The sequence below is a fragment of the Tauraco erythrolophus genome, chromosome 22 (assembly GCF_009769465.1).
Source record: "Tauraco erythrolophus isolate bTauEry1 chromosome 22, bTauEry1.pri, whole genome shotgun sequence".
Lineage (NCBI taxonomy): Eukaryota > Metazoa > Chordata > Aves > Musophagiformes > Musophagidae > Tauraco > Tauraco erythrolophus.
Genome location: NC_141486.1, coordinates 6,544,360 through 6,824,750, shown reverse-complemented (window position 1 = coordinate 6,824,750; position 280,391 = coordinate 6,544,360). Strand labels below are relative to the sequence as shown.

The window sequence follows — 280,391 nt, the reverse complement described above, 5'->3', positions numbered from 1 at the left end:
TCTGTACAAAGCAATTTGGTTTTATTGACCATTCACTACAACACGCTCCTGCTCATTAGAGTCTTGTCAGTCAGAAGGCAAAGGAAGGTAAAAGCAAGATTTAAGGAGAAGGCAGCTCTTTGCAGTCATGAAGATAATCTTGCTAGAGCAAGAGCACTGACAGCAGGCAGCCTGGACTGCAACAAGGAACTGCAAACGATCAAGACAGCTCAGAATTTCAAGTGCTAGAAGAAAATCCTTAAAGCAGGTAAAAAAAATTAACTCCTCTGGACAGGAAAACACCTACAAACTTGCATCCAAACACAACACACATTGAGGAAAGCTGTGTTAGGGCTCTGGTTTTGTTTATTCTCCTCCCTATATAAGTCTGCCAGACAATCTTCACTTGCAATAGACCTTAAATACTAGGAGCTGTTGCAATTAGGGGCTTTTTATTTCTGTCTCTCCTTGGAGGAGATAGTCAGAAATCAAGAATTTTCCCCCACATAACCTGCATTTGATCTCAATCTCAAGTGAATCTTCCCACAATTTAGTCCCACTTTACACAGCCCTCCTCTAACATTTCATCTTTCATTACAGCTGAGCCATTTTTTGGTCCCGTGCTGTGCACTGAAAGCAGGGAGGAGTTTGGCTGCTCTCACTTTAAGGGGGGTTGTTTTCAGGCCAGATATTTAATAGGCAGAAACAGCACAGGACATTCAGTTTGGAGAAACCTAACATCAAAGAACTACTTGCATAAAGTAGATATAGGCTACTCCAGTGCAACAACCACCACCTTCATCACATGAAGTTTGGCTTATTCCACACAAGGGTATTACTAAGCCCAAAACCCATGTACTTTTTATAGTTTAGTTTAGTTCCCTGGTAAAACACCACCCACCTGAAGGCTTGAGGCAATGCAGAACTGTTGGGATTTGCAGGGTAGAGAACACAGGCTATTTTTGGTGTTACCCCTCTGTGGTAGGCTGAGAACTATAGGCTAAACTGTAAGAAACATCTTAAAGACCTACATTTCGTGAAGAAGGACATATGCTTTTGCGGGCGGGGGGGAGGAACAGGACACGGGATGGGGAGCATTATCAGGATGAGCACTCCACAGAAATACTTTGCCCTCTTCATCCCTGCCAACCCAACCAGTTTGCAGAACTGAAACGCTTGGTTAGATCCTGACATGTCAGGAAGAGAACTACTACCAAAGTCCCAAATCACCCTCAGTCCAGCCTAAAACAAACAAACAGGTCAAGGACCTGCTCCTTTGAGACAACATGGCCAGATCCACAAAGGATATTACTTAAAATACAGGTTTCTACTCTTAATTTTTATCTGGTCACCAACATTCAAAGCACCAGCTCCTTGTCCTCCCTTGCATAGCAAGCTGACACCAAGCCCTGTGGAACGAGGAGACCACGACGCTGGCTAGCAGAGACAAGCCCTGGATGTGCCTGCCAAAGCCTGCCGGGCTGTGAGAAACAGGGCTCTATGAAACACTTCATCCACTTGAGCGTCAGTCCACAGAAACTACTGCAGAAGTTCAGCTTACAAAGCTAAAAGAGGAGCTAGGCACATAAAAGCACAGCTGTAGCACCCAGAGGTGTTTCGGCTCAAGGAAAGGCACCTCAGTGAACCCCACTGCGGGTCACGGACAAGAAAGCTCCCATGGACTACAGGTACATAAGATTTTTGTGATTTGGTCCTGTATCCATGATGCAGAGGTTAACAGTTCCAAATGAAGTCAGGCATGGGGAAACGCAGACTTTGGAATCAACGGGTCAGCTTGGTCGCTAGCAATTCAGAAGCAGAAAATGAGATGCATTGAACTTCTTTCTGGTCAATCTTTATTTTACACGTTTGCACCACAGCAGGGAAACCAAGTTACACAGACCATCCTGATTTCTGTCTACCTTGCTTTTCTTCAAATACTCTTTGTTGTGCTTTTAATAAAGCTTAAAAAAATATTGAAAAAATCCATTTGTACGTCTGTGCATGAACTAAGGAATAGGATATCCACAGGTCACCAGAAACTCTGGAACAAGACCTTGCTGTACAGGGAAGTCTTTTTCAGTTCTTTTGGAGGTCATTTACTAAATGACTTCTGAGCTACATTGCACCAGGTGCCCTAAAGCTGCTTAATGACACAAGAGGATCTAGAATTAATTATTAATAGTAATTTAAAGGGAAAGGGAAGCTATTTAGACCCATACTCTGTTTTGACAGAACAGGTACCAGCCCAATGCTTCAGTATCCTAGCTACAAGACGAAGTGCTTCTGATAATGCGGAGGTCGGGCTCTACTTTATTACACAGAGAGCAGAACACCGAGTGAAACCCCACAGGGAAATATTTATTAAGAATTGTCCTTTCTACAGGATTGCTGCAGTCAAAACATAAATGGGTTCTTGAGCCAGTCAACCTACAAGGAGTGACTCTTTTCTCAGCCGCTTTCTTCCGGTACCATCACTTTACACGTAAGTGAATATCTCAGTATTTTTCTTAAATCCTGTTCCAGCCACTTGCAAGTACATCTCATGCACATTTCTTACAGGATCACTGCTATATCCAAGCAAGAAACTACAAGGGGGAAAATACACAGCTTCCCAGTATTGCTAAGTAAAAGTGATTAATAAGCCCAAAACAGCATCATACCCAGTGGCTACCAGAAAAGCCAGATTAATCCAATTTAGAACAACGTTTTCCAGTAAATCAACCCCAGGGAACACAGGGAAACATCACTCAAGTGCCTCTGGGCAGCATCACCTCAGTTTTCATAAAACATCTGGGTTACTGAAGTTACACACAAGGTCACAGGTTTCAGACAGTCTAAGTCCCGTTACGTTTCGAATACCCCTGTACCCTCAATCTACTGCAGACCACAGCTCCATGCTCTTTTTACAAAGCTGAAAAATGGGGAAATGTTTTATGACTGAAGCGGAGGTTAGAATATAGAATCAATAAAACACATTTGCTTTAAAGTAACAGTAATCTGTTAGCTCTCATGACAGGTCAAACTTGAGGAGACAAACCAGGTAGACTGAAGGAGAAAGACTTCCTTCCCTTCAATACCTGTCCTTCTACCCGATTATTTTCTAATAGCTAAGCAACTTCAGTTCTCAGAGCTCAAGACAACATCCAAATACCCAATATTTGCTTCAAATGTGGCCGGGCAATTTTCAAATAGACAACAACAACAAAAAAAATCCTTTTTTGTCAATTTGATTGTCACTGGCCAGACTGCATTTCTCTTCTCTAAGAGGAGCATACTGTAAGGAAAAAAGATTTAACACACTAAAAACCTTCTACTGGACTTTCACCGAAACATGCACACTGAAGTACTTAGGACATGCCCTTTCACGGCCAGAAGGGATGTTACGGTGCTTAAGGACACATGGTAGATGCACACTCATGCTAGAGAGAGTCCACATAGCTTAGGAAAATACATCTTCCACGTTACTAGCTCCAAGACAAAATACTGCAATGCAGCAAATTTTTACAACATGCTCCCAGGGTACGCCAGCATGGAAATCCAGGAACAGGGCACTCAGCTGGAGAGAAACACTGAACAATGCACTGCACAGATCATGACATGCTGAGTTAGATGACAACATGAAAGAGCATCTTAATAGGACAGCATGTGGCTTCTTCAGCTCAGAACTGCTACATTTTGAGCAAGCAGCAGCGATGTTCCAGATGACCCCATTATGTCTTGCTTTCTTTTAGTACGTCTCTTGATGAACCATCAAGGAAAACATTTTCAAGCCTGAAGAATGCAAGAGTCTGACAGTCGCACTGCAAGGAGGTTTCCTATGGAAGACAGCTTGCTGAACAGTGACAGCAGGAAGGAGGAGTGCATCAGTGGCATTTGCATGTCATCATCAATAGGGATTTATTGGGGCATAACCTGCATTACAACTGAAAACTGAACCCATCTCATTTTTGTCTGCAGAGGGTGCCGCGTACTCCACTGCAGCAACATATGTGAATGCATTCAAACCCATTTATTCTGAATTGCACCAGATCTGTTTTTGCAGGACTTCTGTCATTATACCTCTGTGTACTCGCAGCCTGATGGTTTTAGCTGCTCACTTCAGTGAAAGGCAAAGACAGGAAAGTAAGGCTGTATCCCAAATCGATCCGTACGCCACAAGCAGCTCTTCTATTTTCCCTCCCCGTGAAAGATAGAGATTCCTGCCAGACAGACAGCCATCAGCAGCTGAAAGGCAAGCACTGCGATTATCCTGCCTGGTGAGCTCTAAGCTGCTGCTTTTTACTAGCGATGGAGAGTCATGCACTTGCCAGTCATGCAGATGTGGGTTCGCCTTGGGAGGAGGGGGGAGGGAGAAGCCCTCCCTTTGATGCTTTGTGGTGCAGCAGACACTCTGCTACAAGAGGAGCCATCCTCCAACATACCAGCCACTGTCCAATCCATCACACAACCCTGCAAGACAAATATTTTGAACTGCTTCAAGGAATTCCACCAGAGAAAGTGGAAATTCACTTCGGAAATGGCTGCAGTAAAAACCTTCTATCGCTCTGGTTTTTGACTTGTGCATCCACATTCATTTTCTTTACTCATGCTTAGGTCTGCCTAGTCACAGTCGTACGGCTGGTTAGCATCTTGCATTAAGTGCCAGGTGAACTGGTTGTATAGCTGACTGCTGAAGCTCAGCTCTGAACTTGGAAAAAGCTCTTCTAAAAACACTTTCGGAGTACTTCTGTGGCTTTTCATGCCAAGACAAAAAGAAATCACTCATTTTTTGGCCTTTGACTAGTGAGCCAGGGACTTGGCAGATAAACCTACACCATATGCAACTTTAGCAAAAAAAGTGCATATAAAAAAAGAAACCTGAGACTAAGGTAAAAGCCCTCACCAAATCGGCAGCACTGCTGATGCTGAGGTATGGAATAGGCAGCTGTCTGGAACCAGCTCAGCACATGCTGGGATCCTGACACAGCTCCCCATGTTTTTGGGTGAAACACCACACCCATGAGAATTTCACATCTCATTCACAAAAGGTATTAACAGGTTCTAAAACAGCATCATGCCCAGATTAACACTATTACTGCACTTCTGTTCCTGACAGCAAATCCTTATCCCTTACACACTTCAGTGCCAACAGGCTTCAAGTAGTCCACTTGTCCAGTGGACGACTCTGAACACAGTTTACAGTCTGTTTGAGTAGCCCTTTGGATGCAGATGGTGATGTTTCCACAGGGACAGAGTAACTGTGCAGAGTGAGAGGATGAGTTTTTCAGGTATCGTATATAAGTGTACGATGAGCTGGGACTGTCTGTGTTTGTTTATAGTTCAATTTCTCACACCTCAGCTACTTAATAAACACAAAATTTCTTCATACAGAAGGTCTAAAAGGCTCACAGGTAATCAAACAGCTTTTCTAGTGGCGTAGGCTCTGTTTCCACTAAAACTGTAGTATTGCAAGACAATGACAGCAAAACTATCACTGCTGTGATTACTATGTGGTTACAGCTGAGGAGGAAAACACAGAAGAGGACTCTGTACTCAGAGAAGAGGGCTATTGTCACAGTTTATCTGAAGAGAAACTATTTCCAGGTATCAAAGCAGGCAGATTAATTTCTACCATTTCCATGATGCATAAAACCAACACCTGGGAAAGTGGCAACTGGAGAAAATAATGCTGTTCTTCAAACAGCAAGTCTTGGTACGGACTGCTCATTTAGCAGCTCTACAATCCCTGTTCAAGACTGAAGAATTGGTTCAAGGTTCCAAAGAAAACCCCCCTTCTAAACTTAAAGAATAAAAAAATCCTAGTGGCTAACAGTCCTCTAATCAGTTGTGCCCCAGAGATATAGTCTCTTCAGTAAAAAAAAAAAAAAACAATTTCTAAATGAGTTGTAAAAGATACTGGCACACCCGAAGCTCTGTGATGATGCCTATCCCTGTCACCCTGACAGAAGCGCTTTGCTCTACAGCACCATATGTCAATGTCTCTACGTGAATATTAAGGCTTCATTGGGACAGTGAATTATACTTGATTTATTTTTCTTAAAGCTTATCCTTGTTCCATCAGTGAACCATTTCTGTCCCCCCCTAAATTAACCATTACTTGCTATGCCTTAATACTACAGCTACGGGCACCAGCTTGCCTCACTAACAATATCAGAGTACTACATATAAAACGCACGTGGCATTTGCAACATGTCTCTAAAGATTCCATTGCAAGTTTGCAGCTAATAGTCAAAACGAACATATTCCCCTGCACTGAGGTTCCGGTCATAGTCTTCTCCTTTCCTGACAAAAATCACTTACGACTGGGAGCTGCAGTTCCCCAGTTTTGGCAGCAATACCATTTTGACCAGTTCAGCTCATTTCAAACAGCAGTAACATTAATCCTATGTAGCCAGAGAGGTACAAGTAGCCAGAGAGGCTAAGTAACTCAGGATAAGGGTGAGCCAGAGATTTTTGGTGCAGTACATTTGCTAGACAGATTTCCACTGAAGATTCTGGTACTGTTTATAACATGCCAGAAGGGAGTGTCATTTGAAATACCTTGAAAATATTTTACAAAGCAGATCGAAGTACTCTGGGTCACAGTTTGAAAGGTTTAAGATAGCATGGCAGACCTCTAAAAAGCAAGCATCAGTCTTACACCACTTGTGTACCTCTTGTCAGGTGGGTGTGATCACACCATGAACAGTGGAGAATTTACACTAATGCTTACTGCACTATGGGCTAGTGCTTTTAATGAAGAACAGTCACTTGCTTCCTGTAGAGCAATACATTTGAAAACCTGACACATTCAAGTGGACACCTGCATGGATAAGACAAGAAGATACTCATCAACTTTGCCACTGATGTGAGTAGAGGCAGAAGTCATCTGACCCAATACCCCATTTAGTCTCTCAAACAACTGCAGTTGTTTCTATTCATTTGTTTTGCAATATTTTGTCCAAGACAAAAGGAGAGTTTATAAAAAGAAAAAAATAATACTTACATCTCTTATCTTCTTTTCCCACCTTCTGACACGCTTTGTAATTCCCAGCATACATGTTACATAGCAAGTGTGCATATATATATATGCGCATTATATAAAATATATATTTTACATACACACTAAAGGTCTCTTCACATCCGTATTACACGTTCTGCAGAATGCAACTGCAAACAATTCAGAATACCCAACCGATCCAGAAAGGGGAAAAAAGAATAAGCTACCCAAAATCCCTAGGAAAGCTTCGCACTTCTTGCAGGTACCAAGAGATCCCATTTTCTTATGATCAGAGGAATAGTTATATTTCTGCACTGCTTTGCTCCCCCTAGACACACCCCACTCTGCAGTTTCAGTGTTGGGAAGTGCTGGTTGCTCCCTTTCCACTGACAGTAACGTTAATAAATTATAAAAGTTTCTCTGAAAGTGCTGCCTTAGTCCAGTCCATCATGCCATGCTTTCCCACTCGCCCTGTGGCTCTGCTGAACCATTCACCACTTTCTTGACCTTTTTCATGCCCTCCATCACTCCAGAAGTTGTCACCCTGGAAGAGAAGGGAGAAACATCAGAGAACAGAACTTGAACTGTAACATCCGTTTCACCAATAGTCTACGCTTATCTTCCTGTGCACATGAAATAAGACTTCCCAAATATCTCTTTACCCAGATCTAGTAGTCTCAATGTTTGTTCTTCTCTTATTGCTACCATTCTGCAGGCCAGGCATCATCTTGGACACAACACTGATGGGCACTGGGAGCAAGGACACTGTCCTTGAGAGCCTCAAGGCCCTCTTTATCTATCATTAAACTAAAAAATAATATTTGCTTGTACTTGAAAGTAGATAGCAGGGATGGTTAAACAGTTAAACCAGGTGTTTACTTGCTAAAGTTTGAGCAGCTTGCTTGAAAAACATTTTGCTATACAGCTGAATACCCTTAATTCTGTGCATTAAAGACTTTGCTCTCCATTTGCAATGCTTTTAATAGGTACAACATGTTATACAAACGCACACACACAAGACAGTGCCTCAAATGAACCTTATTAGCTTAATGCACACCAACTCCTGTTAATAGCAAAATTACTCAATGAACAGCAACAAAGCAGAAGAGAGGTCATCCTTTTTATACCATCCAAGATTTCATGGCAATCTGACCACCGAACTATAAAGCCTCACAATACCATTCAAACATCAAGCAGACTGAACTGTTTATCCAGCCAAAACAGCACCACTCCTCTCCAAACTACCTTGGCTATCCAACCAGCCCTTCAGCCTGGTAGCCTTCACTCTTGCTATACAAAACAGGCTATTCACATGCACAAGACATATGCTTTACTCTTTTGCACCATATGATTCTCATTCCATGCAGGTATTTTTTCCCTACAAACGCGCTACAGAAGTTATTTTGGATGCTGAAAGTAAGAGTGCCAATAGCTCAATGGATTCACAAGGGATGCCTTGAAACATACATAAGACTGTCCTGTTCAAAGATGCCACTGTCAGTCTTTGTGTGCTTTCACCTGCTCTTTACCACGTAAGAATACTTTATTTGATCAGACTAGCTAACAACATTTTCACAGTATCACCCAAGAGGAGACGTAATCTTCAGATACATTCATCTGATAATGCCTTTAGTTCATGTTAGGTATCAGCTTCTGTTCATGTACTGGAAAAACAATTTACTCAAACTGGTATGTTCAATGACTCTCTAGTAGTGGTGATACTGGGATCGTCAGTGATTCAGACACTTTAGAGTGGGCCTAGATGAGCTTCAGTTTAAGGCAACAGGAAAAGGTGAGAAGAGTACACATTAAATAGCAACTTTATTTCCTATTGAAATTAAAAAAAAAAAAGCAAGAAGAGTAAGGAGGTTGTTTAAAGGAGAAAGATTACATTAGCAAACATTTGCCTGGAAGAGATCACATCAATCTTATCAGCACAGAGAACATGTTCTCTTAAGTTCTCCCTGTTGACATAGGTTGTCCCACCACCACATAGGAAAAAATCTGGGGAAACATGAGCTAGACAAAACCATCAAAGTAGATGCATAACTAATTGGAAAAGCATGCATCGAGATGCACTTAATGGTTTTCTGTCAAAAGTGAAAGAACATTGAGTGTGGTTCCAGGGAGGTCTGTCCTGGGTTCACTTCTATTCAATATTTTCAGTAATTGCCTGGGTAATGGGATAGAGAACTTGCTTATTAAATCTGCAGAAGACAGTGAGCGCTACATATTTGAGAACAGGACTAGAATGCACAAAGATTCTGGCAAATTGAAGTAATGGTCTGAAAAACATGGGACGATGCAGCGAGACAGCTACAAAGTTACTCTTCAGAAATAATAAAATTCATAATTATAGAACAAGGGGCTAAGTCTCAGATCTTCAGGGAGAAGCTGAAGATTACAATGGACTACAAACCAAAAATGAGCAACTGACATAGCAATGCCACAGATGACATACTGGGATATATAAATAGCTGTTTTACACATACATGACACCTAAGTAGTCCTAACACTTGACTCACAGCTAGTAAGATCCCACCTGGCACGCAGCCTAGCTTTTAGTACTGCACTCTAATACAATTACAAACCCACTGCACACCAAGATGATGACAAAAGTGATGAGAGGTTATGGCTAAGGGGGAATGAGCCACTTCGCACTTTCATGGAGGGACAGGACCGACAGCTACATACTGAAATTGCAGCCAGGTCAAGTCCCATCATTTGTTACCAGAGAGCCCGTTTACTGTTCCCCCCCCACCCTCAACAGCAAAGAACCAGCAGAGATTTCGGGGTGGATTCCTCAACAGTGAAGGGTGAAGACCATCTGATGAGCACTGTTCTTGTCTTATGACAAGTGTATGGCGTAGCTCCTGAGTCCTCATTTTCTCAGATTGTTTGTGTACAACGGGCAATTGTCCCTCTCAAAATCAGTTCAGCGAACACGTTTTAGTGCCTAGAAAAATAAGCGTATCAGCACGAAGACCGAGCACACTGCGATTCTCTTTTTAGTCCTTTGAGCAGTCTCAGGACTTCAGTTCTGACCTGCAATACTGCAATTAAACATTCCTCACCTGCAGTTTGCTGAAATGCATTTCTAGCCCGCAAACTAGCAGCAGCTAGAATACAACAAATCCTTCTCACTAAACCATCTCTCTCCGGAGAGAACTTCTGTGGCTGTCAGAGGGACACCTACCACAAATGAGGCACCAAAGGAGTTCCCTGAACACTCCCTTGCACAGTGGTACACGTTGCAGAAAATTCATTTTGGGCAACCTGGTGTAGCGGAGGGTTTCCCTGCCCATGGCAGGGGGGTTGGAACTAGATGATCTTTGAGGTCCCTTCCAACCCAAACCATTCTGTGATTCTATGATTTTTTTTTTTTTTTTTCCTCTCCAAGGTATCAAGGAACAGCTAAACATTCAGAAGCATTTTCAGCCCTCCACAGAGGTGAATCTCAGCTGTCTCTTCTCCTGTTTTTTTGTTTGTTTGTTTCATAGTCCAACGAGAAACACTGTGACACTGGCAGCAGCCAGCCTTTACAAGCTATTGCAAACTGGAGTGAAAACTGATCAGCTATTGAGCAAAAAAGCTGATCTCTGCATGGGAAAGATGTGCTAGGTGAAGAAAATAACTTCTAATGGAGAGTGTCATGAATCAGTCTGCCATGAAGCACAATCTGAGAGAAAGCAGAGAAAAGCAGCCAAGCAGGACTTCAAGTCTCAGCACAGAATAGGTTGCCTCATGATACAGTGAGAAACTCCAGATCCCAAGGCATAAGTAAAGGTAGGTCAGTGTTACCACAACAGTTCACTATGTTGAGGCTGGTTTGGGTGTCAAGGAAAAACAAAGCTAGTCTCCATGCACTCAGTAAGATGTATTTACCGCATTGAGAACAAAACCATTAATGGCTTTTCCTGCAATTCTTCCTCCAGTGGAAATATCTTAACCCTACATGCATCTATGAACATCATTCTCAACCAAGATCTGCAGAAGAACACTTTGGTACCTAACATTTAAAGCAAACTTACTGACCTAATGCAATGACTTACTGCAAGAGTCAAAAAAACCCCAAACTGCTTCCTTTCCCCTTCCTCACCCCCACCTCATCTACTGCACTGTTTATATTTTTCTGTTCATGCCCCAGAAATGACATTAGGACTGGAAACCTGACAACTCTTTCTGCCAAGTGTGGCTGCACCTTTTCAAAGAGAGCACTTCAATCTAAGAGACCGTCAGCGACAAGCCCACGTACCGACAGAACGGGCTCAGGAGGTGCCCAGCACGGAATGCACAGAAAGCCACTTTGCTGATGATGAATGGTTTTTGACCCTACTGGAAAAAGAACAGACTGGTCCTTAGTTCAGGTTTAGCCATACTCTCCTCTCCACCAGGACAACTTCTTTTGAGTCTGGTATAACTGCAGAGAAAGTCCTGTAACATTTGTGGGTGCTTCCTCCTAAGAGAGGTGTGTTAGGTGAAGAGACGTATTACAAGTTACCTTTGCTGTTCTTGATCTATATTTTATTTTTGAGTTACAAGAATTTAGAAAGGGAGGATTTGTGCCTTATGTTGCTTCTGTCACAGACATTTAGTCTTTAGATTTTTCTTGAAACTTCACAGATTTCCACACTGTCCTTAACAATATTTACATTTAGTGCCAGACTGAGCTTTGTATAGTTTGCACTGCATGAAAACAACAGGCATAAGCTAGAGAGCTGCACTTAAAATGTCCTATTTTTTGCTGGAAAGCAAGCAAGCCTGGAAAACAGGCTTGATGACCTCACAGCTCTCCCCTCTGTTGGCTCATAGAAATGTTGAATTTAAAGAAACTGAACGCTTCTGCAGCAAACGTTTGATTTTTGAAGAGAGCTTAATTTTAACAAAAACCCTCTAGGAGAGGAAAAGCACCATCAAACCTGGCAATAAGACATGGCAGAAGACCATGAAGTTTGAAGTTTGCAGGCTTTTACCTTCTGCCCTAGCCTCTGAAGACAAGTGGGTATTTATCACATGAAAGACAAAACACACTCATGCAATGGTTAGTCAGGATGCTGTCAGGCACTTAGTCACTTGCTCAAGCAAGCCTTGATATTTTTCCCCCCACAGAAACAACACTTAATATTTATAAAAGCAAAAATAGGACCAGCAAGACCAAGTCAACAAGAAATTCAACACAATTTCATTGCAGTGCTTCGCCTGTCATAGAACGTGTATACACCGTGCTTTTCAAATCCGTGCAAAATTAACCCCCCTGATGCAGCTGGGGAAGACACAGGTCATATCCTGCCAAGTGCCCAAATGGAGTAAAACTTCTGGTGAATCAGATTAAAAAAATTCAAGCAAGGCTAAGGGGAACAACCCACAAGGCACAACAATAGAGGCTCCCAAGGCAAAGAGAAAAATGCCTGACTGGGAAAACGCTCACAAGGAATTCTGATCCTCGAGTTTCTAGTAAGGTCTATTTCACTATGGCAAGATGTAAATCACTTAATTAGTTCATTAAACTTTCTCCAGTTTATTTCTGGCAGATTCTCTTAAATTTATCAGCTTCTCCAGTTTACTGAAATCACTAAATATGAAAGGTGTCATATTATTAGTCCTTAAAAAAAACCAAGTAAAAATTCATTAAGCATGTAATGCAAAGTCAAAAATCACTCTAGCGGCAAAAAGGAAAAAAAGCTCATTTCTACACAATCACAAACCCTGCCACATCTTCCAGTTCAGATAGTGCCTTCCTCATGTGGATATTTATTTACCAGCTTCCAAACTGAAACCAGTTTCTTAGATAAACCATATAAACACCTTTAAGTGACAGTGATTTTAAGGTCACTACCCACTAGCTGGATTCCACTTGCAACAGTGGGTCTATTTTATAGACCCAAAGCAAAAATAGCTAAGCACTTGGAAAGATCTTTGTTACTAGAGATATTTCTGAGAAATTAAACTCCTTGCATGACATATCAGGACAGATTCTACCTCAAACCTCCTTGTAGCAACTTCCCAATAAGATCCTTTTCTTTCTGAGCTAACTATGAAGGCAAACACATTTTTTTGCTCCTGCAATAAAAACTGGAACGTTGATTTGTTTCACCCAAGATAAGGTAAAGGAGATTGCCCACACTGGAAAAACTCTCAGGAACTGGCTTCTGAGCCTATATGTGAATCGCAATTACGCATGAAACGTGTAACTACTGAAGAAATTAGGTTAGTTCTGCTTCTATTAAGGCAACAGAGTCTTACACAATTACAGCTGTATTCAACATCTCTAGCGTGCTGAATTTCTTAGGGCAGTTTCTATCAGGGATTCCGAAATAGCAGTTATTTTAAGTCCTCAGAAAAACACCACAAAGAAAATGACAGGGACTTAGCCTGAGCCCTACTTTATAATTTCTCCAGACTAGCTCAGGTCCTACTGCATTTCTGGTGCCTTATGATTTAGTGGCAAGGAACAGAACAGAATACTGGTAAAAATCCATATCGTCAGCTCAGTGTTACTCAAGTTAAATTTCTGCAAAGCTACGGGCTGAACGTCAAGATAGAAGAGACCTTACACCATGGTCATTTATATTCTACAGATGAGTAGTTCATTTTTGGTGTTGGTTTGGCTGATTGTTTTTTTTTTAATTATGAAGCATTAATGACAATATGTAAGGTTCGTTGGTGTTCAGCAAATTAGAATAAACAGAGGCTTTTTTACTTGATATTTTCTTAGGCATCTTTTGGCCCCATAAAAAGCTTTACCAGCTTATTCAACACTACTGTAATATCCAGCTCAGAAGCTCCTATGCACATCAAATCTCTTTGTTAGTTTAACACACACCAAACAGACACCTCATCTTTAAATGTGTGGGCAGATGCTAATCTTTTTCAAAGATGGATTTGGAGAGATTAAAGTAAACTGTTTTTAAACATTACTTCTCTCAAATCAAGTGAAGAGGTTAAAAAAAAAGGGGGAGGGGGTTCTTACACAGCTTCCATCTCCAAGTCATCCTCATCATCTTGAGAAAGCTGTAGATAAGGGTTGTCTGATGCTGGACGGAATTTGTAACCAGTGAGGACAAAGAACACAAGTGTGGCCATTTCATCCAGCAGCTGCAAGTGAAAACACAAGATTGAAGTTCAGTTCTGTAATCCTCCATGGTCATGAAACATTTCTCCTCATTCACAAGGTTCAAGGTTTAATGGCCAAGAAGCCTGTGCCATAGCAGAAATAAAGCAATTCCTGTCCTGTTGTCATTAATTCAAGGCTAAAGGCTGTCAAGCCCTTTGTTCTCTCAGCTTTCCCTGTCACTTTAAATACAGTTACAGTTCTAGCCATCACTCTAGTGCTTTTAAATAACTACAGCAAGACTTAGCTTTTAAATGAGGGGGGAAAAAAACCCATAAAAATCATCCCTACATTGTTTGGTATTTTCAACAGTTAATATATTCCAAAGACTCCCTGCACAGTTACTTGGATTATATGTTAAGAAACCAAGTATTTAAAAGTCGCTAGGCAAATAAAGCCTGTAGATGGAAGAGCAAAAGCTTATTTCACTGGCTCCCTGGGGCCTCAATTACACAGGGCAAACCTGACTAATTTTTTTTCTCCTTTGTATGTTCTTGATTAATTTCCTTCAGACATTTTTAAATTGAAAGACTAAAAATCAATAATGCAATTACTTTCAGACATCTCATGTATAATCCAGCAGCCTTGCTGGACAAACATAAAACTAAAAATATATTCGTGCCACCTCAGGCACATAAGTGATAAAAATCAGGAGGAGACAAGGTGCAGCACTGTGCTTTCAGACGTTCTACTGCAACATGAGGAGCAATTTATGGATTATGGTTTTTTTTGTGCAGTTATATTTAAAGAAAAATATGGAAGAAAAAAAAAATCAAGGAATGGATGTATTTTCCTTTGCTGGCAAATACCTGGTACAACCATTTCCACTGGAATGGAACAGCAATCTTTATGAGAATTGCAATGATCCGTGTGAAGTAAATGTAACACACAATCTGGGAAGGAAAAGGAGAAAGCATCATGAGAACAATAGCACCACCCTTACAGAACCTCTTTTTCCAAAGAAATAACTCAAGCAATTACAGACAATTCATTACGTCAGACCAGCCTTATTATGCTCCTCAAAAAACACGGAGGATACAGGCTGAGGGCTCTACTGCTTGTTGAACGTCCAAATGACTGAAGCTATTGCTAACTTATTTAAGTTACAGCAGGAAATGCTTTAAGTATTAGGATTCTGTAGAACTTGAAGAATCATTATTGTAATTTATTACTCTTACCACTTATAAGAGTCTGAAATGAGGCCGCTGCAAATCATTAAGAAGCCTGTGCTCCCTTGGGAGGTATGCTCATGGCTCCCACTGTCTTAATCAGAAACTGCACACATGCATCTCAAGGCACCATTTGGTCCCAAGTTTAATTTTTAGCAAGTTTACAGTACGTTATTTAAGCCCATCAATTCAACTGGCAGCTCAAGCTGTCTCCAGAGGAAATCAGTAAGCGTTACAAATAGCTGGAACCAATTTAAAGATAGACAGAAGGATATAACACTAGGAAAAGACGGGAAGTTGCTTTAAGGATTGTAACTCAGTCAACTAAGATGCCAAAGCACAGCACTGCCACAGGACTAGGAACATCTCCACCACATCCACCAACTATAGTAACTTCCAACAAGTAATCCATCAAAAGGTTCCAAGTGCTCTGCATGCACATACAGGTGTTTTACTTACCATAACATAGTAATGTCTGAAAAGCTTCAGCTTTGCTAGGTTGATCGCAGCTATCAAGAGAACAGAGAAGTTCATCAGAATATCATTAAAATGAGACAGTTTCTTTTGATGCTTATCTGCACGGTAGGCAACTCAGGTAATCTCAGACCGGAACAGTTTGTCCCACAGCCCACTGGCTGCTCCGAGGAGTGCCAGTCTGGCTTGTCTATGTACTGGACGACAACTAGGCTGGAGTGAATTCCCTCTTAAAAAGGCAACTCAGTGAGATCTCTTCTACATTCAATTTTACATGCATGCACTCTGCAACACAGAACCTTCCTCTATCGCTTATCTGTACAGTCAACTACACACCGTCAACTCAGTCCTGCCAGAAGGGCCACGCGCCACTTGACAACGCCTCCTAGAAAAGTCGTCTTTTCCAGAGTACTTCCTGACCTGCTCTGTGCCTTCAGCTGACCTGAGCGACTTTGAGGTAATCATGGCTCTGGGAACCACTGCATCTTGTTGAACAGCAGCGTAAGTGTTGTAACATCTAAGTGGTATTCTCTATCATTCATGGCTCAGCCACAGGAAGTCCTGCTAAGTAGTTCTCACAGCAAACGCACGTGTTCCAGTCACAAACTGTGCAAGCTAAGGCCCCAGGCTAACCTGTACTTACTGTACAGATTACATCAGCTCTTGAGGAACACAGTAGATATTCATGTGAATGAGCAGAGGTCAACAACAGATGGAATGGCTGTCAACTCTGGTTTGAGAGTCAGGTTTTATAGATGCAGCAGGATTACAGACTCCTGGTGCTTTTGTGACAACAGGAGAAGCAAAGAGTCCAAGATATGTTGACAGTATACAGAGATGCAATTTACAGCCAATGAACACAAGCTGCCAGTTAGAAAAGTACTGCTGCATATATACTGGTATTCCCTCCAAACCCTCCATACAATTTTTTATCAGATGCAGAAGTGCAACACATTGTGCTTAAGTTCATCTGCACTCTGTCACAGAAATCATCCACTGCAAAAAACAGACTTATAAAAGGTTGCATGTATTTGGGCACAAGATTTTCTGGGTTCACAACAGTGCAAAATATAGTATTATTTATCACAAAGAGGATGGGATTTCCCTTTCCGTGACAAAAAAAAAAAAATGAAGCTTTTCTTATGGAAAGGTGTCAAACACAAAGTAAACTGTTCTAGGTGCCCAGTACATAAGTTACAGTGAAGACAGAAAATATTCTGTTATAAACCTACTTTGTATAATCTAGAGATCAAGAGTCACTTTCCAAAACTTACCTTTAGTCTTCCAGGAGAACCACTGGAAGCTATGGACACCTCAAGACAGATAGAAACCCTCCTCCAGCAGATATATTATGACAACAGCACCTGACTTGCACAAGGCATAAACTGACTGACGGGTAGATAAAAGCTCAGAGTAGTTTTGATTTAGTGCTGGCTACTGGCTTCTACACATTTCCCATTGTGATGTTTAACTTTTGACAGGAAGAGAAAGCAGAGCCAGAGCTCAAGAGGAAAAAGTAAACCCTATTTGTGAAGGAACACAAAGTTTGTTTCCATGCAGCTAAAGCTTATACTGTGCAACACTCATCTGAACACTGGTCAGACTGGGCTGGCTTTGGGCAAGACAGTGCTCATGGGGGCAATCTTACAGCACAGTATGTCAGAGGAACATCAGCTCTCAGCTTTGGTAGGATGCTCCCTCTGGACTGCAATATGAAACACTAATACAGAATAGCATCTACTTTGCAATATACAGTTCTGGACTCCAGAAGGCAATGCCCAAGCTCTAGACTTGCATCTGTAGAGTACTGGCAGTGAAGCACATGGCACTTCACTGGGCAACAGATGGCAAGACTTGGAACTGTTAGAACAAGAATATAAGTCCTTCACAGCTAAATCAACACTGAGACAACGGCTTAGCTAGTTTTCCCACATTTAAATAGCAAAAACTTACGGATTTTCATGGGTCTAGTGCTCTACTAGATAACCTAATATTAAAAACTTTCCATAATACAATTGGAGAAAGATTAAAGCATGTAAATATGCAGGACAAGTTCATTAAACTGTGAAGCAGGGAACCAATAATGTCCTATTTAAAGGAGAGCTACATTAAGTGTGACCATGAAGATCTTGTGATTTACCACATACCCGTTTGTACATAGAAGAATCTATTTTGAACTCAACACATTCATCTTCAAGAACTGCCACCAACTGGTGCAATGACAGGCCATGAGAATTACCAGGCTTTGTAGTTAAAGTAACACCAACTCAACAGCTGTGATTCAAACTGCCAGTCCATCAACGCTTTACAGTCAACAACTGAGTGAGCTGGGGAGTCATTTCTGTTGGATTCATGCAAGTGCACAGGAGGAAAGGACGGCGAAGCCAAAGATCTGGCTGCCAACTGAGGTGTCACAATGCCACCTCTCCCAGCTGACAGAGCACAGCTCAAGATCTCACCTACTCATCATGATAAACAATACTAAAGAGTCATAGCTTGGTACATTCAGATATCTAGAATGGCTAAGCATGGAAAAGAAGGGTGGGGGGAGGAAAAAAGACAACGACCATCAAGTAGAAAAACTGAAGAGCCACCCTGGAAGCTGGCTTGCTTATTTCTCACAACTAGGTGCTCTCCTCTAGCTACCTCAATTTCAGAAACTCTTCTCTCCACTATCAGATACTAAAGTCAGTATTAATGCATGTCTACAAAATTCTGCCAGGTTTTTTTGAACAGCTCAAAGTTACAGCACACACTGTTCTGGAGAAAGTCTAAAATCATCATTGCTTGGCATCAGCAGGCTGTGAATTGCTTTTTCACAGGCTGAATGTGCTCCAAGCAGTAACACTTGAGTCTCACTCACCATGCTTGGACACTAAGACTTTGATTCACCTTAGCCTGGCAGCGCAGACACTGACAGCAACACTTGCAAGGAGAGAGGCTAGGCCAGCAGCTGTCACTTACAACTTGAATCACTTGCAGCCTCAACCTGTAAAGCTGTGATAACACAGCAGCAATCACAGCATGCAGTAAAGGTTGGGTAAATTTATGTTTCGAGTATGATAACCATTCTTCAAGGAATAGTACTTAACTAAAGAGAAGGTAAAAAAGAAAGTGGAGACTTTCTACCAAAGGTTTTACAAATGAATTCACACTTGTGTTCCACCTCTTTTCATAAAGTAATTAAAAAGATAAAAGCCATCCTCCAAGAAAGGTTTATAATGTCGTCTATACCTTGCTTCCCTCAGTTTTCCCTCTCTATCACCATTTACTTTAACAGCTTGTGCCTGCAATAGCCAATCTGCATCGATCAAAACACAGCATACCACAGAATTTTGATCATCAGTCTCTTTTCCAGATTGCACCTTGTGCTAATTTCAAATGCTGAGACAGTCTATAAGATGGGGAAAAAGAAAGTCAGACCATCCACTACAGCCTTGCACACCAGACGATCGCTTTTTGATGATTAAATCTGACCTCCTTAGAATATGTATGTAATAACAATGAGAGGACTGCAGCTGAGGGCACAGGGAGCTCCAGTCCAGATCCTGTAGTATGCAAGGGCAAATCATAATGCATCTCAAGTGAACACATCAAAGTACAGCTGAGAATATTTCTGCAACGCTTTGTGTGCTATACTAACTGGAGCATTTGAGATGCAATCTGTCCCATTGCCAAATAGTAAATCCATGTTTTCTATTGCCCCCACTCCACAAGAATGAAGGCACACATGTAGATCTTGACCTCAAAAAACAACTCCAGGAGTAACTCTGAGAAGTATGGCCCCATAATCTCTACAGCACTCTGCTTAAAAGCATTCCTACACCAGAAAGAAGAGGTCGAGCAAACAGATACAGCAACTCTCAGTGTCATGCATTAGGAAGCAGCACAGACTAGTTAATCTTGAATATTCTGAAACACATTAGACATTTGGCACAAAAGTTCCCCCACTGGGGTCAGAACAGTGTCCAAAGTACAGGATAAGCAATGTATGTCCAACATCAACCCTGCATAGCTATCTAGGGTGCCTGGGAGTGGTACACTGGAACATAACAGGCCTCTTTCATTTTTCGGCTTGCATTTCTCAACATCTCCCAACTCTCCAGTGCTATCCATTGAGGTCTTGACACTTAAATCACTAAGCTTTATCTCAAGGTTTGAGATGCTCATGTACTGCCTGGAGCATGTTTACCCCTGTGCTACCCCCTCCTCCTCACTGGAGAACTGTGGAGGTGTTTTAGCACGGGTCTCCACGGAGCCATCGCCTCCAGCGTTTGCTGAGCTCAGCTGAGCAGACGGTGTTCTGCACCACACAGGACCAGGCTCTTTGCTCGCAGCGTTTTCATGGTACAGAAGCAGGAAGACACTGAATATGGCAAATGGGTTTTCCTGACATGGGGGCAAGCATGAAAGCATTAATCATCATTTACCCACTGCACAGCACTCAGGGAATGTTGCCTGGGAGCAACACACTGCAATGTATTTCCCCTAATTCTGCTGCCAACTATGACATGCTGCAGTGCTTCAGGAAAATAGCTAACTGTTCGTGATCAGACTGCACCGAGTATCACATCTCTCATCACGTACACAGAGGTACACACGGAACAAAAACTGCACTGAGGCTTCCAGCCCTCCATTCCTCCCTCAAACAAGAAATGACATGACACACAAGAGTGGGTTATGAAACTTGAGAGGTCCAGTGACCAAGAACTCTGAGTTTCAAACAAAAAATAAGCAAATTTAGTACAACATACTCTCTCTGCTCCCCTTTAACACCTCTTTCCCCCTGTACTTGGCACTGGTGAGGCTGCACCTCGAATATTGCGTTCAGTTTTGGGCTCCTCACTACAAGAAAGACATTGAAGTGCTGCAGCATGTCCAAAGACGAGCAACGCAGCTGGAGAAGGGTCTAGAGCACAAGTCTTACGAGGAGCGGCTGAGGGAACTGGGATTGTTTAGCCTGGAGAAAAGGAGGCTCAGGGGAGAGCTTATCACTCTCTACAACTACCAAAAGGAGGTTGTAGCATGGTAGAGGTTGGTCTCTTCTCCCAAGTAGCAAGCAATAGGATTAGAGGAAATGGCCTCAAGTTGCACCAGGGGATGTTTAGATTGGATATTAGGAAAAATTTCTTCACTAAAAGGGTTGTCAAACATTGGAACAGGCTGCCCAGGGAAGGGTTGAGTCACCATCCCTGGAGATATTTAAAAGACATGTAGATGCAGTGCTTAGGGACCTGGTTTAGTGGCAGACGAGGCAGTGTTAGGTTAAAGGTTGGAATCTAGGATCTTCAAGGTCTCTTCCGACCTAAAGGATGCTATGATTCTATGATTCTTCCTTTTCTCATGATTCCTGTAAACAAGGTAGTGCTAGCTGAGCAGCTTTCCAGCCCAAACCATTCTAGCTCAGTTTGCAAGGTTGATTTCCTTAAATTTGCGAGACATCTGTAATGCAGATCTAGAAAGGGACAGAGAGCATGGGCTCCCATCCAAAAGAAGATACAGCGACAGACCAAAGAGTTGCAGCTAGGCACTTGCTTATGTCTGAAGGTGGGAACTTTAAAAGGAAAAGAAAAAACTTCTAAAAATGGGATGTTTATGCCCACTGCTGTGCAAGGTAAGAAGCCTGTGTAGATCAGATATTTTGCTTTAGAGTTAAAGATCACCTTCAAGAAATAAAAGCAAACAACCAGGCAGCTCAAACTCAACTGTATCACTGTGCCATGCCTACTCTTCACTAACAATCCACAGCAACTGTGCATGTAAGGTCTCTCTGGATAATTATGGCTTTAGATCCATTTCTCTAGCTTTCTCACCTCAGAAAATCTTAAAAAAAAAAACCTAAAATAAATCAAGTTTAAATGACCATTAGCTAGTGACTCTAAACCACTGCTAATTCTAACAAGCCTTTTTAATAACTGTACATTGCTCATACAAAGGCCTATGGCAACCACAGCTCTACGACTAAACGACTGGTAGTCTGACCAGCCTTCTGCTTCATTTCTAGTCTAGTCACACTGCAGTCATAGCTGCACTTGACCCAGGGGAGTGCTACCTAATAAACAGGTTGTGAAGTAGCTGGAAGAGAACAAGACAGACAGACAGTCAGGAAACACCACCAGGATATTGAGCCATGAAGTCCTGCAGTTGTTAGTTCTAATAGACGTGAGGAAGCAAAAATAATTTTCCTCAGGTCTCTCTCACCCGTGAGAAGGTCACCACCAGAAGACTCAGCACCAGGAAAAACAGCTATTGAATTTATAGTATATAATTCCCCAAGACACCCTGTAAGTTAATGAAGTCTGTGTGAGAGAACATGGAAAGCAGCCTTTGAGGTAACACTAGACAATAAATCCTGACAAGCAATAGGCAGTCCAACCAGAACTGTCCGTACAAGATTCGGTGAGCTCTAACCACAGGACAGGCAGTGCAGCAGTTAAACTGCATATGAAAGGATCCAGTATATTTTCCAATTTCAGGAAAAAAACTATCTTCAACTGTGGAAAAAAAAAAATCCTGGTGATTTTACAATTAGCACTGGTTCTATTCTTCTCATGAGAAGACAGACACTGAGCATCACCTCTGCAGAACAGGCCCTCCAAGGGAAGCCTACAGACGTAAGAGTATGTGGTTCTAGTCAAGAACATTCATTGATAAGCCAAACATGAATGATTTCCCCTTATTACAGTGCAACCAAATCCCTTTTGGTTTTCTCAAGCAGGCACGCTAGCAGCATGACATCATCAGATAACATTCTGCTTCTGCTATCACATTGCCATTCACTTGCTCCCCAGGGGCTCCTATCAACAGCCTCTAAATACTCCAACCACACTGTATTTCACAAGTGAGTCCCAGCACTGTGGCTGTCCTGGCCACAATCTGCTGCCAGCCTTTGCAATGTCTTCCCTGAAAATTTTTCCTTAGCTATTCTTTTATTATTAGTGTAGCATAACACAGCTGCTAAGTCCCTCTCAACACACAATTACTGAGCCTGCAGGATCTGCACAACCAGATGGTAACATCAGTAGGTAAAGCGTGGTAATAGCAGTAGGTGACTCACAGCAACATTCATGATAAAGAGCATCACGGAAAGCAACGCAAAACCAAGGACTAAGAACAGCTCTTAAGGGCTACGGTGCACAGCACTGACTATAAAGACACGACCAGTTGTTCTCAGATCACCAATCTTTTACCTTGATACACTAAAATTCATCCTTCAGAACTGCTTGGATTTACTCAGATCTGGATTCTACCTGTTACGATGAACAGTGGTCAGGTCCAGTCTCTACGCTGAACATCCCTGATGTTGGCCACCTCACTTTTCTCCTTCACTCAACATGTTTTAAGTTAAGCAAACTCCATAGCACCATCTTGTGATAAGAACCATCAAGTGCAAGGTAGGCATGGGGTGATCATCTGAGGCTACAAGATGTGCTACAAGAGTGTAGAGAGAGACTGCTACAAGGAGTGTCTAAACTTAAGCCAACGTTGTAACAGTAAGAGCATAAGTACCCTAGAACATATACTCAGTTGAAAAGGTGACACAAATTCATCAGTGAATGTCAGAGAACCCATGTGAACATGCTGATGAGAAAGTTACCAATAACATCCCTTTACATTATCAACACTAACCTCTCTTACATTGGTTTCTCTTGGAAATTAGTATTTCCCCTCCTTTAGGTTTGGATTACTTTGTGTGTGTGTGTGCATGGTTGTTGTTTGTCTTTTTTAACAACTTTGAATCTCAAAAAAAATGCTGGGGTCACCTTAATTATTGTTTGAATTAAACAGATGGAAAGAAAAGACCATCTGTGGTCTGCACAGAGATGAGTTTAGTACCCGGCCTTATCCTTCATCTAGTAGACTACAGAGGCAACCTGCACTGGAGTGCAAGCATCTCAGTGGAAGCCAGGAAATGGCTGGAAGGAGTATCCAGACCTAGGATGCTATCTCCAGAAAGGAGAGACAAGAGTTAAGGGATAAGACTGGGTCGAAAGGATGTTACCAGCAAAAGACCTTCTACAAATGAAGCTTTCGAGAAGAATCGACCATCAAATGGCAGAATATTGAAATGGCTGCCTGCTTCCAAGGAAGCCAGTGCTACGCTCTGTGGCTTGAATCTGCAGCCAACTGAGGAACTAATTCGGAAGTGAGTGGATAAGGCAGGAAAAGCACACAGTACAGACGCCGTATTTGGGTTGGCCTTCCATCCATCATCTCATTTTCACTGCTACAATAAACACAATTTGACTTTACACAAGCAGTCCTTTAAGCTGCTGTACAAACATGGACAAGTCAAGAACTGTGTTACATTGAATGCCAATTTATGTTTTGTTTCATAGTGAGGTTTGCTTCCCTGTATTCTGGCAGGAACGATTTTCTGAAGAAGTTTAAGTAAGGGAGTCTATTTTGACTAATAGCAATTCTGGATTCATTTCTAGTTCTGCTTCTGAACACTCAAGTGAGAAAAGAAGTCAAATCTGTCAAGATAGTGTGCTCTAGATGTCATGTCTAGCTCAAGCACTGAGAGCTGTGCAAATACCAGAGAATGAGTTCCATGTGTAAGTCCTGATAGTCAAAGCAACACATGAAAAAGGTCATTTTCCAAAAGTTATTCCTATGAGCCCACTGTGCAAAAGCAGTAGCATGACAATAACACAGTGCAGATTTATAGTTTTAGTTTACATATTTTAAATCAGCATCATCTGTTTGAAATCCTGGCATTCTTTTATGGCATGTAGCATAAAACAGAAGAAAATTAAAGATTACTTGCCTTTCCCATCTGTTGCTGAAGCCTCCTGTAAATGTCTTATTGACCTGAAAAACAAAAATTAAAAAAAAAAAAAGAAAAGTAGTAGTAGATTAGCTATAATTTTTGCACTCCCTTCTCACTGCAGCCCTCTAGAACTCTGACAAGTTTTGTTAGCTCTTTATGGCTGGGCTATGCTCTTAATTAACTGTGCTTAGTGTGCTTGGCACTGCATATGTTTCACCCCTATCTCCCCAGCTCAGGCAGTTAGTTCAAATATCTGTATCTCCTTGTGATTAAGAAAATCGACTGCTAAAGCCTACTTCAGCCTACTGAAAGCTTCGTGGGAGGGAGGGAGCAGAGTGAGAAACTGGGGCATTTTCCAGCATAATGCTTTCCACTTGTACAATTAAGCTGAGCTACTATTCAGAGTACTGCCAAGCATTTGGCATCTCATTGCTCTTTTAAGCTCTTTTCATTTAAATAGTTGATTACAGCTTACATGTATCTACACAGGCAACTTACGTAACAAGCTACCCTGCAGGAATGTAAATTCAAGGGCCGAGTCTTAGTCACCTTCCTTGCTCACATGAGTCATCCCACCAGCTGCAGTGACACTATCCAGATGAAAAAGGGGCAGGATTTTATGTCCTGGGCTTCACTGTTAATTTATGTTGGTACCATGACAATGCAGGAACGGGTTGCGCACTATAAACAGCTACAGGCCAGCTCATCCAAATGCATTTGTTCTGCAGGTACAGTTCCTTTATGAAAGGGAAGCTTTGTACCAGCAAATCACCGGGTAGGACATACGGAGTCTAGCATTAGGTAATAAGAGCTGCGACTGTAGAAGTCACCTTTATCACAGAAAATCAGAGTCTCTCTACAATTAACGTTAGTATTCCTGTAGTTTTATTCACTATACCCAAATGCTCTCAACCTCAGAAGAGCCACAACATTTTGACTGGAGTGGGGGAAAGGACGAGTGGGTAGTGCAAATTTCTTAGCAGACGTTTCCCAGCCTTGGCAGAAGGCCACCAGGACTGTGTAGGGTTTTGCCCCTACACAGAGGGCAACTGGGAAGTTAAGGACAGCCAAAATCCACCCTCACAAGTCAAGCCGAAACTTACTCCCACCTACTGAGCAACATGTATGTGTGTCTTTACACATACACATTATGAAACAGTTCCTCTGAAACACTCAAGAGTTACACACTCTAGAGTGATGACATGTTTGCTAGACAGACATTTGTATTTACTCTGTGTTTCATAAAAAGTACTGGAGATACTGGAGAAAAAGAAGAATATTCTGTGTTTACCAACCAAGGAGCCAGAAGCTCTTTCGTATCCTCCTTTACATCCAGCTGTTTATCCAATTAAGACTAAAATTAATTTAGAAGATAAATGTTCTGACTAACTGGCAAGAAGTAACAATACTGTTTACCTGAATTATCTGTGTTTTGGTCGAGTTTTATATAACCAACATTATTTCTTGCCAAGCAGAGTGGAAGGAAGGGCAGGGAACTGCTCCCTGTGGGATTATTTCTTCTAAACAGTCAAGTGAAAATGCAGCTACTCTGCTTGAAAGCAGCACTGATCTGAGACAGCACTATTGTTTTAGAATTTAGCAGCCTAGCTTCCAATCTCAGTCAGCAAAGCAAAATCCCATTTCTCAATGTAAGAGAGCCAGCACTTCTGCAAAATTCAAAAGCACCTATAGCCTGCACTGTGCCAGCCCCCCTTAAATTGTCACCTTTCCTAATCTTTGACATCTCCAAACCAAGGATCTTCCACAACACAGGACTGATATAGTTTTAAAAAGTTAACGGAATGGTTGACTCCAAAGAATCAACTTTTTTTTTTGCTTTGGCACTATCTTTAGCTCTAACTAGCAGTCAATATTAATTCAGAAGCAGCTCAAGCCATCAGGGCTCAGAAAGCACACAACGCGTACAGTGACTCACCATACCACTGGAAATAGGATGGCTCCACAACATAGCAAGTCTACCAGGAAGAGGATTTCTTTCCACAGTCCATACTCAGTTGTCCCCTCCTCTGTTGACTCTATGATGATGTATGCCACATTTGCCAGTACCTACAGGACAAAACGTGCTTAATGGCTTCAGAAGCTTTCCAAGGAGACACCACATGTGGGCTGTCAATCCAGCTGTCCCACAGTTTCAGAAAGAGCCCATTCAGTAACATGTATAATTCTTCTGCAGCTCTCTGTCAAGAAAGTTACACCTTCAGCAGCATCTTCACAGGATTTACAGAAATAAAACTGACTGGAACTAACTTCTGCTGACATTCAGAAAGTAGTCCTTTTTGTTATGTGTTAAGCTGAATCTACTGTATCAGTAGTGATAAAAAGAGCAAAATCTATTTATAAAAATACAGAAACAGGACTCTGCATACACACAGATAGCAAACAGCCTAAACACATTATTCCAAATTAAGCCAATAATTCAAACTGGTCATTGACCATGTTTAGTACTCCACATCTGAGCTCTACAAGAGCCTCAAACACTAATTATATACTTCTGATTTTGCATATGGGTAAGGGATTCCATCTGGAAAGGCAGAAAAGCTGTTCTATCTACAGCAAATAGAAGTGCTGCCCTCCTATTTACTTCAGTTCCTGGAATAGGAGACAATCACTGATCACTCTGAACACACTGGGAAAATTTCCCTCAGACGCAATGGACCTCCAAGTCTTGGTTTTCTCCTTTTTTTTTTCCCTTAAGACCATTCAGCAAGCATTTCAGAAGTGACAACTTTAATTTAATTTCTCTGCTTAGTAGTTTAGTATTGTTTTGCAGCCCAAGTTTTGCCCCAGTGTGAATACACCTACCTTATAGCTAGTTGTTCATTTGCTGATACTATTTGATCACCGTTATCTCACACTCAATACAGGGAGAAAAAAGGGGAAAATTACAGAAGTAACTCTTGGCCCAGGAAATTCCAGCTCAACTGAAATTGTAACCTACAGGCACATATAAGCTACTATAACTACGCACTATTTTGTGAAGGATTCACAGCCATTTACAGTTTCCACAAGCAGCTCCCCCGCAACATAGTAAATATTGACACAGCTCAGTCCTCACCTGAAGTGGGATGACAATCATGAAAATTTTTTTGTCTTTATCTGACAGGATGTGTTTAATGAAAGCCCAGCCTGTGCCGATAAGGGCGATAGTGATGAACAGAAGAGCACCCTTCAGTCTGAAAGAGAAATTGCAATGAGAGACTATTTTATCACACTTCCTCTCCTGCCCAGGTTCTCTCCTACAGTCAGTAAAGCCACAAACCCAAACAAATGCCTTGCTATTCATAATTTTGGCAAGTGCTTATCCTACAACAGTGAAGCAGATGTACTTGCTTACAATTGTGCATCACATAGCAATATTACACTTTATTCACAACTTCAATATAATGCGATCTTTTCCTGGGGGAGTCATCTATTCACCACTGTGAACAAGGGAAAACACTGGCAGCTGCACCCTCTTACCATTCACACCAACAGCAAATTAGATACTTGAATATTAGTGTGAATAAAGAAAAGCAAAGCATTTCTTATCCTTTTACTCCTCAACCCACGCAAGTATCAATTCTCTGCAGCTGCCCTCTATAAGTAGAGCTTTCCCCTTCACACAGGGCTGATTGTTGTCTTGTCACTCAGAACACAGCACCAAAGAATCAGCAATTTTCCAGTTTGCTCGGGAGGGGCAGCCCCACAGGGAATTCAGTTTCATTGTTTGAATCTATCACATCAACCTTCTGACACACTTACAGGTGAGTGATGTAATAAACGACAGCCCAGCCTTCAATAGGAAATCCCTGAGAAGAAATGTAGTGATAGTCGATCTGGAAGCAGAAAATACAGTAAGTTACTTTAGAAATTGCTCATCAGCACCCCACCCATGTCTACAAAGTAGGTCTGCTTGACAGCCATTTCAAGTTTCACTTTCCAATCGGTGTGTACAAACTCAGCTCTGTTACACCTCAGAGAATACCTCCTTCCAAGGTGTTCTAGTTTTGTTTAGCAACAATGAGGTCATTCCCATTTGCTGTATTTCCTAAGCGTTAGGGAATATATCTTATACAATCTACATCCTCCCTACACAGCTCCCACACTTAACTATAGTTAAATAACTGCATTTGTAACCTATTTATTCATTCATTGTTCAAGTTCAGTTGCATTAGGTGACTAGAGGCTTTTTAGCTTCGCTTTCACTAGAAACCAGATTCAAATCATTAGACTCCAAAAATTTATGTAGCAGGTATCTTATCATGAATGCAAAGGTGAAGATCACGGCTGGCACAAACCTCGAAGCATTAAATGCTTGCCATTACCTCTGTTCATGAGATCTTGAAGGCAAAGTCAATACAATTCAATAGAGACTTCACGTGTTGGAAGTGCCAAAGCTGATAACATTAGGTCTGTTACGATACACCATAATACTTCATCTAAAGTAGTGGCCCTGAATTTTACAAATATTCATCAAGGTTTCCATTCATTAACATTTATTGCAAGCCATGTAGCTGGAGCAGCACTAGAGCTCCAGCTTTCACGCCAGCCTCAGATGGCCAAAACATGAGAATTCATGGAACTCATTCAACCCTCACACATGCTTTCTGCTTCATCACTTCAGGCCACGATCTCAATTGTATTTAAAGTCAGAATTTGCTGATGAAAACAGAATCACTTCCACCAAACAGCTGCAGTTCAGCTCCAGTGCTTCAGTACGAAAGACATTTCTCTCCCTCCCATTTTCCCCTCCAAAGCAGATTTCTCCAACAGCATGCCCCGAGTTCCATGTTTCTACTTCCCAGCTGAACAACTTAAGGCAGAGAAGTTATACGTACCGCATGGAAGACTAAGGACAGAGATTTTGTAAAAGGGAGGGCTGCCATTAGCCAGTGAATCTTAAAGACATCATTTCTGGGAAGAAAAAAAAAAACAAACAAACAAGGAAGAGCATCAATTAAAAGACAGCAGTAAAAGTTTCAGTTCCCAAGGGTGTTTCCTTAAAATCTGTAAATGTCAAACAGCAACTCCCAGGCTAAGATGACTATTAGAGTAAAAGAATTCCCTTTAAGGCTGCAGTCCAAGTGTTTTGCAACATCCTGAACAACATTTTAACTACATGTTCTCCAACTCTGATTTTTAATACTTGGGTTAATCAAAAGTAGTAATTCATAGGAACATCTTGCATATATAGATCATAACTGTTAAAACTCCAGACTAATTCAGAAAAGCCAAAATGGAATCATAGGTGCTCCTGGTTTCTGTTGCTATGCTTTAAGAAACATGGTTTTCAATTATGAATTCCTACCACTTTCAACTATAATCAAAATGTTTACGGCTCTCCACTGCCATAACCTGCCATTTCCCATATGAAAAAAAATGATCAAGATTTTTCTTGTTATTTAAAGTTATTTGCAGATAGCCTTCTTTTGTATCAACTACAAGAACTTCCTATTTATTTGTTGCCACAATATATTTTAATATGTACAATACACAAAAAATTTCCTAAGGTAAGACTTGACAACTTTACAACAATAGTCTGCAACAATTATACTGTCAGAATAGCTGTTTTTAAACTATAAACTGTATATATTAGGCATAAAATATTGAGACAGATTTGGAGTTTTAAGTTATCAAATCTGACTGAGAATTGGGCATTATAAGAGATTAAATAAAAAACAAAAATCAAACAAGGTAGGCCCATACTTGTCACTGACTCCGAACTAACCTGCTTACCTGCGTTTACGGAGTATGTGGATCCATACAGTCCCAGACAGGAAAAAGAAGAGAGCCATGGAAATGTAAAGTTTTGGCAGTGGGATCTCACCTGCTGAGAGGTAGCTTTCAGGATTCTTCTCCGTAATTTCTATCTGAATATTAAAGTTATGTTATATGTAGAGTTGCAAAGACATTTTGTTAAAGCTGAGTTAATGATTACAGTTCACAATCAAATTTGCTCGTTTAAAATTAGCTTTTCTGAAGCGGTGACCATAACGAGGCAATTAAAGAATAAAATAAAAGCAGCTCTTCACCCTCAAGAATCTCAAAACATTTTGCAAAATTAGACCTGCAACAATAATTTCCTTGAAAAGCAGAAAAGGACAGTTTCCTTCCAGTGCTTCAGTTACGCAACATAATTCAGAAAACGAAGTAATTTTCCCAAAGAATAGTTGTTCTCTACACCAAACTTCAGAGTTTGCCCACATTTGATTTGGAAACAGTATCTACAACCTTGTATAAACAAGCAGGTTTTTAGCACAGTCCCCATTTCAGGTGTGGAGAGTCATATATAGCTGAAAAACTCACTCTTAGGTTTACTACAGTGATTTCTTCACCTGCCAAGAGAAAGGAAGCACTCTGCTGCAAGACTATTACCCTGCAACTGAGAAAACAGAAGCTTCATTTTAACATTCTATTTCTGTGCCTAAATGGCTTGGTTATACGCGCCAGGACTTCATTAAAATAAAGCATCAAGACTAGTTTGGAGTACTGAAACTGTCCTGCATCTCTAAATACAACCAAGCACGTTAGTTAGCCAGGTTTTCTTCTCTTTCCAATTTCTTTAGTGGGTCAAAGCAACAAACTGCAATTAAAGGACTCGGAATTCTAAACCTACAACTTCAGGAGCAGATTTAAAGTAGTTTAGTCTGAGTTAAGTAAAGGGCTGCTAAGTTTTATCACCTACACGTTGCCTTGCTCTTCCCTTGCAGTAGCATCAGCACAACCACGTGAAAAGCAGTACAGGGGTCTGATCTGGCCGAGAGTTATCTCGGTCATGAGAGGATTCATTACGGGATAGCTCACTATACACCAGCATGAGCGCAGGAAAGAGAAAGGAAAAGCCTGAGTTCTGATAATGCGCTCTCGCTCTAAAGAGCCCAGGGCCAAGCCCTTGGATGTTAAAAGAGGTAAGACATTTGCCATAACATATTGCCTTTAAGATGTGCATCTAACACTGTAAAAACACATCTTTAATTTGGTCAGAAAAAGCAAAAGCACTGAATTCACAAATACCAATGATTTAGATTGCAGCGACAGCCTTAATATCTGCAATTGTGTAAAGAAAAAAAAGTGATTTTTTGAGCGCAGCCAAACACCAACAGCTGGTTTAGCTCCCATCTCATTACAACATCTAGTCACAACTGTGTAGACTGAACCCAGCCCACACAGTCTTTAGATTTCCAGACACTTCTCCAAAACCAGTATTTTAATTCTTCTTACTGTAGTTGCTTCCTTCAGAAATGCCACCACAGAGATGAGATGTACAGCTCTGAATCACTTCCCATCCCATATACACACTCGTACCGTGCGTGCTTGTATACCAAGCTAGAACTGAAAGCTGTGTTTCAGCCTATGAATGAGCTAATTATACTTTGGAAGCTATACTCACATCGAGACTAAATAGCTGCTGATCATTAGCCGGCCCTTCCTCGCCAACACATTTATGGAAATACAGGCTGTAGAGACCTTCTTGGTTATCAGAGCTGATGTTAAAAAAAAACTGGAAATAAGGAATAGGACAGTCAGCATTCTTCTCATTCACAACAGGGTTGCCCTGGTAAGGAGCCATCTCTAGTGAAGCATGAAAAAAGTCAGTCATTTAGGGTCAAGCTAGTTCCTTTCAGCAAGGAAAGTTCTGAGGATAACAGCATACCTGCAAGTTTCAACAGAATCTCAGATGCAAAATCATTGCACATATCTATGATTATGCGCTCTGGTAATCCAAGACGTTAATTGAAGACTCTTAGGTATCAGTGTTTAACAGTTCACGACAGGAAAAAATAGCAAGGTGTTGTATATTTAACATGGTGAAGCATAAAATTTTGATTATACTTGCCCTAAAGCATAAGCAGCAATTCTGTTCCTCCCCCAACTATACAAATTGCGACAGGTATAGAAATGAGATTTGTGTTACGTAACAGAATTTAACATATGTTTGTTTTACAGTAACCAACAATCACAAGTGGACCAGTATGCTGAAATGAAGTGTTAATCTGGTTTCATACGGAATATCTTCCCCTCAAGCGAGTCACCAGTCCGGTCACAGCTATTTGTTGTTAGGAATCTGTAAGCACTAGAGCACTAGTTGCATCACAGTAAACTTTAATATGCTGAGACTCACAGACCAAGATATTTAGAAGAACTGCACCATACCAAAGACAGTTTAAAACAGCTCCCACACCTTACAAAGAAAGATTCCCAGCATTTATTCTTAAGAAGAGTCCTCCCAAAAACTGAGCTATCAGAGACACATCTATACCAAAGAAATGGGGATTACAGTAGGGAGCAACAGACTTTTACTTTTCACAAAGTAGTACAGTGAAGGAACTGTTTGCACACATTGAGACTAGACACTGACAGACACCCTACCTGAAATGAGAAAGTTCCTCTGTCATTGTGAACAGGATGTTCTTGTTCTACTATGCTCTGGGAAAAGGAAAAGAGTTCTTTAGATTTTTTTAAGTAGCTAACTACCACATTTGGCTACATCACCCAGACTATCAAAACTGCATTCTGTATATTTACAGTGGAGACTGAGAGCAATAGAAAATAAGACTCCACTTTCTGGCTATGCTTATGCTGGAATATTCCCCCAGGCTCTTTCTGAGAGAGAACTGAGATAGTTTCTTACCTGGGAGGATGTTGTACTTCGTTTGGACTTCTTATCTAGAGATAAAAGTATTAATGGTATATTTAGACATCCTCATAGACTACCACCTTTTACACATTGCCAAAACCTTACTCAAATCTTCCTATACTTGCCTGCGTGGTAGTTTCCTTGATAAACAGAGATTCTTTCCCAGTCCCCCCTTACTCTCCTGCAACCAGCACTCATTCTGAATGCATTCTCTAACACTAGGATAGGTTCCTCTACTTTTACACCTTCTAGAAAAGCCTACCCAATAAACCTTTCCAACCCCTCCAGTTACAGTGATGCAGGAGGCAGATGACCTATACCAGATGCAGGTTACAGCTTTGTTTCATACAGGCTACAGCTATGACTTTTAATGTTATCATCGAGTACTGCTAATCTCACTGATTAATCTTAATCTGGGCGTTAATACACAGCCTGACAAACATGGAAGTCCTAGTCAGCCCTGGGGAAGGAAAAAGTTTTCAGCTCTTTACTAAGCAAAGCCCCAGAAAACCCAAACAAACAAAACCTAAAAGCATAGGTGACCTGCCAAGTCAATATCTGTTCTGAACTTGAGAAACTTAAAATTGACAGGAGATTTCAACAGAACAGCATGTCAAGTTCACAGTTTCACTCCACTGCTGTAAGAAGCTTTTCAAACACAAGGTCATCCCATTCTGTCGGGAAGTAAAAGTTCAAGACTTAAGCTTTGCTTTTGGCTCCCACGCCCCAATGCACTGTCAATGTGCCTGCCACACTTTTATTGAAAAAAAAAACCAAAACTAGAACTGTCAGGTCAATTATCTCCAGGCGATTCAGCTTTAGTTCTTGACTTGTTAGAATAGCTGTGCAAAATTTTCACCTACATCAAAGCTTGTGAACATGACACGGCAAGATAGACTCAGACTACTTCAGATCAGACGGCTACACTTCTAAACTCTTCCAGGAAGGGATAACATGAACTGTTTAGAGCTAATCTCATCAGAGCTGAGATTATAAAATTGTTTCGTCTGCTGGTGTGGAAGTCAGACAAAGATCTGTGCCTCCAAGAAAGGTAACTGGTAGTTACTTCTCCATCCCCCTAGCTTCTAAGTGACAGACTAGATTTCAACTCTTCAGATAAGAGGGTCATAGACTAATAGAAATGTTGGCTGGAAAGGAACTGTGGTAGCATTTAATCCAACTTCTGACTCAAAGCACACCTAGCGTCAGTACTATAAAACGCTGGCCCCGGCTTTCTTTAGTCAAACGTTTAAAACCTCAAAGAAAGGAGGTTCTAGAACTTCCACATATGATCTGCTACAGTGCTGTAATACCCACCTAGAAAAGCCTCATTTTCTCTCCCAGCATTCAATCTGAGACACTGACAACTTAATAAGGGGGAACAGCCACAGGTTGCATAGTGTGCCACTATTAAAAATAGCTTGGCATCCTTGTCCTTCTAACTTTCCTTCAACTAGTTGGTGCTGGCTACCAAATTCCTCCTTAGCCTTCTTTCAGCCAGACACAGGACAGCCAAGTACTTTAATCCCTTCTCACAGGCCTTGGAGGTCTCCAAGAGTCACGTTCGGTTTCTGCTGGGTCAACAGAACTGCTTAATGCAGATCACTGAGCAGGACAGACTCTAGCCCAAAACGCAGAGGTTTACACAAGTCTGTGCGTCAAGTTCTAACCCAAGGGGACCCCAGAATGTGACTACAACACACTGCTGGATGCTCATCAACAAGGAACTAGCAGTGAGAGCACATATAGGTCAGGTTTAGCAGGCTTACCTTTGCTGTCTGTATTTTGATTGGTCTTTGCAGGATTTTTATCGGAATCACTGCTCTGTTCAGAAGCTTTTAGCGGCTTGGTAGTTAAGGCAGTAATGTTTTCCTCAGACATGAACGAAATTTTAGGTAACAAAGAAGCAGCTTCTGCAGAGAATCGTACTTTCACACTAAATAAACAAAGAGTTTTTTATACAAAATGAAAGTAAATCAACATTCATGAAGAGGCTATCTGTCATAGCCTACATATATCCAATAAAGGAAAATCAACTTGTCTTGACTTGGTGGGTTTTTTTACCACAGAGAACAAACACCAGATAGCGATTTACAGAAGCCTGCCATTGAACTGATCACTGTGGGACAAGTCACACTATACGTTTACATGAAATACAAGAGCAGTTAAAGAAAAGTAAATTTATTTCGTAACCAGTCTCATTACAAATTATGTTTCCACACAAACAGTTACAGTTGTTCTTGCAAAATAAAGCAACTCAGCCACTTCCATAAAATAAGTAACTCAAGACAAACAATAAGGCATATTCAGTGCAAGAGCTGCAAAAGTGACCCAAAACTTCAAGTTCATGCCTTCAGCATAATTAAGGTATGATTCTTTTGCCCGATGTCCCCTTATCCCTCCAACATACAGCAAGAATTCTGGACCATTTTATACTGTAGATTTTTTTTCTTTCACTCTCACCTCCCCTCAACTCTCATGTAACCCAATAAAAACCAAGCTACATGCACAGCAGCTTTCCAAGCCCTTAAAGAAATTTCACAAGTGTTATGTTAGCTTCAACTAGAGAAATAACTTAAAAGTAGCGTACACTATTTACTCACACTTCAGTTTTGAAGTCCAGAAGTAAGATTACAACAGAGACATCTTGCTCTGGTTTCTTTTTCAAGATGCAGTAATCCATTTCTTCATCCTGGTAGTATAAGCAAAACATCTTTGAAGTGTCCCATTTCTTATAAACAGAAGGATGTGTTCCCCTCCAGGGTAGAGGTTACCATTCTTAGTCCAGCAAGTCATAAAATTTAATTATTCTGACAACCTGACCATGTCTAAAGGCCCACCCCCTCCCTTTTTTTTTTTTATTTCTTCCAACTATTCCTGGAGTAAGGTAGACTATGAGATGTTCCCAGCTTGAACAAGTATGATTGCATCTCTTATTCTTACCAGGTAAGTAGAGAACCCATCATTCCTTGTTCGATCCAAACTGAACCCCACCTATGAGACAATTGAGAAGAATCTGTTAAATTAAACCAGCTCAGGTTCCCCTAATACCAGACACCACCACTGAAAGAGTCAAAGATACTGCTCTCTAAACAAATTAACCTATGTTTAAGGCAGAATCCAGGTATTTTTCTCATTACCTAATCAGACAGAAAAAAATTATCCAAATATAATAAACTTGCTGCTTCAACCATATCTACCAAGAATAAAATATATACTGATTCAAACCTAAACTAAGCTAGAGTCCCTTCAGTCCCTGAACCTTTTAACTTATTTCATTATTTTTCCAGATGTTTTTGCTTGAGGAAAACATTTAATACTTTTAGTTATAAAGAGGTCGAACTGTGCAGAAGAGTATGAACACGGGTCTGTTTTCTACCCTAGTATTTCAGTCTCTCTATTAAAATTCCTAACATAATGTGCCACGTAACATGTAATGTTAGAGTCCTCTAAAAATCAGACAACAAGTCACTGTTCTGGAAATCTACTGATATAATGATTACAAGACACATTGCAACACAACAGGACAGCAATGTGAAAATCTCACATTGGAGGACTGCTTCGGAAACGTGTGTTCGATACAGGTTATAGATCTGTGCATCAAGTCAGTGATCCTCTGTGCAGCAGAGGATCTAGTCAATTCAAGTTTATCCTTAAAGCTGAATGGAAAATGCTTAAGGACAAATCTCACAATATACATATCCTCATAAAAGCTCACATCGGGGAGCAAAGCCAATGGCACCACCAGTCAGGATCTGACACCTCAGACAAGTTCAGGCATCCAGCGCACGGGCAATTTCACAGGAAGCTTAATACAGTCATTGGACTCAAAGTTTTAACTTACTGATAAGCTACCCTTGTCATCAGAGCCCACAGGTGGCTTCAGTGAAAGGTTGCTGACATTGACTTTCATGAAACCATCCTTGAAGAAGCCAAAGGTATTCAGATGCACTTTCTGCCTCACGTCATCCTGTAAGAAAGGAAAGTAAGTTTACAAATCATACAGAGTCACTTGCAGCAGCAGGCAAAGAGGGAGCAGGGTGACAGAGACTGGAACTTAGGTATCCAAGCAAAACATCTATCTGATCATACCAAGAACAAATTTATTTAGGATACCTTCAGATATAACCAATTATTTCACTAGAATTGACTAACTCTTCCAATAAGCTGAATAGCAAGAACTTTAAATAAACCTCTCTCTGCTAATTACTTGGCTATACTACCGAGGAATATGCAAGAAAAGGGTCTGTAAAAAATTACATATCTGGTATCACTGATTAAACAAAATATTGCTACCAAAAAAAAAAAAAGAGACTGTAGATAAATCAAGACAACTATTGTTTGAACACTATCTGCTGTCATTACAACAGACTGAAGAGAAATTAGTTGACTATATTGATCTTAACTATCTGAGAGCTGAGTTTTTGCCAACTCTTTAACAAGTATCAATCACAGTGTACTGGCATCGAATCAGATCTTCTATGTTAGGCAGGGTCAATGTTTGAACAATCACCTAACACACTGGAAAACTATCTATATGGTATAGATGAGAAAATTTCTTACGTAGTTCCATTCCTTCACATGATTTTTAGCAAGGCCTTGTATCTTGTAAGTAGTATAAATACCAAAAACTGGCTATGTGGGTTCAAAAAGAATCACCTGGGTTAGCTTCCCTAACAAGAAAATCCCAATCCCCTCCTCTGCTCCCAGTCTTAGTTGCAGAATAATTTACTTTCTCTCAATCTTGCAAGGAAACTGTAGGAATTGATCCCTTTCCATGCATTGTTCAGCTGATAAAGGTTCAAATGCAGCGACTTGTTTGTTTTTTTTAAATAAGGAGGTCATGAAGGACCTCACATGTAAAGTAGTAAACATTACACACAGATGCCACATCAGATGAGGAAAGGTCATATCCCTGTTACTTCACATTCATAAATCAATAAATAGGAATGCAGTTGGACCCTCAGTCCTTGACTGGAAGAAAAGCAGAAACAGAGCAAGAAAAAATTAAAAAGTTTAAAATCTGATTTAATGCACTTTTACAAGTTGTCACTAAAAATAAGAAAATTGTTTCTTTCTCCTGTTTCTTCTAGGAAAAGATAATCAGCTCGCAGAATACTCTAAGCAGAGAAGTCAGCTGCTAAATCAAACAAACTGTTCTGGACAAGGTACTGGAAGGCTGAGCTAAAAACTGTAAAAGTACAGTAAGTTCTCTCCCTCCCTTTACCCCCAGTATGAATTTTGACATCGCTGCATAAAACATTCCTGACACATAAATATCACTCACTGTAACAGCAGGACAATAACCATGACACAGCTAACCTGTAATCCAGCTGTAATAAGATCACCCTAACAGAATCAAGTTAACCTGGCAAATAACCAGATGGTTCCCTTAATTCTCAGAAGAGGAAAAAAAAGTTCGTGACACATGGCTCAGAGCAGATGCTTTGTTCAACAGAGTATTATAGCTGTGCTGTCTTCGGGTTTTAGGTCACTTAATGTGCTCAAAACAAGAGCCCATCTGGTTCATTTAACGCTGCTTTCAATAGAATTTCCCAGTCGGAATAGAAGATTAATACTGGCACTTTACACAGCACATCAGGCATATCTAACCACATCTGGACAGGTAAGCATTTGTCTGGGTGATCAGTAGAAGTGAAACAGTGTTATCCAGCCACAGGTGTTTGGCACCCTGTAAACATGACCAGAGACAGCTGCTTACTTCATAGTAACTGGTAAAGCTATTCAGTTCAAATTAAGGTTATTTACTCCGCTGTTCACCATCATCCTCCCCACCAACAAACGATAATTAATATACGACACACAAACACTTTCCTCCCTGGTTTTATCTCAGCTTTGAGTACTTAGAGTTTACAGATTTAGTTCACAAATCCTTCGGCTTGGCACCATCCCACACAGTCACCAGTTGCCACCAAGCAATAGCATGCTCTCCAAAAGCATCTCCTGCTCCACACACTGACAGCTTAAAGATACTGGCTTACTGATCACTGTCTCACCTCTCACGGGAGGTTTAATTGGTTGGAAGAATCCAGCTTTTATTTATAATCACTCAACTGCTGACTTGAGAAATACTGGACTGTAAGTTGACAGTAAAGGTGTGAACCCATCCCAGTGAACACCTACGCATCTGAGTAGCCAGCACACACACCATTTTAATTCACAGAGGATGTATTTAACGGTTGAGCCTGCCCCTTTGAGAAGAGATGATCTAGGACTCATCCCTAACAGGTTACAGCCAAATCAATACAGTAAGTTCTCAGCTTATTTCTATAAAAATCTTCCTCACTCCTTTAGGATAAAAACTGATCCCTCAACATTTGAGTAAGTGCCCAGGAAAGTGGTATCGAAGACCCTGTAGCCCCGAATAGGCAGAAAAATATTCTTTAACATTTTACCCAAAATCTAATTGGGATCACGCCATGAGTACAGCGAAAGTTTCATCAGAGAGTGCTTATCCATACATGGAAGGAATTTTATTATTTGTGTGAGACTAACAGCAAGAGTTATAATTTGTCTAATGCTAAATGAATTATTGTGAAAGGTATTTTCAACTTGAGCAATTGAAGCTGGAGACCTACCAACATTAAAAGGCCAGAAGTATTTACAAACAACCCCTGAAAAATAACATCTTCCAAATAATAATTTAACATGAAACTGCAGTCTTCACAATATCATAAAACCAGAGAGGCCTTACCTCTCTTTTGGAAGCCAGTTAACTGCAAATATAACTCATAACAATGCAGCTGCTACACAATGCTGTCAGTTGGATGGTTCCTCCTGATAAATCACTAGAAACTGGTACGTTTGGCTGTTCACTAGCATTAAACTTATCTTCCTTATTCTCCAAAACAGTTTGCCATTGCATTACGCAAACATAAGGCAGAGCATATTATAGCATTCAACTGTTAAACGACAAAAAAATTATCTCATTTTAGGTCGAGAGAAACATTCCAACTACCAGCTACGTCCAGAAACCTCTGAAAATGATTTCCAATCTTTTATAACTTCAATTTTTGTAGTTTAGTTTGTCTGTTTTTAAACATAGCTCATTAAAGAAGTGGGTAACAATTGCTACTAAGGAAGAGCGTCTCATTTGACCCGGTTAGTTTTATAGCAAGATCCAAACAAATCACTTTTCTAACTCGGAAGAAATAAATATTTTTGTATGTTTTTATAAGATAAAATAAGTTATTTTCAGAACAGGAAACCACTCAGATTGTGGCTTGTTTTTCTGACAACAAGAAACCCCTTCACCTCAGCACCCTAATTACAAAGATACAAGAACGAGGCTGTTCTAACGTAAGCAATGGCAGCTTGTTTGAGGAAACCTTATATCAAACACTCCTAGAAAGCTGTGGCCTTTAGCTTGGTACAAGCATCAACACAGGCTTACAAGCAAGGACTCAACGGCAAGAACACTAGAAGGGAGATTTCGTTGTGGAAGGCTACAGTTGTTGGAGCTCGATGTTTCCATAAATGCTGTAAAGCAATGGATAAAGTGGAAAGGTAGAGACTGTGCTCTAATAAGAAAGCTTCTGTTTACACATGAGGTGAACAAAGGCGTTAATGCACTTCTACTTTCCACAGTGCTTGGAAGGTCAGCATTGCAACTTACACAAATTATCCACAAAACTAAAACCATACCCCCGCTTTGATCATAAAAATCAGTAACCACAGCTTAGAAAATGATCCAGACAGTTACGAGAGTCCCCCTGGCATTCACTGTATCCCAACGGCTGAAAGTGAGCTCCAGCAAAGTTTTGGCACTCTCCCTAAACTGCTACAACAACAGAGTAATGCTGGTCCTAGTCATATACCACTTTATTAACTTCTTCCAACGTTACTACTGGCAAAACATGGCATGCTGTTGACGACAAGAACAAAATTAACATCATTCTGAAGATTTACAGAGCACTTCATGACCTATATAAAATCCTCAAAAAGCACCACTCTAAACGCACAGTTCCGCTATCACAAAACCACTGCAGAGCTTTTCATTTAAAACACAACAGAAAGCAGCACTCCAGAGCTGCAGAGCTTCACTGCTTCCCACCAACCATCCTGAATAACTAGTTTTTAGAATCATAGAATCACAGAATGGTTTGGGTTGGAAGGCACCTCAAACATCATCTAGTTCCAAGGCCCCTGCCATGAGCAGAGACACTTTCCACCACACCAGGTTGCTCAAAGCTTCATCCAACCTGGCCCTGAGCACTTCCAGGGATGAGGCAGCCACAACTTCTCTGGGCAACCTGTTCCAGTGCCTCAGCACCCTCAGAGGGAAGAATTTCTTCCTTATATCTCATAGAAATCTACTCTCTTTCAGTTTAAAGCCATTGCCCCTTGTCCTATCACTAGATACCCTTGTCAAAAGTCCCTCTCCAGTTTTCCTCTAGGCCCCCTTTATTTTTCTCAAATATAGGCACAGGATGACACATTCTTTCAAAGCACAACCAGAACTCCATTAAACAGAGAGCAGTCAGCATCAATACCTCCTTCTGCCTCTGATGATCACTTGATTAGCGTGGAGAAACTACATCTGGAAAGCAAACAAGACGGGCATGTAGCCTTTTGGAGTTGAGCGAGCAGTGATCAGGACACGAAGACTACTGCAGAATGCAGATGAAAAGTAAAACCAACCTCAAAGTCCCTTCAGAAACCTCCCCCCACCCCGCGTTCAGCCCTCTCTCATCACACGCAGCTTTCCGCCTCGCTTGTAACAGGACGTGAAGCATTCGCGCTTTGAAATCCCCGCAGTCCCGAGGTCCCTTCGCCCGCTCTCCTCGCGTCTAACCGAGGGCCGAAAAGGCAGGGACGGGGCTAAAGGGATGCGAGCGGAAATAACGGCGAGAGCAGGACACAGCGGGGCCCGGGCGGCGTGAGGCGCACAGGGAGAGCCCAAAAAGCCGCGAGGAGGGAGAAGCGCAGGGGGGAGGCAGCGGGACGAAGCTGAAACCGTGAGGAGGGGAGGAGAGCCGGAGCGCGGGCGGCGGGCAGGCCAGGCCGGCCTCGCCACTCCCGCCAGGCGGCCCGCAGCGAGCCGAGCGCGGCCGAGGGCCGAGCCTGCAGGGGCGGCGGCGGCGCAGACCTTACTTTGAGGGTGAGGTGATGGACGCGGGCGCCGGCCGGGCCCGTCCAGAGCAGCGCCAGCCCCAACAGAACCGCGGCCCGCGACGGCACAGCCCGAGCGCCGCGGGCCGCCATGTTCAGTCCAGCATCAGCATCCTCTTCCGCGCCACTTCCGGGGTCACGTGACCGGGGCGGGGCGGTCCCTCGCCCCAGTCCCCGCCGGGTCGCTCCAGCCAGCGGGGTCCGGCCGCCCCAGTCTGTCCTTCCCGGCCCCCTTCGCTCCTTCCGGGCCGCCCCCCGCGTGCCCTGGGCTGGGCTGAGCCCCTCGGCGAAGGCCGCGGTGCGCCCGGGGCCTTGTGGCAGCTCTCACCCAGCAGTTACCCAACCGTTTCAGGTACCAACCCCCGAGCCCTCCCGAGAACGGTGTGCCGGGGTGCTCAGCCAGGCCTTGGTTTGGTGCGAGGCACCACCGAGCTGCTGGGTGCCCTGGGCGAAGGGCAGAGCTCTTCCCGCCTCAGCCGTGCAGCAGAGTTCACCGGCAGCTTTTGGGTTGTTGTTTCCAGCTCAGCCGTGGATCAGCCGGCAGGTTCGCTGAGAGCAGATGTCTGCACATCAGGTAGTGCGAACAACTGAAAAACTGCCTTTCTGTTTGAAGCTGGGTTTAGAGTATTAATTTTAAATACTACCAAAAAAAAAATGTATCACAAAACAAAGCGCTTTCTGCTTCCTTACTGGAGTAGTTTGGCAGCTGTGGAACTCTTTGAAACTGGCAGCGGTAGCCCTACTCAAAAATGAAGTGACAAGCAGACTGGGCCTGGCATCAGTGACTTCTGTGTTGCTCAAACTGGGAGTAACACAAGCGGCAAAATGAACATGAATAGTGGCAATTGAAATGGTTTTTAGGCTAACACATTGCTAAAGAAAAATTGAAAGACTATGCAATGGGAAGCCAGCAATGTAAATAAATTTAATTCTTCGGTGGGGAGTCCTTTCTGTGCTGTCAGCTCTTGGAACTCAAACATTCTTATTTTCCCTTTCAGCATATGGAGTAACAGCTGTGCAAATTTCTTCATCCAGAGCCAGATAAACAACTGGGTTGGACAGGCAAGTAGTAAAATGCAAGCAAGGGTTAAAAGGCAGAGAAAAATCAGTAGTCTTGACCTTTATATTAGCAAGGTTATGTGGAATACCCCGTCTTTGTACAGAGGTCATTCAGATGTTACTGTTTGTTTCTTCTTACAATTTCTTTTCCGTGTTTCTTTTATACTCTTAGGTAACAAAATAAACTCACCATTAGCCAAAGAAACTTGGACTGGTACCAGAAAATATCTAGAAGCATGAAAAAAAAAAAATCTGTGTTTTTCTACACAATGTGTAGTTTTCCACACTTCCTCTGGACAGTAACTTTTATGTGCCACTAGATGTCCTGTCAGCATCAGGCCTTGTAGTGCACATAGCTACACATCACGGGTCATAAGAAGCCTACATAACTACTAACATCAGATAATTTATTCTGAAAAAGATAACTATTGTCCAGATATTTTCGCAGAATTAATATTTTTAATGTTGTAATTGTTATAATTCCTGTGCACAGACCGCCTGGGAAACCTAGAGACTTTCGACTTCCAAGAAATACTTGATTGCAACTGCACCTCAGGCTTCGGTGCCTTGCTCCACTATTAAGTCTCAGACACGCTTTGACTACTTCAGGGGTCAAATAGCATGAGGCTTTCCCCTTTAATCCTGGGAGTTGGTTCAACTGAAGAGCCTCTCTTAGTCTGAAGATGCTTCCTAATAGTAATCAATAGCTTTAAACTGAAAGAGGGCAGATTTAGATTAGATATAAGGCAGAAATTTTTCACTCTGAGGGTGGTGAGGCACTGGAACAGGTTGTCCAGAGAAGTTGTAGATGCCCCATCTCTGGAAGTGTTCAAGGCCAGGTTGGATGAGGCTTTGGGCAACCTGGTGTAGTGGAAGGTGCCCCTGCCCATGGCAGGGGGGTTGGAACTGGATGATCTTTGAGGTCCCTTCCAACCCAAACCATTCCATGACTCTATAAATCAGGCATTACTATGCCACAGACTAGAAAGTATCTGAAGAACTTTATTTTCACATGTAACTCGCCACCAACTATTAGGATTTTGTAGTAACTGTAAATTTCCCACTTCCCTAACTAAATAATCTCAAAGTTATAATTTATAACATGCTTACATTGGTTATGCGTTTTCCTAAGAATTTGTATGTTAAAAGATGTCTATACTTAAATTTACATTCCTATCAATATGCCAACAGGCTGCTGTCTGTAAGGAATATGCTATACCAGCAACTCTCATCCTTAGAATTGATATGTTTTAATGTTGCTTCTAGACAAGATTTGCCTTGCTCTAAACATGCTTTTCCTAGCAAGTACAGTTATTCTCAGCAGGAGTTACACATGTTTAGCCTGGATCTCTTTTTTATTTACTCCTTCATTGTACCAAAACATCTAATTAAAACCCTTCACAGTTTTTGTTTGTGGTTTTTTTTTTTTTCATGGGCATCTATTGAGATTGGATGGAAGGTATCAGCAGTTTCAGAAAAATATTGGTATAGGAAAAGCCTACAGGTACACAGGGAAGCAGATTGTCAATTTGTTAACGTACTCCATGAGCCGAGATATGGGTTGGCTATTCACTGAGGAACATGGAGTTGGGAGAGGAACACGGTAACATAGCCAGCAGAACAGGAGCCTCACCATTCAGGGTCCAGTCTCACAGTCCTCAAGCAAGATGAGCAGAGCAGGCCCAGCGATGGCGGCTGGGAGCAGCAGAGGATCCACATCACAGGTGTGCTCATAGCAACAAGACAGGGATAAGACTGAGTTCACTCAAGCTGCAGTCTTAGGCCATGGTAACTAAGGTCAGACACAATCTAGTGATGGCTGAGCAGGTCCACAGGGATGAAGCAGGTCTGAGATGAGGCTAGGTGTGAGCCAGGCTCTATGCCAACAAGGTCTATAGCCAGCCATAGCTATGACTGAGCTAGGGACCAGAACCTCTACAACATCCCTCAAACAGAGCCTGAGCCCTTAGGCCAAAGCTTAAATGGGGTTCCTGGGTCCATGGGCGGAGAGTGTGGGTGGAGGCCACAGGTGGGGCTAGCCAGGGCCATTAAGGTTTATCAGGTCTTAACCAGGCCTTAATTAGGCCCCTCTGGGCTCTGATAGGGCGTTTAATGAGAATTGAGGGTCCCTGCTGTGTGTGAATGATCCACCTAGTGTTGCAACAGCAGATAGGAAACAGCTGTGATGGTCTTAGGGAAAGGTGTGTCCTCTTCCCTTCCTGGTGCTGTTTCGGTTCCAGTGTATGAGAGGTTACAAGCAACATCTACGTTCCTTGTCTTGGATGTGGATGATACGGGTAGGATTATAACGCTAAAAGGGAAGCAGCTGTAAGGGTGATAACTCCAGGGGGAAAGGTGGGTCCTCTTCCTCTTATATCCTGGAAGCTAGAAATACTTGTATGTGTTCTGAAAGTTGGGTGTTTTTTTTTTCTTGCTTTGCATGAGTAAACAAACCCAGAGAAAAGGGTTTAGATTGAACGGTGGTTTAGGGATTTATTTTATCTTCTTTAAATACCTTCTGAATCATTTAGCAGCTAATCTGACTGTTTTCAAGTGAGACTGAGGTTTCCTAAACAAAGTCCTGATCTTCTAAAAAGGGAATTGCTTCTGCTGGGGCTTAGGATCTCCCCCTGAGAGTGCTCTGAATCATAACAACAGGAGAGGTAAACACAGACAATTTACAGGAATAGGCCCATATCTAGAGAACAGATCTGCATGGTCTTGTTCCCATTGTGGCTGAAGGAAAACTCCCACCAGCTTCTGTGTTACTCAGGTTTGGACTGTGCAAATTGAGTAAAGAAGTGCTAAATAATACAATTTCAAAGTGTTATTCTGAATTATTATTTCAAGGTTGGGACCTACTGAGCCTTCCAGCATCTACTTCAGCACAAAGGGCTCTTAATGCTCCTATCGTTGTCAATTACATTAGTAATTAGGGACCAACCAAGCTGCAGGCCCTGCTGTTTTGGGCACTGTATAACTGAAATAATAAATAATAAACTGAAATAATAAATGAAGTGGTGGTGCCTGCCTTGGAGAATTTCAGGCAAAACAACAAAGACAGTCAAAGATAGGAAAAGGTTCCCTTCCAGAAATAGACAAGATTAATTTTATTTAGTGTTTGTCTTGAGTCTATGTCCACACAAATTTTAAAAACTTTTCATAGGTTCTGGCGTGGCTGATTTCAATGTATATAATACAAAACTTGCATTTCTGGCCTTTATCTTTCTGTAACTGGTTAAGCACTTTTATCTTTCAGTGTGGACAGGTTTCCCTGCCCGTGCTGGTGTAACAGGTTTGCCTTGTTCCCCTCCCAGCTCTTTGTGCAAAAGGAAATTCCACAGCAAATTTACCTCAGATGATACTAGTGCTGCTTTCTGTTTGGTCTCTGTGCATTCTTTTTACTCAAGTATTTCTGGATTAAGCTCTCAAAAAGTCGTGATGCAACCGTGTTGTCTGGTTTTGCGACGCATTCTGGATGGACGTAGCTCTATGGACAGTGGGATTTGGTGCCCCTTCCCTGAGAATCTGTGGATGTACAGGCCATTGGGAGGCTGTGGTTTTGCTTTAGGCAGCATGGCAGACTCAGATATTTAAATACGTTGGCAGGAGCAGGAAGAAATACTCTAAGATGAGTTGAACAGCGTGTCTCTTCATTGTTACGAAGTCATTTCTTAATAGTAATAACTTTTAATGATGAACTATGTTCTCTGTGTCCCTTCAAAGACAGCTGTATGAGGAGCAGCGTTGTACTCTTATGTTCAAATCAATCGAACTGGGATAAAAATAAAATCAATTCTGTTATTAACATAACAACTGTCTTCATTGTTGTTCTAAACGACCTAGTGTGCCCAGCAGGTTGAGGGAAGTGATTCTGCTCCTCTACTCTGCTCTACTGAGACTCCACCTGCAGTGCTGCGTCCAGCTCTGGGGCCCTCAATATAAGAAGAACATGGAGCTGCTGGAGCGAGTCCAGAGGAGGCCACAAAGATGATCCGAGGGCTGGAGCACCTCTGCTATGAAGACAGGCTGAGAGAGTTGGGGCTGTTCAGCCTGGAGAAGAGAAGGCTCCGGGGAGACCTAGCAGCCTTCCAGTACCTGAAGGGGCTACAAGAAAGCTGGAGAGGGGCTTTTTACAAGGGCGTGTAGTGACAGGACAAGGAGCAATGGCTTTAAACTGAAAGAAAGGAGATTTAGATTAGATCTAAGGAAGAAATTCTTCACCATGAGGGTGGTGAGGCACTGGAGCAGGTTGCCCAGAGAAGCTGTGGCTGCCCCATCCCTGGAAGTGTTCAAGGCCAGGTTGGATGGGGCTTTGAGCAACCTGGTGTAGTGGAAGGTGTCCGTGCCCACGGCAGGGGGGTTGGAACTAGATGGTCTCTAAGGTCCCTTCCAACCCAAACCATTCTATGATTCTATGAAATGTTGGAATTGCTTAATAAGTTATTCTTTTGTTGTCTTTTCTCATGTAGGATAATAGCCAAGTGTCAGTGAAAGAGTGCATTAATCTAAAGGAGATAACGCTTGTTGTAGCAGCTGGTCAATTTTTGTCTTCTGATATCAAAAGGATCCCCACCCTTTACATACAGATGCTTTTTTACTTGGGTGAATAAATGTGCTTCCTTTTTTTTTTCCCCTCATGTAAATCTTTCATGAACAGATGCAGCAATAAATATGAAACATCAGTCTAAAGCTTTTTTCCCCACATTTCTTGTAGCTGAAAATCAGAAATGTAACATCAGATTAAGCGACAGAACTCAAATAAATGCTGTTAGAGAGGAAAACGAGCATAAAATATATCTTCTCAGGCAAGGAGATAGACCATTTTCTGCAAGGCCTGCATAATTGCTACTTATCGTAGCGCATTTATGCAAAGGCAGATAATTTGGTTATTTTTCTGCTTGCTTATTGAGCGTGTTGGTGACAGATGGTAAGCCTTAATATTCCCGGATTTGGGTTATTTTGGGGGATTATATGTGTGTGTCTATATGTATCTGGGTAGCTGACTTCGAAGAAGTCAGCCCCTTCAGTGGGTTTCCTTTTTCTCTAGGGCGGTTGCCCCCGTTCCAAATAGTCGAAACAGGAACATTTGCTTAAAAAAAAAGCCCCACCTCGGCCGGGGAGCGGGCGCTCAGAAACGGGGAAGCGACACCTGAGGGCGGGCGGGGCCGGGCCGGGCCGGGCTCACCGCCAGGGCTGCCCTCCGGGCGGGGAGCGCCCACCGCGCCCAGCCGGGTGCCCCCGCCGGCCCGCTGTGTCCTTCAAAGCTGCTGCCGCGTCGCCGTCCTGTGCGGGGACCCCGGGGGACCGGCCCGGGCCAAGCGCCGGGGATCGGCGCGGTCCCGCCGCAGCCAGAGCGAGCCCGGGATCGCGCTGTCTGCGCCTGCGCGGTACCGGCCTCGCCCGCCTTGGCCCCCCCCCCGTCCTGCTGCGGACCGCGCCTGCGCAGTGCGCCGGAGCTGTCAAGCGCCCCCCCCGGCCCGCCCGCCCGCCCGCTCCGCTCCGCCACCGCCTCCCCGCGCGGCGCCGCTCGGGCCATTTTGCGGCGCGATGAGGCGGGAGCGGCGGTGAGCGGCGTCCGTCCCCGTCCCGCTCCCGCTCTTCTCCGCACGCCCCGCCGCGCCCTGCCACGGCTCGGCTCTCCGTGCGCAGGGAGTGAAGGAGAAGGAAGCCCAGCCAGGGGACGGAGAAGACCCAAGCGCCCCCCGCCCGCCCCTCAGCGCCGGCCCTGGGCGGCGCGGCGGAGCCATGAGCTGGGGCACGGAGCTGTGGGTGAGTGAGAAGGAATGAGGGAGGGAGCGGGGTCGCCGTTACGGCGGTTATCGTGGAGCGCCGTGCCCGCCCCGTGTCATAACGGTCCGTGCGGAGGGGCCGGCGCCGGCCCCGCTGCGGTGCGGTGCGGGGGGCCGGGGCGGGGCGGCCGGGGCTCCGCTCTGCGGGGCACCGCGGGGAGGGCGGCCGGGGGCTGCTCTCTCTGTGGGGGGTGTCTCTCCTTTCTAGAAACTTTTGCGTGCAGCCTCGGCAGGGAAATCCCGGCGGAGACTTGTTAGTTTTATTTCTTTTCTTCAGTAAAATAAAATAAAAAAAGTCTTCATGGAAAGCGACGGCGGTGCTGGAGCGGAGGGCGGCTTTCGGGCAGAGCCTGGGGTGGGTTTTGTGTGTGGCTTCGGCAGGAGGAGAGGCTCCGAGGTGGATTTATATCCAAGGGGGTCCGATTTCAGGAGAGGGAGCTGCTGGGAGGAAAAGCCAGATGATAAAATTTCCTTTCGCAGTTGTTAAGGGTTTTCTCTCCACGCTTGTTTCCAAGGACGGAGATTTTTATTAGAGGGGTTTTCTGTGGTGTGTGAATAAGTATGTTTTAATGCTGGGGAAGGTTTCAGTGTATAAACCTCCTTGGTTGTTTTTGAAGTGAGCCTGGAAAGTGGGAAGTATAAATGCATTTGGTTAAAATTGCTGGAAAATATCGAACTGCTAAAAGGAATAAAAAGTGAGTAATAGCGATTCGAAAAGGTCCCTTGGTAATCTGAGAAAATACGGGTAGGCAGATAAAAGAAGTCTTGAAAGGCAAAAGAGCTATACATATTCATCACAAAGAGGACATGATGCAGCCATGTTTGGCAGCGTGATGGTGGAGCATGGAGCAAAACCTGTTACCGAGAGCTCGTAACAGTGGACAGGAGACCATGCAAGGGGTTGTTAATTTAACGGTGGGACACTAAAAATCTTTGGACAAATCTGCTCGGGGCGGGGGGGAAGAGGAAGACGGAAACAGTGTTTTGAATGGAGAAGTCGAGAATGAGTGGCAGAGGGTCATCTGGATTGCAAAGCACTGCAGGTTTTTTGCCCCTGTATTCATCTCTTGTGGCTAGTAACCGGTACAAGTTAAGGCGTAAACATATCTAAGCTTTTAAACTGTCTCTGTATAGGAACGGTTATTTTAGTTGTGCTAATTGGTGTCCTTTCTGGATGCGTTGCTGGCCCGTTCTGGCAGGCAGTTAAGTAAGCATCTCATCTTGCTGTGACATTGTAGTTATGTTATAGCTAGATCTGCTTAGAACTAAACAGTAAATCGGGGAGCAAATGCTTACTGAGAGATTATTGCGGTATGTTCGTGTATTCCAGAGAAGGAAAGGTGGTACATACTGGTGAAATGTTGTAGTGATGCTGTATTGATTCATCAGTATATAAACGGCTCTGCTGCATGGGAATGTTTAAGGTAAAATCTGCAGTTGCCTTCTTTTTCTGCATCTTGGATGCTTTGGGGGGAGATGAAATAGTTTGACTGGAATTAAAGTAAGAGACAGTATAACAATTTTGACACAGGAAAATACATTCTGAATTCTCCAGATGGACTTAGTTATTTTTGCATTCTGAAAAGTGTGCAAGCGATACTGAGACCTTTTTGCACAAGAACAGTAGAAGTAGAGTAGTGCTTATAAATAGTTGTTTCCATTTTATGTAATTTTTGCAGGTGGGTGTGCAGTCATATATTTGTCTTCTTTAACAGTTACAAACTGCTTTCGTATCTCTCCTTTTTTTTTCTCCCCCACCTGAAAATTTTGTTGGTGAAATTGTCTTCAGCAGCATCAAAGTGTTATTTTTTCATGTCTTCAATGTAGTACTTGGAGAAGCATAGCAGATTACTGAGGAAAAGGGTTGGACCAACAGTTTAAATGTTTCTAGATACAAAATTGGCAGGAGTTGCTTTGTTTTAAATTGGGCAGAGCTTTGAAAACACATTGGTTTCCAGTGCTCTGGGCATTTAGGCCAAAACACTTTTCACTTTCCATGTTTTTTCTTTCACTGGGAAAGGAAACCACACAACCAACCTGTATTTAATATATGCCATCTCCTTTTGTTGATCATGGCATGCATTTAAAAAAAAAATTAAATTTCCATTTACTTAATATTTGTTTTAAGTAGTCAGGGAATGGGCGTTTAGGAACAGGTGTTGTAAGCAACAAATGCCTGTTTTACGATGTGACTGGTATATGATTTGATGCAACCGTTTGATGGGCTGAAAGTTGAGGCAGTAAGAAGTGTTTCCAACTGTAGTTTAGAAATTTGAAACTTGCTAGAAAGATTAGCGTTGTTTGATGAGGCTTGACTTGCACCCTATATCTCTGATGTGCTGATGTGCCAGACTGGGTTTGTGTTCATGATTCACCCCTTTAAACGTAGCAAAGGAGAAGTAAAATTGAGCTAGCTCTTTAGAGCATGTAGAATGTTAATGTGCATGGATTTATGTAGAATTTCTGTTCGTTCCTGGAAAAAAAAAAAACACAAAAAACAACAAACCTGGTTGCAGAAAGCCTTATACTTCAGAAGCAGTAAAATCCCTTCGGCAAGATGTGAGTTATTCCCAAGACAGGCTTTTAGCCTTGTGCTGTGATGTGTGTTCTGTGCCTCTGGCTTGCAAATCTGATTGCAAAGTTCCTATTGATGTTTCTCGTGAATCTAGACTTCTGAGTTCCTAGGATTGGCCCTTGGAGTGTAAATGGACCCCTAACCAGTGGAATTATTAAAGATAGTAACGCAGCATTTATATCCCATATGAGGCTAAATGCTTGGGATAACGAGATCATCTGAGGCCTGCAAGCAATCCAGTGTTACAGAGCAAAACCTGAAGGTCTCATGTAACCATCTGTGAGTTTCCTGTGTGTAGGCACGTTGTACAGGGCAGCAGTGGCTGCTCTGTGCAGTTTGTCAAACTACTCAACCCTTGCAACAGTCTTTCTGCCCGTTACACTTGAAACTTGGAGCTGGAGGAAGAAGTGGTGGGTGAAGGACAAAGTACAGTCACAGGATTGAACCATTTTGGTTTTCACCCCAGTTCAAGAGTAGCATTAAAGGCTAACAAGTAGGAGGGTATAGTAGATACTTATTTAATTCTGATTCTTGAAATTGGCAATGTTTTCTAAAGACTTAGCTAATGTAAGTGACAAGTAAAGAGTATGTATACTGGTGTACAGACCCAGTTGTGCCTTCAGTCAACTACGCTTCGGGGACAATAGGCTGTAAAAGCATCCTGTGATCTCTTTCACCCTTTTCTTCTCTTGAGTAATGGGGAAGAACGTAGAGTATGGCACATACAGCTATTCTGACGGGTGCTTTAGCTAGTAAAATGCTACTGTGTGCCACGCTTGCCACCAGTGCCCTCTTGTGTGGTATGAAGCCTTTGAAGCAAGTGGTAGGAATTGCATAGCAAACTGAGCTAAAACTAACCTCAGCACTTGGGTCCTCGTCTTTTGAGTGGAAAAAGCTGTGGCTGCATGGTTGGTATATTGAAGGGAATGAACCTTCCTGACGATGAGTTTTGGTACAGAATGTAGTTTGAGGGAGCTACACGTAAATTTGTGGTTAAGTGGTCCGGGAAAAACTGTTTCTTCAGAACACTGTCACGTGGAGTGGCAAGTGCAAGTGGTAAAGTGATTAAATGTGGGAAGATTCATCTTTTTGTTACGAATGTTTCAGAGGTGCAGATGCTGTGGGTTTGTTGTTGGGTTTTTTTTTCCCAGGCTCAGCGTAAAGTTTAAAAAAAGACTGGGGAGGAAGGTGATGTAATAAAATTTTGCTTTCACCTTTGTGAAAACCTGGGTGTGCTAACTGCTGTCACTGTCCTTTCAGCCTTGAAATGGCGAATATTCTGTATTTGCAAAGGACTTAATTTGCTGTCCTTACGCAAGGGGCTGTCTTGGCCAATGCCTCAGTGATGGATGCTTTGGGGACTGCTCCTTTTGTTTGTAGAGTGTTCCAGTGTGCTTTAGTATGAAAAAAAAAAAAGATTTGTGTGTATGGCTGTCTTTGCTTTATAAAGTTAATTCCACTTGTGAATTGCCATTAAACCTTTTATCGTTTGGAAAATTATTTTCAGTGATAGTAATTTCTTAGTTCACAGTATTAAAACAAGTGGGATTCTTGTAGATCATGTTCTCAACTACATCCTCATTGTCAGACGATGAAACATAGGTGCAACTCAGAACGTGCAGGCTCCGCTTCCTATCTGTAACTGATAAATTGTTTCCTCTTCCAGTGCTTACGTGTCCCTTTCACAAGCAGAATTTGTGTTTAAACATCTGTAATCTTACATTTCTTATATTTACTTGAATGCAGTGTTGTTCAATAGTATTTGTAATGTATGGGTGTTGCATGTAGTGGTGACTCACAGCTGGAAGCTGTCTGGAGTACCCACGTGCTTTTGACCTTGGTAGCATTACATGGTGGTGTTATCTGGCCCAGTAGTCAAATGTGATTTTAAATGAAGACTCTGTTCCTGTCGGCTTCTTCCCTATAAGAGGATCTACAGAGCTGGATCTAGGTTTGATGCATTGATTCTTTTCTTAAGCCAACACCTAGTTTTATCCTATGCACCACTATAGCTGATTGCACACAATAGAAATCTGTGTGTCATCCCATTCTCACCACCCCCACCTGCCAGTTCTTTCATTTTTAGGTGTTAACTATTACTCTCCAAGACTGAAAGGAAGAGGAGCTGCTTTCTGATGGGACAAGGACACAGATTAGAAGTATTCAGTCTTGCATGCTGAATCACAAGTTAACTCTGATTATGAGTGGAGAGTTTCCATTGTGTAAGGTAATGGGCCTGACTGTCAGAGGTGGGTGCGTGGTTTGCAGCTTAGAAAATCTTGCTCTAGTGACAGGAAATGCTCCTTTGAGAAGTGTGTTTTATTGTAAATTGGCTGTGAATTGTTACAGCTTATATGGCATCATTCAGGCAACTCCTAAAGGCAGAGCTTGCATCCCAGACTCCTTTCTCTTTTTAGTAGAATCTTGGTTTCTATTTAGTAACATGTGAAAAGTTCTGTATATTTCAGAGAGGCTGGAAAAATATACTCTCAGAATAAGGCACCCTAAAAGCAAATACAATGAGAGGTTGGAAAAAAAGCTTAGGTCAGGAATAAATGCATCATATTTATAATTTTGGCTGGCTTATTCTGAGGCTCTTAGTAAAAGTTGTGTACAGAGTGCTGGAGATGGGCACTTCAAAGCAAAACACACTTTTCATTAGCGAAGTATCCTGCATGGTTGTTTGGAGAGTTTTGAGGTAGCAAAATTGCCTGACATTAATATCTCTTTGTTTCACAGTGGATCACTCCCTGTTTTAAGTGGTCAGCATATATATGCAGATTACTGAGTGAGAAATTGTTTACAGAAGTTGAATCATTACACAGTGTCTTAATGCTGCAGCGCACACCTTGATGTGTTTGCCCAGCACAGGATGGCAGCTCAGGCTGCTGCAGCCTGGAAGGATGCGCATTTTAAAATTAGTGCTATCGTAGTCCTTTTCGTTAGTTTAAAAGTAGTTGATTTTTAAACTTCAAGATTGTTGTGTGGGAACTCCCCTGCAGCTGGTGGGAGCTGGTTGGTAGGAGAGTGGGGTTGTGTGAGGTCCCTGCGTACTCCCAGTAGAAAGATTCCCTTCTAGCACCTGAAGGAATTGCTGGGTGTTTCATGTGTGAATGTTTGCGTAATTTCGTTTACAATTCTGCTTTGCTTTAAAAAAGGATTTCTGTAACATTGTCACCAGCCTATTCTTGTATTTCCTACCTATTCATTAAAGAATGGGGGATTTACGGTCTTTCAGTGTGAGTCAAGACTGCAGAATATCTTTTTTTTTTTTTTCCCCTTTCAGTCAAAGACTCTTCCCATTTTTATTGTGGCTACTCAAGATCCCCTGCTTTCTTGAACCATATGGGAAGGCAGTCAGACATGAGACGATGTTTTTCTGGACTCTTTGCAGCTCATTAGTGTTACTCATGTTGTGAAACATTCTTTTAAAGCAGAATTTCAAAAGCCATGCCCCACATGAAGAGTAGGAGCCATTGCTGCCCTGTAACATAATAATATGCTTTACATTATTGCCTTTGTTCATCGCTGGAAAGGTAACTGCTAATGAATTTTTTGAAATTCACTTTCATCCTTTTTGAAATAACGCTTCTGAGATTGGTTATATGTTGAATCCAATCCAGCCGCCAAAATCCAATGTTCCATTGAGAGTTTCCTTAGTGTTCGTATAAATATTTTTAAATAACTTCCCCCTCAGTATAATCATAAGCTTTTCAAATGAAATTTCTCTTCCTCCTTCAACCCCCAGGAATTCTGCTTTTTTATTTAACTTTTTTAAAAACAATAAACTGGTTAAATTGGTGAGAGGAAAACCACTGTTGTTTCTTGACATATTGCAGTCTTTGTCCCTTTCTAAAATACAAAATGGGAAAAAGTAGTATATATGCACATATGTACGTATGGGATATGATAGTTTTAGTCTTCTCAAGCAGGTGTGGTAGGGGTGGTTTGGATCCCTTTGGAATTTTTGATTGCTTTGCCTCCATGTTGTCTGGATAACCTTATTAACTTGGTCATTAATTTCTTTCGACTCGGTTGATTAAGAATGATTATAGAAAGTGTTTCTTTTTGTATCTAAAAATGGAAAAACTGCAGATGAGATTTCTAGATTACTTCCAGGACAGGGCAGTGGAGTTAAAGTGCAAGAATGAAATGTGGATTGCCCAGTTCTTCATTGCTGGTCACTGAAGCAGTGCATGTTGTAAAGCACGTAAAGAAGCAGTTCTGTTGCAACGTTGTCCTTAATTTATTTGGGGAAGAGTCAGCTTAAATGGAAAAACAACCAAAAGAACAACAGCAATCCCCCAGACACACTCAGAAACCCGGTAAAGCAATAAAACTGGAGTCTCTCAGGACTTAACGCCTGGTTTAGAAAGATGGTCCCTGATGAGCTACCAAGTCATCCAGTTAGTCCTTAATCCCGAGGAAATGCCAGACTGGATTATTTTTGTTCTTCTTGTAGCTGAAACAACATAGGTTTCTTATGTTAAATGTATGTCACTTGGCCATATATTGTTCAGTATTTTTCAAGTGCTTTTACTTCATACCTCAAAACATTTTAAAGCAAATCCTTGAATTCTGCTCTTTCAGTGGGGCTGGCAAGAGTGCTGCTAGTGGCAGTTATGTATCTGAAGGGGAAGGGTAGCCTGTAGTGTTTACTACACTTCTTTACTCCTCTGTGATCAGCAGGAACAATTTCTCTCAAATTATTCATTCTATGGTTCCAAAATATTACTTTCCTTGCACTGTGTCTGTGGCTATGCAGATAAAGGAGTATTAGCAATGTGACCGGAGAATGGTCAGCTTAGAGAACACTGGTTTTTGTGAACTGGACTCCTGGAGGTTTTTATGCTCAGCTCTGATTAACTCTGAGAAATTGCTCCTTGGGTGCCTGGGACAATTTTCTCTGTCTCAGCCTATATTCTAGACTGAGCTGGTAGCTCTTCTTATTGTGAAGGTTATTTAATGCTTTCTGTTGAAGTCACCTGTTTTCTGCTGCTTTTTTTTTTCTGAGTTAGCATGCTCAGACTGCAGTTTTCTTTTTTTCTATGCCTGCCTCACGTTTTTTGTATTTCAGATTGGTCAGGATTATTCACTTGTTACCAGGGCTAGCGTCTTGCCCATGCTAAACATGACGCCTCTTTGGTTTTGGAAAGCTGTAGTGCTCCTGTTCGTTGGAGCAAGGTTTTGAAATTTGACAGACAAAAGCTGTTGAACAGGAATATGCCTTCTGCTGTTCTTGAGAAAATCTGACCAAATTAGGCAAACTTGTAAGTATTTGGAAAAATACCACTTTGGAAGTACTCAGTGAATATACTAATGCCGAAGCCTTCAGAAGCTCCAGTGTGTGCCGAGTACATTTTGGCCTCGGAGGGCTTTTTGTGGGACAAAATGATGCCATCACCCACAGAATAATGGAACATGCCTCAGTCCTTGCAAGAGTGCAGCCAGACTTTCCGTGTCACGGTTGCTTAAGGCCAGGGTGGAGCCAGGCAGCCTCTTCTGCTCTCGGGCTCCTTTATTGGCACCCAGTGGTTCGGAGGAGGAAGCAGCTGGAACACAGTCCTGCATGAGTGGGGTCTGGGCTCGATTAAGGGAGGATGATGTGGGTCACTGAGTTGGGAGAAAGTGGACTACAGCCAGGAGGGAAAGGGAATGAAAGACATGGCTGCACTGAGTCATGCGAAAGGTCCATCTGACCACTTACTCTTCCTTGATGGTAGAAAACTGGTTCTTCTCTTGTTACAGACTGGTTCTTCTCTTGTTATGCTCACCTGAGGGTGAGGAACTGGGGAAGAGATTGTAGATGGTCAGAGAGGAGATCAGCTGATTCAAGAGACCAAATGTTGTGGCGAAGGAGGAGTAGATATCAGACTAGGATCTAGTTCCAGAAACTTGGAGCTGCTTGCTTGTCTAGGAACTGTTCCTGTGACTGAAGTGCCAAGAATGATGGGAATGGGGTCATTTGAGGAGAGACAGTTCGAATTGGCAGTTCTGATAGTGAACTCGGGGAGGATAAGAGAAACGGGACTGACTGGTCAAAGGAAACAGCAGAAATTAGCTCAGGAGGAGACAGGGAGTTTAAATGAGAGACAAGGAAGCAGCTTGGATAAAGAGCGTGTGGGGAGAGCAGAGTTGATGTCTGAGTAGGACAGGTGGGATTGTGACTTGCTGTCAGACAGGGTGTGTGATGGGATTAGTGCGTTAGGAATGTCAAGTCCAGAGTTTGATTGGATCAGGAGAAAGTGCAATGGGCGCACAAGGGGTGCGTGGAGCAAAGGAGGACGATTAGATAAGAAATAGAAAAGTGGTGAAGGGACCTAGCAGTCCTCTTTTGCGTGCTTGGCTTTGTAGCATTGTAGGGTTTAGGTGGCTTTTTCCATATAATATTTAAGTAGAGTTGACTTACTGGTTTGAATGTAGGTACGTTGATTTCTGTGGTTGTTTTGCAACTTTACTCACTGTGGAAGAATATTTGACCGCATCCCCAAATGAGAGCTTTATCCAGAAGTGTGTGCGCGGCTGTTTTTCATCCACTCATTCTGTGCAGAAAGCTTTGCGGAATTGTTTAGCAAATAGGTTTAAAATGCATTTAGATAATATTTTTCACTCTGCGTTATGCTTTCTCTTATGCAGAGATAAATGCTGTAACACATTTATCTTGTGTTTAAAAAGGGAAAAAATGATTGGCACGCAGCAGTGAGTGAATGGAAGTGTATTTTTTCAAACACAAGTTAAATGGGGAAGGGAAATATTTCTCGTCCTCTTGAGGGCTGTTAGTGTGTCAAGTGTGGGTCTTATAGGAGTGGCGTTCGTTAAGAATGTGTAACTAAGGTTTTGCTGTAGTAAAAGAAAAACTGGCAGTGGATAAATGATGAGAGCTGTGATAGTGCTACTTTTTTTTTTTTTTCACCTATCCTGCCTCTCTCTCCCAAGTATAACAGTCTGAGATGCTTTTGCTTGTGTGTTGTCACTGGAAAAGCCTAAAAATAAAGGGTGAGAGGAAAGGGTTGCATGTGCTGGTCAAGAGCCTTTATTTCCTTACAATTCTCTGGAGTTGTGAAACATCTGAGTTTCACAGAGGATGCTTTTGGCATATGTTCATAATTTAACATACAGAAGCTGAAAAACTGTAGCACAGCTTTACTTCAGTTTTTGGTATGCAAAAATGCTTCTTAAGCAAACATTTCAGTAGTGTATGGATTGGTTAGTAGTTGCTTTGCTCAAAGACGCTGTCACCAGCTGATCAGAAAGGCCTGGTCGCTCTGAAGGACAGCCAGCCTGCCCAGGGTGGTCAGGGCATTCAGTACTTAGATGATTGTTGTATGTTTACCTGAAAACCAAAATTGTCAGCTGAGCAAATGCACCAGCCTGTCCTTTAGGTAATGAGAATGCATATCACATGACATGTGTGACTTGGTTCCTATTTAAACCAGTGCCCTGGGGATTTACAACCTTATTTTTGGAGTGGGGGGTATAGCTAGGTTCCAACTCTATTTATAAAGACAAAATAATGTTTCTCTGGCTGTGGCTGCATGCAGTTTTCTGAGATGCAATAAAGTAGCCCAGGAAACAACCCTGGGAGAGTGGAAGCATGCATTCATTCCTGGTAAAGCATGATATGAACTGTGAGCACCTCTGTACCTCCTCTTCTGGATAATTGTGGGCTGTTTTTTTCTTTTTGCATTGTGGCTTTTGCTCTGATTCTTGTCTGTGTCATCTTTATACTTGTATTATGTGTAAAATTGCTGAAAGCTCCTTTTCCAGAGGTTTAGTATGATTGACATGGAACTATCTTGAAATAGGAAAGCTGCCATTGTTGAAAGAAGAAAATTTTTGCAAGAAATGTGCCATTGCAAAACACTTAGGCATTTTCGGAGATTGAGATCTGCATAGTTGTTGATGCTCTTTGAAATACTTAGTCTTGAATAGAAAGCTTGTGTATCATGGTGCCAACATTTAATGTTTGTGGGAGCGTGTTGAATTGTTCCAGCTAACGAAAGCCTTCACTGAGCTAAACAATACAAACATAAATATTTCACTTGGTTATTAGCAGTTGAGTTGAAGTACTTGATTAGGAACAGCATGACAAGTAGTGCACTCCATTCACACCAAGGTCAGAAGAGCTTTTCTTTTATGATATGTATGTTTTTCGTGCGTATGATTATAGACATTTGTATTGACTTGGATGTTGAACCTGTTGTTGGCTTGGTGTAGTTAACTTTTGTGGTTTACTTGTGGATTAATATCTGGTAACAAAAAATCTGGAATATTGACAGAGTAGTAAAAAGTTAGAATCTGTGCTTAAGAGTTGAACGAGTGTCAAAATAGTGGAAATGCAGAACCTGTTTCATTAGGACACAAGAATGAAGTGCTTCTTTCTTCATGATACATCGGAGCGTGCAGTGTTTGGAAGTTGCTGGTCAGTGGAGCACTATTGATTTCCCTCTGGGGGCAGGCATTCATCTAACCTTCTCGGCAGGGGGGGAGATTGATTCCTTAATCAGAATAGCAACAATCCATCCTGAAGCTTCCTCAAGGTATTAGGGCTAAATTAAACAGTCTGGGACTAATGTGTAAGCCCTAATGCACTTCAAGAGGCTTTCTTGGATAAGGAGAATTTTGAAAATAATCGGAAGATGAACCCAAAACTAAAAGAAAAAAGCCGCAGGCACCTTAAAGGCAGTCCCCTTAAAAAAGGGGACTATAATACATTTTCTTTGTGTGGTGCAGTGCTTAATGCTCAGATTCTCTTAGGGGAAAAAAAGAAATAATGCATGAACTATATAGCTCTATTCATGGCATTGCATTTATAACTTGTTTTTGCTCCTTTGTGTATGTGTTCTGTAGCCATTCCAAAAATAGATACAGTCACAAATATTAAATTAGTAGAATTAAGCATCTTAAAGCCAGGAAATACACCACTTTTAAACACCAGTTGCTACTGGGGAAGTGTGGGTTCCTATGCATATTGTATTATGTCTTAATTTTGCAATATTTTAGGGTTATGCTTACTAGAGTCTACAATTACATCTGTTTCTGGAGGATAAAAATGTCATGGTTGCATTCAGCTTTTCGGGAAATCCTTTCATTAACTTGAAGAGGAATGAAACATGACTGAACTTTAGCCTGTATATTAAGTGCTCATAAGCAAGAATTAATTGACGTGTCAGTGACCTTGTTAGATATGTGTACTGATCATTATGAATGTAATTTATATACAGGGGTACTAAAAAAAACCCCACAAACAAGTGGGGTAGATCACAAGGCGTTTCTTCCGTCTTCCTCTTAGTTCTTATTCACTTTGTCTTGATCCTTCTTGGAATCCTTTACAAATGTATCCAGGAGGCCTGAGGACTTTATAAAAGCTGGAATGTTTTAGGGTGACTCTCTGTTAATAATGTCTGTGAAGACGTGTTGCATGTTCGTGGTGGAAACTGGCAGATGCTCTCACCTTAAGTACCTCTGACTTCAGAGATGCTCTGCCATGGTATTCCACCATAAGATAAACTTCCTTGGTCCTACTAGTTTATGGCCCACCAGTTTGTGTTAGCAGCCAAGACTCCATTGTTTGGGGAGTTTGGGTTTAAACTTTAGGGTTTGTGAAAAATAAGCTCTTTGCTTTCCCTTACTTGGCTGAGAGCAGTAGCAGTTTTGAGTCGACTTTGGACCAGAGTTGTAGCTTCCAAAGACTATTTTAAGTGGAAGGTATTGTCATTATAACAACTGAAGGGCACCGAATGACCTCTCTTCCTTGCTGTGGGAGGGGATATTCTTGTCAAATTGTGAGAAATTCCCTTTCTTTCCCTCACCCTCTGTGTACAGAGGTAAGCACGCGTTTGTTTTCCTCTTTCCTTCTCCTCTGTATCAGTCTGGTTCAGTGGCCAAGCTTGCTTTCCCTGCTTGGCAGATAAAGCATCTAATAGATTCAAGTCAGTATCTTCTTTCATATTTTTTAAATGATTCAACTGCTCATCAAGCAAATGGTCTATCCCTGTGTTATAAAATAGTCGGGGAGTCATGGGACGTTCAGGGAACTGTGCCCGGAGCTCCAGTTGCTGTATGAAGATCAGTAGCTCTGATCCATCCAAGTCAAAGGTTGGACAGGAGGTTCCTGTTTGTTCTTCTTCAAACAAAGCCATTTCTTCTATGTTGGAGTGCTCTTTAATCCAACAGCCAAAGCTGCAGAGAGAGCAGCCCTGAGGAGAAGGACTTGGGAGTACTGGTGGACGAGAAGCTCAATATGAGCCGGCAATGTGCTCTTGCGGCCCAGAAGGCCAACCGCGTCCTGGGCTGCATCAAGAGGAGCGTGGCCAGCAGGTCGAGGGAGGTGATTCTCCCCCTCTACTCTGCCCTCGTGAGACCTCACCTGGAGTACTGCGTCCAGTTCTGGAGCCCCCAACATAAGAAGGACATGGACCAGTTGGAGAGGGTCCAGAGGAGGGCCACGAAGATGATAAGAGGGCTGGAGCACCTTTCCTATGAGGACAGGCTGAAAGAGTTGGGGCTGTTCAGCCTGGAGAAGAGGAGGCTCCGGGGTGACCTTATAGCGGTCTTCCAGTACCTCAAGGGGGCCTCCAGGAAAGATGGGGAGAGGCTATTCAGGAGGGCCAGTTGTGATAGGACAAGGGGTAATGGTTTTAAAATAGAGGGAGGTAGATTCAGATTGGATATTAGGAAAAAATTTTTTACCGTGAGAGTTGTAGAACACTGGAACAGGTTGCCCAGAGAGGTGGTGGATGCTCCATGCCTGGAGATGTTCAAGGCCAGGTTGGACGAGGCCCTGAGCAACCTGATCTAGTTGGAGATATCCCTGTTCCTTGCAGGGGGGCTGGACTAGATGACCTTTGAAGGTCCCTTCCAGCCCTAACCATTCTGTGATTCTATGATTCTATGAAATGTAATGGACAAAACTTGAAGCAAGCAAAGCATAGATACGAGGAAGAGTGAAAGGGGAAGAGGAGGAGGGTTGGCACATTGTTATTTTTAATGGTAGGAGTTGACACATTGCCAAGGGCCTGGTAGACTTTCTGTCAGAAGGAGCAGCTGCGTATTGAGAGCAGAGTCTCTGGGTCCACTGTAAGCTCTGGGGGTCCGTGGTCGCAAAGTTCCTGAAGCTCTCGAGCTCTCGTTCGTCACTAGTCCTGCAGAGCAGGTTAATCTCGGACTCCTGGGTTGCTTGTGATCCGCCAGCTGGGTGCTTACGATAGGGACTTAGTCATTTGGGGTATGATAGATGCTCTTATTTCTGGAAATGTCTTTTCTTTCTGGGGAGGCATTTCTGAGCATGAGCATTCTGAAGATTTATTTTTGGGATTTTTGTCTCTCCTTATTCCCCTCACAAGACAGGCAGTTCAGTTTACCTAAGAATTGTATTTAGGTCCAGAATTAGAAGATTATATTTCTCCTGTATTTTGCATTCACAATAAAAAGCAAATAGAACCAGGGGTATTTCTTTATCTTTGTATCCCAAGATAAAATTTTAATTACTGATGTATAAATGAGACAATATATGTTAATGTAACATTTGTGTATCAAAATACTTGATCTAGAGTTTGTAAACAATGTGATTTTCTTCAGCCTCCACTGGAAAGTGCAATGGAGTAGGAATTATAAAGGTGACAAGAAAGCAAAGACATGAAAAGTGTATATACCTTTGGGGATTTTATCTGTAGTGAAATTTATTATTTTTGCTTAAATTACAGCCTTTTAATTTTAGAGAGAGGATAAACTCATGAGATTTATTTTTACTTTTCCACCGCTATCACTTCTAGTATGAAGCCCATATGATAAGCTTTGTCTCACAAAGCACTTGCACTGGTGTAGAATATTGCTTAGGCTGTTTATTAGTGTATCTGTTATTTTAGAAATTGCTTCTATTTTGTACTATTGTTCAACTAACCCACGTTTTATAAAAGATTGAACCTTATTCTTTAGCCCTTACCCATATGAGTAAATTCAGTTATTTCGGTGCAGATAAGAGCTGAAGCTCTGGGCTTTTTGTCTGCACCCGTTGTGTGTCTCTGCATTATGGGTCTTCAGCTTTTTTTTTTTGAGGTTAATAAGAAATTCAAATCATTGTGCTTAATTTAGGTAATGCTGACTCTGCTCTCTGAACATCTGTCGCCCTGTTTGCATCAATGTCTCTGCAAGGCAGGGCGATGTTCAGAACTTTCAGTCTTGTTTCAGGCACATGGTTGGTTGGTTTTTTTGTTTGTGTTCCTTTTTTTAAAAAAAAAAAAATTTTGTCTCTAATATCCTGTCTAAGAATTTTTTCTCCAATACATGCAGATGCCTTACACTTTAGTCTTGAGTCCTGGTAAAGTAAATTTTCTCTTTTCTGATGGCCTGCAGCAGGACAAGTTCTTTTGTTAATATCCCATTATCTTCTGTTGTCCCCCCTGCGTCTTACTTTCCGTAAGTAGATGATTTATTCTCAAAGATGCTGTTCGTTCTTGTCTCTGTTTTGCATCACTCATAAGACTAACTCATATCACCGTGTACTTGGGAATTTGCAACCTGTGTTTCCAAAAATGTCAGCTGAAGTGTAGTATGATAACCTCTTGCAGACTTGAGTGCCAACTTAGGAAGCATCCTGTTTAGTGAAGGAAGGTGTCTTAGGTCACTTGAATATAACAAGTGTCATAGAAGCAGCAAATAACTTACTCTAAGGCTCCAGAGCATTGGAAGGAGGCTTGCTGATAGTAACCTGCTATTTTAATGCAATGGCAACACTTTTAATAAATAAATCAATAAATAAAAATATGATGCTTTGAGGTGAGGAGAACTTCTGATTTGAAGCTAAATGCTCTAATACCACCTCATTCCAGTAATAAATGAGTTAGAAGTGCATCTAGCAAGACTTTTGAGGAGTGTGTATCTGAGTAATCTATAGGATGTCAACCCTTGTAGCACTTAAACGTTTGCTGTTTTCATAAGTGGATTGCTTAAAGTGTTGTGCTGTTTGAGAAGTCCCACTTGCTTTTTTATTATTTATTGATGTTATGAACCTGGGAGTTGCCGTCATAGTTGTTGGAGGTGCCACCCTCATTGTGCCAGGTAGGCATGGTGCAATGCAGGCATTGATGGGCCTTGTCTTGCAAATTGTGTAATACAAATTAAAGACAAGCAAGATTGGAAGGATGGAGTGTGTGTCACTCAAGGACGTGGAAATTACACGCAGGTCTCAAACCTCTCCCATCTTATGACTCTTCCGGTCTGGGGAAAAAGATAATAATTTCTCTTGCACCTACTGTGGTTATGAAAGTTCTTATGTGTTGTGAAATTGTAAACTACTGAATAGTTACTGTACTCTGAGACTAATTTAAAAAGTAAAATAGAGGGTACCTATTTTATTTACATTGAAAATCAATATAGTACACTGATAGATACCTGAAATACATTCTCTGTACTAGAATTGCAGTGTTTGCTGTATGCTGTAAAAGGTCTATTTGTCTGACAGCCACATTTCAAAGAATTATTTTTCCAATGTACTAATTAATTCTCTTTAAATAAAGTCAGGCAAAAAAATGAAATACATCATCATCAATATTTCATGGTATCTGCTTAAAACCCTCCTGGTGTACGCTTTTGAAGTCGTGTGGGGGTGATATTCACACATCCTGATAAAGAGAGGAAGGAATGTGTGGTTGTCTGTGTTTTCTTTTCATTTAAGGAGTTAATTACTTACTCCTTAAAGATGTAATTGTGAGATGCCCTACATGGCCCTGTTCAAAAAATAATGGGTTGTAGGAAACAGCTTCTTTGTAGGCCTTTGCACCATGAATATGCGTTATAGATGTTACCAGAGGTTCTCTTTCCCAAATGGGATGAGCTGTCTCCACCTTTCAGCATGCAGCCGCTTCCAGTTGAAGCAAGTGTGCAGAAGTAGTACTGAAAGTGGGCTGTAATTTTTCTCCTGCTTCAGGAAGGAGTGAGCCCAAGTGACCGACATCTTACTCTGCACATCACATCGTTTCCTATTCTGCTGCTGCAGAGTGCAGCTACAAGCTGACCTAAATTTATGGTTCTCTTGCGAGATGCCGGTCTACTCTTGAGCTGTTTGGAGTGTTTTTGTATGTGAATTGGCTGCATTCGTTGTTATTGCTGTTATCAGCTGATTATTTTGAATGGCAGGCTTATGGAGAAGTTAATTTCGAACAGATTTACATTTCTGGGCTCTGTTTATTCCAAATAGACCTGTAGAGTTGAGGAATCCATTACTTTCTGGAAGTGAAGCAGACATTTGTTAGATTTCCTCCCACAGTAGTGGTAGAGAACAGCAGCACTGTGCTTGCCATCCCCTTTTGATAGTTCTTGGTTTGTTATTGCTGTGATAGGAAAACAGAAGTAGTACTTTGTAATGTAAGCGTTCCCTCTGCTCGTTTGGATGGTGTGGTGGTGTTGTGGTAGCCTTCTACGTGATCTTCCAGGAGTGTGAGAAGAGAGAAAGTCAGGATCGCATATCTTTGTAGGTTTATTCACAAAACTTCACCACATGTGCTCAGTGCACAGCATGCTTTTCTATGACACAGTCTTAATAAAGCCATTCATGAAGAAATATTCCTGTAAAACATGCTGTGCTATAATACCAACTCAAAACTTAACCAGCAGCTCTCCATTACTTCTATTATGAAGATTTTAATAACATTGAAATGTAGTTTGTGTTAGTCCTTTAACTAATAACGTCACAATTTATGTGGTGTGGTGGTCATGGTTTTGTTTGTCTTCAGGACAGAATGCTTTTTATGGCTGTCCCAGTAATCAGTCCAAAGCACAGCAAGCGGCTTTACGCTTGAAAAACTGTAGCACCCTTTCAGAAAATATCTTCGGTGCCTCAGATTTTTTCAGCCTGCTAACACATTCAGAACACAGGACAAGCTGCTTAAGATCTGAATGAGATTGTTCACCCAATGAGTTGGTGCAGCATATTAATTTGCTAGCACTTCTAAATGCCTGCAGTGTTACAAGAGCCTGCAATGTCACTAAAATACCAGGAGCTTTGTTGGTTCTAAACTCCTTAAAAGAGAGTTTTAAATTCTTGTCTGCTTGCCGTAGCCTTACCAGCTTTCTAAAGAATTTCGAGATCTGTATTTGAAACGGATTACACATCCTGAGCTTAGAAAAGTTAGTAAGAATCTTTTCCTGGTAGTATTAATTATCTTGGAGTTTCATTGTGCTCTGTGTTTTACTATATAGCTCATTATTATATGAGGCTCCTATTTGTACTTTTATCTAGTTGCCAGTGGATACATTTATTGCATGTTTTGACATGTGCTTAGTCTTGATGGACAGTCTAGGATTTATGTTGAAAAAATAGTTGCCCTTACAGCTAAGTGAACTAACATAATGTGGTTTTAATGAGACTGGATGCAGTCAACCTGATTTTTCTCATGTGTACTTTCTGTTCCATCTCAAGTTTGTAAGTTGGTATTTAGATGCCAGAGTAGAACTGAGATAACCCTAAACCATTTTTCCTCTGTGTAGTAAACCAAAGCCTGCTTCCCCTCAAAAGATATTCTATCTGGCAGTTCTTGGAGAAGAGAGATATGGATGGTTTTTTAAAACTACAGAAAGTTTCAGACTTTAGAAGTCTATTTTTAAAGTCTTAAATTGGATGTTTTTATTCAGCAATTGAATCCAAACATTTTAGTGAGAGCTGCATATGTCCCTACCTGCTGCAGCAGAACTTTGCCTGAGGTTTATGAACTGGTACCAGTTCACTGCTTAGAACAGGGAATCGAATATACAGCCATCACAGCTGCATGTTTAGGAATGGAATTTAAAAAACCCCAAACATAGAGAGCTGTTCCTTGTTTCACTGCTACTGCGTTTAGGCAAATACATAGTACTGGAAGATGGGATGGGCAGGACATGGTCAGACTGGTATGACATGTATGGCTTTTAATCTTAAATGTCCAATAAGCACTGTTTTAAATTGGGTAGTGCTTTTCCTTGTGACTGTGTCTGAAAATCAGATTAATAGTAGACTGTCTACGACTGTAATTCCCATTAGGGTTGTAAAGATAACATGCTGCTTCAAGCATTGTAAAGGCTTGAAATCTATATCATGGTACCATCATCGTTGTTATAGCTTGTGTTACAAAATACTCACATGTTTTTTTTGGAACCCAAGGACATGATGTTGTTGCCAGAAAACTGAATTACCCCTTTTGCTCAGCTAGACTCACCCATCCAGCTTAGGAGCAGAATATCCTTGCTAGGGAAGCAGTTCTTTCTTAAAGGATCAAAGGATGTTGCTTTTCTTGGTCAGGATGGTGAAACATTATTTATCCCTGATGCTTAGGTTTCCAAGTCATATTGGTCAAAACAGAATGTAGTTGTTGATTTGTTTCCATAAAATGTTCTAACTATTTTACCTTGGGAAGCCGGAGGCTTTGTAGGGAGCCAGGCTAGAAGGCTTGTGCAGTCAGTAGATAACCTAAAATGACGATTTCTAGAAAGTGGGGCATCTCGGTTAGCACAGTATGGTTAGCACACTGAACTTGAGCTTTGTCTGCTGGGGCTCAGAGTGTGGCCCTGCTACAACATCCTTGTGAGACAGTCAGCAAACCACTGTGCCTCACTCGCTGCGCTGTGGTTCCTCACTTGTCTCCGATTTCTCCGTGAACTGGTCCCTGTTTCAGGTCTGTTGGGTGTACGGGCAGTGTGTAGCACAACGGGGCTACTGTTAGAGCTGGAGGTACTTTGCTGCTGTTACAACTTGCTTCAAATGGTCTCTGATCCGGTGGTTGGGCACTTAAGTTTATGGATGGTAGAGATAATTGTGTTACAAAATTCTACGTATGTTCCATGAATATCATGTTTATAGGGCAGGAAACAGATTTCTTTCCAATTTACAAATCTTGGTGACACGTTCTCTCTATTCTTCTATGAATTTTTGTTTAGTGTGATGGAGTTAAATTTACCTCTTTCTCATCGGATGGTTCCTATTGTCTCATGTCCCCTGAAGAATCTCAAGTATCCTTGAGTGAGTAGCTGGGATGACTCCATCACAATCCATGGAGCACTGTAGCTCAGCTGCGTGCGTGCTGCTCTACTGACTCTGCAAACCTCAAATGTGTGTGGGAGAACTTTCTCTTGTATTCTAGCATGTAATTTAATTGATGTTTGTTTGGTAATTTGCCTCAGATTAAATTATTCCTTGTCACTACTGAACAAATGCTTTGTGTGCTTTTGGTGGGTCAGCATTTTGTACAGTATTTCCCCTTCTTTTTTCCACCTACTTTGATGCATTCATTTATTTTTGCTGTGATCTTTCTGCTGAGAACTGAGAGAGGCTTCTGTTGGGAGGAGGGGAGAACCCAGTGGAGTTTCAGAGAGGCTTTATACAGTGATTATTTGGTTGAGGGAAATGCGATTACTTTTCCTCAGATTTAAACTTTGATTTAACGTGAGTTCACACTATAATTAATGGGGGTTGTTACCTAAGGATAAACTTTAAAGAAATGGAATAGAACCGAGCATGTGACAATATATGTTCTCTCCTTCCAAAGGAAAAGAAACTTAAGTTGAAGACCCTTGTTTATTGATAGTAAGATATGCTTTAATGCACAGGAGGATGTTTCTGATCCCTAGCAAGACATGTCAGAAGTGCAATTGCCACATTAGTTTTGTTTCGTCTGTATTTTAATTAGTTAATCACAGAGTAAGTCTGTGGCCATACAGATGACCTTGTTTGCAGAGAAGAGACATGGCAAGATTCAGCTTAAAGTTTGAGTATTTTATGCAAGTGGGATCAGTCTGAAATCATGTTGTAAAAGTCAAGACAAATGGCCTGACTCTACAAAGTGCTGCAGTGCAAATGCAGCGGGGGTTAGTCCCTTTTCTGAAGTTTATCAACTGAAAAGCTGAGATGAAAAAGGTAATAGGAAAATACTGTTAGCTGAATGTCTTGTTTGCCATTTTCATAGCTGTAGAAGGAGTTGTGTCTTTTTGTAATAAAAAAGCTGTGTGACAAACCCCAATAGCTGGATTTAAGCAGTAGTGTCTCTCCAGCTATTCTTCAGCTCTTTGATATTTTCTATTTCTGGGCTAGTTCCAGAATTAATCTATTTTTTTCTGCCGGTGTTGCTTGACTCCACTCCACAGAGTGGAGCGTATGAGTGAATAACACTAAATTATGAAATGCACTTTGAACAGAATTAATAAATTATGAAGTGATCAACTTTTTGTTTAAAATTTAAGTTGAATTTATGCCTGTGTTTGCAGACTTTTAAAATGCTACACCTCAGAATGACGGTGTCATTTTATCTATTGCATTAGATTTCTTGAATCGTATATTTCTGGGAAGTCTCATGTTTAGGAAACTTAACTGTTTCTTGGATCAGAGCAGAAGCACCAAATCTAATTTCTGAGTTAAAAATGGAATGCAATGGCAGATAGAAATGCTTAAGGCATAGCAGTAATCTTGTTTAGTCCTGAGTGTGAAGTGGCCCTTGAAAAATCTGGGACTGTATTTGTAATGTCGTGGTATTTAAGGTATTAAATGCTTTTTTGAACCCCATCTGCAAAGGACTACTTTAGGTTTTTTGTGCTCTTAGTTCCATTTAATTTGGAAAAGAGAGGAGGGAACAGTCAGTTTAGAGATATTTCACTTTTCATTTGAGATTTAGGGAAGAGCTGTGGATGTGCTGGGGGTGGTGGTGGTGTTATTTTTTGACCCTAGGTATTGTCATTACTTGAGGCAGCCTCCAGCTAAGCAGAATTACAGTGACACTTTGAGCATTTTTTCATTTCCAAGCTTCTGCATAAACATCCCGTAAGGACACCGTGCCTGCAGTGGAGTTGGTAGTTGATTCTCAGAGTGCTTCATAGCCAGAGAAGGTGGCTGCAAGAATGAATCAGAGGAGTAAGGGCTGTTCTCTTCTGTTCAATAAATACATCTTTGCATTAACATCTGTGTAGAAAAGACTGCACACATGCTCCATACTACACCTGGCAGGTGATTTACTTAATGGAGATCAGAAGATCAGAAGTTTCACTATTAAAAATACCAAGCATACCCAGCAAGACCTTTACTTTCTTTTTAAATGTGGCCCATATGGGCTGCATTTAGGTAGAGGCAGATCAAGGACTCTTTATTTTGCAAAGTTTAACAATGTCACTGACACGATTTTTTTTTTTTAAGTGGTTATAGAAAGATAACAAAATTAAACCCCCTGAAAACAAACAAACAAAAAACTTCATCCAAATGTTGAATGAGGTTGAAATTCAGGAGTTACTAAACTCCAGCTGTGTGATTAAAGCAGCATCATATTTAAGAAATTTAATATTAATGACAAAATTGTGTGCTTTGAGGATACATAGAGCAGCTTGAATGTTCTACATGATGAATCCTGTATGGCACTGGTTTACGAAGAAGTTGGGCAGCAAAATACTACATACTACTACAGTTCCAAGTATTGTTCTTGTGGATAAGATTCTACGGTTGTAATTCAGTATGATTTTGGGTAAGAGAGGTTTTTTTGTGTGTGTCTTTTAAATGGATCAGCAGGCTTGTTTGTTTTTCTGTTGCAGTTATCCTTGCAATAAGGAAGAACACTGTATGGTTCATTTTTAATAATTAGTACACAGCTGCCCAAAGGGGAAACTGTGTGGGCAAGAGATCTTGTTGATCTTTGTTTTAACAGCTGGTATGATTAAGGGAGAGCTTCGCAGAATGGAAAAAGAGAGGATGAAAATCAATCAACAGTTAATCCAAAGATGTAGCCAGGCACCAAAACATTTATTGGGAAATAGTTCTAAAATTACATTTGTTCAAATTATTTCAGAATAAAAGAATGGGTGTGTATTAAATGAGGGAAGTGGGATGCTGCTGGGGAACGGTGAAAAGTTGCGACATTGTCAACTGAAAACTTACTGGAACAACAACAACATATATTTAGCGTTGTTACCATGCTGCAGCTCCTGAGGGAGGCAGCTCCGATCTGGAGCTCTGCTGTGGCTCATGATTTATACCATCCCAGCAGCAGAGCAACACACAACCAGAGTCTGCTCATTTTCAAAGCTCTTGTTTATAACGCACAGAACAGTGAATCCCTGTGGGTCGTTGCAGCTTTCAGTCTGCAGCTCTGGATACTGTCAGCAAAAACCAAATCCTTGTCCCATTCCTATTCCCTCAGGATGAGCAGAAGGAAGAGGTTAGCGTTGCTTTGTTTTGTTTCTTTGTTTTTTAAATGAGTTTTGTGGATCTCATTAATGCTAATGGTAGAGATGCTTCATCTGTCTGGGCCCCAGCAGATTTCAGTAGTTATGAACCTTTGCTTAGCTAATGAGTCTGGATTTTAAGGTCTGGATTCTGCTGCTTATCCCCATGCCTGGTAGGAATAAGTCTACTGAAGTTGGTTGAACTGCACTAGTATCGCCAAAAGGAGAAACAGCATGTGCATGTTTGCCTTCAGTTTAAATAACTGAACATGTACAGGAAAAGGCTGAAATGTGCTCAGTTCTTCAGTGAAAGTCGCTGGTATTTCAGACCTTACTTCTGGCATTAGTTGAGGTTTCTCTCTTATTATCTTGGTCTTTAAGAGCTTTCTTATATCCTGGGTTGTAATTTGCACATTATAACGTACTTTGAAACAAAACTCTGTCCCATTCTTGGGTTTCTTGCATGTATTTTATAAACAGAATTGTATGCTTGAAAAGAAGTGTTCATTTCTGAGTGGTCTGCTTATGACAGATGGTTCTCATTGTGGCAAAGTCTTGCAGTACCTCAAACCTCAAAATATACAAACTTATTTCAAGGAAATGAATTGCTGCTGCACCATGGCCATCTAGGAAAAGTATCCTTGGACATTGCGAACAGTGTTTTTTGAGCCTTATCTTTTCCTTATTCAAAGAAAACTATAATATTAATTTTCAAGAGTGTGAAATTTTGACTCCTCTAAGATGCATGTTTCCTCTTTCAAGAGATGTAGTACAGCTTTCTTAGAACCATCTCCTGCTGATAAGAGCAGATGACTTGTGTCAAGTCTCCAGTGCCTCTGTATGGTCTTTTCAGGTAATTGAATAAAAATGAAACAGCAGCCATTTAATGCTGTATACTAGATGGACTTACGTTCTTCCACATCTGCCATCCAGGGCACGTAACCTACATAATTTCAAATCAAAATCTCCCTTTTTCCAAGAAAACCATGCTTCCCGTTAGCATTTTCCCTGCAAAAGGATGACCATCTTATTGTCTCTAACTATGCATTATCCTTTGATTCAGTTGCTCTTTCTTTTAATCACCTGTTGCTCATCAGCTCTGTCCTGCTCCAGTTGAGCTGTTCACATCCTCCTCCCTTCCCGCTCCCCAGAATTAATCATTCCTCTCGTCTTACCTCTCGCAGCGTCTTTTTAAGCTGCTGCAGTACCAGCAACCACATCCTCCCTCGTAGGGCACATCCTCTCTCACCTTCCTTCCTGGCTGCTGTGTTAGCACTGTTACTTGCCCTGTTGCTGTAGAGGGACCACAAGTTCTGCTTTACCACATCCTCTGTAGGCTACAACAGGCCAAGGGGGAGGAGAAGGCTTAGTTTGGCACCAGGATAGCAGAGGTAGAGGTTTGGAGGTCTAATAAGTTTGGGCTCTGGTGAGGAAGGCTGTTTGCTGTAGTGGTAAGAGCAGCCCCTGGAGCCAACACCAGGAGGTTTCTTGCTGGAGCTCCACCGCTCCTGCACCCGTGGCCGGGTGGCAGCAGTGACTCAAGAGGCTTCTGGCTGCTGCAGGAAGGAGGAGTTTCAGAGCAGTTCACGGTTTAAGCTGTCAACAGGGAGAACTAGACATGGAGTGTGTGTGTGAATGTACTGGCAGTTGATGGCACTGGTTGTACTCACGCAGGGAAGTGTCCTCCTGTGAACCACGTGTCAGGTTTTGCTGGGCTCCCATAATAGGTGTGAAAGCGGGTTGCTCTGCTCCAGCTGACCTGCCAGGCAGGCAGAGCTGTCTTATTGCTGACCTGGTGCCCTGTGCTGCTGCCGAGGGAATTGCTCTTCTGCCTGTCCCCGCTGTCGGAGCTTGCGCGTTGGTTTTGTGCCACTGGTGTCTGTCGTGCTCTGTCACCTGCTGCTGCGTTGTACAGTCTGATGTTGTGCATCATCTTCTCTATAACGAGGTCGTAACCTACACTAATATGAAGACAAGGTTGGCGTTTTCGTTAGTGGGGGATGTACCTGTGCAGCTTTACTGTAGGTGGGTCTTTGTTAGATGTTGCAATTTAATTTCTTCCCCGTCAACCCTGACAATCTGGTTGTACTCCCCAAACTGGCCTTGCCGCAGCGTGGCTGTAACACTCGTTTTGCTCTCCAGGTGCTGGCCTCCGCACCATATGCTCAGGTGGCTTTTTTTTCCTGAAGCACTTCTTGTTTGACTTCAGTCAAGTTTCCATCAAGGCAGGGTTAGGGTATGGCCGAAACCTGCCTGTGAGACAGCACTTCTGCTTAATTAGCAGGAGGGGTCACTCTTGAGTTTGTGGAAGGTGGTTTTCTGGGTGAGGATGAGTGTCATTGGTCTCAGGAGCAATTAAGAGGGTTACTCCCTGTTGCTAGCCTTTGCTCTGCAAAGGGCCTTGCTATTATGCTGGGGCAACATTGTTCTAAATCCAAATTAAAATCGGCATAAATATTAGAACTTGTTTTGCTTTACAGCTTCAGCAAAATGCTGATGAGAGTCAGCATTTCAAGGCTGAAATTTAGACCAGTAACTGCTTAATTCATAGTGTTTATTGGAACAAGCAGGACAATTAGAGGTGAGTTTATCTAGCAACATAAATATTTCAACATAAAACATAGTCTGTTTCCACTCTTGCTTTTTGGGATTTCCCTCCTCCCTCCCCTTGGTTTGAAATGCACTCAGTTGTTTAACGATGCAGCAAAGAATCTTATTTTCGTTTCTCTTTTTCTCCTAACTAGATCAAGTTCTGAGGTGAATCAGAAGAGATAAAAGAATAGTTAAAAACCTTTTGAGCCTTATGGAAAAGCCAAGTTTAAGGGATGGTGGTGAAGGGAAAATGGGGGTGGGAAAGCAAGATGAATTTTTGCTGGGGTAACTATTATTCAGCTCAAGTGGAAATATGCCTGTTTAAGGTGATAGGTCAGGAAGAATTTATTTAATATTTAAAGGGTAAAATGAAATTAAACATGTGGATGAATAGGAGATCTGTATGAAAAATGCATGTTAGCATAAATAGTTTTGTGAGTGAGAACCGGATACATAGGGGTAAAGCCACAGCATCATTTGAAAGTAAACCAAAAAGAGACGGTCTCGCTGTCCCATCGGTATGTCTGCCATTAGTCGTCCTGGTCTGTGCTGTGTGAAGCAAAAGGTTGGTATCCCGTGCTTCGTTTCATACTTAGCATGAATAAACACGGATGTCTGTTTAGTTGTCAGCTAAAGTCAGTGAAATCCTCAGTTAATGACAAGTTTTGTGTAGGAAGTTGTCTCTCATCAGTAGTGGCTGAGTCAACAGATCTGAAGTGCTTTGTATTTTCTGCTCACTCCGTTTTCTGGAAGGCTTTTGCAGTGGTAGCCTGTACTTGGTGCGTTTTCTTTCATTAATGATTTGCCTGAAGACTGTTAACATTTGCATATAGCTCTGTTGTAGGTCTCTGAGGATCTGTGATCAGAATTCTGTTGTATTCTGCTGGCACTGTACTGCCATATGGGACTTAACTGAGCCTGTGAAGGTCTCATCATCTTAATTATTTTTATAATTTGAAGTTGTTAAGCCATGGAATCTAAAAAAGTAATTTAGAATTTGAACACCGTAATGTATTCTTGATCTTCATGTTAATTCCTTTTTGCCTATAGAAATGGGTGAGACTTTTTAAAAAAAAAAAAAAAAGTGGGAGGAGAAGGTATGAACCAGAGGTGAAAATTAGCATTTAATTCCCCTGTTTCTACTTACGTTTTTAGGACAGTGGATAAATAAGCAATTTTGGGAGGAAATGGAATCAAACTCCCTGGAGAATGAGGCAGTAGAAAGTCTTCAAATATTCTTAATGTTTAAGAATCATGGGTCTTTTATTGTGTTGCCAGATTAGAATTATAGGAGGAATACGCTAAATATAGAGGCTTTTTTTCTCCCGTTATTAACATCTGAATTTTCAGCATACTTGCTTCACTACTTGTCTCTGTATTGGCATTCTTCTTAATTTCACACTCCTGTACCACTACCTGTGAAAAGAGCAGGAGGAGTGGCAGAGTGATGGTTCAGCCAGTTACTGGTGTAGTAAACACTGCCAGCCCAGTCTGATCTGAGCAGGATGGACACGATGATGAAAACTGCAGAATGAGTCAGAAAAGTGTCCCAGAATCTAATCTCTTGTTCACTCTTGAAATCAAATAGAAATTCCAGAACTGGCCTTGCTGTATGGTGGGGCTGGACTCCACATCACCAGCCTTTCTGTTTGTGAAAAGCACTTACGGGACACGGGGAGTGCAGCGACCTGAGTGAGTGTTGTCTGGCTGCAGAGACTGAGACCCTAACTCCAGAGAGGAGCTGAGGACACCCCCTGTGTTTCAGTGGGGGTTAATGCTGAAGCCCCTTGGTGGCAAGTTGAGGTCCTGTCCATCACTGAATCCCAACGAGCCTTGTGTTGAACTATTTTGCAATAGGTGGAAGTACTCTTGAAAGAGGAAGGAATATCTCACTGGGCTGATCTTCAAAGACCGCAGGAATAACACTTTCTTTATTGCTCAATAATTGGTTGTACTCCATGTTATGGCTTAGAAATGGGAAGAAAGCTTTTCTTTCGTTTTTTTTTTTTTTTTTTCTAATGACTAGCTTTCTTCTTCCCAAAATACTCCGCATAGCTGGGGATGTGACTTCAGGAGAATGGTTGAGAAGTGAGGGGATTTGACAGCTTAAAGTAGCTGTTAAGATGAGGAAAAGCAAATAGGCAGCACTATTTCCATTTTAAGCATTGTCAGTGTAAGAAGCAGGCAGCCAAGTTTCAGAAAGAATGCATGAATGTGAGATTATTTGGGCAGCGGTAAAAATACCGGGAGAGAATTAATGGAAACAGAAATTAAGTTAGAAACACACTTTGCCTTAGGGATAAAGTTTTCAAAGCATTCTGGGTACTTGGATGTCCAGTTCCCATTCACGTTAATGACTAAAGCCCTTTCCTTTTTTGAGCTTTAATTTTTGTGTGCATACTCAGGAGGGTGTTAAGCTCTGAACAAATACGAAGCTGCTCTTTGCTTCAAGCAGCTTGCAGCAGAGGCTCTGCCTTCCCACCCACGTGAAGTCAGGTTGTGTGGTCAAACTCCTCCATCACTTGAGTAAGGCATGAAGTGTTTGTACTGGCACGTGTTGCTGTTGTTGGGAAGCTGGTGGAATGTGATGAAGAGGGATGAGTTACAGCTGTATGAGTATTTTAATTATGTGCATGTCTTGATGGTCAATCAAAAGTCTGTTCTTTTTAATATGCTGTTGATATCACAGTAAGTAAATACAAGAACTCGAAAATGGGAGAACATGAGATTTAGCAGGTCAGGAGGCCAAAGAACAGACAGTAACGTGAAGGCTATGGTGGGAGCCTGCTGAGATACACCACTCACTACAGTGTTTTGCTCAAGCGTTCTTACATGTAAACCAGTTTGAGTCAGAGGAAAGTAGTGAGTGCTTCTAGAAAATGTTTTGGTGCTTATTTTCAGAGAAAACAGGTGCAAAGTGACCTTTTCTTCCTCCCCTCACTGTGGTCTGGTGGGAGCATTCTCACTGAACACTGCGTCATGCTTCTTGTCTTGTTTTCTTGCTTTCCTTGAAGAATGCTAAAGCCTTGTGGAATTTATTGTTTTCTAATGTTATCCCTAACTGGAAGGGTGAGGAGGCTGCAAAAACAAATGGAGGAGATGATGTACATCAAAACTGAAAGCTGAAACAGCAGCTCATGGAGGTACTTGAGCCATGTTCCAGCTGATGACCGAACCTGCACAGCTGTCAGGGCACACTTTACCACCTGAATGTATGTCCATCACTGGCCGGGATGGTGCACTTTGTGCTGAAACCATGTGCTGCTCTCATTAGACAGCTACTGGTTGTAGAGCCAAGTTCCTTCAGAGCTGAGATGGGTAAACCCTCACGAGGTTTAAAATCCTAAAACTAGACCAGATGTGCTACAGAATAGTTGAGGTTTTTTTAACTTTTCAGGTTCCAAGTGGTAATGCATTTTTGTAATGAACTTTGGAAATACTAAATTAATTTTAAAAATGAATCTTTTAAATGTTGATTGAAGGGATAATATTGTTGGTAACTACTCTCAAAAATTTCTTTTTTAGAAGTTTTGGTTTTGCATTGATCTCGTGTATCCCTGGACTTTGATCATAAAGCATAACCTTTAATTCATGGAATCCCAAAGCACTCTGTGTACTCATCAATAAGCTTCATCAGCTTTAACACAAGCCTTCAGCTTGCTGAGCAGATCCTTGAAAGAAGGACGACTATGTATATTGGGTGTCTCTGGCTGCACTGCCTTTTCTTTGGAATCTCGTGCTCAGCAAGTGATGGTGTTGGCAATTTTACTGACTCTTGTTCGTCCTTGAGGAACTCAGAAAAGAGAACAGCTAACGGAATACATGATCCCAGTGTAACACACTGTTGTGGGGCGTTGGCTGCTTGGTGAAATGGCACTTGGGCCAGAACTATTCAATGCCTGGAAACTCTTATCTTAAGCAAAGTCTGCAGAAAGGAGCTACGTTTCATCTTGCCTTGCCTTTCGATAGCAGAGGTCAGTGCTCTTAGTTTATCTACTTGAGGTTCTTCTGGTTACAGCTCGGCGCAGGACGAGTGTCTCTGCTGGCTTTATAAGTAGAAAATCAGCGTCTTCACGCGGGGTGCCGGTCTGACAGCAGCACCGTGGTGTGTTCGCCTTTGCACTGCGCACCATGGAGTTTGCCTTCGCCAGATCTGCTCTAGTGAGGCCGCTGAAACAGTCCAGCAGATGCATCTATGGGATAACAGACCAAATTGAGGCAGCTACCTGGAGCCGTTTTCAGGTTCTTTTTTATACTCTGACCTAAATGATGCTCTGAGAATTGAGTCAGGGTGGTGGTGATGATGGTAGAAGAGGTTTGAACAAGCCGCCACCAAGATTGCTCTTCCAGGGTGAACCTGCTCCATCTTTCTGTGCACTCAGCAGCCTGAATTATCTTGAAGGGCAGGATCTCCTTGGAAGGCATTCTTTCCTATGGGAAACTATGACCTTTCCTCTTCGGATGGGGTTACACCATGCTGCTAAGTTAGTTTCTTGCTGCTGGTACAGTGTATCTGATAAGGGTGGTTTAACTTGCTTACAGGGATTAGGGAGTGGATTTTCCTCCCTGAGATTTCCCTTCTCAAAGGTGGGAGTGTGCGTGAATGCATGTAAACTTGTGAGTAATGGGCTGCCTCGTGGGGTATTTATTTTATATGCATGTGTTTATGTTAAATAATGTAAATTGTGGAAGAGTAGGGTGTGGGATAGCTGCATGACTTCTTTATCAGGAACATGAACAAGGCCACGTTTGCACGACTTTGACGCCAACATAATCTGAGAGATTCAGAGGTGGTACATTTGAAGCAGAGCAGAAGGTGCCTCATGCTGGCATTGTACTCCAGCACACCATGATCCTCCTTGACCTGAGCCCTCCAGAGGAGAGGCCAGTGGTGTCATCCATGTCTTTGTGTTCTCATCAGCCGTGAAATTGTCCGAAATGAGAATTTGTCTATATGCAAATACATACATGTCTTCTCTTTCTGTGGAATACATACATCCTCTTTTTAAGTGAATGGTGTTACATTGGTTTAAGGGTGATTTCTGTTGCTGGAAGTCAGGCTTTTCTGTGTAGTTTGAATATTCTCCACACACCCCCCCTGTTGCCTTTAACCACTTTTTCTTAGTTCCTGGAGCACAAGGCTTAGAAGTTCTTTACTATTTTTCTAACTTTATACTGTTGCCCTTTTGCTGTTCTCCCTCTAGTGCTTCTTTAATTGACTAATAGTGACATAAATTAAACTAAAACTTGGTCAAGTTTGGCAGAATTGGTTTAAAATAGTAACTTATGCTAAACCAGAGCAAATACGCAGATACACAAACTCTTTGTGTCCCATTCCATGCATATTGCCTGCTGTTTTGACTTGCTTCTTGCTAGGGTTTTGCAAATGTCCTCCCCTAACATGGTTTCTCTTTCTCCCCTTCAAAATACGGTTAAAGCAGTTTTGTTAGCAAGTAGCAGCTTCTGTGTACGTGACTGTTTCGTTCAATGCTGGAGGAATCTCTCCTGATACTGATCTAACTTACTGTCAGAGCCAGATATGCCACAAAGCATAAAGTGGTATTTGCTTAAAAGCAGCATATTCATAAAGTAGGCTTTGTGGTAATTTTCTGATATTTTTCTCCTCTGTGCGTGTAAGGAAGTGGGCTCGTGTTGCGTTGATAACATTCAGTGATAGCTCTACAAACTGAAAGTCACAAGATCAAATCTTTGGCAGACAGAAAGAAGCATCACTTCTGTCAGAAGCTTTAATTGTGGCAGCTAAGCATCTGACCCAAATCTGTTGCAGCGTACAATTAATTTTTTTGGAAAATGTTGTAAATCTAACCTTTGTATTGCAGATGTACAAACTTATTCTCTATTTTCCTTGTAAACTGTAATGGATCCTGGTGCCAGATAAGTCAGGCTGATATTAAAGACCTTGTTTACACTGTCAGGATAAGTATTCAGCATACCACAGTTTATAAAATATTTTTCAGATCTTGTAGAAACATTAACTTCTGAAATGCTGTGTGGAATGGATGGTTATGGAATTTGAGTGTTGAAGTAACCAAATTTTAAAAAATAAGCTAATTTTAGATTAAATCTGCAAATAGGAATAAGCTGGCTTGTATAATTAATTTGGATTTAGAGTTGCTTAATTTCTCTTGGCATTTGCAAATCCCAAACTGAATTGTGGAATGTTCTTGGTTGAAAAAGATTTTTATTGAAAACATGTGTGACTGTGTATTGAGGACAACAATATTTGAAGAACAAAGTAGCATTTGTATATAAATGGAGGTAGACAAGAAAACTTGCTGTAAACATAACTAATGCCAATTCTTGTGGCATGATTTGCTAGCATGTCTTCTGTTTTAGAACTAAACAGGTTGTAGGGGAAGTAAATTCTGTTCTGTAAAAAGATTGTTATGTGTCCTAAATGGTATTTTAAATTCGTAACACTGACAAAGCTCAAGTATAAGTCTATATTTTTCAGACTAAAATCAGAATTATGAATCAGGAGTAGACCTCGAATTCATGGAACTTCTGTTAACTCTTCAGAGTAAAATAAAGTACTGGCAAGAGTATCCAATTCTTATCCTTTGTCTAAGTATGTCTTTAATATTAGAAAATCGTGTTCAGTAGAATTGCCAGGATTTCTGAAATGAAACTGATTCAGAAATGAGGAATGGTACTGAATCAGTCTCGTGTTAAAAGACAGATTGCTGTTGATCTAAAAACCTGTGTTGCTACAAAAATGTCTAACTGTGGTAATGGAAAATATTAATAACACTTTTCTTAATAGTGATACGCACTTTGGAAATTATTTTTAGTTATCTCTGTGTTCAATGAGACTAAACAATTTTTTTGATTCATTGCAGGACCAGTTTGACAACTTAGAAAAACACACGCAATGCGGTATTGATGTTCTGGAAAAATACATCAAGTTTGTAAAAGAAAGAACAGAGATTGAAGTCAGCTATGCAAAGCAGCTTAGGTAAGTTGATACGTAAAGTTCTGGACTTTGAGTTGCATCTATTCAGAGCCTCTAATTATCTGTAAGTTTACTGTTGCAGTAGTGGTAATTTTTTTGGTTTATAATAATGGCTTTTAGAGAACAGCTTTAATTTAGAGAATGGAAAGATAAATTTAATTTAAGATACTGTTTTATTATCTCTGCTTTGCCAAAAGAAAGGTTACTTAGGTGACTGAGTAGCATACTAGGGCTTACTTACGATTTATGCATGATTAGTAGCTCAGGCTTTGAGGACAGTATTGTAATGTTTTCCATGAAATTAGGACTGCTGCCCGTAAATGCTGAAGGGTTTAAGAATTCAGCAGAATAATGGTCATTTGTTGTAAGACAAAGTTTAGGGTTTCTTTTCATAAGATGGATTCTTTTTGAACACGTGTTGGAGAAACTGCAGGTCAGAAAGTCAGTCTCAGCCCTGGTGACTTTGTCGATGTAGTTAGCCTGGTTGCAGCCTGAGATTGGAATTTTGACAGTTGTATAATCCTACCACTGTTCTCGCAGTGTCTCCTGAACAGGGCAGAGATGCTGTGAATTTATCTCCAGTAGCTAAATTCCCAGAAATTCCTGCTAGGTACTTTCTACATGTCTGACTTGACCATCAGTTTGTAGGTGAAGAGGAGCATATGTGAACCAGAGCCAGAAAACATATTCCTTGAGGTCAGATCCAGTGTAAATGGGGAAGAGAAGGGGTGCTAAGAACCCTTCCACAATGAGTAGCTCTTACTCTGCTTTTCCCAGCAGGGTAGAAAAAATGAGAGGTGAACAGGGGTTAGAAGGGATTACAACAGTCCTGCTGCGGAGAGAGGCTGTGGTGCAATATTGTTGGTGGCCGCTAGCATCTGGTGTAATAAACTGGAGGTGGTGGAGCTAACTGGGGAGAGGAGTGCAGAACTAATCCTTCCACGCACTTCCAATAAATCCATACAGGTTTTTTGCATGACTATAATACGTATTCAAACTCCTTCCATCTACTCAGTGTTACTAGAGATTGAGATCTGAGGTTCCAGTTGATCTGTATATATCTAAAGCTCAATGTCTATTTTAAAAAAAGAAAAACAAACAAACAAACCCCCACCAAAACAACAACAAAAAACCACCCAGAATTTTTTGTTGCTTGCATTAGAATGGATTTGAAATGCACAATGGCTTGTTATTTATGAGGAGTTGGTGGTTGATAAAACCCTGCCCTTATGGTTATGTGCTTTCTCAGGGGAATGCCACAAGGATTCCCCAGAGTTTCTGCTATAGACAAGCAGGAAATAGAAGATGACTTGTGCAGGAATAAATTGCTCACATCCTATGGAGATGAGAAGTGATTGAATTACAAAGGCCAAATGAGCTGGAAGAAAGAGTATGACTGGAGTGGGGAAACCCCAGCAGAGTATCTGTGTGAGTAGGCTTGTCTTACGGAGAATCACACACTAAACTCAATTTCTTAAGGTGACAAATTTCAGGTGTAAAGAGTGTAATTATGAAAATAAACCCACAAACAAAATGTTTAAGGAAAGTGGGAGATAGTCACAGGTAAAACTGTATAGAAAATCTGAACTCCTGAGGTTTTTTCTTATTCTGTCCTAGACTTCTGAAGCAAACTTGCTTCTTGTCTGTTTTTTTTAATTTGCCATGTGTAGTTGCATTTGTCTCCCTACTCACGGGTGTGATTTGTGCACAAACGCATTCATCTCTGAGGAGCAATTAAACACAATGCTGTTTGGAATCAACTAAGAAGTTAGAGGTATAAAAGAAAAAAACAAGTAGACTTATCAAATGTTGAGATAAAACAGTACTGGACATTTAAAAAAAAAAATCATGCATCTGCTTTTAATAAGTTTCCTCAAGCCTGGTGCAAACCTTTCTTGCATCACATCCATTTGGTGTAAAAGGGCTGCAGCATATCACTGCATGTCATAACATGCAGGCATGCTATTAAAAAGGGACAAGTTAATACAAGATACTCCTGTGGATTGAACTCAAAGTTTTATTTCTAGTGTAAGTAAACTGCTGAACTTTATTTTCTTTTGAAACCTGTGCTTTCTGCTTGGTCTCTGGGCTCCCAAGCTAGCTGTTCTTCCTGTCTAACTGACTACATCTCAGCCTGGTCATCTGTTGAAGTTTAATTGGCTTCTATTTAAAAATGTTTCTTTCCTTCCTCTTTATAATTCTGCAGATATATATGTAATATTTTGTTTTAAAAGTATTAAGTTGGATCTACCTACTTGCAGGATGCATCAAATTGATCTGGTACAAATTTATGCTTGTACCATTTACAGCTAGTCCTGGTTCGAGAGTCCGGTTCAGATTTGACATGATTGCTTTCTTTACAGTTGTTGAGTTGTTAAACTAGGCTGAGGAGGAGGGGATGCAGAAACTCGGGTAGAGTGTTCATTTGTTCCTGCGTTTTGCTTTGAACTTCAGTTGAATGGGACGTGCTGGAAGCTGTGGTCTGAGTACCGAAGTGTGTTTCGCTGTCCTTCCCTAGTCACTGCTCACCTTACAGCACACATGCTCTGAGCATCAAGTGTGTCAAAAGCGTTGCTTAACCTGGCAATGGATAACTAGCCTTGAGGAAGATGTATTGGGAAAAAAAATGCTTAAGATATCAGGGTAATCTGACAATCAGGAACCTCTCTGGATGATAAACAGGGGAGAGAGAGCAAGATGTCAAAAGTGGAAATAAGAGAGCGGAGAAACAAACTGGAAAGGCAGAAGAAATGATGCTGCGTGAAGGCAAATAGGAACATGAATCAGAGACATGAGCAGGCTAGCACAGAATCTTTCCAGAATTACTATTTTACTTCTGATCTTTGCTCCTATGTATTAGTTCCCTCTTCAATCACTCTTGGCTCTGACGGTGTCATTGCTTCATGAGCTTGAACCTGAGAAGCGCTGATGTTCTGGTCATGACACTGCCTGACTGCATGCTGAACTTCAGCGTCCCAGAGTCGTGTTGACTCCCACTGGATTCAGTATCACTTCTGGATTCAGTACCGCTTCTTTTTTATGTGTATCCTGGTTTAAAACACTATGTATGTTTTTGATTTTAAAAAGGGGGGAAAAATTGAAACCCTCAAACATATAGACTCTATATTTCATGTGTTTTGTAAAGTACATAGAAAATAATAAAATGTTTAACCCAGATGCTAATCTGTGTTACATGCTTTCAGAATCTTTGTTTTTCTGCGAAAGCATGCTGTCTGGATTCTTTTGGCCTAGTTCTGTAGCATTTCTATGTTTTTAAAGGTTCACAAGTAGCTCTGTATGTCAGAATTAATTGGGCAGTGTGACAGTGCAGGGATATGTGTTTTGAGCATGTGTGAAAATGCCTTATTAGTGTAGTCTTCTATGCATGTTTTCTTGTGTTTTTTCCCTTTCCTCTTTGAGCAGGTGTTGGAGGCAGGCATTCCCATGGCATGTGAAGATTGCTGTAAGACTTACTGTGATCGTGCAGAACAGTTTGCAGAGTTCTTGCCATGCTGGTATTCTTCGGTTGAAGCTGCTGTCCGCAGAACTGAAGTTCATTGTTTCAGAGCATCATGTTTTCAGAGAAGGCATAGACTGGAAAGGAGATGGTTATCTGGATCCCTTCCAGTAGGGATACTTAAATTTTGAGAAACATGTGTTTGTCTGTGCAAATCTACCAGGGTTCTGGCTACTACTCTGTTTGGGCAGATGCTTCTTAATTCCTTAAGGAGAGCAAAAGGAATAAGAAATGTGAGACGAGGCCCTGCTGTCTCCCAGTTAGCAGTACAACCAGCATGTAACAGGGAGTGGGTTACACCTCTGAAAAAGCAGTTTCTTTTCAACTGGATGTGTTCTGGGAGTCCTCCAAAGAGTTTGGCACAGATAGGTCAGTGAAACTTGATAGTTCTTTGGACAATGGTCCCATCGATACCACTTGTATGTTATTCTTAATTGATGAAACAACTTGTAAAGCTAAAACAAATGGCTTCCCTTTCTCAGTAGGGTAACAGAGGCTCAGGAGGGCACACAGCAATAGGGCTGAGTTTAGAATAGAGGAGATCCCAGAACTGTAAGGGTATAAAAATTGCTAAGTAAGATTTGTCAGCTCTGGTTTGCATTGTTTAAAAGGTGTGTGGTGTTGTATTGTGCTACAGTGCAATATCTATTGTAATGTTGAGCTCTAAGCATCAGCAAGGTGTGTTGAGTGTCAGGTGGACCGCACAGGTTCATTAACCCCTTGATTTGCTGCTGGCTAGAGGCTTGTAGTGAGTGCTTTCAGGACAGCGAGAGCTATATACTGTCAAATGTGTTAACTGAGTTATGATCAAATTTCTTATTCAAGATACGATGACTTGAAGAGTGTATTAATATCTCAGAATGAATCATTAGTTGGATGTGGGGTAATGAGAGATGCAAGCATCTGTGCTAATTGGGATAATAAAATTTCACATTTCTCCCAGCATCAGTTGATAACAATCCTGCTTTTGTCATCTCAGTGCAGCTTCCCACAGCTTTATGAAGATTTTTCTTGTCCTTGGAAGCATCCTGCCCAAGGCAGGCAAATTTGCCAGGCCATTAGTGTCATCTGCAGCAAATCACACTTTAATGAGCCGGCTGACCTTTGGATGTGGAGCAGCACCTTCTGCTGGGTGGAGTTTGTAAAGCATGTCTGTGTCTAAGGACCAGTACTTTCACTGTAAAAGGTATCTCCTTTAGATCAGGTGAAGATTTGTGCATCAGCAGAACCAGAACTCAGGAGTTGCTTTCCTGACCTTAATTTATTAACTTCTCAGGTTCAGAATCTGCTACTTTGCTGTGGTTAGAGACTGAAGCACTGTGTGACCCGTTCTATAGAATCTTGTAGATTCAGGTTGGATATTAGGAAAAAATTTTTTACCGTGAGAGTTGTAGAACACTGGAACAGGTTGCCCAGAGAGGTGGTGGATGCTCCATCCCTGGAGACGTTCAAGGCCAGGTTGGATGAGGCCCTGAGCAACCTGATCTAGTTGGAGATGTCACTGTTCCTTGCAGGGGGGTTGGACTAGATGACCTTTGAAGGTCCCTTCCAGCCCTAACAATTCTATGATTCTATGAGTGCTACTACAACGCAGTCAAACCCTAATTGCAATCGTACTTCTGGAAAGGTGTCTAGTCACTGCCAGAAATAACTGAAGCCCCAGAGAATGCGTGAGCAAATATTATCTAGTTCGTTTAAAGCATATTTTGAATTAAATTTTATATATATGTATTTTTAATTTTAGGAATCTTTCAAAGAAATACCAACCCAAAAAGAACTCAAAAGAGGAGGAAGAATACAGGTACGTTCATGATCTGCTGCTGGGTGAGCATGTGTTGATGGAGGAAGGGGAAAAGATTGGGTTACCAACTAGGATTTGGCTTGTAAACCAGAGATTTTGAAGTCAAGTGAAAGAGAATAGAAATCATACATGCAGAAACAGACCGATGCGGTAGATACTAAGGAATGGATTTTTGAACTTTGGATTTGGTCTGTAATTACTCGATTCCCTTTATATGTTATGTTTTCTGGATGCCTGATTTGATGTTTTTGTTTTGTTCTTTTTTTTCCTTTCCTATGTGCCTTAAAAACTTTAAGCCAGACTCTGTGGTTCATGTATTCAGACTCTTTTCTCCCTGGTGACGGGGGGACTAACATATTGCTCGCAGATATGGGCTGCAGCATCAAAACACAGCTCCTTCACTGAGTGATGGATAAAGGTGATGATAGACCCCATGTCGTTAAGAGCATTCTTGCCCTTTATGAGATAAAAGATGTTCTTTAAAGAGAACTTTCTAGAAGAGGAGCTTTCCAACAGACCGGCTATAAGGCAGAGCAAGAACCTTTTCCTTAGAACCCTCTGACTGTGGAGTTTCTCAATGTCAATGTTTTGTAAAGCATCAGCTTTGAATTGAAGGCATTGCAGAGTCTGGACCTGCAGCCTCGTGTTGCAGGAGGCTGCTCCGCCTCTGGAGAGCCTGGCAGCAGACTCAAACCCTTGACCTTGAAATTTAAAACATTTCAAACGAGTTTGGGGATGGGTCCAACTGTATGATTATATTAATTCAGATTTTTGGGTCAGACCCCCAAGCTGCTGTATACAGCTGCTTTAGCGGATTGTATTAACAGAGAGAACAGTCTTCTCGTTTTCTTTTTAATTTATTTTTAGTGACATTGTTTGGGAAACAGTTATTTATGCCATTGTTTCCTGAGACACTGATATTTAACATGAGGAAGTTTACGCTACCAGCATGTCAGCTGTTTCAGTCTGTATCCAGGATTAGGAATAAATCTGCCTTTGTGTAGCTATACCATAAATGGGTATTCTGAGTTTACTACAACCTTTTTGGGCACATCTTTCATTGCTGGAAAAGGATATTGGAGTTAAATGATTCATGTGATGTGGCACAGAAGATCCTGTGTATCCTTTGCCCTTTTAAATCTAGTGTTCACCTCAGTATAGTTTCCTCATATCTTTAAATAATGTCTGGGGTTTGTCATACGACCTTTAGGTGCTTCAGACACTGCTTTGAAACAGTCTGTCTAAAAAGGATCTGTTTTCAAGATTATTGTCAGCCTGTAGTTCTGTGGCTTTGATCCCTTGTCTTTTCCAATGGGGATTTCTCTCAAGGCACCACAACTTGACTGTGAATGTGGCTGCTGTAGTGGACTATATTTTTAGTCTCCTCTTTTAGGGTTTTTTTTCTATTTCTTTCTCTGATGCCTTTCATCCTTTCATGTACCACTTCTCTCTATTTCCTCTAAATCTCTTCCTCTTTGCTTTGTTTTTTGCCCTTTAGATGATGTTGTAAGTGCAGACCTCTAACACTTAATATTAGTAGTTTTCCTAGTGTGCACAAGTGCAGTGCTTCAAAGCTGCTGTTTTCCAGCTGACCAGCACAGCCAGCTGGGGTATTTAAATGCAGCTCTGTTGGCTTTGTGCTGAATATGCTAGTGATATAATCTGCTGTTTTGAAATTGTGTGCGCAGATGTTAGTTTCTTCCTTTTAATAATACATGGAATGTTGTATTGAAGAATTTTCTATGAAAAATAAACCTTGTGATGGGAGGTACTAAAAATATAGGTTGACAATGAACACCTGGTTAGTAAACTCACTACCTTTTTGAAAACTTTGTAATAAGCTATAGCTGATTTAAATCCAATTTACACTATGAAGAGTTTTCTGCTCTATGCTAGCAAAAAAGTTGGTTGCTCAGACAGGATATTGGCGGGTAGGGTACACTGATGACTCTGTGCACTGAATTGTAGGACTTGAAAGAGTATAACTAGAAACGTTTGAGTAGAGATTAGAATAGTGACGTCCCAGAGCTGTGCTGATGAACCTGGCACTCTAAAACGGCGATGTCTTAAGAGCCAATGTCAAACTGTCTAAATCGAGATTAATTTATCAGACAACTGTCAGTGTGGGGGATAGGCTTCCTTTTGAGAAATTCCTGTAAGTGAATCTATGCTAATGCATATTCAGTTTCGTGTAGCAATACTAAATGCTGAAGGAGGATACAACCTCCCTTTGCAGTGTGCCTTTCTGAAAAGAAGGGGACTAAAAACAAAATGTGGTTTTTGTCCTTTGCAGGTACACATCAACTAGAGCCTTCCTAGCCACTTTAAATGAAATGAATGATTACGCCGGGCAGCATGAGGTCATTTCAGAGAACATGACCTCCCTTATCACTGGAGAGTTAACACGCTATGTGCAGGAGCTGAAACAAGAGAGGAAATCGGTAATTGATATTTTTTTTTATTATTATTCACAATTAGTTGCCATTTAAGACAGATAACTAGTGATAGGGGAGTTCCATGTTAAGCAAAAAATATTTGTAGTTAATAAACATGAGCTTTGTTAATGAACCAAGCATCAAAAAAGTGGGTTACGTGCCCTGGCCAAGTCACTGAACCATTTGAACCGAATGTTATAAAATCAGACAGCAATGCCTTCAGGAGAATCCCTGCGAAATAAGGTCAGAGGCCCATCTGTGCTTAAGGCTCTGTGAGCCAAAAGCTTGTTTATGGAAGAGTCCAGCGGCACTGTGTAAAGCCTGAAATAAACAGAGAAATGTATTATTGAGACTGATTGAAAGAGTTCTTAGGATCTTGGTTCACGTTTTCCTGTTTCTCCGCCATATCTGGTCAAGAGAACTTTCTAAAAAAGGATTCTAATGAGGAATGGGGGGGGTCTGTCTTGTTTTGTGATGGGAGGAATCTGTTTTTCAACCTGTTATCCTTCAAGACTGGTAGAATTAGGAACGTTATGGTAATACTCTATTTTAACTAGTAGTTTAGAAACCTATGTGTCTGCTACAGTAAATGTTCAAAGCTAATTAATTTGTCACCAACTCTGAAAAGCAGACGTTTGAGATGTGAGTTTTCTTCATTGCCTTGAACCTTTTTGTCCCTGAGATGAGTGAGCATAAAAATGTGATTCTGAGCATTATTGTTACAAATACTCATAACAGAGGTATAAAATGAATAAGCAAAGTGCAAGAAGGCAAGGGAGCGTCAGGGCACTATATTTCTTTTCAAAACTGTTAGTCCATTGTGGAAAGTGCAAAAGTACTCTTGCTCAGTCCAGCAAAACTTGACACATTTATAAATAGTCCCACTAAACGTTAAGCATGTGTTGAAGTGCTGTGCAGGACCAGAGTCCTGGAAATTCACATTTTTTCTTGAGTAGAGTATTATTATGGTAAGTCTGTCAACAGAGGAACTGACTATATAAGCATACTTTTAACTTGCAGAATGGTATGCAGTCTTTCAAGGACATAATATTTTGGCAGCATCATGGAAGGATGTTTTGCATACAGGTTGTGATGAGAATGTTTTTTCAGTCACTTCTATGACCTTTTATTCATCATGGACTCTGTACAATAATCTAAGAAAAATAAGCCATTCTGGTATGGCATTTTTCTGTCACTTGTAATACTTTTACCTAATGTTTTCAATTATATGGGTGTATGAGATGATTGGAATATCTGTTAGACAAGTACGATGAAAGAGGACTCACTATCTTGTAAAGAACATGAGCAGTAACTGTATTGCTTTTTTGTTTAATTTGTTGAGTTTTGTAGGTAAGTATGGCCTAGGTAATGGGTGAATGACAGGAAAATTATTTTAATATTGGTTGAGTGATAATAGCATGGGAACAGCAAAAAAACCCAATTTACCTGCTGTTGCTCATAATTCAGTTGTCAGTCATGGTTGGTTGTTTTGTTCTTGTAACACAAATATAAACTGTATGATTTATGATTCCTTGTCTGATTCCTGTAGATTTCTCATTTTATGAGCAAATGGTGTTGAAAAGGAAACTGCTTCTGCCTTCAGGCATTTTTCATACATAGCCTCTCACTTCATACCCTAAAACACAAATCCTTCAATCATGCTGGGATCTGCAGGAGACAAAGGTGGTTGTTGTGTAAATATCACAGAGGGCTGATGTTTTGGCAGAACATTTTATGATACGAATTGATGAATGACTTGGTATTTCCAGAAATTTTGCTGGCAGAGTTCTCATGCTCACTGCTTGATACGTCATCAGCTGTTATGCTACAAGTTCATCGAATCATGGAATCATTTAGGTTGGAATAGACCTTTCAGTCTGACTGTTAACTAGCCAACTCCAGCCGTCGAGTCCGACCATTAACCTCTTACTACCAAGTCCACCAAGTTGCTGTAAGAAAAGATGATTGTTTCTGGGGCCAGGGCCACACGCAGGAATTGGGAGACCCACATTCTTGTCCGCAGAGTCTTGTATCGTTTGGATTAAGTCATTCAGGTGCCCAGACATCTGTAAAATGGTACAAATTTTCAGTGATTTCATTATGACTGAGATAGATAAGCACCCTTGCTCTTTTTGTTGTAATTTCCCACCTGAAAGATGGAAACGATAGAGGTGTCATAAGGATACATGTGTGAAAGCTGAACTTGAGTACAGCAGAAAGTGGTCAGACAAATGTATCAAACGAGCTTCTGTTTCCAAAGGAAACCCCTTTGATATGGAATACGAATTGTGCAATTAATAGATGCATGGGGGATGAGCGTGATGATCTTTACACACGTGGAGTCTGGTGCATGCCTGCATTACGCTGTTTTCATGCTCATTTAGCTCTATTGATTAAAGTGGAATTACACCAGCAGATGATTGAGGTTGCACAATAATAAATCACACTTCTTTATTTTTCCTTGACACGTACAAGCCCATAGCCTGTAGGCAGTGCAGAACCTCAGAGTATATAAAGCCTTGCACTGGTTTTATGCTGAATACAATTCATTTGGAATGCAACTTTTATGTATGTTGGATTGGTTTCACTACTGTGGAAGATGTACTATGTCGTGATTTCCATATAAGATAGTTGCTTATGGTGAAAATAAGGGAAGAAGAAGTTACTCAGAAACAGGCAGAACAGTCTGGAGGTTGGGCAAATGGGATGATTTTCAAATTCACAGTGGTTTGGCACTGTTAGTCAAAAGACAGATACCTTTTCTGTCCTGGTGTGGAGCTCAGGAGAGCTCTGTGTTACCTTTGTTTTTACAGATCACGTGCTTTGTTGCATGGTGGTTTTTGATCGTGAGGAAGCGATAAGAAAAATCAAGCAAAGACTCTTTTTGTGAAATTTGAATATCTTTAGCATCCAAGGTCTATCAATGCATTAAACTTTATTGTGTTATGCATTATTCTTCCACAGGATAGCCCTCATTGATGTTATCACCATACCAGATGAATTGTTTTGCCCTCACAGTCGCTGGACTTAGGTGTACACCTGCCTGCTTGTCACATACTGTGTGTGTGCGAAAGGGAGAACTCCTCATGCTGTTTCAGTTCTTCCCAGCTGTCTAGTGAAGTGAAACTCTTTTATAGCACACTTCCTCACTTCAACTTCTTCTTGTATTCTCATGATCTTAGTGTGTCCATGCTCTCGTGTGAGTAATTCTCATCTTCAGCCAGGATCTTGCTAGCTGCTCCAAGGCTGAAACTTAAGTTCTAAGCTATGTGTGAAGGTCATGCCCCATCCACCTTCCTTTTGAGGTTATTGAAGCCAGATGCATGCGACTGAATTCCCCTTCGCTGTGCAGAGACGTCATCACTGAGCCACACAAATGAGTTGGGGATCGCCTCTCAGAATGGGTCAGGCAAAGAAGTTCTGTGGTCGTTCTTCGTGCCACCCCGGTTTCACCAAAACCCTACTTTGAGGTAGCTGTGAAAAGGTGTCAAGTTTGAGCTGGAGGCCCTGCAATATCATCAAACTGGGTCTTAATCTTGCTTGTCTGTGACAGAAGAAAATGAGATGATCCCAGTGATGTCAAGACTTTACTTCACGAGCACTAACAGGTAATACATTTCCAGGTTGGAGATGTTCTCAAGAGTTCTACTCCCACTCATTGTGACTGTTGCTGGTTGTGATAACAGCTCCTAAGCAGACCAGTTATTCTCCATGTGAGAGAATTATCACCAGTATTTTGATTGCTTAGGTGAGACATTTTACTTCTCTACATTGCTGCACCTGCCAAGTTACTCAGCGTGCTTTGTTCTATTAAAAAACCCAATTAATGTAGACAAGAGGAGTTGTTTTGCTACCCTCTTTTTAAGCAAACATGTAGCCAGTGCGGCCCAGGCATTGAGAGTTTCTTTTTTTTGAAAAGCTTCACAGGAAATAGCTTGGTTTAGGTATTCTCTCAACTATGGTTGAGGAAAACCCTCAATACTGTAGTTTGTCTGGATAGAAACTCAGAAATTAATTTCTGGGACAACTTTGATTTAGATCTGTGGTTGCAAACGAGGTCTGACTCATGGTGTCCTCTGGCAGCAGCTGCTCTGCGTAGCCGTTGGTCATGTCAGTTTTGCTAAAAATGTATTTGGGAGTCATGAACTATCCCTCTTGTTACTGCTGCTGCTTTCACCTCTACCTCCACCTCCCCTTGGGGGTAGGCTGGCTCCATACAATCAAGCATGAAAGTGAAGTGCAAGCCAAGAGCTTTGCTGCAGACTGAACTGGTGAAGCACTGGGATTCTGTGGTTGGGAGAGAAATTACCTGATGTCAATACGTTCTATTTTGTGTCAGCAGAGAAGGGGAATGGGGAATGAATGTGTCCTTACAGGTACTGTGACGGCAAAAATGGTCTGGTTCTTCATGGTGGAGCGTGTGCGCCCTCCCTCTGTGTATTCATACGGGGGGTGTACGTGTCAGAGAACTTTGTTTCTTGTAGACTCTCGGGTGTTGATGAAAAGTAAATAATTGGAGGAATTCTGCCGTGTTCATTCTGAATAGCGTCCTGTTCTGCAATAGTCCTGTGGCTTTCAGCGGGATTTCTCACGGCGTAATGCACCGTGCAAACGTGGGACAGGATGGCAGAATACGACCCTGTCAAGTGCACAATGGGTTTTTCTGTTTTGCATTTTGCATGTGCCTCAAGGTCTCTGTGTGTTTGGGGCACAGCTGAGCTTTATGTTGCAGAGGTACAAAGAGACGTTGCTGCCTTCCAGTAATGACAAACTAATGGCAAAGCGGGTAGTTGGAAGAGGGAAAGACAGACAGTGAAAGGAAGTGATTTGCCAAACTTCAAACTTCAGGTTGATGAGATTCAAACTCAGCTTTCCCCAGCTCTTGTGACTAAGCCATGTCCAGCTTACTGCCCCATGAATGGAGTTAGAAGTATTTAGTTTTCATTGAAGTATAAGGTTGTAAAAAATAAACATTAATAAATAGTTATGCTGCCAGGTAGAAGCTTTGCAGGAGCTATTTATGAACAGAAGGAAAACTCTGGGCATTTATGGGAGATTTTGTGCTCAATAAACACACTGCACAATGATCCAATGCTACATATTCATCCTCTCTTTCTTACAAGATATTTCAGCTGTATTTCATTAAGTTAAATGATACCAGTAGAGTGTTAAGTAATAGCTATAAGAAATGGAAGTATGCAGAAAACTGTTTAGGAAAGATCGTCATAAATTCTGTATATTCTTACTGAGTGTTGATTGGTTTTGTACAAACTATGTCACAAATTTAATGAAACTGTGTTAAATATTTGTATGTATCATCTAATCATGCTGTGAAGGACTGTTCTGAGATAGAAAAAGCAAGTGCTTATTACGAAAGCTTCCGGAAACATTTTTGTGTGGGAAACTAATAACGATATCCCATCCATCTGAAAGGTATAATGTGAACTTTGGATTTAGCAGGGTTGAAGTTGAGACTACTGGACTTAATATCCTGCTCTTCCCAGTTCGGAATGGATACATTGAACTAGGAAATAATAGTTCAAATAAATAAATTGGCTTCTGTTTACTACATGAAGGAGTCTGACTGGGAAGCAAAATACAGTTACAAACAAATGTAATTACATTTTCTGTGAGTCAGCCTGAATATCTCACTGCGGAGCGACAACCTGTTAGACAAGATGAGAGATGTCTTCTATCGACAGGAACATTTCCTGCTCAGTGCGTGACTATGAAATGCCTGAGGGCGAGAGGTTGAGCACCAGCCACGTGTGTATTTTTCCCTTTGTGCTCCATCCAGACAGCCACAGAGATCGGCCCAAAATGAACGAGCAACAATAAAGCCATACTTGTACAGCGTGCCTTAACCGTGTGTGAATGCTGTTTATCCAGGGCCTGAGGTGTGATACATGTGGGCATGTTTAGCTGGCAGTTCAGTGAACATTCAATATTTTATATAGCTGATGCAGGTTTTTATAGTCGTGTGTGGGTATATGCATACGTGAAGGCTATGTGGATACAGCTAGAAGGTTGCTAATAAGTATTTCTCTTCCTATTGAGGCATTAGGTTGTCCATCTTCTAGTTTTCTTATCACTACAAGGGTTGTACAGGACTGTCATAGACCATTTTTATGGAGGGAAGAGACTTTCTTTTGAAATGGCATCTCTTAGTTGTGGATCAGTGGAAGAGAACTTTAACAAAACTGAGAACTAGGAGAGGTGGAAGCTAGAGTAGTGTGCTCCTTTATTCTTGTTGAAGGATTAAACCCACAAACATCTTTTCTTCATTCCGTAGTTATTAGTAGCAGTGTTGGATCTTTATTTGAAAAACCTTTAAGTTTGGTCTCAGAGCACTTTGACACAGCTGGGCTTTTAAGGATGTGATTAGCCTCCAAGGATGGATGTGAGAGAGGGTTACATGATCTCCAAACAGTCATACCTGTGTTTGTGCTCACTGAACGCAGGGCCTTCTGGCCTGCTGCCGAGAAGCCAGATGGTTCAGCAGAAGCGCTTGAAGAGTTGGCCAGTGTGGCAGAGTGCTTTCAAGGATCCCTGTAGCTTTGCTTCCATGGAGTTGTCCTGCTGAGCTGCAGGAGTGCAGTGCTGCTCTGCTGAGAGAAGAGCACAATGCATGGTTGTCTCTGCTCGAGAAGTGACTCAGTTCTGAGATAGGATTCCCAGTGTAATGACTTAAATCATACACAGCATGAAATGGCAAGTTACCATAAATATTACCACCACAGTGTCTTTTGGGTTTACGCTAATCACCATCACCCTGTTGTCACATCTCCCAGTAGGCATGAGCAGCTAGTTCTGGTTGTCTTGTGCAGCTGATCTGGTCTTGGTCTGAAGTCTGAGAAACTTTGCTCTTAGTGGTCTGTAACTGGAATTCCTTTGGAATGCACCACTTAATTCAACTTGAATGGTCTCCTCCAGAATTAACATCAACCTTGAACAGGTATTCTTATAACCTGTTTCAGGTTTGACCTAGTTGGTAGGTACCCGTTAAGAATAATTCACATGGAAGGTTGCAGAGGAGAATAGGGTTATGTCACAATATTAAGAAGAAGCACTGATGAATGTGTGTGAAAATAGTCATGTGTTTCATGTCAACGTTCACAGGACTGTCTTAATGCTACTCTTGTTACAAATGAGAGCCATAAGACATCAAGAGCATGTTGCTATTCTTGGAAACAAAGATTTCTTCCGAGAAGGCTGTTTCCTGTCTTTGCAGCCCGGAAAAGAAAAATATTTGATAAGGCTTTTTGTAAACTGAGCTGAGAAAATCGAGGAAAAAATAATGTTCTCTAATTTCCGTCTCTGGTATGCTTTAATCGCTGACCATTATTTTAGGAATCGCTTGTAACAAAAATGGAGATAGAGTTGGAATTGGAGGCGGAAGTACTACATTGGTAGGACTGTGATTATATTGACTATCAATATGAGCTGAGAGTGCCAGTTGTAGAAGTCAAAGATAACTGGTTTTTCAGTGTGTTATATTATCTAGTTTGAAAACAGAAAAGAGAACGAAGCAGCTGTGTCATGTATCTCTTTTTTTTGAAAATTCTGAAATAGGATGTGGTCATGTGATCCATATGCTATGCATATAAAGTAACTAAGATTATTTTTCTGACTGTTTCTGATATAGATAGACTGTAGATGTGTAAATCTTAAGTATAACTATGGAATGAATTGCTGTTTACTTCCTTAAGGAAGGAAGTAAAAGGCTGTCTTGTTACAGCCTTTCTTAGAGTGTTTCACATGGTCAGTTTTTGACAGAGCATAAGCAGCCCTGTGACGGTGGTCTACATGTTTCAGGCAAGTCTTTAATTTAAAACTGCCCAGGAATTCCTCAGCCAAATCGTTGGACTGTATTGTCCTTCCTAAGATGCTTTTAACCACGTCTTACTTTTCTGCTCCTCTCAAAAGGTCAGAAAGAAGCTAAGAGGCATCTCTTACAAGCTTTATTTGTCTGCTCTGAGCTGTGTGGCTGTGTAAACCCTCTTGCATACCAAGGAAGTTTTGCAAAAATATCCCACTGCTCCTTATTGTCGTAGTGTTGGCAGTAACAGGCGCCGTATTGTAGGTAGCTCGCTCGCTGCTCCCAGTGTTTTGATCAACATGGGTGAAATCCGAGCCTGACAAAAGTCAATGAGAGTTTTGTCTTTGATTGCACAGCAGCCAGGGTTTCTCCCCAGCTGTTACAAACACAGTCAGCATGGTAATGAGGGGAGTACATGGATTGGTATGACTTGATTTAAAAAGGAAAAAACTCATCGCAAACATTGTGTCTGTATATGGATTTCCTGCTCTTCCTAAAACTCTTCTTCCTTTACTGTAGCTGAGTATTCCTTGAGTGGGGAGTTTTTAGAATATAATGAATGCTTTTTAAAAAGTTGATCTAATCCCCAGTCTTCATATAAGCAATTTAGTGCTGTGCTGAAAATCTCTCAAGTCTTAACAACTCTCGTGAGATCACCTAAAACCTTGATTATTGGGTCTTATTCTGTGAGCATGGAATGGATGGAGATGCCCAGTCAAAATATGGCCAGTTATACATTGTTCAGAGCTCCCTGCGACATCCTAACTGTATTGTGATTTAACACACAGGAAAAAAGGATAGTTGTGGTCATGTAGCCATTGTGGTTTCAGTTTGGGTAGTGCTGCTATGTTTTAAGCTATTTAGTGTAGGTCAAATTCTTGGATAAAATATTTTTCAGGAAGAACCTGAAGTTGGCGTGGTGATTGCTAGCCTAAGACTCAGACTCCAAAGTACAGATTAAAAGGTGGTTTATGCAGGTCGAGTAATGAACACAAGTAATAAACCCAAAACTTTCACTTTACCATATTTTTAATATGTGCTTCGAATGCCGTGGATCTGGCAGAGAAGTCTGGAGGAAATCGTGGCATGTGAACAACCAGCAGTGCTGCTGTGAATGTCTCACTGGCACACTTGAAGTGTGATTCATTAATTCTGTATCTTGCTCATAATCTGAGGGTTTTAGGTAGAAAGCCTGATTAGGGTGCTCTAGTTGAGGCATTCAGTTTGGGGTAAAAAAAAAGTAATACTCTATATTTTATCAACTGCTCTAAATTCCTCGCTGCGTGCTGTGTGTGACTAAGGATGGTAGTTTTCCATATGATTTGCTAAATCATTTGTCATGTTCCCATTTGCTGAATCATCAGGTGTAGAATTTAATTTGAATAAAAAATTTTTTGCTTTAAATTAGAAGTTGTATCTTGAAACCTTATCAAGGGAAAGTTGATCTTAAAAGTTATTTTTGCTAAATTTTTTTTTTTGAAAAAAGCACTAAAAGGCATTTGCTGTTCAAGAAGATTGTAAAGTAGAGGAAATGAGTTTGCAGAAGTTGAAGATAGTACAGGGTTTGAGGAAACTGGAGGCTTCCTGTATGACTTTGAGCAGATCACTTAACCATACTGTCTCAATTTTCTTACCCATAGAATGGGAGCAGTGAAGAAATGTACATAGTTGGAAGGTCATACTTAGTTGCTTTATATAAAAATCAATTTTTGAAAGGCAGAAATTGCCCTTTGAGGGCAAAAGATTCACAAAATCTGAAGTGCTCTCAGTGCATGTTACATCTGTTATCACATGTAGCTTTATCTCTCATAACAAGGATATATAAACACAGCAAGAATTGAGGGTTATAAATATATTTAGAAAATGGTTGAACTAAAAAAGGCAGTATTGCACTGAAACGTCCAAAATGTGATGCACCTTTATTTATCAGACTGTCACCCAACATCGATTCCTTGGTTTCACTATTTAATAGTCCTCAGTACTGCCAATTTTACATCAATGCTCCATTTCTGTGAAAGAGTTTATAAAAAAAAAAAAGGCAAAATGTAGGAAAATCTGAACAAGATGCAGCCATATTGCTCAGGGCTACTGCTTCTCTCTTCAGTACTTCCAGCAGCTTGTAGAGTTCATTTTACAGAGAAGGCAAATTTGGAAATAGCAGGGATGGTTTGTGCAAAATGAAAATTACGTTACTGATTAACTACAAAGTGGCTTAAAATATGAGCTCAGGGTAGTTCTGTCATCTGATATGCTTTTGATTCCAAGTTTATCCTTCAGCCCCCATATATGATTGTGTTCTGTTAAATTAACCTGGCATCTTGTTTTCCGAAGGTTTATGGGTCATTGACAGTATTAGGTTTCATGCAGCCCAGCTGTTCCCAAATCAAGTCCCTCCAGCAAAGCTGGAGACAGAGAAGAGGGAAGCACACAAAGAAAGGCTGGTGAGGGCTGAAGTGCAGCATGAAGACAGCCAAGTAATTTTGCTTGCAGCTTCGCTGTTAAGACTTTCACATATTCCATGCTTGTTAGCAAAATGTTGAAAAATGCAGTGTTAAATTACAGTTGTTCCTCGGGACTGTTTTTGTTGCTCCTCGGGACTGTTTTCCTAAACTCTAATTACAAAAGCAAGCCTGAAATGAGTGTTTCAAAGCCCCCTGGCAAGGAAGATGCAGTATCTGTCACACGCATGGCTGAAAGGAAATAGGGATCTACAAAAGGAACTGAAATCAACTTGGAGCCTTTCCCCACCACTCCAGCAGTTTTACAGTTATCTCTGGGTTTTTTAATATCATAATGCGGTGAGTGAGTTTTTGGAGAAGCCTAGCGTGGTAGACAGGGGTCTGAACTGCACAGGTACCATCAGGGTTCATGGCAAAAGTCCATCAGGGTCCATGTCAGCTGTTCTCCCTTCCCTGGCCTGGCTGTTGCACGCTCTCCCTCCTCGCTGGGCAAGAGTAGGGCCAGAGCTGAGCATGGCACATGCCCGGGATTAAAAGCATCACTGATGTTGTGCCTCTCCTCTCTGCTTTGAGAGTATTTGTGTGGAGATAAACACTATCCAGAAAGTTAAAGCTATAGCATGCCTCTTATGTTCAACTTCACATGCGCATCCTTCCTTAACAGCCGGTGTTTGGGACTGCAGGTAGTAGTATCCGGAGTACTCGGGACGGTGTCGTGGTGGTGGTCTGTTCTCACAGACAGGTTGAAGGTTGTCATGATTTTTAAGGCAATACAAGTCTATTGGACATGGTGTGACAGAGAATTGCAGTTTTGGGGCTTTTTACTGGCGTGTCTAGTGGAGCCAGAAAGGCAGCTAGGAAATGTCCCTGGCACGTTTGCTCCAGAAACTTGCCTCTGACATAGGAAAATACCAGTTGCCTTAGTGGAAGATGCAGGAACCCAAGTAGCTGCCAATTATAAAGTGCTCGCAGGCACATTTTTCTAATTTTGGCAGTCTGTGGCATGCTACTGTTCTGAAGTTGGAGCTTTTCTACCCTAACAGACTGTTGACATCATATTGCTTAAGATACATGTAATGTCTGATTGTACAGGGGCCTGAGAATCCGGGAATTCTAGTGAGCTGCAGTGAGATTATCTGGCAGTATCAGACCTTTTCCAGTTTAGTGTGAAACCATACCTGTATTTGAGTAAAACATCCTCATTGTCAGTTCATAATATAATGCAGCAGAAAGGCAATTCTCTTCCTATTTGTTTGCTGTATTATTTTACACATGGCTTGTAAGGAGAGTAACCTGTTGTCGTGGTGAGTTGGGGGCTGATTAACATTCCTGTTTAGAGCTGGGTCATTGACTTGTGCAGTGATCTTGAACAAGTTGCTTATGCTGAGGAAGAGGGAGACATATGGATGATGGTTAATATCTGGAGCATTTTAGACTCTCTGATGAAGAGCATTGTGTAAGGGCTGAGAAGGGTTATTTAAACCAACAGCAACTAAGAGCCTTGCTTCAAGAGGCATGTCAGGAGAAGTTCCTTGTCATGCAGTATGTAGCTGACATCTCATATTTAAAACTTGTGTAACACCGTAGTGTGTGCACACATGCACGCACCCAGTGTGTGGGAGGGGAGGGTTTCTGGAGGGACCCAAAGGATTGAATGCTGCTCAAGAGAAACAAGCAGCTGGCCTCGCACACACAGCCAGTAACTAGGAGGAAGAGGGTTTTATGTTGGGTCTGAATGAAAATCAGGACAAACATCACTTGTTAGAATGTGCCAATCAAGGGCATCTTGGTAAATTCCACGTAGAGATAAATTTCAATTTAGAGCTCGTGTTCAGTCAGTAACCAAAGAAACACTCTTCAGATAGAAGCGCTTCAGATTTCCTGGTATGGGAAACCAATAATTATGAGATACAGTGAACAATACAAGGTAGAATTGCAAAAGGGATTAATTAGCCTGAGTCTAACTAACCACTGTAATTGATGGAAATATACATCTGCAGCCTGCTGAGACATTACATAGTCACCATACACCTGCTCAGTTTACCAGCGTTGCAGAACACAGCTGTCAGAATAATTTCTGGGTCTTTTTCTGGAACTCCTTGAGTGTAATTGACTATTTGCTCTTTTGTTGTTCAAAATGCTTTCTTTTTCTCTTTTCTTTTTCTGCACAGCACTTCCATGATGGCAGAAAGGCACAACAACATATTGAAACTTGCTGGAAACAACTCGAAGCAGTAAGTGGAAACTTCCTCAGATGTGACATTTAAGTAATTTTAATACTGTTTTCATAGAGGTGGTTTCAAACAGTATATTTGGAAAAAGAAGGATGTATGGATAAAAGCTGTAGAAATGTTGGGGTTTTTTTAAACTTCACTGTCTTAAATACACTGGTAGACACGAAAAAGCCTGTTTTATTAGCGTGTTTGGCTTTCTGTGGGATCTATGTCTATCATGAGTAGCATTTTGTTTGACATGACTTGAAGTGTGCTAAGCATTGCTGGAAATGCAGAGTCCCTAAGGGTCTTATTCAGATATTCCACTGAAGCTATTAGCTTCACACGATGTGAATAAATTGAATGGGACCATCTCTTGAGAAAGGTGCTGTTTCTCAAAAGTAAATACATTAGAATTGTTATTCATGTGATGAATGAAAAGTGAGACTGTAAGTAGAGGAGAGAATAAAGAAAAGGGGATGTCAGTAACCAAAAGTCCTACTTGCAAGTATATAAATCTTAGTAACTCCCTTGTTCTGCATTATAAAAATGAGAGTTAAGTGCTGAAAGGGAGTGATTTGATCTACAGAAGGAAAAGAGATGCTAACAGGAAAAAATATTGAAATATTAGTGATATTGGTAGAATCAAGCAGCCTGTAGAATAGAACAAAAAATGTGTTTCTGATAACTTTATTTTTTGAAGTTCTTTAATATGGAAATGTATTCCAATGTAAACAAGCAAGTCCTAAAATCTGACAGTTGTTACAGCAGATTAATTGAGGGGCAGGTATTGATTTTAGGAAGACTTTGATACCATGTTTCTTTCCATAATGAAGGCTTCTGTTTTTCTTTTTCAGAGTAAAAGGCGGTTTGAACGTGATTGCAAGGAAGCTGATCGAGCACAGCAGTATTTTGAGAAAATGGATGCTGACATCAACGTTACAAAAGCAGATGTTGAAAAGGTAAGCCAGAGGGTGGAGAGACTGATTGTAAACATGAATGTGATAGGTTCAGTTCCTCAGTCCTGCTGGGAGGATAAACCCTCTGAGGCTCAATGCCTCGCTTAAGTCAGTCTGTAGGTTAACTGAAAATAGGGAGATCTCTGCAGAGACCTACATTTGCATAAAAATTCTAAACAGATTCAAGTAAAGTGATACTTGAGTTTGACATAGCTGACATGGCTCAAAATGAGCTTATTCAAAATCAGTTTTAACTAATCCCCCGGATTCTGTGACAGTCAAGCTTGTGGGGGTTCCCTGAGGGGTGTTTGCAGTTACCACACACTACTGGTGACTCTGTGATCCAGGTAGAACTAAACTTCTGCCTTTTGAGCGACACTTCGAAGATGTCCCGATGTCACTGTTTGCAATGAAGTATTACCAGGATTGTTCATGCTCCTAGGTTGACAGCAGGAAAGCTTTTCATATTGTGCAGACTCCTGGAATTCATGCTTGTCACAAATGGCATGTCACTTTTATTTTTATTTCTTGGTGCTGTCTGGTTGCAGAGTCATTTGTGGCTTTTATCCATTGACCCCCCATTCAGTGACACTTTTGAACTGATGCTTGATTTTAAACACACGTTTCTGTTTCAGCATGTCATCTTGAAATGTTTTCTCTGTTTAGTTTGATTCAAAATTGGACACTTAAAACTTGAAGCATCCTTCTGCACATCCAAGTCCAGCGTTGCACTTGTAACTTCAGAAAGCAATGGAGAGGGAGAAAGTGTGTTTAAATTGCTTCTCTTTTTGGTGTTACACATTTGCTCAGGAGATGCAGTAATCAGAAACACCATATTACAATGTGTAAGGGCAGTTTTGTCATCCCTGAGTTTGATTCATATAGGTAGAAAATAGAACACTTAAAAAAGGTTTGTGTCTTAAGGGAAAAAAAAGGCAACAAAAAAGGCAAGGGGAAGAAAAAAGCTGAAGCTTAAAATACCAAACACTTTGTTGCAGGGACAGGAAAAGAAACTGAATTATAGGTAACGGAATCTTTTCTAGTCCAAGACAGCCCTTGTAAAATGTAGCTTTTGCTCCTCAAGAGGTCTGCTTCATTCTATTCTCAGTTAATTCAACCCTGGGAAGCTGTCAAATACAAACTTTTCTTTACATGTGTTAGATCTTAAGATGTTTCTAGTACGCTGAACGTCGTGAAGGTTGAGTAGCAGATAGCACCAAGGATGCTATTAGAAACGAGGACAGTAAATGAAAAAGCTCAGAAAACGTCCCCAAAGTGCTATTACTTATCAAAGGGAAAAATACCTCTATGGTCTTGTAATTTGCTTGGCTATTATTAGTTGTAAATTCACCATGCAGATTTGATCCTTTGTTGCCTTCTGGATTTGTCAGGGCACTTCACAGATGAATGCATGTACAGGATTGTTAAAGATGTAACACCACACGTGGGTTTTTCTGACAGAGGACGATCATCTCTGCTTTATCTGCACAAAGCCGTTTCAGAATAAATTTTTTTCCTATATAAAATTAGGACTTGCCCTAGATTTTTTCAAAGCTGAGGCCGTGTCAAAGGGATACAGAGGCATGACTTACTAATTGAAATAGAGGGCTGAAACTCCTTCCTTCTCCATCCCTTTCTAAGGCTGACCTTTTCTGGTCAGAGGGAAAGGCTGCGTATTGGCAGTATAGCAACCTGATACTGTAGGGTAAATTCTGGGAAGCAATCCCTACCCTGGTGCTCTTTCCTTGTGAAGTGAAGCAGAGGGGCTTCCCTTCTAAATTTCTCCAGCTTTTTATTGTATCTATTTGTAAATTATTTATTGCAAAATGAGTATCTTGAAATAAAAGGAAAATAATCTGTTGTTGAAGTTACATGTGTCGGCTAATCTCAGGAGAAGGCATTAATCGACTTTCCAGTCAGTCGGCGGGGTAGATGGAGAAGGAAAAGGTTATCAAAACGAGTGGAATGTGAAATAATATTACTGAACAGAGAACACAGTGTTTTCCAAGTGCATGTGTTAAACTGGGTTCATCCATGTCAGGCTGTGAATAATGCCCTTTCTTTGCTTCCCTCTGCCCGTGTGACTGGGACTGCTCTTGCATAACTCCCAAGCGCAAAATAGGATATTGTTTAACCAAGCGCTGCTGTTGGGAGCAGCTCTCGCCGACTCGCTCCAGGGAGAAGCTGAAACTGCTCAGCTTCAAATGGAAGCAATATGATGGCTTTTACCTCCTCCTTCTATTACAGCGCTTCTGACTTCTCTTGCCCCTTATGGCTTGGCTGCTGTACTCCTACTCCCAAAAGCTCCCAGAAATCTGTCTAGCCAGGAAAGCAGACAATTTGGCTGTGTTCAGAGCCAGTGCTATTCACTTTGGCGGAACAAGGTGCTCCTCAAGCAATGGCATCAGTTGCCCTCGTTTCTTCAGCTTGAGATTGACACTTTGGCTACTTTAGCTTGTCCCTGCAAATATGAGCAGACACTAGAGCTATTTTTTGCATCATGCATTATAGAGTAATGGAATTAAAATTCTGCAGTGATCACAGTGACACATGCAATCAAAAGAATATGTGGCTGCAATTCCCTAATGCACCTAATGCCAAGCTGTACGAAGCTCTGAAACGCTCGCATCTCTCAATCTGTCGGTCGTAGCCTTTGACAACTGTGGCATGAAGTTCTGTGACAGAGCTGCCACCCACCAGCACTTAGCATGGCCGTGCCTAAGGGATAACTCTTGGTATTACAGTTGCTAGGATTAAGTAACCAGAATAGTGGTACTGAAGCAAATTAAGAGTTACTTTCCTCCCTATTTCTCCAGGACTGTTTCATGAAGGGCCTCAGGTGTGTGCTTAGAGGCAGGGCTGGATGTGCAGCGTCGGTATCTTGCACTGAGGTCCAGGCTGCTCCTGCAGAACCAACTCAGGTTCGATATGCAGAGGGCACATGCCTTCTGTGCCACTTCTGTGGCCAGCATGGGTTCAATAATCTCTGCAGCTGGCCAGCCTGGCAATTGATCTTGGAGAGAGCAGGGTGTTTAGCTTTGTTTTCTCCTGTCTCCTTTTTTGGTGGTGGGAACATGGAGCCAAAGGCTGTGTTCAGTCTCTGCAATGGTCACGGTTCTTATGCAGGAACCAAAGGAGAGTGGATTAGGGCCCCTGAGCTCCCTTCCTCTGTTTGCACTGAGCGTCTACATTACCAGCAGCCAACATCTGCAGAGAGAATGTTTTAAGCGACATCACGAAGTGCAGTTTGGTACAAAGGTTTTGTCAGTTGAGTTTAGGAAGGTCGGAGAGGGAAGCTGACTGTGCTGCCGAAAGTGGTACTGTGAAAATATCCTTATGAACTAAGCAAGTGATGCAACACGCTGATGCTAATAGCGGGAAGCCGTGCAGTTATCACTGTAAGCTTTAGCTTTGTTTGGATTGCAGTGGGATGTGTGCATTAGAGCAGTTCTCTTTCAAAAACCACAGTGGAGCTGCTTCAATTTTTTTGACCATTTGGGGAAATGGTCTGTGTCACCAGTGCGGAGCCAGTGTACTTGTAAGGAAACGCTGTATTGTTTGTTCCTTCTCTTTAGAGCTGCAGTCACTAAAAAGCTGACATCTTTATGGGATAATGTGGTACCCAGTGGTGCCTTTGCAGACTTCTTGCACTAAAATAAAAATCAGCTGGCTTTTCTAAAGGTTTATTTTCAAAGTAGACTTTTCAGAATCAGTTTTTAAAGGGAAAGTGACTGAGGCCAGTCATGGAAAGGGGTGAATGCTTTGCCTCTTGATTTACCCAGCAGTTGAAGGGGAGGGCAGCGATTTGATGTACTCGGTGTCAGGCAGGATCTGTCCCTTTGCTGAAGAGTAGCACAGTTGTATGTTGGAGATCTAGGTAATAATTTTGCCAGAAAACAACTTTGGCTTTGAGCACTAAAAAAATGAGCTGTGCGTGATTTCCCAGAACTGCTGTTGGGAAGTCGGGGCTAATCACCTCCCTCTGATTTTTGTTGCTGTTATGCTAGGAGGGTTCCACCTTGAGTGGTTTTGAGATTAATATAAATGTGTTGTGGATTTAGAAAGTAGTTTAGTAGTAGTGAATTTAGAAAGACATAAAGTGCAAATTTGGCCATAACTCATTAAGTCAAGAAGCTTCTGACACTGCTAGAAACATGGGTGGGTATTTTGTTTTGCTGTGGTTTTTTGACTGTCTTAGCTTTAATAAGTCTTCAACCTGCACCCAGAAAGGACAAGTCTGTATTAAGATTTTTATTTGTATCCTGTGATATTCAGATGTAATTTCTGGGCCAGTGGGAGTTTCCTGTTGAATTTGCTTTTTTTTAATGTGCTTAGAGCTGTTTGAGCTTGTTGCAAGTCAGCTGTTGGTTTGAAATCAAAATTACTCCAAAATTACCCAACTTATATCCAAAGTTGTTATTACAGAATTATTATTCCATTCCTTCCTCTCTTTTCTGCCTAATCCTACATCATATCTAAAACCAAAATAAATGAAAAAGTTGATTGTTCTATTCCTGTGCTGACTCTGAGATGAGTTTTGGATGTACTGGCCTTAGTTTCTCCCCTTCAAAAACAAAACAAAAAGGGAAGTAAAAGTAATCTTGTTTACTGAAATCTCTGGGAGCTTTCCCCAGTGCTCTGCAACTTTCAGATCAGGTTATGTCTGCCATATCCAAGATGTTTTTTGGAGTCCCAGAACAGCTTAAGATTTGCATAAAGGCATAAAACCATGTAATACAATATCACCCTGACATAAATTTTCTAGTCTGTAAATGTAACTGCAGAGAGATTCTGATGTCTCACACTTAGTTTCATTCTCTTCTCTTTTCTTTTCCCTGGGTGCTCACCATGGATTTCAATACAATGTAGAGAGCCCCTATCCTCCCTCCTTACCCAGGGAAGACTCGTCCACTTACATTGCTGTGGGTAGTCATGAGCTGAATCACTGACAAAGTCTTACTGAACGTAGATGTAGAAATACTGCTACTTAGAAAGATTCTTGGATGATCTTCCTGCCCGTGTAAACGCGGTTATGCTGTCAAGTGGTAAACTGCTTTTCCAGCCCCGAGGCTGCTGTGCTGCGGGACGCAAATCTCTCAACATTAAGAATTTACACATCCTTAAAATGAAGGGTGCACGAAGCTGTTTTTACTTGGGCTCTGGAGAAATCTCTGATCTGTGTTTCAGCACTATCCTGCACACCGCGTTTGTTGGAATAGCGATCAACTCAGCATGGAGCTGGATGCAGCATGCATCACTGAAGCCCCACAGAGAAACCGTAGAGGAACATCTCCAGCTCGGTGCTCTGCTGCTGCAACGTGCGTCACTGAGGTTGAGGCAATTAAGACTGCTAGCAGTAAACTCTGCAGCATAACCCAAGATCATGGGTGCCTGCCTTCTGCAGACCATAACTACTTAATGGGCCTCATTTTTCAGGAGGTGCGGAGTCATCTGCCCTGTGACAGTGGGGCTCGTTGTATCCCCTCCTTTTCCTGTCCCCCTCGAGGCATCTACTGGCATGATGAACTTCTCAGCGTTTGGGAAAATGTAGTGCCATGCAAAGTTAATGTTAGAAGGTGGACAAGCTCTGCAGCGTTTGTGGTGTTAATATGCAAATACTTATTTGCAGTAGTAGTTCTGGAGGCTTTACTTCTGCTACACTCAGCTGTGAATTTATAAAGGTGCAGCAGCAGCAGCAATGTGTCAGTGCAATATGCAGCCAAGGTGTGCATGCTTCAGTCCTGAACGTAGCGCAAGAGGGCCGGGCCTGCGCCTTTCTTGTTTCAGAGTTGGATATTGCCGAAGGTTTTTCCCATGTTCTCTGTGCAGTGGTGAGTTTTACATGCTTCGATTAGGCAGCTACTGCTGAACTGAGCTGGCTGAACCCTTCTGTGTCTTTGCTTGTGATACGAGTCAAATTCCCCATCAATTCAAGTGCAGCCTTTTCTTGGTAACATAATTTAAGGCCATTAGATTCACACTAACGTTATTTCTCTGGGTTATGCAGACCCCAGTCTCCTTCCTGAACCGCTTCCTTCCTAATGGATGACGTAGTGTGTGAATATAGGGAGTCCCTCAGGACAGTCATTTGTGTTTCTGGAAGAGTAAGCCTTGTTTACAACCTGCTGTCTGTGACACTCTGGATATAGCAGCTGTTTCCCTTTTGGAATCATGACTAATTTAGGAGTTTTGATTTCTAGTCAATGAAGCTTAATGACTGCAGCAGGAGTGGCTGGAAAACTTAATAAATATCTGTATATATCCCATTCATACACTGTTTGGTGTTGAGATCAAGGAACAGAAATACCAGTTGGTTTTAGTGTAAGATAAGGAAATCCATCTGAACTCACATTTCCTCTTAGCAGTGCTCCTCAGCAGTAATGCTCTACATAGCAATTTGACTGAGTTTTGTAACAATACAACCCTATTGGGAGGCAGATTATGAAGGGGAGGCTTGAGAGCAACTTCTGAATTAAGGACCAACTGCAGTTTGAATCAGAAGTGTAACATCACCAGTGTTATTAGCTAATGCAAAGCAATTGATGTACTCTATACTCTTGCAAAGCTTGTTTATAGTCATCCTTACGCTGTCAAAATATCAGGTCCTTTCACCTGTATAAGAACTAAGGGAAAATAAAGCAGAGACCTCAAAGTTTAGCTTTATTGTTTGTAAGCTGTTCAGTTTAAGTGAATGCACTGTACTCATAAAGCTAGGCTTTAAGGCTAGCAAATTCTTACCGATGACTTTCTTCAACCCCGAGTATCCATTCCGCATTGACTGTGTTTGTAAATTCTTTCTTGGAGAGAGATGACTAGAACTGTGCCCAGTATTCAAAGTATGATCAAAGCAATCTATTATACAGTCCTGAAATAATTTCCATTATTTATATTCAATGCTTACATTTATACACCACAGAATTTAATTGCTTATGTAGTACAACCAAACAGATCAGAAATCATTTAAACATTGTTGGCCACTGCTCAGAATACATCTTTTCTTCTAACCTCCTCCCTGAAGCCTGTATAGCCTTCCACCCACTGTGAACACCTCATTCTTTTGTAAGAAACTAGACTTTTGTTAGATATCCTCATGGAACTACATTTCTCCAAGCTGTTTTTGGATGTTTAGCATTCGTGACATGAAAACAGCAGTGCAAGGAGACAAATTTTTGGATTCAAGGTGCAGTTATTTCACCAGGGCCTTGGAGCAGAGGGCTGAGAGGTGCTTTTCTGGCATGTGTCATGGTGGCACTTGCTGCTGTTGTTAATTCTTATGTAACGGTCCTTCTCTTGCACAGCATTTAGACTGCTCTGAACACTTCGCAGACTAAATTGAGGCGATTGATTGGATGCGATGAGAAAGAAATAGTGATACACTTGTTTTATATGTGGAAAATGCAGCACTCAATTTGTGCAAGGGAGCCTGTGGCAGAACTGAGGTCTAAAGCTAGGAAACCCAAGTCTGGGGCTCATTTACGTAAGCAAAATTTCAAATAACCTCTAGCTGTCAGACCAGACTCCGTTAATCAGCAAGCAGCTGTGCCCTTAGTCATGCTGCAGGACTGGTCGTATGAGTATAGGACTGACACAGGTGACTCCTTGTAGCAGTATCGTTATTTTCTCTCTTTTTTTAGTGGTGCAGACCTGAGCAGAGCAATTACAGAGCTGTGCTAGAGCCTTGTGCAGCGTGCTTGCTGTGTTCTTGTCCCGGCTCCATTAATTTGGTCCGTCTTTCTTGTTAGAGCTTCAGTGGTGCTTTGTTGCTTTGGTGTCTCTCTCATTAATGTGCACTTCTATAGTCTGGCAGCATTATGTGCAATGCCACTGCCCTAGATAACAGTTCCTGAGATCTGGTGATGAAGATTTTCCATCCCCTGTCAGGAGCTTGCTCATTTGTATATCATATTCAGCCAAAGGATTTCAGGGATCCACAGATTCTCAGGTTATTTTTTTTCTGCCACCTCTTCTAATGTTAAAAGTAAGGATTTTCTCTTTTCTTTTTTTTTTTTTCTGACTGTTATTTTGAACCTCTCATTCTACCTTCTTCCTTTCAGGAAAGCAAATTTCAAAACCTCTTTCTGCTTGCCAGTTCAGACAGACCAAACTGGTTATTGTAAAATAGTAAACAATGGAGCTTGATTTGGAGGCTATGTAAATCAAAGCCTGAAATCCCGGCCCTGTTTTGAAGTCCATGGCAGGATTCCCACTGTTATTAATGATTCTGTAAATGCTGCCAGTGTTGCTGCTACCAAGAGGCGCCCGCGGCTGCCAGTGACGGTGCCCGCTCGTGATGGAGCAGCTATGCGAGGGGGTCTGGGCAGGGAGCACCAGAGCCTGCAGCTGAGAAATCTGTGAGCAATTGAAAGCATTCCTGAAATGGGTGAAGTGTTTCTGAGTCTGCCTTTATCATTAAGTTATTTTGAAGGGGTTGGGTAGTTGAGGGGGGGCACGGGTGATTTTTTTTTTGTGTGTGTGTGTTTGCATTTTAGTCTGATCTTGGATTTACCAAAAACGGATCTATTTTGGCAGGCAGTGGCCTGGCAATGATGGCTCTCACATGCTGTCTGGGTTTTTTTTAAAAAAAAAAAAAAGCAGGGAGAGAATGGGAGAGAAGAAAGAAAACTACACCAAAGTTTTGACTGGAAACTTTGCCATCCTGGACAAGAGCAACTGCTGAGAAGTTGAACTGTTCCACTTAGTGTGGATCAGCTGAACAGCAGCCAAAGCTTTTTTCTGCCCTTTTCAGTTATTCATATCACTCCCACCATAACAGCCTTGAGGAGCTGGATTTTTTGTCTGCGTAAACCCAGAAGACAGTGTGTCTATTGACCCTCTTGCTGTTTCTGGAATGTGTCTTAGAAAATTGTTCTCAGCAAAATATCCTTCATTCTTTTCGGTATTGGAGACCAAAATGGCAGAAAGCTTACTTGTTTTTTAAGAATTTCTCCTACACTTAATCACCAGTTGCCTTTCATATTGAACTGGATTTTTGGAGGAAAAGGTGTACCCAAGTAACACTATACAAGGATTTATTCTTTGAATTCTCTAAGAGGCAGCATGTAAAGCATAGCAGTTTACTAACGTTTTCTCACACCTTCAGGATTGACAGTGCCCACCATAAAGATGTCCATATCCCCTTTCTTTGTTAAATTTCCCTTTTTTGACCACTGACTGAAGGTGGAGATTAGTGTTCTAGTATCCCAGAGTACTATGACTGATTTCAGATCAGTATATAAAGCTTTACTAGTGCTGCATGTTTGCAAGGAGCATGAAGAACTTTCCCTGTCTGTGATTTTTTTGTCTCATTCTGGTATGCAGTGATTAGTTAAGCTGCATTATATTGCTAAACTGCAGGATTTTTTAAGCAGGCGATGAGTAGGTTCAGGCTAAATGTATCTCCCTAACACAGGTTCCTTCAGAGTAAGAGTTGCATCAGTGTCCCTCCCTGGTATCCATCACTTAGCTTGAACCTGCCATCTCTGGATTCCTGGTAGAGTCGTTTAGACAACTGGAACTAACTTTTGATGCTGTTTGAAAGTCTGGTTTTTGCACCTCAGTGGTTAGGTAGAAAATCTGCAGGAAATGTGGTTAAAATAATTTTGAGAGAATAATGTTTGTTTTTTTCCTGCTACCTTGTAGAAGAGCTAGAAGCCATAGTGCTGGTTGCCAGTTCATGTGGCCAATGAGTTTAGTGTTGTTTTTCACATAAGGTAGGTGCTGTTGAGGCCTGATTTTTTTTTTTTTTTTAAAGTACTGAAGACAGCCACAGTTCTACCAATTTTTAAAAATCAACACTTTGAAAGTTACTACTGACTTGCATTCTCCGCCATCAACTAGAAGGCTGTCTAAAGGGTGGAAAAAAAGATTGATTTTGGTTATGTGTAATGGCAATTCAGTGTAGGTTTTGAGAGAAGAGCTCATACACAATAAGCCTTACCTGCTGCTAGTGTGCTTTTTACTTGTTCAGTGTATCAGAGCTACACTCCCTTTGCCTAGAGTTTTCTTTCAGAGTTTGTTATAGAAAACACTCCTCTGGTGTGATTATGTTTAAATCTGATTGCCGTGGCAGTGGAAACCTGAAGTTTACCTGTGTGCTCGTTGCAAGGTTAATGGTGCTGCAGATACTGGGCTGTCGTTCAGTCTTGGGAGTGCTTTTCTCGATGAGACGTGCATTGGCATATGTGACCTTTTGGTTTTGTTGCTGCCGTGTGAGTTCAGAGAAGAACTGCCTTAATAAAAACAGACTTTGGAGAGGAGGCAATATGTATATGCACTGCACATGTTCATTTGGGGACAAAAAGATATTACAAAGGTATGTTCAGGGGAGGAGTGTGCAAAATCTGTGTCTTTTGCAAATGTGTGCAGAAACATGCATTTAAAAGTAAACTGCTTTGCTGCTTCTGCCCACAAATCCCTCAAATGTATGTACCTTTTTCTGTTTGTTTTTTTTCATGATGCTGAAAGATGACCTCATTCTTTCTCCCTTTCAAGAGGGTAATGGATGTTTTGTTGCATTACGAGTACCTAGCCTTGACATATTCCAATTGAGTAATCTGTCTGTCTCTCTGTAGAAGATCTGGATGGTGGTTTCACAAGTGGTGCTGGAAAGGGGAGCTCTTGCTCAGTCATCAGTGCCCAGTTAAAGAAGAGAGTGTGTTGACGAGAAAGCTACATCACAGTATCATCCTCTTATATCTGAAGTCATGGTTTGGTTTTCCAGAGACCAATTATTCCAGAGCCTTTCTTCCTGAAACTACTGTTCAGAGCAGATATTTTAACATTAATCTAAGAAGCCCAAAAAAACCTGTTCGCATGCACAAGTGAGCAGTAAAGAAGGCACAAAATTATTTTCTGTAAAGCTCAACTATAAATTACTCCCAAAATAGCTCCTGCGACTGTGCAGCTCCAGGCCACTGCATCCATTACTCTGAATGTGAGACTTAATGTCATCAGCTCCTTTTTATCCTTCTGTGCTTCAGCACATGCAGGAACCTAGCTATAAAATATAATTCTCTTCATACTAGAAGTGATGATGTTAGAGTAAGTGACATGCTCAAATGAAGTAATAAAAAAATTTTTTTTATATATATATTTTTATTTTAGGATCCAAATACCTCATTGGAAAAAAATTTAAACTGTTTGAAGCTTGCCAAATGCATTAAATGGCCAGGAGAAACAAAACATCACTGGGACTCTCATACAAAAATTCTTGGTTTTGGAGTGTACCCAGTTTTACTTACTCGTCTGCTGCCTTCTCTTATTTGGGGCCAGATAAGATAATTTTGTAAACCAAGCGTCTACTCCTGTATACATTTATAGTTACTTTGCTCATATCTGACCAATGAAAATGAACTCTGATGGCTTAATGTTTGCTGGATCTGCTTGGAAATGTGTAATAATGGATTTCTTGTTTTTCTGCTTCAACAATAGAGTCAAGGGACAAATTCCTGAGTTGCACTATTAAAAAAAAAAAAATAGACAGCTGTGTGAGTGGGACTGGGGCTGTTGTAGAAGTCAGCTCGAACAATGGGTTGCTCTTAGGTAGATGAAGAGAATGGGCCTCACAAATGGATATTGATCTGTAGCAGCTGGGACTTGAGGAAGGAGTTGGGAGACAAGCGTACATTACTCTTACAGCTGTCAGCCTTTCCATGGCTGACTTTGTTTTGCTGGTAAATTTGTGTTTATGGTACAAGGCTATATTGTTTCCCACTCGTATTTAATGTAGCTGTATTTGGGTATATGGATGATAAAGTTTAATAAGCTATTATAGCACTTGGGCAGAAAAATGGTTGATATGGCTTCTTGGAATTTCACTGCAGCAGGTAAATTTTCTAAGTTATATATGCATCCTTGCAGGAGTTAGTGGACAGTTAAAACTCCTGGTGAACAAGCAGAGTTAAAAGTGTCTTTTCTTTAATTGAATTTATTTATTTGATTGTAGTCATGGTCTTTTCCATTTGATGTTACTGTTTCGTCTCCTATTATGCACTCAGTGCCCAGCGTTTTCTCATTGTGCTTGAGCTATTTTTGTAGAAAGAATGTGAAGGGGATCTTGGAAATTCCTACAATGGACTGCGTTTGCAAAAGAAATAACTGAATTGAGGTGAAATAAATTATTAGGTGAGATGTGCGAGCTGGACAAATGGGAGGGAAGTCTATTTCTTTGCAAATTGAGATTTGAAACCTTCTGGCAGAATTTGTTACCTTGCAGTTATGATTACTAAAATGTTCCATGATTTGGTATTTCATGGATTTATTGTCAGGAAACTATTGTCTGCTTGGAACAGTTCAAAGAGGAACCCTGTTCTGAACTGCTTTTAATGGGACCCCACTTAGAATATGCTAAAATTAATTGTTGTGCTGTTTTCCCTGAAACACCCAACAATCCTTTAAATTATTTTTTTAATGCAGTCTTTTTCTCCTTTCTGAAAGGGAGTATTCTGAAATACAGAACGTAATACTTTTTGGATGCTCACAGCACCGTTCCAAGGTTAGGTAGGCAGTGCAGGGCGAGGAGGCTCCGGGAGTGCCTGAAAAATGGAGCAAGCTCAGAATAGTTTAGATTTGCAAAGCCAAGTCCTGGGGTCGCTCCAATCGATGGCAAAGCTCTCACTGGAGCCAGCGTTTGACCCACAGCCATGGGGAAGGTGGAGTGGGGCTGCGTGGGAGCAGGGCGAGCAGTAGAGCTCTGGCTGGGTGAATGTGAAGTGGGAGAGAGAGGGGCTCCAACAGGATGGGGGGTGAAGGCATGTGGATGTAGAGAGCTGGGTAGGAAGGGAAGAGAAGGAAGAGTTGCTCTATAAAGACCGAGAGCAAGGAAGGAAAAGGCAACTAAAATAAACAGATGGGGTAGACAGTAAGGGAGTAATATTGGGCAGTGAAACATAACAGAAGGCCTTGGGAAGCAGAACTGTAAGGGGAGGAATTGGAAAATATAAAAGGGTCAGTCGGGGACAGACTGTTCTATGGAAAGAAGTGAGTTTAATTGCCCAGTGCTCCGCTATGCGGGGTAGCACAGCAGATCATCTCTGTGGGTGAAAATAGGAAGGGAGTCATGTCTCAGCTGCAACTCAGTCTCCCCTTTCCTTGTGCACTTCGTGCCAGCACTGTTCAAGGAGATGTAGATAAAGGACTTCATGGAGAGCACAGTGGGAGCATGAGTTGAGATGTTTTGTCATGATTATGTTGGCTAAGGCATGTGAAATGAGGCAAAACTGTTCTGATTTTTGTTTATTTGTTTGGTTGTTTTGCTTCCCTTTCTGCAAAAAGTACTGCTAGCCAGCAGATAAGTAGTTCCTTATGGAAAAGCAGGTGCCATCCAGTAGGGCATATGGTGGAGCAGGAAGAGTGTTCACAAATGTGTAGGAAATGTGCATGCCTGTTAAGTGGGCTAGTAGAGGGGTAAACTTGTTTTGATGTTTTACATTTTACATGTGCTACAGACAGAGGTTGTTCTTGGAATGCAAACATGGAAACACCATGTTATAACACAAGAAGAGAAGAGCAGCAGTGTGCACACTGCAGCTTTGTGCCTGCCGTAGATGAACTGCTTCACAAAATAGGAGTAAACGAAAAACTGAAGTGTTCAGAGACCCATAGGCTTGTGTTTCTGTGGTGCCTACTGGTAAGGATGCAAACCGAGGAGTAATACAATGCAATTTGTTTCAGTGTAGTGTAAATCATAAATTTATTTTGGCGTTTCTTTAGGCAAGACAGCAAGCCCAGCTGCGACATCAAATGGCGGAAGAGAGCAAAGCGGAATATTCGTCCACTCTACAGAAGTTCAACAGTGAGCAGCATGATCATTACTACACACACATACCAAACATCTTCCAGGTAGGAGTTGCTGGCACTAGGGTAGCTCATAATCTCGTTATAAGAACAGAGGCATGTATTGCACATAGGCTCAATTCTATGGCCTTGTCTTCTACTTTTTGGTAATTTTTGTTGCTGTTGGCAATTTTTATATACGTTCTGCCAACCCAAGAGGCAGAGAGCCCTTTCTCTTAGACTAGATACCAAGTGATCAATAATACATGAGAAAGGTGACATTGACTTGTCATGACTGATTACGATAGTCTTTGGAATCACTTACAGTCTTGCTCTGTTAAACTCTTGTGTCCATGCAGCTGGGGGATGAGAGCATTATTTGCCTTGTTGGGGCAGGAGTCAGCTGGGCATCATTACATGTGTAAAGACTCACAGCCCTTTGTAACCTGTCTTCAAGTCAGGCTTCACAGATGTTTAAATTTAAACCACGATAATTCTGCAGTAGTGAACGTCAAAGGGTTTAAGCAAGCTTGCTGATTATGTCATAGGGTGTCTAAAGAAAGACTGTAGAAGAACAAAAAACCCATTGGCTTTATACTGACCGAAGATCCTGAGTTTGTGCTTGACTGAACGAAGCGAGATTAATGTAGTAGAACAGAAGTCCTAAATGACTGTTCCATTGTAATGGGTCATAAGCATCAGAAGTGGAAAATACAACCTCTGTAAGGGAGCAAATGTCACATGCTTATCTGATGAGAAGTAACTGATATTTGAGTAACAGATAGGCGTTTTCTTATCCGTAGCTAGAACTTACCTAAATGGACACCTCCTCTTTTGCTTCATGGTATTTCAAACCAGTATTTTGAGATAAATTATCCCTGGCATCAGATACCAGATCTAGTGTTAAATACAAATCTACTGCAAAAATTTTGTAATTCCTCTGATGCGTAGATGGGCATACTTAAAGTACTCCAAAAGTATCCTTTTCACTACTGGTGCACCAGTGAGCTCTAGTGCTTTCTTTTAGATGTTGAAAGAACAAGTTGTTTTGTAAATAATTTATGTTGCTTGTGGATCAGTCAAGGCAATGGAGATTCTTTTAAGTTGACAATGCTCAGTAAGAATCCTGCAGTGTAATGTGAAACAGGCAATTCCTGTTCATGCCGTTCTGTATCCTGTTATAATCTGTCATAATAGAGTTACGCCACATCCAGTTTCCCTCTGTTGTAAATGACAGGCCCATGGGATAGATGTCGGAGATCATGGCATTGAATCCATTGAGCAACAGGGAGCATATGTTGAGAAGCCCTGGTGTGAGCAATACATGATGTATAGGACTGCCTGTAAACCAAAAATTACCTTCTAGGGAGAAGAAGAAGGAGAGACAAAGATTTTTGTTTGCTTGGCTTCTGCAGTGGAATGAAAATAAGATCTTTCAGAACATGCAAAGAAAACGAAGCAATTTATTGTTCTAGAAATTCTCTCAAAAGCCTCAGGAACCATCCTTACAAAAGTATAAACCTGAGGTTTTGACAAATCAGCATTTTTAAACATAAAACGTTAATTGAAAAATTCCCAGTAACAGAGATTACTTTCAGAATGGCATTTTGATGTTTGAAGGAACAATATCACTTGGTGCCTTCATGAGAACAGCTGTCACAGTTTGTTCTTAAAAATATATTTCAACCATAGATTTTAAAGCAGCTGATATATGCTGGGGGGGGGGGAAATTGGTTGAAACTGTGAAGTTAATCTTGATATTTGATCTGAATGAAATGTACTGTTTTAGAAAATACAAGAGATGGAGGAAAGAAGAATCGTGAGGATAGGTGAATCCATGAAAACTTTCGCAGAGGTAGACCGCCAAGTGATCCCTATCATTGGAAAGTGTCTGGATGAAATAACAAAGGCTGCAGAGTCGATTGATCACAAGAATGTAAGTGTTGCATTGTTTGGGTTTTTGATTGTCATCTTTAGTATTGCTCGCCTGTACACGGAGACTGAAATTCTGGGTCCAACCTGCAGCACAAGAGCATTATAGTGACAGAACCAAAACAGAAAACAGCTGCTTGTCCCAAGCTACTTTGTCCGAGGCAGGATGTGCTCACATTGTTTCCCAGATCTGCTTACCACTCAGAAATGCCTCTACTGCCACGCTTTTTATGTTTCAATTTTTTTTTCCTTTTAGGAATATTCTCTCCTCTTACTAGGATAATCACTTTTTGAAATACTGTAATTGAGAAATAGGCTTCTGCATAGAATAAGGAAGATGATGGACATAATTCCAGATACCTAATAATTACCAATTCTTATTCAGATGGGTTCCATGTATAATAGTCAGAAAACTGAATGCTGCAGAAAAGTATTTATAGTATTGGCTACGTAAATTATTGCAAACAGCTCTGGCAAAATTTCTACTTTACTGTAAAATCTTTCTTTGCAGATTTGAGGTTTGCTAGCAATCTGTAAATGAGCTCTTGCAGATCTTGATTTCTGAACACTGTTGTAGGAGTAAAAAGAAGCGTTCCTGATTAAAAAGGCTGATAAAGAGTTCGGCTGAGTTTCCCGATGTACAGTTAGCACACAGCCAAACGTGTTTTCTATTCTGTTTTCAGAATGATCTGCACCATTTGTAAATGAAGTCTGTGCTCTTTCAGCCCTTCTCATGGATCAAATTAGTGCTTCAAATACAAACGGCATGTGTCTTGCTGGCTGTTTGAATTTCCCATACTCTTGTTCACTGGGATCTTTTCTGACCTGTTCAGTGCCCAGAGCCTGGAGGCTGCCGTTAATTGGCAGCATAAGCCTGAGGCTGAAGTTTTGGAATGAATTCCCTACTTTCTGCTCAGCAGTTGCTCTCACAGAGAGCAGCATAGGAAAGCAAGGAATCTGAAAATTACTCTTTCAGGGTAGGAGAAGGGGGAGTTGGGGCACAGATTCCCATGTTAGAACAGTGTACCCTTCTTGAGGTACAGCTTTGGGTGCTGCATGGTGAAGTCGAGTTGGGGAGATTCTTATCTAAGCCGAAGTTCTGCCTGAATCTTCAAGTGAGGTCCTAGCAAAACAAGCACAAGGCTTAAGCTAGGTGTTTGAATCACTGTGAGTTTTATGTTCAAGTTAGTCTCTCTTGCATACAGATAAGTCAGATTGATGGCTTAGTGCACAAGTATGACATGAGAAAATGGTGACTTTGAGCACTGATAAATCAAGGATCTCCTGTAAACACCCGCTAACAAAAATGTATTTTACCAGACTTGTTATAACTGAACAATTAAAAAGAGTTTAGTATGTTCCATCTGAAACACAGTTATGTCCCTAAAGGGTTCTTTTTTCTTAGGTATCATCAAGGATTTTTTCTCATCTCTGAAACAGTAGTTCCTAACTTTGTTGGTTCAAATCATATGCTTGTTCCTCTCCTTCTGTAGCATGTATGTCCTGCCACTTTGTAAGAATGGCCGTAGGTGCACACGGTAGCAATTTAAAAGCTGTATTTTCTCTATTTCCAGATAGTGTGCTGCTTTTGCCACTAATGCAGAGTGTTACAGCAGGGTTTTCCCATCTCACCCCTTAAAGTTTTTAAGAATCAAGTTTGTGCTTTCTTAGGCTACCATCGGGGGAGTTTCTCCTTTTCATCAAAAGATTAAAATTGGAGGTTGTCTCCTTTACTCATTTTTTCAAGCTTGAAAAGCTTTGGATAGGAAAGTCAACTAGATCTGTGGTGTAGTCAGCTTTGAAAATGAGGTCAGATTCCAGGCAAGTTGAATGCAAGGACAGCTGGTGATAATACAGCTAGTACAGTGGTGAGCAAACCCAAGAGCCTGCTGAGCAGGAAAAGCTTTGTGTGAAACTCTGAGCCCACACAAACATGTATTTCCCAGCTGGGAGGAGATCTCCAGGATCTGGTAATCATAAACAAAAGTACAATATCACCAAACCTGAAATGTATAAGGTCAGGCACTATGACACTGACAAAGGCAATGATGTATTTGGAGTTCTTATTTAGCTCTCGGCAGCCTTTGGTTTTATTTTCACTTTTTCTACCCAGCTGTCATCTACAGAGTTACTGAAGAACAGGAGATGCTAAATGAAAGATCTGCTCTTTGTGCAGTAACTTCAGTTCAGAAACCAGGGCTTTAAATGGAATAACCATAACTAATACAGAAGATATGTTGACCAGAAAGAGGAAAAAAAAAAAGGTGAAAACACCAGTTGTAGTAGTTTACCTTAGGTACCAAACTGTGTGTCAGCTCTAGCTGAAAGGACATGAGAACCTGCAAGTTCTGCAGCTTTTTTTGCTGTCAGTAAAATATTACCCGCTGATGGTAAGGCACTACTGTTTAAAAAATGAAAAACAAAATAAAAGCAGCAGAACTTCGTGCTTGATGTAGGTATCTTGGAGCTTTTTGGTAATCAATTTTCAGCTTTGGGTAGGTTTGTTACAAACATTGGGCTATGATGGTGGAGTTCCTGTGGTATTTGTGAACCGCTGTGGTTTCTAGCATCAGGATTGTGTTGTGCAGTAGTAAGCAAGGATATATTTTTAGAGGGACTTCGAGACTGTGGAAGTGCAGACTGCTAACAGGTTTCCTTTCCACGGCCAGCTCTGCGCTCCCTCCCTCTGTGGATGCTAGCAGGATTCTGGAAGATGGCTTTTCTTTCAGGGCCTCTGTTTTGTTGGATAATGTTAAGAACCAGAACGACATATGGGACAGATTTAATACTTTCTGTATTCTCTGCAGCTTAAGTATTACAAAGTTCTGCCTCATGCCCACTTGCAGAATGACAGTCTTTCAGGCTTAGTTACTAAATTTGCAACTGTGTAAATAGGATTGCTTTACGTCCTCACCGAAGTGGATATAATTCCTGCTAATAGCAATGGAAACTGTCTGGATTTAGCTGGGAATACTGATTAGCCCTGTGTTTCTAATGCAATTGTAAATATCCTTCTTTTTCATGTCCTCTTTCCAATGACTCTGACGACACAGAGGTCGTGTTGCAAGACGAAGCTGTAGTGACTGCCAGGTGAACCTGTGCAGAACTTGCTTCAGAGGCCTCTAGCAGCAGATAAAATTAATTCATTATGGACTTTGGAGTTCCTGTTATGACATTATCTCTGTGATGTATGGAGCATGCTGGTTATTTTTAGTTCCATTGTAGTGGAAGGATGTTTTGATTAAATGGAAGGAACACTGTAAAATTAAGAGGAAAAAATGAGAAGCTCCATGCATAGGATAAAATACCAATAGCGTATTTAATGTAACTTTGTGTATGTTTATAGTCTTTTCTTTCTGCCTTCATCTTGCTTTTATGGCTATTACTAAAAATCTCTTCAAATGTTTAAGTCTCAAAGTTTTAATGATAAACTAGGATGAGATAATGAAAGTGTTATTCCACCTCCCTAAAAGTTGTGTAGGAATTTCACAGCACACCTGTTAGATTGAGAATCTTAAACCTTAATTTTCTTCACAATCCCGTGAAGACTTTTGGAAAGCTTTCCCTATAGCTATGTTTTGCTCAGTTGAGCCTGGCCTCTGGATGTGTTTAGATCCCACTAGGTTTCTCATGAATAGCTTTTTACCTACGGACATAAGCGGAGTCTGTGAAATGCCTTCAAAGCAACAAGTTCATCTTTTTTGGATGATGATGCTCTTAGAGACTAATAAGATATTGGTGTGATGTGGCACAGTTTCTCTAATGATCTAGAAGAAAACTGTTAGAACAGTGTACCATAAAAAGCTTTTTTCCCAAGAAGTCAAGTTAGATGAGAAGTGTGTTAAATTTTTTCTGAGTCCATTAGATTGAAATGCATTTGGCAGGCTGAAATCTGAATTTGAGCTTATGTATAATTAATTGTGTTTGTAGACCTGACTAGGAAGAATGCTATATATTGTTCTTGCTTTGATTTATTTTTTATAAATAAAAAACCAAAACCATCGTACATGGGATGCAGCCAGTGTGTGGTTGACTTGCATCTGGCACTCCTGATAGTGCCACAAGGGAATGTGGCTTTAATGACAGCACGTGGAGTTCCCAGCCACTGCCTGCACCAAGGTGTCGGGCTGCTTGCATGATGTTGGGTCGCTCAGTTTCTTGGTAAAGCTCATAAAATAAACTGCCATTTACTGTAGCTGAGTTCACAAGCACCAGTTTGTCAACTTGTGGCAGTGTGATAACTCAAGAGCTCCTTTATATAGGAGTATTTATTGGGATTTTCCACTAGTTTGGTTACAGCTGCATGCCCAGCAATTCTGTACCTTAAATCTTTGTTATGAGTCACTTAAGTTATCTGTTCAGTTACTGAAGTTTGATTGCTTTTCTAGTCAGTAAAGTTAACAATAAACTCTTAGTCATTTTCATCAGCAGACATGAAAAAGCCTTTAAAAGGTGTTTGGATCAGAATTTTGATTTTTGTGTTGGAAATGAAACAAAGGGAATGAAAACATTGCTGGGTTGTGGTCAGACTCGAGGGTTGTGCAGCTCAGTGGAAAGTTGGAGTGAGGAGACCTGAGTTTACTCTTCCTAAGCATCGTCTCTAGTTAACTGCAATGACCTATGCTTTAATTATAGTAATGTATTTTTGATTTTCCTAAATAAATCATAGTCCTCCACTTTGTTGCTATTTTGAGTAATGACTGGTCTCAGTGATACCTTTGCAAAATGGGCTAGAGTAATAATAACAAACAGGAATAATGGACTGTTTGAGACTAAAGCTCCCCTGCTTTGTTTCCATAGATTGATTGTTTATTTAGAGATCTATTATGAAACTGAGATTGTAGCCATTTATGTTCCCAGTTGCAATACTTTCTGACTGACGTAGGATGGAAACTTTTGTTCTGTGTGAGGTGGTGGTGGTTGTGTTCTTAATTGCATTTGTCACTGTAGTATCTGGACATATTGAATTTTACGCGTTAGAGTGCCTTGTTTTGGTAGGATGCTATGCTGTGCCTAGGTGTTTTTAAAGCATGTCATGGTAGTGAAAATAAGTCCAAGAAAAGCACCCTGATCTTAGAGCAGAAGTTTGAGAGACTTACATTGATCCTGGGCTCTGGAAGGGTGTTCGTTCCTGGGAGTGAGGCTGGTAAAGGTTGGTTCCCACACAGGCAAACTTTCTTGTCCTTGTACTGTTTTTCTATGCCACCAATTTGATGACAGCCCTCACCTGAGATGTTTACTGGATCTGTCCCATTTCAGGATTCACAGCTGGTAATAGAAGCCTTTAAATCAGGGTTCGAGCCTCCAGGAGATATCGACTTCGAGGACTTCACGCAGCCAATGAAGCGGACTATCTCTGAATCCAGCCTTTCCAACTCCAGAGGGGATGGGAAGTCTGAGCCGAAGTTTGGTAGCAAATCCAAGGGCAAGTTATGGCCATTCATCAAGAAAAATAAGGTACTGACTTGCGAACTTGAGCTTGGTGCTAGTTTGTGTATAGTCGATAACCTCTTGTATTGTCTAGTAATCCTGGCAATTACAATTTTTTAAAGAGAATTTTAGATTCAGAAAGTTAATGACTGATGTCTTAATATGGTGTTTTGTTGTAGTCTTTGGTTACTTAAGTTTCTTTATATCTTTAATTTTTTTTTCTTGTATGATTTCTTTAATTATGTTGCAGTTTTTGTATTAATTTAACTTTCGTTGTCATGTCTCTGCCATGGTCCATTTCTGTTCCTAACTCACAGAAGGAATTGTGTACTGCTGACCTAGTGCCATGTGTGCTAACTAACATCGTTACTTTTGGGAAGCTTTAATGTGGCATTACTGTTTTGACACTTTAAAACTCTCCTTGGCTTTTCATTTGCATTATCTTTCAGTCTGAGCGCTGGGTTCAGCTGTTGGGTGGCTGGGAACAAGGAATTGCTGCGATTCGTTCTTGTTAAGCACAACTAACGGAACATAACTAACTGAGCAGTTGACTCTCTTAAAAGACCATATTAACTTATGTAGCCATTAAACCTTTATCATTTCACTGTCATATTTTACACCATAATGCATGGCAGCATTTATCTGGGGTTACCAGAATGTGTCAGGGAGACTGGACTAAATGGGTTTTAAGTAACACTGGTGGAAGCCCAGAGTAGCTTCGTTGTTTTGCTCTTACCCTAACTCTGACCCATACCAAATCACTACTACTAATTACAGAGTCAGAAAAATCTACCTGTTCAAAATGGATCATTCCTGTTGTGCTGGTGTATGAGAGAACACAGCTGTCTGGTGCTTACATCAGTGTAGCCAGAAAAAAAAAAAAAACAGAACTAACTCCTGAGCAAATTCATAGAGTAATTTGTAAAAGCGAAGTGTGATGCACGTTACTGAGGTATGATTTGAAAGCAGGAAGGAATGTGGTTTGTTGTTTTCCAGATAATAGAAACGCTACTGGGCACTAAGGTACCTTCCTTATCTGATCCATTTAAATTCAGGTATTTGAAAGCTCTATCCATACGCATTATTCTGAGCTGTCCACAGAGCAGAACAGGGCAATTTATGGGGATAGCGCTGCATGGAAGAGTCTGCATGAGCCTCCTGCCAAAATACTTTGTGTTACTCTTCTGTTGCATCACTTACTAAAACTTCCATTTATCACATTCTTCATTTAACACAAATCTTAAATACTGCTTTCCCCCTCTTTTGAACCATGGCCTTTAATATTTAATTATTTAATTGTTTTTTTTTCTCTGGATTTCAAATATTGGTTTTGATGCTTATTTTCGTTTTGTGTTTTATCTTTTTATTTTGGTTTTTATTCTGTCACTTCTCCATCTCTTATACGTAGCTTATGTCCCTTTTAACATCCCCCCATCAGCCCCCTCCTCCTCCCCCTGCCTCTGCCTCACCCTCTGCTGTTCCCAACGGCCCCCAGTCTCCCAAGCAGCAAAAGGAACCCCTCTCCCATCGCTTCAACGAGTTCATGACCTCCAAACCCAAAATCCACTGCTTCAGGAGCCTAAAGCGCGGGGTAAGTTCTCCTCTGGATACCTCTCTCTCTTTTCTTTCTCTTTTCTTTCTTTCTTGCGCTTTTATTGCACGTTCTGTTATGTAAAAACTTGTTTTGTTTTGTGAATGAATCCATTGTGTTTTATCATAACATGCAGACAAATCCAAGGAATCCCAACCTGTAAAGCCATTTGTAGTCAAAAACCCCCCAGTGAAACCACGCAAAGTGCAGTTGCTGATGGAAATTACCCATTTGGGTTTTTTGGGGAGGAGAGATTGTCCAAAGTATGGAAGGAAGAGCTGGACGTTAAGTAATACTCATGTGGAGGTCAAAGTCATTAATTTAGTAGCTCTGCGTATGTCTGTGGCAGAGTGGGCTTGGAGGAACACCATTCAGAGGCTTACTCTGAACCTGATGATCCATGTTGTCTACGTTAATGTGAAAAGTTTTCCTCGCTGCAGGGTGGATTCAGCTCAATATCTGTCTCAGGAGAAAGAGTAAATTAGGAGGAGTTCTAGAAAATAATTCTTCTGACTTCAGTTGATGCAAGTTCAGGCATTTCTCTGAAAAGATCTGACACACCTTGCTGTAGTGGTGGGAAGATGACTTCCCCGTATTTCATGCCTCTGTGTGCGACTTCTGTACCAGTGACTTGGCCTCAGCTTGTGCTTCAAGTGCTCCAGTGTTAGCTTGCTTAGTAAGTCTGAGTCTTAAGATAAAAAAAACAAACAGGTGAGATGTGAGAGATGAACTGATTCGAGGTGGTAATGAAGTTGTCTATATGGTACCTGTGTGCTTTACACCAGGGTTGCCATGTGGTTCCCTGCAGCTACCCAGGTGTATTGGTTAGAGTTGGCTCTAAATATTTGGGACTGACGCTTGTCAAGGACCTTCACCACATCCTGAAGCTGAAGTTTCAATAAGATGCGAAGGTTTGATTTGATTCCTGTAGAGAGCCTAAGAAATTCTGCTTCCCAACAAGTTTGTTAATAATGTCTGTGTTTGAGCCTCCTTGAGTAGATGATGTGGCTTAAACAGCCTTTAAAGTGTCCATAGAAGAATTTAAAATCCTGCCATGCTCTTTAACTTTTTTCTAATTGGTTTAAAATGTTTTTTCCAGTTTTTATTCTTGACACTTATCAATGAAATACCTTCACAAAAATACCCAGTTGAAAAACTACTTGTAACGGCCCCTAATAGCTGCCATTCTTGCAAACTGTGGAGGAAAGACATTAAGAGTTTGATAAACATTATGTGATGAACCATTGCAAAGCTAGGAAAATTTCCAGTTCTGTGCTTGACTTGTCCTTGCAGCCTTCCCCGCATACATTAGCATGCGGAATTGTAGGCCAGCACTTCTTTTTCTGGGCATTTCCCAGTAAGTCCACAGATTTTGTTTGTTTCTGAACTGGCTTTCACTTCCCAGTACAGTCATGCGCACACAATTTAAAATTATATTCTGCCTGCAAAAACTTTCAGTCTAGCATGGGAGCTCCAAAACAAAGATGAGATGTTTTGAGGGATTAGGGTTCAGGTTTTTCCCCTGCCAGCAGCTGAAGTGCAGTGTGAGAGATGCTGGTTTATGCCTTGTACAGTGCAGAGAAGCCGAACGCCTCCGTGGCTGACCTCGGGCATTCACCTGGGTCTAGATCAAACTGGATCAACGTTTTGTGACACATTACCACTGTTATAAACGTAGTGTCCCTGTCTTCTTTGCTGCTGATAGAGTAGGAACCATGGCCTGAGTTCCCGGATCAGCTGCTCTGTTTCGGTCCTTGACATTAGCTGTGCCTATATTGGTAAACTGATGGTGAAGTGTTGAATTAAATGCTTTCGTTGGTGGTCTTCATAAGCAGTAAGTAACATGACAGATCCCTGATATAAAATTTTCCATTTTTCAAACAAAAAGACTTCCCAGACGCTCGCACATGGAACAGTTGTGCTGAGAAGTTGCTGGCATAGCATGGCTTTGACTCCTAGGTTAAGGTCCTTAGAATTGTTTCCTCCTGTGAAAATGACAGGAAGGAGATACAAGTGTTCAGCATTTTAAAATGTTTTTTAGAGCATACTGTAACAGCAAGGAAGTGACTACTTTAAAAAGCCCAAATTCTGCTCCAGGGACTGCACTGACATTTAGAGCTGAGGGCTGGAGCTGTATAAAGGCAGAGATGGTTTCAGTGGGGAACTTCAGTGGCTAGTTACAGAGAACTGAGAGCAGAGCTGTAAACAGTATTTTCTCTCGTCTGGTTGCAGACAGTACGTTTGAAAAAAAGATGGTTTATACAGAGTGGTTTTCAGTTCTTTGCTAGGGAATTGACATTTAATGGGACATTCAGAAGCCAAAAAATCCCATATCTGGTTCTTCTCGTTGAGGAAGCGGGAAGTTTCTAAGTTGTCCAAAGGCAGGTTCTGTAAATGTGTCTCCTCCCCTCAGTTGCAGTTTGGCTCAGAGTGTCTTTTCTCAGTGGCTTTTATGGGGGGGATACAGTTTTTCAATTCTGCTTCTGCAGCAGCAAACCTGGGGGATGTGCTGGGTCTTGGTGGCACCCACTGTGGCAGGTGGGCACTTGGCAGTCTGCTCCATACGGGGTGGCAGTGAGACATTTTGGAGAATAAGGCGCTGCTGAGGGTGTGTGTTGCAATCTCGTGCTCCAATAGTGCCATTCACAGAACAGAATATTGGAAATAGTCCTGACAATTTCTAACTTGATTTAAAAATGCTACCATTTTGTAGTTCCATGAGCACTTCTCAAGTTTGTATTTCAAATGGACAAATCTTTATTTAGTGAGTGTTTGGCTCTATAAGCCGTTACGACTAATTACTTTTAACAGTTTCTGAAGGAAGGCCATTGTTTTATGAATTAACTATCTGAGAATTCCAGGTGAGTCTTGAGAATTCTGCATACCATATTGGTTTTAAGTGGTTTGTGTGAAAGGTGAAATAATGAGAACAATTTCCTATAGTCTTCTGGAATCCCTCAAATTTTTGCTGACACGTTCATTAAAAATGTGCAAGGAAAGGCTATTGCTAAATCTTCATTTAAACCTTTCACTGTGTTCTTTTTATTTCATTTCCTTCCCTTGTTAGCTACCAGGATGTTTGTATGTAAATACTTTTCCTGCCTGACTCATCCCGTGGAGTTGGAGGCAGTGTTTCAGATCATGGTCTCTTATTCCAGAGGGATGAATTCAAGCCACTTGGTTCATCTAGAAATATGGAGTAGTCAAGGCTGCAAAGCTCTGGCAGCTTGCTCCATCTGATTTGAAAACTTGTCAAGTTCACATTTCATAGGTCCTTGGTGATTTGTTATACAAATAGTCAGACTAAAAGATCATGAAAATGCCATATGACCTTCAAAAAATAAAATAATTCTAACGAGGCAAAAAAAAAAATCAAGAACCACCCACCAATCCTGTTAATTTATCAGATGAAAAATGAGTGGTTGGCATTTGTTTCAGCTGATGTGGTTGATGTGACCCCCTTTATATTCAGTACAGCTAGACAGTGCTGTTAATTCTGCTTTTACCATAGTAAGTTTTATAAGATTTCCTTTTCTCAATTTCTTTCCATCACCCTGTCAAAATCCAAAAGCATCTGAATTTTGCTGATGAGCATGAGCAGTAATGTTACGAATACTGGATTGTGATTTTTGCCAGAGAAATTAGGAGTATGTAGAGGGAAACTGTCCTCTACACAGAAGAACATTTGACCTGTACAGAAATACATCAGTGAAGCAACTTTTGGAAAGGTCGTGCAGGGTGCCGGCAGGACAGTACGATGTAACGGGTGTTTGGCTTTGGACACTGAATAATTTCATTTGCTCTGAATATTGTCTCCACGCTGCTGGTTTTGTTCAGAGACGAAATTCCACTCCAGCCAGACACCGTGCAGTGAAGGTGGCCACAAGGCATTTTAAGTATTATTTTAGAGTATTCAACCAAATTGTCAAGCAGATCTTTCCTGGCTTTGTTGATAAATTGAGCTCTTAACTCCTACAAAAGTCAGGGTAACAACTTGTTTATTTCAGGGGAAACTGGATCATACTCCTTTCTTGCACTGGCTTAAGGAAGAAGTGCATGAAAAGGAACTACTTAATGTGAACAAGTCCAGTAGAGACTAAGACCTTAACAGGATAAATCCCGGCAGTAGAACTGCACATTGTGGTTGATTCTTGAAACATAAGTGAGTGAGTGGATTCCCATGCAATTCCTCCATGAAATCTTTGATATCAGAACATGTCTGAAGAGGCAATATATTTTAGTAATTTACTTATAAAGTTTTGCTTTATCGCCTTATGTTGTATTTGGAAAGAGAAATTAGAAAACTGAAGTGCAAGAATCACTGGTGACTGTTATAGTGAATTATATAATTAGAATTGACATGTCCTGTACCCAGTCTGGTTTTAATTTTGCTTCCAAACTAAAAATCCCATGAATCTTGTTTTCCTGTAAGGAAGCAGATGCCTAAACAATTTACAACAGATGCAAGGTTAACGTAGAGGTGCCAATACTAGTGTTAGTGGCCACTGCCAATATGAAATCCTAGTCTGTTAATTTTTTTTTAAGTGCTGACTTTTGTCAGTGTCCGTGGTTTTCTAATCACATTTTTCTTTTTTCCTCAAAGCTTCTTTCTTGAACCCCAACAGCAGAAATGTCCATTGTAGAAAATGCTGTAAAACCTTCACAGCACTTGTCATGGATCAGAACTAGAAGAGGAGGGGGGGAAAAGTATTTTACTGTTTCTAATAACTCTTTAGAAAGGCAGTATAAAAGTAATATAACACTTAAAATCAACTCTGTCTCTTTAGGGAAGTTAAAGCCAGAAGAGTACGAAAAATGAGGAACCACTTACATAAGTCATAATTTCATTTGTGCTTGCGCTGCTTTTTCTAATTCCATTTTGAGGACAGAGACGACTGAGTATTCTGCAAATTGATACTAATTTTACGTTCTTTTGGCTTATTGCTATAGCGGCAGTAACATCAGCACCTTTATTTAAAGAACAATACTTCTGAACTAACAAAATCCAGGGGCAGAACTTACACCTTTGAATTACTGTGTTGTGCAGACTTGCCTTTCCTCTCTTGCCACGGAGACTGGGTTGTGATGAAGCAGAGAGGATGGGTCTGGGAGCTGGGACGCAGATACTGCAGTCATTACCCCAGTTCCACCCTCCAGACAGTTCCGTAAGGCACGCGGAGGGAAATTCGTGGTTTCCTTTTTAGTGGAAGTTGTTGACTTCATTACAATGTGATTTTATTTCCATTGCACCAGTTAATGTTTTCCCTTACCATCCCGTCCTGCCACTGTGACGTACTGTGCAGTCTTCTCCCTCGACACTGAGCTGTTGGTCTGCCTGGATGATCAGTGCTTTGTTATTCTGTTAGCATGCAGAAACAGCAAACCAACCAAACCGTCCCCTCTTGTACCTGCTCTGTTCCCTGCCCCTGGGAATACTTGTTATTGTAATGTAAGTGTATAAATCTGTGCCAAAACCAGGATTTTTTTGGTGGGTGGGGTCATTAAAGCTGTGGTTTATTCTAGCACAAAGAGATGTTTTCTAACCTTGTGTGTTTAAGATAGCATTTAAAAATATGGTATTTTCTGATTTTTACGGGAATGCTAAACTCTTAATATTCACCTAGTTTTTAGGAAGCTTCCACGTTGCACTTAAAGGCTAGTTAAGTGCCAAGCTGTCTTTTGCTGTAGAAGCAGTAAACACAGAGGTGTTGTGCTCGTCTCCAGTGTAACGGATGTGTGTTTTCTCTTGCTGACTCACCAGCAGACACAGTCTTTGTATATTCACAAAGAACTCATGAAGAGGACTTTAGGGACACCCACGTGTGCCATTGAGGCTAGGGAATATGTTGTAAGTCCGTGTATGGTGTGATCAGCCCATACCGTTGCTACACAGTCGCTAACCCCACTTACAACGCCGTTAGAGTGTGCTGTGGAAATGTGCCTTGTAAAAGATAAAAGGAAAATTTGGTGGGAAGTGAGTTGCAGCTTACTGTGTTATGTGCAGGAAAGATATGTCTGCTAGTCCTGGAAATGCTGAAATTGGCACAATTAAAGTAGCTGGACCTGTGAAATTCAAAGTACTACAAACGGGTTCCATGCGTTTATTCTAAATTATTTTATGAACGCAGTCTTGAGCATCATGAGCCAACCCCTGATTTACAGCAGTGCAGTGCCTTGGTCGTGGAGCACTCCCTAGAGCTTTTTCTGAAGCTTCCCTGAACGCTCTGTAATGATGACGGTTCATGGAATGAAGATACATGACCTCTAAATCCAATACCTGGATAAAACAGAGTGTGGGGAGATTGTTACAGGACCACTAAGAAAGAAAACGATCTCTTGATTGTATGGAAGGCCAGTGATTTATTTCAACCCTGTTTTCTGTAAGTGAGGTTAGTGTCCGTGACTGTCCAATAACACATAGACTTGCTGGCTTTCATGCTCTCTCATGTGTTATTGAAGCTTGTGGCTCTTAGGCTCTTCTTTTTTTTCTCCCTGCAAGACTAAGCTACACTCGTTTAAATTGACAGCTTGAAACAGATCTGCTCGTTTTGAAGAAATTTAATTTATTTGATCATTTGGGGGAAAAACACCCCTCTTCTCCCAGGAGCTATGAGCAAGTTTCTAGCTGTGAAAGCCCAACGGAATGGGCAAAAGTAGTTATTCAGTGCTTGATGCAGATTTATTTTCAATCTGCTCATATTTCTCTATAGAAACGGAATCAATCTCATGTAAAATTATGAATACATTTCAGAAATGGAAAACTGTGAATATGACTTATTTCAGCATTTCATTGTTTCCAGTCTATGATCTGCTTTGTTATTTGTACTGGTTATAACAATCCCTGATGTACAATTTGGAAATGCTATTAATAAGTTCTCTATTTTTGTCATACTTAACAGTGTAAGAATTCGGCATACAGTGTCTATAATCCCTTTCCAATTTGCTGAATTTACAGCAAAAGAATAGTCTTGATGCAAATGATTCTTCGCAGTAGTGTAGTGCCTTTAGAGTGAGTAGTGTTTAGAAATAGCGCATGTAGCATACATTTGTGCCTTTTATAGAGTGCTTCGTAGGTAAATATTTATTCTGCACCATGAGTCTTGTCTGTATATATGTACAAGGATCTCAGTTCGTGCTGATCATGTCTATGCTAAAGTTCACAGGAGTGCTAAAGCGACCATGCAAACAAAAGCTGCCTACGCTGAATTTCTTCAGCAGCATATTTTAGCTCACTTTCTCCTTCCTGTGTGATTATTCTCTGAAATGGATTGGGTTTGTTTGCTTTTTTTAATGAACTCGTAGCTGAGAGAGTGGATTTCTTCATTGCACTGTGGTTATCATCATGTGTTTACTTCCTAATGGACTGAACTTCAGAGGGAAGTTTAACTGCTGCGTTGTCACTGGATGCATCAGTTCAAATGGAGTATTTCACTATTTATTGCAAGGTCATATGTTTTCCTTGAGTGGTTGGCATGTATTGCTGTACAAATTCTGCTAATTAATGGTAATTGTTATTTTTGAATAATGTGCATTTCTTAAAACATGCTGTCAAAAACATCATAGGTTTTGAGCCACCTTTATTTGAAAACCAATCCTAAAGAATGTGCTTTTGTTAAAAATGGAGTGTCTGAGAGCACCATACCTGGGAGCTGTTGGTACTAAAATAGTGGAGAACTCTTGAATGGAGAGAGGTTCCAAAGTCTCACAGTGCAGGACATTTCCTGGAGTGAGAGGTGTTTTCCAACTTCCACGTTTCAGCTGTCTGACACCGAGCACATCATTTTATGCACTTTTGTTGTGTAGTTTGAGCATTTTACCACTGTCCCCACAGAGCTGGCAGGACAGGCACAGGGCACACTGCTGGAGGAGGCTGGGTATAGTTTTGATTCTCCCTTTTAAATCTGGCCTTTTATCTTGAACAGGGGCTAACTTGTGCTCCTTGGCACAGAACACAAAGGCACCGTAGCACTGTTAGTCGCCTTGTCTCTTGGAAATCCTTCTGACTTGCAGCTCCCCTAATGTCTTGCAATGCTGGAAGGGGCTTTGGTAATTTTGGTGGTCGGTTGCTTGGGCACATTTGTTCACCTGGCAGTTTCGGAGGCCCTCCAGCACTGTTGAGAGCTGTACGGGCAAGTGGCGTAGGGCAGAGGCAAACCATGCTGCTGTGTAGAGTCTTTCAACATACCCTTCTTTTTAGTCTTACTTTCCCAGAGTCACTAAAAGATAATGTTTTGGCTCTGTACCAGGAAAAGGGGTTACCTTTGAAGAATTAGATCATGTGTATCACTTAAGGAGCTTGGATAATGTCTTATTATGCTGTCAGAGAATCAATTTGGTGTAAAGAGAAGAGATTATTTTTTTTCCCCCTCCTCCTTCTTGGTCCTGACCTTGCCTGACTGTATGGCCAAAGCACATTTGAGACTGAGTATGTGTTTAAGTTGTTCAAGAGCATGCAATGACTTTACGTGACTGCCCGGACAGCACTGTATGCAATGAACAGGGATGTTTCAGGGAAATTGTCCTTTGGGCATAGGCCTGAGAGCTGGGAAATCGCTGGAGATGCCTTTGTGCTTTTTACTGCTGGAGGCCAAGTGCCATACCTTACCTCTTCACTGAGTTTTTGCTGGGGGTTACCCCTCTTCTCTTAAGCCCTTGCATAAAGTGGCTGATGCTCGTGACTGCGTTTCAGCACGTTTTTGATCTGAAGTGACTGGCACACATTTGCAAGTTCTTCAGATATGTTACTGTAGGGAGAAAGATCCCCGTTGTTGTTGCAGCTGCTGTAAATGAGGCACTGCAGGCCAGGTTTTCACCTGCAGTGCCAAAGCACGCACGTAGAGGTACAGCACTTTGCCATTTCTGTTCCTGGTGAGGAGACGGCAGCCGACTGATCACGCTGGCCCATCTTGTGAACTTTTGCACAGATTTGTTAGTGTTACCCATTTTGCCTTCCAACAGCAAGGGGATTGTGTGGCATTTATTGTAACATCAGTCTGAAAAAGTTCCTCTTCTACTGATGCACTGTTGTTTTTTCTCTTTCTCCCCCCACCCTGTATCTCTCCAATTTTTACATGAAGCTTTCTCTCAAGCTGGTAAGCACATTTACAGCATGCCTGTCCTGTGTTTTAATCACGATTTTCTGTGTGTGTTTTAATGTGCACTGTGCCACATATGACATGACACTGAAATTAACTGTTAAATTTGTTTCTTCTTTGTGTTTGCTTTTTTTGATATTTTATCAGATAACTCTGAATACACAGGTCTGGAGTCTAATAGAGGTGATCGGAATTCAGTCTTTCTAATAAGCTGCTAAAAAATTAACTCTAATACATAGTTTAGTTTTCACTTTCGTAATCTAGGGCTATGAAAATGTAGAAAATCAGTATTGAGTAAGTTTGCTACTGGATAAGTATACATTAAAACATTAAAAGAAAAAAAAAAATATCTCCGTGCTTGCTGGACCTTCTCCGGAGAGAAATGCATGTCTTTTTGTGTAACATAGCAGCAAAGTTTGCTTTCCATGTCCAGGTATTACTGGAAATCTGAATCATTACCACCTACATTTTACAGCCCTATGTAGTCCTTCAGAATAACTAATAATGATATTAATTAAAGTTCTGTAAACCTTAACCAACAAGGTTAACTCAGTCTGATTTGATTCTCAAACGGAGAGATATACATATACATGAATCCTAAATTCTATCTTGGATGCAGCTGGAAAGGTTTCTTGAACTACGGTAAGATAAAAGTTACTGAGTTGGAAAGGGGAGCGTTGAACACCTTTGGGAAGGCAAATTATGTGCTGAACTTCATACTGAAGGTACTGTATTGCTTGAGACACTCCACACCTCGATGTGTTCCTGACAGCGTGTCTACATTCCTTTGCCCTTTGAGAGTCCGGTCGCAAGGAGAGTGCGACTGGTTTGCTGACCCACTTCATCCAAGCATGCAAGAGCTGCAAATGACTGATTGCAGTTTTGGAGAGCTTCAGAGGATGTGCAGTAGTGCCTTAACTGGCTTAGCTTGGAGGTTTTCTTATTCCTCACCAGTGCCTTTAGGTACTCTTTCCCCTACACATACATTCTTGGATATGTCATTGTGTACCTGTTCCATTCATAGCAGCTTGTTAGGAGGAAGTGTGTAGGCCATGAGAGCTACCTGATGTAGCTCTGGAGGTTTCAGGTCCTGCTGCTGCTCTGTCAACACAGTGACTTGCTTGGGCTCCATTAAACAATATTGCTTCTCACTGGAGACTTGTGGTAGGTCTGAGGAATGATGGAAATGTCTAGCTTACTTGCAAACCTTGGTTTTTTAGCTGTTGCCAAGCCACTGTCCTGGTAGTCCAATACATTTATACCAGGCATTTCCATTTGTTGTTTTCCAGGTCACAGTGCTAGTGTGTAGTATATCCTAGCTGTACGAGAACCAAAACTGATAAACCTTGTGCTCTCCCCATATGTAGCTTTAGCCCAGAAACTGGTCTTAACATGGCCTCTTTTTTCATAGTCTTTCATCTTGGGAAAACTTGCATCCTAAATCCCAGGTGTCTTTACGCAAAGAAATCTAGCGAGCACGGTCTCTGCTGGTCCTGTGATAGCACATCAAAAGTAGCACAGATTCCCCCTGCACACTGCAGGTGTGTTTTTGCTTCAGAGCATGAAATGTGCCCAACGTGCACAAATTGCTCCTTGGCTCTCCCTTTTGGAGGAGGAACTGTAGCTTCTGTTACGATAGAAAATTATTGAGAGGATAAAGCCTGAGTGAGATCACCTCCTAGTCTCAGGCATGCACTTCTATGCAACGCTAATGCTTTGGTCTGAAGCATTGTAAACAAAGCTACTGAATTTAGTCCGGCCTAGAGCTTTTGAAGGAAGTTGAAGAATCAAAAAGAAGATGCTTTTCTAAATTTGTTTGACTACATCGATCACATTCTCCCAATATGTAACTGGGGATATTTTCAAGCATATCTGTCTCTTCTGCTTAGAATTGAGAAAATATGTTAATAGTCTTTCTTGTAACTGCTAGTTTATTTACAAAGCTACCTCCAGATCTTTTGCCTTAAAAAGATATGTATAACTTTAATGTGTGATTATCTGTAAAATATATTCAATCACTCTCAAGTCTAATGTGATGAAGTTACTATCGAGCAAAATACCATCTCTCCTGTACCATGCACAACAAGTAGTGTAAGCACTGCTAGGACTTCACGTGGTTAAAGTTTCAGAAGCAGTGTAACTTACTAAGTTGTTTCCTTTCTCATTGTCTCACAAATGGAATTTTAAGTGTATTATTACACAGGCTTAACTAGACACATATGCTGTCTTTTACTGAAAATCAGTATGGCAGCAATTCTGTTAGGTTTGCCTGTTCTGTTATTTCGCAATGGCTAGACCAGAGGAGGAGAAGATCTCTCTGTAGTTGTCCTCCACCCTCTGACACCCACACGCTTTCTTTCTAAACAGCTTGTTCTGCAGTTGCAGAAGAAGAGTGCACTGTCTCAGAGCACTTTCAGTGCAGAGTTGAAAGGGTCTAATGGGCAGCTTTTGTGACAGAATCCGCTAGATCCCACTCCTCAGAGAGATTTGGCGTTTAGTAAGACTAATGTCATGACTTGGCCCATAAGCTGATGGGCCATTGGATTTGGTTACTGAGCTTTGTGTTTTTACCTTTCTTTCTCCCGTACTCTGGTATTCCCCTTTAGAAATGGGACGTGGAGTGAGCAGAAACCAAAAGAAGAAAAACCTGTACAAATTCAAGATTATGTACAGGAACCTCATTCCTTTATGGTGCAACTAATTAGTATTGATGTGTGTTGAGTATAGCCCATCCAAACTGTCCCCCGTGCCTTCTTGCAAGGCAAAAATAGGTGGTACTTTGAAGACAATAGTATGGATGTATTTTATGTGTCATCTATCTGCTCTATCAAATTGGCTCAATCAAGAAGAGACGTAGCAGTTTGAAGGCAGAAAAGGGCTTTCAAGCAGAATCACACAAAGGTAACCACTGTGGTCTTCAAATGTTTTCTTCAGTTATGATTTCAAATTTATTAATTCTGTGCCTTTGATGTAACTCCTGATTTTTATATTAGTCCAAGTGAGAGATGAAACGTTGAGAGACTGACATGGAATGTGGATCCTGGAAAGCAAGCAGCGTGTTTTTAAATTGCAGAATCCCTACTACCTTATTGTGTTCAGGAGAGCCCTGACATAAATTAACTGTATTGGACCAACACTCAGATTATGCAGAGCAAGCCCACAATTAGTAGTGTCCGTGAGAAGTGCAACTGTGACACCGGAGTAAAAGCTAGCAACTGATTTTATGGGAATGCTGTCTGTAGCAGAGTAGAGAAAGGCAGGAAAGATCAGCTTTCCATGAAAATGGAAGTCTGTTAAATACAACCTGATGATAACTATGGATAAAAATAGTTTCTCAGCTCTGGTGTTGAATTCTGGCATTCTTTAGTTGGTGATTTCCCATTAACCAGTTGGTACAGAAGCAAGATGAGATCCTGGGACTATTTCGAAGGCATCCAGGTTCCTAACCATTCAGGGACCGAAAACTCTCAGTACAAATGATAACAATGCTTCAGACCATTGTGATTTTGCACAGATTTTTGTGAGCTGTTTTCCAAATGCAGTCTTGAAGGATTCTTTCAGGCTCTGATTATTTTTTTCCTTTTTTTTTTTGTTTGTTTTGTTTTGTCTTTCCCCTCCCTCCATTCCACTTTGCAGGGCGCAGGGCCGGAAGACTTCAGCAATCTGCCACCTGAGCAAAGAAGAAAGAAACTTCAGCAAAAAGTTGATGAACTAAACAAAGACATTCAGAAGGAGATGGATCAAAGGTATGTTAAACCTCTCTAATGAAAAACAAAATAAGTAGTCACATATAGAACAGAAATAACTAAAATATAAGAGAAAATAAGAGCAAGGTTCTAGGTTTGTGGAATGTGCTGTTCCAGGAAAAGAACCACCAGAGTTTACATATGGCTAAAAACACCTGCGAGATGCAAGGCTCTCCACAGCTCAGATTCTGAAATCAGTTATTTAATTTTGGCTGATGGAAGTCAGAGCTGGGGCAAAAGCTGACTTTGTTTATTCCGTTCTCCCACCTCAGTGTAATGCATATCCTGCCTTTGGAATCATGAAAAGAGAAAATCCTAGTGTAAGGCTGGGAATGGTACGTGTAGCAATTAGAGACAGTTTTTCCTTCTTTCTGGAGCTGCCCTCCTGGGCTTGCGCAGGGGAGCAGCAGTTGAATTGTCAGCCAGATAAAGGTTACTGTTAGGTACACTTAAGTTTGTTTCTTGGTGTGAGCTGTTCCTGAGGGTGTTCTTTCGGAAAGAACAGGATGTAAATACAGCCTCAGTCAGGTACAAGCACAGACCTCTCAGCAGTAAGCAGGGCGCCTGTTACTGTGTGATGGGCATGGGTAGATCTCAGCAAGAGAGGCTGTTAGGAGCATGAGGACATCGTCAGAAGTGCTGATTGATTGTGTGTATCTTAAGACTCCCTGATCTGCAGCTTACGCTTCCTGGAAGCAGGAAGATAATGACTCCTGTGCTTTTGTGGATACTTTTTCTACAAGGCTGCATTTATCGTTCTGGTTGAGAGAAGACTATTTTCATTACATGTTTTTTATTGATTCTGGCAGCCTGTATTTGTTGCTTTGTGTTTGTTCACGTTCTGCAGTTGCATTAAAGATTCAACATGTTATGTTTGCAAGAGACAGAACTTTTCTTCCCTGAATGATTTCAAGACTTTGCCTCTCGGGTACTAGTCTGTCGCTAAATATTGCTTTGTGTTTGTACAGATGTGCTTACATTTTGTGCTACCTGACTTTAAAGAACCTGTTCATTTGGTCTGGTAATGCAAACTTTCTTCTTTGTTTTATATCATGAATAAGAAGGAAAACTGCACATGGTTATATGATTTCTCATTGCTTTGGGTTTTTTTCCTCTGCAGTAACTTACATTTGTCTCTGTATGGATTTTCCTTTCTGCTCTGCATTGATTCTGAGGTAACCCAATGCTAAAATTGGGTATGAAATCAGAGCAGAATGAAGTTATTTTAAATAAAGATAATATATGATTGAGAAAGTAGCACCAGCAGTTAAGTAAGAGTTAAAAAAAAAATAATAATCATGACTCATGTGTTTGCAATATGGTCCTTAGGGCTTCAACCACAGAGCAGTCCCACTTCCTTGCCACCCACACTTTTTCCCATTTTTTTATACACACAAAGCAAAGCCAGGCACAGGATTGCAATTGTCAAGAGTTTGGTGGGAAACTCTAAAATATAAAGAGTGTTAACTTGAGTCGTGGGACTGACATTAACCTTTCTCCCCCCAAGTAATGCCTAGAGAAAAGCTGAATAGCTGCGCCAGGAATACAGGAAATCAGCTCATAAGTCTGCTTCTCTAAGCTCTGAAGTGTTCATCATCACACAGATAACTTTTTTCTCTAAGTTCAGCCTCAACTCGACTCAGGTCACAGGCAGCACGCTGCTGTTGGTGAGAGCTCCGCAGGCTTTCCGACGGGAGCTCACGAAGGCATGTACTATGTTCATCTTGGCCTTACGGTACCATGTTCATTGTAGCAGGCCTTAAAATTAATGTCTCTGAAACCCTGGGTGCTTGGCATCTGGGTTGATATGAAACACAGCCCCCAGAAAGAGTCTGGTAAAAAGACTGTATAACCTAACAGGATGCTTGGTCGTGTTTTGTGGCCGAAGGTCCATCTGTCGCTGTGCTGTGACAAATGCAAACCATCTGGATTTAGCTTCGTTTTAAGCAGTGTGAAATAAATATCTTTCTTTGGCTTGCAGAAGACAAACTGCAACAGGCAGGGTGAGAATTTCTGTTTAGCAGAAATTTTATTATTTTTAAAAATAACACATTATTTTTATTAATAATGTGTTCACATCCAGCTCTTTGTCCCAGTTTCTCAACTGGATTTCAGCCTGTGGTGGAGAATAATGATGCAACTGTTCATCTGTGCCCCAAAAGCTGGGATGATATTCATCTAGAAAGCTGAAGCTGTCATTCATTGCAATAGTTGTGAGGTTGTTTTTTATTTTTATTTTTTTCCCCCCAGGGTTAGCAAATGGAAATCATACTATATAAAAGAGCGTGTCAGGCTAAAAGTCAGTACCAAATTCCTCTTTTTGCCTTGTGAAAGGCCACAAGAATTGATTTGTTTCTCTAAGATTGTTCAAGTTGGGCACGTGGAGTTTGAATCATCTGATCTAAACGTGCTGTGTCAATACAAGCACACAACACATCTGTGCAGCCTCCTGGTCCGCTGGTGAGGCTCCTCCTGCCAGCCTTGCTGCTTGAAGAACCCTCAGTTGCCTGTAGAGCAAGGAGCTCCTTTCGGTGGAGGGGCTTGAAGACTTCGGCTTATGCACAATGTCTCTGTCATGTCACATCGTAGCTAAAGCTGTTGCTTTTTTCCATCTGACAGTGTCAATTCTCTGCCAGCAAGTGATTTTGCTGTTATTTTTAATGGCTGCTTCTCTACAGGGCAAAAGCCCGTCTCATGTTTGTTACCTTTGTGACAGGTTAGGCTGGAACCACAGAGAAGACACAATTCGTGATCCTTCCATTTGCCTGTGTTTAGAGAAAGGGCTTTGCCCCCAGCCACACTAACACTTAACCTGTTTTATTTTTCCTCTGTCTCTCAGAGATGCCTTAACGAAAATGAAAGATGTGTATATCAAGAACCCACAGATGGGAGATGCAGCGAGTGTGGACCACCGATTAGCAGAACTTGGACAGAATATTGAAAAGCTACGATTAGAAGTTCAAAAATTTGAGGTATGGGAAGAGACGTTTCAGTAAAATGTAGCTTAGAATATGCTAAGTTTTAAGCAGATGCTTCATTGCTTTATCAGATGTATCGATGCATTTTCTTACTATGTACGTGTAAGATGATTATTTTAATTTTATTGAGATAATTTTAATTATCTCAAAATAATTGAGATCTTTGAGCCTCTTTGTATAACATAAATACACACCATCTCTTGTGAGTGTCAGCCAACAATCCTGCGGTTTAATTTGCCACAGGAAACAAACTGTGCTAAGTGGTGGACAAGAGAGAGCGTAGTGCTCTCTGGACTGCCCAGAGGAGTTCAGATGCTTATTTAATTAATTAATTAAATTTGAGCATCATGTTACAGATGTCTGTGGAAAATCAGAGGAGCATAAATTTAAAGCACGATTTATAGTCTTAACAGCAAGACAGAAGGCGTCAGATGAAATATGTTTTAAGCAATAGTCTGCCATGAACAGGAAGCTGCCTAGAGATGCAAAATCTCAAGAGTGCAAGGAGTATTTGGAATACATGAATCCGTTATAATTACACCAGAGGGATTATAGGGCTGAGGAAAGACTTCACTCTGCAAGTTACACTATGTGCATAAATAGATACAGCCCGTTAATTTTAGATGTGTGTTGCAGTTGTTGGCTTTACTATCCATTACGTACTTACCCATTTGAAAATCACTGGCTCATTCTTTCTGCCTGGCATTAGTCGTCTTGCATTCAGCAGTCACCGAGACTGTTGTGTTTCTGGTGTCACTGAGGCTGCTGTAAGCTGCCACACATCATCTTACTTGATTGTGACTAGAGCAGCAGCATCTCCCAACGGCTGTTGTTAACTGCTTCTCTGGGGTCACGTTGTTTTCAGCACCCGATGTCAAAAAAAAAAACCACAAACCAGTTTTCAGTGTGCTTTTTGGCAAGACTGATAGATTTGATATACACTTACAGTGCAGAATCTATACCCCGACAGCTGCAGCTCAAAGGAGTTTACAGTCTGGTTTTAGTTCCCTAGTCTGAATGTCAAATGTGACGCGGCAAAGTAAAAGCAACGTGTCCCCTTGCACGTGGAAGCACGAGAGATGCATGAGGCTGCTCTCCCCTGGCAGGGCTGGCTGGCCGAGGTGGAGGGCAGGCTGCCCACGCGGACGGAGCAGGCGCGGCGGCAGAGCGGACTGTACGAAGCCCAGAACACTTCCGCAGTGAACAGCTGCGCGCAGGACCGGGAGAGGTACAGTATCTGTACGGAGCTGTCCTGTTCGCACTGATGACGGGACCTGCTTTCCTTGGTTTATTAATCAGGGAAACTGTAGCTCTGCGGCGTTCAGAAAGTTATTCTGGAACCAGACTAAAGGCAGGCACTCCATGGAGTTCCCGATTTTAGCATGTAGAAGATCCCAACTTGGAGCTGCTTTTCTGAATAAAATGAAATGTGTAATAGCCCCTGCACTCACTGCTCTGAAGGTGAGTGAGGTAGGTGCATTTTTTGCAGCTTTTGATGGGAAAAATGACTGGTGTCACCCATTACATTGTAACAGCCAATTCTGAGCATGCTTTGGAATTACTGAGCTGCTCCAGCTACAGTTGCTCACCTTGCCTTACGTGTCTGATAACCAAGTCATTCTCTTTGCTCCTGAGACTGGTTGCTATAGTTGCTGTGTATTTTCCTCTCTTGAGCAGCCCAGATGGCAGTTACACAGAAGAGCAAAGTCAGGAGACTGAGATGAAAGTACCTGCAACGGATTTTGACGATGAATTTGATGATGAAGAACCACTACCCACCATAGGAACATGTAAAGCGCTCTATACATTTGAAGGTATCACTCAAACTTTACTCTCATTTCACTTGCTGTTTTGTTTATTTCATATGCCAAGGACCAGTGGGAAACCTTTGTTTAACCCCTGCGGTGCTTAAATAGACGAAGAAAGGGCAAGCGAGGCCCTGGCATGATTCTGTTTTGTAGAGAAGCACTAGGTGATTTTTCTCCCATTATGGTTCTTTTTCTTGCAGAGTCTTTGCATAACTCTGAAATCAGGATCACATTCATCTGGTTCTTTGTATACACACTGTTGTCTCCAGAGTTACATGCTTCTCTTCTTGCTGCTGGTGATGCAATGCAGGTTGCCCTGAGCACCCCAAACTGCAGCCGTGGTTCCCATTGTGCAGGACAGCCTAAACTCTGTGTTACTGTGTCTTTTCAGGTCAGAATGAAGGAACAATTTCTGTAGCAGAAGGAGAAATGCTCTATGTAATAGAAGAAGACAAAGGTGATGGGTGGACACGAATCCGAAGGAACGAAGACGAGGAGGGCTATGTCCCTACGTCGTATGTTGAAGTCTATTTGGACAAAAATGCCAAAGGTGCTATGACTTATATTTAATACTATTATTATTATTACTTTATTTGCTTTCACAGAGAGATCCAACTCTGAAAATGCTCTGTGTTGCAGATAGAGCCTTTAAGTCTGTACAGTGCCACAAGGTGCATTATTTCATACATGGACTAATATGGCTTGCTGTACTGCAAAACATGCTTTTTATTGATGGGAGAAGGATAGTGTGGTAGGCTCTAAAGCCAGAGGGGGAAATGGAGCCTTTCCTAGACAGTGCACTGTCACTGCCATTGCTCGCCCAACTTAGTGCAGGAAACACAAAGCCATTTGGAATAACATGGGCTCTCCTCAGATATCCAGGTGGCATCTTGGACACATTCACCAGTCAGCTGTTTGTCCCAAACTGGTTCGGTGGAATGCTATATAGGAAATATTTAGACTGCTGTTTGGTGTCTCAGTGTGGGTAGTGTTTCAGAGCCTAATGTGTTCTGTGGACCTTTTGGATTGAAACTTGGTCATCATTTAGTGTGTTTGGAAGGGGAAGGAGAGATCTTGCCAAAACCTGTCTACACAGTACTCTGTGATCCTTGATAAATAGGTAAAACATGAAGAGAGATCCTCTATTCTTTTCCACCTTGATACATTTCAGAAGATGTATTTGCTGTTTCAGATGACCATAACTAACTGTTTAATCTTTTGCTCACAAAAGATCAGTGGAGACATTCAGAGCTTAGGCTCTGCAATCTTCTGTGTTGTCGTTGCTTTTAGCTCCTCACCAATAGGTGTAAGCAAGCAGTGCTACAGGGGAGTCCTGGGTAGAGCATATGCTAGCACCTGGTAATGTAATACACCGAGAAGTTAAAAGATTTTAGTCCTGTTTCAAATCAGGATGTTTTTGAAGTCTACAGTTACATAAATTATGGGGTTTTTTTAGTCACTTAATCTTTCAGATTATTGTTGTTTTTCCTAGACTTTAGAGTTCTTGGTGTGAAACAAGCTGCCTCATCCAATTAAAAAAAAATGAACTGTTCTCATTGGGATTTATGGACAGTAGGAAGAGAAGAGTAGGACTGTCTCTGTAAACAAACACTATAATTTGATCAGTTCACTGTCTTGGATTCAGTATTAAACAGTGCAGTGCCTTGTCTGCTGTGGATGAAAATCTGGGATCTTGTTTTATTTTGCCATAATACAGTAGTTTTGTGTTCGTGTTGGCAAATACAGGGTCAGTTGAGATGCAAAAGAGTGCAAAAAGCTCAGCCTCTCTGTTGGCTTTTATTAACCTTTCAAAGAGGAACGTGGATTGTACGTTCTCCTTAATTCACACTCAGAACAAGGCAGAAAGCACGGAGTGGGAGATGCCATGTCTTACTCCTGCATTCTCTCCTATGGAGATTGACTGCTTTGTGTGTGGCAATAGTTGAAAGCAACATTATTATTCTGCTGGAAAATTTGTTGTTCAGCAGCGTAGGCTGCTCGAAGCAGCTAAGCTAGTGTGGCATCTAGATCTGTCTTAAGTAACAAGCGTGGCTCTCCTGCCCTCAGAAACGCAGCGTGGTTCTCGTCAGTGGAACGTGACAGCAAATCACCTATTTCCGAGCGGAGCAGCAGGTTGGATGGGAAGTAAAGCAAAGTGTATCTCTGGGTGGGGTGAGAAATCCTGACACAGTCGTGCTACTCTAGTTCGCCCTTCCAGAGAGAATGTTGCAGGAGTATTGCAGTACCAGCCAGAAAATTGTACTGTTTTATGTAAGTTACAGGATGATGCTGAATGGTGGTAAAAATGCAGTCTGTGCTGTTGCAGCCACTTCTGTCACAATGATGGAGGCTTTTCAGATCCTTCTAGATTTTTTTCCATTAATTTTGCTGGACTTCAGGCACAAAATCAAATGTATCTGTAAAGGAACTATAATATTTACAGGTTTTATTTTTCCATTCTCTGGTTAAAAAGAAAAGCTAAAAGAGACCTTGCCATAAAGTGTCACAGTAGCAGCATAAAGCTTTTTGGGGTGTTTAAAAGACAAACTTTGTTGCAAGCTGCAAGTTTCTCATTTGATTTTTAATATATTAGTAGAAGTGACTTTATTCAATCCTTGAAACAGAAGCTATGACATTAGTGAAAATGACACTGTAAATCCTAAAGCATTTACAAACTTGAGTAGTTCTTTTCTCTTTTTGGAAAGAAGCTTGAGCTTTGGCACCTCTAAATGTCAGTTGTGTGAAGCGAGGCAGAGTTCACACCAGCTCTTGAGTGTGTTTGTGACTTTTGTGGCCAGCAGAATCAGTTGTGGCTCGGGCATACCTGCGTGGCTCGGTTGTGCCGGTGCCGTGAGCCAGAGGCAGCTCTCCCTGGGAAATGCGACTGCGGAATGCGTTGTGAAAAGCCGCTTGGCAGCTGGCGAGCTTTTTCAGGCAGCTGAAGCCTCTCTGGTTAGGGATCTGCTGCCCAACCCTAGATGAATAGGACAGGTAAGTGCTGCTGGTGGTAATCTTCCTGGGAGCCCAGCTAGGTCTGTGTACTTGTGCAAACACCTGTGTGAAGGCTGGTTATAAAGTTTAAATGATGCCTCTGGTCAGAGAGTGTTAGCAAACCCTATCACAAAAAAGAACAGTAATGTCTATCTTGTTTTGCCTTTTTTTTTTTTTCAGATGTGTACAAATCACTTCAGAAAATCTCTGAGTAGGTTTGCATAGGCCTGTTCACCTTTTATTCTCCTGGTTTGCTGCTACGGTTGTTTTAAGAGCTCTATTTCAGAAGGTTTTCTTTAGAAGAGATGAATGCACATGTCCTATCTCCAGCAATGAAAGACTCTGTTAGGTACCGGTCACTCAGCTGATGCATGTATAAGTCCTTGGGAACAAACCTCCTGAAATTTCAGTGTGCATCACTGCCAGTGAAAGTACTGACTGCATGAATTCAGTTGTAAACAGCGTTACTGTCCTTCCTAATACAAACGAGAGCCAGCACAGTTCATTCTCTTCGTGATGTGTGCAGGAAATACTATAAATGCTGAAAAACACGCAGACTGAATTGGGTCTGTTGGATGTAAACTTGTGTTTTGGGGCTTATGCCAAGCTCTAACTGCTAGAGGATGAGAAAGGAAACTCTGTGCACACGTGTGTGTAGCTTCTTGCAGGGCTGTCCTGCACCTGTCAGGTATCTGGTGCTGACAGCTGTCAAATACAGGAACTGGTTGGACTTTTTTTGCTCCAGACTGACCATAGTGTGGTATTGAATATGGTCCCTCATAATCTGCTTGGGAACAAACCCATCTTTCATTGGGGGGTTTGTGAAATAGTGAGATTCACAAAAGAACTTGCATGAAATAACCAGCCGTATGTAAAATCTCTGTTGCACCCAACAAAAATGCCATGTTTGCTTCCACCAGAAAGACTGGCTGCTTGGGTGACATGGAAGGAATGGAGGCTGTTTTGTGAAGTTAAACTTCCTGAAAAAAAATAGGCTGATGAGTATTTCGGCTCCTTTGCCACTGTGGGTCTGTTCCTCCTCACCTGCAATTACATAAATAAATCCTTACAGACAACTCTGATTTCTCAGTGTTGCAGCTCTGCTCTTTGTTTGCTGTGACCATTATGCAGAGCCCTGACTTACCGAAATAAATAGGTAAAAGTTAACCATGCTGATGCACTTTTTATCTAGGATATATCTGATTATTTAATGCTTGCCAAACTATTTAGGAAACAGTAATTATAAACTGGACTGTGGCTTTTTTAAATCCTTTTGTTAAATACTTGCCCTTAGTTCTCTCAGTATATTAAAAAAAAATGTATATAACATAACTTAAAATCTAAAGTTACTTGAATTTGAATTGTTTTTATCCTTTTATATGTGTATAAATATGAATGGTTTTATAGGCTGTTCTGCTTAACCTAGCTGTTGTTTCGGTAACTACTCAGTCCCTCTTATGTTCATAAGTGTTTTTGGTTACTCAACTACCTGCATCTTGTTGGACTTGCATAGAAACTTTTGGTTTGTGTTAAGGTTTGTTAAATCTGGCCAGTGTGGTTGTTCTGTTTCTATTCTTATTTTTTAAAGAATCATCTGTCAGGAATCTCTTTATAGCTTGATGTACCATGGTGTCTTCTTCTAATAAACATTATATTTTCTCATTCCTGTGAGGGTTTTTTTTTTAGCAATACATTTAAGCATAACTTTACTGATGACAAGCAAATGGCCAGGAGTTGCTTTTCACCTGTTTCCCACACTAAGTACAAATGCAATTCCTTTTCAGGAAAAATATTTTGTTGTGGCTTGTAAAAACCTTTTTGTGCTATCATTTGGAGGGTTTTTTTTATGGAAGTTGGTGCAAAGGAGATAGGAAGGTTCCCCTTCTCTCAAGTGGGAGGGAAGTTTGGGCTCATCCTGTATTCCCTGAATACAGCAGTCTCTTTGGCCAAATCACAATTCCGAATTGTACCTTTGCTCGACTAGAAGCCTGTGGGTACAGGAATGTGCCAAAGGATGAGTTTAGAGGCTAAGACTGCTTTTGCTTACCTGTTTATTTTTGCACAGCTCTTAAGAATGAAAGATCTTTGCAGCCTGTTGTGGAAAGGATAGCTAGTCAAGGTTTGTCTGCAAAATTCTTTGTTTTAGCTTCCTGTTGTTATTCTTCAGTATCATTTGTGGTCTCTGGAGCTGTCACTTGAGCAGATACAGTATTCCTTAGCAGACTGGAAATCAAAATGCCGTTTGTTTTCTCTGTTGCACCAAGAAAGTGCTGGCAGGGTCCTGCTCCTGAGCTTTACATCCTGCTCCTGAGTTTTACATCCTGCTCCCAGAGACGAGTAGTGTCCCAGTCATGCTTATCACCAGGCTGGTGGGAAGGGCTGAGTGTGAATGATTACTGTTTGAGTGCTGGTGTTGTATGCCTGAGCTCAGGAGCCTTCCTTAACCCCTTGTACCCTGGTAGATGCTTGGATGCTGTATTTCCTTTAACCTCCTCCGGGCAGTGCTACCCTTAAGAGATCTTGTTTTCCCCAGCCTCTTTCTAATCCAGTCTCTTTCTTTTTGTCTTTCTTATGTTTTAGATTCCTAAAGGTGTTTGTGCTGGTGCAAGAACCTCGGGGCGAGCTTGTCACAGAAGGAGAAACAAAATGGTCTGTTTACCCTGCAGGCAGTTAAAACACACCCATGGAAAGCCAGACTCCAGTCTTGTCTGGAGTTCCCACTTGAAAAATTCAGACCTAAATTCCATCCCAGTATCATTCAGATGCTTGCTCTTTTCATGGCATGTTACTTGTGGCTCAGATTAACTTATCAGCCTTTCCCACTCTTCCACCAGCTTGGCACAGCTCCTCTGTAAAACATAACCAACACTTCCCCCCACCCAGTTTCTCCCAACACTGGTCAAAGAACTGCTGGCTGCCCTTTGCAGAGGGTAACCAGTGAGTTCCAGGCATGCACTGGTCTGTCTGCTGTCCTCCCGTGTCCCTCAGTCCATCTGAATGTATGCACTGGTCCATCAGCATTTCACATGGTGCCTTTAGTGCTAATCCTGCGGGTAATCTCATCCAATAGCTTGGGAGGGAGGTGCCAGAGACATGGAAAGCCTCTCTGGGAACAGTGTTGCAACAGCTGGACTGGGCTCTGAATTTGCAGATATTAAACTTGATCCACGTGCATTATTCAATATTCTGCTTTCCCCAAAAGGTCACTAATACTTGTCAGCCTTTATGTTTTTTTTAAATCTAGGCTGATGCTCATTCCAAGTATTAAATCCCTATGACCTTGCTGCTTCCTGAAAGCCTTCAAACTCACGTATGTACGCTTGTTTTCCTGCTTGTTCTCTCTGCCCCCTCCTCTTTATTCACCCCCTCGTCCCCCTCTCCTCTTTCTTCACACACAAACACACACACACACAGATACACACAGAGACACTGGCGTTTTGGTTTGAAGCCCCATTTTGCTCATCACAAAGGCCTCCGTTTTGCTCTCGTTTCAGTCTGCATGCTCGCCCTGTTGCCTTGCCTGCGCCCACCTTCCTGTGGGTCACGTTATTTTGTGGCTCATCGTTGTTAATCTGTTTGCAGTTTTCTTTTGTTGGTTTATTTTTCAGCATTTCAGACCTGCCTTCTCCTTTTGCATGACCTCTTGTACGTTCTCATCAGTTAATGTTTGAATAACAGAATTTTTTTAGAAAAATAAAAGAGGAAAAAAAGAAACCACGCTCTATTTTGTTCTTCCACCTTGTCATGGACTGGACCTCGACCCAGAAGCCAGATGCGAATTGTGACCATCCTGTTCTCACATGGTTTTATTTGAAGCCGAAGTAGCATGATAAGTGATGCAGCACTTGTTGTGCGTGCAGTGGAGAGAGAGCTGTAAAATTGCTGTAATATCGCCAAATATCTCATGATCTGAACCTCAACTGCCTAAGAAAGGGTCAATTGCTTTCTAAACTTGGATATTCTAACTGTTGGTTTCCCCTTACTATTGCTAGGATTTTACAGTCATCTTGTACACGCTGAGCCCTGTTAATAGTCAGTTGCTACTTAATAGCTGTGGAGGGCCTAATTTATTGACAGATCAATGCATCATTTGAGGCTATGTGCTTGCTTTTAGGGAACTTCAGCATCTTTTGTAAAAATCCCCAGAATTTGAGACAATATATATGGATGCCACTATGGACAGCGACCTTAAAATGAAACCTCTCAGGTGTAGTGTGCAGACACACACACGTGTGTGTTGTTTTGCTGCCTGCTGTGCTTTCGTGCAGGGTCAGCATGTAGAAATGTGTCCAGGAATCACATACTCTCCATGTTGGGGATCGCTTAGGTCGTCCCCACTCAGGATGATGTAATTTTTGAGTCGGGTTACGCGTTGTGTTCATAACCCTGTTCCTTTCCCAACAGCTTTTATTTTTCATAGAGCAGAGTCCCTCAGTCCTACAGTTAGTACTGTAGCTGTTGTATTATGGTGCTTAATATCTGCAAGCATCAACCAGCAAAAGGCTTTGGTTTTTAATCTAATCCAGTGGCTCAGGAGCCTGCACTGGAAGCAGGCAACACCAACGCTGAGGCTGTTCAGCTGCAGTCTTAGCGATGGGAGGGTCATAATCAACTAAATCACCATCCTTATTATTGCTGCTACAGTGGTCCTTTAAATGTTTAGATCCGTGAGCCTCCGATAGCAGCGTGTGATCCACACGGTCGGCACTTGTGGCTTTGTGCAAAGGCTTTTGTTGCACTCACGGCCACCATCCATCAGGGGATCTAAATGGTTAAGCAGTTAACAGGTGTGCAAAAATATCTTAAGAACTATTTTTAGCTGCAGTGTTTTTATTCTCGTGTCCAATGCACTGTTGAATCAGCAGCCAGGAGAATTCATTTTCACCTCTTGTTGTGCCATCTCTGTAAAAACTAGATAAAAGTTTTGCTTTTATATATTTAATCTAGGTGGACAGTATATTATTGTCAGCCTCTGTGGAACATTTGAACGATTGCAATGTCTGTGTTGCTAAATAGCGCTTTAGAAGGAGCATTAGCTTTAGCTGACTGATTTTCTTCAAAAGTTTTACCTAAAAGACCATGTATGGAGTTTTTATAAACTTGGCAACTCATTCCCAAAAGCCTGGATCTTAAAACTTGCCACAAGAAAAAAAATAGTGACAGTCATGTATTGTAGCCTACACATCTTTATTCCGTTGCCTTTATTCAGGGTAATAAATTAGTAATTTTGGTAGAATTTACCTTTTACAAAATCTGAAGGTCTAAATATGTGACTGGTTTATAAAAACTCTGCTTGAATTTACTAATCTTGCCCATAAATGTGGACTGTACATCCTACAGAATCTCATTATCCCCAGCAAAAGTCTCTAATGCCCTTTCTTAACACCTGTAAATAGAGAAGAAACATATTTACTGATACTGAAAGTTGTGTTTAATGCTGAATATTTTTCAGAAGTTCATTTAGTTTGATGCATATTGTTCTTTGGTTTTTGTTTTCCTGCCTGAAGTGTCAAAAGACCTAAAAGAAGCCAAATTCTATTTTAACATGATGATGTCGAGCACTTTTTTATTTGTATATGTGTGTGTATGTGTGTTTGAGCACTGATCTCTAGATTTTGGTGGCATCTCAGTGTTGTGATTTCATTGCCAATGTAAAAGGTTCTGGTGTTGCCCATTCATTTCTGGAGACAGAATTCAACCAAATAAAGTGCTTCCATTTGAAAGCGAATATTGACCTTGTAACAATGAAAGGAAAGTCATCCACATATTTAAATAACATTTAATTCCGGAAATACAGTTTCAGTGGACCCTTTTGATCATCCAGAGAAAAAGAAAAATGGTTTTGTCACTTCTCTTTCCCAATAAAAAAAGGCTATGCCTCTTTGCCAGGGTTTCTCGGATTTGCCAAAGTGTTCCAGCCATTGCTCTCCAGTGTGCTTTCTGCCTTCCCACAGCCATTTCCAGTTGAGAATGGGAATTTAACTGTGACTTACTGTTTCAGCCAGATAAAACTTTATAGCCTGAAACTTCCCCTAAGCTGCTCTCTCACTCCTCATTATTCTCCTTGACCATGAGATGGACTTGGATTTTGCTTCCAGCTGTAAAATTTACAACAAATTGAGCAGAAAGAGCCTGTTCTGGGGATGCTTGTGTGTAGCTGGTGCTGACATGTGATGGCATGTTCTTACTCGTGGTATTTTTTTGTTTGTTTTTTTTATTTCATATTATTTCATACTGGAATTTTCATGTATTTGGAGTATTAATTTGGCTCTGCCTGTACCTGTGAGTGTCCCACCCAGCTGGTTCCCATCAGGTCATTTTGAGACACAATTTTATCAAACTTTTGCCTTTCCAGCTGGCACTGAGGAGAGACTGAAGTGGTTGTTTTGGTTTTGGTTTTTTGTTGGTTTTTTTCTTTTCATTCGGTCATCTGAGGAGAAAAGAAAGATGTGCTGTTCTGGTTGGAGTTGTTGGTGTACTTGGGAAGGGCAGGTGGATCTTGTTGTTTCTCACTTCAGTAGGAGGCCATGAGAACTGGAGTCTTGGGGAAAATATTTCCTCTAACGGAGCTGAACCTCGGAATGCCATAGTGAAGGCTTTGGGTTAACTGGAAGTCTTGGCAGGTGGTTTTGGTACTGGCTGTTCATACTTTGAAACTGCACCTGTTGCAAGCTGAGCAAAGGATGTATTTGTGCGTGCACACGCGGACGTGCAGATGTGTGAGGTACGGTAATGTTTCATTCATGAGTCATCTGGAAAGCAGATGCATTTTGCTAAGTCCAGGTGAGGATGTTTACCGTTCCACTTCAATATGCAGGTTGGTCAATAGTCTCTAGCCCAGACGAAAACCCTGGTGAGCTTCTGGACAGCTTCTCCATCACCTGTTAGTCCAGTTCATTGGGAACAGCCCCATGCAGGAGCCAGGGGGATCTGTGGTTGCACCACTCACAGTGGGTGACACCTGACTGGCAATTTGATTTGAAGCAGCTATAGAAAGATTTTTTTTTTTTTCTTCCTAAGGTCAAGTTGGTACTTTTTTAACAGAATTTCAGTTGTTCTTTGCCAGCACTAATTAACATCCCTGTCAATTCAGGACAAATGACTACTGTTTATGAAACAGTCTGCCAGTCGTGCGTTTTTGGGAAACAGTGAATAGGAGGGGGTGTCCATCTGGCTCTAACTTTGATTTATCTTAAGCAGCATGAGCATGGCGACCTTTAAATAGAAACAGCACAACCAAATGAGTGAGTGAAGGCTGGAAACCGAAGCCAAGCTGAGAAATAACTGGGAAGAAAATAAAATGAGCTTTACATACGCCGGCTGCGCCACTGAACATGTCGGTGTACGGGACGCTGTGTGCTTTGGCTGTTCAGGAGGGTGGAGATGTGTCACCGGCCCCGGTGGGCTACAGAGGGGAGGGCTGTGGCCATGGGAACGAGGGCTGAGGGAGGTGAAGCTGTGGGGGGGGGGATGTGCATTGTAAGGTGAGACTTGTCTCTATCCAAGTGATGTGTCTGTGCATGAGGCCGCAGTCTGGGCATGAGAGGAGCCAAGGCAGAGGAGCCATGCATGTCAACTCCCTACTACTCCCAGAAGTCTGGGAGGAGGGAGCAGACAGTCTAAATACTGAGGTTAGTTCTGTCAGTCCAATGCACGAATAGTTCGTTCATCTCTCCTTTCTTGCAATCAGCAAGGAACTTGGTAAAATACAGGGAAAATGATTTGCAAACAGAACTGGTAAGAGCGCAGCCATAAAACTTAGCTCATGTTGGCAATGGGTCCCCAGGCTCGCTGCGTCCGCAATGTTTGCTCAGAAATTCTGTAGCTGCCTACTGCAGGAGTCAGAGAAAAGCAAGGCTGCAGTCGGATTTCAAATGAGACAGATGCAGAACTCAGCTTTGAGCGTTCCAAAGGACAGAGGATAACAAAAAGCACGACTATGGTTTTGCCCGAGCAGCACTGGAGCTGTTTGTCTAGACACTGAATAATCCCCTCCCCAGGGGAGGGTGTTCGCTCATGTCTCCTGGAACATGCCGAGCTGTTGTGCAGTTGCTGAGGTGACGGGTTTGTTTGGGAGATGCAAGTTTTGACGCTTGACTTCAAGTTGCTAAAGAACGAACTGCGCCGTTCTCATTAACCCACCTCGAGCTCTGTTTCTTCAGATGTCTCAGGCTGCAGCTATCGTGGTGCCAGTCACTGCTCTGGCAGAGCACTGGGCATCCCCCAGCCCCGGCAGCGCTCCCATCACCTGCCTGGTTTAGCAGCTCTGTTAATTCACAGTGCCAGGACGTGGTCGCGGGCTGGCGAAAGCACAGCGTGCCCATGTGTGTGACACCAGTGAGGACGTTTTAGCCTCTCAACGGACAGAAAACTCTTCTGGAAACCCAGAACAGCTCAGTGAAACTTCAGCTGTTTCCCTTGCAAGTTACTTTCATAGCACTGATAGTCACAAATAGCACATGCTTCGGGACGAGACGGCCTTTTCCCAAACTCCCCTGAAATCGGGTAGGTGAAACATGAATTCTCTGTGAGCAGCGACTGAAAGGGGCCGGCGCCCTCCCCTGAGCGAGCGCAGTATGGCTGGGCAAGGATCTGTCCCTGCACGGCCTCTCAGCAGCAGCAACTTTGCATTTTTAAAAAATTTTTAACTTTTTTTAATTTTTTCTTCATTAACACCATAAGCTCCCTGGAAGCTGTCAGACCCTCTGGCCACGCCAGGCAGGCAGCAGTCATGGCACCACGTTTTCAGCACATGTATTTATTGTAACACGTTTTCAGCACAGAGTATAACACTGAAGCACAGGAGTGTCGTTACGGTCTGTACAGCAGCCTCGGAACGGCACAGACGACACGGACATGCAGCCCCGCGGGCTCTGCAGCGCTCGGAGGCGGCTGCAGTGGCTAACGAAGACAGCTCAAAACAATGAGAAATCCCAACAGTGGCTCATTTCTGACCTCCCCTCGGGCCTGGCTGGGTCCACGCAAGCATCCACTAAACAGGATAGTAAACTTCACATGCTGAACCATTTACAGACACTTTTTTAAAGAAGTTGCTGTTTGCAGCAAACATTTGGTATAAAAAAAAAAAAATCTGAAGGCCACAGTTTTCTTTCCAAATTCTCCTGTCCTATGCCCCTTTCCACTTCCTAAATCAAAAAAGTGGCCTGTCCCTCTCCCCTCCCTCTCCCTCTTTTTCATGTGAGGAGCTCACACTGAGCCTGGTACCACCAAGACTCAACTTGATGCTGTGGAATCGTTCAGGTTCCAGCACCATGAACGTGCAGTTTGGTTCCTCAGCCCATGAGAGGCCACCTCTGCTTCCAGTGAACTCTCAAATGCTTGCAGAGTCACACATGATCTCACTACTGCCTTTCTGGCTTACGAGATGAACGACGAACTTTCAATAACAGCCCTGCTGCAAAAAGTAGTGTTTAGCTTTTTTTGTCTTAATTCCTCTCTCCACTGCCTGCGAGTGGATGCTCCATGGCTGTGTTAGCAGCAGTAGATTGGGGAGCAAGTTATTTCTGTTCATTAAATGAGCCACTGTGTACACAAACGACATCTGTGTTGAGAAGCTGGAATGACCTCAGCACACAGGTGGGGGGGCTTGTTTGCAGAAAGCAGCTCGTTCCTAAAAAGCTGCTTCAAGAGCCTGGGGCCTGCTCAGCCAGGCCCCTTCCCCAGCACTGAGTTACCCCCCTGTCCAAGGGTGACCCATCTGAACGGGCTCTGTGCAAACAAACGGGCTCCGTCTTGTCCTTCACACACCCTTTGCTTCTTGTGACAGATGTGGAGACAGATGTAGGCTTATAGCAGGGTCAGTCTGAGAATGAGGTTATGAACCAGACTGCATCAGAGCCTGCCCGTTAACAGCTCTTGAGTTTAAGCTGCTGGTGTACCCCCTCTGTGAGCTAAGCACCTGGAAGGCTGCATCCCATCGCTACAAAACTGCCAGGAGCGTTAGCAGAAAGAGTACAGTGGGAAGGGAAGGAGAACTCATCTTCCAGCTTTGTTCTCTGAAAATGTGCTCAAGACAATAAATCAGATACAAGGAGAGAAAAAAAATCGAGGAGGACCATGAAGTGTGTGGCTTTAGGGGCTGGGGAAGAAATGGCCTCTTTCAAAATTCTTTAGTTGATTGCAACTGAACTTGGAAGAATGAGATAAAGAGCAGGCCTAGGAAGTTGTGACAGCTGTGCCTCACCAGTGCAAAACTACTGGGAGACCTTGTGGCTTAGTCAGCTTCAAATAGCAGGTTTCTCTATTTGCAACACTGCCGGCTGGGAACACAAATAATGTTTCATTTTCTTTACACGTTTGAGTTAAAAAGTGCTAAAAGCAAAACCGGTAAAGGAGCAGAGACTCAGTTCACTGGGGCCAAGCTGGGAGTGCTGGTTCCTTGTAAGCAAAGAAAAGGGGGAGAGGGAGTGGGTCAGAAATGTATCCTAGTGAAGTCTGGCTGCGGTCTCCTACCACAGCTTTACCCGGAGGTGAATTACAGAGAACCCAATTTTCTCCCAGTCGTGCCCAGTGCCACCCCAACAATCAAAGCCACATGAAAGGACAGCGGAGGAAAGTGCCTTCCGCCGCAGTGGTGGGAGCTGCACTCACCTTTGAGTGCCAGACAGCGGAGGAGGTTTGACTCCTCAGGATTCCCCAGCCTTCCAACCCCACACAGATGTGTTTGTTCCATACCTTCCCTGCCCCATCCCGCACCGGTCACACAGCCCGTGTCTCCGCTTCAATCTTCTGCTCCCCGTGTAGGTTTTCCAGTTCCTGGACCTGGGCCACGTTCTGTCTGATCGCAATCTCTGGGCCCCCTCCGTACAGCGTGCTTAAATAAATCCACGTCTCCTCGGAAATCTGCCCATAGTCAGCACCTGGAAGGAACAACAGCAGCAGATGTGCAGCCAGTCGGCCCTTGGCCTGTGCAGATGCAGGAGGGAAAGGTTGGTCCACCACAACGCAAGGATGTTCTCTCCAACCACCTCCCCCTGCACAGGTCTGCCCACAGGAAAAGCGAGGCATGAGGCATGGTCTGGACCCATAGAAGCCCCCTGCCCTGCTGGCAGCTCTTCACTGCACAGCTGCAGCCACAGCTGTCCCCACCAGCCCTCCACAATGCCACTAGCTGCTGGAAACCACCAGGCCTCCACGGCAGCGTAGCTGTGGAGTCACTTCTTCCTCCCCCCGAGAGGAACTGTGCACCAACAGCCCATGAGATCGTGACCCCCTCTCTCACGCACAGCAGTGAAGGGGCTCTGGGAGCCCAGGGGCCTACAGACACGCACTCAGACACATCAGTCCCAGGCAGCTGGGGTTGCACTGCCTGGGAGAGACTGAAAATATTCCTCCAAGCTGTCCTAGGAGGGACAGCTTAAGGTGGTCAAAGCACAACGCAGGGAAAGCAGAGAACTTTGCCATAAAGGTTACAGAGGAGGAAAGAAGAAGGGGTTGCTCTGAGAGATAACCAAGATACAAACGTGATCTTTATCTGCTTGGCAGCAGAGCCCAGCGAGGACAGCACAAGCAATGTTATTTCACAAGCTGGGCGACAGCAGAGGCTGAATAAATACAGGTCAGGAGCAACACAAGATGAAAGCCACAAAGCTGGGCAAAGGGGAATGGTGGAGGGGGCCTGGAGAACAGCAGGAGATGGGGACTGCAGGCTTCACTGTAACGAGTCACATGGGCAAGTTGGGCATACAGGAGCTGCCAGTGGAGAGCTGAGGTGGCTCACGCAGGGCCATCAGCACAACGTTTCTGCAACACCATCTTGCTCCATGACCGCTTCACTACGGACAGCTAGATCCAGCGGAGCATTCTCCTTCACCTTCCAGCAACACTACAAGACAGCGAGCACAAGCCTTACCCTGCTTAACTTGCACGTGGCCGCCTGCTTTTGTGAGTGCAATCTTGCTGTTGTCGATCGGACCGGGAGGCTCTGTAAGAGAACAAACATGTCAAAACCATTCTGCTTCCCACACTGCCACCAGGCGCAGCTGATTTCCCGAGCTAGTTCCCTTGTTATTTCCACCCTGGCCTCGGGGGCCTGCGGGCAGTCTGAGCCGTGGGTGTTTGAACTCCGTGCTCACCGAGGAGGTGCACGTGGCAAACAGCCTTGTTGCCATTCCACCTCTCACCCCAACACACTCCAGAAGTCTCCAGCTTCTTACCATTATCCTTCCCCTTGACAAAGGCTTCCCACTCGCGGAACCACTGCATGCTGATGCAGTAGATGACACTTGGAGACTCCTCTGCCTGGAAAGCCTTGTTCAGCTGGGAGAGCAGAGAATAGAGACATGCAGGAAGGATTTAGTCACTCCTGAGATCTGGGGGAGCCCCTTCCATTAACTGTAGGGCAGCCTTGCTGTTCTTCAGAAGAACCCCTTGTAATTCCACCACCTTCCTCAACCTGCTCCTGCTCACTAGAGCAGGCAAGAGACTAGGATGGTTTCCAACTTCATGTCTGCAGCCACACACAGCATTATCGTGTTTCATCTGCCCTCCCCATGCTGTTAGCACTGGGGAACCCCAAGGTCAATCTCCTGGCCATGCTGTAGATCACGTTCTGGAAAACAGGGGCAAGAGTCTTCCACTAACTGACTGTGACAGGTCTCTATTTCCCACCTGTGCCCTTTGCCATTGCTTCCAGATGCTTCCCATACGAACCTTGATGAAGGTGTCGATTTCAATTCTCCTGCGTTTGGCCAGTGCTTCAATCTCCACTTGGCAAATCGAGCACACGTACAGATGGTTCACAGCAGGGCCACCCCCGAACCTGAGCACAGGAAGAGAGGCAGGGGAATGGAGAACTGCAGGAGAACGGAAATGCTTCCCAGCCCTGAATCCTACAGAGATGGATTTTTATGTTACCACAGACGCTGGTGAAGGAGAGGGAACTGCAGCCGTTTCCTGAACGGAGGGTACTGCCTTAACACAGTGAGAGTCACAATGCTGCTCTGGGACAAGGCACTGATACAGCTCGTGTGGTTTAGGTTAGGAGGATCTACCAAATACAAGCCTCTGCCAGTCCACACCAAGTACTGCATACCTTTAAGGTGCCCTGGGAAGGGATTGTGTGTTGGTCACTGCCCAAGGTGGGAAACAAAAAGCAAAACTCATTGGGAGGAAGAACGAAGTGGTCATATTCACCTGTTGTAGAGATATTCCCACACGTTCTGGGGCAGAATCACAACCAGGTCATCAATGTAGTGGTACTTATTAGGAGGAATCCCTGTGGAGGAAAGGCAAGAGGGAGAGTTAACCAGGGAGCTCATTACCACCGGGTAAAGGCACAAATAAAAAAAGGCAGATCTTCCTTGCTGAAAACTCCTTGATTCCAGAATCTGCTTCCTCTGCTAATGGAAGACAATCAGGAGTTCATTAATTGTGGAGGTTTCTCAATCCACGGCCTCAATTTCTAATCAAGTGCTTCATTTCCAGCTGGTGATTTATAAACACGAGGGCTCCCCAGCATGACAGATGAAGCAGCAGAACAGTAACACATGGTATCAGCTCTCTTCAGTAGCGGGTGCTCCATTCTCCAAACAAACACTGGAGGCCAACCTTGCTGATAGGGTAACACGGATAAATGCTGCCTTATCTGCTTTCTACACGTTTGTTTTCAAAAACAAACAGAAAACTAAAAACTATTGTTCCCCACACGAATCCCTCCGGGCCTCTGATCAGCAGGACAATGGGGTAATTGCCTCATCTCTCCCTGAGCAGGCTGGAGTTTCTGCCAAAGAAGCGGATCCCACTGCAGCGTACACTGTAGCAGGATGACAGCTGGAGCTTTTTTCCTGAAGCACAAAGGTACGGCCGAGAGTTGCTATTCCCAGGTCCAGCAGCACTGCCTCACCTCCATGAGAGCACAGGAAGGTGTGATTGGTGATGGGACCAGGCTCAGCAAAGGTGTTGAATTTATTGAGCCACTCTCGAGAGATGTAGAACTGCAGTAAACTGTGCTCCTTCATGCTGGCAAGGGACACAACCTTCTGACGCTCTCGCACAGCCTCTTCACTGCTTTTCCTTAAGAAGAGAAAGGAAGAGAAAATAAGCGATTCCTGAAAACTTAAGTTTTCCAAAGACATTTCTAGGTATTCTGCAACCAGCAAGGGGCTGCTGCTCACCTGTAGAACAAGACATAGGCTTCTGCGTTCTGTACTACGGTCTCGTGGACTTCAGTGACATACTGGTCATCAAACTCGTACCACTGGCCATTGATCACGTTCTGGCAGTAGGCTATGTAATGCCCACCTGTAAGAGAGGAAAGACGACACTGCTGGGATTCAGAGTGCACACAGAAATCAGGCCTGGGATAGTGACAGCAGCACAAATGAGATTAGCTGCTGGCAGAGAACAGAGAGAAAAAGGAAAAAAAAAAAGGTGTAATTGCTGTTCAGGCAAGCTTTGCAGGAGCATGGGAGCTTGGCACTGTCACCCTGATTTGCCTTCCTTGGAAAGGGCCTCTCAGTGAGACTGAACATCGGGAAAGTGTTTGAGCCAACCCAGCAGCGAGGCTGCAATAGCTGCAGGGGATCTGTTAGAAACTGCTCGGTTCACTTTTCAAAGGGCTGAGGCTGAGCAAGCCTGGGAATGGAGGGGGCAGGTCTTACACTGCACTTCATCCCAGAAGAGGCATTGGCCAGTCCTGGAACACACTTCTGCTTTGCTCATGCTTATCCCGTTCCTTTTCATCTTCACCTGTACTCGCAGAAGAAGGACTTACTGCCTGCTGTGCCATGGTGACAGATGACTGACAGGAGATCGTAGGTGGTGATCTGGGAGACACACTCCTTGGCTAGGAAAGGTCGCAGATCCAGCCCTTCCAAGGGGAAGGAGACATGACTGTTGATCTTGAAGGAATACATCACCTCATGTCGGAACCGTTTCAAGTGGATGCAAAGAATCTGAAAGACCAAAGACAGAGAACCCCGAAGTGCAGTTTTGCCGTGGGTGTTCTGATCTGACAGCACATCTCTGTGCATCTGATCTTTGCAAGAGTTCTTTGCCTGTTAGCCATGAATCCTGCTGGCTCATCAGCTTAGAATGGGCAAGTCTCTTCTGGTCTAGATACAGGACTTGGCCTCCGAAACAAACTGCTATTTCTGTTCTACCTCTAGCCTCCTTACCTCCTCAGTGGCTGCTGAAAGAAAACCAGGAAACAAGGTGCTTTTACTCACCTCTGGCAGCCGGAGGACTTTGCAGTACTTTACTCCATTCCGCAGTCTGAGGGAGAAAAAGAAACTATCTGTGAGAAATCTCTAAAGCAAAGGAATGCCAAAAAGTGAGACTGGGTCTTGCTCGCTTTGAAATCCAAGACAAATCCTGAATTCCAGCAGCAACAAATTCAGGCTCTTTGCAGAACCCTTCCCAAACAAAGCACAGCATGAGCAGTTTGTCATGCCTCTTCTTTCTAATACAATAGCTCCATTACTGCCAAGCCACATCCCTGTTCATATCCTTCTTCCTTTTATTTCCCTGCAAAGCCAGCACCTTCCCTATCTGCACGCAGTGACCTGCCACGACCAGAACTCTAACTTAAGGCAAGGCAGATTTTACATTACCACTCAGCAGAAGAAATGCCCAGGCGGAGGACATGGCAAAATGTTTGACAGCAGTACAGAGAAATAAAGTTCCAGAAAATACAACCCAATACAGATAATGCAAACTTACTTTTTACACCGTTCACAACTGTACATGTTGTCCCCTGTAGATGAAGAGAAGAAAGTCATGCAGTTACTCCCAGCACACAACGCTGATACGACTACATTTCTATCCAGTGCAGAGAAATCAAGCTAAGTGACCTCTTGGGGAAGCCAAAGTGAGAAGAGATGAAAAACAGCACTTCTCTCAATAAGCACAGGCAAAAAGAGAATGCAGTCAACTAGCGGAAAGGTATACACTGACACAAGTGAATACAGCAAATTGTTTAAGTCCTTTAGAACTCATGGAGTCGATGGAGAAAGTGAAGAATTGAGGGCAGCTAAGGAGCCCCAGCACTCACAACCAACCAAAAGCCACGTCTGCTCCTTGCTGAAGACACTCTCACCCAGATTCAGAATGGAAAAGCAGCTCCCCTGAGCAGGTGGGAAAACTCACTTCTGCTCTGAGATGCTGAACTGCCAAGTTTTGGTACCGCCAGTCTCTAAGTGAAATACTGAGGCAGGATTTCCAGGAGATTTAATCTGCCTCCAAAATGCCTGTGAAATAATCCTCCATGAGATTTTCCTTGTTTTGTGCTGTCAGATCCCACTGAAGAAAACTCACCCTTCAACTCATCAGCTGCAAAAAAGGCAGCGAGGCAATCCTCCAGCGTCACAACTGGACCCCAAAACCAGCTAGGGATACAGGACACCACAAATCTGCAGAAGAGAGGGGATTAAGAGGAAGAGTTATGCATAAAATAGCTGGACGCTTTGGTGCACAAAACCCCAAATGGATGATGGGTTTCCTTCTAGCCATAGGTCCTACACTCATCACATATCCCAGAGGTGCAGGGAAAGCACGATTTCTCTCAGCTGGTGTTCCTACTGTGATTGCTCAAACTGGAAATGATTTGGCAAGCTACACCAGGAATTAATTTGCTCTGGAGGGCAAGACTGAGCTAAAGGCAGAAGTGAGTGAGGGACTGATTATCAGCTGCACAAGGGATCTCAAGGCATATGACAGAACTAGAGGAACGGTAGCAACTGGTTTATATGAAAAGGCTCAAAGAGTTACCACATGCTGTCACCCAAGGAATGGTTACAATTGACATTGTGCTGTAAACACCACTGGTTAGGGACAGCTGCCTTCCAGCACTGCAGAGCAAACCCCAGGAAAAAGAGGTCCTGCATAGGGAACGCACCTCCGGATATACTCCATGATGAAAGCAATCCAGCCTTGCGAGGCATAGTTGTCCCCACATGCCCCTGTCTTAGCTGGCACGTTTTGGTAGATGGCAGAGTGCAGCTTGGCCAAGTCCTCCTTCCCTGGGATTGGGAGTGACAGGTCCTGGAATGTCTCCACTGTTGTAGAAACCTGGAAACATCCAAGAGGAAGAGGTCTGGGTTGCCTGTGCATGTAATGGAGCTGGCACCTGACCTTCACCACCTTTTATCACTGCTTGGATTTTGTCTAGGCTAGAAAGCTGGGCTGGCAGTAAGAGCAACTGCCTCTGGCTAACTATTCTTCACTGCTGTCAGCAGGATGACGTTTGTCATGGTTTTTGTAGCACTGGAATCAGTTTTCTAATGTGAATGTGGTATTTCTGGTGACACGGTTAAGCACACAGACCCCTACAGGGAAATACAACTTCGTGGCGTGGCAGGTTTCTCACACCTCCCCGCCATCCACCTATCCTCACTTTAGCATCCCACACCATTTGGGAATAGCAGCACCATTTCCTAAGAAGAGATCCACAAGCCAGAAGACTGTGCTCCCTGGCTGACAGCCACCAGAAGACTCACTCTGTCGCAGGTGAGGCACTGCACCAGGCTGAGAATGGAGCCATCGAAGATGTCAGAAATCACACTGCGATAGCGAAGTTCTTTCTTCTTTTTCCCAGAAGCCTGCATCTGGGCTGAAAGACAGACAAGGAAGACCCATCGTGTGAACTGACACGAAGAATACTGCTGCTTTGGGTGGTACAAGAAAGGAGGGGTAGTCAAGTGAACCAACACAAACGTGCCAGCTCTCAGCAGGTAAAAATTGCTTTACTGGAAATTCTGTCTTCGTCCTCTCACTACATGTCTAGAAGTCTGGCCCTGCCACAGAGAATCCCAGCTTTTCTGAGATCTTGCAACATTTTGCTCTAAGCTTTACACTTCCTCTCCCCTCTGACCTGCCAGTGTACTTTGTCCTTTTTTTTTCCCTCCCCTCTGACATTTACCATGTGTTTCCCAGGTGTCTTGCACTGGAGAGGACTCCCCACAGCACGCACTGGCCAAAACCACAGTTTTGTTTAATAACAAACCTTCTTCCCCCTGCACATGTGCATGGAGACAGAGTGCTTTTTATCCATCCAGAACATCTGTGGCTGTGCTGACCTCAGCCAAGGGGCTGGGACACAGTTGAGGAAAGAATGGAACGATTGAACAGCTGTAGGGACAGTGGTATAAGCACATGCCATTGTGTGTGCAGGCTACGCAATGCTGAGGGATTTCTTTTGTAATTCACTTGGGATGAAGAGACCAGTTTGATAGCAACAGAAGCCAGGCTCCACTCTGAAGCCTAACAATGCTCCCAGCACTGGATTGACATCTGCAGCCTTAATTCTGTTATTGTGAGCCCAAGATGTCTACGAGGCAGGAAGCTCTCTCTCGGTAACCTCATCTTACAGTTCTTTGGCCCACACGCTACGAAATGTAAGTCTGGCAGACAAATGTTTGCACATCTCCACACTCCCCTACATGGACAGAGCTTGTGCCTGGGACTTCACAGCCATTTTATTAATAACAAACACAGTATGCAGATGCAGACATGGAAATCATTTCAGGCTCCAATATAAGAGCAATACCAGAACATCTGTTGTGCCCAGAGTTTGACTTTACCTGCAGGTTTACTGTAGTCTTTGCCTAGAAGTACTTTAGATGTCTGGGGGAACCAGCTTTTCCTAAAACTGTTAATCAGGAATCACGATGGATTCCTTCTCTCTTCTGTAAATGAACCCCTCCTCCTCTACATGCTCCCCTCTTGGTGTCCCAGCATACACTCTGCACTACCTTTCTTGAGCACGTAGGAAGGTCCAAGCCTGGCAGGACTAGAGCGAGGAGGACTGCTAGAGAGCTTGGAGTGCATTTCATGATGGACTGGACTGCAGGGGCGTGAGGAGCAGCGCACGTAGGCATCATTGTCCGGTTCTGTTTGGGGAAATGGGGAGGGAGAAGAGTACTGGTGAAAACCTCAGATATGGAAGGCAACTCTACTGCAGTCAGTGTCAGCCCAGCTCTGTGTTCCAGCACAGAATCTTTCCCAATATGCACAGTTCAGGGTCCATTAACTGTCCTGCTTGCACAGGTTGGCAGATACAGCTCCTGCAGTGCACGGATAAGAATGCTACAGAGCTGTACTGAACAGCTAATACTTACATTAAAAAAAAGAAGCCATTTTTTCACTCTTATGACTAATTCGGTTTTACAGCTTGCTCCTGTATCCCTAATCCACATAAAGAGCATTGCCAGTTGGCAGAGTAAGACTCCTACATACAGAAGTGTTGAAAGATCGGATATGTTCAGTCTGAGGTGACTCCACACCTACGTCTTACCTGCTGCTCTTTTCTTTTCCCTAAGACACAGAAATGCCACAACTGTGCATCTCTCTTTTCTCTCCACAAAGCCCACAGTCCAACGTTAACAACTACCTTCTTCCACGCCCTGTGCACAGCTAGTATCTCCCCAGGCTGGCCTATCAGAGCAATGTACACATATAAAACCTTTCTCTTCAGTTAGGAAAAGGCATAAATACGGTGCTGGCAGGTTTGGCAGAGGCAGCAATTGCTGCCTTCAGGATGTAGTTTTTACTCAGTTCACAGCACTTTAGCCCAGCGAAGCACCTCTGTGGCTCACACGTTATGTTTTCTTACAGAAGCAATTGTGCACAAAGACAGAACTACTGCCAGGGACACTGAAGAAAGCCTTGGATGCAAAACCTTTTGAAACCCACAAAAGAAACAGTCACATTATGTGTTGTTTGCCACTGCACTACAGCACTGTCCCTGCGTAGGACGATAACACATCTTCTCACAAATAACACGACTCGAAGAGGTTTATACCTGGTGTCCTACATGGGCTGGCAGGACGAGGAGCTGGCAGCATCTCAGGTGAGGCTCTGCCATCAACTGGCATCATAGTAGTATCAACATCTGCATCCTCATCCACCTGCTCTGAGTTGCTGCGCCGATGGCCACAGGAGAACTTCCTGTCCTTCATCCGCTCTTTCTCAGAAATCCCTCGCCCTGCTTCATCCTGGATCAACAGCTCCGTCTCTGCCAGGGAGCTGCTGCCCATGCCCCCTGTGGTCCGGCTTTGACCATCTCCTTCACCCCTGTCACTGCTTGAGTCGCAGGAGAGGAACTCATCCTCCGAAGGGCTCCGGTCTCCCTCTTGCTTGTCATCCTGGTCACTGGTATCCAAATCCCTCGTCTCTGCAACAATTGGTTCCTTCAGTTCTTCGTGAAGCTGATCCATCAGGCACCGCAGGAACTCCTGAGTGTCCTGCAAACCACAAGTAATTCCACGTTAGTATCTATCAAGAAATGGGGAAAACGAGAGGGGCAAGAGAGGAGACGGCTCCATTCACCGCCTCTTTTGATGCTGCCCACAAACGTTAGCCACCTCTGCAACACAGGGAGACCTTACTAAAGCAGAGACAGTACTGTGGAGATGTACCAAGAAGCCTGTTTTTAACTCCTAAATGATAAAAGGCCCAATTTTATCTGAACATCTTCAGCTGAAAGACACTGAAAAGCCAGACAGCAGCTGCAGCATCAAACCACGAGCTCATTTATCAAGGGTTTACCACTGATAAGAGGTGAGACAAGGAGAAATCTAATGAAGGCAGTAGGCCTTAGAGAACAGACTCCTATCCACAAAACAAATTTCACGAACACTGACTTCTGCTCATGGCAATCCCTTTCTTAAATAGGGCAGATTAAAATCTTTAATAAATCGGGAATGGAACCAGAAACCACAGATTATACAGTCAAGGTGCAAGCTCCTACATTCATAATACATGGTAAAAGAGCTGGTACATTGGCTTCAAAGGACCTGCTGGAAAGTGACTTGGCATTTTGACAACTCCAGAAAGTTAATTATGATGTTTCTGTTATTTTGTGGAAGTTTGGCATTTAGCCTGCCCTGCCTTCCTTTCAACTTTATCTCTTTACAGCTGAGAGTTTTCCAATCCAATGTACTTCACATCAAAGATAAATATAGAAGTTGTTTCGTTAATCTTATTTTTATCCTGTTTCGACCTCCTGTCAGTATCACAGTTTAGATGTACTGTCCTACTGTCACTTCTTTTGTAAATCTTCTCATCAAACATAGCTTGATGTTTACATTTGATTCTAAAGAATAAACACAAGAGAGACGCTGATAAAAACTTCAAAGAAAAAAGAGGATACTATCTTTAAATAAGATTCAGTTTGCTGTAATTCCCCAGAAAAAAAATACAGAGCATTTGAGTATAGATTTATCCAGGTTTCCCAGCTCTGACATGAATAAATAACACCTCACTCTCCTATAGTACAAATCAATAGATATCAAAGCCCTTCATAAAGGAGGTGACCATCATAATTTCAGAGGTGAGAAAGCTGACGCTGGAAAATGCATCGATTTGATACCAGCAAACCAGAGGTGGAGCCTGGAAGAAAACCCACGTCTCCTAAATCCCACCCGAGTGCTCTGTCAGATCACTGATACTGACACAAAACAGGCATGACCCCTGAGCTCCATCACCTCCTCCTTCTCAACACAAGCATCACTGCTGCAGGAAGGAAAATGCCACCATCTTTGGAATAATGGCATGTTTTAGTTGAGGCCCCACCTGCTGTGCATAGCCTCGGAACATGGGGTTGACGAGTTTAATTCCATGGGATAGGCTGCTTGGAACAACATAACTCGGGCTGTTTAGATATGGGAAAAAAAAAAAAAGAGAAGTTAGTTTGCTTATCAGGCCTGGAGCCAGTTTGTCTAATAAGCCATAGAACGGGGTGTGGTGAGTAGCTAAAAAGCACAAAAGATAATTATGCACCTGCAAAGCCTGGGCATATATTCCTCTATTAGCTGGATGACATAGAAATGGAGACAGAAAACATCTCGCAGTCATTTCAGTCTGTCCTTCCAGGGAGACTCTTCCCCAGAGCACGTTTAACTTAAAGCTCTGTCCACACTTTGAATTGTCTCAAGTGATTCTCTCCAGAGCAGGGTTTTGCAATTAGTTACTTGGTTTGATTTTGCAGCATGTCTCAAAATCTGGGTGGGCTGGCCACACAGTAAACGAGGTAAGTCAAAACCATTATTGAAATGACATTACATTGCTTCAAAGTCTACAGTCTTTCTCTTCCAGAAAGACACGGTTCACTTTTGCTCTCTCTCTTACTCATCCCTTGTTAACAACTAACATGAAACAAACATGCAATGCCATTTAAATCCTTAGTTTGATTTTTTTCAGTTGATTGCACAGAGCAGACATTGTCAGATTTAAGCAGAGCTCCGTTATTTTACACTGTCCTTTGAACCGGTCTAGAATTTGAACCAAGAGCAAACATTTCCCAGAACGTCACCTGCCTTTTCCACTCTCTTTGGTCAAAGTCTCTGTACCACTTACCATCCAAATCATCAATCCCTCTGCTAATCAAGAGCAGTGCAATTAAGTGCTGGTCAGTCCATGCAAAATACTCAGAAATGGCCAGGAGTATTCCCTTACTTCGCCATTTTTCCTTTGTTGCCAACAGAGAAGCTATATAAACAAAAGCCTCTTCCTCTTTAAACTTACAACTTTAAGAATGTATTCTTTTCACTGACATCACTATGCCCACTTTATCACCAGTAGCAGGATATGGGATCTCCTAGATACGGGGGAATCCTGGCACACCCATCTACGTGGGGTTTGAACTGACTGCCTGATACAATACTTTTATCCATGAAGATCAAATTTACTCTTTGCTGATGTCAGACTTCAAAACTAACATAATCTGTCCAGATTAGCTTAGGGCATGACCACTCACCGTTTCTTATGCCAAACCTCAGACACCAGCTTCTGGTAACTTTTGCACAGTGCTGGTTTCTTATCTGTACGGACCAGTCCGCCACATTCCAGAAAAAACTGTGTGAGGGGTGGGCTACAAGAAAAAAGAGAAGAATTCAGTGCATCAACATTTCTCCTCTGCTTCTATTTAAGGGTTTATCAAAACTTTAATGCATGCCTTTTCAAAAGCATGCCTAAGATACTGGTTTTTAAATCGAGGGAAGAAGTGATTCCAGATGCAGACCTGACTCCTAACCTGAAACAAATGAAAAACGCTGATCTGAATCTGTTCCCAGGGCAGAGCAGAGATCCTGGAATTAGTTCTCAGAAGGATGGCTAGAAAATATTTTCGGATATGGGTTGTTTAGAATGATATCACTGGGGAGAATAAAGAGATGTGACATGCCTTGCCATGCAATAAATAATTTCTGTCACAACAGAAATAAGGAAGTTTTACTTCCAGCACTCATCTGATCATGAATCTGGCATGTAGCCATAAGTTGGCTATTCACTCAAATTCCTACTGCTGCCCTAAACAAACACTAACTTTTTCTGCACCTAGCCTGGCTGATTTCTCTTTGCAAAACTCAAAGATCTCCGACCAGAGGCACCACTTGTGTCATTTAGTGAAGTCCAGCAAAGACTCTACTGAAAGACCCTAATGCCTACCAGTTAGAGAGAGCCTGAAGTGCTGCATTCATGTAGCAGGAGTTCCCAAGATTTTTCATTCCAGTAAGGCCTAAAGCACAAACAAGAGAGGCATGAAACATTTTCCAGATGTGCTGCTTTCTACATTCCTCCCCAAAGGAGAGGGAATTCAGTCCTTTCTAGGCAGTCTCCACACTCTGCTCCCAGGGACCTCTCAGTGCAGGTCCTACAGATTGCAGAGTTACCCTCACAGCCCTTTCATCAACTCGATGCAGACTTACCTCTTGGTTTCAAATCATCATCCTCTGATTCAGATTCGCCTTCATCAGCCACTGCAATAGGAACAGCTTTCAAAGGGTGAGCAGGCAATGGAGAATCCTAGATGAAAGACAGAGAAATAAGCATCAGTGAGAGGCCTGCTTTGAAACATGAGTTCTGAGAGAGATTACCTTAAACATAAATCGAGCCAGCCTTTAAAAAAAGCACACTGGAGAGAGAACAACCACCTGCACTGTCTACCTTTCTCACGAACACAAGGAGGGAGTGGAAACAGTACCATGACTGCTTCCAGTACACATTGTAGGAGAGGCATCGGCAATGTGCAGCACTGTCACAAGAACAGATGTTTCTGGTCTTACAGCTAAAATTTCCACGGGCCATGCATTGAAAATGAAGATGTGACAGCCGTTGTGGTTCCTCCCTCTGGCTACAAGTACCCACTTTCAGTGAAAGCGTTCCTATCACAACAAAAGCCTGGACAACAGTGGGAACCTCTTGGCTAATTTTGCAGCAGGTGAACAAAAACCCCGCCAAGCGTTCAACCCCGCCACGTTGTGGCACAGACCCACCGGTTCAGAGAACTTTACTGGCGGTGACTGCGTGTGCGTGGCCAGCCGCTGGTCCAGGAACACCTCCTTTTCACAAGCGTAACACCAGACACGGAAAGTGGTCAGATTCACCGTCAGGTTGTGCTTTTTGGCCTAAAAATTAAAAAGTGAAATAATGGATCTGATTTGACAGCTGGCTCAAGCTGAAGAACAGAACTACCAGAATGGGGTAAAGGAGGATTAGGTAACGGGAAAAATCCAGCTCTGTGTTAAGATGGACAACAGAGGAAAGCTCACCTGTGCATGAAGTGTGCTGTGGTCAGCAAAGGACTCCCCACAACCAACGTAAGGGCAACCGATCTAGTGAGAGAAAAGAGCAGAAGTACAGTGGGCACATCAAATGAGTCCCTCACAAAACAGTCTGCAACTCCAGTCCCACCACCAGCTGCAACTGCAGAATGGATCTTGCCAGTTTTCTAACCCACTTTTTACTCAGGGCCCAGAATAAGATGGAAAACTGGAATTGCTTGATTTAAGAAAGAAAACGTGGAACCAGGTCTGCACCCACGTAAAGGCTCCATTCCAAGGCAATTGCTCCAATGGGCCACACATCTGAGCAGTCTCAAAACAGGTGGGCGTTACGGTGTAAAAATAAATCACCCCTGCCCATCCGCGTGCCCCTTATCATTCCTTCCCACCTTGCTGCCCTGAGCAGTGGCCTCTGATGGCTCAGGCTGGCAGCCTCCCTTCACAGTTGCCAGCAGAGGCAGGACCCAGCCAACAGTCAAGGCTGGGCATTTTCTCCATTCCTATTGGGATTACCAGGGAGCAATCTCCTATGAGGAGTGAACTGTTCCATCTTGGCACATTCTGACAGTTTTAGCCTTTAACCTAGGGAATCTTTTCCTTAGAATCCAGCCAAAAATGGTGCATAGTTTTACTGTGAACCCCCTCTTTGCTTCCCGCTCTTTTTTTCTTCAGTACAATACTTTATTTTTTTAAACATATTGCATGAAAGAGAAGTCCCACCGTATCATGCACACAAACAGCAAGCCATTTTTACCTGAAGACAAGCCCAGAGATTTGGTCCCACAGCTCCACAAGACTGGCAAGTTCCCTGCATATTCACGATAAAAGAAGGTTTGTTTGCTTGTTTGGTTTTTAAGTAACCTAGTCCTTCAAGAGTGGGAAACTTCTCTATGTGACAGGCCCCTCCAACCTGCAGCTCACAGTATTTCATTTCTTAATATTGTACTTCCAAGTCAATATATACTTGGCAGTGTTTTAGCTACGTGACACGTTTGAGCAGGATAAAATGACCGTGACAAATATCAGATGGGGTTGACAAAGGCTTAGGTCATGGGACCTGTGCAGGGTACATCAGCATGGGATGAAGAGTTTCTGCCTCTCCTCTATGGAGACAGGCAGCATGTTCATCAAAAAGCAAACAGGCAAACCCATGCCCAATAGCTAAAAGGGAAAGGACTGACAACCAGAACACTCCATACCTTGGATTTGAGCAGCAGATCATCCCTGGTCACCTCTCCTATGGAATCCAGGTGAGGACAGATGTCTCTCGTATCCCCCATTTTCGCCAACGCTCACTGGCAGGGGGGTGTTTTCCTAGGACAAGGAAGCATAGCTCCTTTCAGTCATACGTCAGATTTTTTCTCACATTGTAAGAAGATAAATTAGCGTGTTTTGTATATTAGAGATTACAATATCCATCTTGAAGGTTCAAACAGACCAAAACACATCTCAGTCTGGAGGCAGTCGTATCAGCTAGCACAGTTTTGACCCGTTGTTGAGTGGCTGCACTGTGGTATCACAGGTAAGCGAGCAAGGCAACGGGGAGGAGAAGGAAACACAAGAATGAAGCTAATAATCCGTACAACGTGGGATGTGCGTTCAGAAAACAGTGGGGGGACACACACACAGTTTAGTTACTATACTACTTCATCAAACGTTAAAAATATGATTACTGTTGTAAACAAAGCTGGGCAAGAGGGAATTAGACTTAAATAATCTGCAACACAGATAACCAGTCTTTGGTCTCTGACGAATTTACCATTTGATAGGTAGATTTTTAACAACATGAGCCACGTAACTCTCAAAGACTGTACAAAACGTAACACCACACTGTTCCACCCAGCTCGTACAGCCAGGCACCACAAGCACAGAGGATTTCATAGCTGCATGCTCACGAGCACAATAAACGCTTTCATGGTGGTCCACGGGTATGTAAAAAGACTTTAAACATGTCTCAGGAACATGCAGCTACAAAAAAGGAGATTAAAAGAGTTTGTGTTTCTTAAGCATAGTTTAGGTAACCTCATTTGTGGCTGTTAAAGAAAAAAGAAAACAAGCGATATTAACAACACAGATCAGGATCCAAAAATATCACTATTTGCTGGAAACGAAGCAGATATGAAAAGCCTGCATTGTTACAAAAAAGAACTGGAAAAATCTGATGAACTTGAAGTTAACGACTCCAGCAGCATGGTCGCTACACTCTGTTGTTTTTACGTTTTGAGAACATTTGAAGGAATTCCCAGAGTTATCTGATCTGAATCACTGACAGTGGGGAGAAAAGAAAAAAAAAAAAAAAATAAATGAATAAGCCATATCAGCAACACTTCTCTTGGGAGCAGAGAAGCTTGCCTAGCACCTTGCCTTGGCAGAAGACAAACCTCAAGGATAATTTTATAACAGTGTTTTTCCAGCACTCTTTGGAACTGAATAGACTGAACTGGAGGAGCGAAGCAAAACTGGAGGGGGAAGGAATCATATTTGCATGCCAGAAAACACAGCAGTGGTTGTAACCAGGATCCCGATAACCTGTGAAGAGACGCTTAACAAACAACCCAGCAATTTCATTCAGCTTCACAGAGAAGCAAAACAGTATCATGAAACTTATGTTGATATAAAAGACAAGTGACAAGACTGCAGGATCTTTGACTAACACATAAAACTGGGACACTTTCGGGCTCTGAGTTCCTTCCTCCAAACTGACCCCTTTTCCCAAATGCATCAGCTGGTCCAGTTTAAAAAAAAAAAAAAAAAGTATCCATGCCATGTTTGCTATTTCACTTTCCTTGATTTCTTACCCCTTTCCCAGAAAACCTAACCAGCAAAATATTATTTAAAAATTAACTCCAGACTCCTTCATCTTCATCGTCTTCAGCTAACCAGGAATCGGTTTTGGAGCACACTATGTTAAGCACAGTCTTGCGGATGAGGATGGTTTTAGCACATTCCATGGGACCACCCCTCTGCTTAAAACCAGGCCTTTGAACTTTCCAGCATTGGGATCCTGATCTTCCTACCTAGAGCTTCCCTTTTTGAAGAAAGCAGAGAAAACCTCATTTTCACCTCTCAGCCCCAACTGAGCACATCAGAAAAGGTTTGAGTCGTAACTGTTCAGAAGGAAGTATTCAATCCCTACCTGCCCACGAGTGCCCCAAGAGCTTTAGCTGGCGCACACAGCTCTCAAACGCTGCTCAGGAAACTTGGAATTCAATAAAAGCACTGCCAGAAAGCTTAACTGCGCTTGTCACAACGTATTGTGGATGATGGGAAAATAAGTTACCTTAAAACGAGTCCTTCAGCCTGTCTTTCCCAAGCACCGCTGTGGAAGAACAGTACACGAACATGTCAGAACAATTCCACCGTAACTGCAACCTACTTTCAGTTGCTTAAGCTGCTGCCAAACCCACCGTCTCTGCCTCCTACAGTAACACATTTCTAGAGCTTGGGGTTTTTTTGGCTTAAAACAACTGTGTGGTTTTGCACCAAAGCTAGAGCCAGCTGTTAAGAATTTCGGATACACGCAGATTCACGGTGCACGGAGTAACCGAACTAATCCAAGAAATCCTGGCACTGCTCATCTGCAAAACAACTGCCAGGTCTGTTCACTAATGGTGCACAACCTACCAAGATAAAGGAGTGTCTGTAGCTGTTCTTAGCGACATTTTGCACTTGAGATACCAAAGAAAGAAATATTTAGTGAACTGCCCCTACTGACAGGGAAGAGCCAGAAACCAGGCGCTGACTCTTAGCTCGACGTTTGCACTGCACCACGTACTGGGAAGCCAGGAGCTTTATGTGGAACAGGCAAAGGAGACCGGATTTTAACACGGATTCATTACTGGAGGTCACAACACCACGGCACACCTAGACATTCAGCTTTCAAGAAAAAAAACACCTTCAGGAGCTCTCCCCTCGCCCTGCTACATGGCCCCTCAAACGCAGCGGACCCCAAAACACACGTCCTCTCCGAACAGCCGCCGCGGCTGTCTGAGCACGAGTGAAGTTTAATGGGAATATCCCTGCACGCCGCTGGAATCGTGCGGCACGAGCCGCCGGCAGAGCCCTCGGCCGCCCCACGGTCCCACCCCGCGGGCCGCGGGGGCGCAAAGGCCGCTGCCACCGGGAGAAGGCACCAGGCGCCGGGGGGGCTGCAGGGCGGCCCCGCGGGACCTGGGGGGCCCGTCCCGGGCGGCCCCTCGGCCGCCGCTGCTGCATCATCCCCGGCCCGGCCCTCCCCACCACACCGCGCCCGAGGCGGCGCGGCTGTGCCGGGCCCCGGCCCGAGGCCCGCCCGCCCCCCGGCCCCGCCGCCGCCCCCAGCCCCCGGCCCTGTCACCTGCGCGATGCTCGGGGCGCCGCCGCCGCCGCCGCCCCGCCGCAGGGCCGCGCCGCCGGGTAGGCCGCGCCCCGCGGCCCGACGCCGGGAAGGGCCGCAGCGCCCCGAGCAGCGCGGGGAGGCGGCGGCGGCGGCAGCGGAGCGGCGGGCGCCTCGCAGGCCGGGGGAGGGGCGGGGGCCGGGCCGCGGGAGGGCGGGGCGCGGAGGGAGGGGAATAGGCGGGCGGCGGCGCTGCCCCTGCGGCCCTCGGGGAGGCTGTTCCCGAGGGCTCTGGGTCGGAGCCCGCGTTACCGGAGCGGTCAGCACTCAGCCCCCGCCCGCAGCCCTCGGCGGGGCGTCTGCTGCGGCAGGGGGTTCTGGAGGGGCAAAGCCCGGCTCCGGCTGCGCGCGGGTTTGGCACCAGCTGGACGCGGTGCAGCTGGGCGGGAGGAGCCATGTCGTGCTCGACAGGCCGGGTGTAAGACACGGGAGTGCGAGGAGCGCTGCCGGAGCGCTGCCCGTTCCGCGGCGTCGCCGACAGACCCCCGCGCGCGGCGGAGGCGGCGCTGCCCGGGCCGCGATAGACAAAGCGGCTGTCGCGACTGGGCGGGGTCTCATCGGAAAAGAGAACTGGTGGCCCGGGAGGGCACGGAGGGGTCTCGGCCCAACCGGCGGAGCGGCAGCGGGAGCGGGCGCCGCCTGCCCGGACCGGCGGCGGCGGGACCGGCTGCACCGCCCGGCTGCGTCGCGGGGCTGCGGCGTCATCACCGGGCGACGCGCCCGCCGCGGAGTCGGCGGTGGGGGAGCGCGGGGTGGCCGGCGGGCCCCGGGAGCAGCGACCGGCGCTATGCCGGCCAAGAAGTCCTTCCGCCGGCGGAGGGAGGACTCTGAGGAGGAGGAGGAGGACGAGCAGATCGCTGAGGAAGTCAGGTGGGCCGGGAGCCGGCGGAGAGCGCGGCTGGGCCCACCGGGCCCGGGGCGGACCGGGCCGGGCCCGCGTTAGTCCGGCGGGTCTGTGTCGGTCGTGTCGTGTCGTCATATCGACACGTACCGCTGTCGTGTTGCAGCGTTGCCGTCACGTGACGTTGTCGTGTCGCACCGCTGTGTTGTGGCTTCATCACGTCGCAGCATCGACTCCTGGCGTTCCCTTCCCTCGCACTCCTGCCTTTTGGGAATTGGCGCTCGCTCGCGGGCCGTTTTGGTTTCGCATCCCAGCAACGCCTCTCTCGTTACAATTTTGTCTCTGAAAAACGTTTTCGTGGCGAGTGTTTGGTGGCAGATGTCGAAGGACAAAGCCTGGGTGGCTGAAGGAGTGAGGGATGCATGTCAGTCCAGAGAGACTTGGGATTTGGAGTTACCATAAACTTTCTTCTGAGTCACTCGTGCGCTGATGTGTCGTGACAGCAGCTCTGCTGTGCCGTGTGCCCTTGAGACCTGCTGCTGATTTTGCTGTAAATTGAGTGTTTCGTCGGTTCCCCATCCCCCTGAGAAGGGACTGTGTTGTTTTATCAGCTGGCGTCGATTGTTGAAGGAGTAAAGGTGTAATTCGTGTTTCTTAGTGGCCCTCTGTTAGGAGAATATTTTCTGGAGACCTTGATGGACTAAAACCTGTGATCCTTGGCTTGTTCTTCCCATCTTGGCTTCTTATTAAAGCCTTTCAACGTTTGGGTGCTTTTTTCCTTGGCTGAAGGAAAACGTCTTGAAGAGACATAGCCAGCAGATGCCAAGCCTGTTTTTTTCTGATTGCTTCAAGAAATGGAATTGCTTATGTAAAGTAAAAAGGAAAATATCTGTCTAATCTGTAACCAGAAAAGTGGACCCTGATATGCAAGAGTTTAAGGCAAAGCTTGTCTAGATGTTTCCATGTTGACTGCTGAGAATCACATTAAGTTAATTAAAACCAAAGTATCAAGTACTAAGACAATTGTTTTTTTCTTCAGGTTAAAAGTTGAGGAAGCCAAAGAAGTTCAGAGCCTCAGGAAGCGACCCAATGGGGTGAGGTAAGGGAAGCTGCACCAAGGATGTGAAGTTGTGTTTTGTCTGGTGGTGTAATGTAGCAGTAAATTTCTCTCTTGCCACGTGCCTTCTTTCAGTAGACATCGTTACATGTCGGATAGTGCCAAAACCATGGTCTTGAGGGAGGAGGTTCAACATTAAAGTCTGAGGATGGGAAAGAGGGGGAGTTAGGTACAGGCATCCAGTGTCAGTTTACAGTGGGCAAAGTCTCTTCTGTATCCCAGTCGTGGAGAAAAATATTAAGATTGGGATTTACCATGAAATATATTTTCACCAGATTACTTTTGTACTGCACACGTGGTTTAAATTGGACAAATTAAATTTCACACCTCCTCCAGCCTCATTTCCTCTTACCCCTCTCATCTAGTGCTGCTGATTAGCTGATGAGCTTGTTGAAATGTGTACCAGCAATGAACTGCGTTCCTTGTTTTAATGACGTGCTGTAAGGCACTAAAATCGGCCTTAACTTCTGATCTCCTCAAAACAGTAACAGTTCCTCTATCCGTGTGGAGAGATTAGGAAAATGGACAAGTCAGTGTTAATAAGACCATCTGCTAAATGTGTGGTGCGGTCAACACGCTGGAGGGAAGGGATGCCATCCAGAGGGACCTTGACAGGCTGGAGAGATGGGCCTGTGTGAACCTCAGGAAGTTCAACAAGGCCAAGTGCAAGATCCTGCACATGAGTCGGGGCAATCCCAAGCCCAAGTACAGGCTGGGCGGAGAATGGATTGAGAAAAGCCCTGAGGAGAAGGACTTGCAGGTGTTGGTTGAACAGAAGCTCACCATGAGCCGGCAATGCGCACTGGCAGCCCAGAAAGCCAACTGTGTCCTGGGCTGCATCAAAAGAAGCATGGCCAGCAGGTCAGGGGAGGTGATTCTGCCCTGCTACTCTGCTTTTGTGAGACCACCGCTGTAGTATTGTGCTCAGGTCTGGGGACCCCAAAGTAAGTAGGACATGGAGCTGCTGGAGCGGGTCCAGAGGAGGCCATGAAGATGATCCGAGGGCTGGAGCACCTCTGCTATGGAGACAGGCTGAGAGAGTTGGAGCTGTTCAGCCTGGAGAAGAGAAGGCTCCGGGGAGACCTTAGAGCAGCCTTCCAGTACTTAAAGGAAAGGGGTCCTACAAGAAAGCTGGAGAGGGATTTTTTTACAAGGGCATGTAGTGATAAGACAAGGGGCAATGACTTTAAACTGAAAGAGGGGAGATTTTGATTAGCTATAAGAAAGAAATTCTTCACTGTGAGGATGGTGAGGCACTGGAACAGGTTGTCCAGAGAAGTTGTGGCTGTCCCATCCCTGGAAGTGTTCAAGGCCAGGTTGGATGAGGCTTTGAGCAACCTGGTGTAATGGAAGGTGTCCCTGCCTATGGCAGGGGGGTTGGAACTAGATAATAAGGTCTCTTCCAGTGCAAACCATTCTATGATTTAGAGAAGGATAAAGAAATGCAGTATTGTTGGTCATATGTTTCCTGCCACTGAATTTTATTTACTTTATCTGCTTGACTAGCGCTGTAGCTCTGCTTGTGGGAGAGAAGTTGCAAGAAGAAGCAACACTTGTGGTAAGTGCTGAACACTTTGATCACCTTGGCGCTGAGACATAATGATGTGAAAACAGTGGCCTGGTCCAGCCGATGGCTGCACAAGTCTGGCCTGGGGTAGGTCTGGTGTCGCAGATGAATATGTCAATGTTCTCTGTGGTTTTAATCCAGATTTTGAAGACTAGAGTTAAACTAGAGGGTTTGTCATTAAAAAACTTAAATGACAAACTTTAGGGTTTGTCATTATTTCTTGTTTTACAGGATGACCCGTTTAAGATAAAATCTGGGGGAATGGTGGACATGAAGAAGCTGAAAGAAAGAGGCAAGGACAGGTGGGTGTGTATGAGCTCTGAAGATCTTTTGCTGGACTAGCATTAAATCACAGCTGGGAATGAAGTAACCAGACATTGTGTTGCTTTGAAGAGTTAGTTGCTAGTTATTTGCTTTGAGGGGTAGTGCACTTTGGCTAGTTACTGTTACCCAAACTTGTTAAATTAGGTTAAAAAAAAAAAAAACAAACCAACAAACCTCAAAGTGTAAACATTGTGTTTTCCGTTTAGGATTAACGATGAGGAAGATCTAAACTTGGGGACCTCCTTCTCAGCTGAAACCAACAGGCGGGATGAAGATGCTGACATGTAAGTTGTGCTGTGTTGTCTGGGATGTTGAATGCTGGATCGAGAGTCCCCTCCCAATTTATTTGTGTCTGTCTTGGATACTGAGTCCTCCCAGAATGTCTTCCCAGTTCTCACCGAAACTTTCACTTGCCCTTTCACCTTCTGGCTGTCAGACTAGAGGAGGCTTTTTCATGGACAAAGGTGGGAGGTGCCAACCAACTAGCTTGACACGAAATACCCGTTAGAGCCTTTCTTGCTGTTTGTGAAAGAGCTTGGAGGATCCGATCATTTCTTGGACAATTGCTTCTTGCAATTGATGTTAGCTGAGTTGTTTTGGAGAGATCATTCACCCCTCTCTCCTAGCTATTGGGACAGTGCTGCAGCTGTGCTCAGCAGTGCTGGGACAGAATACAGAAAACAGAATTAAATACTGTGTGTCCCTCGTGTGCTGTTGTTTAGGATGAAGTACATTGAGACTGAGCTGAAAAAGAGAAAGGGAATTGTGGAGAATGAGGAGCAGAAGGTGAAACTTAAGAATGCCGAAGACTCTCTGTACGAGCTGCCAGAGAACATCCGTGTCTCCTCTGCCAAGAAAACTGAGGAGATGCTGTCCAACCAGATGCTGAGCGGCATTCCTGAAGTGGACCTGGGAATTGAGTAAGTTGTTGGTTATGGCCTGGATTGCCAGGATGAGCACGTGTTGATGGGCAGAGCAATGGTATGGCTGGATCCCACAGCCCCAGTTCGGCTCTGTGATGAGACTGAGCCTTGTTCGGGATTAGTGCGGTATCTAGCACAGATGTTCCGCACAGTGATGGGGCTCCAGTGCAGCTCCATCATGTGACTTTTGGGAAAAGGCTCTTAATTTTTGTGACTTGAATCTAGTGGCTTTCTGGAGGATCAGTTTATGCCCTGCACTGAAAGAGGGTGCCCTAAAGATGCGAGCTTCCCTTTGCCTTTGAAACAAAGCACCTGTTTCTATATGTCGTGGTTTTAGGCTGATCCAGCAACTAAAACTCACACAGTCTCTCCTTCTCCAGTAAAGTAGAGAGGAGAGAAAAAAAAAACAAAGGGACTGAGGGTTGAGACAAGAACAGAGAGAGCACCCACCAACCATGGTCCTGGGCAAAACAGGCAGAGCTTTTCTCAAAGCAAAACAGTTTATTAATGATTACTTAGAAGGACAAAGGGAAACAAAAACCGATTACTTGAGAGGACAGAAAGAAACAAAACCAGATCTTAAAAACGACACCTTCCCCCCCCCCCTTCCTTTTCCTCCCGGCTCTACCTCCTCCCCCCAGCAGCACAGGGGGCAGGGACTGGGGGAGTGCAGGTCAGTTCATTCTGTGCTGTTACTGCTGCCTCTTTCTTAAAGGAGAAGGAGTCCTTACACCCTTTTCCCCTGCTCCAATGGATCCCCTACCCACGAGGAAAAATCCACAAACTTCTCCAGCGTGAGTCCAGCCCACTGGAAACAATCCTTCCCCACAGATTGCTCCGGTGTGGGCTTTACCACAGTCTCGGGTACTTAGGGAGCTGCAGCCACTCGCTCCGGCGTGGGTCGTCACGAAGACTCCAGATGCCTCTCTGCCTCGTCGTGCACCCCAGCACGACCATCCTCAGGCTCAGGCATCTTCTCCCCACGGGCTGCGAGTGGGTCACTGCTCCACCGAGGCCGTCCTGGTTGCAGGGGGGCAGCCTGCCATCTCACCATCAGCCGCAGGGGAAACTCGGCTCCGGCACACCTCCTCCCGCTCCATCCTCACTGACCTGCTGTCGATGCAGCTGTTTCTCTCAGATCTCAGTCCTCTCCAGGTGAACTCAGCCCAGTGGGCACCCCGGGAGTGGGGTGCCCCTGAGTTCCCCAGCTGGCTCCGCCACCGCCATTCTCCGTGGGCGGCGCCGGCCCGATGCAGGCAGCTGCCCGGCCGGGAGCCAGGGAGCGGGGGCAGTGCCCTCCTCCCTTCTCTGCTCGATCCTGGGCAAAGCACCTTTTCCGGTTCCCTTGTCCTGACTTAAATAGGGCAATTCGCAGAGGCGCCCTATTGGCTCAATCCCGAGGGGGATGGCAGTCTGATCTGGTGGCCAGAACTAAGCCTAACCCGGTTCCAAAACCGGGGAGGTCGCAGGGAGCAAAACCCCTCTCCTGCCACCAGAACCGCCCCCCCTCCACATCAAACCATGACACTATAGCACTGCCTGCTCTCTCCAAAAACACATCAAACACCATAGCAGTGCTATTACTGTCCCCAAAATCCATGCACTTAGCACTTCTATGCCTATTGCCTTTTTAGATGTGAGTGAGCATTTTTTCTTTGTTTTTCTTCTAGCGCAAAAATTAAAAACATCATCTCAACGGAAGAGGCCAAGGCCAAGCTGCTGGCAGAGCAGCAGAACAAAAAGAAAGACAGTGAAACTTCCTTTGTTCCCACCAACATGGCTGTTAACTATGTCCAGCACAACAGATGTAAGTCTCATGTAGCTCTCCTGACCCAGGTGTGACCCTCTCCTCTGCTGAAGAAAAGCAGTCAGCTGGGACAGAGTCTGATGCAGGAGAAATTAGTTCACATATCAGCACAAGCAGCTGTGTGATTCCTGTTTCTGGCATGCTCAGATAGACCCCATCTGGCTTGATCTTTTTCTTCTGTCCGTCAGCAAGGAGAGGGACATCTTACTCATGCCTTAACTTTCTGCTCTTGGACTCCCAACTGACACTGCCTCATATTTCAAGACATTTTCTTTAAATTGTGTCTTGAGCAGATGCTGGACATGCCTGCCTCATCTGTGATTCTAAATAATGGTTTATCATTGAGATAATCTATTTTGTAGGCTGCTAAAGCATACAGGTGGTCAAACAAACATGGGCCTTACTGGACAGGAGATGGGCAATAATTTCCAGGAGGGCCTCTCAGACTGCAGCCATTGGGAGGAAATGGAGCCTTTGGCTATGTCTAACCATGCTTTCAGGGGTGATGTGGAGTCAGATTTGTGTGTTCTGAAGGAAATGAAGAGTCTTTGGGCCACTTACGAGGAAACAGTGCTACTGCAATTTGCTGTATCCCATCGTACGTGTATTGATTATCTATAGAAACCAATTCCAAGAACGCTTGTTCTGAGGTTCCATTGTTTGTGCTAAAGATCAGTTGTAACAAATGCCATAGAAATGTATCTGTCTGAGTAACGCTGCTCCAGATCATACTCCTTATCTGATGTTTCCTTCTTTCAGTTTATCATGAGGAGCTAAATGCCCCAGTGCGAAGGAACAGAGAAGAGCCAAAGCCCCGTCCGCTGAGAGTGGGGGATACGGAGAGGCCAGAACCTGAGCGTAAGTTGCAAATCTGGAATGTCATAAGGAGAGACTCTCAAACTCTTCAGGGGTCTTGCACAGAGCAATGATCTAGCATTTCTTCCTTCTCTTCTTCTGGGTGCCCTGCAGTAGTGGGGAAACGGAGCAGTCTGAGTCCATGAGATGGATGTTGCACTTGATGTACCCCTCCTAGGTCACACATGAAGCCCTCTGGACAGAGGATGTCTTTAGAGACGCCCAAGGGTGGAGTAGCAATGGTCACAACTGAAAAGTGTTGCCAAAGCTGGCTGACAAGGGTTTGACGAAAGCTGGGAGAGCACGGGTGGGCAGCACTGGGGAGCACTGACAGTTAAAGCAATAACCTTTCACATAGCGAGGGGCTGTACAAGCAAAGTGGTGGAGTTAAGGAAGTGATTTCTGATAGGACAGGGAAGTAATATTTCCTTCTCTTTCTTTGGAAGGGTCTCCTCCAAATCGCAAACGTCCGCTCAATGAGAAAGCAACAGACGATTATCACTATGAGAAATTCAAGAAGATGAATAGGCGATACTGATGAGCGTGGACCGATTATTTTCCACTAAAGGATTTTGTGTTAGTGATCTGAAATGGAGCTGGGGAGAGTCACCGCCTTCACACGCTGGTGTTACCTGCAGAGCGTTCCTTGTGATCTCGTAGTGAATCGGTGTGCTGGTGACTGTGAATGCTTTAGTCAGTGAAATCTTGTATATAACTTATTTTCAGAAAACTTCTTTTGTAAGAACAGGAGCTTTTATGGTTGGCATTTTTTAGTGAGAGAGCAAACTTGCTTTTACAGATTCTTTCACCCTCTTTAAAAAATAATGAAAAAAAGAGATCCTTTAAAAGCAGCAGTGCTGTTTGCCTTGTAAATATAAAGGGAAGGTTTCAAGCCAGTTTGCTGGAATGTGACTGTTCTTCCCAAGGGCCTTTGCTGTGCAGAGGGTGCAAAGCTGAGACGCTGCAGCGGTGCGTCCGGTGCCGCGGCTCCTCAGCCTGGCTTGCAAGTGCTCCGGGAGAAATCCCTGCGTTGGCTGTGCCCGGCGCTGCCTTGCGGGCTCCGTTGTCAGCGCGAGAAGCGACAGCAGGTGCCCAGTGCCAGGGGTTTTGTATCGTCCGCCTCGTCGTGTTTTGTGTCGTTTTTCTCCCTGCAGACTTCTTTCTGTAGCAGTTCACTGCGTTTTATTTAGCTGTGAAGAAAAGGAGAATTGGATCAGGTTGTAACTGCTGAATTAGAGGAAAATCACGTTTTCAGCTTTTAGGACAGGGTCAATGTGGCGGCTGGTGAAGAAGTCGGAAGCCCCGCAGCCAGCATCGGCCACCTCTTCCCAGGAGATGGGACGTGCGGGTGCGTGAAGGCAGGATTTAGAACTTGAAAAGAATAAAATTGTTTTTAAGTGATTGTAAATGACGTTTTTCCTCCTGGGATACCCAGGAACCATGGGAGTGTGCTGATGTCCTGTGGCTGTGCAGGTGTCCGTGTCCCGAGTGGGAGCCGCAGGGCGGGGTGGGGGATAGACCCAGGATTTATTTTTATTTTTTTCTGGGAAAAGGGGAGCAGTCTGTGGGCCGGGAAAACGCGCGGTTTGTCGCTGCGCCTGTGCCCCCATCGGCTCTGGGTGCCACGCACGCGACGCTGCTAATGAACGTGAGCGCGGTGTTTAATTAGGGCGCGCCGCGCGAGGCCGCCCTTGCGCTAATTACAGCCGCGCGTGCCCGCCCACGTGCGCCGGCCCCGCCCCTGCCCGCACCCAACATGGCGGCGGCGGCGGAAGCGGCGTTGCGGGGCGGAAGCGGCGGCCGAGCGGCGGGGCCGGGCGGGCCATGAAGCCGTGGCGAAGCGCGGCCCTGGGGCTGGCGCTGGCGCTGCTGCCGCTCCTCGGGCCGGCGAGCGCCGTGGAGCCCATCAGCCTGGGGCTGGCCATCGCGGGCGCCGCCGCCTCGGCCTTCACCGGCTTCATCTCCTACCCGCGGCTCTACTGCTACTTCAGGGAGTGCTGCCTCCAGCGGCACGACCAGCGCGCCGCCGCCGGTGCGGGGCCGGGCTGAGGGGCCGGGGCGGGGGTGGCGGGAGGGCGCTGGGAGGGCGCGGTGAACCGGGCAGGGCCCGTGGGGCCTGCGTGGGCCGCGGGCGCTGCTCCGCCTCGGCCGGGCCTTCGCCCCCCGGCCCCGGCGGGCGGCCGGCGGGGCCCCGCGCCCGCCCCCCTGCGCGGTGCTGACGGTGTGGTGTGTTCGTCCAGCTCTGCAGGAGAACTTGGACCGGAAGCTGTTCGGGCAGCACCTGGTGAACAAGGTGGTTGTCAAGGCCGTGAAGGGCTTCTTGAACAACACCAACGCCAAAAAGCCTCTCACCCTTTCCTTGCATGGGTGGACTGGGACGGGCAAAAACTTCGTCAGTAAGATCGTCGCCGAAAGCATTTATAAAAGAGGCCTGCAGAGCAAATATGTTCACCAGTTCGTGGCAACTTTACACTTTCCTCATGCTCACAGCATCAACCTCTACAAGGTACGGGCGTGCGGCGGGGCGCAGCTGCTGCATCGGTTTGCAAACGTTACGGCATGATCAGCACTAGAAACCTAGAAGTAAAACGCAGCCTGTGCCAGTTCTCAGATCTTCTGTGCAGAACTGGGTAAATCCTGACATCCGTCAGGACTGCTTTTCCCATGAATGTAAAGTTTTTTGCATGTGTTTTGAGCCTCTCTTTAGGGAAGAACGATACGGTTATTTTTTGTCTGACGCTTTGCTCAGAGATGTGACTGACTTAACGATAAGAGTGATTCAGCATGATTCCGTGGTTGGGTGAGGACGTTGGTCGGTACTGCAAAAAAATAGTAGTTCATGACTTTGGGGAACCACCTGGTGACCTCCAAGTGTGTTAGGTACCACAGCAAGCTGAAGCTTGCCCTCTGAGGCCCTCTGGGTGTACTTTTGAGCTTCGTCACAAACCAAGTGGGTTATTTAGGTTTTCTATGTGTCCAGCTGTAAAACAAAATCACAAAATACTCTGTGGTCAGAAGGTACAGGTATATTTATTTGGAATTGTTCTGCCAGTTTGCCAAGTGTCAGTGCTGTCCAGTAGTCAGGTGGGTATCGTACGGAGCAGTAGTTCAGATACATGTTTTCTGGTTTTTCTTTGTTCTAAATGTTAACAGCAGTCTGAATGAGTACCACTGTCTTTTGTAGTACTGAATGTTTATATTCAGTTTGTTAAAAGTGGGAATGGGAGAGCCTACAAACCTGATTTCTAAATGGAGGAAAGATCTATTTCCTCTTTTACAGCTTACTTTTCCCCTTCTTGCAGCTGAGCTGTTTTAAAGTAGAGTTGATCCTTTTCTTCTTTTGTTTTGAGGTGATTACACTTGAGAAACTTGCTGCTCAAGGCGGCTGCTTATTTACAATACATCCGGTGCCACCTTCGTGTGCTGCCGCTGCAGTTCAGGGACTGAATAAACAGTGAATACGAAAAAAAGATCAGTCATGAAAATTGATCAGAACAGTTACTTCTCATTCATTTGCCAGCAGATCAACCCTTTTTTTCCCCAGTTACTTCATTATTGGTCTTAAATGCAACACTTAAGTGAGAGAATCTTTAAATACAGTAAAGTGTTAGCCCTTCTGAACAACATTGTGTTTTAAGAAGGGCTTGTAATTGTCTTTGTGTAACTTCTGAATTATTAAAACAGGGCTGAGAATTGAATTCTGGTTGTATTTCTGCCAGTGACTGCAGGTGCAATTTCTCACCGAGTAGCAAATTTAATATTGTTCAGAGCTTTGACACCTAAGGATGCCTAGATCAAAGTGCTGCCAAAAGTAATCGTCTTACTTGTCAGGGCGTTGCTTTGTGTTGTTGTTCCTTGGTGATATTTGTCCTTTGTCCTGCTGTGCGCTTTCATTTTTGCTATGTTTACAGGAATATCTTTCTCTTGAGGAGCTTTCCTGCTTGTCCCATCGTGTCTGTTGTTATCTTAATTGTTTTTTTTCAGAACCAGCATGAGAGTTTGTTTTATTTACAGCTTGTAACCATGTTTTAGCCATGAAGCCAAAGGTGTTAAAATGACACAATTGAAATGACTCTTTCAAGACAAAGATCAATAGGCAGAAGTGCTTTTTTCTGTTTTTTCAACACAAACTCTTTCAGCACCTTTTCTCTTTATGCTGCTCAGGACCAGTTGCAGTCGTGGATTCGGGGCAATGTGAGCATCTGTCCCAGATCACTCTTCATATTTGATGAAATGGATAAAATGCACGCGGGACTCATTGACTCCATCAAGCCATTCCTGGACTATTACGAGCTGCTGGATGGAGTGTCTTACCGACAAGCCATCTTCATATTCCTCAGGTGAGGAGTGACTTCTCAGATTTGCTGTTCAATACACTCCATGCCTTTTAAAATTGCCTCCAGCTACAATCTTTGTTTCCTCTTTACTTAGCAATGCGGGAGCTGAAAAGATAACAGAAGTGGCACTAGATTTCTGGAGAAACGGGAGGACAAGGGAAGACATACAGCTCACAGATATGCAAAACGCACTGTCTGTGTCAGTCTTCAATAACAAAAATAGTGAGTAAAACTGTGATTGCCTTTGAGGTGGGAAAAGTTACACAACAAGGATGGGCTGCATTTACCTGTGGTTTTACGGCTGTGGTTTCTACTTGATGTGGCCTCCAGTTTTCGACTAGGGAGGAGCCAAATGCAGTTTTGAGGCTTACAGTCGGTTCTTGAAATGAAGTGGAGGTTAAAGAGCTCTGTGTGCACCTTTGCCACCAGCATGTTTGTTGTCCATTGAATTGCATATAGTGGGGGAAGTCTACACTGTGCATTTATTGACTTATTAATGGTTTAAAGGGAAAGCAAACAGAAATCTAGACATTTAGGCTAGATATTGCATTAGCTGAATAATCCTTAACCAATAAAACGTTTTATTATGAGGAAGCTGCTTCCTTGGCCCCCAGCCCACTTAGCCTGTCTTGCTCAGTCTGTTAAAAGCTTTCAGGCAGTTATTTAGGAGCCATTTACGGGGGAACAAGCTGACATGCCAGCTCTGCTGTGGGCAGTCCAGTGCTTCCTAGGTTTCCTTGCAGAGGACTTGAGGTTAAAAAGGATTTTAACATGACTATACACTAAAATTAGTATTAGAAGCCAACTTACTGCTTTTTTTAAAAAAAAAAAGTTAGATGCAAGCTCTGAAAAAAGGAGCAAGATAAGCTAGTCTGGGAGAGCTGATAAGAGACAGAAAATCTGTTCTGTAGGTGAGAGAGGGGAAGGTGTGAGACTAGCACCTGGGGAGCAAGGCTTACACGCATTCAGTTAGAATTCATTCGTTCAACTCCAATGGACCACATTTGTGTGTTTGTCCAAGACTTTATGCACAAAGTACCATGAGAACGGGCTTGTATTTGGACTTACTTGTCCATTACGGAGCCCTAAAACCACAGATGAATTCTTACTGGTTTGTAGCAGAGGGCTGTGACACGCATCTTGCTCCCATTCAACCTATGGCGGTGTTTAATTAGAGGAGCGGAAACAAACCTCTTCTCTTTCTCTTTGTAGGTGGATTTTGGCACAGCACCTTGATTGATAGAAATCTCATTGACTACTTTGTTCCCTTCCTGCCTCTGGAATACAAACATGTGAAAATGTGTGTCAGGGTTGAGATTGAATCACGTGGCTATATTGTGGATGAAGACATTTTAACCAGAATAGCCGACGAGATGACCTACTTTCCCAGAGAGGAGAGAATTTATTCAGATAAAGGATGTAAAACTGTGGATGCAAAGCTGGATTATTACTATGACTTCTAATGCTTTGTTGCTACAACCCGCAAAGAAGCAAATTTAACTTAATCACAAAGTGGAGAACCTGGGACATTTCATTTTTAAGCACTTTTTAAAGAAAGGAACATTGTTTTTTAACTGGTGTGTAAATAAGCAGCAGTGCCTCTGCATTTTTATTCTGTCACTAGTCATGGCTCCCGAGTGCTTCGTCCTTGTCTTGTCAAGGTAAGAACAAACTGCGTCGTGAACGCGGGGGTCCATGTCTGACAGTGCCGAAGATTCCTCTCGGATCGTGTGTCAGTAATGAGAACTGTTTGGCAGATTGTTGGCACATATAGAAGGACTGAGACTATGACTTAATTTTAATTGTACTCTGGTTTGATGTGGATGATGTCTAGACAAGATTGAGAATTTTAATCAAAATTCCTGTGTCTGTGAAAATCTTAATTTGGCTTATGTGGGAATATTCCTGTAACTGCATTAAAAGTAGGATATGTGTCTTTTCTCCTTAACCAGCTTGGTTCCAGTAAAGATAAGGAGGGGATTCTGTAATTAAAAAAATCTGGAGTCTTCTATCCAGCATTGTGCAGTACCATTGTCTTTCTCAAAACACTGGTATAAATCTCCTGCGTGTCAAACCAGGAGTATGAAACACTTTGGATAGTGTTTCAAAGGGTGGGCTTAGCATTACAAAGAACTGAGTTAAAATGCCTGACTGCTACTTCAATGTAGTTGCTTCCTATTTTGGGTTATTTTTTTTTTTTTTATGTATAAAGTTGCCCAGAGCATGCTCTCCTCGCAGCGATCTCAGGATGGAGGAAAGTGTGCTTTCTGACTGGTGAGTCAGCTTCATGGCAAGGACATAACTTAAACACATACAGGTTAAATTTTACACCAAGGAAGTGGAAGAGAGGTTTATCCTCTTCTCCTATATGTAGAAATTTGGGGCCAGTTTGCAGGGTTTTCCCTTTTTTCTGTTCTCCCAATACTGTATGCCTTTGAGGCAGGGATGAAGACAGAGCATTTGGAAAAAAAAAAAATAGTGAAATGTGTCAACTGAAGTTACTGTGAAGAGTGTCAGACTTGTTTCTAAATGTGAGCACTGCAGAGGCTTTTTTACACTCCAGTTTCTATTAAAAATAAACTTTTCTAATCAGGAATGTATTCCTTAGCTGCCTTCTGGTGTTCTTTGTATTGAGTGATTTGATATTAATTTTTCACAAACTTACTACTTGTTGAGGGAGAGCACGCTGTGTTTCTGGCTGAAGTGTTCAGCTCTGCTTGAATACAGGTGTCTCCCTGGAGCAAAAAGGGAGTAGATATGAGGAGATGGGACTCTTTGCTACGTGGTGAAAGGGAAACAAATGAAGTTTGGACTGGAAACTACACTTCTAGACCATCAGTACTGATTACAGTTGCACAGTTTTTGTAGAGGAGGGCTTTCTAGATGTCTACATGCTCAACAGTATTATAAGGATGAAGTTGTCTTCTAGAGACTAGTTAAAATCCTGCTCCTCATCTCCTCCTCCCACTGTGGTACCACTGACTGAACACCCTGCAGGCTCCGATTGAAGCCGTCCACGTTTTCAGTGGCGGCATCTTGGAAGTTTTCTCTGCAGGGGAGGAAAAAAGGGTCAGTAAGACTTCAGTTGTCCAGTTCTACTCTGAAGTTGTGTAATATGCAAATTATCAGTCCTAATATTTGTCAGCAAATGAGCACTTTGAACTCGGGTACTTGCCTGTTTCTTTGACCTTCTGATTACAGCAAATGACTGTCTAATGGAAAAAAGCAGATGTGAAAATGATAAACTCTTAGTACTGTCTGGTATCTTCTCATGGAAAGAAACCGTTCAGCCCAGCAGTACTGTGGCTTTTCCAGCATTGACTGCACTCTTAGTTCTGCTTTACATGCCATTGCAGCATTGATACTGGTGTTTGACACACATTGGTAGCAAGTATTTAATTTTGTCGTAGCCCTAGATGGCTCAGAGTGGATGGAAGCTTCCTCTAGAGGGTGTACAAATGATATTCAAAAGGTAGAGACTGCCTCTGTTTAATCTCTTTGCAGTCCTTGAAAACAGTCCTTGCCTGGCTAGGAGCATCTCCTCCATCTGGGTAAAAGAAACGTGTGTGCCTGAAAGCACTCTCAGCTTTGATCCCGTCGTCGTTCTTCCCCTTTAGACTGCACGGTTTCAAAGCTGAGGTCCGCGCTGTCTTCCTCGCTGTGACTGTTGGCCATTACTCTTTTTAATGGGCAACTTGAAAACGTCAAACAGGGGGAAAGGTCGGATCCCCAGAGAACAGTCCATTGGCCAGGTGAGAGTAGCTGAGCAGTCGCTGAGACTGGCTTTTGTTTGTTCTTACCAAAGTCCAGCACAAGCCAACTGCTGCTTTAATTCAGCCTTCTGCAGGGAACGTTCCAAGATCTCATTCTGTGCTCATAAAATTGGAGGCTATGGTTAAAATACATTATACATGTATTAATTTCTGCTTTTGAGAGAAAGAGGAGACCTGGCCTTAAAGATTCATCTGCCTGATGCCAAGCTGTCATGTGCCAAGCAGTGCAGGCATAGTGCAAAGTCCTGGCGAACCAGACAGCTTACGCTTCCCATGCGCGCTCCGTACTGGGTTTCCCTGTGCATCCTTACGGCACAACACATGGCTCACCATCCTGAGAACAACTGACTGTTCAGTGAAGTGCGAGTTCTTTCCAACAGCTGTACCTCGTGTGAATTAGGCTGTTATTTACACACTGGCTTTTTTTCAAGTGCTAGAGAGGCTGCAGATGCTCTGGCCCATGGAGATAGGATGAAAGCCTTTGCCAGCTAGAGGAGAGGTGAAGAGCCACTTGGAATGACAGCTTTCCAGACACAGCACAGAGAGGAGGAATAGTTAAACAAGCTACCTGAGGCTTCTTTGTCTTGCAGTGCCTGCCAGTATGGTAGGAGATAACTCCTCATAACTACGAAGCAGAGCAGGCAGAGGCTTTAAGGCTTTTTCATAGGTGTTTGCTTCTACTGAGCTGTATTTTAACTGCTGAATGCCTTACTGTGCTGTTGGATGACTCAACATGTTTTAACATTGACAGGCTACTTAATCTGCTTATCTGTTGTTACAAACAAATTTTTAATAATAAAGGAAGCTCAACAGAAAGCTGCAGTGCAGCTGGCTGACCACTTGCATAAACTACTACTTTCCTATAGCTGAAAATGATGAAACCTAGAGAGAAAAGTGACTTCAGATTTATTCCAACTGCAGTTCAGTAGTAATATTTAGTGTTTTGAAATTGCACAAGTATTTTGTATTTGGAGTGACTGAAACTAGAGGCAGCATTTACACCTATGGATAAATCAGTTAAGAGGCAAAACATTATACATGAAAAGCAACAGTCCAACGTCCCAAGGTTAATGGCTAGCTAGCGTTTGGCTCTGAAGATTGCATCAGCACGAACAGTTTGCCAACATCTGACAAATTCCACATGCGGTTGTAAAAGGCAGTTGACACTTTTATTTCAGAGCTTAACATAAATGCTAAGATCTCTGTTGTAATTTGAATTAACATAATAGTCTTGAGACCTATAAGTTGTGCATCACATCTTAAAGCAAGTTTAAGTACAAGTGAGGGAGTAGATGCTGCAGCACAAAAATAGCCTGATCCTTCATACCAGTTTAAAAACCAATCAGCTAAGTCATAGGCACTTCTGTCTTGCACTATAGTATTTGAGCCACAAGTGATGGATGATGAAAGAGTTAAAGCTTACAGCAGAGTTTTAAACCCCAGTCTTACCGAGTGGGTGAAGGTTAAATCATCCTTCCAAGCTTCCAAACTCATCACTTGCCCTTCCACACAGACATTCTTTAACGTTAAAAGCTACTATAAAACATACTTACCTACTGAGGTATGGGATTGTTGATTGCTCCCATTTCTCTGTGGCTCTCTAGGAAGAGCTTTCTATTGCTGTTCCTTACACTTCAGTATAAAAATACACTACTAAAAATAACTTCTGCCATAAAAGTGTCTTCCAAGCAAGGTGAAAGTAGCATTACCCACTCCTAGGCTATTGGGTGCAGCTGGGAGACACTACGAAAGCTCTTGCGGACTTCAGGTGCAGCAGCTCACATGCAGGTTAACCTGACAAGCTGTAACAGTCAAATAAATCCTCAAGAAAGATTTTTCTGATTAAGGAAAAATATTAGACTGGCCTAATACGTTGCAAGTCAGATCCCTCAGATGAGTCCCTCTGCTTAGGAAGACGAACACCCTGGAGTTACCACACAAATTCACTTAGCCCCCTTAGTTAGAAGAATAAAAAGTTTCTTTTACAATTTCTTTTTCCCCAAAGCAGCACAGGGGCGAGCCGTTACTTCCCGTCCAACACCCCTACTAACAGATTTCCCTGTGCTCATCATGACTTTCCGTATTACTGCAGCAGGAGATGTGATACGATGCCACAGCTCAGGCATTAGCTATAATCATGCCCTTCTGTCCCTGAATAGCTGATGCTCGGCTGTAGAAGCCACAACAGCATCAACCTGCTGTGAAGGACACGAAGCCTTCCACCATACCAGCACACCATTAACACATCCACCTATTCACCCTTACAGACACTATCATAGTCCTGAACACATCACAAATCCTTTTCTCTCACTAGCCCATGAGCGAGACCATGTACAAGGGAGGGAATATGACTGCCTGGAAGAATTCCTCTGTTCTCCTTTGCTCTAGTCTAGTTTTTGTGGAAAGAGGAATTCAATACTTAATCCCAGCACTTGGAAGAGTAAAACAGGAGAGGCTGTATCCAGTGCTGTATGTGTCACGCTCAGAAATTCTCTATAGGAAATAGAAATTCTCCGTATTTAAAAATAAAATTAAATTAAAGGGTCCAACAGTTGGATACCAGCCAGTTCAGGTAAAAAAAAAAAAGTTAAAAAGCCCACACAGCTCACTCTGGTATTTTCACCATACTCCCTGCAACAGTAAAAAAAGCTTAAGTGCAAACACACAGATTTCCAAAAGCTCTGAAAGTGCTTTGGAGACCAGAGGGGTAATCAACCATTGGCTGTCGTGTCTCTCATTGCAACGTCTTCATGAATGTCCAGCTTGGCCTGTACGGTCTTGCAGCCTTTATCGGAGTAGATTTTCTGCTCTTTTGGGAAGAAAGTCATCTCATCAGCCACTGCTTGAACAACCTTCTCATCAACAGCATAGCCACGGGCTATCATTTCAGCCCTGATGCACATCTTCACGTGCTTGTGCTCCAGAGGCAGGAAGGGGACAAAGTAGTCAATGAGATTCCTGTCAATGAGGCTGCTGTGCCACAGTCCACCTGGAGGAGTTGGGGGGAAAGGGAAAAGCAGGGCAGGGTCAAGAGATGAAACCTGTCTTACGAAGTAAAAGGAATTTCCCATCTTCTGGGGAAAGTGACTTACTATTCTTGTTATTGAAGACTCCTACAGATAGCATGGGCTCCAGGTCTTTCAGCTGAATCTCTTCCCTGCGCTTTCCACTTGTCCAGAAGTCAAGAGCTGCTTTGTTAATTAAGTCACCACCTGCATTGCTATTCATAAAAGGAAAATGCATAGTGGTGAATACAGATACAACTGAACCAGAATTTCTTTTTTTTTAGCTGCTTACATGTATTAATAATCTTCTTGATGTCAAAAAAATCATCAAAACAGAAACCCGTAAGCCAAAATTTAGGGAAAATCTCCAGTTCCTTAAATAGCTGTCAGTGTGTGGTGGGTCGACCCTGGCCAGCAGCCAAGCACCTACACAGACACTTGCTTACTCCCTCCTGCCTCAGTGGGATGGAAGGAGAAAATGGGAAAACAAAAGTGAGATGACTTGTGGGTCCAGATAAAGACAGTTTCATAGGTAACAGAAAGAGGAGAAAAAAAAAAAAACCAAGGAAGACTAAGGAAATCATTCACCACCCCCCCAGTCTGACCAACACCCAGGCAGTCTCTGAAGAACCATCACCTTGGAAGCTGAAACCCCCCTTCTTTCTCTAACCCAGTTTTTTATTGCTGAGCGCGACATACATGGTGCTGAATACTCCCCTGGCCAGTTTGGGTCAGCTGTCCCAGCTGTGCGTCCCCTCCCATCCTCTTGCCCACCCCCGCCTACTCGCTGCGGGCAGCATGGGAAAAAGAGGTGGCCTTGAAGCTTTGCAAGCACCATCCAGCAAACAGCCAAAACACTGGTGTGTTATCAGTGCTGGTTTAGTCACAAATCCAAAACACAGCACCAAACTGGCCGCTCTGAAGACAGTTAAGTCCGTCCCAGCCAGACCCGATACACTGTGCATCCATCTCAGAGAAATTCCCCAGAATCTGGACTCTCATAAGACCTGTGCTCTGGGCCAAGGCTCATGTGCCCAGCACGCCGCAGTGGTCTGCTGCACAGTGTCAGACCTGCTCCACCACAGCCACAGGCCACTCAACAGCTCACAGTGCTGCTTCCCTCTGTCTTTACAGAGAGGGTCTCTGCTCCAGAGCGGTTCTTTTGCTGATCTTTGAATGAGATCCCATAGGAACATCATTATCGTCATAAATAGATTCATGTCAGTATCTCATAATGACCAAAATAGGTGCTACAGACCTGAGGAAGATGAAGATGGCTTTCCTGTAGGACACCCTATCAACGTGCTCGTAATAGTCTAAGAACGGCTTGATGGCATCAATGAGACCTGGATGCATTTTGTCCATCTCATCAAAAATGAAGACGGAGTAGGGACAGGCAGTGACATTGCCCCGAATCCAGTTCTGCAGTTGTTCCTGGAACAAGAGGTTGAGAAACACTGAAAAACCAGGTCTCCTGGGGATGTACTGCAAAATATTTCTATGGGGCAGCCTCTGGGGACACCCTTTCACATGTCAGCATCACACACTCATTCTTTATACTTTTTCTTGACCACAAACTCTGTGACTGATCCCTTTAACAGCTGACATGGAATTTAAACGTGAATTCTTTTCCCACTCACAGATGAGAGACACTCTCATTCTTTCTGCCTAGTGTATGGATGAGGCACAAAAACCAGGCTGAAATGGGAAGTCTTGGAGAAGAGAAAGCTTCTTTTTGTTTTAAAACAAACAAATCAGTGTTTCCTCTTTCATCTATGAGAATTTCATATACCTACAAACATCAAAACATGAAGATCAGAATGGTGCAATGTCAAGGAATGAAGTCACTTGATAAATCTCTCATGCAGGCCACGCTTTCCCACAGAGTAATGTGCGGTGGAGTGACCTGGCAGCAGCCAAGCACCCCGGCAGGATGGGGCAGAGAGGACAAAGAATAAAAGTGAGAAGATCAATGGGTCACCATAAAGACAGTTTGATAGATGATGGAAAGAGGTAAAAAACAAGCAAAGGGAATCACTCATCCCTCTGACACGTGCAGACCAATGCCCAGCCAGCGTTCGAGCAATGGCCACCTTAGAATCCAACACTCCCTGCTTCTTCCCTCTTCTACTCCAGTTTTTATTGCTGAGCATGACAGTTTATGTTACGGAACATCCCTTTGGCCAACTGGGGTCAGCTCTCCCAGCTGGATGCCCTCCCAGTCTCTTGCCCACCTCGGCCTGCTCGCTATGTGTGGCAGAAAAAAAGCAAGTTTTGAGGCTGTGAGATGCTGTCCAGTAACAGCCCAAACACTGGTGCATTATCAACATGGTTTTAGCCACAAACGCAAAGCACAGCTCCGCAGGGGCTGCTCCAGGGAGAGTTACCTCCATCCCGGCCGACCAGTACGCGTAGTTTTAACAACCGGATTCTTTCCTAACAGCAAGCACGGCAGGAATCAGCAGATGGCATCAGTGAGAGGACAGCACTAGGAAATTACTCTCACTTTAGATTTCTTGGCATTTTGGTGCCTTGCTCTTTCACTTTCTAAACGCGTTTCTCCCTTCGTCTCTCCTGACCACCAGCTTTAGAAACAGCCGGCCGTACACCTCCAGTTGTCGGATATCTGGGGGACACGTGCAGCACAAACAGCCAAACCCCCGTCCGAGGGGGCTTAGGGACTTGGGGTAACGGGATTTCCTCTTGTGTCCCTCCTCACCTTGTAGAGCTTGAGCTGGTCATGGTGGGGGAAGTGCAGGGTGGCCAGGAAGAGATGGACGAACTTGCTGCGCAGGCCGGCGGGGTGGACGTGCTCCGCCAGGATCTGGCTGAGGAAGTTCTTGCCGGTGCCGGCCCAGCCGTGGAGCGAGAGCGTCAGCGGCTTCTTGGGGCTGGGGTTGTTGCTGAAGCCCATCACCGCCTTCAGCACCACGTCCTTGGCCAGGTGCTGCCCGAAGAGCTTGGTGTCCAGCTGCGCCTTCAGCGCTGCAGGGAGAGGGAGGGCTCAGCATCGCGCGGCCACCAACGGGTGCCAGTCACTAGCCACACACCAGGCGAGCTCGGCACGGCCACTGATGGGTGCCAAGTACTAGCCACACACCAGGCGAGCTCGGCACGGCCACTGATGGGTGCCACGTACTAGCCACACACCAGGCGAGCTCGGCACAGCCACTACTGAGTGCCGGTCACTGGCCACGCACCAGGCGAGCTCAGCACGGCCACTGCCGGCCATGGGTCTCAGCACGGCCACTGCCGGCCATGGGTCTCAGCACGGCCACTGCCGGCCATGGGTCTCAGCACGGGGGGCTGCCCCGAGCAGTGACCGGGTTACCGGTATCCCGGGCCGGGCTGCGGCGCCCAGCGCGGCCCGGCGCCCCCCGCCCCGCCCCCGCCGTACCGGTGGCGTTGAAGCGGTGCCCGTCGCTGGGGCAGCACTCCACGTAGCTGCAGTAGAACCGCGGGTGGGACAGGTAGCCGGTGAGGGCCGAGGCCACGCCGATGGCCAGGCCCACGCTGAGCGGCTCCAGCGCCGCCAGCCCCGGCAGCAGCAGCCAGAGCAGCCCCGCTGCCCGCAGCATGGCGGCTTTGCGCCCGCCGCTTCCGCCCGCCACCCGCTGCGGGCGGGAAAAACCACCGCCCCGCCCGCCGCCGCCATCTTTGTGAAGGGCAAGGGCGGCGTTGGCCGCGCCGCTGATGACGGTGGCGGGCCGTGACGTAGCGGTGGGGGGGGATGACGTTAGGGGCGTTACGTGACGGCATTAGTAGCGAGGTGGGGAGGCGCGGGGCATCCTCGGGGCGTCCTGACCGCCTCCATCAGCTCGGGGCGAGCCTCGTCCGGGCCGTCACCCCCCGGAGCGGCCCGCCCCGTCCCTCCCCTCCACCCCACCCGGTTTTCCCGCGAGGCACCGGCGCGGATGGCGCTCCCTGTCCTGTGCCACAAGCATGAGCCTCCGCTCCCTCTTTCCCCGCCAGCCCCGCGGCCGGGGGCACACCGACAGGCACGGGGGGCTGCGCTGGGCAGAGCGAACCGTGGCGGAGCTGCCCGCAGCCTGCGGGAGGGATGCTGCGGGGACACGGTGTGCAGAGCAGGAGGGTTTTTCTGCGTCTTTTCCATTTACCCGTCAGCGGCACCGGCGTGCGGCGTTCCGCACCGCAAACGGCTCGGCCGGGACGGGGTCACCGCCGGTGCGGCGCGGGCGAGCTGCGGAATCCCAGAATCACAGGATGTCAGGGATTGGAAGGGACCTCAAAGGATCATCTAGTCCAATCCCCCTGCCGCAGCAGGACCGCCTAGATCAGATCACAACCGGGAATGAACCGGGATGCTGCCGCGGACCGGGACCTGCTGCACAGCGTGGGAAACTCGGTCTGCTCCGTGCTTGGGTCGCCGCGCCTGGAAAGCAGCAGCAGCGGTGCCGAAATCCTGTGCGATTTCTGTGAGGTACACGAGTGACGGCCAGTATAGAACAGACTGGTACTCTTACTGGGAACGTTATTTATTGATAGATTTTATTAATTAGGGCGATGCTAGGACTTGCGACCAAAGTGGAAGATTTTCCTCTTTAACACTGTTTGGGAATGTTTCTGAGGCAAGGAGAGCAAACTTCATCACCCATTTATGTCTCTCGTCTGCATACTCTATGCCCCAATTGTTGCAGTGTCCTGTGTGTTTATTCAAGGGCTCTACAGAAGGTGTCTCTGATGTGCAAAAGCCCGAACCGCTTCAAGGAAGAGTGTGTAAACTGAACTGCAGGGAAGGGACAGGGAGTTACTGGCTCTCCTATCTGCTGTGGTCTTCTAATAAGAAGACAAGGCATTTGGCCTTGTAGTGCCTAGATGCTCAGAGTCACTCTGGAGGCTACAGTCTTGCAGCCTTTGCTGGAGTAGAGCCTTTCTTCGTTGGGGTAGTCGGTCATTGCCAAGGCAATCTCTGCGATGAGGTCTTCATCCTCAGGATGCCCTCGCATACGCAGCTCCTGCCGGGCACACTCTTTCACATGTTTATATTCAAGAGGAAGGAAAGGGATGAAATAGTCGATCAGGTTCTTCTGGATCAGTTGACTGTGAAAGAAACCGCCTGGAAGAGAGAATGGGAAGCTTTACCATTGGAGTCCCGTGGAGGCCAGTGTGTTGCTATACACTTTATGTATCATTTTGCAGAAGACACAGCACATCGGTAGTCCTGGGACTGAGCTCTGAGCCCAGAGGTACTCACTGTTTCTGTTCCTAAAAATTTCCTCTGAGAGCAGAGACTGGAGCTTCTTCACAGGAATGTCTTCCCTTCTTTTCAGCCTTCTCCAGTAATCAAGGGCAATCTCTGTTATCTTATCTCCGCCTGCATTGCTGTTAGGAAAGAGATTCGCTGGCTCAGAGCTGTATCTTTGCCATCTTTGTGCTCAGATCTGGGTAGTGGTTTAAGTCATTTTGTGTGAATCTGCACTGGAGTGGAGGTGACATGTCCCTACATGTGGGTGTTGCCCGGAGATGGGAAGTGACATGGACCACACTATCTCCCAAACGACAGCAGTGTCTGATGGGATGAGCTCTCCTCTGGCACAGTGCCTTGAACTGTGCATTTGTCGCTGCAGGAGAGCGGGGGAATTGGTCGTGTGTTTGAACATAAAGTCAAGCCGAGAAGTACGCCATCCCAAAGTTTGGGGTTTGGGCTTGCTTCAGTCATGTGATGTGAGTAGGGCCAGGGTGACATTCAGCAAAGGGATTTCCCAGGAATAATACCTGGAGGAATTGTGCTCCCTTGGTCTGTGTATGCAAGTGGTCTTCAGTAGGTGAGTTTTCCCCTTTCTGCATCTAAAGATCTCCCTAGGGGAGACTCATCCGTCCTACAAAGACCTTTCTGCCTAATGGTGGTGTTACAGAGCTGGAGAAAACTTATTTACTGACCGTTGTGGAAGTGGCATCCCCAGTACTTTTGGAAGCCAACATGGATACTTGACAGTTTCCAATTCACTTGAGGAATGGGAGCCTTTTCAGCCCTGGGACACTCTTTATAGTTTTGAGTAGCTCATATCTTCTAGCTGACATGATGGCTGGGCATGTTCATTGACAACATGCTGTAAAGACAGACAGCAAGGGACCTTGAACTGCTCAGCCACACTGCAGTCAGCTACAAATCTATCAGCAGCTGTTACTCCCTTTGTCCGTGCAGATTCTGTGGGACTGTAATTCCCTTTTTGCCTTTGTCTTTCCTTACTTCAGAAAGAGGAAGATCGCCTTGCCGTAATAAACACCATCGATCTCTTCATGGTAGCCAAGAAATGGCATGATGGAGTCTATCAGGCCATGTGGCATCTGATCCATTTCAGAGAAGATAAAAAGGGACCTTGGACAGGCACTGACATTGCCCTTAATCCAATTCTGCAGCTGCTCCTGTGAGAAGAGGCAAAGTTACCTGGGATTTTCACTCACAATTGCAGACAAATTGGAGAAAGTGAGATAAAGCTGGAAGTACCTTATAGAGATGGACGTGTGAAAGGTGTGGGAAATGCAATGCTGTGCTGAAGTGGTGCACAAACCTCCTCCTTGGTATATTAAGCTGATAGAGGTTCTTTGCAATGATAGTGCTGACAAACGATTTGCCTGTTCCAGTCCAGCCATGGAAGGACATCACCAGGGGCTTCCTGGGCCGTTTGGAGTGCATATTTGCGCTCAGAGCTCTCAGAACTATCTGGATAGCAAGATGCTGGCCAAAAACTTTTCGCTCCAAATCCATCTTTATAACTGAAGGAATGAGGGGAGAGAAGAGTCAGAAAATGCTATATTATTCCTGCTTTTTTTTTGGTTGCAGCTGAATGACCATCAGGGAGAACAAATGTTCGCTGCCCTCCAGCCATGACAAGATTGTGAATCAGCGGAGAATCCAACTGAGGAACAGACTCATGAATCAAACTCTCCATGGCATTTATGGGAAACAAGCAATTTGTATGAGATAGGCAGGAGTCCCAGCGGTATTGTGGCTCCTGCCTCCTCTAAAGTCCTAGGATGGGATGTAATGTATTTGCAGAGACTTGTTCACTGCATGTGCTAAATTCTTGTTAACTGTTTTTGTGGCATCTAGCGTACCTCACTTTTATAGAAAAACGTGCTTCTGTTGCTATGTCAAGTTCTCTTAAAAAAGTACCGCAACTGGTGTTTCAGTGGTTAAAGTACTAGAAAACAGCCAGTTTGTAAGCAGCCAGAGCTGGTAGGAAGTGGCATACTGAAGTACCTGGAAGGCACGCAGATCTCCAACAGTTGAGGATTTGTTTTGAAATCTGCGTCCCAGCTCTGAAATGAAGCAGTATTTGTAATCCCATGACAAAGGGAGGGGGGATTTCCAGGTGGCAGGATCCAGAGTTTATGGTTAAAAGGTTGCGTAAGCTCTTTTTCAGCCCATGCATTAGTTCCCCACAGGCAGAGTGAAGCAACCCTTTCTTCCCCCGTCACCGAGGGCTGCCAGCCTGCCTGCCTCAGGGAAGTGAAGCAGCATGTTTCGAATCAAGACCTATCACTAATTGCTGCTCATTTGACATGTATTATAGGCATCGCCAAGTGAGGTGTGGGATACCACTGGGGTGTCCTTCTCAAGAAGATGTGAGATTATTTCATTAGCTCTTAGCCTTGAATTCACCTCCAGCATTTTGCCTGCTTCTGCCAATATAAACCAAGACACCAGAAGGAAAACGCTCCAGTACTTCCATGAGAAGCAGGGTACGTGACTGCTTGTGGGATAAGCAATTTTAGTTGGTACAGCCTTTGCCTTCTAGAGCCACTGTGGGCAATAACTCTTATCTTTCCACAACCATCCCAAAAGAGGCTGGCACTAAAAAGGAAGCCCTCCCCACCCTAGGAAGGGCCACCAGCTGGTCCCACTGACAATTTGGCTCGAGGTGCACTTGCCGCTTCCTTACCTGATAAGTTCAGTGTGTCCTTCATATTGCAGCACTCCAGGAGACTGCACTTGAGCCAGGAGTGAGGGGAGAGGAGCTGCCACGCAACAGCAGCACCTCCCATGAAGACTGAAGTGCTGAGAGGGTCCAAAGCTGGCGTCAAAGTGGGCACAAGAAAAAAGAGTACAGCAGCATTCGTAAGTCTCATGGTGAGAACCGAAAGTCAGCCTGGCTCAGCAGGAAAGGAAACCAAAACAGAAGCTGCAGAATAACTTCCTGGACCGTGGGGTGTGAGACTGTTGAAGAGGATGGAAGCCAAGTCTCCTGTAAGCTGGAGGTGTTAATGAGTTAACAGGCTTATCACACTACTCCTTAGGCAGTGAAAGTGTTGGAAGCAGGGTATCGCTGTATGAGTAGAGTGAGAGTTTCATCAGAACAATCCCAGCTCTGAGGTCTGTGGGGAGCAGGACTGGAACCTCACTGCATCTTAACCAAGGTGCTAATTGGTCTGGTGATTAACCAGGAGCATAGCGATGCTTGTTTTGGGCTTAGTTCAGAGTGGGCTGTGCCCCTGGCATCGCAGAGCCCAGAGATTGCTGTAGCAGTGGCTGGAGCTCTGCAACGCGCAGGACTGAACACGTCGGAAAGCTGCTTTATTAAAACCAGCACAGATATATAAAACTCAGCACAGATATTTTGTCCTGACAACTTCATGACCCCTCCCAACCACCAAAGGAGTGTGTTTGCAAAGGGGAAGGACAGACACTAAAACAGCTTTCATTTTCTCGGCAAACACTTTTTTTTTGTAAATGAAAAAATGTGAAAAGCACTTTTAAGTAATTCTCATTTTATTTTTAAAATCTCATTGAAAAAACACCAAGCAACGTTATTTAGTATTCAAAATACATGCGCAAGATTTGATGTCTCTCTTGAAACAAGCGCCCTGTGCTGCCGACTGCCAGGCACCCGGGAAGCCCCGTTGTTCCCAGTTTTGAGAGGGTCCTCACTGTCAGCTGCCCTTGAGTCTTGAGGTGGGCACACCTTAGACTCTTGGTTTGTTATTCCAAGGTAGTTTGCCCACATGACTCACCTACAGAGGGGTGTCCTCAAAGCCCCAGGGTTTGGGCTGCCGAGGAGCTAACACCTGAGGAGTGGGACTTGCTGGGCTTTTGGCTGCAATCTCTCTATTAGGAGACCCAGAGGCTGCATAGAGGCCAGAGGAAGGAATCGACAGTGGCATATGCAGGTTTCCATGTTGCCTGGCCTCTGTCAGAGCTCTCCTGAAGTCAACTCAGGTGATATTTTTACAAAGGTCGTTTAATACGCTGAAAAAATGCTGGGAATTTTCCAGTCAACTGTTTCCTTGATGCAGCGGCCTTTGTCTGTGCTGAACACTAGATGGGGTGTCACGCAAAGGTTTTGGTCCGGGATTTGCAGGGTAGAACTACTTTTGTAGAAAACTGAGTCATGCCTGAGAAAAAACTGGAGAGTACGCATCCGCAGAGCTGACCACTTGTGTTATGAAATGTGATTTCTTGGGATACCGCACAACCCAGCCCTCATGGCTGCTCAGGCTTCACAGAGGACACGAGCTTTCCAGGCGATTTCAGCAGGGGACTGAGAACAGCCAAAGTCATCTTGCAAAGGAAGATGGAGAGTTTGAATAAAGAAATGAGGCTGTTTAGCTGGGATCTGTAGATTTTCTTGGCTGTACATCTGAATTAAAGATGCAAGCAGGTTGTGTTGTTCACCTCACAGATTTCAGCAGATACTTCAGCATTCCTCTGTAGAAACAGAGTGTGGTCCCATGAACACTGAAATGGATCGTCACCCCCAAATCTCTCTGGGATAAAGCATAGTGCCAAGTCATGTCTTACAAAGGGCAAATCAGTTTCACACTGTATGGTCACCCTTTCAAATCTGGCTGGCATGGAGCCTCTTCTGACTGATGTGCAAAGGGGACGATGAGACGTCCCCATTAAATTTTTCATTGTGCTCTCGTGTCCTTTCACAAGGTCTCACCAGACTAAAAGGGGGTGCATCTCTCAAAACGCAGATAGAAAATGCAAAGTGATATGCTAGAAACAACACAGAGAAGGCAAATTACCTCATCTATGCAAAAAGAAGGGGTAGCAAGGGACACATCTATCGATCTTCTCATTTCCATGTGGGAGGGAGGTGGCATATATTTCCTATACAACAATAGGATGTATGCTGCATAACAGGTACCAGATGGGTGTTTAAATAACCTTCAGCTGCAACATGTCATGCTGTTATCTCATTATCCCTTACAAGTTAAATGGGTTCAAGCTGGGCCCGGACATGGATGAGATGTCTAATAGCGGTGGTGAGGCTGACATTGATGGCAATTTCCTTGAACAGCTGTCTGGAAGCTCCAAGTGGAGCACAGACCCTACAACACACACTCCACAGCGCAATGTCTTGTTGCCTGTTGTGTTGTGCTGATGAGCGTATTTTTCTTCTGTCCCAATTCCCTCCTGTGCCCTGGGCACAGAATTGGCGTCCTGTTATGTATCCACACTGCCCCCCTGACCAGCGTAGGGGTGGAGGTGGTCAACCAGCAGTGGGTCATCTTGAATCAGCTGCCACAAGCTGAAAGTACTGAAAATTTGTAGCTGAGAAGAACTTTCAAAAAGTGTTGGTTAGGGGTATCTGCGATTTGCAGTGTTGATCAGTGGTGGAAGCGGTGTGGTGGGAAGGTGAGGGTGTGGGAGAGGTAAGGACATGGGAGGATTACAGGAAGAGGGAAGGCAGGTATTTGGGGAGCAGTGAAGCGAGCTGGAGGATACGGGTGTTTGCAGTGAGTAATTGGAAGTGCTAAAGCTATTGTGATAGGGGAGGTCATGGAGGTGGGGTGGGTGTGTTGGAAAGGGAGAGATAAGGGATGCAGAGATGGAGTACTTAAGGCCAAGGGTGAGGGGAGAAGAAAGTCCCAGATGAGAGCTTTGCCTGGCCTTACTCTGCTTTCAGTGTGTTGAAATTTTCTGTTACCCACTCACAGTTTGATTTGTGCATTGTTGGTTTCAACTCAGCATTCTCAAGGCTTTGGACTTGCAGCCTTCATGGCAGAGAGCCTAGAGAATTCGGGATATGGCTGGTTAGCGTGGCTTTCTGATCACGAGGCAGCATACCTCGCAGTTGGCTGGAGAGCCAAGAAACATAATGTCTCCGGCCAGGGGACAGGGTGCTAGGAATCGGTGTTGCAGCCCTGCCTGGAGTTCATGGAGTGCAAGAGGTTTCTAGGTAAGAATCGTAAGGTCAATGAATCAATGCTTTTCTCAGAAAAAGTCTGTATTTTTGTTGGAGAATGTATAAGGTCCTTAATATTTCTTTATGAAAGAGGTTTGATAGTGTAGCTGCAGTTTTACATGAGGTGCTGAGCTGGCAAGAAATTCTCGCTGAAGCTTTCTAATTGGAGAAGAAAAAGTAGGAGACTGTCTTTTCCCTGTATTCAGTTTAATTTCTACCTGAACATGTCCCTGTCCACATCTCTGGTTTCCCTGCCTGCTGACTGAGGCTAGACATTCCGTAACACTCAGAGTTTTTTTGAGGTGAGTTTGGTTTATTTTTGCTTCCCCCCCCCCCCCGCCCCCCCCGTCACTTCCCCTGTATGTGTGGTTTGGGTTTGTTTTCTTTTCCTGCTTCGATTTCAGCATCATCTTCCAAGTGCTCCTTATCCTAAACATAGAGATGAGGCAGCAACAGGAAAGGGCTGCCACTCTGACGTACATTGGGATCTTTTAAGGGTGGGATTGTGGTGGGCTTTATCCAAATACAGAGCCTGGCTAAACTCTGAGGATGATGCTAACGCTGTGGGAAGGCTCTGACTCACTGGAATGTGTTCCTTGAATTTTCTATAATGTGGCAGTAGCAATAACACAAGACACCAAAAACTACATTACTGTTGAGCAAACATTGTCTAATCCTAGCAACACCCAGGGAGTCAAGAGACTGTCATCCTTCTCTTGTAGGTAGGAAAATTGAGGTTTGCAGATGATGAAAGTTCTTAACATGGAAGTTCATAGCAAAAGGTTTAGCAATTCTGTTCTGTCTTTGAAATCTTTACTCAAGGGCTCAAGCCATGATTTGCCTTGGGCAGGCTTAAAAATCCTTGTCTGGGGTACAAAATCACAGAGTCCCTTGGGTCAGCGTGTGCTGTGTGAAGAGGGACTGTCCAACAAGGAAAGGTATGGATGAGCTTGGGATTTCAGTGAAGTGGAACATCACACACATGTCCAAATAACTCTATGCCTGTGAAATAATTCCTTTGGTCGTGTTTGAACCCTTGCAAAATTCTGATGTAGTAGTAGGGTTTTTTTGGTCTGGATGCTGACTCCAGAGAATGCAATTGAGAGGTTCTTCCCTACAAGAACAGAAAATGATTTCCTATCTGGATTCCCAGCTGTAAAGCCCTTTTGCCTGAGCCTGGGTTGCAGTCAGAGACCAGAGTCTCACTGTGCTGTACAAGCAGAAGGAATAACCAGCCCTAGGGACCTTACAGAGTTTGGATGCAGTGATGGTCCAGACCAGAGCTTTACTGGTCTACACTGGTACAGCACCTACCCAGAGCAAGGTATAGCAGCTGAGGATTGAGCAAGGTTTGCCAGTACTGCTGATGCCCTTTGGCCATGGTGAATGCTGACAGTCTCTGCAGAGGGAGACAAATGTGATTTTTAATCTGATATGAAGTGGTTTTCAGCAGGTGGAGCTACACAGGTTGTGTTACCTGGTAGGGTTAGGAGTGAAAGGGGAGGGAGAGGAGAGCAGGGGAGAGGAGGTGTTTAAAGCCACGCTTGATCTACAGCGTTGGTGTGGGTGAGGGAAGCAGCCGTCTCACGTTTCGTGCCTCCCGTGGGAACTTCCTTGAAAGGTAATGTTTTATAGATAAAAGTGCAAGGCGACAAGCTGGCAGGGCACTTCTTTGCTCTTTATATGGTGAGACTTGGTGCTGAAACCTGTTTGATCTTTCGGTCATACCCACTCCATCAAGCAATGATGGATGGAGAAAGTCTTTCTCAGAACAAGCACAGGGAGTTGTTTAAGTGCCTGGCTGCCAGACTGGCTCTACTCCTCCACAGGCCACTGTGTGCTCTAGAGGGAGAAGGGATGGAGGAATGCGGCTCTTTGGCTTTGGGAAAAATGAGGGGTTTCTATTCATCTGAACAGGAGATGCAAGGACTGCTGTAGTGACAGGCTTTGAGGAGAACAGTTTTTTTAATCTGTAGCTGGGTGATCTTAACAGGTGTCTATTTCTAAAATGGACTTTCATGGCATAGGCACCTCCAAGCTCATGTAGGTTTTGGTGCCAGGAGTGAAGAGGTTAAGGTGGAGCTTGGAGAAAATTGCTCTTAAGAGTTTAAATACCAGTGCTGCAAGGACACTGGGGCTCAGGTGGGTGTTTCATGAGCTGGCTTGGGTGTCTCCTGTTGCAGGGCAAGAGGGTACAGCTCAGGGTCTGATGGTACCACCCAAAGCCAGGTGCAAATAAGCAGCAGCTACCTATGGACCATGCAAATCCACCTGGGCTGGCAGCTGAGAGAGGCACCCTCGGGGCAGGAACGGAGGAAAGCAAAGCAGGGTGCAGGGACTGGTGTTTTACCAGCCTCACCTTTTCACCCCTTTCGGCAGAGCTGGCTCTGCTCCTGCCTATTTGCCTCTGGGTTCCGATTTCAAGGCCTGTGTTGTGCAAGATTGAGATGAATAATGTATGAAGTGGTAGTGATAGAGCCGGTGGACAGGCTATCTATTGGGTTGCACTTGCACGCTGGCAGTTAGAGTCTGTTTTGACTTGTAAACTAAACACTCCTGGTGCAGACATCCTCTGTGGTTTGGTGATTAGATCAGGGGACTGCATTTGGACTCTGGGGTCAAGCCAAGGTGCTGTCACTCAGCTCTGAGCAACGTAGGGTAAGTCCTATTATCTGTGCTGTAGGTTCCTCATTGGTAAGGGGATGCTGTGAGACTTGGATTTCACCCATCTCAACCCTGCCTTTGTTTTTTTCCCTTCTTTTTAAAGTTAAACCCCGAATCTGAAACTGGAGACTGTTCCTGTTTGGCTTTGACTGGTCTAGGTCTGGGCCTAGGACCTGCTTTCTGGTTTTGTTCTCTAGGCTGTCTTGGAAGCAGCTGGAGTGGAGCAGCTCTCGCGTGAGCCTGTCTGCTGTGTGTAGCGATAGCTCTTGTTGAGAGAACAAGAAATAACAGGAAAACTTTAGCCCATATTCTGTCTTAAAACTTGAATTCTGTTGCAAATAATGATTTAGGGATAAGTTATGTGAAAGGGATGAAACCTGAACCTGCTGAAATAAAAACCCACTATGCTTACATGGCGGGGAGGATTGCTACAGAAGAGGATTATAGGGCATGAGTAACGCAGTGCCCTTACTCCAGTCATGGGTTCTAATGTGGCGAGTGGCTTGTATTTCATCCAATGTACATAAGGTGGTGGTGTTATTAAGCAGATATTCCCATCCAATGCTTTGGGACTCTTAGGTGAAAGAGTATTTAAAAGGACTCCATAGGTTTTGGGTTGGATTAGACTCAGAGGCTGTATTCAGCTTGAGGTTTGCAAAACTAAACACCCTGCTCTTTCACCCGTCTACTGTGGAAGAGCCATAAATACAGGTCACTAAAATTAGCCTTGCAAAGCAGCTATTCTGACTGACACCTCTGTTATTCCTGCTCCTCTGGCTCCAGCTCATGCTTGAATAAAGTCTTCTGCCTGGTTTTGATCAGCTCTAGCAGTTGGCGTTGAGGAACAAGTAGGTTCACCAGAAGAGAGCAACTACTTGCTGCTGTAATAGTTCCTCCGTTTGTTCAGACAGGCCCAGTCTGGCTGCCCTTGGAGGGTTGTGGAGGTTACGGAGCTGGGCTTGGGGCCTACCAGCTGGTTGCAGGGCAAGAGAAGAGCACCAGACAGTTTGCCAGTGAAAGCTAAAGGACAGCAATGACTCTTCAGGTTCCTGGTTTGTTGGAGAGCCTCAGAGGGGATCTGTAACCAGAGAACAACAGGCACCAGCAGCCAGAAAACCTTGGTACCAGCGGTGAGGTCTTCTGTGCAAGGAAGGATGCAGTGATTTCTCTGGAGAGCACAGTGAGGAGGCTTCCTGTAAATTGCACTAGGTCTGTCCATCTCTGTGGTTTGGAAATCGGGCTGTTGACGCGGGACAGCCAAGCTGTCTCTCCTGTTCAGTGACTCGCCCTTGGGAGCTTTCCAGTCCACCTCTGACCTGTGTGCTGTCTCTTCTGCCTCTGGTGCTGAGAACAACTGTAAAGAAATCAGCCAGGGTAGCATCTCAATGCAGAGTGAAACCCTGAGATGACAAGCTATTGTGTAGCTATTTCCTCTAAACAATAGCAGACCTAAGCAACCAGCTGGAGAAAAACAGCTTTGTAGGGCCTGAGGTGGTCCTGTTGCATGTGGCCTGTTGGAGTTGACAGTCTCAGGCCGGTTTTCTAGAGAGAACTGTGTTCTCTACAGCCTGCCTGTGTTTGTCCGTTATGCCCAGGGTAGAGCTCTGCCCTGCCCATCCTGTACTGCAGGTCTAACTTTGATTCCACACTGGCTCAGTGCAAAATGAATTTACTCAACCACTCTGTTCGGTTGATAGAAAAAATGTCATCTTGTTTTTTTTCTAGGTTCTTTCTGGATTGGTTGGTTTGTGTTACTGAAAGAAAATAGGGGGAAAAAAATAAAACCCAGGAACAAATTTTCAAATTATGTATGTGTCCTGGGAGTTTGGAGAGGATTCCGTAGCTTAGGAGCATGAACTTGAGTGACTGCAAACAGACACTTACTAAGGTCCACTTACTCAACTGCTTTGAGTGCTGCAGTAGGAGAGGAAAAGTGTCACATCATACAGGAGCTCCTTTTGGTGGTTCTGTAGGTTGAACATGAAAGAAGACCTCTTGGGCAGGTAAATATCACATAAATTTGATGAGAGACACCAGCTCCACTCTCATCCCTTCATGGTTAGCACCACCCCATCAATCACACTGGATGGCTTTCCCAGTCTCCTCACTCCATCTCCCAGGCTTGTCTGGCCACATACTGGTGCACTGGAGGAGGCATGTCTGTATTGGTTCCTGTGGAGGGACAAGTGACACACTTACTGGAAAAGAATCAATGAGCAGTTGTCACTAGGTTTTGGTGTTCAGAGGTGTGTCCCTCTATTTATGCAGGACCAGATGAGAACTATTTATTCTTTCATTTCTGTGATGTTCAGCTGAAGTGCTCTATGAGGTCCTGTTAATTTATGCCTCACATCTTACTCTGAATGACCTGGAAAGTATCATTCCCATATGTTAGATATAGAGACAAATTCATTGATGTTAAATAAGGGTGGAGGATCAGGAAGGGATCTGAAAATGTTAGGTTCTTTTTCCAGGAGATATGTTATCTAGCAGGAAGAAAACTGTACTCTGCTAAAATAGAAGATTGTGTGCAGCACTTTAGTTTCCAGCTATTGTTAAAATGTATGTTTGAGAACTGGGAATGCTGTGGCCAACAGTGAGTTGGAGTGAGTTGAAAACAGGAGAATGGATGTGCTCTACAAAGAATGATGTTAAGTCCATTCTAATAGCATAGTGAGAGAGGAGACCATGCTGGAGGATACAGAAAGGCCCCAAAGGATCAGAGATTAGCAAGCCAGATCTACTGCCGGATGGCTGCGGAGTGAGTGTCCCAGATCTGTCTTCTCTAAGAACATATTTGGAATTCCTTCAGTTTGGGAGTAGCCCCTCCAGAGTACTAAATAACTCAGTGTAGAGTCATCCCAGACCCCTCAGTGAGGACTCGTGGACATTTAAAAGCAAAACAAGCTAGTAGGATGCTGAAGGACAGTTAGAGTGCAAGGGGTGAAATGAGTCAGCAGTCGTGCTGGTCATCTGCTTGCTTCAGCGTTGGAGGGAAATAAGAAAGTATGACTGGGATAATCAAAAACATGGAGGAATCTCCTTTGAAGAGAGATGAAAGCAAATGGGACTGTAGCAAAGCTGAGTAAGAGGCGATTTCACAGACGTGTCTTGAAGGTGGAGTACACTAGACAAAGCTGAGCAAGAACTACTGTTCTTCTGAAGCTTCTGCATGTGTCTCTGTGACATGAACAAGAGAGGAAGGAGATCTCCTAAAAAGATTATTATCATCATCATCATCTTAATTTAAATTGTGTTTCATTATGGAACTTATTGTCCCGGGAAGTAATTTAGTTTTAACAGTTTGGACAGTGACTTGGCGCATGTAATTATCAAGCATTACCATCAATCTATGACAACTAATTTGCAAGAAAAGAATTAAACCTTGTGATTCAGAGCTCGAGTTAATCTCTGACTTCTGAAGACTGATGATCCAGGGTGTATGGGGGCCAGAGAGCCTCAATCCATTGCTAGCTGCCACCGGGGCTCGCACTGGTGTGCTCCATGACTGGTGCAGCCCGGCAGGATCCCTGCTCCTGCTGAAGAGCAGCAGCTCCCTTCCACCAGCGAACACGCACACAAGCTTCCCCCAGCGTGGTATGGTGCAGTGCTGCTCCCTACCCCAAGCTCTCCTTGGGGGACAGCTCTAGCCCTGCTAATGTGGCCGCAGCATCCCATAGCCTCCTGTCCCTACGCCCTTTCCACAGCTGCCTTCCCACCTGGATCCAGCTTCTCCCCTGCTCATGGGGGAGCACTTCTTGTCCAGTTTTGGCCGAGTTGGTGGCACCATCAACAGTAACGTGCTGTGCTAGACAGATGCATTCCGCTGCTTTGTAAATGTTTGTAATGAGCACGTATCAACTTGTGGGGGGCTGTGTAGAGCAGTCAGGGTTGGATAAACACACGGTGGAGCAGATTTCTGGTCAGAACATGGATGCAACGACATGGCCTGCAAGTCGGAAGAGTAATCGAAGCATGGGAGCCAGGCAGGTTTCTGGAGTCCTACGGACGGATCATTCAGGAGGGGAAGAAATCTTAAGATGGTTAGCTCAAGCATTGCAGCCTGTGGAGTAGTGTGGAGAGGTTTCTCTACTTCCTTGCATCATTCAGGCCAAATTCTGCTCTTGATAAAGTCAGGGAATCACTCTGGGAGGTTGTATGGCCCTACATCCCCTTCCCTTTTCTCACTGTGTGTTTGGGAAATATGCACTGACTGTTCTTAACTTTCAAGTGTAGTAGATGTTGCATTGCACAGGGTACATAATCCCTGCTCCAGGCAGGAACCTGTGAGCTTTATTCTCTTCTTATGTCCTGCTCTGCTGCCTTGGGATGTGACTCCAGCCTGGGTCATGCTCTGTGAATGCTCCCACTGCTGTGAGCAAGAGGGCAGCTGAGACGACGACGCAATAAAAAGCTTCCAGGCAATGCAGGCTGTAAATAATGTGGCTAAATTACTCCCTGCTTCCCAGGCTGATTATGGGGAGGGAGCTTTTAGCATTGTGTATGGAGGGTATTTATTAGCAACATCAGAGTTGAGACCTGGAACACCTTTCTCTTGGCTGCTGAGATGCTGAAGCAAGCCCAAAAGACGCGTTGTGCGTCATTCAGTGCAGGGAAAAGAAAGGGAAAGTTTGAACATGCATCTGGAGCATAGCTATGGGCTGACAAGTTACTCAACTCAGAAAACCTCAAATTGCTGAGAAGCTCTGCCTTCTGCCTGACTCAAGACTCGTGAGAAGGAGGTCCTGGTCTGCTGCTCTAGGAAGCCCATCTGCCCTCCTTCTGCCAAGGACCTTGCTCTGAGAAGTGAGAGCATTTAGGAGATCAGCATGTGTGATAAAGAGATTTAGAAAAGATGACCTATATGGAAGAGTGGAAGGAATTGCTGCTGTTTAGTCTAGGGGTGATGGAGGGGACACAGAGAACTTGGAGTTTTAAAAATAAGCTCTGTGTTTTGGAAAGCTTTGTGGTGGGTGAAGCTCTACGGCAACGCCATGGAGGAAGGCTTTCCTTAGAGTCTGACTTGCCAGGATGGTGTAGCCACTCTCAGCTGCAGTCAGAGACAGGCAATGAAGTGCTGACCTTTCCACTCCCTCTTGTGCTGCATTTCCACATCTCTAACCACTTGAAAATGCCTTTCTGTTGAAAATGGAACTTAGAAGGCTTTAAAATGGTGAGCTCTGAAGCCTGCTCTTCTTCTAGGGTTTCAGGGCAGGGTTAAGAGCCCAGGAGCTGAGAGGTACCCACCTGCCAAAAAATGTCCCTGTTCTTAAGCTGGGCACCCCATTGCACTTCTGAGGGTGAGCAGAGCCCTGAGGATCAACACAGAAGACGACCACAGTCCTTGGTCAGGCACTGAAGAAGAGAAAGGCCATCTTGGTTTGTTTTCTACTTTTCTCCTTAAAGCTGCTCGTCTGCTGTTGAACCATAAGGCTGGAATCTGGGACCACATCTGCTTTCTCTCCTAGCCCTGTTAGTGAGCCAGTGCTCTTAATGCTGCAAAACATGCCTCGATTCCCATTTCTCTGTAACGCAGCACGTGGAGGCAGGGCCATGCAGCATCCTTTACCTTTGCTCTTACTCAAGAGCACCCCACCAGGGAGTCTGTATTTACTTTGTAGTTTTGCAAATGCTTGAAGCCTAGGAAATGTTTCCAGTTCTGAAATTTTTGGCAGCAGGATTTGTTTCTCTTCTCTTCCAGTCTGATGAGGAAACTCCCTCTTTTTGGGCAGTAACATAAGTGGGTTTTGTCTGTTGTTTACAGCTGATGGGGTCTGGTTCTTGGGAAGAGAAACACATCATGAGTTACTGCAGTGTGGCTAAATGAGGGAGATGCCAGCTTCCTGCACACCCCCAGGCTTGTCTCCCACCTTTGCCCCATGGCAGCAGTGGCAGGTGCAGCTTTGCCTAAAGCCAGCTTTTCAACCAGCTGGGTCAGAGGGAGAAAGCAGGGGAGACGAGGAATAGCTTCCCTCAGCCCTTCTCCCAGCTGGATTGCATCCCTGGAGGCACAGAACAGCATAGCCAAGGAATTCTTTCCTCTTAAGAGAAAGCCCAGGCGTGGATCCATGTAGGGCTCAGAATAAGAGAAAATAATCTGCCTCCCACATGCTCATGGCCTGATGGCCCCTATTCCAATGTCTCCTTGCTGTCACAGCAGCAGGAGACATAGTGACTCCCCTGCAGCCAGGGTGGGTATGACAGTTTGGGGCAGGAGAGTGCTTGAGAGCTGGGCAGCAGCCTGGGAGCAGGCAGGAAGAGATGGTGGATGGAGCTGGAAGGAGAAGGCAGGAGGACGTGCCGCTGCATCTCCCTTGGCCCTGAGCCTGGTCCCTGTCCCAGGGCTGGCTGAGGAACAGCAGCTTCATCTGCTCCTCTGCCTGAGACCCAGAGCCGCCGCACCCCTGTCCCTTCCCCTGGCCTCTCCTCCTGGCTTTCTCCTGCTGCAGGCATCTGGTCTTCTGAGTGTGAAGGACTAGTTGGGAGAATCTGATCCTACATTCCTCATGCCTGAGGCCTCTCAGATAGCTCCAGCCAGTACAGTCACTTTAAAATGCAAAACAGACAAAATGTGCCGGAGTTTGCCAAAGACGGAAGCATCCTGTTTGTTTCAGGAGATACTCCTGCTGGTGCTTTCACTGCTGAGCAACTTTGCTGTGTCTTCTGCTGTCCTGCATGCTGCCAAGAGCAGCAAGGAGCCCAGGAGCTGGGTGACAGGGAGCTGCAGGTGGAGCAAGGGGATTTCATTTATCCGAGGGAGAAGGTGCGTCACGGTGATGTGACTTTTCATGCAGGCTGAGCAGTGAACGCAGGTGGAGCACCTTCCTCTGCAGTAAAGAGCTAAACCGCTCATGCCTTTACTTGAAAACGTGGCTGTGTTTGATGAGCCAGCGCAGCGCAATCTCCCACGGGCAGCCGGATTTCCCAGGGCTGGGTGCAGCCAAGGGCAAGGGATCGCTGGGGCAGGGCATGTCTGCAAGCCCCGAGGCTTTGTGCTGGAAGCAGCAGGAAGAAACGACAGGGAAGGAGGGCACTGGCACCCAAGGCAGCATCGGAACAAGCCGGGAATGTGGCTCAGTGCTGCTCGGAGACGTGGGCTGAGCTGTGGGCCCACGGCAGGTAAAATCCCAGCTGGGCTCTGCACCTTCTCCACCAGCACGTGGGAACACGCTGGAGAAGTGCCACCCGCCTGCCTGGCTCCTCCAGGCTGGAGCAGTCCCCTTGGGCTCTTTGCCTGGCCCGGCTGTGGGATGTAATTGCTCGTTTGGGAAAATTTTGGGGAATCTGAGCTATAATTGCCCAAAGCGTCTGCTGCCCTTTGAGATCAGGTTGGAGCCCAGGCCATGCCACCCCGGCATACATGCCTGTGCTCCATTGACAAGGGTTTATTACACAACCAACCCTCTTGTGTAGCTGCCACCAGGAAATTCCCCAGCATAGCAGTAGTGGAAAAACATGTAGTTATAATACTGTAGTGTAATTCAGCTGGTCAAATAAATAACAGCTCGTGTGAGAACTGAGGGTGATTTTTATTCCGTAATCTTTCCAAAGCAGGATTGTTATCAGAGGCTTCTCTTTTCAAGTACTTTTCTCAAGCATCTTCCATGAATTTTTCCTTCCTCTGCCTGCTGCACTTCAGCTCGTCCCCCAGCAAAACCCTCCATCTTTTCCCCGCAACTCCTGGGGTCAGCCTGACCTGATGACTAAATCTTTCAAAGCCTGACCCTGATTCTTATTAATAATTTCTCATAAAATTCAGTGATTTTTGCTAGTGATGTTGGTTTTGAGTAAGTTTTGTCCTGTCTTGAGACTTCTCGTGCTAAAGGCTTTAAGACACAGTTTGTAGTTTAAAGACATACTGCCCTTAGGACCTGGTCTAGTTCAAGCAATGACTCTGTCCTAGCAGGATGTGATCCGTGGAGGAGGATCAAACCATTAATATTAACAGCCTGCTTCCGCCTGGATTAACGGATGGTTGAACATGCTCCTAGCAGCTGTGTTGCTTTGGGTCAGGAAAGCCAGGAGGGTGCGACTGTGGATGTGTCCTACCTCGTGTGTGACCCCAAAACTTGAGGAATCAAGTGGGAGCCAGCATCCCCAGAACATTACACCTGCTTTTACAGGCAGCTTCTGCCCCTCATCCCCATCCACATAGGTCCTGTGCCGACAGACACCGGCCCTCCCTACTGGGGTTCAGCTCTGTGTAATGGTGAAAGGGTCTGAAATGCATAAACACATGGGAAAAACAACTTTGTTTGCCCACATGGTTTTTACACACCACGTAGTCTGCCTGCCACACACAACACTCCCGCCTGGGTCAACCCCAGGGGCTTATGCCTAAACAAACTGTGCTTCTTGATGGCTCCATTCAATTTAAATTTGTGCCAGTTGCTGGTGCAAATTGTCCAGGGCTTTCTGCCAGTGCTTGAATAATGCTGAGGAGGAGAAAGGCTGGCTAGCAGGAGAAGTCCTGGCTTGTTTGCAGGTGGTACCAAGCTTACGCATATTTCTGCTGCTCAGTGAGGTGTGCTGGCTGCCTCGGGAGGGAAAGAAAGTGCAGGAAGGAAAAAGGTCTCACTGCCAAAGAGCCTGCGGCTGGATCCTCAGCTGGTAAAAACTGGAGCAGCTCCATGGAGGGTGTGATGTGTTGGCAAAGAGTCTGACTGCCTGCCCTAGCCCCTGGCTCCTGGGAGAGCTGGGGAAGGGGCTGCTGATGAAAGTCTCATCCCTGCTGCAGGGCTGGTCTGACCCTTGCATCACCCCAGTCCTTGGGCACCAAGGTCTTCTCCACTATGGGTTTGCTCCCTATCAACTGTGGAGGGGGGAGATGGGAGGGAGCAGTGTTTGGGATGTGGCTTTACCGTCAACTGCTTATGCTTGGCATTATGACATTTCTAATACTCTGCCAAGCTCCAGGGAGATGTGAGTGGGGTTGGATGCAGTTTGGTGGCAACACAGGACTAGGGTCCAGGATGAACACCCCAACACTTACCGCAGTGTTTGAATCCACGTGGCTGCTGCATGTCTTGGTGTCTCCATTCCCACCCCTGGGGAGGCAGCCCGACTTCCCTGGGGAAGCATTCACTGCTGGGCTGCAGAGCTCCACGCTGGGCTGTGCTGGGACTTATTCTGCAGCTGCCCTGACGCCAGGGTGGTGATGACCAGCTGCAAGTACCTCTCCCTTGAAACCAAGCATTTGGGATCTTCAAAGGCTCTCCGCACGCTTGGATGTCCCGGGGCTGAGCCAGTGCATTGCGATGAGCAGTGCGGCATCTTTGGGTTTGCAGCATCAGGGCAGAACAGTCACAGCAAGGGAGATTCAGAGACAGATGCAAAGAATTTGCAGACCTCCATGCCAGGAGGGAGATCGTGTGCTTGAAGGGTCTTTCTGGCTCTGAGCCCTGCCCTGCCTGGCTGGGAGCAGTGCAGGGGTCTGGAGCCAGGCAGGCTGGGGTGGAAGGAAGGAAGTCTGCTCTGGACAGGCACAGGAAAATCTCAGCCCTTGCCTGGGGTGGCTGGAGCACGCAACTCACACCTGAGCTGAGTGTGGCAGGAGCAAAACCTCTTCTGCAGCACTGATCCTGGCAGGAAAGCTGCCCTGGTGTGACTCCCCGCTGACCGTTTGCTGGGAATACAAGAAATGGTGTAACCCTTCCTTTTGCAGGGACAGAGGCAGGGGCTGGCCTGTGGCATCCTTGGACACGGGTTGGGGCTGGTAGGATAACACTGCCCAGACGGAGACGTGACTGTTTTCCTTCTTGGCTTGCTACCCAACCAGGAGCCGACCTTCCGGATCTGCCCATGTAACCTGACTCATGCCCACATCGACGGTACTTGTGAATTGACTGGGCCAGGGCCGCTGTGCCCAGGGCATGAGGCTGCCTTGAATTCACACCAGCACCCCAGGAAAAAGGCTCCTGTAGCCCATTTTCCCCAGGGAGCGGGGTGCCACCAGCGTCCTATTACTGGGGACAAACCTGTCTTTGTGTGACACGGTCTGTAGTGACGGGACCGGAGCCTGGTCCTGGGCTGAGTGCGATGCTTCTCCTGGGTTACTGTGGACCCTCTTGGAAAGGACAGGGTTAGTTTTGCTAAAATGGGCAGGTAAAAAGTTAAAAAGCCCTGAAGAACAAAACCAGTCTGAGAGGCACTAATGCTTCAATAGACGGTTTTGTAAATGACAAGCTGTTGTACTCTGTTCATTGTTTTTTGAGGCTTTTTTTGTGACTTGAAACAATTTCTTTTACTCCAGCTTGTCAGTAAATTAAAAAAACTGCTCGCATCCTCAAAGCATTCATTTTCCACTCAATCTTCAACTTATTTGCCTGAAATAAGTCTTTTTTTTTTTTTTTTTTTCTGTGTAAAGGAACCAAACCCCAAATCCAGCCCTCAACACTAATAAACTCGGAGGGCTCCAATCTGCTTGGCGCTGCTGGCTCGCTGGAGCTTTGCTACTACCAGCACTGGGGCCAGGGCTGGGGGAGAAGGAGTTAAGAGGTTTGCACTGGAAAGAGCAGCCCAGCTGCCTGCAGAGCCTTAGATCCCACTCTTTCTTCACCGGTGCCTGACGGCTGGCGAAAGCCAGCTCCGAATTCAAGCACCACTTTCTAGACCGAGGATAAAATTACCCCCGACCCCCCTGATCCACCCTCTCGGAGCAAACCAGGATGAGCTGGCGCTGGGGCCGGCCAGGCTGCAATTTACTTCTCCTTGCAGGTTTGGGGCTTTGCGGTCCGAGACTCACCTGGTTGTGCTTCCAGGCTGGTCACTCGGGAGCTCCCATCCCAGCCAGGGGCGCAGGAGCAGCCCAGGCTCCCGGGTGATGGGCGCTGGTGGGGGTGAGGGACGGCCCTGTCCCCTGTACCCCGTCCCTGGGCAGGTGGCTGTGCAGGGCAGGGCTGGTAGCCTCCGCCGCGGGAGCGCTCAGCCGGCACTGGGCGGGACTGGGGAGGACCGGGAGCGCTGCCACGGAGGGGTGGCTGTGGGATCGGGGACGGAGGGAGCGCAGGAGCACAGGGCTGGATGCGGCTGAGGTAGGTGCCTACCTTCTTCCTAATTCCCCTTCTCCACAGGGCCGATCGGTTCATGTCCCGTGGGGGAGCAGTGCCCGGCTGCTCCGTCTCTCTGGGCACAGACAGCAGGGGAGGTGGGACTGGGTGGGGAGGGATGGTGGTGAGCTGTTTTAGGGAGGCAGGAGGTCGAGCTGTGGCCAGGCTGAGCCTTGCTGTGGCCCACACGCTCGAGGGGGCTGTATCCCTATTTGGGGCGTCGCGCGGAGCTGGCGGTGGCAGGGAGAAGCAGCCTGGGGCAGGGAGCAGCGTGGGCAGCCTGCTCTGCGAACCCGTCTGGGCTCTGCTCACCGACAGCTCTGCTGCATCATTTACTCCTGTCCAGCCCAAAGGGGTCTACAGGGGCTTAGGGCTTTCCTCAAAGAAACAGCAGTGACTTCTGTTGTCTTTAAAGGTGGCTGTTCCTGCCCCCTCTCCCCTAGAGCCCTCTGGAAGCCCAAGCAAGGTCTCCACTGGCTGTGAGTGCTGCAGGCGACCGAGTGGCACCTTCCCCCCAGATGATGGAAAACACAGTGTTTATGTCATTTACGTTCTACAGCACGATCTTGATTTTAAAAATGTATGTCGTTGCCATCATTACGGGACAAGTAAGACTCAGAAAGAAGGTAAGTTCCAGTTTCCTTTACTTTTTTCTCCCTTTCTGGCTTTTTCTTTGGGTTTCTGTGTTTTTCTTTCTTCTTTTATTCCTGTAAAGGCCGACAAAGTTTTCCTGAAGCAAGCTGAGTTTTCTTTGACTTAAGATGAAAGCAAAATGTGTTTCATAGCTGTGCAGATAAATATCTCACTTCTCTTTTGCTCTTTTTGTTTGTTTCTACCATCTGTAGCTTGATGTTTATAATTTCTGAATCCTAATCTAAATAGTAATTTCAGATCTAAAATGCCACGCAGGTGAGATGTTTCTGGAAAGAAACTGTTTACAGTTAATTTGCCACGTCTGGAAGAAAAGGAGAGGGAAAAAAAAAAGGTTTAAGAACAAATTATTGCAACGATCTTTTTTCTTTCAGTGTAGCAGAAAGCTTTTGTGCTTTCAGAGGCTGGATCGCTGTGTGAATGCTCCAGGAGAGCAGAAAGTCATGAGGAATAAAACAATAGCTGGAGGAAACAGTTCTTGGACACAGGGGGAAATACAGGGAGGACCAGGAGCTCTAGCTGCCATTGGGAGACAGGGTTAACCCAGGTTTTATCACCCGCAACCCAAATTGAACTCGTGGCAAAACTCAGCTGTCTGTAAAATCTATTTTAAAGTATTTGAGGAGTTTTCAACTACATCAGTGGAGCAGGAGGGAGAGATTTCTGCCCTCAGATAAAACACAAAGAGATATTCCTGTGTTGTAGCATCATTGTAACAGATTATTTGGCTTCTCCCCTTGTGTTTCTATATGATGCTCCAGCTCTGGGACAGTCTGGGCTTGGAACATGATTAAAGAAAGCACCAGGGTCCTTTCCAGGCTGTAAAGTGAAGCTGTCGCGTGTAACCAGTTCCCAGAGGAACAGCTTCTGAGCATAGGTGGGGAGCTCATAAATCATTTTTATTTGTAAGTTTATTAGTGTAGGATCCGATTTCCCTGAGGCTGGTTTCAGTCACACAGTATCACTGCCAAAAAGCCAGCCAGGGAGTATTCTTTCTCGGTAGGGTGAACTAATCTGTCAGTCTCGGTTATCTTTTGGATGCTGCACTCAGTGTCTGCAAGCTCTGTGCCAGCAGTGATTTCATTTGGTGGTTGGCAAAGTCTCCTTTAAATGTGTTTCACGGGGAGAAGTGGAATGGGATCAGTCCAGAGCTCCTGTGAAGCCCTCGGTTTGGGACCTGCTTGGTGGACAGGGCTGGGGTTTCCAGAGGACAAGGAAAAACTGTCAGGAGGTGCAGGGTTTGACCCCAGGACTGTGCACACCGAAGTGCAGTTGCTCTTGTATTTGTGAAGGGTGGTGAGAAACAGGCTGAAAGGTCTCCTTGGGCAGAAAGAAATCCCCCTGCTCTTAAAAACTGGGGGCAAAACTTCTACCTGTAATATTCACAAAAACATTATGACTACATACATTATGGGAACTCTCTCTTGCAGGCGTTTGCAAACCCGGAGGATGCGCTACGCAACGGGGGGCTGCAGTACTACCGCGAGGACCCCGACGTGGAGCGGTGCCGCAGGTGAGTACGCGGTGGTGCGGTGCTACGGTTCCCCCTGCACCACGGGGCGGTCCCGGGCAGCTGCTGGTGAAGCAGCAGTGGGAAGCTTTAGCTCATTAATGAAGTTATTACTTAGATGGGTTGAATGCCTGGAGCTCGGCTGCAGGACCCCGTACACTGGGGCAGCTTAATATTGAAGGGGAGCGTGGTGTGCGCTGGAGCAAGGGCACTGGAAGGGCCCAGGTTTGAATCCAACAGCCAACTGACACAAATAAACTCATTCCTACATGCTCCAAGTCCCACAAGCCCGAAGGGCTTGTCCCATACCAACACCAAAGGCTCCTCGTGCCCTGCTCCAACAGGACCCTGAATCCCTCCAGATCGCTGCACAGCTTGGACAGGGAACTGTGTGACTGGTCCCAGTGCTGTACACAGCTGCTCATTTTGGGGATTTGGGAAGAGTCTGGACATGATTGCAATAACTTCTGCCTCCCTAATTGGGCAAACTCTGAAACTTCCCCCTCTTCTGTGGGGCTCACAGTTCCTTGGAGGTAAAACACAGGGTGATTCAGCCCTGGGCTTGGTTTGCCGTCCCCCTTACCCAGCAGGAGGTGTCTCGAGTGTTGGGCTGGATGTGCAACACACTGGCGATGTGCAGGAAAGGGGCTGAAGCTGGGCCCTGCTGTCACTGAGCCTTCGGCCACCAGCTCTGCCATGGGTGGGGGACCATGCCGCTCACCTCTCGCTGCCTGCGAGATTTGCTTTAAAAAACATCCAGTGCCACCTAATCCCTGGGCTTCCAGAGGGAGCAGGAGGGGAAACAAGCTGTTCCTTGCTAGGAAAAAGAAAATAATAGTAGTAATAATAATCCTCTTTTGATTAGTCAGAAAGATAAACTTCCATAAAAATAAATAACCAGAGTTGCCGTAAAGACCTGGAGAAGTCTGGGATCTGACTCATGCAGTTAAAGCCCTCAGGGTCAGTCCTTGCTGATCCGCTCACTGCCCCGGAGAAGACAAACCCAAGGTGTTTCCCGTGAACAGGGGGGATGTCAAGTTTTATTCTCAGGTGTTATCTGGAGGGGGAGCAGGGCCATGGGCGGGCTGCTGGGGTCTGTGAAGGGCAGGAGCAGAGCAGGGGAGAGCAAGCGGCAGTGGGAAGGAGGTTTCCCCTCGCCTCTCAGAGAGGCCCCCGGCTGCGTCTCGGCTCTGGAACAACAATTTGCCTTTTCTTTCCTTTCTCCTCCCTGTTCTTCCGTTTGGCATTCCAGCTCTGCTGAACCTCCGAGTCCTTGGGGGCTTGTTTGGACAGGGCTGCTGCGGGGTGAGGTAGTGGGTGTCCAGCAGCTGTCCTCTCCTGGCACGGCTGACACCAAAGCAAACCATGCTCATCACCGTGGTCCTCCTGGGCTGTGGGAGGGTTTTGTGGCGGTACCTGCAGAAGTGACACTGGCTTGGGAAGGCGAGCAGGGCCCTGAGCTGGGAAGGGGCTGTGAGCAGGCAAGACTGTCTTCACGTCTGGCAAGGGGCTGGCTCTGCCCAGGGACTGTCTGGCCAGGAGGACCAGAGAGCTTCCTGCAGCTCCCCTTCACATTCCTGGGTTTGGCAAGGAATATGTCTCCTCCATGTCCAGGCTCTGATCAGCTCATCCCCACCACATCCTCCTGGCATCGCTGCTACAACAGCAGAACTTGTTTTAGTGTCTTTTCTAGGCCAGTTCCTCCATGCTGTCCCAAAATCACGCCCAGAGCTGAAATAGGGTTTCCAGCAAGCTCCTTGCCATGTTCATCCCCTCTTGCTTGGGGACCTGACCCTTAGGCTATGGACTGCTCCTCTTGGAGGTGGAAAGAGCAGGGAGAAGAAAGCCCCTTGCTCTTCTGCCTGTTATAGGGATAATGGGGTGCTGAAAGCCCTTGGGGTAGCTCCTTTCTGGGTACAACAGACTGTACATCCCCTTCTTGCTTCAGCAAAGCCAGGCCTGGAAATGGCTCAGGTGCAATATTTACCTGCAGGTGCCCTTGCCCTGCTGAGAGGTGCCCTTGCCCTGCTGAGCCGGTGCCTGGCCTGGGCTCTGGTGTGGGAAGGGGGCAGCGAAGGACGCTGGTGGGGACTGGTGTTCAGCACACAAGTCATTGCATGTGAGATGGTGATGGGAACTATCTGCTGGACCCAGAGCCTCTGCTCACATCCCCATCCTTGGGCATCACAGTGAAGGGGAGGAGGTTGGGGCAAGCTGGGTGACCAGAACCCTTGCCTGCAGCTCCTGCTCTGTTGCTCAGAGACTGATCCTGCCTGGGAGCAGTCACCCTCCATAAAACCTGGGCACTTGATGTTGAAAATTTCTGATGGAGAAGCTTTTGACAAACCTTGGCCTGAGGAAATAGATGTGTTTGATGTGGCTGTTGCCAAGGCAGACACAGGGACATCTCCTGCTCCGTAGACCTGACCTAACGGGCAGGAGATGGGGCTTAAAACACAGCCCTCTTTCTTTTCCAAAGTCAGTTTTTAGCCAGGTCTATCCCAGCCTGTGTCTGCATTAATAAGCTGTGGCTGAGCATCCTAAAACTTCCCAGACACCTAAAAGCAGCACAGGCACCTTGGCCTTTGCTTCAGGGAAGAAATCACTTAAAGTTTTCTCTTGGCTTTGTGAACATTCAAACATCCAGGGCACAGGAATGGGGAAGCAAGGGCAACTCTTACCAAGGCTTCATCTCTGCCTCTCAAACCTTCAGAGATAACAGAGAAGAGGCAACTGAGCCTCGTGCCTGGCTCACTCTCCAGCCAGACCTGTCCCCACCAACCAGGGCATGACATGAGAGTCCTCCCATCGAAGCACGAGGATGGGGCTCTGTGCCGCAGAAAGCAGCTCTTTCATCACAAGGGAATGAGGGAAGGAGAGGCAGAGGCGATGTGGGAGGGTGAGGACAGCCTCACTGCTTTGGGGACCAGTTTCCCTCCTTCATAGGATGGTACCTGAGGGAGGAGGGACACAGCGTACGCTCACGGCACAATCTGCGCCTGTTTTGGTAGTGGTGTGGTGTGGGTGGTGGCAGGTGGTGTTGTGACACCCAGGCATGTTAAGATGGAGCACAGGGTTTGGCCCCATCGGTGCCAATGTGTCACCACATGCCCACAGCAGTCCCTCCAGCCTGACTACACTAAGCAGGTGCTGCTGGCACAGTGCGGGCATGCAGGGGATGCTTGGGGTGCTCATCCCCGGTCCCCTTTGGATGTGCTTGTGGAGAGGGGTGAAGCCACGAACCCTCCCGCCCTAGGAGTTTCTCCTCTGGAGAAACCACAGTCTGGAAACCACCTCATTGTGTAACGTGGCCACATCTGGGGCCGTGCTGTGCTGGCACCACACCAGCTTGGAACTTTTCGCAGCTTCACAGGGTCTTTGTTTTGCCTTGTTTATTTAAAAAGCTGGAGCTGTCATCCATCGCGGCAAAGGTGTCCCAGTCACAGAGGGCAAGCTTTGGGAGCGCAGCATCCCAAGGGAGAGATGACGGGTGTGAAATCCTGCTGCCTGTGTTTGTAGGGGGGAACTGACTCCTTTGGGGGCTGCGTCCACCCTGTCTGATGCAGCTGCACCCTAAGCTGGGTGCTCTGGATAGAAGGGATGGGAGATGGCAGGGATGGGAGATAGCAGGGAAGCCTGATGGGAAGGAGCAACGTTATCTCCCTTTTCAGGGCTCACCGCAACGACATGGAGAACATCTTTCCTTTCCTCTTCCTTGGAGCTGTCTACTCCTTGCTGGATCCCAGTCCTGCAGTGGCCAGGATCCACTTCTTCATCTTCTGCGTGGGGCGCATTGTCCACACCATCGCCTACCTCCTGCAGCTGAAGGCACCCACGCGCTCCGTGGCCTACAGCGTGGCACAGCTGCCCTGCTTCTCCATGGCTCTGCAGATCCTCCTGGCCACCACCCCGTACTGGTAGCAACCAGTGAGACCAACCATCCAAATCCCCTCGTCCTGCGCTCTGCTGGTTTCCCTGGTTGGACCGGGTGGTGCGTGTCCAAGTGTAAGCGTGCACGTGTGTGTGTGGGCACGTGGTATGTTGCCAGGGAGGCTGCCTGCACCCTGGGGATGCTCAGTGCAGCCTTGATAAAGTCAGCATGCTATTGAAATTGGGCAGGGAAGTCACCAGAGAGAAGGGGCACGTCTCCCCACAGAGCTGGAAGGGGATGCGGAGGCAGGTGCCTCCTGCTGAGGGTGGGAGGGGGGAAAGCACAAGGACTACCCCTCAAGGAAGGAGTTGCATCAAAGGAAGGAAGGTTTTCTGACCCAGCCACATTCAGAACTGAGAAGGAGAAGATGTGCCCTTTCCCCTTGGTCACAAACACCCTGTGGATCAAGAAATGAAAGCCATGAAGGTCCCATGAAACCTCTTCAGTCAGCAGATGAGTGGTAGCAGAGTGGGGTATAAAACAACCGCCCTCCTCCTGTCTGTGGGGACAGGGGGTCCCTTCGGTTCCCTCTCCTGCGAGGAGGACAGGGGACAAGTGCCTGCCAGGCAGCATAAAGTGGAAGTCGAAATCTCAGGGGTGACATCGTGAAGCCACCGAAGCCCTCAGTGCTCCCAGTGCCTCCTCGTCTCATGCCGTGGGATGCAGCTCCCTGCTGGGAGCCTCGCTGCAGGCAGATCCTGCCTGTCTCAGCAAGGATAACCATGGCCAGCGGATGGCAGCTCCCCGCCAGCAGCTGCCGTGGCTTTTCCATCTCAGTCTCGCCGTGGCAAGATGCAGAGGGACATGCCTGCAGCAGCCAGCAGGAATCGCTTACCCAGTAGAAAGCCGGACCCTCGCCGAAAGCTTTGGGACTTCTGGAAAGACTGAGATGCTCACACAAACGTGAGGTTTGCAGTTTGCAGACAGAGCTTTCTCCCAAGGGTGGTGTCTGCGTTCACGTGCCGCTGAGGCCTGAAAACGCTCCCAGGGCAGCAGACCAAATTTCTCCCCCTCTGTTTGTAGCCTTTCTCTGGCCGCAGAGCAGAACAGCCCGTTGCTATTTGGGGAATGTGCCGTGACCGCTTTGGGGTGTTTTCTTTCAGCTGTTTCCTGCTGTCCACTGCTGCTGGATTAGCTGGTGTTTGCAGAAAGCTCTGGAAATGAGCAGAGCGGCTTTGAACTGCCTGGCAGGAGGAGAACACCACTGCTCTGCCGTGTCACCTGAAAGCCGTTGTGTTGGAGAGGAGAGGCTGGGACCAGGGCATCGCAGGATGACAAACCCTCCTGAGGTCCTCTGCCATGCAGGGGTCCCGAAGTGCCAAGGGGTGGTTCAGGCAACAGCAGCACACAATGTGTGTGCCCTCTGGAGGACACGGCAGGAGGAAGTCTCTGCTGTTCCTCCCTCCTCCAAGGGCAACAAAGAGTTTTACTAAGATCGCAGAGGGAAACCAGAATGAGCAGAAAATAAATTCCCTTTCCACCTGTCCTAAGCAGTAAAGCTGATCCCTTAACTCTGCTGTCCTCAGAGATGCTCCTACTTCAGACCTCACTGAGCACCTGCGTGCACAAAGCATGAGGTGGAACACCAGCTCTGAGCCCTTGCCCTGCTTGAGTGGCAGCTTCTGTACCAGTAACTCCTGACCCCAGTGAAGATGTTAGATGCAGGCTAAGCTGTTTGGTGAGGTCCGGAGCAGAGCACTCTGCTTTCCTGCAGGGAATGCAGGGCCCACCGTGTGTGGAAGGTGGGCAGGACTGCAGGTTCAGCGATTTTGCTCTTGGCCACTTCTCATTTACGCAGCCTCAACAGATGTCTGGCTAACACATACCCCTCTTAACAAGCCTTTTCTGCCTCACATGGTGCACAAGCTCCCAAACCTCTGTACGTTTCGCTGCTGCTGCACATGCATCCTGGTGGCAGGAAGCAAATATTCCCAATAAAAACAAATCATTGTGCTCTGATACATCCTTTCTTCGGGAGCAGCAGATGCAGCTGGGAAGCAGCTGGGTCCAGCCCCAGCAGGATGGCTCCCCAGCTGCAAAGCGCTTCGCTAAACACCACTGCAGAGCCTGAAGAGCCCCAGAACTCCTAAAGAGCCATCCCTTTGCTTGGAACCCACCTGCCCTGCAGAGGAAGCTCTTTGGAAAGTGCTCTTTGGTGTGCATTATTTGTGCTGATCCTTTAAATTCAGCAGAGGGGGGGCTTGTAAAGAATCTCTGCTCGGTTTTCCTTCCTAGAATAGCAGGTTGCTACAAAGCCTGGTGTTCCCCAACCCTCCTCCAGCCCAGTTACCCCAAAGTTAGACTAGCAGTGTGAGGTGCTTTGGCCCCAGCAAGCTTCCTTCACACCCTGTGCAGCCAAGCTGGTGCTTAAATCCTGGAGGGCTGGAGAAGTTCAGGTAAGATGTGGTTGCTCTTGTTTCTGTGGTTATGACTTGCAGAGGAGCTGCCTGTGTTTTCCAGGCTCAGCTGTCCCCTCCTTTTGCTGGGAAGCAAAAGCCTCATTTCCTGGCTTTCCTCCTGTCTTCTTAAACTGTTGGTGTTTGGGAGATGCTGCCCCATCGATGTCCAAGTTAGCTTGTTGTGATGGCTGAAATAGCTCCACTTGGTAGTTTTTTCTTTCCCTTATGCTTTTTGCTTTCAAATAAGAAAAGCAACAGCTTTATAAAATGAACTTTCTCCAGTATATGTTGCTGTGGTTAGAGATGTAGCCAAGACTCAGATTTTGGCATGGAAAGGAAGAAATTGGGCTGCAGAACCCCGCCAGCCCCCAGAGATGCTGGCTCCTTCAGCCTCCTCAAAACTGCCTGTTTGGTGCCTGGGGCTGATGTCCTGTTCAGGGAAGCTGAGGTTACATGCAGAGCTCTGCTTTCTTCTTTTTTTATTAAAAAAAAAATAAACTCTGCTGTACTGGCTGCAGGAAAAAGCTTGGGAACGTGAACTCTCCTGGTTCCAAAAAAACAAACACACAAAGCCCACAAGGCAAACTTCAGATAGGCCCAACAATTGTGCTTATTTTGAAATGCTGCGGAGGTTTGTGGGAGGCAGGACAGAGCTTGGCTCTCGGCTGCCTGGTCAGCCCGAGCCCCGTCAGGGCTCTCCCAGGACCGAGGTGGCCGGAGCCTCTGCCTCTCCCCTGGGCACAGCTGGTGGAGTTCATTGGGTGCAGGGCAAGTGATGAGCTAAAGCATCCCCTGCCTTTTCCCAAACGATATCCTAAAGCCCAGGGCTTCCAGGTTCCCACTCCAGCATCGATGTTGGGGAAGGATGAGCCCAGGGTCTCCCACAGCTCCTTGACGGCGGGGAGAGTGGTTGTATCTACCAGTCTCTAGATTTTGGGGTGTGTGTTGTATGTGCCAACAATTTGGTTTTTCACACCCGGCTCAAACCTGAAACGGTAACACTGCGAAACCCACCTGGGACTGCTGAACTGCAGAGTTTGGTGCTTAAATACTTGAATATGATTCATGCTGCCAGTATGTCTTCCGTTTGCCCTGCTGAGCCCAAGGTGTCTGGAAGTGGGAGAAAAGCAAGCAGAGACCTGGCACAAGCCAATTCCCCTCCCACGTGCCAGCCAGTTCAGCCCCGGGATCCCTCCTGCTCCTGAGCTTTGGGCTTAGCCCTTCCTTACCTGCCTGCGGTGCTTCCCAGATTCTCCTGTTCATCCAGGCCTCTTCCCTTGTGGGGTCTGAGACAAAGATCCCCTCTTGAGTATCTCTTCTGTGACACAGGTCACTCAGCCTCCTCTGCCCTCCCAAAATCTGTTTCCTCTAGCAGATACGGGGTTCTTCCATCTCATGCTGTTGGGTTTTGCCACACAAACCCCCTTATTCCTCTTGAGGAACTGGGATTCCTGTGACTCGTAGGGAGAGTGTGAAGAGGCAGCTCTACAGGTGCGGGCATCCCGGAGATTAGTCCCCTGGAAAATGTAACGGGGCTTCCCTGCTCCTCTGGCATATGTGAAGATGAAGTCGGCACAAGGAAAACTTTATCCACCGGGATTTTTCCAACCCGGCTCCGAAGCTGAGCTGTAAGATCTCTCCCCTGTTTGAGACGGAGGTGCCAGGAGGGGTGTGGGGGGGCCCTGGCTCCATGTGCGGAGCAGAGCAGCACGATGCCGGGGGGCTCCACTCTGCACCCCCGACCCCGCCGGGCTCCCGCGGGGCGCGCTGCGCTGCGCTCCCCTCCGCGGGGCTGCAGCACCCTCGTGTGGCTGCCGGCACCCGCGGCGGGGGCACCCAGCGCCCCGAGCCGCCCTCTGCTTGGTGCCACGGGCACCCTCACCCACGGAGACCCCAGCCCAGGTGCTGGCTGGCCGGGGAGGGGGGAGCTCGGAGTGTTCGGGGAAAAGGGGAGGGGGGTGGGGGTGGATGGATGGATGCTGGGTGCCGTTTCTTGGGGAGCGGGTTGAGGAGGAGGCTGGGGGAGCCCATGTGTGCTCCTCTGCCCATCAGCCTCTCCGGAGCAGACAGACGCGATGCTCTGCCTTACTGCTGGCCACGCTGGGCGGCTGCATGCAGTAACTCTTCCTTTGACTTCTTAACACCCACTAAAAAGTAATGCAATGTAAGAGCTGATGTTTTATTCCTACCCTTTTGTTTCTTATCTTTTAGCTAGTTGTCTGTGCGGGATCTGATCCTTCTCCTTGCTGCCTTTTAGCTCAATTTCTGTAGAACTGAAGGAGAAAACCCTCAGTGAGCCACGTGCTGTTCTGGCCCCCGTGTGCATGCTCTCCAGCTTCTCTGCTGTGGGCTGGACCAGGGCCCTCCTTGGGACCCATCCTGCTCACGGCATCCCTTACCAGTCCTGGCTCCTAGCAAATCCACTTGACTGGGAGGCTCTGCCGAGCCCCCAGCAAGGCTGGGCTGCCCTTCAGGTCCTGCATCTTCTCTCCCTGTCAGCCCACGTACCCTGTTAGTGCTCACCAGGTTAATGTCTGCCTTGGTGCACAGGATGGAGCCTATAAGAGCTGGATTTGGTGCTGATTTGGGCACCTAGTGCTTGTGCTGCCCAGCCCTTTCCAAATCTGTGTACTTGACCAAGCAGCATCTGTCTGACTGCCTGGATGTGGCTGTGGTGACAGTGTAGGAGACTATTTTCTTATTTCTCCAGTGTCTTCAATTCTCCAAGCAGGTCCAGACTCCATGCTGCTCGTTTCCATCTCCCAGGGCTGTCTGATAACTTTCTGGTGGTCTCTGCTGTGACCAGTGATGAGTGCTTGTCCCAGGAGGACAGGACGTCTGTAACAGATGCTCATCCTTGATGTCTGTGGAGCATCAATTAGTGTTTACAGGTTTCCACTCCCATTTACCATGCTGGATTTGACCGGATAACCTGGCAGCAAGAGGCTCTGTCGCCTGCTCCTGGCCACATTCCATCTCAGCCCATTCCCTTGCTGCTGGGAGGAAACGTGGATGCTGCTCCCAAGGCTGTGGGTGTGAACTGAGGCCAGCGTTAATGTGAGCTGTTGCTGCGTGGGGGATTTGTGAGTTACTCGGGGCAGACCCTATAAGCTTTGCCACTGACAGTGGGGTTTTGAAGGGGAAAAGCAAAGTGAGCCCTCTTCCTTGACACCCCTTCCTCAATAGCCTACACTTGTTATCCCAGAATGAAATAAGACGGATCTGGCAAGACCCTGCAATTAGCTGTTATGCAAGACCCTTGTTACGCTGTTTTCTGTGCCCCCTGAGTTTCCACCTCCTCCAGGCACCAGCTTGAGGGTCCCCAAGCCGGAGGGAAGCCTGGCAGCTCTGCTGCGGTATTGTCGTCCCTCTGCCCCATCCCAGCTCCAAGGGGCATTGATGTGCTCCCTCCTTGCTCCTGCTCCTCTCCTGGGGCATGGTCCACATGTGGTCCACACTTGCTGTTGGCGAGCCTGAGATGAAATCCAGGTCTCAGGGAGAAGTTATGAGATGCCACCATCATGCAAGGTGAAGGTGGCTGGATCCTAGCTCTTGTCGCCTTGCCCATGGCAGTCAGCCCCCTGCTTGTGTTGCTTGTCCAGGGCAGGTGGAGAAACCACAGTGGCCAGTGAGGAAAGAGCCACATCCCCATCACATGTGCAGACACGTCTCTACTCAGTAAAATATTTATTCCTCCATTATTTCACAAGAGTTGTTTTTACAAAAACCTTACAAAAATTTCCAAAACACAGACATGCAGAAGAAAAAAAAAATATCCACTGTGGATCTTGTTACAAGTAATTGAAATGTACAAATAGAAAGAGTGAGAGGGAGCTTTGGTTACAATAATCCCTCCGTCCTGCTGCCCCTCCGTGGGTGCGATTTGTATCTCGTCTTGGTGAGGCTTCAGTGATAAGCTGCCAAGAGCACGGCGAAGGAGGGGCCCTAAGATTAGGAGCGAATGTTTTCAAATATATATATACATATAGATATTTAGTGAAGAAATATTTATTCCCTGCTTTTTTTAGGTTTACAGAAACAGCATCTGCAAACTATTAAATGGGTTTATTTTCATTAATGCTCTCAAAGAGGCAGCGACATTTATATCCCTGTGGTTTCATCTTGTATAACTGAAAAAAAGAAGACCCCTGTGCTTTCCATGGGAATAGGATCCCCCTGGCCCCCTCCTCCTACCCCAGGCCGTGTTTCTCATGGTGGGTGATTTCATCCCCAGTGGATCCGTCTTCCCCCTGACCTGATGTGTCTCAGCTTTTGTCAGGTCTCTGTGTGGTGACGTGCTGCAGTCTGGGGAGCTGTGTGGTCCTCTTCTGGCATGGCGAATGGGAGGCAAACCAGCCCTGGAAATAGGGGTGGGGAGCATAGGATGGGTATTTAGGGTGACTTTGCTCCCTGGATGAGGTGAATTGTGCTGGAGGAGGAGGCTGTTCCCATCTGGGGGCTGCATCGGATGGAGCAGAGAAAGCCAGGGCTGGGGGCAGGGTGGAGGGGCTGGTTCAGCCCCCTTCAGAGGAGATGTGCTCCTCTCCTAATTCTCCCATCGGGTCTCCAGGTGCTGGGTGAGTCCCCCTAGGCAGGTGCTGCCTGGGGTGAAGCTGAGGGTCCTGGTGTCACAGCCACTGGGTACCACGTGTGGCTGCAGTGAGAGCCCCAGAGGGAAAGGGAAAGGATGCTTCTGGGAGCGGTGGGGACTCAGGTGGGCACACATGTAGTTGGGACTCTCAGCCTTGGCGTTGCACACTGGAGGACACTTATCTGGAGGAACCACCTTAGTGATTGCTGTATTTGTCCTCAAATCTGCTGCTACAGTCCCCAGAAGGGCAAAACCCTTCTAGGCAAGTAGGGCTGGTGCCTTCTCCATCCAGGCCACTGGTCTGAGCTGGTGGTGTCCCTGTGCTTGGCTGGTGGCTCTTTGCAGTGGATGAGGAAAGGCCGGTCTGGTTTCCAGAGGGCTTTGTCTTCAGGGTAAAACCTCCATCTCTCTGGCTCATCCCCTGTTGCTGCGGTGTTGGCAGGGGAAGGTGGGGGCTGCGTCTCTCTGTGGCTCAGTCCCACCAGTGAAGGACTGGTGTAGCATACGGCTGGGGCAAGGTTGCCCACCCTGTGTCCATCCCCCTGCACATCCCGCCTTGCGACCTCACTGGGCTGCAAGGGCAGGGTGGGATGAGGAGGAAACCATTTCCTTTCTGCAAAACTAAAGAAGCCAACCCCCATGGAGTCGCCAGCCCCAGATCCCCGCACACATCTGCGGAGCTGCTGACGGGGAGGCTGTGCCTCCGGAAGGCGAAGCCTGCTTTGCCGTTGGCACGGAGTGCTGGGAGCCGCCTACTCAGCTGAAACCCAACAGCTTTTTCCAATTTTCTCTTTCCCTGGGACAGTTCAATGACCTGGGGCTCTGCAGAATCGCTGGTGAACCCACCGAGGCAGGGCAGTGGTGCTTGCTTGGGGACCAGCACTGCTCCCCACAGCTTGTGGGAGAGCTTGCAGGCTCTGAGCGAGTCTGTTGAGATGCTCCAGCCCTCTCGTCCCTCTGGGAACCGATAAAGCCTTGTTCCATCAGCATAGGCAGCTCCTAAATGCAGGCAACATGGTACAAGGGCCTGGCCTGGACCTGCCTCGGCAGGGGCGAGCCGTCAGCTTCCCCAAGTCTCTCCCAAGCACCGCAGCTGGAAACGAACAAAGAGGCGAATGCACGGGTTGGCTTCCGCACGCGTGGTTGAGCGCTGCGAGTCGCAGCTCAGCGAAAAGGGGGGCTCGCGATCCTCCCACCGCTGCACGCTGTCCCTGCGGGAGGAGAAGACCCAATGACTCTTTGGCTCTCCGGGTGAGATACCCAAATTGGTCAAATCCAATAGTCCAAGATCCTTCCATGTTTGGAAGCAAATTCTTGTTCCCTTGGCAAGTCTGTTTGTCCTCGAAGACCGCGTGGGGGGTATGTGTGTGTGTATATATAGCCTTTATTATAAGGGTGTGCGGAAAAAGCGAGTTTCTAACCAAGTTTGCTCCATATGTGGCTATAATTATGTGCCACTTTGGCCTGGGACTGACTCTACCTTCAAAAGGAAAGAGAAGAGGAGAGGTGCTGAGACGTTGGATGAGTGGCATGCGGATTGGGTGGGTGGTGGATCTGTCCTGGACTGGCACAGGAGCTCCACGCTGTATCCTGGATGAGGCCACGGGGTGGGCTTTGCCCTGGTCAGTTCACGGTCGGCACCTGGTTCTGATGGAGGCTGAACTCTTTGGCTTTGAGGCGCAAGCTGGCGATGCTGTTGGCCATGTTCACCCCTTGGGTGGGTGTCGCGGTCCCGCTGGAGCTGTAGGAGGGCACAGTGCTGCAGGAAGGGAGCAGGGAGGAATGAGGCATGGCCCACGCAGGAGTCCCCATGCCCCACACTGTCCTGTTGGCTTCCCAGGCCAGGCTGGCCATTCCCTCTTGGGCATCTCCCACAAGAGCAGTCAAGGCTTCAGCATTTTTATGTGGCTGGATGCATGTGGGAACCCTTCAAACTATGCACCAGGAGGCCCTGCCTTGAGCTTTTGGATGAGATGGCTGGACACGGAGAGCTGGGAACCAGAAGGGACCCATACCACCTCCTGTGCCGACATGTGGGAAGGGTCAGCACGAGGCCAAGTGAATCCCTTGCGAGGACCAGGGCCCCTGCTCCGGCCCTGAAATGCATGGAGGCAGGGAAGCCTGCTCAGCGGTGGGCAGGGGATGCTCAGATGGGGCTGAAATGGGTTCCCAAAGCAAAGCCAGATGAGCTCCTTTCGGCCCCATAAAACTCTGTGTCCTCAGCAGCTGCACAGGGCTGCAATCCTGTGGTGATGGGGCAGTCCCTATGCAGCCTGTCCCATGACCACCTCCTCCCCAGCTCCTCCAGTGGCTGCACCTACCTGTATGGGGAGGTGCTGGTCCAGGAGAGATACTCTGGGGTCAGTGCAGTGGGGCGCGGTGCCATGGGCTGCTCAATGGCTGCTTCTTGGCTGTAGGATTTGAGGAGTGATGCCGATCTGTTGGCCAGCATTGCTCTCTCGTTACGGCGGAACTTGGCCCTCCGGTTCTGAAACCAGACCTGCACGGGGAGGGAAGGTGGTCAGCAGGGACCCGGTGAGAGCAGGGATGTCCCAAGCATCCGTCCTACCGATCATGGTCATGTGCAGGATGAAACAAGAGAGGGGACGGTCCCTGCTCTTGCCCAGGGACAAAGCAGAGGGTGTTGTTTTCTCCCACACAAACCTTTGCTCACCTGGACTCTCGCCTCGCTGAGGTTGACCCTTCTTGCCAGCTCCTCCCGCACGAAGGCATCGGGGTAGTGCGTTCTCTCGAAGACCCTCTCCAGAGCCTGCAGCTGGCTGCTGTTGAAGGTGGTGCGGTTCCTCCTCTGCTTCTTCTTCCTCTTGGCTGCCCCACGGCTGGGGCTGAGGCTCTCACCTGTGGGCAAAGCACAGAAGAGGCCACATGAGAGCCAGACCTGTGCAAGACCCCACACAGAGACCAGGTTGGGCTTGAGCCCTCCTGGGGTTCTACGCTGCCCTGCTCTGTACCTCCCTGTGGCATCCGGGACTCTGCGGGGAGAAGCGTACGTACAACCCTGTGGTCTCCATGAGAATCAAACCCTATTTTGGGACCTGCTGGAGCTTAGGGTTAAACCCAACTTTTGCGAAGACCTGTGGTGGTTTCACATCTGGCTAAAATCCCCCAGACCTGATTTTGAATACAAGTCTCAGTGGATTCTGGGGCAGCACTTGGCCCAAACTGCTGGGACTGCATCTGGCAGCTCCTGCTTCAACAACAACATGTCCATGGGGTGTCTTGAGCTTGACTCTTGCTAAGGGTTTAGATCAAGCTTTCATGGATGGCGATGGAAACTCAGCACTAAAACATCTCTGAGACATGAGTCTCAGCTCCCACCTCCAGCACCCTCTGAAGCCCCAGCTGTGGCGTGTCCCGAAGGTGACACAGGACTGCAACCGAGCATCTGCTCATCCAACCCTGGTCTTCAGAGCTAGGAACAAATGCCACCGTGTCTTGCAGAGCTCAGCCTCTGCAGTGTTTATTTCTGGCTTTGCTGGCTCATGGAAACATGAAGCTGAGGGTGTAGTTTGGTTTCTTGGTATTGATCCTGGGCTTCCAGCCAGGCTGAGATTAATCTCCTCTTTGTCACTAATATCATCAGGTTTAGGCAAGTTTATGAAGTCTTTTTCTGAGATACCCAGTCAGTTGGGGAACACGTCTTGCTGTCATTCCTCCTTATGGAGGTACTGGTTAATTATTCTTTCTGTTAATAAAGCATCTGGATCCAATCTGTACCTACTGGTGGGAAAGTATTTTGGAATTATTTGAAATGTTAATAGTTTTATGACATTCTGATTCATAGCAGGGTTATATTGGGGTTTTCTGCTCTATATCATTGCAGAGGCCGTGATGGCAGGAATTACCACTCCCTGAATATGCTCAAGAGAGAAATACTTATTAATAAGCTGTCTTGTTACTAATTAAATAGATGTGCAGTATTTTCAGATGATACTTGGGCAAGTAAAACAACCTACTGGAAGGGATGGAAACTATGGGCTCCAAGGTCTTTAAGGCCAGGAAAACCTTCTTGGACCTTAATTCTGAATAATTCAAACCATGAAACCTCCACCAACAAGCTCTCCATCAAGTCCCTATGGTCCCTTTGTGTCTGAGTATACCAGTCTCAAAGACCGTCCCATCCTGAGATGAGCCATGAGGACCAGAGAAACCCCAACATCTGCTGGCAGGTTGTCCCTGGGACTAATCACCTTCTTCCCAAAGCAGGGTTCAAACTTAGAGCTACTGTAGAGTTTCTTTGCACTGTTCTCTGAAAACCATGCTGATGGCACCAACAGTGCCAGGGGATGCGGCAGAGGAGGAAGGGCTAAATTTATTTCCATTGCTGGCAGTGGCATCCTGGAAAGAGCAGATGGCCTCTCTGGTGCTTTGCTATAGCGAGGACCAGTGCCAGGGCCTGGGAGTGCTGGGTGCCTCCAACAGCCTGACCTATTAAGGGATGAGTGTTGGACTGGGAGGAGAGGCAGGGATGCAGAGGTGGGACCTGGGCACCACCATCGGCCCCCTTCTCCATCTCCCAGGCATGTGCAGGGATGCAGCACCATTTTGACCATGATGTGGTCGTAGTACTGGCACCATGGGAAGAGGAAAGCATCCCTGGATGGGAAGGGGAGGAAAAGGAACTCTGTCCACCTAGCAGGGCCTCACTGCAGCCACCGGTGTTTCTCTGGGTCTTATTGTGTTGTAGGTACTTTTGGACCTTGGTTGACCACCCCTTGGGCTGGAACCGGTCCATGCTCTTGTATTTGGGACGTGGCCTTCTTGGTTGGGTAAAGACATGATGGATGGCGCTGTGCCTGAAATAAGTGTGGGTTTGAGGCCCTTTCCCTGGCCAGGAAACCACAGGCTGCCCTTCGCCACTGTTCGTGTTTAAAGGCTCACAAATAAAATTCTCCAGATTCCCTCCAGCCCTTGTTCCTGCAGCTTCAAATGTTCTGCCAGTCTCTGCTTTCCAGTTGCCCCTTTTAGTTAAACTCCTTTTTTGGTCCTGTTTCCTTCAGCGAGCTAACGAGCTGCTGGATTAAAATACATGAAGTCCAGCCATGGTTGTCCCTGAGTCTTCCAGGAACCTGGGACTGAAGTGGGAACCATCAGGCTGGGAAGGAGCTACAGGATGTAACAGGGCAAAAGACATTTCCTTGCGGGTTTATGGCCACCCCATAGGGTTTCTGAGGAAATTATAGACCAGGGCTTGATTCACAAAGTGCTGTCACCAAGGGCACCCACTGCTTCCCACTGATTTCAACAGAACCATAGTAAATGTATAAATGAAATTTATAAACCCCCTTTGGTTTCATCTCCAATTTAAAATCTGGCTATAGGACTTTTCCATAAGTGATGGCTTCTCTCACCTGCTCTAATTTGGCTGAAAGCAAGGAGGAGGAAAGGTTTCTTAAATTAACTCTGAAACCAGCTCTGCGGGATCCGGCCCCATTTCTGGCTGGTTTCTGTTGCCCCAAACTCACGGAGGCAAGAGCTTAAATGGCTGCGGGAACTGGGCACGGGGAGTGATTCCCATACGGGGCTGGCAGGCGTGCTGGGATGGAGATTTAAGACCAGAGTCGGGTCAGGATATGTCCAGGTGCTGGCAATTCCTGTGTAGTTGGAGAGCTGCAAGCCCTGGGCAGGCTGTGGTTGGGGCATTTTGTTCAGCCCCTGCTGCTGATTTTAATGAAAGGACTTTCTCCTGCACCACAAAACCCCATGGGATGCTCCAGGGAGCTTCTCGGAGGATGTTGGTGACCAAAATCCCTTTCATGCCTACTCACACCTCCCCTAAAACACACCGTGCCCCAGTGTGTGTGTGAGCTCAGAGCTTCCCCAGTCCCCTACACAAACCTTTGCTTTCCAGCTCAATTCTCTGCCATGTTCATCCCCCCCCCTCATTTTCCATCCCATCTCTGTACTGCAGGGAGGCAGCTCTGCACCCGGGACGCCTGCCCAGGTCCTCTGCTCTGCTCAAGGATGAGCCTTGGTAACGGATCGACATCTTTTCCCCATTAGCTCAGGCATCGCAGCCTTGTGGGACCAGATAAATGCCACCCTAATTGCTGGCGGCGTGCGCCTGACAGGTTTACAGCGTGCAAAGTCGGGCCGGATCTCTTCTATCAAAGATGTTTTAATAACCCCAAATCAGCTTTCCAAAAACGAGCGTTGCGAAGCGCTCCGCGGCACTGGAGAAGGATTGGGGAAGGGGATGGGGTGGGTCTCACGAAGACCCCCCGCCATCTCGCTGCTGCCCATCTGCAGGAATCGGATTTAACCAGACTCGCTGACACTTTGATGGAGGAATCGGAAACTGGTTCCCCACCCCAACGGGCTTCCAGGAATCAGAGTTTGTAATCGCACAAAGTCAAAAACCAGCTCGCCACCGTCTGTCTTTTGCCCCACAGCAGTGTTTGGGGAGGTTATGGAGAAAGCCGAACCCCTGCCTTTGCCAGTTACGATCTGGGGGTTCGTTTGGGGCATGGCTGGAGGCACCAGCTCGATTGTCCAACCCCAAGGTCCGAGGGGGCTCCTGAGCCATACCCCAAGCCGCCTTCGCTGTATTTATCTTCCACTGATTACAATTTCCGCTAAAGGGAAAAAAATGCAGGAGAAGGGGGAAAACAGGGGGGATAACATTACGGAATAATGAAAGATGACATGGAGGGGAGGATGGGGAGAGGGAGGCGCAGGGGCTTTGCGTAGAGCAGGACGAGCCCGGTGTGCTTCACAAAAAGAGCCTTAAATTGTCCTGCATGTTAGAAAAGACATGAGTCTTTTTGCCCGTGCTGTGGATGAGTTTTGGGGTGCTGGATGCAGCCTGGGTCACCTCCAGCCTCCCCTCCATGATGCCCAACCTCAGGCAATGCTGCCTGCCCAGGGGCTGGAGGCGGCCCGGGAGCCAGTGCTCTGCCCTATGGATGCCATGGAGGTGCTGAGACTCACCCCAAAACCCTTCTCCAACTGGAATCACCAACGCCGGCAAGCCTGGACCATGCCGTGCCGGCAAGCTGCTGGGTCAGAGCCGTGCCAGTTCAGCTGAGCACCGGCCAAGTCGCAATTCTGGCTCTTGCCCTCTGTGCTTCCACCAGTTTTCCATAGGAAGGACTGGGTGGGTTTCGGGAGCTGGGCTTGCCAAGGGGGGGCCCGGCACTGGCAGAGCCCCCAGCCTCCCGCGCGGCCGCCACCGGCTGCGGCAAAGAGGTAATTTTCACTAGATTTCCACCGAGGCTTTGGCTTTGACTTACGACCTCCATTAGCGAGCGACAAACGAGCTCCGTGCAGCTGCAAGCCAGACCCAACCAGCATCTCAAATCGCAGCCGCTCGCACGCCTGAGCCCCGGGGACCACCACGTCCCCGGGCAGGGACGCTCCGGCAGAGCAGCTCGTCCCTCGGGATGGCTCTCGGTGGTGGGCTTCACCGCCAACCGTGCCGAGTCTCCCGCTGCCAGGCAGCTCCCCTCTGGACACCCAGTTTAGGGGGTTTCTTTGCAAAAATGCACATCCCAGAGCGCGGTGTTCGCCCAGCACTGGCCCTGCGACCCGGGATGCGACCGGGCCCTGCGACCCGGGACCCTTGGCCGACTGCCAGCCTGTCCCTCCTGCAGACGATGCTGCAAAACCCGCTGCGTGCTCCGCCACATCCTCGGAGAGGTTTTGCCAGCTCCAGCTCTGCCACTTGGCTTTGGGGTGCAAATACTCCCCTTTTTTGGGGGCCATGCCACAAGGGAGAAAGTTCAATCCTCTCCTGCAAAAAACCCAGGCTACATCTCCTCCAACGTGTTTCATTTTCCGTTGCGTCGCAGACCCCGGAGCCCCGAACGGTTTTCTGTTAAATTATTTCACGCGTTCCATTTATTTGCGAGCAGTTTGCCAAAGACTTTTTAAGCTTTAAATTTTTCACCAACTCCCCCCAGCCAAATGATCAGATCTGCCACACCATTTACTTTCCTTCTCCGCCTGGAATGGCATTTTTTTCCCCCTTTTTTCTTCTTGGGTATAATTTAAGGGTTGAAATAGCCTGGAGGGAATTAGCTGTAAATTCTTCCTAAGACAAATAAATTCAGCCCTCTAAGTTTCTACGTTTTTCAAACTGTTGAGAGACGTTTTGGGTTTGTTTTACTTGAAATAATGATCATGGCATATCTGACCCTCAGGCTGCGGCCGGCTCTAACCAAATAAATAGCTTTTATTAATTAAGGTTTATCCTTAACAAATAAAACCCCAATTTGATCTCGGCCGGCTGAATTAGCAAAAATAAACAACGGGTTCTCCGGGCACTTGATGTGGATTTAACAAATTAACGCTGGGCCTTCATCAGGGAAGCCGCAGGGTGGTGGAAGCCTTTTACAGCCAAGAAATCCTTTGGAAAAACAATGTCTTTCATTTCTCCCATGGTCTCTCTCGGTAAACATGTGGACTCCCTTCATCCCTTTATACACTCGGGGGAAGCGAGGAGAGCTCCGGCGATGACGTCCGCCAAAGTTTCATGTGCAATTGTTTAACTTGTTCCTCTAAATCATGCAATGGGGAGGAAGCGTTTCCCTTCGGATTGCGGTGAGCAGTGCCGGACCAAAGCACTTGGGTTTGGCAGTTGCCCCCTCCCAGCTCCTTTTTATCCCCTAACCTTCAGCTGAGACACCCAGAGCCGGGGGTGATGGGGGTGCCTGGGCAGCTGAGCACAGCTGAACCCCCTTTCCAGCAGCTACTGCCAGCGCTGCCCTACCGTGGGACATGGGTGGGAACAGCCCAGGAGTCCCCAGGGGGTTTATCACAGAAGCGATGGTGGGAGCTGCCTACACCGTTACAGGTCTTTAATCTCCCCAAATCATTCTGGGATGCCCACGGGGCTGAGAAGCAGCCGGGAAGGTGCCTCTCCATGTGTGCCAGGTTGCCCAACTGCGGGGCCTTTCCTGCACCCACCAGTGAGCCCAGCCTGGGTGCATGAGGCCAACATGGCGCCGCAGCTCAGGACAAAACCATATTGGTGTAACTCTGTTTTCTGGGTTGTTTCACCCCACTACCTGGAAGAGAAGCCCTTTGGGGCCACCAAGCCCTGCCCATGAGGTGCCAGTCCCAGCTTTGCTCGGCACAATGCTGTGAGGTCCAAACCCACCCTGGGAACAAGCTGTGGACACGGGGGACGGGGTGTCCCTGGGGAACGGGGGTTGCCAGCTTCTCCCCAGGCTCCCATGCTGCCAGGAGCGGGCTCCGACCTCCTCGTCTCGCTCCCTGCTCCCCCTCCAGCCCAGCCCCAGCCTCATGAAGAGCCCGGGAATGCCAGTGGCTCTAGGGGGGGTCATTGAAGCCAGGGGGGTCCAAATGTGCTGAGTCCGAAGGAAACTTTCTCGGCTCAAGTGGCGTACATGAAAAATTTAAGAGAGGGGCAAGTCTCAGCTACTGGAGAAACATTACAGCAAAATGTTTCCGAGGATGTTTCACCTCATTAATTGTGAAAAAACTGAAACGCTGACACGTTTTTACAGGCTGCCAGTTTTGCTGGGGGAAAAGTGTCTCTGTTAAAAAGGAGCAGCAAAAGCCCGGACCGAGAAAGAGGCCAAGGCTGTCCCGGGAGGGCCTTAGCCCGCGCGCACTGACAGGCAGCAGCAGCCTGTTTTATGGTTATGGAGCCGCCGCTGCACCAGCCAGAAACCACCCAGCACCGCCGTTCGCTGCCCCCAGCCCTGCGGACACCTTGTTTTCGGCAGGATCCTGCCTGGTGATGCTGCGGCCCCAGGGATGCTCCGTGTGCAGGCTGCACCCTCCGCACCCAGGCGGCTTTTCCCCTTTGCACCCCCAGAAGCTGCAGTTACTGCTCGGCGGCGATGCCGGGGATGGGGTGTGGTGTCTGAGCACCCATCGTGGCATGTCCAACTGAAAGCCTGAGCAAGCTGGGAAGGTTCTGGAGAGCCAGCAGAGCCGGCAGCATCCCTGCATCCCAGCAGGGATGTGTCCAACCTGTGCTTGCAACCCTGCCGTGGCACTGCAGCCTTTTTTTTGGCTCATCCTCATCTTTAGTGCAGCAAATGCAGTGGGAACGTGATGCTTAGCAGAGTTTTGGGACCAGAAGGAACCTGGAAAGGAGGAGCCCTGTGTTGCAGGATGCTGCCTGTCTTAGGGATGGTCCCAGCCCAGCAGCGGCCACCGAATTCACAGGTGAGAGCTGTGAGCAGATTCAAAGCCGACTCTTTAGCAAGGGCGGAGGTGGTTTATCTGCTGCAAAACCCAAGTGCATGAGAGAGACAAGGTGTGACAGTGAGGAGGGGAAGAAGAGAGGGGATAAAGGGTATGAAGGACGAAGGGGATGAAGAGAGGGGAATCAGATGCTGGAGAAGCCAGGTGAGGACCCGGCCAGCCGAGCTGTGCGCTGTGATTTAGAGAGGATGCCCCCAAAGCTGGTGAAATCCATGGAGCTGCACTTGTCTGCCGCAGGTAAAGCCCCGAGGCTCTGATGTGACAAGTCCCCCCCTCCGAACACCTCACTGCCCTTCCCACCATGCCATAAGCTCATGTGCAGCCCAGCACGGTGCTCACCCAGCTGGGGTCAGGCCCCAGGAACGGTGTTTTGGCACGGCCGTCTCCTGCGTCAGCAAAAGCGTTCAATGAATTAATTGCAGCCGTGTTCCCCGAAGGAGGAGGCAGGTCAGTGGGATGCTGTCAGGCAGCAGGAAGGGGCTGGGGAACATCTTTGGCCATGAAGCTCTGGTGGGAGAGGGCTGAGAAGCACGAGGAATGGAATTTCTCCCACTCTCCCGGCGGCTGGGAGAGATGGTACCGTCACTCGCCTTTTACCCGGGGTGGGAACCGTCTGCCTGTGGACAGACCTTTGGAGAAGGGGACACGGACAGACCCCACTGTGGGGCTCACTGGCTCCAAGATGTACCCAGTGTCCTGGCCCCTGGCCCTGAGCCTGTGGCAGGATCCAGATTGTCAAGCCTGGCACTATCTGCCTCCTCTGAAACAACTGCTCCAGAAACAGCCTTTAAAGCCATGCAATGGTGTCGGCGCAGGGCTCAGCAACGCCTCTCGCTGCGCTTTCCCAGCTGCCTGGCTCCTGCACACCCCAGGAGCCGGGGCCGGGGCCAGGGCCATTGTGCAGGGCTGCAGGGCTCAGACTGCCTGGCTGCACCCGCTGACGGGTGGCACCAGCCCAGGGCATCCAGCCCGGGACCTGGGGTGCTGAGCACATCCTTTGGGCTCCATGATCTGCAAGCAAAAAATTGCCTCCCAGGACGACGCCTGCGCGGGGCAGCGGGTGACCCCAGCCTGGCGAAGGGCTTTTGGGAGTTGCCAAGAGCATCCCGTGCGCTCGGAGGAGGCTGCAACCACAGCCCGACACAATGGGCTGTCCCAGCTCCAGCGCTGCCGTCACCTCCGTTGTGTCAGGTCATTGCGGGGATGGAGCCGCAAAGGAGTCGAGTGGGGAACATGCTGGGATACTGCTCCCCGCAGGGTATCCCGGATTTCCCCCACGAGGAATAACAGAGTGAGGAGAAAAAACTCTTGGCAAAAGTCCGTTGTGTGCATGAGTTTGCTGGGGACGGTGGCACCGTGGTGGTCACCGTCAGCTGCCCCAGTTGGCTTTGCATGGTCAGGGTCTGGCATCACTCCCACTCACCACAGGGAAACGTGAAGCCCAGAGGGGTTCACTCCCCTCTGGGGTCCCCCCTTTCACAGATGGGGCTGGGGCCATGCAGAGCCTCTGGAACTCGTCTGTGACAGTGCTGGTTTAAGATGTCCCCTGCGAGTGCCAAAGAGGCAGAGGCGGAGACAGGACACAGGGACGTGGTGTGTGTTGTGCCGCAGCTCCCAGCTTTGCCCAGGGATGCTCCAAGAGGCTGTCAGATCAAAGGGCTCCTCGGGCAGATGCTTGTGGGCTCGGGGCTGGGGGTGACAGAAGCTGCTCAGCCGGCTGAGCCGAAGCTGAGCCATGGCACAGCCAAGCGCCTCGGGAAAAGGCCCCGTGGTGGGTTCGAAGCGCCGAGCGGGGCCAAGCACAGAGCAGCACCAACCGACGGGGGATCAGGAATTTTAATTTTGTTCTCCTGCGGATCCGCCAGCCCCCACGGTGGCGGCCTGGGGACCAACAAAAGGCACTGGCTCTCCCCCAGCCTGGGCAGCTGGGAGCCTCCCCAGCAAGGCGGCATTCACCGGGGGAGTTTGCTTTCATCTCCCGGCCAGGAGATGTTCTCGTGGTGGGACGAGACCAGTGCTCAGGCCATCCTGCGCCTCGCACACCGCTGTAGCACCCCAGGATGCCCCTGGGGACAAAGCCCCCGGCACCTACCGGGCTGCAGCCTCCCTGCTTTGCCAGCGTCGTTTATGCCATGTGTTAAAATAGGCGAGCGCGGAGCATGGCAGCACCGGTGATGGTTAACAGATGTGTGAAGGGGCTTCTGTGGCGCGGGGAAACGGCCGGCCCGGGCCCCGCTGCCAAAATGCTGGGGTTTGGGTCAGCCCCGGGCTCCGCAGCGGGGGGGGGGGAGGGCCGGGCAGAGGGGTCAGCCACGGTGGCTGCCCACAGCCATCAACGAGGGGATGCCAGCATGGACGATGCCAGGATGGATGATGCCAGGATGGACGGATGGACGGACCCTAGCATCCCGCATCAGGGCTGAGCAGGACAGATGCTGCTTTTATCCCCCCATCCCGCAAACATTTTAGGCACTGTTTGGTGCATCCACGATGCAGCCGCGGAGGTGCCAGCATCGCTCTCGCGCGGCTGCCTGACATAAGAGGTGACACAGTTTCCCAGCAGGGCACGGGGCATGTGTAATTAATTAACACTAATGAGACTTGTGCAAGCGCCGGCCCTGGGAGCAGCACCCGCCTGCACATGCAAAGCTCCACTGAGAACTCAGCTGTAACTCAAAGTGGTTTTCCCTGGAGGTGTGGGAAGAGGACGGGGTGGCGGGTGCCTTGGACCATCATGGTGTCGAGAGCTCGCCAGGACTTTTGCACGGTGTTTAAAAATAAAACTAATCAGCCCGGGCTGCATAACAGAAAGCTGTGCAGAGGGCTGGCTCCCAGCCAGGGACCCCTGGCATGGCGATCCCAGCCTTCCTGCCCCCTGCCCCTAAAAAAAGGTGGTTTCTTGAAATTTAATAAGCAAAAGCCCATAGCGAGCCAGCCCCGATGGCATCTGGCACCAAAACCCAGCTCCAGCGCACCAGGTTAAAGCACGGACCCCATTGTGTCAGAGTCACTGCCCAGGGGGAGAGAAGAGGATGGGCAGGGACCAAGGGGAAGGGTGGGAACCGCCATGGTGTCATCTCCTGTCACCTCCTTCCACCGACCCGACTCCCCTCTCCTTTTTGAAGCCCGTTTTATCAGCGAGTGCTGGCACCTGCCGAGAGCCCATCCCATGGCTACTGGCCGGCATCCCTGGACCGGGGGCAGTGGCATGTTTGGCCAGGGTGCAGGATGGGCACGAGCCCCCATCCAGGACCCCATCCCACCGCCGCTCCGAGGAGGACCCTCGCGGGCGCCTGCATACACAGACATCCCGGAAAGCCTCGCCAGCGAGCAGCATCGCTGTCCTCCAGTCTGGTTCTCATTTGAGGTCGGTGGCCTCTCGCCAAATTTATTGTAAAACATTCATTTTAATAAGTGGCTCGTATCTTTTTTTTTTTTTTTTTTTTGGTAAACCCAGCCCGATTAACTGTTTCCAGGTTAAAGCAGAGCTGCACGTGGGGATCGTGGGGACGGCAGGGATGGCAAGCAGGTTGCTGGGGGCAGGTGCCAGTCGTGGGGAGGACACCAGGGGACACCTCGGAGATGACAGGGTGAGGGCAGCTGCATCAGGGTCCCACTTCTGCAAAGCCCGGCGGAGCCGAGACCCTTGCCTTCGACACCTCAAGCCTTCATCCCCTCTGGGTCCCCAGGGAGCCCAAGCACCATTTTGCCACCCTGGGGACCCTGACCCCAGCACCCTGCTGGCCAGGAGCAAAGTGAGGAACATGCTGGCACTGATGTTTGGGGACCTCCAGGCCCTCTCATACAAATCCCATTAAAACTTCACCACCGATGGGTAACCAGGTCGTGCTGAACACGCGAAGGGCTTCGCGAAGTGGACGGTGCCTGGTAGTTTAGTTTCGACATTTGTTTTAAGTTTTATAAACCTCTAATACTAATAGAAATGCTTCAATGTCTTTTAATTTAAATGAAAACAGTTACTTTTTTAATTTAAAAATTCCCCAGAGGTATTTACAACCCCCAAATTACAGCCATGTGGCCGCCCAGCAGAGAAAGTGACATCGATGGGGAAGGAGCGTGGTGGCTGTCCCGGCCCACGCCGAGCCCTGCACGGCCCCGAGCAGCACCGCGCCAGCGGCCGTCCCCACGTCACCCGTGTCCCCTCCACAGCATCCCCTGGACACGCTCTGCTTTGCACCTTCGCTGGAGACACAGGGTGCCAGGTCACAGGGCAGCCAGCCCCTCGAGGTGCCAGCCACGGCTGTCCCCAGCAGGATGGTGTCCTTCTGACATTCCTGCCTTCCTTCCGTCCTTCCTTTCTCAGCCTTCCCTCTCCCCCTTCTCCCTTCCTCCTCTCTTTCCCTCTCCTGGACCCCCAGTACGCTGCTGTGGGCAGGAGCAGCCCCACAGCTCTGCTGGGTTTGGTGATGCCCCATCCCATGCCCTCCTTGTGCTGCTTCCCAGCCCCCTGTACTGCCACCAGACCAGGCTCTGTGCCCCCCACCACCTGCCCAATGCTGTGTGCGGGGTCCCCCACATGCTCCCCACAGCATTGCTGCTACTCCCACCCCAACACACCCTCTGCAGCAATGCAGCCCCCCCAGCCCCTGCAGTGCCCTGCATGGCTCAGGGTGCGGCGTAGCCCCTGCACCACCCAAGCAATGCCCTGCACGGCCTGGGGTACAACACAATTCCTCAGCATGGCTCAGGGTGCAGTGCAACACTCCCTCCCCCTGCAATGCCCTGTACAGCTTGGGGTGCAATGCAACCCCCCGACACACACTGTGATGCCCTGTACAACTCAGGATGCAATGCAATCCCCACCCCACCCATCAATGAGCTGCATGAACAGGGGCACAACACAACCCCCCCCCTGCACAACGCAATCACCCCCCCACACACACGTTGCAAAGCCCTATAGAGCCTGGGGTGCAATGCAACCCCCCCTACACACATTGCATTGCCCTGTACAGCTCGGGGTGCAAAGCAATCCCCACCCAACCAATGTGCCGCATGAACAGGGGTACAACACAACCCCCCCCGCACAACTCAGGGTGTAACGCCACCCCCCCCCCCCCATACACATGTTGCATTGCCCTGCACAGCTCGGGGTGTAACGCAATCCCCCCCCCGCAGCGCTCCACACCACTCAGGCTGCACCCCACAACCCCTGGCAGCACGACCTGTGCCCGCCCCAGCCCTGTGCCAGGCTCAGCCCCCCCAGCACCCCGCTCCCGCCCGCGCTGCCGTGCGCTCCCCGCCATGTGCACGCCAGTGTCGTTGCGTGTGAAGGCGGCCGCCTCTCCCGCTCGGCGGCGGGGAAGGATGGCGCCTCTCCACATCTGGTTCAACGCGCGAGCCTGGCGCCGGGCTTAGCCACAGTCTCCGCTCAGAGACACACAGACTTTAATAGAGCCCCACAATTCCTCCCGATCTATCACTGCAGCCGCAGCTAAAAAGCTGCTTTATTATACGCGCTCCAAAGGGGGACGGGGAGGGAAGGGGAGGGGGACGGCGGCTGGCGCTGCCGCTCGCTCCAGGCTCCCAGTCCGCCTGGCGTCCCCCCCGCCCCCGGGACCTGAGCTGCTCCCCTCGGCCCTGGCTCCCGGGGGGCCGTTTGCCTCCCCCCAGCCCCGGGGTGAAGGAGGAGCGCCGCGGGCTCGTTACATCTCCCGCTCAATTAATGCCTGTGGTCCCCCGAGCTGCTGTTTGCGCCCCAGCGGAGCTGCAGGGGTGGGGGATGGCAAGGGGGACCCTGTCTGTCCCCCTAATGTCCCCAGAGAGGGGTGCATCTGCCCCCTGAGCTGGGACAATTTCCCTCAACTCCTCCAACACCAGCATCCCATTTACCCCCACCTCCCTGCTATGGGATCCGTAGCCGGGGCCGTTAGCAGGGGCCTGTGCACCAGGGGCTGCCCCGTGGGTGGGTGCTGCACCCCCCTCCCCGCATACCTAGTGATGCCCCCAGCAGGTCCCGGGGGCACTGGTTTCCCGGGAGAGGTGCAGGGCGGGGAAGTGTCCAGCGAGGGATGCTGAGCACAGACGAGGCGTTTCGTTACGCCGTGGGAAGGCTGGAAAACATCGCCCACAGCCATGTGTCCCTCGGGTGAAGGCGAACGCTGGGAATGCCTCGAGGGTGAGGGTGGGATTTTTCTTTTTAATTCTCGGAAATCTGGGGGCTTCCAGTGAAAAACAACCCGGTTCTGCAGTGCCACGGCAGCACTGGCGGGCAGGCATCAGAAAACTGCCTTGAAACCCCAAATCGGTCCTTCCTCTCCAGGAGGGGTTGTTTCTCCATCCTCCCTGACCCCACATTGCTGGCCCCGCATAGGCACTGGGACCGGGCAGGGGACGGCTGCCTCTGCCCACCACGCTTTTACCCTTTTCCCAGTTGGTTTTTCCAACCAGGAAAAAAAATGATACACGTTAACTCTGATCTAAACCCTTGCCCAGTCCCGGCTCAGCCACAACCCGCTGCCCCGGCATTTTAAAGGATGCTCCGAGTCTGCTGGTGGCTCAGGATCCCATCCTGGGAGGATAACTCCTTCCAGCTGCTGCTTGTGCTGCAGGGAGGGGACATGATGCCAGCCTGGGGACACCAAGCTCCTGCGAGCCCCAAAGCATGTGGGTCCCATCCTGCTTCAAACCTCATCCCTGCGGCTCCATATTTTACAGCTTTTTGGGGATAATTCCTCATGGCCAGAGGAAATTAGCCCTGGGAGAAGGGATGATCAGCCCCACTCCCTGGGAGAGAGGAGGGTTTCTAATGAGGCAGCCTCAAAGCCCCAAATCATTTCATCAGCCTCCCAGCTACAGACACACGCCCAGGCTCTCTTAAAATGCTGATTCGTTGAAATTCACCCATCTTGGCTGTGTGGAGTCGAAATTTCATATTTTTCCTGTGAATCAGTCCCGTTCCCTGAAATAACAGCCCAAAAGGAGAGGGGAAATAGTCTTGCACTGAGCTGTTCCTGGTCGAGCTAGACATAACAGCCTGGGGGGGGCTGGGCAAGGTGTCCCCATGTCCCAGCACCATCCTGGGCTGGGCATGGCCGTGCCATGGGGCGTTTGAGCTGCTGCTGGGGCTTCAAGCACATCATTGGGTGCTGCCGGGGCCCCCAAGGGAGTGGGGCAAAGCCCCCTGTCCCCTCCGGACCCTGTCTGGCGGTGGCTTTTCCAGCTCTGTCCCATACTCCTGCCCTTTCCCTGCTGGAGAGGGGAGTAGGAACGAGTATCCACCGCAGCAACGCCTGCCGAAAACCTGCCTCGCTGGGGGTGCCAAGGGGAGAAAAATCCCAGCAATGAGAAGTTGGGGGGGAAAAGTGATTTTCCTGCCCTCTTGTCCCAACCAAGGCTGCTATGGCTCTCGGGTTTCCCCAGCAAGAGGGGACTCATCTCCCCAGGATCTGGTTTTGAGTTTTTTTTTCTTTTTACCCTCTGGCAGCGGCTCCCCTGGCGCAGACGCAAGCATGTGCGGGGACCCCACAGAGCCCTGCGAATACTGCACAAAACGTGCTGGTATGTATTTTTCTGCGCCCCTGGGGAGGGCTCTGAGTGAGCAGAGCTGCTTCCTGGGGCTGCAAAAGCCCCCGCTCCAATCCAGAGCCCCCCCGAGCTGGGGTGGGGGAAGCCTGGAGCCCAGGTGGGGGTGTTCAGCCCATCCAGGGGCAAATTTTCCCCAAATTGGAGCCCAGGTGCCACCAGTCAGTAAGAGCCTGACTGCATCCTCCCAGCGCACGAGGAGGAGGAGGATGGTGAGTGGGCGTCACCGTGAGAGGAGCGGGATGGTGAGAGCGGGTGTCACCACGGGAGGAGAGAGGTGGTGAGCAGGTGTCACCCTTCAGCACTGGAGGGCACAGGGAAGCACAGAGCAGTGGTACTGGGGTGGGCCCCATGCCAGAAGCCCCATTAGACCTGGGGTCTCCCAGCTGTGACCCCCACCCTTGGGTCCCTCCCTGCCTGCGCCTGGCAACAGTCTGTGCTGTTCCAGCTGGTTTTGGCAGGGCTGGGACCTAACAGCCTCTCATCCTGCTCATGCCGTGGGAAAAGCATCGCTGCCACCCACCCCGTGGTTTTTGGACGGGTGAGACATGGACAACCAGTTCCCCGCTCTCTATGGGACAAGGGACCCCCAGGCAGTCCACGTGCGGGACAGAGTGTCCCATGGCAATGGCACAGGGAGAAAACTGGAGTGGAAAGGGGTCCCAGCTAGGGATGGGAAGCCTGGCTGGAGGGGTCACGCTGCAGTTTGGGGCTGTCCTGTGTCCTCCGCAGCAGCCTGGGCGGGTGCAGGGTGGGTCCCTCCGGGGTCCCTCCCCACAGCCCTTTTTTTTTTTTTCCTAACTGGGATACACTGGTCTCCTCGTGAGCGGCTGGAAACCGTCTGGGCGAGCCAGGACACATCAGGCTCCCCATCCATCCCTCGCCTGTCGCCAGCCTCGCACTAAGCGCAAACAAATGTGGTGGGCTGGGAGGCAGGCCGGGGCGGGCAGCTCCCGCCCAGATTAATTGGCGCTTACTCAATACGCGCTGACGGATGATGGATGCTGCACCAGGGACCTGCCAGCATCGGGCACTGGGCAAGCATTGGTCTCGGGCACAAGGCCCAGCTGTGCTGCCCTCCCCCCAGGGACCATCCCACTCCAGCAGCCTCGTGGGCACTGACGAACCCCTTGTCTTGGAGTCTGCAGCCCTTGAAGCCCTCCAGGGATGAGAATGTCCCCAGGCAGTCGCTGGGGACAGTGAAGGTGACGTCCTGTCACTGACAATCATGGCCGTGCCAGGATGGCTCCTGTCCTTCTGCCACCCAGCCCAGCTGTGCTGGCCTTAGAAGGACTGAGATGGCTCGCCTCCCCCCCTGCTTCAGATGCCACCGTTCCGGGCTCTGCTGTGCAGGGACCGTCCCCACCAAGGGCCCTCAGGACATTTGCCAGCCTGGGAGGATGCCATGGACAGTAGCTCCTCCGCCCAGGCACCTTTGGTCAATGTTTTAGGGAGTGGCGAAGGACTGTGGGTGCTGTAAACCTGGAACCTTAGCCTTTCTGCCCACTGGTGGGTCATCTCCTACCCCACTGCACCCCAACCTCAGCCCCCGGGCTGGGGCAAGCAGGTCCTGGTGCCACCCCGAGCAGCCAGGACCCCTGTTGTCTTCTCCTTCTGGGGACAAAAGCATGAGAGCCTCTCCTCGGAGAGCTGCAGCCGTGTCCATCAGACACTTCTCAAAGCCTCTTCTCCCCTGAGTTGGGGTCCTGACACCCCGTCCCTCCCCAAGCAGTCACCCAGGAACTGTGGAAAGCCTCCCAGCAGAGAGTCTCAGGAGATTTCCAGCACTTTTGGGGACATGGAAAGCAGATGGATGCTGGAGAGAGGGGTCTGACTGGTCTGGTGTTATGGGGCAGGGGCACCTTGGGTGGCTCCCCATGGCCCAGCCCCACTGACCTCAGGCGTCAATATTGCCCTGAGCCAGGCACAGGGGATCGGCCACGACTTCGTCATGCTGGGTTTAATTGCAGCCGAGCCATGTACGTGCAGGGATGTCCCAGGGAAGGCAGATCCCTGTGGGCACATCCCGGCCCTTTTTCAGCAGCGTTATGTTACAGAACTGCCTCCTGCCCGCACAGCCGAGGAGTACCCGAGCTGCGTCCCCTGTCCAGCGGGGATAAGCGGCATTTGGGAAGGCAGAGAAGTGCAGCCAAAACATGTCCCATGATCAAGGACCAGCACAGCCCCTGGGCTGGGCCACCATGGGGACATCGGCCAGGATGGCTCTGCCTTGGGGAAGGTGCCCCAGTCCTGGGAGTGGCAATCAGTCACCGCTTGACCCCAAAAGCAAACCCCTTCCCCTCTTCCACTGTTACCAGGTCCCTTCCTCTCTTCTCCCTTTTCAACTGCCCATGTTTATGTGATTAAAACCAATTTGCTGTAACATCAGCTCAATCCCCTCTGCCCCCTTGGACGCAGCCTCTCCTCTACTCTCGTTTCGTCACTGCTCCGCTCAGCATCCACACAGCCTCAGTGCCGGTCAGAGGGTCCTGGCCGCCCCAGGGTTGAGGAAGGGGCTCCAGGAGCTGCTCCACATCCCAAGGGCCACCACATCTCCTCATCCCATCACCCACTCCCACTGGCTGCAGCCGAACGGGCAACGCATGCCCACCCCGTGCCAGAGGACCCCCTCGGAGGGGCCGCAGACCTTCCTCTGAGCCCGGCCACGACAGAAGTGGCTCTTTCTGAGTTTTCAGCCCTGAAGCGGAGACCGGAGCCAGTGCCCGATTCTTTCTCCCATCCCCAGGCGGCACCAAAAGTAAGTTCATTGTTTGAAAAGCCATCAGTCAAGGCCTGCTGGCTAAAATTACCCTCCTGCTTTATCATCTTGAGAACATTAAGGGCTGTTGTTAACAGATGTTTCGCGTTACACATTATTTGTTAGTCTAATGAAAGGAGGTGAACAAGCTTTCAAGACCTCAGAAGTTGTGCGGAAGGTTTTCGATGGGAGGCTGCTGCACCACTCCAGGGGAGGATGAGGATGAGGATGGAGATGAGCCCTCACCACTCTGTTGGCATTTCCTCACTCTTGCCTGGCTTGTGGGATGTCTGCCTCTTAATTTTTGGTTTCGATGAGAACAATGTGTGGCACCGCTGATATTTGCAACCGTCCCACAGCAAGGATGCGCTGGGTGCCCTCAGGGCTGGTTTGAGGCTGGGGCCAAGGCAGGGGTTGAGCAGCCCCTGAGGATGGAGAGGGAGGAGGGGACCTCTCTGATTCTCCATGCCAGTGGGAAGGGAAGTTCCAGCCCTTCGAGGGGCTAACAGAGGGGCTGCTCCTGCAGGAGAGATGTGCCTGGGCCCCCAGACACCCTCCCCAGTGGGAAGGGCTGTGGGATGAGGTGGCGGGCAAGGGCAGGAAGGGGTTGAATCTCCCTCTGCAAAACATAAAACTCTGCTCTGAGCTTCTTCAACCCCACCAGCCTCAGGAACAGAAGCCTTCTCCTGCTGCAGCTGCCTGGGGAAGAGGAGAGGGTCTTGCTGAAGTTGCAGTGTGCTGAGCACAGCCTGGGGCTGCCTAAAGCATCCCTGTGCCAGCACAGCCCCCTGAACCGCGGAGAGGGAGTGCCAGCAGCTTTGCACTCTGGGCTGCTCTTCCTCCAACCCACCGGAGCGATGACCCTGATAATGGTTTCCCAGCTGGAGCACAGAGCCGCATCCTGCAGAGAGACACTGGGGTACCAGGGTCCATTTGCATTAGTAATAAACCCACTGCCACCAACCTGTGGGGCTCCAAACTCGCATCTGGCAGAGAAAAAATGCGATGGTGAAGAAGACGAGAGAAAAAAAATGCTGAGAGGCTGTTTTACTTTAGGATGCCAATAAAAGATAACGTTACCAGTAAAAGTTCCTCTGCTGTCATCACCCTGATGCTGAAAGCATCGCAGATGTGTAGCAAAAGGCTGACACTCACAAGGGCAGGGCATTTGCTGGGTATTTATAGTCTCCCCGTCTCCATTTAGGAAATTAAATCCCAGTTTAGGCAGCAGCAGTGGGTAACGGGTCTCACAGGTCGATGTTTGCATGGACACAGGTTTTCCCCATTTCATTGTTCTCTTCTTGCTCATTGCTCTCAGCTCCCATCACTCAGGTATTTCTCTCTCCGCGTGGGTTCAGGGGGAGAGATGCTTCCAGTCCTGGACAGGCTGTTGGAGCATCCCAGATGCTGACGGTGTCTTCATCTCTGCAACCTCGCCAAAACATGTGCTAACGGGAAAAATCCCCCGTGGTCCAGTGGTGCTGGGATCAGTGGGCCAAAACCCCCAGAGCCTCTACCCCAGGAGGAATAGGCGTTTAGGGTGAAAAATGGGCTTATGGGGATCAGCTAGCCCCCTTGCCTCTCTCTGGTATTTGGATCGCTCCCCTGAGCCTCTTTGGGGTGCGTTAGGAGCTCAGCAGGGTGATAGTTTCTCTGCTGTTTTGCAAATAGCCCCATGAGACAAGCTGGCTGGTGTGGGCTGGGCTGGGTTTTCGAAAGCGGTGCTGATCCCACACGTCATACTGATCCCCTGTACGGTCACATCAGCGGGCGAAAACCTCCCCACAGTCCCAAAGGCAATGAGAGAAATACAAACAAAACCCAAGGGAAGGGGAGGGGAGGGAAGATGGAAAATAACGCCGAAAATATCAGATACCATCCCAGAAAGCGGCATCCAGCCTCACCCAGCCCTCAGCATCCCAGGCAGAGGCAGGCTGGGAGTCCTGGGGGAGCTTCTCCGCGGAGGAAGGAGGTTGTGCAGGGAGTGAGATTGGGTGGGAGAAAGATGCTTCAGACTTGCACGCAATGGGGGAGCTGCAGGAGGGGTCAAAGGGAGCACCCTGCATGGGGGGGATTCCTACTGGGAGCCCCTCATCTCAGGTCTGGGCAGCCTCCGGGGTGGGCTGAGCTCCCTTCGCTGGCACAGCACCCGGGTGGGCTGTGCACCCCCAGGCAGGCATGGGTCAGGCCCTCGGCAGGGCTGTCAGCACCCCAGGGCTCTGCTCCAGGGGCCGCAGAAAACAAGTCTGGCGTTCCAAAGCCCAGTCGGGGTGGGCACCACAGCCCGGACCGTGGGGAGGTGGCCGGGCTGCACCTCCACCCCATGCTCTGCCCCTCTCTCGTTCGTCCTGTCTCCCTTCTGCCGCTTCTGCGCCCCGAGGGGACCCCCGGCTCCGGAGGGGCTTTGGGGGCCGTCGGGTGCCCGCGGACAGAGGCTTTGCCGCAGGGACGGGGCGAATCCTCCTCGCTCCCGCCCCAGGCACCAGAGCCGGGATGCGCCGGGGCCGGCGGAGAGATGCGCGCTGCCCGGCGCGGCAGGCAGCCGCGGAGCCTCCGGGCAGGCGGGGCTGTCCCGTTAAAACGAGCCTTCTGCCAGGATCGAGCGCCACAAAGCCGGGTCCCGGGTCGGTCCCTGTCCCCGCTCCCAGCCCTGGCTCAGCGCCGCCTGCCCGGCTCTGTCCCCGCCGGCCCGTTGCTGCCGGTGCTACCGGCCCGGAGACGCTTTGCGGCGGGCGCCGGGAGAGGACCCGCTGCGTCCCGGTCTCCCCGGCCCCGCCGGGCCGCCTCCGCTCCCCGGGCCTGGAAACCGAGGCGGGGAGCCCCGGGGAAAGAGGTACCCTGCAGGCCGCGCAGAACCGGGACGCACCGGCTGCCCGGCACCGTCCCGTACCCGGCACCCGCCGCGGCGACGGGAGACAGCCGGTCCCTCTCCTCGGTGCGGGGTCCCTGTGCCCCCGTCCCCGGTGCGACGGCCCTGTCCCTCGTGCGGGGTCCCTCTCCGCCAGTGCGGGGTCTCTGAGCCCCCTGTCCCCGGTGCGATCTCCCTCTCCCCCGGTGCGGGGTCCCTCTCCCCCGGTGCGGGGTCTCTTTCCCCCGCTGCGGGGTTCCTCTCCCCCAGCCATCGGGGTGTCGGCAGCCCCGCAGCTCAGCCCAACGGGGGTCACCTCTCGCCTCCACCCGCCTCCCCGGTCGCCCCCACCCCGCCGCGGGGGGACACTGATCCCCTTTTGTCCGCGGTGCCCGGCGCTGCGCAAGGGCCGCCGGCGCCGCAGCCTGGCCCGGAGCAGGGGAGGGGGACAGCGGGAACACCCCATCCTCAAAGCTGCCCCAAATCGGCGGGGGCCCATCCCGGGGCGGCGGGACTCACCGTCCTGGGGTGCTGCCTCGCTGCCGCTGCTGCCTCCCGACGGCTCCGGCATGGCCTTGCCGCCACCGGCGGGCGGGGGACCGGCCGGGGGGGTCCCGTTCATACCGGCCGCCACCTCCTCCAGGTCGAGGAGGTGGCTCACGCTGAAGTTTTTCCGGCTTTGAGGGTTTTCGGGCGGCTCCGGGCCGCGCACGGCGCTGGGGGCGAACGGCTTGTCCATGGCGAAGGCTGGCGCCGAGTCCATGGCTCCCACCCCCAGCCCGCAGCCCACCCCAAGGTGCCAGGCCGCTCCCCGGCCCCCTTCCCCTTCCCCACCCCCCCAAAAAAAAAAAGAAAAAACCCACCCACACTCAAAAAAAAAAAAAAAAAAGATAAAAAATATAATAATTTTTTTTTTTAAATGAGAAAAAAAAAAAGAAAAATCACGGCTGCCCTGTGAGTCCGGCTCCCTCCTCAGCCCCTGTTCCGCCTTGTGCTGACGTCTGGGGAAAAAACCACGCTCCCTGCCCAAACTTTCTTCCCCTGCTCTTTGCTCTGGAGCTGTTCAAACAAACGCCCCTGCTCCGAGCTGAGCAGGGCGGCCCCTCGCGCCCCCCCCGGCACGGCGACCTGCCCCCCTGCCAGGGGCCGAGCACCGCCGGCAGCCAAGCCGCAGAAAAAGGGGGGGGGGGGGTAGAGAAGGAGGGAGACCCGCTTTTACCCCCTCCACTTACCCTATCCACATCATCCTCCCCCCCCCATCCCTGCTCTAAGTGCTTCTATCAACAAGTGTAAGTGGCTGCGCTCCGTGGGGAGGGATGTGGGGGGGAGAGGGGCTGGATTTCCCCAGCCCCAGATGGGGCTGGAGGGAGAGGTGACCCGCAGGTTAGCGGGGGACACGGCCCCCCTCCACCTCCAGCCCCCCCCTCCCCGATCCCCATCAACCCGGAGCAAGGTCACCTCTCCTGGGAAAAGCCTGGCTCTCTCGCCTTAATGAGATAATTACGTCCTGCACCACAGTTAAAACTCAGAGGCTGTTTCCCTTGGGGTTCGAAAGAAACCTCCCTAATGAAAACCAGCCACCAGGAGAGGAAAAAGGAGTTTTTCCTCTTTAAAAATTATATATATATTTATATACATATACACACATCTATGCAGGGAGGAAGCAGTGGGAAGGAGGGAGGCAGAGCCAGCGGCTGGGGCTGGTTGCTGGTGTCCGGCGAGGGCTGGGCTCGGGGCGACGAGCAGAAATGGAAGAGGTTAACGGTTATTATTTCTCCCCCTCGATTCCCGCGTGCTCCCCTGCCCACTGCCACACGCACATATGGACGGGGCTGCGCGCACGCGGGCTTCGACGCGCAATCTCCCCGCGAGATGGGCCGCTGCAGCCCAGCCCTGAGCTCATAAACATCCCTGCTCCAGCGCAGCCGAGGGAGGCAAACCCCTGGCTGAGTTATTTTAACATTTGTCGAAAGCTTTTCTTGCTCCCTCTTCCCCTTCGAGTCGGAGCCGCGCAGATTTTTAAGGCAGCCGGTGCTGCCAAATCTGATCTTCCTGACGGGGAAGCAGCTTCCCAGAGCTCTCCAGCTTGGAAGGGGTGTAGCTGGAGGCAGATTTTGGCTCTCTCCGACTCCGCGGGGGGCTCCCCGAGTGTGCAAACAAGCCAGTTCGACCTCCCTTCCCCCCTTCTTTTTTTTGGGGGTCTATTTATTGACCCTATTGGCCCACTTTATTGGCCCTAGGGCCACTTTAGGAGGCAGCTCCGGCGTCTGGTCCTGCCCGCCTCGGCTGTGTAAATCACGGGCTGGTGTCACACCACCTTCTGCTCCTGCTTCCTCGGGGGCTGATTCCCATGGGTGAGTATTTGACCTCTGCCCAGCACCCAGCTGGATGGGTCCCCGGCGGAGTGCGGTGCCGGGGCGATGTGCACTCAATGTATTATAATATAGATTGTATGTATTGCCATCAGCCTTCCTGGCTGCTCCGTGCTTTCGAGGAGAGGCGAGAAGCCTGCATCACCCCTGGGACCACTGAGCCCTGGGGGACCCAGCGCAGCCCCATGCCACCTCTCCTCGGCCGGGAACTCGCTTTATCCTGCTTTTTTGCACCATGGCTGCAGGGATAGACCCTTCCCAGGATGGGCATGACACCATGTCTAGGAAAAACTGCTCGAGGACCAACCTGGGGGACAGAGATGTCCCCTTGGAAGGCAGGGACGCATTGGTGATGCACTCCAGCTGGCTGGGGCTGGTGGGGATGCTGGAGCAGCGAGAAGCCCCGTCCTTCTCCCAGCATTTCCCCCTTGGCCCCGGAGGCTGGGAACATCTTGCTGTGATTATTTTGGGGGGGGGGCTGCGGGGCGGCTGGTCTTGGCCCATGAAGGGGCGAGGGCGGGCAGGGGGGGACGGAGCAGCCCCAGCCCCATTTATAACCGTCTTCCTCCTCCTTGTTCAGGGCCAGACCTTATTCTTGAACTGTCTGGCTTTTCCAGGGGAGACAGCTTTCCCTCGGTTCGCCGCATTAAATAATTAAATGGAGGGAATAATCGTCGGTGAAACCCCCTTGGGTTCGCACTTCCTCGGCCCCTGTGATTGCTGATATTTTTTTGGGTGAAATATGACCTTTTTTATGATCAAAGGGGATCAGAGTTCCAAAGGAAAGTAAAAAAAAAAAAAAGGTAAAAGAGAAAAAAAAGAGGGCAAGCATTTTCTTTTTTCCCAATCCTAGCGGTCTGGTAAAGTTTCTTTAGACATGCAAAGATTTACACACCTTTCTGCAGGGTGCCTTAAATTACCCTCCGACTCTTTACACATTTCCATGAGCAGAGCAAGAACAGTAAGTCATTGAGAAATTAACTGGCCTTTCAGTAATATCCCCTGTCGGCCTTTCAGAAGGAGAATGTCTAATGACTTTTTTGAAGTAGAGGTCAGGGTTTGCTTTTTTTAAATAAAACAATCTGTATTAATGCAATTTCCTTTTTAGCTGTAGGATTTGCCTTTTTTTTTTTTTTAAACATCATTTTTTTTTAACTACACCAGCCACACGAAGTGAGACCCAGTTGTTTGAAAGCCACCCTCCTGGCATTTCCTAACTCTCTTGTGCAAGCTCTTCCTTTTTTTGGGGTAAAAAAATACATTTTAAGTGATTGAAACTGGACGTTGGAGCTGGCAAGGTGACTCTCAGCCATGCTTAGGGCAAAGCACGGGTGGTTTGGAGGCGAAGCCAAGCAGGTTTGATTTGCCTGGTGGGTTTTGCTGAGCAGGGTGTGTGCTCAGAGTCTGGCTGATGAACCAGAGTGGCACCGAATGGGCAGAGCCATGCCAGGCTCCTCAGGGTGAGGATCCTGCTGCCCAGAGCCTGCCAGGTTTGCAGTTTGCAGCCCTTGGGATGAATGTGGTTGTTTGCCAGTCCTTCATCTTCCTCTCTTGCAAAACAAACAACCCAAAAAACAATATTTTGGTAATCTCGCTTTGTGTCCTTCGAGGGGTCTCCTGATGTTTCTCCCATACTGTGACAATATCTCGCGCTTCCACAGCGCTCGCCATGGCATGGATCCGAACGTGCTCTGCCAGCCCCAGCCCTCCTCCTCGCCCCGATCGGCGGCGGTGGCTGAGGTGGGACCGTGCAGCATCCTCGGAGCGCTGCTTGGGCTGGTGCTGCTCCCTGCGGTACCCGGCTGCTCGTTCTCCTTAATATTCCCAAAACCTTGCTTGATGGATATTATTGTGCAGAGGAACTGGGCTGGCTTGCCCACATTCCCCATGGGTGGAAGGGTTTTTCTTACTATGGAGCTGCACCTCTGCTCCACCGTAGGAGGATGGATGGAGTAGGGAGATAGTAAGGAGTAGAAGAAAGGAGATGGTGGGGGCTTGCTGGTGTCTGGCCAGGCCCCAGTGACCGGCTCTCGGGGCGGGTGGCCGGAGGTTGATCCGTTCCCCAGCACTGAGGGAGCAGGGCTGCCTGCCGCATCTGCTTAAACCGGAGCCGTGTCCAGCCCCGTGTCCTGCCCGGGGTGGGGGACCAGAGCATCCCTGTCCTGCCCCCAGCACCGAGGGCATCGTGCTGGGCAGGGGTCAGGGCAGCGCTGTTGGGGTGGTGGCCGGGGGCTCCTACATGAGGAGTCCCCCCAAGTCCAGCCCTGCTGGTCCCACCAGGAACGGTATTCCTCTATCTGCTGAGCAATTCCTCTTTCTCCCTCCATCCCTGCCAGACCCTGAAAGCATAGCATGCCCTGGGCCAGCTCCTCTCCTCCTCCTCTCCCCTCCAGCTCTTACAACTCCCCCTGTTCCCTCCTAGCTCCTTGTCTCTGCGGTCGGTGGCATTATAAAACACCCCAGCCAGGCCCTTGGTGAAGGTTTTTCTCCCAGCTTTCTTATTCCCTCTGCTCTGCCTCTTTCTTTTGCTCTTTCTTTCTCTCCCTCTCTTTCTTTCCCTGCCAGGAATCCCAGTCCCAGATGAACCAATACTCTGTGGCTCTGCTATTTCCCTTTTATTCCACCCCCCCTCTTCAACAGCGAGATGGGAAAAGAGCTAACTAAAAAAAAAAAAAAAAAAAAAGACAGAAAGAAAGAAAGAAAAAAATCAAAGCTGCACATATTGGATCCAGATGTGCTTACAGCCCTTTCCAGCAATTTAATTAAATTCCCCCAGACAGCCAGGAGGATTTCTTAATGATCAAATTTCCCTGGCTTTCCTCCTAAAATGCCCCTCTTTCTTCGGCTGGCTGTTGCTCTGTCTCCCTGATGGATAGCCAACTCGCATTCTTCCTAGTCCACCCTGCCAAGGCAATGGGGAGGAAGGGGGCAGATCCCAATGCTGTTATTTTAGCCGGGCACTCAAATGCCCCGGCCGACCGCGCCAGCGACATCCCTGTTTGCAAAACGGATCTTTTTGCCCAAGAAATGTGGGGATCGGGAGCCACCTCCCCAGAGGCTGTGGCTCATGGCATGGCCATGGCAGGACCAGGGCAGGGATGCTCTGGGGAAGGGCAGCCCCCCCACCAGCCTCGCCGTGCTGATGGCCAGGGAGAGGTTTCAGCCCTTGTGTCTCTGGGCTTGACACCTCCCAGGGCTGGTTTTGAGCTGGGTTTGGCCCCACACTGCACCCCTAAAGCCTCCTTTCCTGTTGCAGGGGGGTGAGGTGGAGGCGAAACCTCAGTGGGGCTGGTAGGGGCATGGCCAGGCAGGCAGGGCCCTTTTGGGGCAGCCTGGGGTCCCCTCTCACCCCCAGAGCCAACGCAGCTGGAGTCAGAGGTGGCGATGAGGTGACCCACACTTGCCAGCCCTCCTTCCCAGCCAACGGTGGGGAACCAGGAGGGATTTCCCCCCAGAACAGGATCTGATAGAAGGCTGGGCCCTGCATGGATCCCACGAGTGCCACGCAGCTGGGCACAGTGACCGTGCCCAACACTGCCACCCTGACTGCAGAGTCCAGAGTTTTACTGGACCATAGAGGGTTTGGGCTTTACTGGGACCGTGGAAGGTCCAGGGTATACCCAGCCACCGATGGCAACGAGGAGGCACTCGGGACTGGAGCGAGGGTCTCAGCTGTCCAGCTTACCCAACATGGGGTCTTCTCAGCTGGGCTGCACTGTTTTGGAGCCAGCTCATATGGGCATAAAGCATCCTCCATGCAGAGGGAGAAATCCTCACTGCTCGTTACTCCTCCGGCTGTTTTCCCCTCTGGTCTCTGCCTGGGGTGCTTACACAGGGTTATTTCCACCCCTACTCAGGACAGCATAGGGATGATGCCCCCCAAAGCCTACCCATGGGGGCTGCTGTGCTGCAAGGGGTTGTCCATACCGGCTGCCCAGCGAAGTGCCACCACCCGGCACCGAGTCCCCATGGCACTGGAGCCGGCAGCTGTTCTGCAAAGGGCTTGGAACCCACTACCCTGCCACAAAGGTGGGCTCAGGGCCGCAGGCACCAGGGTCCCCCACACTGGCACCCGACTTTGTGTGAGGAAGAGAAGGGTGAGAAACAGGGGGAAGCGTGACGGCATGTCAGAAAAATGCCCAACTGGCGCGGCCTCCTCGCCCCCTCTGCCCCCGGGCCGTGGCTGCCTGCTGAAATCTGGAAGCGCTCCACCAGAATAAAATAAATACGTAAATAGGAAACCCAAGGCGGCTTCAGTTATTGCCGGTTCTCCGGAGCTCCCTGCGTCTGGAAATTCCACCGGAATAATAATAAAAATAATGATGATGATAATAATACCAATAAATCCTGGGCTAATGCTTCCCCCAGCAGCTCTTTCAGCAGGAGAGGGTCCAAGTGTGCTGCAGTCAGCAGGCCCTGAGCCCCCCGAGCCCTGGGGAGGTGGCAGCCACTCGATGCCACCTCCCCAGCACCCTCAATCCTGTCCCGGGTGGGTGTGAGCAGCCTCGGTGGTGGGTGCTCCCAGAAGGGCAGGGTGCTGACTGGGGAACTGGGCTAGTGCATGGGGTTGCACAACCGCATCACACCCCCACACTCACACCCTGCACATACCCCCACACCACCCCCACACTCCCACGGGTGGCAGAGCTGGAGCTGAAGCCAGCACAGGCACTGGCAGGGGACGCAGCTACGTGCGTGCGCGCACACCTTGCCCGTGCACGAGTTTGTGCACTTGTGTGCGTGCCTCGGTGTTCCTGCCGTCCACCGTGCGCGCGCGAGCAGCTGCGCACATCTGGCGGGGTTGGAGGGGTCGTGCTGCTGCGTCTCGGGCAGTGCGTGTGCACGGGAGGGCGCGGGGGGGGCGGCTCGGGCACTTGCGCGTGCACGCGGGGGTGCCCGCGGACGTCGGGTGCGCGCGCGCGGGTGCGTTGCCGCCGGTGTGCAAACGCCCCGCGCACACCTGCGCCCGGTGCGCGCACCCGGGCGGAGCGTGCGACCCCTGTGCGCGGATGGGCGCGTACCGGGGGGGCGCGCGAGGGCGTGCCCGCACCCCGGGGCAGCGCAGGGGCGCGCACCGGGGGCTGCCCCGGGGGGTGTCCCGGGGGGTGCACCGGGGGCTACACCGGGGGCTGCACCGAGGGCTGCCCCGGGGGGTGCCCCGGGCCGCGCCCGCACACCCCGCCCCCCCGCGATCATTCCCGCCCACCTGCCGCGCGCGCCCGCGCCCCCGCGCGCTCCCGGCGCGCCGCTCCCGGCCGCGTGCTGCCCCCTGCTGGCTGCGCCGCAGCCCCGCCCCCACGCGGGCCCGCCCCCCGTTAAGCCCCGCCCCATAAGTCCCGCCCCCAGCGAGGCTCCTCCCCTCCCGGTACAACCGGCCGCTTCCGTTTCCGGCGGCGGGGCGCGGGTAGGTGCGGGCTGCGCGGTTGTTCGGGCCGACGGGTCCCTCCCCCGGGGACTCGCCCCGTGAGGCGCGGGGCTGTCAGGGGCCGTCTCGCTGCGGCCCCGGGGCTCCCGGCGTTGCCCCCCCGGGGGGTCTGTGGGGCTCCGTGCTTGTCCCCGTGGGGCGCAGCGGGATTTCGGGGCCTCTCGGTGCCCTCCCCGAGGCTGCCGCCCGGTGCGGTGCGGGGTCGGTGGCCCCTGTGCCGGCGCCTGTGGGTCGCCGGGTGTTGCGGGTCCTCCGGCGCTGCGGGAGCGGCTCCAGCCGAGCTCTCCCCCGCAGACGCAGGCAGGGTGCAGCGCTCCGGGGCGCTCGGAGCCGCTCTCTGCTCCGGCTGCCTCCCCCCGGCGCCCCCAGCGGGTCGGGGCTTGCGCAGCGCCTCTGCAGCCCGGCTCTGCCCCGAGCCTGGGCTCTGCCCCGAGCCTGGGCTCTGCCCCGAGCCTGGGCTCGCTCTGCCCCGAGCCTGGGCTCGCTCTGCCCCGAGCCTGGGCTCGCTCTGCCCCGAGCCTGGGCTCGCTCTGCCCCGAGCCTGGGCTCGCTCTGCCCCGAGCCTGGGCTCGCTCTGCCCCGAGCCTGGGCTCGCTCTGCCCCGAGCCTGGGCTCGCTCTGCCCCGAGCCTGGGCTCTGCCCCGAGCCTGGGCTCTGCCCCGAGCCTGGGCTCTGCCCCGAGCCTGGGCTCTGCCCGGCGTGTTTTCTCCCTGCGCCCGGATAACTCCAGTTCGCGGCTCTGCGTGCGGGAGATAACTCGAATACATCGCCGCGGTGTGTGGGAGGAGATCCTTGGGCGGGTCTTCGTGGCCTTTTAGAAATGCGTGAGGAGGGAGGGAGGAAGGCTGTGGGTTTTTTTTTCTAAATGCAAATCTAGAAATGCTTGTTTGTTTTCAAAGGAGGGAAAAGTCCTTTGGAAACCAGGCAGCGCCGGGGTCTGCCTGACAGAGTCCTGAGTGGGGGAAGACGCCAGTGCCATGCTGGAGGCCCCTGGGCGGTCTGTGTGCAGAGCAGAGCACGATGCCTTTCCTGCACGGCTTCCGCAGGATCATCTTCGAGTATCAGCCCCTGGTAGACGAGATCTTGGGGCTGCTGGTGATAGAGGATGCGGAACAGCAGAGCACCCTTGAGAGGTAACTAGGCAGGGCTGTCTGGGGCTGAACACCCACTTGATGTTTTAGGAGATGATAGCTGGAGCCCAGTGGTGCAGCCGAGGTCAGACACAGCACTGCCTGGGAAAAAAAAAACAATCATGGATGGCGAGCAGCTCATCCCATGGACCCTCTTCTTGCTCTTCTTTGGGAACATGGGGATGGAGCAGAGCAAATACAGGGACTGCGTGTACTCCCCAGGAACAGCCCTTTCTGCCTGATCTATGGCAATAAAACCTAAACTGGGGTTCAGCTGTGACCCTGATGCTGCATAATCCCACAGGCGACTGGTTAGAGACCCAGTGGTTACAAGATAAGAGGAGACACCAGGGCTTTTTTTTTTTTTCCTCCCCGGTGCTACTGTGACCCTTGCAAACACCCCTGAGGGATGTGCTGTTCAGCTGAGTAACTGGTTGTTTCTGTGTGTCTTGAGCCCTGCCTGTCTGGGCAGTGACAGGAGCCAGCTCTCAGCTGTGAGACGAGTCTTGGAGAGGGAGACCCACTCCCCATTTTATCAGGAAGGTGTGAGCTATGCCCTGCTGAAAGTCACCGAGCTGGGGCTCGTCCCTGCTGCAGAAATCCTTCTGGAGTTCGGAGCTGACCTCAGCTTTGAAGGTAACGCTGGTGAGGAGGGGGCTGGGCCTGGGTCTGTTTCTCGGGCTGGCCAGGAGGAACCAGCTGGTGAGAAGCTGGCCTGGGAGGTGATGATAGCTGGGGCACAAAGAGGAGGTGCTGCTAGCTCAGCTCCCCACTCCACTGGGATAGCGTGGATGTGCTTTGTGGCAGCCCTTGTCCAGCTGCAGGCATGGACTGGGGGTGGTGAGGGGCTTGGGGCCAGTTTGCAGCTTCGAGGGCTTCTGCCAGAGGTGGAGCCATTGCTAAAGCAGGACCTGGGGTGTCTGACCACGCTGTTTTCATGGGCATCGCTGTGTTGTTAAGGCCCTTCCCAGCTGCCCCCTTCCATTTTTGGCAGGTGTCAGGGCCGTTCTGGGGAAGCCCTTAGTTCTTTCTAACTCTGTGTTTTTGTCCTCAGATCCAGTCACCTACTACACCCCCTTGCACATCGCGGTGCTCCGCAATCAGCCGGATATGGTGGAGCTCCTGGTGCGCCGTGGGGCCGACATCAACCGCAGAGACCGGGTATGAGCTTAGCAGCTGCCTGGGCACAGCCAAGCTGAGGCCCCTCGAGGGGGTCTGCAAGGGACGGGTGCGTGGGGACAGCCCTCCCTGCTCCCCACCTCCAGGGCCTCACTCCATGCCACTTCCCCTCCGATGCCTGTTGTCCGTAGTGCTCCGATGCTGTGGCAGGAGTTCAGGCTGCCTTTGGCCGAGCAAACCTGCCTCTGCCATGGAGCGGTGGGTGGGAGGAGGCTGGGGTAGGCTCTCCCTGCGGACACACTGGGGAAGGTTCACTTTGATTATTGGGGATGGGACGAAATCTGCACTTGCTGTGGCCATGGTGAAGCCCCAGCAGCGACTCTCCAGAGGCACTCACAAGTACTCTTTAATACTTTCTAGTGATTTTTTTTTTTTCTTCCTGCTCTCTGCAGATCCATGAGAGCAGTCCCCTCGATCTGGCCAGTGAGGAGCCCGAACGACTGCCGTGCCTCCAGCGGCTGCTTCAGCTGGGGGCTGATGTCAACGCAGCTGACAAAAACGGTCTGTATACCCCGTCTGGCTCCCCCAGCCAGGGTGCTGCCAGCAGTCAGCCCTCATGGGTGGGCTAGAGCAGGGCGTGGGATCTGGGTCCTTCTGTCTTGCTGCTGCAAATGCGCTCTGGTTACAAACTGGTTTGGAAGTTGGGTGCAGGCTGCAGAACCTCCTTTGTGCTCCGTGTTTTCTCGTTGTGTCTTGGCTTTGTCAGGTGCAGGAGGAGGCTGAAACCAGCTCTGTGCAGCTCATAGGAGATGGGATGGGGCTGTGCCTCCTTAGCCCTGTGGTGCACACATGCCCTCTGGGGCCACCACTAGCCCTGCACATGTGGCCCGTCACCCTGTCCCCACGACTGTACACCATCGTGGGGACGGCGTGAGCCTAAAAGAAGAGAAGGGGCTGTTTCTCCCCATGTTTGGCCATCTGGTTGGTGGGGTGGTTTGTTTTCCTTCCTGCCTTTTTGGGTGTCACCCTATTTTCATCTGACTGATTGCTCCGTTGCAGGAAAGACAGCGCTGTTGCACGCCCTGGCCAGCAGTGACGGTGTCCAGATCCACAACACTGAGAGCATCCGTCTTCTATTGGAAGGAGGTGAGGGCAACCCCTCCAGGCCTAGTGCTGGCTGGTTCTTTGTACAGCACCGGGCACTGCCCTCCCAACTCCTTTATGTTCTCACTTGAGTGAGAATAAAGCCCAGCAGTGCCAGAGTTAGTCCTGTCCTGGCCTTATGGTCTGCAATGCCAGTTATATTCTCTGTCTCTTCCTCCAGGTGCGGATGTCAGGGCCACCACCAAAGATGGTGACACTGTCTTCATCTACATCATCTTCCTGCTGAGAGAAGTGGTGTACAGCAACACCGAGGAGGCACAGGTGATGAATCGCTTCTGCTTTCGTGTCACACAGCTGCTGCTGGCCCACGGTGCCGACCCCAGCGAGTGCCCGGCCCCTGAGTCCCTCACCCACCTCTGCTTCAAAAGCTTCAAACACCACTTCCCGCTGCTGCGTTTCTTGCTGGAGTCAGGTGCTGCCTACAACTGCTCCCTCCATGGCCCCTCGTGCTGGTCAGGCTTCCACATAGTCTTTGAGTGCCTCTGTTCACACCTCAGCATCTCCGAAGATGACAGCTGCTCTACAGACCTCATCCAGAAGGGTCAGACTCTGCTAGAGCTCATGATGGCCAGTTCACAAGCCATCCGGCTGCCCAGCAACTTTGAGGTCAACACTAGCAGCTGTAGGTACCATGGGGAGAAGATCAGGACTCTCTTCTGCTCTCTGAAGCAGCTGGAACGCTCCCCGCAGGCACTGAAACATCTCTGCAGGGTTTTTATCCGGCAGCACCTTCAACCGTGGCCAGTAGATGTCAAAATCAAGGCTCTACCTCTTCCAGACAGGCTGAAGTGGTACCTCCTCATCGACCATGCTGCTGCCGGGCATGAGGACCTCTGAGCCTGACTAATGCCTCTCTGTCTCCCCCTCCATGGTTGTGGTGTGCCCACAGCCACCAAATCATGGCTCTGGGACAGTTTTCTCTGCAGTAAAAGCTGTTGCTGTCCGTGTGCCCACAGCTTGGCCAGTGCTGCCCACGGTGTCCCTCACTGCTGCGTTTTGGGGGGTGTGCTTTTTTTGGGCATGACACTGCACGTGTGTCTGTGGAGGCCTTGTTGTTCTGGGGTATGTCATGGGGAGGCGGGCAGAGCCCCGTGGCTCCGTGGGGGTGAAGAGAGCATCTGGGCATCAAGGAGCTGGATACTGGAGCAGAGGGTTGGTTTTTGTGGATTTGAAGAGCAAGCCTGGCGGGAAGGACCAGTGGGACAGTTGGGGTGATGTAACTGGACAGGCAGCTTGTCCTCTCTCTTTCCAGCCCTGCTGGGTCCAGGGAGGTGAAGCAATGCCTTAGGCAAGGGGCGGAGTCGTGAGATACCTCAGGGTGCTGGGAGAGGAAGTGTTCCCTGTGCTAGGAGAGCGCTGGCATCTGTGTCCTGGCTTCCTGCGTCTGGTCCTGCTGGTGGGAGCAGCTATGGTGGAGGCAGGTCTGGCATCTCCATGTAGGTGTGGATGGCTTCCTCGCTCGCGTGGGCTTCTGAAACCAGGAGCAGGGTGGGGTGAGGGGAAGTGGGGCTGGCAGCGATGGCCAGCTGCTCTGCACCCTTGGAGTTTTTGCTGGGAGCACCCTGTCATCCCAGCACAGAGGACCATCCAGCAAGGACATCTCAGAGGTGCTGGCCCCCAAAACAGACAAGTAGATGTTTCTTGATTTCATGGTGTGTTCCCTGTGCAAAGAAGAGGAACGGGTGGCTAACTGCTGAGTGCCTTGTGCCTCCCTCCCTGTTCCTTGGCTCTTTCCCTTGTTGAGTGCTCACAGGACCTCGGTCTCCTGTGCCTCCTTCCCGGGAACAAGAAATTGCAGGACTTGAGGGTTTTCTTTCCAAGCTGCTACCGGAAGCTCCGAACTCTGGGGCTGTACGTGGAGATCCCATGTCCCAGCCTTGCCACAGCTGGCTGGGTCCCCCTTCTAGGCATCTGCTTCCTCATGATATGCGAAGGACTGGCTGCAGAGCTGAGCCCTCATGCTTTTGTTGTTTGGTTTTTGTTTGTTATGGGGGAACAGATGCAGAAGAGGATGGAAAGAGGAAGAGTCTATTCTGAGCAGGTACAATTGATAGCAGGTAGGTCAGGGATCCGTGGGCAGTTTGGCTGTTGTCTCCACCCATTGCCTTCCTGGCAGCATCTGTGTTTTACCTTTTCCCACCCCGTGAAGTGGAGCTGTGCATCCTGATGAATTGATGTTTAAAAAAAAAGAGTGATCAAATATTTCCCTGGTGTCTGGAATGGGAAATGGGCAATTAAATGAGGCCTTTTTGTAACAACGAGGGGCTTGTTTCTTCTGCAGGAGAGATGGGCTAGAGGGAGAGGGCTCTGTGGGGATGGGGGGAATCGCTTATGAGACCCAGCTTGCAACTGGGGTCTTCTCACCCACCTGGCAAGCTGTGGTGCCAGCGTTGGCAGAGTTGTGGTGCATTAGGTTGGCACAAGCCAGTGGCCAGACTTGTGTAAACGCTGTGGATATGGCCAAGGAGGAGGTGGGAGTGTTCAAAGCTGGGTGATGGTGTGGGGTGTTGGGGGAGCAGCTGTAGCATTGCAGCGTTCAAGCAGGAGGTGCTGGGCATCACCGTGAGCTGCGGCAGTGGGCTGGGGGGTCCGGGGGCAGCTCAGAGGGGGCTCCCCGTTAACACCGAGCACACCAGCTCTCAACCAGGGTTGCGGGGCTTTGGGTGACCCCTGTCCCTGGAGGAAGATGGGGACCCAGTGTTACATCCACCTCCTCTTCTGCTGCACATGTGGGAGACCTGCTCCTGGGTTTAAAGGAGAGGCCTCTGCAAAGCCCGAGAACCTGGTGTTGCCTCCCCAGCCCACCACAGGGTAACGGCACAGGTTTCTCCTGTTTGCCTTACCCAGCTTGTTGCTGTGAGCAGCAGCAAGTTCAAGAGCAGGAAAGGGTCAAATACCCAAGCAGGGAATGGAGCCCAGACCATCCCAGAGGTGCTCTGAGCTCCTGTTCTCTAGCAGAAGCCCTGTGCAACTGTGGTCAGCAGCCTGCTGGTGCCCACGGAGCGTGCCTCTTGCAGGGCAGACCCTTCTGCTCGCATACAGAACCCCTGGAAGTCGCATCAAGCCAACACGGCATCTGACAAAGCCCACATGCAGAAGTGCAACAGCAGAAAAATGTATTTGGCAAACACCTCTTTTCACAAACAGCAGCCACTTGGAAGACAAAGCCCCGTCCTTGCCACCAGCTCCAGAGAGTGGGAGTTGTGACACCCTCACCACTGTCTGCAACCCTGCTGTGAAGGCATGGTCCTCAACCCTCCCGGCCCTGCAGGAACCACCGTGCTGGCCCGTGCTCCGAGCTGGCCCTGGAGAGACCACCTCCTGCTGCCGGCCACCCTCATCTCATGGCCAAGGTATAGACATGGTAGATCTCATCGGGGAAGTTCTCCTGGCGCTCCTCAGCCAGAAGGTGCAGCCCAGCTCGGCGGATGATCTTACGGACCACATCCAGGTCCCGGCAGACGCTGCTGTCCACATCATCCATGATCACGCCCTCCTGAGCCATGTTGTCTTTGATGACCACAATGCCGTTGGGCCGCAGGCCGGCACGGCACCGCTTCAGGAAGTCAGCGAGGTGGTTGTCAGTGAGATGTCCTGCAGGGGCAGAGTGGGTGTTAGAGGGCACAAGGTGACTGCAGCAGCACCCCCAAGGAACATGCAAGGAGAGGAGACCAGGAGACTGCTGACCAAGGCCTGACCTGTCCCAGCTAGCAGCCCCAAAACAGAGAAGTCCCAAAACTGCAATCCCAGAAGAGCAAGAGCCTCAAACAGATCCGAAGAGAGAGAACAAGCTTCCTGGCCAACCCTTATCTATATACTGAGCATGATGTTGCATGATATGGGATATTCCATTGGCCAGTTTGGATCTCAACCCTAAGCCTGAACTGAAATTCTAAACTAGGAGTTGTGGGTCCTTTGTCCTGGCCTTGCTCCCTCGCGGCTTGTTGTGCACCTGTACACTGGCAAAACATGGGAAGCTAAAAAGTCCTTGATTTCCTTAGCAACAACTAAAAACACCAGTATGTCATCAACAGTCTTCATACCAAATCCCATACTAAATCCAAACACAGCACTATTCCAGCTGCTGAGAAGAAAACTTAACTTTATCCCAGCTGAAACCAGGACACCAGGGAGCCAAATATTTAAGCCATTTGTAGGTCAAAGCTTTAGCTTGGGGGTGTCCAGCTTGTGTCCCACAGCTCTGTCCAACTCCATCCAGCCCACGTCTGCCCTGGCCTCCGAGGGTTTGGGGGAAAAGACCTTGCAGTGCCCATGGTGGGCAGGTCCCCAACCCAGCCTCCCACCCACGCTGTGATGCTCATCCTCAAGCTCTCCTGCCCAAAGCTCTCCCTGGTGTGTGAGGCACCTGCCCCTCAGGAGAAGCTGCATGGAGAACAGGCTGGTGAGACCCCTACAAGCAGAGCAACCCTCACCAATGACCCACTGGATCCAGATGACATCGTAGGAGTTGGGCTCGGGGCTGAAGTCCTGGAGACCGCAGCAGAAGTAGTTGCGCACCCGCCTGCCCTCCTCTCCCAGGTAGCTCTTGGCCTTGGTGAGGAAGTCCTCTGTCACGTCCACCATGTCCACTGTCTTGAAGAGGGGCAGCAGTAGCCGCTTGGTGATCCGGCCGATGCCCGCCCCACAGTCCAGAGCACGGGTTGTCCCTGTCCGGTTGGGGCCATCCTGGAACAACAACAAAGGACTGAATCACACCACGATGTACCCACAGAGAAGAAATGGGGCAACCATGCAGGATGGGGCTGGGGTATCCGTTGCAGGGTAAAGCTCTCCCAGCACATAGGCAATTGTGGATCCCATGGAGCATCTTGAAGGAAAGACCCCAGTTCTGTGCTGGGAGAAAGACGGGGCTTTGGGAGCATGACAGACCAGGCCACCTACCCGCAGAAACCTCTGTAGGAACTTCCTGGAGCTGTTGATGTCGATGCTGGAGATGTGGCCGTAGCCCCCCAGCATGCCATCCACTGTGGCGGGCACATCCTTCCAGTACTTCTCTGCCTTGGAGTAAAACTCATACTCATTCTCCACCACTTCGCTCGTCATGCTGGCCGAGAGGCACGCGCCCGTGTGGGACTCGCAGCTCCTCTGAGACAGGAGAGAAACTGCCAGTCAGGTCCAAAAGAGCTACGGGTGCAAAGCTCCCCCAAACTGGACAGGCAGGCATCAGCTCTGTGAGTACCCCAATTTCTATTTACCACCCCTTCCTTCTCCCCAGGGCTATTTCAAACCCTAAAAACCTTCTGCTGAGAGCAAGAAAGAACAAAGATCTAAATCCTGGTATTTTCTGGAGACCAACAAGCCCAAAACCCCTACCCAGGCAGGGATGCCTCAGCCAGACCAGGCATCCTGGAGCCATACTCAGCAATATACCCAATTAATTTTTTTTTTTTTTAAGGCTGACCCACCCTTTTCACCTATTCTGCCTCCTCTCTCCCTGTCTTAAAAGCATTAATGTTTTACAGATTACATGTTTATCTGTGGTGACAGCCCCATCAGTCACCTCCAATTACATCTGGAGTTACTAAAAGTTATCCTAAGCACCTACCTGAGGATTGTAAATCTCAGCCGTGACCGTAAGTTAGATATTTGCAATATAATAAAGTCAAGGTATAATCAGCAATACAAGCTATAAATCCCCCCCAGACATCTCATAATTCAAACCACTGTGGATTTGATTAACTGCGCTGGGGATTAGAAACTAGATTTAAGGTGGCCAAAGGGTAAATTCAAGGACTTCAAACACCTTTACAAATAAAGAAATATATAGCATTCGTGGCTTGAATTTGCTGGCAAATACCCCATTAGACACAAAACCTTTTCTATGGCAGCTTAGGCAGTTCCGGTGGCCCCGCGTGGTCTTGAACAGCCTGGGGACGGAGCAGGGGGACACAGCATCTCACCTTACAGATCACCGCTTGAAATCCAGTTTGGCTCGATGGTGCCAGGAGCCAGTCCACACGCTGTGATCTACGGGAAGAAAAGATGGGATTTTAGTCTCGAATCACCCCTTTAGTCCTGCAAGCAGGAGTGATGCCGACTGCACCCCCAGAGAGCTGGAGGTAAGAGCCACCCCAACCCCACAGGCACCCTCCTGGGGTGTTTGGGGGGCAGGAGCTGGAGCTGCCCCATAGCTCAGAGGTGGCAGGAGGCTGAGCCACGCGGGCAGCTGGTGTGTGGAGGGTTTTGGCCCTGCTTTTGAGCAGCGCTGCTGTCTGATCTCAGGAGCTGGGACCCTGGTTTGCCTTCCTGTCTCTGGCTGCAGCGTCACCCCCTCCTCAGGTTTGGCTTGGTCACCCTCTGGTGATGTTTGCCAAGGAGTCACGGGCCACTGGCACAGGTCGAGATCACCCAGTGGGATGACCCTGCCCACCAGCGCCTCCCCACTGCACTGAGAGCCCCAAACCGTGGCAGCTCCCCAGGTGAGGTGGGGGCCGCTGAAGGCAGGTCCTCACCCCGCAGCCCCGCTGCTGGGAGGTCACACCGGCCCTCCCTGCTTTTGGGGGAGGGGGTCACCCCAGTGTGGGGCCCATCCCCTGACCCCCGTGGCCACTCGCAGGCTGGGGTGTGGGAGGGCGAGGGGATGCGTGGGCGGAGAGGTCCCCAGGACGAACAGGGGGTGCACTGCCACGGGGGGCACTGGGGTCCCATCCCGAGGCCTGGGGGTGGGGGGGTGTTACAGCAGCCCTGCCCGCGGGGGTGCGAAGGCCGGTTCCTGGTTCGAGGCCGACACCAGCCGTTTCCCCGGTACCCCCGGCTCGGGGCTGGGGACCCCCTGCGCTCCAGGGACGCGGCGCGGGCCCCCCGGGGAGCCCTGCAGGCCGCCGGGCTGCAGCCCTGCCCGCCGGGAGCGCCGGATCCGGCACCGGCAGCTCCCCCGGCGCCTCCGGTCCCCCCCCGGGCGCGGGGCGGCCCCAGGGACGGGGGGGTGCCCGGTCCCGCCCGCTCCCTCGGGCCGGGCGGCCGCGACCCCCGCTTCCCCCGCGGTTACCTCAGGCGGCGGCCGCGCTGTTCCCCCCGCCCCCGCCGTGACGGGCGGCCGCGAGAACCAACCAGGCGGCGACGCTTGCGGTGACGTCACGGTGACGTAAGCAGGAGGGGGCGGGCCCTCTGTCGCGCTCCCGCCGGCTGTCCGCGGGGGGGCGCCCCAGGCGGGGGCTCCGCGGCGGCTGGGGGCGGCGGGGCCGTCCCGCCCGGTGCGGAGCCTGGTGCCCCCGACGTGTGCCCGCACCGTGTCTCGAGGGGCCCCGGGGCTGCCCGTGGGCTCAGCGGGGCTTCGTGCCGCGTCCCCCACCCTCGCCCACCCGGCGGCTGCGCCCCAGACCCCCGCCGCCCCGGCCCTCAGCCTGGCACCGTGCGGCTCTCTGGGGGGCAGATGGGCGCAGGTGCCCGTCGGTGGTGGCACGGGATTCCAGGGCCCAGGGCGGTCGGTGAGGGCGGCGGCGCGTGGGGCAGGGCAGCGGGGTCGGGGTGGCCAGGACAAGGACTACCCGGGTTTGGCAACCGAGGGGGGTCAGGGTCGGGCTGCCCGCCTGCTCCCGGCCCGGCCCGGCTGCTGCTCCGTCCTTGTCCCGCCGCCGTCCGCGTACCGTCCCGTCCCGTCCCGTCCCCTCGCGCCTTGTCGCGCCGCGGCCGCGCGGGGCCGCTGTTGTCCCGCCGTTCCGCCGCCGCGGGAACATCGCCGCGTCCTGCGGGGCTGGGGCGGGGGGAGCAGCCGGACCCGCACCCACCCGGCTCTGACACCCCACCTGCCCTGCCCCCCGCACCGGGCACCTGCCCCCCGCTCACCCGGCACTCACCCCGCACTTACCCATCACCCGCCTGCGCCCACCCTGCGTCCCGGTGGGGGCACCGGTCCTGCTGCTCCCGGAGGATGGCCCCGACTCTCCCGTGCCCTGCCTGCTCTGCCCTGCCCCGTCCTGCTGCACCAACAAGGGGAGCTGAGGCCAGACAGGCTCATCGCACCAGTGGCCCCCTCCGCATTGCACCCTCGCAGCCCGGGATGCTGCTGAGACCGTCCCCTTTGGGGAAGCTGCCTCTCCCCCACCCCTGTGGTGGGCTCTGGTCCAGGGGCAACCTCCTACACTGTGGCCTCCTGTCTGTACCCCCCATCCCAGCCGGACCGGGTTGACCACCCACTCCTGTGGATGAGGGCCTGCAGTGCCCGAGGTCTTTGAAAGCGGATCACTGTGGGGACCTTGGGTTGGCTGCAGCTGTGTCCCTGGGGACAGTGTGGATTCTCTGGGGTCTAATATGGGGTGAGTCCTTCCCTCAGCAGAGCGCCGGCCCCTCCTTCACCTTCCCCCAGACACCGGATTGCACAAAACTGGGAGGAACAAAATCCGCTTTAAATCACCCAAAGTGGTCAGAAGGTAGCGGCAACTGGGACGATGCTCCCTGAGCACAGAGGAAGTAGGGCCAGTTCCCGCCCAGCCCTCACCCACTTACACCCCAAAACATCCTAATAGCCCCAGCCAAGGACTTGCTGTCCCTGAAACAGAGCTGCTCACCCCATGGCCATCCAAAAACCCATGGTACAACCAGGACGCAGCCTCGGTGCTGGAGCCTCTTGCCATCCTTCCACGGTGCCTCTGTGGAAAGTGAAGGGAAATCCCATCCTTGGGCAAGCAGCTGTCACCCCAGGGCAGCTTTTGGGCACCCAGGTCCTCTGAGTCCCTGCGAAAGGGCCCAAGCATGCTGGGGATGGCAGTGACCCGAGGTGGGGGCTGATGGCTGGGGGTTGGCAGCGCGTGTTTAGTTGGCTGTAGAGGTGGGGATGCAGCGAGAGCATCTCTAAGCACAGAAAGAACTGCTTTTGCTCCATTTTGCTTTCCAGATTTTAAGGAAATGAGGCTCTCTGTCACTGGAGAGGGGACACTGAGCCCAGGGCAGCAGCACCCAGCTGCTCCCGGGATGGGGAGATGTTTGGGGAGCTGCCTGAGGTGAGCTGGCACTGAGCGTCTCCCATGCACAGGCACTTTAATGACTAAAACCCACTGGTTTTCCCCTCACTGAAGCCACCAGCAGCCATTGCATTGTTCTGGTCGTCACCTCTGTTTTCAAGGAGATCATGGGGCATCCACATCCCACCCATGCCTCCTATTTCCCACGGGAGCCTGCAATATTTGCTCGCCCCCCGGCTTCCCCAAAAAGACATTTTTCTCCTTTTTTTTTTCACCACGCTGCACTGGGGCTCCTGCAGACCTTTTCCATTAAGCCCCAGCCTCCCCCTCCGTCCTTTCCCACCACCAAAGCCCTTTGCGGTGGCAGGGATGGGACATTGCTCCCGTCCCCCACCCCGGGGCTGGGGCTCCACATTGGCCTCTCAAGTTTCAATGAAACCTCCAGCAATTGCCTTGAACTGGGGGCCAATCTCACTTGCAAACGTTCCTTTGGATTTTATATTATTATTATTATTATTATTATTATTATTATTAAGGCAATGGAGTGTGGCTGAAAATTAAGAGAAGAAAAAAGAAATTGGTTGAGCATCCCTCAGCTCGCCACACTCCTGAGCCTGGCAAAGGGCCAGGGCTGGGGACGAGGGTCCCACCATCAAGGATGCCCTGTTGAGCCCCACTCTCTGCTGGAGACGGGTCCAACCTTGGGGCCAGTTTGTGCAAAGCCAAGTCTGCAAAAAAACGTAGCAGTAGCAACAGCTCCGGCCACGCAGCAGAGCTGCCCGCTCCCCTCCTCGGCTCAGCTGTCTCCCCGTGGTCGCTGCTGCCGGGAAATGCTTTTCCTCTGACCGGTTTCAATCTTATCACTCAGTAATATCTTGTGTGACGAGACAGAACTGCCCCCCCAGACCCCGTTCTCCAGCCCATTTGTTTCCCTGCACACTTTCCTCCTGCTCCCGCTCACTTGCCGCCTTTCAAGGTAATCACCGGCGCTGCACTCACTCTTCAGGAATATATTTTTTTTTTCTTTTCCCCAGGTGCTTAATCACCCTTATTACCCTTTTCTGATTAATTAATTCTAATTAATTTTGCACTATCATTTTTGAGAAGAGGTGACCAGGATGGCACATGTTGTCGCAGGTGATTTGCAAGGCAGGTCCTGCAGCGCCGGCACAGCCCTCCCCTCGGCAGCGTTTAACCCGGGTCCGGGCGGGTGCCTGCTGCCCCGTTTGCTGCCATTAATGGCAATTAATAGAGCAATGAAGCCCTCTGAGACCCGGGGAAGAGCCCCGAGGTACTTTGCTGGGAACCACACGGGATGCTCCCACCTCCTGTGCTCTGCCGAGGCAGCGGGGGTCTCACCCTGGCCAAACCTGCCCCTGTGACCACGTTTGCCCAACTCCTTCAGCTGCTTTTGCTGCACCATGGCCAAGGCTTAGGAAGTCGGAATAAATTAGGTCAGGGCTTCTCCTTGCTGGCTGAGAGCCGCCAAGGCGCTTGGAGGGGTGGCAGAGACGTGGGTCTCTTTGTGCCAGCCATGCTCTGTCACCTCTCCTCTTCCAGCACTGGTGCCAGCCCCTCACTGGGTATCGGTGCGGGCTTCAACCCCGCGTCACCGCAGGGCCTTCGGAGCCCAAGCCCAACGTGGTTTGGGTGATGCTGCCCTTACAACAAATACACATGCCCTGGGGACAGAGGTCACTGTCCCTTTGCTGTTTGTCCCAAAAGAAACCCCACGTCTGCATCTCATCCCCGTGTCCAGCAAGGAGAGGGCATGTGGGCTGGGAGGCTGTGGCTGCACTCATGCCCAGGAGGGTTGTCAGGGCTTCCCGTGTCCCTGTCACCGGCCACCGGTCGCTGTCCCCACACGGAGCTGGTCGAGTGATTCTGCTGGCCAGGCGGCCACCTGACACGGCTCAGGGCTGGGACCATCCATCCCACCTCACTCCCTTGACCACTGACTCTCACCAGGAGGCTGAAGCACCACCACCAACACTGCTGAAACCCTCCAGCAGCCCTAAATATATACAATGTATTTATTATATATAGGGTAATATACGCTATATACTATAAGCTGTATGCCATATACTAGATGGTAGATAATAGCTATAGTGTGTGTATAGAGAGATTCTATGCACTGTGTGTATATCGTGAGTATAATAACTGTGTATATATGTGTGTATATACACACATATAGAATGAAAATGGACTATTTATGCCTATAGGTATATACATATATGTATATAGCATACCATATACACCATACATACATAAACAAATATTTATGCACCAGATAGAGAGATATAGGTATATGCATATAGATATCTGCACATGGATATATGCATATATATATACACACACATACATAAGACATTTTTATATATGTGTATATGGTATGGTGGGGGGAAAGAGAGAGAAAGAGAATGTGTACATGTGTGCAGTGCACAGTGAAGCCACCCCAGCTCCTTGGCCAGTGCAGGGCAGTGGGGAGGAAGAGGAGGAAGAAGAGGGAGACACGAGGAAAAGCACCCAGCAAGGAGAAAGAGGGAGAATACGAACTGCTCTGTTGCAAAAGCTCCCCTCTTTGATTAATTGTACTTTCTGTTTGATAAATGTTACTCATGAGTATAAAATATGCAAAGCACTTAGCAAGTTCACACTGTTTAAAGAACTCAACTAACTAAATTAAAATTCGATGATACGAAGGCAGCCACTGAGGAGCAGCGTGGCAGCGCGTGGTCGCGGAGCCAGCCCGAGCAGGGACCCTGTGCCACGGCCATACGTCCCACCCCCGCACCCCTCCGTGGCCAACCCAACCCAACCATGCCGGGCACAGCGCGGCGGCATCCAGCCTGCGGGAAGGCGCCTCGGACCTGGCTGGTGTGGGGGATTTCTCGTGTGGTCCCCAGTGCCCCAGATGGGTCCCCGCAGGGTGGTAGGGGGCTGCGAGGGGCCAGCCCGGAGCATCCTCACCCTCCCGGCTCTGCGGCACTGCCAGCCCAGCGCCGTGCTGTGCAGGGCTGACCGCAACACAGGGCTGGCTGCCGGCTTGGATGGCAGAGGCTGAATAATTTGCTTTAATTCCCAACGGGCCACTGCTGCAGGTGGGGGCAGCCCAGCACCCAGCCCCAGGGACCCAGGGTGACTCTGGTGGGCACCCAGACCCCCAGAGCGGGGCTTTTCTGGCACTGCTGAGCCCTGATGCAGCACCCTGGCATCCCTCCCTGTGACCACCCTTGAACCACCATGTCTTCCATCATATGCTGGCGAGCATTACCCTCCCTGCACGCTCGCAGCACTGTATTCTCCCAGGCCTTTGAAGAAAACCATCTCAGCCCTTCTGCAACGGCAGCTAAGCACCCTTGGATGAAGGGGAGCCCTCCCAGCATGGGGAGGATGGGGGACCCAGTCCCTCCATGAGGCTTCTGCAGTCCTGCCAGCTCCCACCTCTGCCCCAGCTCATACTGGGGAATGCAGCGAGCACCCTGGGGAGGACGCAGTGTGTGCACAGGGAGGACACAGTGTGTGCATACTCAGCGGTTTCCCTGGCTCCCAGTACATGGCATGTGCCAGGCTCACACGGGCCACGCTGCCCTGCGTGGCCTCCCACACTCTGCCACCATCTCAGCGCTTTGAGCCACTTTGAGCAGCAGCCGCCGCATGTCAGGCAGGTATCAGCTCCCTCCTGTCCGCATTTGAGAGGAGAAGGAAGGAGGAAAACCTGGCCTTGACCCAGCCCGACAGACTGCCTGCCTCTGGAAAGATTTAAGAGCCCAGTTCAAAGCGCGTTCCCAGAGCTACCCCCAAGCCCCCAGGTGCCCTCATGGGTCCCATGGGACCCCCAAGCCACCCTCACCCCGGCTCACAGCGCGGGAGCCGCAGCCCACTGGAAACCTCCAACTTCGCAAACCACCCGGCAGGCAGGACAAACCCCTACACAGCACCCCCTCCCCTCCCACCCTCTGCCCCCAGCCCCGGACCCTGCGCTCCCTCTATGGGCAGGGGTTCTCCAGCCCTGCGTGCCCTGGGCAAGCACCACAGGCACTGGACCTTCAGATGGAGCTTCGAGTTCATCATTTTCGATGAACTAGAGAGGGACTTTTTACAAGGGTGTGTAGTGATAGGACAAGTAGCAATGGCTTTAAACTGAAAAGGGAGATTTAGATTAGATCTAAGGAAGAAATTCTTCCATCTGAGGGTGGTGAAGCACTGGAACAGGTTGTCCAGGGAAGTTGTAGATGCCCCATCCGTGGAAGTGTTCAAGGCCAGGTTGGATGGGGCTTTGAGCAACCTGGTGTAGTGGAGGGTTTCCCTGCCCATGGCAGGGGGGGTTGGAACTAGATGATCTTTAAGGTCCCTTCCAATCCAAACCATTTTATGATTCTATAATTCTATGATTTTTGTGATGCCACAAACCCTGCCAGCGTGTTAGTGCTGATGGGCCAAAACTCCGTGTCTCGCTGCCAGCAGGTATCTCTTCACCTCCTCATGCTCCTGAGCCTCCTCCCAACCCTTCGGCTAAGCCGACCTCTTGGGGCAAGAAGCCACGGGAGGGAATGGGCAGGGTAGAGGGACCTGACCAGGGGAAAAAGATTTTCTTTCTTCCAAAGTTAGTCTTCAGTGGACTAGTAAATCCTGCTGCAAAATGTGACCCTGCACCCACTCAGCCCCAGCAGGAGACACTAAAATGACCCACACGTTGCTGGGGAGGGATGAGCCGGTGTGGCATGGCAAGGCAGTGCTGAGGAGCCAGTTCCGAGATCCCGGCACGGCCCAGGAGCCTCCGGCACATCCCATCACAGCATGGCTGATGCCGCGCTTGGCGGTAGCACGCCGGCTTAGCTTATCCTTGCAGTTTGAGCGATGATTTAGCCCCTATGAACCCACCCAGCTGTAAATCCTGGCACGGCCAAGTCCCAAACATTCATTTCAGGCAATGCAGTTTGTGTCATCTCGGCATTAGCATTTACACTTTTATTAATTAATACTTGTTAAACTGAGACTAAAAATAATGTGCTCAGCTCCTCGTCTCAGCTAACACCTCTTTGCCCTCGCCCGGCAGCGCGGCTGGGCTGTGGCAGGCTCAGCACCCGCCTGCTCCCTTCTCTGTAGCCAGAACGGAGGAGAAAAAAAGGGCTGTAGTGAAGCAGAAATTCCTCTAAAGCAAAAATCACCCTTTTCTGCACAGCCTTGGTGGGACAAACCGACCGTCTCAGCTATCACTAAGGGCGTGTGGCAGCGTGGGGCTCGCTCTCGCCTCCACTCCTGCCTGGGACGAGCTGTGGGGTGACAGGGATGGCAGCACACGTAGTTTAACCTTTATTTTCTGTTCCAGCTTCTGAACTTGTTTTTCTTTTGCTGCTCTTTTTTCTCCCTGGGCTGGACCAGACCAGCGCAGTTGCATTTCCCGTTCGAAGCTGATTTCATTTCCCAGGCTGGACACCCCGGCAGGGCTCGTGTCCAGGAAGGAAATGGTTAAGTGCAGTGGGCGCAGGTGGGCTTTTGTGCCTGCTCACAGGCAGGCGCTGCCACTGCTGCCTTCAATTACATCGGAAGGG

General features: G+C 46.7%; 11 protein-coding genes and 1 long non-coding RNA gene across 30 annotated transcripts; 6 read left to right on the top strand and 6 right to left on the bottom strand.

Moving 5' to 3' along the window:
* Positions 1–5,468: 5,468 nt before the first annotated feature.
* On the bottom strand, positions 5,469–42,351 carry GPR107 (G protein-coupled receptor 107). Of its 2 annotated transcripts, XM_086625393.1 has the most exons (19): positions 42,241–42,260; positions 41,640–41,686; positions 36,971–37,096; positions 36,070–36,120; positions 35,730–35,818; positions 34,896–35,062; positions 33,121–33,155; positions 32,859–32,915; positions 31,879–31,989; positions 30,225–30,358; positions 29,327–29,402; positions 28,251–28,324; positions 27,565–27,682; positions 26,425–26,555; positions 24,486–24,529; positions 15,701–15,750; positions 14,882–14,965; positions 13,932–14,056; positions 5,469–7,505 (listed from the first exon to the last, which is right to left on the bottom strand). In XM_086625393.1, the coding sequence occupies exons 3-19, from the start codon at positions 37,037–37,039 to the stop codon at positions 7,409–7,411; spliced, it is 1,512 nt and encodes a 503-aa protein (XP_086481519.1). In that variant the 5' UTR covers positions 37,040–37,096; positions 41,640–41,686; positions 42,241–42,260; the 3' UTR covers positions 5,469–7,408. The 2 variants fall into 2 exon arrangements, with proteins under 2 accessions (XP_086481519.1, XP_086481518.1); XM_086625392.1 differs by lacking the exon at positions 41,640–41,686 and having other exon boundaries at positions 42,241–42,351.
* A 286-nt stretch (positions 42,352–42,637) lies between these two features.
* LOC147527216 (uncharacterized) lies at positions 42,638–44,240 on the top strand. Its single transcript, XR_015222796.1, has 3 exons — positions 42,638–42,832; positions 43,257–43,320; positions 43,490–44,240. It is a non-coding gene; the product is annotated as an uncharacterized LOC147527216 (long non-coding RNA).
* A 4,825-nt stretch (positions 44,241–49,065) lies between these two features.
* FNBP1 (formin binding protein 1) lies at positions 49,066–146,342 on the top strand. Of its 11 annotated transcripts, XM_086624985.1 has the most exons (20): positions 49,066–49,089; positions 81,306–81,421; positions 86,680–86,736; positions 89,030–89,177; positions 101,621–101,683; positions 102,520–102,624; positions 116,332–116,460; positions 118,184–118,330; positions 123,586–123,783; positions 124,753–124,779; positions 125,165–125,347; positions 131,109–131,195; positions 134,425–134,439; positions 134,590–134,625; positions 138,079–138,188; positions 141,028–141,160; positions 142,273–142,394; positions 142,841–142,980; positions 143,366–143,524; positions 146,146–146,342. In XM_086624985.1, exons 1-20 carry the CDS (start codon positions 49,066–49,068, stop codon positions 146,178–146,180), a joined length of 2,034 nt encoding a protein of 677 aa, XP_086481111.1. In that variant the 3' UTR covers positions 146,181–146,342. The 11 variants fall into 11 exon arrangements, with proteins under 11 accessions (XP_086481111.1, XP_086481113.1, XP_086481112.1 ...); XM_086624982.1 differs by lacking the exons at positions 49,066–49,089; positions 124,753–124,779; positions 134,590–134,625 and adding an exon at positions 78,577–78,687; XM_086624984.1 differs by lacking the exons at positions 49,066–49,089; positions 124,753–124,779; positions 146,146–146,342 and adding an exon at positions 78,577–78,663 and having other exon boundaries at positions 142,844–142,980; positions 143,366–144,028.
* On the bottom strand, positions 79,285–196,985 carry LOC104369991 (torsin-1B). Of its 2 annotated transcripts, XR_015222783.1 has the most exons (6): positions 196,805–196,985; positions 196,127–196,392; positions 194,666–194,841; positions 193,495–193,622; positions 192,654–193,391; positions 79,285–79,300 (listed from the first exon to the last, which is right to left on the bottom strand). XR_015222783.1 is itself a non-coding variant. In XM_086624995.1 (5 exons), exons 1-5 carry the CDS (start codon positions 196,983–196,985, stop codon positions 193,114–193,116), a joined length of 1,029 nt encoding a protein of 342 aa, XP_086481121.1. In that variant the 3' UTR covers positions 192,266–193,113. The 2 variants fall into 2 exon arrangements, 1 of the variants encoding a protein (XP_086481121.1); XM_086624995.1 differs by lacking the exon at positions 79,285–79,300 and having other exon boundaries at positions 192,266–193,391.
* USP20 (ubiquitin specific peptidase 20) lies at positions 155,819–174,850 on the bottom strand. Of its 4 annotated transcripts, XM_086624953.1 has the most exons (25): positions 174,820–174,843; positions 173,764–173,802; positions 171,683–171,797; positions 171,238–171,291; positions 170,472–170,534; positions 170,196–170,327; positions 169,629–169,725; positions 169,369–169,438; positions 168,680–168,793; positions 167,497–167,575; positions 165,725–166,166; positions 164,676–164,813; positions 163,422–163,534; positions 162,821–162,993; positions 162,241–162,335; positions 161,647–161,680; positions 161,154–161,199; positions 160,700–160,880; positions 160,101–160,227; positions 159,830–159,999; positions 159,121–159,202; positions 158,638–158,746; positions 158,142–158,244; positions 157,838–157,909; positions 155,819–156,845 (listed from the first exon to the last, which is right to left on the bottom strand). In XM_086624953.1, exons 3-25 carry the CDS (start codon positions 171,761–171,763, stop codon positions 156,685–156,687), a joined length of 2,736 nt encoding a protein of 911 aa, XP_086481079.1. In that variant the 5' UTR covers positions 171,764–171,797; positions 173,764–173,802; positions 174,820–174,843; the 3' UTR covers positions 155,819–156,684. The 4 variants fall into 4 exon arrangements, with proteins under 4 accessions (XP_086481079.1, XP_086481080.1, XP_086481078.1 ...); XM_086624954.1 differs by lacking the exon at positions 173,764–173,802 and having other exon boundaries at positions 174,820–174,850; XM_086624952.1 differs by lacking the exon at positions 174,820–174,843 and having other exon boundaries at positions 173,764–174,081.
* Positions 175,609–183,688, top strand: C22H9orf78 (chromosome 22 C9orf78 homolog). The gene is made up of 9 exons (XM_086625059.1): positions 175,609–175,728; positions 176,739–176,798; positions 178,323–178,374; positions 178,615–178,685; positions 178,914–178,991; positions 179,430–179,627; positions 181,301–181,437; positions 182,197–182,295; positions 182,739–183,688. The coding sequence occupies exons 1-9, from the start codon at positions 175,646–175,648 to the stop codon at positions 182,828–182,830; spliced, it is 870 nt and encodes a 289-aa protein (XP_086481185.1). The 5' UTR covers positions 175,609–175,645; the 3' UTR covers positions 182,831–183,688.
* On the top strand, positions 184,087–189,229 carry TOR1A (torsin family 1 member A). Its single transcript, XM_086625238.1, has 5 exons — positions 184,087–184,324; positions 184,533–184,798; positions 186,457–186,632; positions 186,724–186,851; positions 187,842–189,229. Exons 1-5 carry the CDS (start codon positions 184,117–184,119, stop codon positions 188,090–188,092), a joined length of 1,029 nt encoding a protein of 342 aa, XP_086481364.1. The 5' UTR covers positions 184,087–184,116; the 3' UTR covers positions 188,093–189,229.
* Positions 196,986–198,239: 1,254 nt separating the features above from the next.
* LOC104376377 (torsin-1A) lies at positions 198,240–201,552 on the bottom strand. The gene is made up of 5 exons (XM_086625449.1): positions 201,315–201,552; positions 199,877–200,145; positions 199,619–199,794; positions 198,623–198,750; positions 198,240–198,484 (listed from the first exon to the last, which is right to left on the bottom strand). The coding sequence occupies exons 1-5, from the start codon at positions 201,499–201,501 to the stop codon at positions 198,240–198,242; spliced, it is 1,005 nt and encodes a 334-aa protein (XP_086481575.1). The 5' UTR covers positions 201,502–201,552.
* Positions 201,553–218,251: 16,699 nt separating this feature from the next.
* Positions 218,252–224,357, top strand: PTGES (prostaglandin E synthase). The gene is made up of 4 exons (XM_009982943.2): positions 218,252–218,260; positions 218,719–218,901; positions 220,357–220,439; positions 224,108–224,357. Exons 2-4 carry the CDS (start codon positions 218,794–218,796, stop codon positions 224,355–224,357), a joined length of 441 nt encoding a protein of 146 aa, XP_009981245.2. The 5' UTR covers positions 218,252–218,260; positions 218,719–218,793.
* Positions 224,358–232,980: 8,623 nt separating this feature from the next.
* PRRX2 (paired related homeobox 2) lies at positions 232,981–255,468 on the bottom strand. The gene is made up of 4 exons (XM_086625221.1): positions 255,225–255,468; positions 234,032–234,216; positions 233,679–233,857; positions 232,981–233,116 (listed from the first exon to the last, which is right to left on the bottom strand). The coding sequence occupies exons 1-4, from the start codon at positions 255,466–255,468 to the stop codon at positions 232,981–232,983; spliced, it is 744 nt and encodes a 247-aa protein (XP_086481347.1).
* Positions 255,469–262,455: 6,987 nt separating this feature from the next.
* On the top strand, positions 262,456–266,870 carry ASB6 (ankyrin repeat and SOCS box containing 6). Of its 2 annotated transcripts, none has more exons than XM_086625168.1 (7): positions 262,456–262,481; positions 263,402–263,635; positions 264,105–264,268; positions 264,687–264,793; positions 265,204–265,312; positions 265,811–265,897; positions 266,076–266,870. In XM_086625168.1, the coding sequence occupies exons 2-7, from the start codon at positions 263,523–263,525 to the stop codon at positions 266,750–266,752; spliced, it is 1,257 nt and encodes a 418-aa protein (XP_086481294.1). In that variant the 5' UTR covers positions 262,456–262,481; positions 263,402–263,522; the 3' UTR covers positions 266,753–266,870. The 2 variants fall into 2 exon arrangements, with proteins under 2 accessions (XP_086481294.1, XP_086481293.1); XM_086625167.1 differs by having other exon boundaries at positions 264,087–264,268.
* A 2,261-nt stretch (positions 266,871–269,131) lies between these two features.
* Positions 269,132–271,998, bottom strand: NTMT1 (N-terminal Xaa-Pro-Lys N-methyltransferase 1). 3 transcript variants are annotated; one of them, XM_086625170.1, is made up of 3 exons: positions 270,806–270,980; positions 270,349–270,601; positions 269,132–269,509 (listed from the first exon to the last, which is right to left on the bottom strand). In XM_086625170.1, the coding sequence occupies exons 1-3, from the start codon at positions 270,977–270,979 to the stop codon at positions 269,253–269,255; spliced, it is 684 nt and encodes a 227-aa protein (XP_086481296.1). In that variant the 5' UTR covers position 270,980; the 3' UTR covers positions 269,132–269,252. The 3 variants fall into 3 exon arrangements, with proteins under 3 accessions (XP_086481296.1, XP_009991076.2, XP_086481295.1); XM_009992774.2 differs by having other exon boundaries at positions 270,818–270,980; XM_086625169.1 differs by lacking the exon at positions 269,132–269,509 and adding an exon at positions 271,837–271,998 and having other exon boundaries at positions 269,520–270,601; positions 270,818–271,021.
* Positions 271,999–280,391: the final 8,393 nt, after the last annotated feature.

Coding starts and splice junctions, on each gene's coding strand:
- LOC104376377 (XM_086625449.1), bottom strand. CDS start 201,501: ATGAGACTTACGAATGCTGCTGTACTCTTTTTTCTTGTGCCCACTTTG. Junction 200,146..201,314: donor GGACACACTGAACTTATCAG/GTAAGGAAGCGG, acceptor TCATTCCTTCAG/TTATAAAGATGGATTTGGAG. Junction 198,751..199,618: donor GCGATCTTCCTCTTTCTGAA/GTAAGGAAAGAC, acceptor CTTTCCTAACAG/CAATGCAGGCGGAGATAAGA.
- NTMT1 (XM_086625169.1), bottom strand. CDS start 270,979: ATGACGAGCGAAGTGGTGGAGAATGAGTATGAGTTTTACTCCAAGGCA. Junction 270,602..270,817: donor TCCTACAGAGGTTTCTGCGG/GTAGGTGGCCTG, acceptor TTGTTGTTCCAG/GATGGCCCCAACCGGACAGG.
- C22H9orf78 (XM_086625059.1), top strand. CDS start 175,646: ATGCCGGCCAAGAAGTCCTTCCGCCGGCGGAGGGAGGACTCTGAGGAG. Junction 178,686..178,913: donor AAAGAAAGAGGCAAGGACAG/GTGGGTGTGTAT, acceptor TTTTCCGTTTAG/GATTAACGATGAGGAAGATC. Junction 181,438..182,196: donor CTATGTCCAGCACAACAGAT/GTAAGTCTCATG, acceptor TCCTTCTTTCAG/TTTATCATGAGGAGCTAAAT.
- GPR107 (XM_086625392.1), bottom strand. CDS start 42,351: ATGGCGGCCCGCGGCGCTCGGGCTGTGCCGTCGCGGGCCGCGGTTCTG. Junction 32,916..33,120: donor GAAGTACAACATCCTCCCAG/GTAAGAAACTAT, acceptor TCCTTTTCCCAG/AGCATAGTAGAACAAGAACA. Junction 15,751..24,485: donor TTCAGCAACAGATGGGAAAG/GCAAGTAATCTT, acceptor TTCTCTTGATAG/CTGCGATCAACCTAGCAAAG.
- USP20 (XM_086624954.1), bottom strand. CDS start 171,763: ATGGGGGATACGAGAGACATCTGTCCTCACCTGGATTCCATAGGAGAG. Junction 170,328..170,471: donor ACAGCACACTTCATGCACAG/GTGAGCTTTCCT, acceptor TTTAATTTTTAG/GCCAAAAAGCACAACCTGAC. Junction 160,228..160,699: donor TCACCATGGCACAGCAGGCA/GTAAGTCCTTCT, acceptor CCTCTCTTACAG/GTGGGCATTACATAGCCTAC.
- TOR1A (XM_086625238.1), top strand. CDS start 184,117: ATGAAGCCGTGGCGAAGCGCGGCCCTGGGGCTGGCGCTGGCGCTGCTG. Junction 184,325..184,532: donor CGACCAGCGCGCCGCCGCCG/GTGCGGGGCCGG, acceptor GTGTTCGTCCAG/CTCTGCAGGAGAACTTGGAC. Junction 184,799..186,456: donor ACAGCATCAACCTCTACAAG/GTACGGGCGTGC, acceptor TATGCTGCTCAG/GACCAGTTGCAGTCGTGGAT.
- PTGES (XM_009982943.2), top strand. CDS start 218,794: ATGATGGAAAACACAGTGTTTATGTCATTTACGTTCTACAGCACGATC. Junction 218,902..220,356: donor AAGTAAGACTCAGAAAGAAG/GTAAGTTCCAGT, acceptor TCTCTCTTGCAG/GCGTTTGCAAACCCGGAGGA. Junction 220,440..224,107: donor GACGTGGAGCGGTGCCGCAG/GTGAGTACGCGG, acceptor CTCCCTTTTCAG/GGCTCACCGCAACGACATGG.
- PRRX2 (XM_086625221.1), bottom strand. CDS start 255,468: ATGGACTCGGCGCCAGCCTTCGCCATGGACAAGCCGTTCGCCCCCAGC. Junction 234,217..255,224: donor CGAGGCAGCACCCCAGGACG/GTGAGTCCCGCC, acceptor CTTTGCCCACAG/GTGAGAGCCTCAGCCCCAGC. Junction 233,858..234,031: donor TCAGCGAGGCGAGAGTCCAG/GTGAGCAAAGGT, acceptor CTCCCCGTGCAG/GTCTGGTTTCAGAACCGGAG.
- ASB6 (XM_086625167.1), top strand. CDS start 263,523: ATGCCTTTCCTGCACGGCTTCCGCAGGATCATCTTCGAGTATCAGCCC. Junction 264,269..264,686: donor AGCTGACCTCAGCTTTGAAG/GTAACGCTGGTG, acceptor TTTTGTCCTCAG/ATCCAGTCACCTACTACACC. Junction 265,898..266,075: donor CCGTCTTCTATTGGAAGGAG/GTGAGGGCAACC, acceptor CTCTTCCTCCAG/GTGCGGATGTCAGGGCCACC.
- LOC104369991 (XM_086624995.1), bottom strand. CDS start 196,985: ATGCTGCGGGCAGCGGGGCTGCTCTGGCTGCTGCTGCCGGGGCTGGCG. Junction 196,393..196,804: donor GCACCGCTTCAACGCCACCG/GTACGGCGGGGG, acceptor CTCTCCCTGCAG/CGCTGAAGGCGCAGCTGGAC. Junction 194,842..196,126: donor ACCAGCTCAAGCTCTACAAG/GTGAGGAGGGAC, acceptor CTCTTGTTCCAG/GAACAACTGCAGAACTGGAT.
- FNBP1 (XM_086624982.1), top strand. CDS start 78,577: ATGGAGTTTGCCTTCGCCAGATCTGCTCTAGTGAGGCCGCTGAAACAG. Junction 118,331..123,585: donor AGTCGATTGATCACAAGAAT/GTAAGTGTTGCA, acceptor GTCCCATTTCAG/GATTCACAGCTGGTAATAGA. Junction 125,348..131,108: donor TCAGGAGCCTAAAGCGCGGG/GTAAGTTCTCCT, acceptor CTGACTCACCAG/CAGACACAGTCTTTGTATAT.